Source organism: Rhinolophus hipposideros, assembly GCF_964194185.1.
Source record: "Rhinolophus hipposideros genome assembly, chromosome: 4".
Lineage (NCBI taxonomy): Eukaryota > Metazoa > Chordata > Mammalia > Chiroptera > Rhinolophidae > Rhinolophus > Rhinolophus hipposideros.
The window spans coordinates 10,022,765-10,311,122 of NC_138050.1; the positions used below are offsets into that span (position 1 = coordinate 10,022,765).

A 288,358-nucleotide genomic window follows, 5' to 3' on the forward strand; every position below is an offset into this window, starting at 1 on the left:
ATTTAAACATATTTATTTTTGTTACACTTTATTGTGCTTTTCCTTTAATTGATAACTCTTTCCTAAAACAAAATACATTGATTCCTTGTTATTGCAAACAATTATGAGGATTATAAGTAAGAAGGAGGAAAGGAGAAATTTTATTGAACAGGCAGAAAAAACTAACCTACAGGAGAATATAAAGAGAATTCTGAAGTTATCAATATGTCTTAATCAAGGTCTTTATAGAAGTTTTTCTGAAGACATAATTAAACATACAACAAATTGATGATAAAGGGGTTTTTTTGTGCAGAAAAATTATTTTTGGGAGTCTTAAATACTGTGTTTCTGTTCTTCCTCCGCTGCCTTTTCCTGTATAAGTCACAACCTCTCTGCCCCAGATTTGGCAATATGTAAAATAATTTTCCAAGGTGACTTTTTGAAATCTCTTAAAAATATAAGGACTCTTAAGTGTACTAAAATACATTTACTAATATTTATTTTATTTGCTTAGATTTAAAAAAAAAGGCATATTTTTTACTCCAAGAATTTTGCTGCATTTCCCAATATTTAGTGTTATTTTTTTTCAAAGTTTTGTTATTTACTGGAAATTAATATTTTGGAAGACAGTGAAAAAGATCAAAACAGTGCAAATTCATTTTTGAGGAAATTCTGTAGTTAATGTTGGAATGTAATGAAGGATTTGTCATATTTATACTCACACAACACAGTGTCTTTTCTTACCATTATTGCAATGATGTTTCTCTTTTTGTTGTTACTTGGTTGTTTATACCATGCAGTGATTTTACCCTTCATTTTATGCTACAGGAAGTACAAATAGTCAGATAAAACTTATGTTCAGTGATAGCTAAGGTGCCAGTTTTAAATTGTGTGGAGCAAGCCCTCTGAGCACAGAGGAGAACTTAGAACCCAAGGAGTACAAAATGTGAGAGCAAGTGAAAAATCACATACTTCTCATGTGCCTGAGAGAAATGAACTGTGAAGTATAGAGGTCATGATGCACAGTAACACTTTCCTCCAAAATGAAGATTTCTCTGGAAAACTAGAATGGAAAATGGATGTGTGTTCTAAAACAAGTGTTTACTTCATGAAAAAAAAAACATTGCTGAGAAAGAATGAAGCCAAAGAGCATCTGAAAAGCTATTTACATGTAATTAGTGCCACCTAAATAAGGGAAGCTCAATCTGTGACCCAGGCAAGAAGGGAAGCCCAGCGATGCCAATACCACCCCCGTCAACAGCATCTCAAAGAGAAAAGTCATTATCCACGGCATCTGAAATTCTCATTGCTCATCTTTATGTGTCTGGATTTAGAAGTTTATGCACAATTTCATCACCTTGGCTGCATTTATAATTGTATCTAACAGGGTCTGTAAATCACGAAGTTTCTAAAATACCTCATTTTAATCTTTTTTGTCATCAGTTCCCTCACACTCTCATTTCTAAACAATGTAATTATGCCTTTTGTAGTGAAAAGCAGCCTTATGAGCTCCCTGCAAATTGTTACAAAATTGAATATTGTCTTGCCCAAAAACTTCCTCCTGTGGTTTAAGTGGAAATGGTAATAAATCATATATAACTATACAAGTTGATAATGTGGTATTCAGCATGTGAAAAGAATACTACAAAATGTAATACAGTTCTATCTTCTTTCCTTAGTTAAAAAATATCAACATCGTGGTGAAGTGAGAAGACTCCTTTGTTTCTCCCCTTAAATTTACAACAAGTCAGACAACAAAGGATCCTCTGCTCAACACACAAACACACCTGACAGAGCCACTCATCAGAACCTCTGGAGGTGGGCATATTGAAACAAGGAGGGGAGGCTGGATGGGGGAAAGGACAGGGATGGTGGCTGCAGATACAGTTTGGTGCCCACTTTAGGTCCAGCCATCACAGTAGTGGTGGTGACGTTGGGCTGTAGCCCTCACATCATGGTCTGGAATGTAAGAAGGGCAACAGCAGTGTTCCCCTGGGAAAAGCCATCTCCCTTTACCTCTCCATTGCAGAAGACCCCAGTAGAGGTGGCTGGGAAGCTTTAAACAGCAGTGCCAACAGCATTGCTGGCAGGGGCGGGGGGGAGCCTCGAGATAATGAAGTTGACTCTCTTGCACCCTCTCCGCACCAGCAGAGCTTGGTAAAGAAAGCTGAGAACCCCAAACAGTACAGAGGTGCCGACAGCCACTGCTGGCAGGTGGACAAAGCTGTGAAATCATCATCTTGCCCCACTCTGCTTCACGTATCCCTACAGAGCCTGGGAGAGGCTGTGGAGATGCTTCCAAAGACACAGCAGGTCTAGTGACCATTAGTGAAAAGTACAGAGCACTGGAAACTCGCTAAACCAGTTCTCCACCACCTGCCACATTCCCCTACCACAGTGATGGTGCCCTGTAAGTGAGGCAAGCTAATCACTGAGCGGACACCCACCATCCCACGGGGCACATGGCATTTTCCTTCACCAAACTGACACTGCTTCGCTGTGTTCCCAGGAGCACAAATAGTGCAGGTAAGAGAAAACAAAAATTTGCACTCTAACACCATCTACTGGAAAACAAAAGAAAGTAATCTACCTAAAATCTAGTGGAATTATTGAGAGCACAACAGTATCTAAGCAAGAAAAGGGGTCACTACCTAAAAAATTCAGGCAGAGAAATAATTCATCAAATACCATGAATAGCTAAGGTAACATAGAAATACAGAAAGAAAATGAAAGGACGTGAAAAGTCAAATTCGAAGTCATGTAGAAATATGACTTAAATGACAGAGAAGTTAAGAATGCACTTATGAAGAAGCTCAATGTGATAAAAGAGACTGCAGAAAGGCAGTTCCATGAGTTCAGGCATAAAATTAGTAAACAAAAAGATTACCAAAGAGATTGAGACTATAAAAATGAACCAAACAGAAATTCTGGAGCTGAAGAACTCAATAAGTGAGATGAGGAATGCACTAGAGAGCACTGAAAACAGAGCAGACCAGATGGAAAAGAGAATTACCAAGCTCAAACATAGAAAGGTAAAAATGACCTAGGAGGAAGAAGAACTAAGAGTTAAAAAAAATAAAAGAACTCTATGAGAACTATCAGACTCTATCATAAAGATCAACATAAGGACAATGGGTATACCAGAAGGAAAAGGGAACCGAGAGCCTCCTCAAAATAGTAATAATAATAATAATAATAATAATAATAATAATAATAATAATAATAGAAGGGAACTTCCCAAACCTGTGGAAAAAAACTGGACTTTAGAATAGAGGAAGCTAACAGAACACATAATTTTATCAATGCAAGAAGGCCTTCTCCAAAAACTATTTTTTTGAAACTATGAACAATTAATGACACAAAAAAAATTCTCAAGTCAATCAGGGAATAAAGACTCTAACCTACAAAGAAAAATCCCATTAGATGATCATCAGATTTTTCAGTAGAAACATTACAAGTCAGGAGACAGTGGAAGGAAATATTCAAAACATTGAAAGAGGGAACCATCAACCAAGGATAATACATCCAGCAAAGTTATCCATTAGATGTGAAGGAGAAATAAAGGCTATCCCAGACAAAAGCTGAGGGACTTTACCACCATAAGACCTGCATTACAAGAAATGTTGAAAGGAGTTTTTCTGCCAGAAACAAAAAGACAAAAGTATACAAAACTTTGAGTAAGAAGACTAACAAACTGTTGAGCACTTAATTATAAAGGTTAAAGGGATGGCTCAGTTGGTTATTGTGCGAGCTCTGAACAACAGGGTTGCTGGTTCAATTCTCACATGACCCAGTGAGCTGCGTCCTCCACAACTAGATTGAAGACAGTGAGCTGTTGGAGGGGCAGCCAAATGGCTCAGCTGGTTAGAGTGTGAATTCTTAACAAGGTTGCCAGTTTAATTCCTGCATGGGATGGTGGGCTGTGCTCCCTGCAACTAAAGATTGAAAACGGCTACTGAACTTGGAACTGAGCTGCAACCTCCACAACTAGATTGAAGGACAATGACTTAGAGTTGATGGGTGCTGGAGAAACACACTGTTTCCCAATATTGCCCAATTAAAAAAAATGTTATAAAAAATTGAAGTTAAATGGATAAAGGGGCATTAAAAACAAGTATAACTACTACAATTTGCTAATGAATGCACAACATAAAAAGATAATTTGTGAAACAAAATCATAAAAGGGGAGCGGAAAAATATTGAATGTGTACAGCTTAATAAAGACAAGAGGCAATCAGAAAACAAACATGACTGTTGTATGTATGAGACATTTTACACAAACCTAACTGTAACCAAAAAACTAAAAACTAGAGCTGAGACACAAAACATAAAAAAGGAGGAAACAGAAAAAAAAGTTATAGAAAACCACCAAACTAAAATAGCAGACAGAATCATAAGGAAAAAGAGACAAAGTAACCAGAAAATAAAGGATAAAATGGCTGTACTCAGTCCTCATATATAAATAATCACCCTAAATGTAAATGGACTAAACTCACCAATTAACAGGTACAGAGTAGCAGGATGAATTTAAAAATAAGATTCAACTATTTTGTCTGCAGGAGACTCGTCTCAGCTTCAAAGACAAACATAGGCTCAAAGTGACTGGATGGAAGGTGATACTCCAAGCAAATGGCATCCCGAGGAAAGTGGGTGTGGCAGTATCTATATCAGACAAAGTAGATAAAGTAGATTTTAAGATAAAAAAAGTAACACGAGACAAAGATGGACAATTCATCAAGAAGACATAACACTTATCCATATATATGCACCCAACCTGAGAGCTCCAAAATACATGAAGCAATTACTAACAGACCCTAAGGCTGTAACTGACAAAAATACAAACAGAGTAGGGGGCCTGAATATCCCACTCACAGCAATGGATAGATCATCGGAACAGAAAGTCAGTAAGGAAACATTGACCTTAAATGATACATTAGAACAAATGGACATAATCAATATTTATAGAACTTTCCATCCCAAACAACAGAATACACATTCTTCTCAAGTGCACATGGAACATTCTCAAGGAACAAACCATATGTTGGGGCACAAAACTAGTTTCAATAAATTTAAGAAGACAAATCATACCAAGCATATTTTCTGACCACAATAATGTAAAATTGGAAATTAACTATAAGAATAAAGATGGAAAAAACACAAATATATGGAAATTAAACAACATGCTACTGAACAACTATTGGGTCAAAGAAGAAATAAGAGATTAAAAGAGACATAGCGACAAATGGAAATCAAAATATGACATTTCAAAATTTGGGGGATGCAGCAAACCTGGTACTAAGAGAAAAGTTTATAACCTTACATGCCTACTCAAAGAAACAAAAAAATCCCAGATAAACAATCTAACATTATAAGGACAACAGAAAAACAAATAATGAAGTAAAACCTGGTTCTTTGAAAAGGTTAACAAAACTGATAAAACTTTGGCTAGACTCTCTTAGGAGAAAAGAGAAAAGACTGAAATAAAGAAAATCAGAAATGAAAGAGAAGTTTAAATGGACAACACAGAAATACAAATGATTATACAAAAATACTATGAAAGCCTACATGTCACTGTGTTCAATAGCCTAAAAGAAATGGAAAATTCTTTCAAGTATCCAACCTTTCTAGACTGAATGATGAGTAACTGGGAAACCTAAATAGAATAATCACTAGTAAGGAAATTAAAACAGTAATCAAAAATCTCCCAAAAAACAAAAGTTCAGAATCAGATGGCTTCACTGATGAATTCTACCAAACATTTAAAGATTTAATACCAATCCTTCTCAACCTCTTCCAAAAAACTGAAGAAGAGGGAATGTATCCTAAATCATTTCATGAGGCCAACATTATACTGATACCAAAACTGGGCAAGAACAACACAAAAAATTAAAATTACAGGCCAATATCTCTGATAAACATAGATGCAAAAATAATAAGCAAAATACTAGTGAATCGAATACAACAAAACATGAAAAGGATCGTACCTCATGATTGAGCTGGGTTCATTCCAGAAATGCAAGGATGGTTCAGCATCTATAAAATTAATGTGATACACCAAATCAACAAAATAAAAGATAAAAATCATATGGTCATATCAATAGATGCAGAAAAAGCATTTGACAAGATACATTATCCATTTATGATAAAAGCAGATAGCAATCTTCAGAGTCACACGTCAATGCAAGTTTCTGATACGACTTTTCCAACAGTCCTTGTGATCAAGTCTTCTCTGCTTCCCAGTGTCTATATGCCTTATGCACTTAGACAAGACCTCTGTGCAGCGTACCAAAACTCTGCTATTTTGGTTTAAATTCACCAATCTGGCTTTAGCCCAGGAACCCCAAAGCACTACACCCATGGACCCTAAAGAAAGCATTTGCCCCAGGTTCATTTCTCCTCTCTCTCTCTCTCTCTCTCTCTCACCACCCCCCAGCCCCACTTTGCCTTGACCTCCTGTGTGGTCACCCAAGGAATGCTGTGTACATCCTCCAGGACTTGTGAGTAATAAACTTTTCTATTTCAGTCTGTCTTGTTGTTAAGCTGTGGTTCACCATCCAGCACCCTCTCCTCCACTTAATGAGTGTTATTTAACAAAGTCATAACGATATGGATGAACCATGAGGAGATTATGCTCATTAAAATAAGCCAGTCACAAAAGGACAAATACTGTATGAAGCCACTTGTATGAAGTATCAAAAGTAGTCAAAATTATAGAAACAGAAAGTAGAAAGGTGGTTGCCAAGGACTGGAGGATTAGTATTTGATGAGCACAGAGATTCAGTGTTGCAAGATGTGACATTTCTAAAGATCTTTTACACATACATAACTGCATACTTAGAATGCATACTTAGAATAGTTCAGAGGACAAACTTAATGTTGGTTTTTAACCACAATCTAAAAAATCCTCAAAAAAAAAGAAAAAATCAACACATCCGTTCATACACACACACACACACACACACACACACACACACACACACACACACACACACACCAGAATTGTTCTCCCTTTTGTGCTGTTAGCCTATTCTATCTCTTAATCTTCTCACTGTCCTGGAGATAAATTCCAAATGGTTTAGTTAAGCAGATAATGCCCAGGCTTCCACTCCTGACTTAGTCTCAAGACTTAGTCTCTGATTATTTTTGCTTACACACCACTTTCTCTATCTTACTCCTACCTCCTAGAAGAAATCAAAGTAAAAAGAGAATATGAGAAAAAGGTGATGCAGGTCCCAGTAGACAGGAAACGTTAAAACTGTGAAACAAAGAATAGAGACAAGTCCTGCAGGGAAGAATAAGAAATTCCTCTACCAGTTTTACTGGGGCACTTACTCTCAGAGGCAACCCATGTGCACCCACAGAGACTTTACCTGTGTCCAAGGACCTACGCCTCTCTTTGTTCTAGACACTTAAACGTTCATATGCCAAATCCTTTCCAAAAGCAAAAATGGTTTGGGTCAAGGTGATTAACCACTTTTTAAACTACCTGTTTCATAAATCAGTGTTTTCTTCTATTAGTTGAAATGAGATTACTTTTCTGTGATACATTTGGACTTGTGCAATGTTTAACATATCATGTCAGGAAAATTGCAGAAGGATAGAAAAACTGTGAAATGCTCTATAGAATGGTTGGTGTTTGAATAATTAGTCTTACGCTTACATTCCAACAAATATCTGCACTAGAGGTACTCAAATTTGACAGCTTGGTTTAATAAGATTTGGAGGACATCTGTATTAGAGATAAATGTAAGGAAAGGAATTTTCAAAAGAGACAAACTGGGCTTCCCAAGGGGTGGTAAGAGTAGAGAAAGAGGTGACAGAATTGCATAGCATAGTGTTAAGAGAGCATGGTTCTGTTCCTGCTGGTTGGGTCGTTTTACCTGTGAAGGACAGGGTGGCATTTATGGCTAAGAGAGCAATACCTGCTGGACCTACGGCCCCTACTGGAAGCATGCTCCTCCCCCCGCTCATCAACACTGGCTATTTATTTATTCAAGATTGGCTCTTGGCAGCAAAATAACGTGTGTGTGTGTGTGTGTGTGTGTGTGTGTGTGTGTTTCTCTAAATGACACTTCAATAAAAGGGTTGCAAATCAGAAGAGATCGCACAAGAGCTTCTTTTTCCAGAGGTTTTGCAGTAATAGGGTGGTGCTAATTAAGTTCTTTTCTGCTTCAGTAACTTCAGTGGCTCCTGGAACATTTTGTCATTACTGATTTTGCAGCGAGTAGTTACTGTCCTTGGCTTTCATTTCAGTTGTCTTACAGAATTGTCAGGAATGAGTAATGTTACCTTTGAACACAGATGGCAACCATATACATCTTTTCCCTTAAGAACTAAATCATAAGAAGCAATCCTCAACATCATGTTAGTTACATGCTACACGTTAGTTTAATGCTACTAAAAACTAGTTTAAAGACACAATCAATACAGATGTCTCTATCCGTACAGATAACACACGGAAAGTAACAAAGTTTGTCATGGTGTCTGGTTCTCTCACTGAATTACATAGCAAATGAGGCCACTGAGGCAGCTTCAATTTCGGTGAGAGCTGTTTACCTCGTATCTGTTGGACTGTCATAAACTGTTACAACTTGAGTCATCACATTCACTAATGTGTCCCATTAAATCATAAGGTTTTGGAGTTTGAGGGAATCTTAGTAACAATCTATTATTTTATAGATGAGAAAAGAAGGACAAGACAGTGAAAAGGCTTACCCATAATCATAGTGAGAGTGCCTCGGCTAGGGAATGGGGGGTGAAGTTGATGTAAGGATTGCCATTTGCTGAGACAGCTCATAGTTCATGTCCTAATCACTGCTTTTCTGATTGAATATGAATCATAGGTTATTGTTTAAGAAACTCAGAGATTCATGCAGACATATTTAAATCCATCTGCATGTTTCTGAGCTTTTCTTCCTCTTGTCACCCACCACAAACAGTATACATAGAAGTGAATTGAAATGGAGTGTAAGAAACATGGGATTATAGGTAATTCTAGAACACCATCTACCAGTAATTACAGGATTCATGGGTGGATTGTCCCACTTGATCTTTTTAATGTATTGTTGAATTTGTTTCCCCCTCCCCCCTTTTTTTTAAGGATTTTTACATCTGTGTTCAATGAGGATATTGGTCAGTAATGATCTTTTCTTGCAGGGTCCTTATTTGGCTTTGGTATCAGGGTCATGCTGGCCATGTAAAAGTTTGGGAACATTCTCTCCTCTTCAGTATTTTGGAAGAGTTTGTGAAAGATTGGTATTTACTCTTCTTGAAATGCTTGGTAGAATTCACCAGGAAGCCATCTGGTCCTGAACTTTTCTTTTTTAGGAGATACTTGATTTCTGATTAAATGTCCTTAAATGAACTTTTCTTTTTTAGGAGATACTTGATTTCTGATTAAATGTCCAACAGGGACCCTAAAAATTTTATGTTTTGATGTCATAATTTCAGTAATCAGTCCAGGTTTTCTGTGTCTTCATTATCCAGTCTCAGTAGGTTATATGTTTCTAGGAATTTATCCATTTCTTCTGGGTTGCCTGATTTATTGGTGTGTAATTGTTAACAGTAATCTTATAATCCTTTATATTTCAGTGATACCAATTGTAATGTCTCCTTTTTAAATTATAGTTTATTTGAGTTCTCTCTTTTTCTTGAAAAATCTAGTTAAAGTTTTGTCAATTTTATCTTTTAAAATACCAGCTCTTGGTTTCATTAATCTTTTTCTTAAGATTTTTTTATTGGGGAAGGGAAACAGGACTTTATCGGGGAGCAGTGTGTTCTTCCAGGACTTTTTTTTCCAAGTCAAGTTGTTGTCCTTTCAGTCTTAGTTGTGGAGGGCGCAGCTGAGCTCCAGGTACAGCTGCCGTTGCTAGTGGGAGGGGGTGCAGCTCACTATCCTTTGCAGGAGTCGAGGAATCGAACTGGCAACCTTGTGGTTGAGAGCCCTCTGGCCCATGTGGGAATTGGATCAGCAGCCTTCAGAGTTAGGAGCAAGGAGCTCCAACAACCTGAGCCACTGGGCCAGCCCCTCATTAATCTTTTATATTGTCTTTTTTAACCTCTATGTGGGGTCAGAGCCCCAGAGAGCAGTTTCCAGGCTCTCAGCCTCACGTGGGGAGGTGCTGGCTCAGGTAGTGAATGACCATCAACTGTGATTGGTAGGCCATCAGTTGGCTACTGATGCAACTGTGGGGCTACGTTGATTGGTTGGTTGGTTGGCAGGCAGGGAAGTGAATGGCGGACTGTGGATCGTGTGGCTACTACTGCGTGTGTCTCGCCAGGCCACCAGCGAGAATATAGTGGTATGCCTCCCCTATCTATGGCTCCGTGGGTGTTCCTTTTTGGCCTAGCCATATCCTGCGTTCTTATGTGGGGAGCGGGACCAGAGGCCCTGCAGGCCGCCTCGCGCGACATCTATTTCAGTTATTTCTGCTTTGATCTTTATTTTCTACCTTCTATTGACTCTGTACTTGTTCTTTTTCTTAGTCCATGTGGTGTAAAGTTAGGTTGTGTATTTGATATCATTCTTTTCTTAATGTAGATGTTTATTTGCTATAAACTTCCCTCTTTGAAGTGTTTTTGTTGTATCCCATAAGTTTTGGTATGTTGTGCTTAATTTTCAGATGTCTCAAGATATTTTTTTATCTCTCTTTTGATTTTTTCCTTTTTCCCTTTGGTTTTCAGGAGCATGTTATTTGCTCTCCATACATTTGTGAATTTTCTACTTTTCTCTTGTAATTGATTTATAGTTCTATGTCATTGTGGTCATAAAAGATGCTTGATGTGATTTCAATCCTCTTAAGTTTATTAAGACTAGTTTTATGGCCTAACATATGATCTATCCTGGGGAATGTTCCATGCGCTCTTGAGAATAATGTATATTCTGCTGTCATTGGACAGAAGGTTCTGTGCATATCTGTTAGGTACGTCTGGTCTAATACGTAGTTTAATTCCAAATTTTCTTACTGATTTTCTGTCTGAATGATTTATTCAATGCTGAAATTGGGGTATTGAACTCCTCTACTATTCTTGTATTGCTGTTTATTTCTTCTTTCAGATCTGTTAACATTTGCTTAGTACTAGATGCTCCTATGTTGGGTACATAAATATTTACTACTGTTATGTCCTCAGTGAATTTATTCTTTTATCATTATATAATAACCTTGTTACAGTCTTTAGCTTGAAGTCTGTTTTGTCTAAGTGTAGCTACCCCTGCTTTCTTTCCATTTTCCTTCATTTGGAATATAATTTTCTATCCCATCATTTTTTTTTTTTAAAACTAAAGTGAGTCTCTTGTAGGCAGCACATAGTTAGGTCTTATTTTTTATCCATTCATCCACTCTGTGTCTTTTGATTGAAGACTTTTAGTCTATTTACATTTAAAGTAAATTGATAGGTATGAATTTACCTTTGACATTTTGTTAACTGTTTTCTGGTGTTTTGTAATTCCTTTGTTCTTTTGTTCCTCTTTTGCTCTCTTCCTTTGTGATTTTATGATTTGGGGTAGTGGTAGGCTTTTTTTTTTCTTTTTCACTGTCTCTTTCGTTTTCTTTTGTGTGTATATGCTGTAGGTTTTTACTTTGTGGTTACCCAGTGGCTTATATGTCCCAAACAAGATAAACCCAAGAAGCAAACACCAAAACACATCATAATTAAAATACCAAAGGTTAAAGATGAAGAGAGAATCTTAAAAGCAGCAAGAGCAAAGCAGTTAGTTACTTACAACGGAGCCCACGTAAGACTGTCAGCTGTTTTCTCAACAAAAACCTTGTAGGTCAGAAGGAATTTGCAGGAAATATTCAAAGTGATGAAAAACAAGGACCTACCACCAAGATTACCATACCCAGCAAAGCTATCATTTAGACTCAAAGGACAGATAGAGAGCTTCCCAGACAAGAAAACAACTAAAGGAGTTCATTAATACCAAACCAAAATTACAAGGAATCTTAGAGGGACTTCTTTAAGATGGGAGGGGTGTTAAGAATGGGTTAAAGGGTTAGGGGGTGGGATTAAGAAGTACAAATTGGTTGTTACACAGTAGTCATGGGGATGTAGGGTATAGCAAAAGGAATGTAGTCAATAATATTGTAATAAGTATGTATGATGCCAGATAGTTAATAGATCTATCAGGGTGATAGGTGGGAATGGGGTTGGGGTCAGGGTGAAAAGGGGGATTGATTAAGAAATACAAATTGGTCATTACAAAATAGTCGTGGGGATGTAAAGTATAGGAAATATAATCAATAATATGGAAATAACTATGTAGTGTCAGGTGGGTACTAGTCAGGGGGATCACTTCCTAAATTATATAAATGTCTAACCACTATGTTGTACCCCTGAAATTAATATAAAATAATATTTATAGAATGTCAACTGTAATTGTAAAGGGGAGAAGATCAATAGTATCGTGACAGTGTGGTACAGTGTCAGATGGTTGCTGGCCTTATGGTGATCACTTCTTTAGCATAGAGAATAAAATTAATAATGTGGTAATAACTCTGTATAGTGCTAGGTGAGTACTGTTGAAAATCTATGATGTATACCTGAAACTAATATAATATAGTATATTAGCTGATAAAAAAAGTCTTTTAAAATCTTATATTTATAATAGTTTATTTTAAACTGATAACAAGTTACCTTTAAATACAAAACAGCTCTTTATTTTTACACTCCCCCAAATTTTATGTTTTTGATGTCATAATTTACATCTTTTTACATTGTGTACCCAGTAACAAATTATTGTAGCTATATTTATTTTTAAATAGCTTTGTCTTTTAACCTATATTGTAGAGTTGTAAGTGATTTACCCACCACCATTATAATATTAGAGTGTTCTGAATTTAACTACACATTTATCTTTACCAGTGAGGTTTATATTTTTATATTTTCATGTTACTAATTAGCAGATTTAGTTGTCTTTACCTGAATATCTTTTTTCTCTTGCTCTCCTTGTCTCATTTTTTTCCCCACTCTGGAGCCCATTTTCTGAAGCCAGGTTTACACCTGAGTAGGGACTATAATCTTCTCTCCTTTGTCCTAGAACAAGAAGGAATTTGGGGTAAATTTCCTGTGGTGACTTTTCCCAGGGACGTCCCTTCAGTTCACCTGGAGACCATGCTCCTGTAACAGAGCACTCACTTCTTAGTAATCGTAAACCTTCCTGAATTGCTCATAGCCACGTAGGGGTCGAGGTGGCCTTGCAAATTAGGTTGACCTAGATAGTGAATAATTAACTGGCCTGGATCCTGAGGTTTGTTTTTTCTTTTCTGAATGGTCAGTGGGACTTATCTCCTGCTCCTGTCTGTGCCTCTGATATTCAGTGTCACATCACAATGTCCAGAGTACGTGGCCTTCCACTTGTCATCTTTCTATAACCATGTCTACTACATTATACCATGCATCCTATTCCTGGCCATCCCATATACCAACATTCGGGGTCCTGTGGACCCGACAGGGACCCTAACACTCAACACACCTGTCTCACATGCACAGTTCCCAGGGGAGGCCTCCCTAGGCCCCCTTAGAGTGGTGTCCCTCCTGAGTAGGCCCCAGCATTTCTGTCCTTTTATCTGCCACCCCAGACCGTCCCTGCACGCACTTTGGAACTACCTATCATTACCGTAGGACTGCTCCTCCTGGCTATGCTTGTCCTTATCAGGACCGACATATTTCACACACACACACACACACACACACACACACACACACACACTGGAATATTACTCAGCCATAAAAAAGAAATCTTGCCACTTGCAACAACATGGATGATCCCAGAGGACACCCATTGTGTGTGTGTGTGTACATGCATATGTGTATGTGTATGTGCACATATGTGTATGTATGCATGTGTATGTATGTGTTTGGTGCAATAGCCTGAGAGAAAAGACAATAATACACTTCCATCTGAGTTAAATCATGCTATTGGTTTAGAGACTTGGGAGGCCTTGTTCTTGGGTTTCCTACTATAGTTTTCTTTATTTTTCTCTCACTTAGAAACCTAGTCTCTACAGAAGTCTGTGGTAAGCTCTTTGGAGATTGCACTCTGAGACAAAACAGAAATACTGCCCCCTCAAGCATTCAAAGGAATCAATGATCTTCACCAGTTCTAGACTACTACTCCTGGATGAACATGTGTAGTATCCATTTCGCTCTCTCTAGACGTAACACCGAGAGGGTTAAAGTGTTCTTTTTGTACATAGTTGTTTGAGAGGGTTTGGAACGTGCCTCAAGCCTCCAGTTGGGTAGTCATTCTGCTGAAAGTTCTTGTTCAGAAGGACCTTAGAACTTTGACTATTAAGAAATATATGCACACATGGGATAATAAGTGGCCATGAACATACTGAGACAGGTCTCTATGCACTGTTTCCCCCGCCCCTTGCTAACTCTGCCCCAGCCACACTGGTTTCCGACTTGTGATTCATGCTCCTCCTTCAAGGCAAATCCATTTGCTGCTCTCTCTGCATGTAATGATCCTTCCCCAGTAATAGAGATGGCCCATTACTTCTCCTCTTTTAGGTTTGCGTTGAAGTGTCCCATTGCAGTATTTGTCTTTTCTGTGTCTGACATATTTCACTTAGCACAATGTCCTCCAGGATCATCCATGTTGTTGCAAGTGGCAAGATTTCTTTTTAATGGCTGAGTAATATTCCATTGTGTGTGTGTATAATATACATATAATATATATTATATTACACATTCTCTTTATCCATCCATCCACTGATATATACTTAGATAGTTTCCATAACATGCCTATTGTCACTTATATGTAGAATCTGAAGGAAAAAAAGTTGAACTCAAGAAACAGAGCAGAATGGTGGTTGCCAGTTTGCTAGTGGCTAGAAGGGGTTGAAATGAGGAAAGGTTGATCAACGGGAACACATTTTCAGTTATAAAATGGATAAGTTCTGAGAACCTAATGTACAGTTAATATTGTATCGTATACTTGAAATTTGCTAAGAGAGTGGATCTTAAGTGTCTAGTATCTAGAATATTTCTATATCTAGAACGGGTAAACACTCAATTCATTTTGTTGAACAAATTAATTAAAATTAATTACATCCTGCTCCAGCATGCTCTGTTCCATTATTTTAAAATGCCCTTCTTAACTCTTTAGTTTTGCATTTTCTTAATATTTTTATGCTTTTTATTACTTTCTTATATTTTTAAACTTCAAATCATTTAGAATTAAATTTGAATATGATATGTAGTATGTAGTCAGCATTTTTCTCCAGATAGGCAGTCATTTCTGCCAGCATAATGAAATTTACATAATGTGTTTTTGTACACATATTTTTCTCATTTATTCTTTATGCTAAAACAGACCCTACAAATTTATTTTCTGACAATTTTGTATAGTCATCAGGTAGTCTGTTATTATATATTCATTGTTTTTTAAGTGAACAAAAAAGATACATGTTGCTTATTTCTAACACATTAATTAATGTTTTATTCGAGAGTACATACTAAAGTTAGACAGATTTGGGCCTAAAATTTGACTCTAACCCTCCCTACCTATGTGACCTCTACAGGTTACCTAGCCTCTCTTTACTCAGTATCTTCATTTGTAAAAAGTACAAAAATGTTTTAAATTTAATAACATTTGTTTCAAAAAGTTGCTGTGAGGTTTCAATGAGATAAGTACATAAAGCACTTAGCATTTATTTATCAGTTATAACATTATAATTATTGCAGTAGTAATCAAAATGGTATTTGACTTATTTAACAATATTAACTTAATTAAAATATTCCAGTGACTAAGCTGCTTGCTGCAGTTCCCACCATCATCAACAGGCAAATGACATGGTAAATTCTCAGCTGGATTTTTAGTCATCTGTGAAAGATCTGCAAGACAACAATCTGTGATACCAAATGTTGTTGTGGTTCTATAAAACAGGGTCTGGATTTTGACATGTCTTACTCAGTAGTCTGTGCTGCTGTTATTTTTATTACAATCTTAGAAAATGTACTACTTTATTGATATGTATATATGCATATACCAGACATCTTTTGGTCCATTTCGCTGAAATTCATTTTGTATGTTGGGGAGAGATTTGAACTTTGAATGTACACACACAGAGTGAAGTTTGATAAGATTTGACCATAAAAGATGAATTATTGATGAGGAGCTTACTCAACAAAAGCTACCAGTTTACACAGTCCCATGTTATAATAAATGTATTTTCTTTTATGTGTCGTTAGGTGATAGACAGACAGGCAGGCAGGCAGGCAGACAGACAGACAGACAGACAGATAGATAGATATGGACAATTTTGAGAACCTTTTAGTGATATTTTGAGACTATGAAACTCAAATAGTTTCTGAAAGAGTAGTATTTGTCATTTAACTTCCCCCTGCCATTTGTTTCCTAATATTTTATAGGTCCTATTATCCTTTTCATGAATTATACTTCACCAGTGTAGGATTTACTTTTTTTTTCTTGCCTTGTCAGATAGTTAGCATTATCTACAGAGAAAGCACTGGTTTGATTAGTCTTTAGCATGATTTTTTTCACTGGAAGCCAATGAACCTAAAAGTTTCTAGCAAGGTTTTAATTATTTTTTGTATTGTTTTGTTTTTCATCTTGTTTGTTTTATTTTGTTCTTGAAGATACTATAAAGATGATAATTCCTTACACCTTCATTATTTTAATTACTTTTTGGCTTCTTATCTCTTTCTGGAAATGAAAAGAACAGCATGTTATAAAAAAGCTTCTCCTAACCCAGCTTTTTGTATATAACCTTTAGATAATTAAAATTTTAAAGTCTTTTAGAGATGTAATTATATAAGAAGGTGTGATATATAAAAGATTTTTAAGCAAGTGAGACTCTGCTTTCTGATAATTTTTTTTTGGAAGTATTTCTTATTATTTAAGGTCATTGCAAAATTGGAACAAAACCTGTAATGACCCAATAAACTGCATACCCAGACTGCACCAATTTTGTCTTGCATTAAAGTTTTTTTCTACAACTATAGTTTATTGTAATGTCTATAATTTACACAGAGGCTCATATAAGAAGCAACCAAATGTAAAAAGGTCTACATTTGAAAATAAAACCTCTTCTAAGCTATTATAGGTAGTTGCTTAGAACCTCCAACAAAGACCCTTTAGGTAAAACAAATTCCTCTTAGAACCTGAATAACTGATATCCATTCAGCAAATAGGAATTGCATGTTTATTGTTTGTTAGACCCTGTTCTAGGCACCAGTTATGTGACACTGAATATTTCAGATGAAGTTCTTTTTCTCCAGGAGTTTTCATTCCTTTCGGTATGATTCCTTCTGGTAAAAAATGAGGACTACGTAATTAATCATGATTCTCTCTTTACTTTGGTTTCTATGGAGCTCAGATTTAAATTTGGGTGGAGTACCTCAATCTAAGAACCCTCCACAAAAATGTATAAATAGAAAGAAAGAAATTGTGTCTCTATATTTTTACTTTTTGACTATTTTTTCTTTTATTTGTGGGTGGGTGTTAGCCATGCTTTCCAGCTTTTTTGGTGAATAATCTTGAAGCCAAGTCAGTACTTGTCCAGTCAAAGCAGATTATGCTGAGATTTGACTCTAGTTATTGGAACAGAGTCAGATGGATAAAAACTTAAAGAAGACAATAATCATCTTACAAGGTCTTCACCTCAGGTGAAGATTTTACAGTTTCCAGCAAGAGTAGACAACTGTGCCTTGCCCAGAGAAGTTAATTACATGTAAAGCCTTCAAGTTTCTCAGGTTCATCCACTGTACATCCCCATTCCAGTGTTGAGGTACCAGTTTTTTGTGTGTTTTTTTGTCTGTTTCCTGATATTAGCAAAAGAAACTTGCCAGGGCTGTAATTAAGCCTTCTCTATAATCCTGCCATTCTCACAATTAGAGTATTGATACGGTTTTAAAGAAGATTTGGCCATCAACTGAGTAGAATGAGGGTCTTTCAAAAATTGTTTAAAGAACTTTTGACTTTCACACTGGTCTCTGGTTTGGTAGTAAGCTAACTTAAACATGCAATTTTCTTCATTAAATACATTGAGGTCACTTACAATGACCAACCCACTCTACATCTTTATAATTATTATATCTCACAAATGTTAGCCTCTCCCCTTCCACCTATAGACCATTCCAATTTTCCAGGGGGAAATCTTGGCCATTGTGATACTATAGCATGCCAGTAATTATTACTATTCTGCTCCCCTCTGGTTTATGTGGGATCCAAGGTAGAGGTGGTAACCAATGATAGGTTTACTATTAAGCCAGTTAGAACAATGGATGACAGGAGATTAAGCCCATTCAGAAACAGTACAAAATACTTTAGAATTAATCTACCTGAGAGAGAAGTGCTCGGATAGTTACATACCAATTTCCATATAAGGACATGGAAATCTAAAAGTAAAAGAATGGAAAGAGATAGACTACAAACTCTAGTAAAAAAATTCTAATGGCGATATACTAATAAAAGACAATGTAGACTTTAAGAAAAGAGCATTACTGATGATGAAGAGGAACATTTATAACAATTAAGGTAAAACATTATTAACATAGCTTCAATTATAGATTATAAAAAGGGGTTTCACTATAGATCCTGTTGACATCAAAATGGTAAGAGAATCTTAAGATAAAAAAATTGCCAGTAAAAATATAGGTGAAATGGACAAAATTTTTGAAAAACAAACAAACAAAACTTTATCATTACTAACATATGTAGTATAAATTTCTTTTAAGATAATCAAACCTATGATTTCAAAAACCTCCTGAAAAGGAAACTCCAGCCTTCAGCAATGAATTCATCCAGAAATATAAGGAAGTAATAACACCAAGCTGATACAAATTTTCACCGAAAATATAAAAAATACTTGGCAATTCATTTTATAAAAGCATAACCATGATATAAAAACCAAAGATATAAGAAAAAAACTTTACAACATATTTATGTTCATAGACGCCAACACCTTAAACAAAAGAGCCAAAAAAATTCATCTATGTTAAAAAGATTAATACATCAACACCACAATGATTTATATAGAGAATTTACAATTCTTTTCATATTTGAAGTCAACCAATGTAATTTAACACATGAAAAAATGGAGAATAAAATCATATCTTAATAAACGTAGAAAATTCAATATTCGTTTATGATTAAAAAGACTCTTAGCAAGCTGAGTAAAGGACATTTATTTAATATAAAAGTTTTCACTTAGAAATGTCAAAAAGTGAAATGATGAAAGCTTTCCCCTTGAGATCATGAATTATATTGACATACTTGCTATAACCACTTATGTTTAACATTATGTTGTATTAGTGTAACAAGGCAAGAAATGCATGTAAAAGATTAAAATCAGATTTCTAAATGGAATAGAAAGGAAGAAAACAAACTGCTGTTATTCGCAGACATGATTGGCTATATAGAGAATTCAAATCTAGAGAAGCTACCAAATAATAATTATATTTAGCAAGTTTTCCTGATAAAATAAAAAATCAGTTGTATTCTTATACATAAGCAAAAAATAGAAATCAAATTTACAAAAAAAACCATTAGACTTTAGAAAAACATTTATAATAGCAACAAAATATAAAATATTACAGAATGAATTTAACAAAGTTATGTAAGTAAGACTCTCCACCGAGAGCTATATAAATATCATTGAGAGAAATTAAGGAACCCAATAAATGGATATATATATATATATATATATATATATATATATATATATATGTACATATATATATACCGTATTTAGTAATTGGAAGACATTATTTTTGAGATGCAAAAGTTTCCCAATTATATAGATTCTTTGTAATTCAAATGGAAATCTCAGCAGGTTGTATGTGTATGTGTGTATGTGTGTGTGTGTGTGTGTGTGTGTGTGTGTGTGTGTGTTTAAACTGGTAAGCGATTTTAAAATTTAAATAGAAATGCAAAGTTCTAAAAACAGTGACGACAACCTTGGGAAAAAAAGTTGTGGGAATTACACTACCAGATATTAAAATTTATTATACAGCCACAAAGCTATGGTGATTAAGACATTGTAGTGTTGGGGTCAGGGTAGAAAAGATAAGAGTAATGGAGCAGAAAAGAATGTCCAAAAATAAATACAGACATATGAGGTGTGATCAAACAATGCTGTGAATGTTTAAATTTTAAAACTGTATTGCAATAAAAGATACATTATTGAGTAAAAACACATATGTGATGAGTATGTGATCAAAATGTCAATCAACAGTTCTTTTTTTAATTTGATGCAAATATTGTGTTCTTTGAATCAAATACATCAGTATATCTTCAGAGAGTTTGAATAGATGATGCAAAATATGTGATTTTTCTCACTGAGTGGGGTATATAAAAAGTTTTTTTAAAAATGCAGAGAGGAAGGAGAAAAGAGGACCCAGGAATACAGAATTAAATTGATTTGATATATAATTTGGTATTGTATTAAACACAGCACATAAAAACACACAACAAACACAAACACACATATACACTCAGAATACAGTAGGATTGATGAGCTTTGATCACATGGAAGAATTTTTTGCTTTTTACCCTACTTTTATATTTCTCATTGGGAAATCTCCAGCCCACAGATTTTATAAGCATATAAACTCATATCAGATTTTGCTTCCAAATAATTTTATAAAACTCTTATGAAAATATTTTAGTTGCAGAACATTTTTTTAAATTTTGGATTATGGATAATATTATACATATGTAGAATGACAGTAATACTCTAATTGAAAGCCTTCTGGTCTTAGGGAATATTTGTATGGTTTTTATAGATAAAATTGCACCTGAGCAAGCCAATACCTATAACTGGGTTAAATAAAGAAGTTCTTGCCAAGTTTAAAATGACAAGTCTTTTTATACATAATACAGTATATAGTATATTGTATGTCATAAATAATGTAATGCATACTATAGTAGCATAAATAAATATGAAAATATTAAACAAAAGATATTCACAAATAAAGGAATATAAGTGGATGATAAACATTAAAGAGTCAATCCCTTAATATTGAATAAAATGTCAAACAAATGTAATTTATCAAATTAGCTATTGCTGGTGAGGATTTGGTGAAATGTAGGCCCTTACATTATTTTTGTTAATAGACTTAAAAATGTTTAATTATTTGCTTCATTAATTTTAATTCCAGGAATCTAGTGTAAGAACTTAATCATAACTGTAGAGAAGTATTTATGCACAAAGCTAGAAATTAAAAATGAAAAAAATTAGGGGTTAGGTAATTACGTTTAGATTAATAAAATGGAAAATATTAGCAAGTAAATGTGATATTTTAGAAAGGTTTGTAAGAATATGATAAATTATTCATAAACTAAGCAAAAAGGAGGAAAACTAAGTCTTTTTAAGATGTATACCATATATATGGTCAGAGACAAAGAAAATACGGGGTCTGACAATTAAGCTTGTTAACTTGTTGCAGTGATGTGGCTAACTTTTTTTATATATATCAGAGGGATTATTCATTATGAATTTGTACCAACTGGACAAACAGTTAACCAAGCTTGCTATTTGGAAGTGCTGAAAAGGCTGTGTGAAAAAGTTAGATGACCTGAAATTTTCGCCAACAATTCACGGCTCTTGCATCATGACAATGCACCAGCTCACACAGCACTGTCTGTGAGGGAGTTTTTAGCCAGTAAACAAATAACTGTATTGGAACACCCTCCCTACTCACCTGGTCTGGCCCCCAGTGACTTCTTTCTTTACTCGAAGATAAAGAAAATATTGAAAGGAAGGCATTTTGATTACATTCAGGACATCAAGAGTAATACGACAACAGCTCTAATGGCCATTCCAGAAAACGAGTTCCAAAATTGCTTTGAAGGGGGGACTAGCACTGGCATTGGTTGATAACTTCCCAAGGGGAGTACTTCTAAGGTGACCACAGAGATATTCAGCAATGAGGTATGTAGCACTTTTTTTAGGATGAGTTTGCAAACTTAATTGTCCAACCTTGTATGTAAAAATAGCAGTGTTCACCTGATGGAATTATAAGTGAATAATTTTGTGCCACAATTCAATTCTGTATTTCCTAATTTTTTTTATAACAACTACATATTTTTTTTGTTTTCAAGAGCAAAATAAATGTAACTCAAAACCCCAAGTTTTAGTAGGAGATTTAACCACTGCATAGTTCTATTAGAATCCTCCTTTATCATGGGTCTGTTCGCCCAAGATGTCACATCAGTGGTCTGAACATGTGTCAATGAAAGGGAACAAGAGCACTTGAGTGGATGATCTTTCTGGAAAAAGGTGGCAGGAAAATGAAGCTGATTAATGTAGCACTCAGGGGGAAAGCTGAATGCGGGCTCTGTAGAGACCATCTGTGTTTCATCAGACTGGATTACAGCTGCTCCACTGCGCTTGTGTCAGTGAGAGGGGGACATCATTGCTGCATAGACAGATTTCCTACAATAAAAATGTTCCTGGCTGTCATTTGGAATGATCGAAGTCAGATTTTTTTCTTTCAACCAACTTTATCTGACATCTCAAAGAACAAAACAACAATGTATCAGGCACCACAACTGGGAAATAAAATTTGAGGTGATAAGTGTTCTTCATCTAGAGCTTAATTAAAACAAGAATTAAAGCACAGTTATATGAGACAAAAGTCAACAGAGTTTAGATTCATTCATTTCATGGATAATCATGACTTGTTAGCTTAGAACCTCATCAGATGTTTTTTAAAAAAGGTTAAAGAATTGGCACAAAGAGCTCTTTAAATACTTTATGCCACTTGCTTTAAATACTTTATGCCACTTTAGAATCCACATTATATATTCACTATCCAATTTTACTTAGACTATATCTGGGGGTATTTTTATATCGGTGGGTCATATTTCAAACTGCCTTGTTGATGGGCATGGTCATCTGAGTAAGGTATCAATTAGACTGGTGAAGGGCGGTAGTAAAATGAGATCAATGAAACCATAGATAGGAGAGTGGTTTCTTTCCTCTTGTGCTTTATTTGATTACATATCAGTGCTTTTACATAAAATAATGTTAGCCTGAAAGATTTTCTAAAGGAGTCCTATAAATGAGCCTCATATACTCATGAAAACATCTAAACCTTACAGTAATAGGGGAATTAATATCTCTCTGTCCTTGCATTCATATTTTCAGATTCTGGAATGCTCCTTGCCATCCCCAGTTACATTGGTTTTACTAATGTTTACTCGTGATTATCACTCTGATGACTGAGTGATTAGAAAGGGAAATACCCTCAGTGCTACTTCAGCGTATCACTCATCAAATCTCTGACTTGGCGTATCTCTCTCTCTCTCTCTCTCTCTCTCTCTCTCTCTCTCTCTCTCTCTCTCTCTGTCTCTCTGTCTGTGTGTGTGTGTGTGTGTGTGTGTGTGGTTTAGTTTTACAATCAATGAAATGAAACAGTTTAGATCAGAGGCCACTGAAATTATGTCAGGGAGTTCCAGACAATTAAATGAAAACTTCTGTGTTATTTATTATGCATAGGAAACAAAACAAAACATTAAAGACAAGGACCCCAAGGAGTTGTAATGGGTACATCACTAGACCGAGATGCAAGAAACCTGGATTCAAACGCTTTAATGCTGCTGAATGTCAGTGATTGTAGCAGGTCACATAAACTTTCTGAGGGGTGAAACTAGATATTCTCTGAGGTTCCTTCTAACTTTATTATTCTATACAAAAAAGGAAAATGAAAATAGGAAAGAAAAGAGAGAAAAAAAGGAAAGTGAGGAGAGGAGAGAAGAGAGGAAAATAAAAGAAGCTGGAAGAACTTCCCTGTAATAAATTAGACACTAATGATAGCAAGGAGTATGTCTAAGTACAGAAACGTCTCCATGAGAGTGATTACCTACAAAGATAGGCTATGTAAATTCTTCTGTTTTGCAGGGAGTCTGTGTCTTTGAAAAGATCATGCATCTTTATGATCAACTGCTATTGTTGCTTTCCTTTCCACTTTTGTTTAGACAGGGAAATGAGACACCTAACTGCAGAAAGCATTCAGGCGGAAAGTAATTACATGATCTTATCTAAATCTGACCATGCTTTTTATATGACTACCAGAAAATAGCTCCTGTATTTGGAGATAATTTTTCCTTACATATTTGTTCAAATGTTATTTAATACTTTGTCAGTTTTAAATACCAGAAGCAATGATATGAAAAATCTAACACACTTCCAGGAGAACAGTTTATAAAGACATTTGTAGATAGCCATTACTAGATTTATAGCTGGCTATCTATCATCCACATCACTGAACAGAATAATAGCAAACAACATAGTTGGGACAGAAAATAAAATTGACTAGACATCAACTATAAATTTAGAAATCATAAAAGAGAATGAGAGGAGCTAAATTACATTGAAAGAGAGTTATTCTGAAAATATTTAGGATGAAAACACATTAAAACAGGCAAATACACAAAATTCAAGTATATGTGCTTTACAACAAGCAGAAAACGTAATAGTACAGAATACATATAATAACAGTGATCAAGCAAATATTGACTTCTAGAAATCAGGAATGATAATATTAACAACAGCAAAATGAAGCCATGGAATCCAACATTTATCGGTAAAAGAGTCAATTTTAAAACACTTAAAGAAAAAATAATTTCCCAGATATATAATCTGTTCAGAAACATAAGAAATAAGAAGTTTTTCAGTCCCATTTAATGAAGTTACCTAACTAACATCAATGCCACATGAAAATAGGACAAAAATGCTGCTTACTGAAAAATATTCATGCATATTGTTACTTATAAATATAAATGTAGAAATTCAATAAACAATGAAAAAATAATTTGCAATAGCCAAAGGGTCTATTCTAAGAATGTGAAAATAAATGGATAGTGGAAAGAAGGAATTGAAGGTGAAACGAAGATGAAAACATAACAAAGAAGTTAAAAGAGGTAATGTTGGAAGTGAAATGTGAATAAAAAACAAGTGGAGTTACAGAAGAAATACCTAACAATGGGTATGTCGACACCAACCCTAGTTACATGTGTAAGGCCAGAGGAGCTTAATGAAGGAGAATTCGTCAACATAAATAAGGATAATGGGTGTGAAAAAAGGCATGAAGATGTCCCAAAGAAAGTGACACTGGCGAAATCAACAACAACAAAACAACAACAAAACCAACCTTGACGTTTAAGAACTCTCAGATATATTTCATGACATAAAAGTGCAGAGGACCAAAATCCAATCCAAAATTAGAAAGGAATATCACAATTACTCAAGGCATAGAGAAGATGAGCACTCCACAACATAAGGTACGTGATAAGGAGAACAAGGCAAGGACAAATTCAAAATCCACTTCACAAGTTTTTACATAGGAAGGACTACTTTAATTCTCAACATTTCTAATTTTAACATTAAAGTGTACTAAGTAATGATTTGCTATACATTTTTCCCCATTCTATTACTAATTTATATTAGTAACTGATAGTAAGAGATTTTTTTCAATACATAGACAAAATTTTTTTAAGTCATGGAACAATCATAATTTCCCCCACTGGTGGTTAAGATCAGTTTGCAGGGTTTCAGCAGGCATCATGAGGTTTACAGTCCTACAAAGTATGAACCGCCCGCATTTCACATCAATTGTCAAATAATAAATATGGTATCACCATCTAAATGGCTACTGAAGTCGTTAAATTAAACTTATCACACATTCTTAATAAATTATAGGAAAAATAGACCTAGAAGGTGCTTTATAATAAAGAATATCTCAATTTTAAACCTAATTTATAAAACACTAGACCACTATTTTAAAGTCAGGGATAACTATTATTTAACATGGACATAAATAAGGGGAAATGATTCTTTTTAAAGGTCATTGGAGGACTACCTAGAAAAAAAAACTATGAGAGTCAACTGAGAATCCATTAGAAAATCCATTAGAATCCATAGAAAACTTTACATTTTTTATCAATTTTTCATTAAATGCATAAAGACAATACTTTTTATATGTTAATAAAAATTAGGTAAAATCTATTGGAGTAAACTGTTATGCTTGCCATAGCAAAATTCCTAATCTAGGAATGTTTGTCTGGGGAATTATTGGCAACAAAGATGACAGATAAAAGACTCCATTTTTTAAATATAAAAATACAAATACTGCTATGATAAAGGACAAATTTTATTAACAAAAGATTTACCAAAGTGTGGACAAAATTGGCTAATAACCAATGGTTATTAATCTAATATTCATCTTATTAATTTTATTTTAATTTGGGCTTAAAGAGCAAATATTTTTTAAAATGATAATATTCTGCATTAGCAATGGTGATGTTAGATGAATTCTCAACCATACCACACTGAAGGAGGAATAAATCTCACTGTCTTTAGGAATGTACCCTGGGCTGTATGTAAATACCACTGAGACTCCCACAGTAATGGTGCTGGGTTATACGATATTGTAGAGAATTTACAGAAAGACTCATTAGGTTTACTGCAGATTTTAAAAATTATTTCAAGGGTCCAATGACCACACACTAATTTGGTAATTTACTGGAAGAACTTATATAACTCAACATAAATTATACTAATGGCTAAACCATATATCAACAAAGACTACAGTGTAGGAACAACAGGAAAGATATATCTTGGTTGTCAGAAGCCATGTATATATATATAAATGGAAGGTCATTGCTCTATGACTGCTTTGGCCCCCATTTCAAGTAACATAATTAAAAGACCTTGTGCCGTTAGGGTATGTGTTCTTTTGCAATTGACTTCTATCACTTCTAACAGGTTAGGTTTGTCTGACCCAATTTACTAGAGCATTATTGCCTTTCCAAACAGATTCCCATCCTTTCCCTTGCTCTTTGAAGAGAGTTTCTTTCAATTTGTCTATTTTAGCTAACAGATCTTTTTCTTTTGAATGTAATTTTACATTAAAAGCAAACTCGGCTTTTCTTAGTATAGCTAACATACATTTATTTTACAAAGAGCTCTTTCTTGTCTTGGTCAAGTTATTTAATCCACCACACATACTAACTGTCAGGGAACAATGAAGATACATATTTTATACCCCAAAATATTGTGCCCTCTATACTAAGTTCAAATGTGGGAGGCCCAAAATGGCGGCAGTATAGGAGGATGCTGAACTCACAGCCTCCCACAAGTGAAACTGAACATACTCATATATAGGTAACAACTACTGTTGTGAGACAACTGAGGGCTGAATGAACAGCTCCCAACAACAGGCAAGAGAAAGAGACGGAATAGAAAAGGCTAGAAAGACAAAGGAACCCTCCAGGCTGGGGGAACCCACGAGCACCTTCCACTTTTATAGGGTGGGCGGACAGAAGCTCTATTCGGGGGCTTTGGTTTCACTGCAGTATCTCCACAGCAGCAGTGAGTTCTCAGCTACGTTGCCTGGAGCCTTTTGCTTTCACGACACCCACCTGGCCTCCCTGCTGAGAGCTGAGAGCTGCTCCTGCCTGCAGGAAGTGCCAAGGCCGCTGGAGCTGGAAGTACCTGCTCAGGGCAACACCATACCCACCTGGCCTCCCTACCCAGAGCTTCTTGGGCCTAGCAAGCTAGTGCCTCAGGCTCTGAGAGTACCTGCTCAACTGATAGCAGCTTCCCCAAACGATCTGGCACATGGAGCCTACAAAGAGGCTGCTTCTATACAGGACTGCTTTCTGTACAACAAACCAGAGAGACTGTGTAGAGAAGACTGAAGAGCCATGGGAGCCCCCCGGGACTGTGGGAAGGCAGGAGTAGGAGGGCTGGTGAGCACCCCTGTTTACATGCCCCTGCACCTCCATAGGGTAGGCAGACCTCTATCCAGATGCTCTAGCCTACCTGCAAAGTGCTGCAGTGTATTCCCAGAGCCCATGTTGGCCCTGAATAAAGAGAGCACGCAGGACCTACAGGGCTGTACCACACACACCTGGCCTTCCCACCCAGAGCTGCTCTGGCTCAGTAGGCCAGTGCCCCAGACACGTTAGGCACCTGCTTAGCTTGTGGACTAAAAAGGGGTGCTGTAATAAATCATAAATTCCTAATGGGGCAGGTCATGGTGGGTAGTCACGCGCCCAGTGAAAGATGTTTAAGTGAAAGATGTTTAACTTCTCTAGTGAAAGATGTTTAAGCCAGCTCTGCCTGTCCATTGTTCTTGGCATCTAGGTTAACACACCTTTGAAAGGCCAGAAGTAATACTCCTCAAAGGCATGACCACCCTCAAGAGACCACATAGTCTTAACTAAGCTGTAATCCAATCCCCGTCTAGCTTCTCCCACCTTCATGTAATCTTTCTTACTTTTGCTCCTTAATTCCAAATGCATACAAGAAACTGCAAACTGCTGTTCTCTGGGCATTTGAGATCTTGTTCCCTGGCATACGTCATCAGTTTGGCTCAAATACTCTTACAGAAGTTCAGTATAGGTTTGGACATTTCTTAGGTTCATATTTACTTGGCATAGTAAGGCAAGACTCTGAAGAAACCACCCAGGACACCCTGCAGATGGACTTGGTGCTAGCAAGAGCCCCTTGTGTCCCACTGGCTCCCCACTTTGCATCACATGAACTTGGATGAGTCTCTCTCAGAATCCTAGGCATCCTTGCTTTAGATAGCAGGCCATGACTTTACTTGAGCTACTCTTAGAAAATCCTCGAGATGGATAAGGGTTGAGATAACCCAGGAAAGGGGGGAAAAATGGGATCCTGCTTTAATTTCGGCTTTGAATTGGATTGCTTCATGAGAGTATGAACAAAATTTTTGCTGGTTAAATGAGAAACTGAACTCTTTATCTCTGAAACAGAAAGGACACTTGCTTCCCCAAACTGAATATCCGATGGGGCAACAATCATTGTTGCACATCCCCAAATTAGGAGTGGTGGAGATGGGCCCCCTATGAGGAATCCAGTGCAGCAGCACAGCCAATCCTAAAGAAACCAACAGGAGCCCAGGGAGAAGCCCTGGAATGGGTTCATCATGAATGAAAGGGGCCGAGGCCTCAGAAAGTGTCACAGTCCTGACAGGATCTGGTAAGTTCTTCCTGGCCCTTGCTTAGATATTTTTAGGTGACTAAGAATCTTTGTGGGGTTGCCTGGGGAACAATTTTCTCTAGGACATAAAGCAGTACTATAGGGATATTCACAGCAGTTGGCTCGTCTGGAGAATGCACATAAAAGCTGGTTTTTCCTAGAAGTTTGTTCAGACTCTACAGATCTCGAAATTCCCATTAATACTAAGATGGTCAAGGGGAGGATCCTTTGATACTTCTAAATTAATTTTTGCACATATAATTAGAAAAAGCCAGATATAAAATTAGGCAGAATGGAAAACATGTTTAATTGGTCTCTTGAAGCTTGAAAAAGAGGATTTAGATAAATGGCTTGAACTTTGATGTCGTTTAGATGTTAGCCAAATTCTTTGAGGTATGCTTATTTTAAAAGGAGGAAGGTCATTTGGAACTTGACTTTTCAAGGACAGATATAAATTGTAAATGCCTCTGAAACAAAATTTGTATCCAACTGTTCCTTTATAAACCAGTGAGTTTTTCTCATGGCTAAAGGGTCTCTGTTTGTGTCTGTGTGAGTCTATATATGTATGTTATAAATGTGAGATAAATTTGTACCTCCAGATGGTATTATTAAAATTAATTTAAAGGCAAGAGCTTGTAAGGATTGGGTATCCCAAAATTCTCAGAAATATAAACTAACTCAAATATTTTTCAAGTTCACTTGACCTAACATTAATCCTTAGTAAATAAAAGCTAACTTAAGTTTGCTGGTTTAAGTAAAACAGACATGTATTTACTTTGCCTGGGTTTTATAAAAATTAGTCTTTGTTAATAGTTAACTTGACATCAGTGAAATATGTTTATAGAGGTTATAAAATGTCTTCATAAATTTACTACACTAAAGAATCCTAGTTGCTAACTTCTTAGTTTTCATTAGAATTGAGGTTTTAAGTTTTAAATTCTCAATATATGTAGAAATAACTTTGCACTATTCCAAAAGGACCCCTGGAACATCTCAAAGGATTGGTCCTTTATGCTAAATTGTATGGAGAACATTGTAAAATAAGTGATGAAAAACTTCTAGGGCATATTGTGTGGATAAACAATAGTTGTAAATTAAACAAATAGTCAGGACCACATAATCTTAAATAAACTGTAATCCAGTCTCTACTTTGCTTCCTCCCACCTTCTTGTAATCTTCCTTTCCTTTCCCTCCTTAATTCCAAATGTGTAAAAGAAACTGCAAACTATTATTTTCTGAGGCATTTGAGATCTTACTCCCCAGCATATGTCATCAGTTTGGCTTACATAAACTCTTACAAAAATTCTCTATAGGTTTGGACATTTCTTGCATCAACAAGCTCCTACCAGCCTTCAAAAACCATCCAGCTCACACCCTGCACAGAAGCTGCTTCTACATAAGGCCATTTTATTTCAAGACTAGGAGAGACAGCTATTTTTTGTCTAATTCAGATAAACAAATATAGAAAGTCAAACAGAAAGAAAAGACAAAAGAATTTCCTTCTTTCAAATGAAGGAAAAAGAAAAATGCCCGGGGGATGGTGGTGGGGTAGGGGAAGCCCTAAGGGAAAAAAAAAAAAAAGCAATTCGCCTGATAAAGAATTCAAAGAAATGCTCATCAGGATCCTCACCAAATTTGAGTGTGAACTAGAGGAACTTAGGGAGACTCCAACAAATTTTTATAAAGTAAAAGAAAGAACCAAGCAGGCCTGAAGAATACAATAACTGAATGAAAAATACAGAAGGAATCTACAGCAAATTAGCTGACACAGAAGAACGGATCAGTGACCCGAAAGACAGACTAGAGGAAATCAAGCAATCAGAACAGCAGACAGAAAAACACACACATTGTGATCAACAAATACGGTGAGTGATTAAATTTTAAAAATGTATTACAGTAAAAGACACATTGCCATTAATTCTCCTCAAAATTCTCCTCCTCTCTTCAAACACACTTATCCCACCATTCTTTCCACTTTCTGAAGCAGTTCTGAAAGTCCTCTTTTGTGAGTGTCTAGCTGTGTTGTCATGGCTGCCTCAATGTCCTGAATCATTTTGACTTTGGAGAAGAGCCAGAAGTTACACGGTGACAGATCCAGTAAATAAAGTGGATGAGGACACACTGTAATGTTTCTATTTGACAGAAATTGCCGTGTACCAGAAGTGATGTGTGACACAGAGCATTGTCATGATGGAGGATGATTTATGGCACACTTTAAAACACACCTTCTCTCAACCGTAGCTCACACTCAACTGACTGACTGCACCAAACAAGTTGAAACTTGTCACACACAGTTACTGAGGTTCGACACACTGCTTCCCATATTGAAGATCCCTGCCTTTCCGTTGGATGGCACTCGGCAGCAGCATTCACTGTATTTTGTGATCACAATGGACAGGCTCCATGTCACACATCAGTTCTGGTACAGCAATTTCTGTCAAATAAAAACATTACGGTGTGTCCTCATCCACCTTATTCACCAGATGTGGCACCGTGCGACTTCTGGCTCTTCCCCAAAGTCAAACTGACGTGAAAGGTAAATGTTTTGAATTGATTTAAGACATCAAGGCAGCCATGACAGCACAACTATAGAGTTGTGTATGAGTATGAAAGAGAACTTCCAGAGCTACTTCAGAAAGTGGCAAGAATAATGGGATAAGTGTGTTCAAAACTAGGGGGAGTATTTTGAAGGGGAGTATTTTTCTATGCAGGATGTAGGGTGCTTGTCAGCTTGCAGGGGGTTTGCTGTTACAATTGGCTTCTTCTGAGAACTGCTCTTTTCCTATCTATGATGGATGTAGGTTGCTTGTCAGCCTGCAAGTGCAGTGCTAGCTGGGGAATTCAGAGACAAGCGGTTAATTCTTAAGCTTATTCCTGATAACTCACAAGCTCATTCCTGTTAACTCTACCTGTTTCATCATTCCGGATACTAAATCCTATCAGATATATGATTTGCAAATAATTTCTCCCTTTCCCTAGGTTGTCTTTTCATTTTCTTGAAAATGTTCTTTTTTTTTTTTGTCTCTTTTTATTTTATTTTAATTTATTAGTTTCAGGTGTATAAGACAAGGTACTACTTAGACGTTCATCATTTATATCCCTCACACTGTGAACCCCCCTTCCCCCATCCACTATCCCTCCGACCTCACACCGAGCCATCACATTATATATATAAAATTATAGTTGGCATTCATTAATGTTTAGCTTCTGGTGTACAATGCCATGATCAGGCATCCACAGTATCCCTGAGGTGGTCTCCCAAATAGGACGCATGTCCATCGGATACCCAACAAAATCTTTACAACATTATTGAATACGTTCCCCAAATTAACTTTCAAAAAACCCTGAGGCCATCTTGTGGTTACCAGCTGCTTCCAAATCCCTTCACCTTTCCCCTTATTCCCCCCCCATCCCCCGCCCCTGCCTGTCTAACAACTCTCGGTTTTTTCTTTTTGTCCCCAAAACTGTTTCTGATTAGTTCATTCACATATTCTTTTCTTTAGATTCCGCATACAAGTGAGATCATATGGTACTTGTTAAAAATGTTCTTTGATGCTCAAAAGTTTTTAATGTTAATGAAATCTCATTTATCTATTTGAAAAATTTATCCCTATGTGTTTCTTCTAACAATGTTATTATTTTAGCTCTTATACTTATGGGACTCTTTTGATCCATTTTTAGTAAATTTTTATAAAGGGAGTTAGTAAGGGTTCTCTTCATTTTTTTGCATGTTTACATCCAGTTGTTCCAGCACCATTTGTTGAAGAAACCATTTTCTCCCAATGAATAACCATGGTATCTTTGTTGAAAATAAATTAGACATAAATATTTGGATTTATTTCTGGACACTTAATTCTATTTCATTGGTCTGTCTGTCCTTATGCCAGTACCAGACTGATTTGATTATTGTAGCTTTGTAATGCATTGTGAAATTGGGAAATCCTCCAACTTTGTTTTTCTTTTTCAATATTGTTTTGGTTAATTGGGGCCCCTTGCAATTCCATATGAATTGAAAGATCTGTTTTGATTTGGAAGATCTGTAAAAAAGTCCATTGGAATTTTGATAGGTATTGCATTGAATTTGTAGATTGCTTAGGGGAAGTACTGATCTCTTAACAATACTAAGTTTTTTAAATCCATGGACGTAGGATGTCTTTATATATATTTAGGTCTTCTTTAAATTTTTTTTTTAGCAATGTTTTATAGTTTTCAGTATACGAGCCTTTCACCTTCATTTTTTAAAAAATTTTTATTGGGGAATATTGGGGAACAGTGTGTTTCTCCAGGGCCCATGAGCTCCAAGTCATTGTCCTTCAATCTAGTTGTGGATGGTGCAACTCAGCTCCAAGTCCAATTGTCATTTTTAATCTTTTGTTGCAGGGGGCACAGTCCACCATCCCATACGGGAATTGAACTGGCAACCTTGTTGAGAGCTCATGCTCTAACTAAGTGAGCCATCCAGGTGCCCACCTTTCACCTTCTTGACTAAATTTATTCCTGGGTATTTTATTCTTTTTGATGCTACTGTAAATAAAATTGTTCTCTCAATCTCCTTTTCTGATTGTTCAGTGCTGGTGTATAGACACAACTGATTTTCCGATAGTGATCATGTATCCTATAACTTTGCTGAATGCATTCACTAAATCTAGTAGACATTTGTGGATACTGTAGAATGTTCTATAGATAGAATCATGTCATCTGCAAATAAAAATATTTTACTTCTTTTCTGACTTGGATGCCTTTACATTTTTTACTGTGTTTTATTTGTTTGTTTGTTTGTTTGTTTTTGTTTTTCCCTAATTACTCTCCAGGGAAATATTGAATAGCAATGGTAAAAAGTGGAAATCCTGTTCATGTTCCAGATATTAGAAGGAAAGCTAGCTTTCAGTGTTTTATCATTGAAGAAAGGGTTAGTTGTGGGTTTGCCATAAATGCTCTCTATCATGTTAAGGAAGTTCCCTTCTGGTCCTAGTTTGCTGAGTGTTTTTAGTCATTTCAAGATGTCATGTTTGGTCAAGTGCCTTTTCTGCATCAATTGAATCATCATGTGTTTTTTGTTCATTTTATTAATGTGACATAATACATTGATTGATTTTCTTACATTGAGTCATCCTTTCATGCCTGATGTAAATCCCACTTGGTATATGTGCAATCCTTTTGATAAGTTGCTGAATTCAGTTCACTTGTTTTCCTTTCAAGAGTTTGGCATCTACTTAATTTTGTTATTGTCATGAGTTATAATTTATGCATTGTGTGATCATTGATATAGACTTACAGTAATTGTTTTATATATTTGTGTTTTAAATTACATAGGAAACATCAATTATACTGACAAAAAGAAATAGCTTCAAATGAAATCACAGCCTCAGCCACCTCTTTCACCTCTTTGATTTCAGCTGAATGAGATCCTGAGCAGAGAATCCAGCGAACCAGTACTTAAACTGCTCAACCATGGAAAACGTAAGACAATTAATTTGTGTTTTATTAAGCTGTTAAGTGTGTGGTAATTTGTTACACAGCATTAGAAAACTAACACCCTGTTTGTGTCAAAATCCACTCTATCACGTTGAAAGAACAGGATAAAAACAGACATTTATTGCAACTAGAAAGACAGGAGGTGGCCCAGTTTCAGAAATTCAGGTACAAGATTGGAGGAAATCTGGTAATAAAGTTGACTCAAAACCGAACCAATAATTCTGGCTCTTTTTAAGTTAATTTTTATTATGTTTATTGGGGTGACATTGGTTAGTAAAATTATATAGGTGTCAAGTGTACAATTCTATAACACATCATCACATTTCTGTAATACATCATCTATACTGCATTGTGTGTTCACAGCCAAAGTCAGTTCCTCCATCACCATATATTTGATCCCCTTTTCCCTGTTCTACCAGCCACCTCCTGCCTTACCCTCTGGTAACCACTGAGCTGTTGTCTGTGTCTATGAATTTTTGTTTGTTTCTTTCTTTGTCTTGTTTCTTTGCTGCTTTCAGTTTTATATCCCACATATGAGTGAAGTTATGTAATTCTTGACTTTTTCTGTCTGACTTATTTCACTTAGCATGATAATCTCAAGATCCATTATATTGTCACAAATGTCAGTATTTTATCTTTTCTTACGGCCAAGTAATATTCCATTGTACATACCAGGTCTGACGATTAAGTTCGCGAACTCATTCTAGAAAAAGTGCTCCATACCTCATTGCTGAATATCACTACGGTCACCTTTGAAGTCCTCCCCTTGGGAAGCTATGCACTGATGCCAGCACCTAGTCCACCCTTCAAAGCAGGTTTGGAACTCTTTTTCTGGAACGGCCATCAAAGCTGTCATCGTATTAACCTTGATGTCCTGAATGTCATCAAAATGTCTTCCTTTCAATATTTCCTTTATCTTCGGATAAAGAAAGAAGTCCTTGGGGGCCAGATCAGGTGAGTAGGGAGGGCGTTCCAATACAGTTATTTGTTTACTGGCTAAAAACTCCCTCACAGACAGCGCCGTGTGAGCTGGTGCATGGTCCTGATGCAAGAGCCATGACTTGTGGGCGAAAATTTCAGGTCGTCTACCTTTTTCACACAGCCTTTTCAGCACTTCCAAACTGTAAACTTGGTTACCTGTTTGTCAAGTTGGTACAAATTCATAATGGATAATCCCTCTGATATATAAAAAAAAAAAAGGTTAGCAATATCGTTGTAACAAGGTCGCAAACCTAATTGTCAGTACTTGTCTGTAGACTTGCTGACAGAGAGGTGCCCCAGAAATTGCTAGCTCCATGTTAGAACTCATCGCGGTGCACTATGACTGTCTGTTTTCTGACTGGTGACCTGTTCACTCCCGAACTGCCTGTAGGGAACCACCATTGAACCACTGCCTGTGGTTTTACCCCAAGTGCCACAGCTAACAAGGTAATGCTGTTGCCGTAAGATACATCATGGGACATCCAGACTAAATTGACTATCTGGGAAAATCAGATGATGTGATTAGCATAATGAAAACACATTACAACACATAGCATCTTTTATACTTAAATACTTTCCCAGCATTCTCCAAACACCCTCAGATTAACAGGTTTTGGTATTGTGCTCATTTTCCAAATCAGGAAGGAAAAAGGCAAGGAAGCAAAGATAATGTCTAAGATTATACACTTAACAAATAAAAAGCTGGGGCTACATCTCAAGACTCCTGAACCCTAAGTCACTTCTAGAAAGTACACTTTCTGGAATGGTGGTGAGCATGACTGAGGATGTTGACTGACATCAAGTCCTCAGTGGTTCTGCCAGTCATTGCAGCCACTTTTCAGCTGCCTGATTTCTGCAGGGGTATCCTTGCTCATAAAACATATTTCCTTTGCATCTTCAGGATGTTATCCCTACTAGTTAACTTTACAGAAACAATAAGCTAGAACAGGATGTTCAAATAGATTTCCCCTAATAAAATATATCAGAATTCTCAATCTTCCTACAGTCGATTTTATATCACCTAAAATTTATTGACAGGAACATATGAAAAATGTGGCTAAAGCCAACTGGGGTCTCAGGTTTAGCCTGCAAGTTCTATCTCTGAGCAGTGAGTTATTGAGCTGCCACATCTGAGGGCCAATATATCTGTCCTGACTTCTGAGCAGGCTTCATTATAGAAAATGTGATTCAAAAAAAAAAAAAGAAAGAAAGAAAGAAAATGTGATTCCAAAGCTTTGTCCTTGAGTATGTCATGTGGAGAAATTATGTGGTATTCACCAAGGAAACAGCTACTTTTGATGCACTTAATGGAATCTAACCTGAAGTTTATTTCATAAAGTACATGCTCTTGTTGAGGAAGAAGTCCTGAGTTATGGTTCTATTACTACTCAGCTATAATATCCATAGAGGCACAAAGGTATGAAAACCAAAGTAAAAATCAGACCTATCTTTCTGTAGCTGCCTCTAAACACATTTCATATTAAGCATCTGGGATAGTCTGGAGATTTGTGGCCGGGAGAGATTGGACATAATATTCTGATGCTGAATCTCTATAGAAAAGGGAATTCTTACTCATACATGCTAATGTGTATAGCTGCCCATTAATAATCTGAGTTTACCCCAGTGATCATATATCAGACAAGATATATACCGATGTATATCTTATTTATATCTTATTATTTTATATAGACAGCATATATAATTGTTTTACATATGTATAATATCCTATTAATCTTATATGTGTGTGGTGTGTATTATAGACACACATACATACATACACACACATATATATGTATATAGAGATAGCACTCTATAATTAGTTTATGAATGAGTGGGCCTTAGGCTTCGTCTGGTTCAAGTCCCCCTTTAACAAACGGGGGAAATAATTATCTAAGTGAGTAAAAGGGGGAGCATGGTTAAAGCATTGGAACAGCTAGCATTTTTACTCAGTCAAGATAGTCTTAGATATTGCAGTGGAAATAGAATCGGCACTAATATCAGAGAAATATTAGGTCTTGAGACAATAGTTCTGTAATAGCTCCAGGACCAAGTTCCTCTTTGGTAAAATAAGAACAACAGTACGTTTCTCTGGAATGTTGTGACCACTAAAGGAAAATTTAATTTAAAAAGTAATATTTTCTGCTATGTAATTGATTCTAAGTAAGTGTTAGGGTTTTTATTAAGCCTTGTTGTTTTTTTTTTTCCACTGTGGTTTTATAACTGGCACATAGGGGTAAACAAGCCCCAAACGAAATTAAACATGACTAAGCAGCCAGGCGCTGTGCCAGAACAATCACAATAAACCATGACCTCTTCCATTATTTTATTTTTACTTAGTTCATAACATGATGAAAGAAGCAGAGACAAGAGTGAGGCTTTTGTGTTACTGAGAGGAAGAATTTGTAGCCTGATCAAACAGGACAATTTGAATCTTAACAGTAATGCAAATAAGGTAAGAAGTTCCTTGCTTGAAAATGTGCATTCACTGGAATCTTTCAATGATAACAATATGAATTCATGTCTGGATATTGCTAGAAACCATGCTTGGAAAGCAATGACTGTTATTTATAGCGGAAGGCTGCAGAATGGTGGGGGTTCCCTATGAAACACGACCAAGTCGAAGCGAAGAAAGTATTAGCCTATTTAGTAGCTACAGGACAATTAAAGTTATATGGTGCATGTGTGGACCTTTATAAAGTCCTTTAATTGTGTGTGCAGCATTGAGTTCATGCTCAAGTTCACACCAAAAGCTGTATTATAACGCATTGATGGGATAGCAGTTGTATAAACACTTGAGTATCTTACGAATCCCCATGTTGGTTCAATTCTGGCTGTACAGAGGATTAGCTTGTTTTAGAAAACATTAATTAAGTAGTTGTGTATTACAAGTACTTGAAATTGGTGTCAGAATCATTATTTGGATGCAGTTATCCTTGATAGCATCTATCAAAGTGGGATTTGGAAACTTTTTATAATTATTTTGTTAATTGCTATTACCTCCTTTATCGTATAAGATCAATGATGATAGCTGTCATTGCTACTAATTCATTTTCTTACAACCAGTACTTGACCATAAATAGAAGCTTAGTAAATATTGATTGAGAAAATGAATGAGTCTTCTTCAGAGTAGGATATATGTTTGATTTGTCTCTATAATCTCAGAGTGTCTGACTTAGTGCCTTCCATATTATTGATTGTCTCAGTCTCTGTAATCATCTTTCCTTATCGATCTATCTATCTACTTTTTTGATATGGTATTTGAATAACACCAACAGTCCATTTACCAATTTTCCTGGGCCTGCCCTGTATTACCCTATAGAGGTCGGATTCTCTACACATCAGATACTCAAAGAATAACCATAACTATTTTTATTTTTTTTAGAATTGGGGAATATTGGGGAACAGTGTGTTTTCCCAGGACCCATCAGCTCCAAGTCAAGTCATTGTTTTCAACCTAGTTGTGGAGGGTGCAGCTCACTGGCCCATGTCGGAATCGAACTGGGGACCTTGGTGTCATGAGCACTGAGCTCTAGCCACTGAGACAACCGGCCGCCCTAACCATAACTTATCTTGATCTGAGCCAACTAGCTTTCTTTTGGAGGCTGAAGCACTCACAAAAGCACTAAAGACAAGAAAAGTTCAAATGATGTTATTTGTCTTCTACTCAGACTGTAAGGGGTGTTAAATGCACTGATTTGGTTAGAAAATATTTTATAAGTGACTCATTCAGGCCCCAGAAATATGTAAACTGCATCACTGAACACATCAATAGCGTAACTGAGCATTATTTCTGAGACACTTTTTTTTTGCAGTCAGGTACCAGTGTTACTTTATAAAAGAGTCCTACATAAAGATAGATAAGGCGCCTCAAAAACTCAAGTACATTACAACTGCCTTTTAGACAGTAACAGGACTGAAAGGATGGGTATAATGTTAGAACTACTATATAAAAACCTCATGAAAAGATTAAGCTTCTCTATTGATAGGGTATTCTTCTGCTATGCACTGAATTGTGTCCCCCAGAATATGTTGAAACCCCCACGCCAGTGTGACTGGATTTGGAGATAGGGACCACAAGGAGGTAATTGAGGTGAAATGAAGTTGTGAGGATGGGATCCTTAGGTGATGGGACTGGTTGGTGCTCGTGTAAGAAGAGACCGAGAGAGCTCACACATTGTCCTCTCCACCCCTGGTGCTGCACAGAGAAGTCCTGTGAGCACACAGCCAAAGGCAGCTGTCTGCACCCCAAGGGCTGCGCTCTCACCAGACACCACCTGTTGGCACCTTGATCTTGAACTTCCAGCCCCCAGAACTGTGAGAAAACAAACTGTTATTCTTTCAGCTCCGCAGTCTATAGTGTTTGTTATGGCAGCCCAAGCGGACTAAGACATCTTCCACATAGCAAGGACAGAAAAAAGGAATTCATCCATTTTTTTCTCTCCCTCTTATCTATTTGATTAGAAATAATTGTCTAAATGTTATTTCCTGTCTCAAATTGAGTGTTCCATCCCACTGCCAGATCTTGATTTAGAATCTCTCACCCGGATTCTATTAATATTGACTATCTCCATGCCCACACTACCTTCTTGGCCTCCATTTATTCATTCTCTACATTATTATATCACCAGAGAGCTCTTTTTAGAGTACAATGTCAGCCACGTGGTTCTCATGCTTAATATCCATAAATAGATACCGTTTGACAGAAAAATTAAACCCCATTTCTCCATGTGGCATTAAGCCTGTCCTATATGAGTCCTAGTCTGTCACTAGATTCATCTGTTGCCAGGTTGCTGATGTCAGACTCAGTGTTTCAACCCCAACGAACTACTTATAGTTCCATAAACACATCTGTCTGTTTCAGAACTCTGTGGTGTTTATTATGCTGCTGGACTCCCATTTCCCCCTTACTTTCTTTTCCTCTTTGCCTTTCATGGAAAATATTTGTTTATCTCTAAAAATTCAGCTTCACTGTAATCTCCCTTATGAAACCTCCTTCCTTGACATTTCTATCCCTATATAGGTAAAATTGTCCATACCTTGTCTGTGTATGTCCTTCCACAACTGGAATATAACACAATCATGACACCTTTAATTCTCTATTCTGATGTTCTTAATTTTGAGAGAAATAGTCTAACATATATAACATATACTATAATATATTCTAATAGGGTGTTCTTATTCATTTATTTGTGGGATGCAATCAAAATTATTAATATGAGAAGGTTCTCATATTAACTTTTGTTTCCTCCTACAACACAAAAGGGAATTTTGAACGTGCCATACCAATTCTTCTCCTATTAGCTCCTAGAAATCCTAAGGCTAGAAGAACTAGATAGGTTACATAATAACATGCTGAGAGACAGTGGCTGGAGAGAGACAGATGAAAGATCATTCCCAAGCAGTAGGCTGGGGGCAGGGCTAATACATATTCTGTCATTTTATTTTTCTCTTGCTCTGCCATTTATTCTTAGTGTCTCCCATCAGCCAAAATCAACCCCAAACAAGAGATCCAGGGAGTCTTTGTGAGGCCATCCAAGAAGACAGCTTTTCAATGCCTAAAGCAGGAAAGAGCAGGGTTGAGAGTGGTTATAGTGTGGCAAACAAACATTCAGAACAGGAGAGCACCACTTAGAATTACTTTCTAGGAGTAGCCTATAGAAGCATGCTTCCGAGTCTCACTGAGCTCATTTGAGTCATGTTTCTTCCTAAATCGCAACAGCCAACCCCTGAGCCTGGGGTGGGATACATTTCCCTGGCAATGCATAGACTATATTGTGGAAAGGTTAATGCCTGAATAATAAATTAGGGTACCTATAGAAAGAGGAAAGGAAAGGATGCTGGACAGGAAAAAACACCAAGTGACCACCATAGAAGTCAATGCCTGAAAGTAAGTTATTTCGATGAATAGAAACACTGATTCTTAATCTGGGTTGCAATTACTAGATCACAATGCTATATAGGATTACAAAATTTAAAAGCATGTTCCTGAGGGAAGAAAAAAGAGCCAATGTTTATTTAATGTCGCCTATGTATCTTTAGTATTATGTGTATTACATGATTTAATATTCATACAAGCTAGAGAATTGATATAATTTATCCAAAGTCACTTAGCTGGTTAGTGGCAAATCTGGACTTCCATTTCACCGCTGTATTTTTTTAAATGTGAAATTTCCAAACTTTTAATTTCTCTGACTTTCTAGTTGAGAATTTCTTTAAAATCTTTAGGAATTCTTCTTTCTTTTAGGAAGGAGAACCTATAATTTATTGTGCAAAATTTCCAAATGTAAGTTCATTATGATTACACAAATGCAATAGAGATTTATTTGTAATTCAGCGTAACTTTCAGTAGTTATATAAATCCATTGTTATGTCTGCAACTCCACTAAAACATTTATTGGCAGTGTCAGAGTGATAATTATTTCATCATACTCTTGTTTATCGAGTTGCATTTCCCAACTGTGTGCTATAGAATGCTCTATTTTAATATGCTCAGAGGTGTGATTATATAGGTTTGAGAAATTATATTAAAAAGTTCTAGCAGGCCTATTTATTCCAGAATTTCTCAGAGTCCTTAAATAATAATGTTCATTGTGACTCTCTAGGAAGGAGATGCTGTGTTTCCCCGAAAATAAGACCTAGTTCGACCATCATCTCTAATGCATCTTTTGGATAAAAAATTAATATAAGACCCTGTTTTATATTATATAAAACCCAGTCTTATATTATTTTATATAAGACTTGGTATAATATAATATAATATAATATATTATATTATAATATAATACAAAACAATATAATATAATATAATACCGGGTCTTATATTAATTTTTGCTCCAAAAAATGTGTTAGAGCTGATGGTCCAGCTATGTCTTATTTTAGGGAAAACACGGTATGTTAGATAGGCTTTTCCTAACTTATTTGATCACAAAATTTTTTTGTATAGAAAGCTCACTCATATTTACCTAGAGTAGTGCTCTGAAGAACAGGTTGTGGGACAATAGTTTAAATGTATCAGGAGAAAACTGTCTTCCTTTTTCATTTAATCACCATCTGAATCCCATAAGGAAACAGAGGCTCATATACAGTATGTTAATAATATGTCCACCTTTTTAACCCAAATTAAAGCTTGATAAAGCATTAGTATCCCATGCAATTGAAAATCATAGACATATAATTTAGGGCTGTAATGATAGATGGCCTCTTCACTATTATATCATGTGCTCTTTTAAATTAAACCATTTGAAATTCTGTAATATAAAATACCTACATTTTCTTGTGCCACTTTACAATTCTGCTTCCCCCACCAAAATCAAAGACCAAATATAGAAAAATTTAAAATTTTTAAAGAAATCTCTATGAAAAAAATAGCTAATAGATTATTTGGATGATCTTTTCAGGGACTGCTTTAGACCAGGTGTAAATAAGGGATATTTTCAAAGCACTTTTACTTTGAGTCATAATTTTCAAAATTAGTAATGGATTATTTTGTATATCTTCAGGAATACCTCGTATTATATTCATCATATGAGGTTTTGTTTTTTGTTGTTGTTGTCGTTGTTGTTGTTTTTGGACATAACAAAACGTTATTGCAATGCCTCCGGAATAAGCTTGATAAGTACACTGTTAATAGCATTTTCAGCCAAACACGAGGTTTGACCATAAATACACAATATTCTGTAGTTGGTCACTTCAGAAAATGGAATACCAAGCATGTGATAAGCACCGGAATCATTGATTTAAGAATATTTCATCCCATTGTGAATATGCATGGCATGAAGAAACTATAGTTTTCATATTTATTTATAGTTTCTTCATATTTACTGAAACTATGGTCTCATAACTTTTTCCAAACATGGTTAGGGTACAAGTAAGATTATATTCCCTGTAATGATCAAATTAACCTACTTTAAACGCTCATGTTTAATATTGAAGGAATTAATTTTTCTCCAGGTTCTCTCTCCACCAGCAGAAGAGTCCAGCCCTAGCTATTGAAATTGGGACAGTCTGTTCATGGAGTCACCCTGTCCCCAGACCTACCCATCTTGGTTTTATGTTCTGACAGGAGCATCACATTACAGAAGTTCCCTGGACCCTAATTCTTAGAACTTTGTGATCAGTTCTTTTAGTTCTCACAAGCAGCTCTCGCCCAGGCATGGCTCACAATCAGAGTGGAGACTTGCTGATATTTGTGTGACCAACATGGCATCTTGCGATGTCCTGAAAGCCAGGCAGGTCCACGACAAAGGCAATTAAAATCATCTCCCAAGAGACCAAACTGCAATATTCCCAAAAGTTGGTTTCTGAACACAACCAAGAAAAAGGAAGTCCTTCTTTATGGGAACCCGACTACATACTTTTTTCTAAGAACATCGTCAGGATTATGGAATTATGCAGGATTTTGACAGAGTGCTTTAGCCAAATTTGACTCAGAGCAGACATTGTTCCTGATTGTATCACTAAAGCCATATTCTCTGGCTGGTACATTCTGAATACTCATATGTTGGCATGTCCTTAGAGCTAAAAGTGGCTTTAGATAGTATCTACTGAGTTTGTAGATGATGAAAAGAGAAGGTTAAGTATAAATACTTATTCAATGAAGGAATGTCATAATTCTAAAATGCTTTTCAAAGTTACATCAGCAATTCTCAAGATTCATAAATAGGTGAACCTGTAGTTTCATACTAACCAGACATAAAGATCATCAGCACAAATATTTCATGAGGATCAGGAACTAGATGGTATATGAACTTACTTAAGAGGGCAAACATAATTAACATTGAAAGAGACAAGTAAAACTCTTTTAAAACAATGTTATCACGATGTTTAAAAATATACTTTTAAAATGTTTTCATATCTCATTTTAAAAAACAAAATTGAAATGCCTTTATGTATTTTTAATAGCAAAGATCAAAACTACAGCAAAATAAATTTCCAAATTCAGCTTAAATTATGGTTGCTATTAGTTAACATCACCCCTAAAATTAGGGTTCAATGAAACAGGTATGTAGAAAGAATAAGAAAGACCCACAGTGCTCTCTAGTGGTAATATCCCTGTATCTGCTTGGGGGAAAAAAATCAGCTAACTTCCAGAAGTGAAACATGCAATAAATAATGATTTTTAAAAATTTCTATTCAATAATATTTGCATGTAATTAGGCTGTATTTTTGAGCATAAGTTTATTATTATAGTCCAGCATGCATGTATAAACTGAGAATGTATAGAAAATTCAGTTCTGTTTTGGGGCTAGAGCTGGAATTCTCCAGCTCTGGAATTCTAGAATTCTCTAGAATCTGTGTTCTTGTGCCCTTTGATGTGTGTGAATTTCGAAGGGTTAGGGTATCTGTGGGTAGAGGGCAAGGGAAAAGTAAACCCACTGGAAACTAAAATGAGGGAGTCGGGGCTGTGGCCATTCCTGAATTCAGGCACCATCCAGACGCTGGATGACATCTGTGTGGTTACTACCTAGGTGGGGACACATTTGTGAAGTGTCTGAGGAAATGGGACCAGATGATGGCAAGGCACACCCATCCCCATAGGACTGCTGCCCAACCATAAAATTCTAAGCTTATAAGAAAATTTCTCTTATAAAAAATAAATGAATTAATTAGTGCCCTACTTAGGAGGTGAGATACAAAAGATGAGAAGGCAGAGTGAAATATGGTGTCACACGTTGATGGGATGGGCCAAAATTCCCAGGGCAAATTCACCAAAATATGTGACAGACTGTGAGCTGGGTACCCAGGAGGCAGACAATAATCTCTAAAGTAAAGGAATTGAGGTGATGTAAGGAAATTTTTCTTAATCCCGTCAGATCCAAATTATCTATCTTATAACAAAACAATTTTTAAAAAATAACCTGGCTAACATTTTGTAATAATCTAACATTATTTTAATAATGTATAACCTATTTAATATTCAAACATTTTTGTAATAACCTCTATTATCTTAAACGGAAATCATAGATTCTATCATCTACCTACACTTATAACTGTAAAAATTCAGTATAATTGCACAACTGTATTCTAGAGTAGAAATAAAGTAAAGTAACTTGTTCTTTAAAAAAATGTATTGCAATATAGGTAGTCAGGTGACATAACAAATAGATCTATGAATGCAAGTCTAAGGTAGACTGATCCTACCTTATGATTATGTTATATCAGTATCTGAAATACCATGCTACTGTGATCAACTCTTGCTTAAGAGCTATAAAAAAAAAAGTGTACTTTTTCCTCAATTTGCTCAGTTATTAGATTTTTGGACAATTTAGTGTATCTTAACTGAAACCATGTAAAAATACTTTGTGTTTACATATAAAATGAACAAAGTGTCTAAATTCACATATATGTAAACAGATTTTTAGCTATAGGAATATATTTATTACCGGATTTTTGATATTTGTGTGGTACTTTGGACAATTATTCATTTTGTAATCCTGCCCATGTAATCATAATTCTAATTTCTTTAAAATATGTAAAAGGTTTAAGTTCCCAGAGATACCTGGATTGTATTACCAAAGCTTTACTGGCTTTTTATTTTGTAGACCAAACTGTCTGCTGATGTGAGGCTATCAAGTACAATTTTATTTTTCAAAAATTGAAAAGCTTAGACATGCAGGGAGCAAGAGAAAACTAATGTTCCTACCTCACCATGGCCCCTGCCTACTTCTTTGATTTTATCTTTTAGCACTTTCCTCTTGTCTTCTATACTCCAACCATATACCCTTTCCTTTAATTCTTTTTTTATTGAAGTATAATTCTCATACAATATTACATAAGTTTCAGGTATACAATGTAGCTATGTGACATTTGTATAAATTGTGAAATTGCCACCATGGTAAGTTACCATCTGTCACCACACAAAGTTAATACTCTATTATTGGCTGAATTCCCCATGCTGTATATTACATTCTCATGACTTATTTATTTTAAATCTGGGACTTTGTACATCTTGATCCCCTTGACCCATTTTGCCCTCCCCGAACCCCCTTCTGGCAATAACCAATATATTCATGTATCTATGAGTCTGGTTTTGTTTTGTTTGTTTTGGTTTGGTTTGGATTTTAGATTCCACATATAAGTGAAATGTGGTATTTGTCTTTCTCTGTCTGACTTATTTTATCATAATGCCCTCAAGGTCCATCCATGTTGTTGCAAATAGCAAGACTTCATTCTTTTTTATGTCTGAGTAGTATCCCATTGTATAGTACCCCATCTTCTTTATCCATTAATGGACCCTTAGGTTATCATAGTTTGGCTATTGTCAATAATGCTGCAATGAACATGGGGGTGCATATATCTTTGCATTATTGATATTTTTGGTTTTTTAGATATATATCCAGAAGTGAAATTGCTGGATCATATGGTAATTGTCTTTTTAACATTTTGAGTCACATCCATACTGTTGTCCATAGTGGCGGCACCGGTTTACATTCCCTCCAACAGGGCACAAGGGTTCCCTTTTCTCCACATTCTCACCAACACTTGTTATTTCCTGTCTTTTTGATGATAGTCATTCTAACAGGAATGAGGTGATATTTCATTGTTATTTTGATTTACATTTCCCTGATGACTCATGGTGTTGAGATCTTTTCATATACCTGTCTGCCATCTCTATGTCTTCTATGGAAAAATGTCTACTCAGATCCTCTGCCCATTTTTTAATCAAATGATTTGTTTTTTGGTTATTGTGTTGTATGAGGCCTTCATAAATTTTGGGTAGTAACCCCTTATCAGATGTATCATTGGTGAATATCTTCTCCCATTCAGTAGGTTGGCATACTTTTCTCAAGATTGCTTTGGCTATTTGGAGTTTTTTATGGTTCTATTTTAGGATTATTTGATCTAGTTCTGTGAAAAATGCCATTGGGATTTTGATAGAGAATGCATTGAAGCTGTAGATTGCTTTGGGTAGTATAGACATTTTAACAGTGTTAATTGTTCCAATCCATGAGCACTGAATATCTTTCCATTATTTACGTCTTCTTCAATTTCTTTCATTCACGTTTTATAGTTTTTAGTGTACAAGTCTTTCACCTCTTTGATTCAATTTATTCCTAGTTATTTTATTGTTTTGATGCAATTATAGGTGGTATTGTTTTCTTAATTTCTCTTTCTGATAGTTTGTTGTTAGTGTATAGAAATGCAACAGGTTTTTGTATATTAACTTTGTATTCTGTGACTTTACTGAATTTATTTACCAGTTCTAACAATTTTTTGGTGGATTCTTTAGGATTTTCAATACATAGTATCCCCTGCAAGGGAGCTTACATTTTGTAGGTGTTTGGTGGTTTCAACTCCACAGACATGAGTACGTGGGGTTTGGACCCACATCTTGAGCAGCAGAAGGTAATGGTAAACCACTGCTGTATTTTCTTAGTCTCTTTTTTCTTTTGTTTTACCTTGAAAACACTATGATGAGACGGTCCAAACTGAAACATGAGATAGTGCTGAAAAATCAGACTCCCAAATCAGAAAGCACTCACTCAAACTATTCCTGGGAAAGAGCAGAGAGCAAGTAGGAATGTCATTGTTACTAATAATGCAAGTAGACCAAAGCTGGAAGGACATCTAGTGGCTGATATGCACAAAAGCTAAAGGCAAATAGAATGCCGCACAGCACATACTAGCAGAACGTGGAGCATAAGAAGCATGAAGCAAGTTAACTGGAAATTGTAAAGCAAGAAACGGAATGACTAAACGTTGCAGTGCTTGGTGTTAGCAAACTAAAATGGATGGGGTGGGCCATCTCCAGTGTTCCATTCTGGAAACAACAAACTCAGAAGAAACAGAGTGGCTTTAATACTAAGGCAAAATGTAGCACAGGCACTTAAAAGCTACAACACTGGTATGACGGAATCACATCAATCAGTCTTCTAGGAAAACATAATTTATTAACATAATAAATCATAACATTGATTTTATTCACATAACCATCACTCTGGTCCATGCTCCAACTGAAAGGCTAAAGAAGATAAAATTGAAAGCTTTTATTCATGTATGCAAAAATAAATTGACCTCACACGAAAACAAGACATGCTGATAATTACAGGTGACAAGGAAAATCAAAGTAGGAAGTAAAGTATAATCATAAGTAAATGTCTTTGGAAAATTTGAACTAGGGGTCAGAAATGAAGCAGGAGATCAGCTCACGGATTTGTGCCACGCTGACAAGTTGTCCGTTGCAACACATGCTTCAGACAACAGAAAAGATGGCTGTATGAGCACATGGACATCATTAGCTGGCCAACATAGACATCAAATCATCAAACATCATAATAAAGCTAAATAAGCATACTAAAAGGATTATAGTGCCAACATATATAATGTAAATAACATTCCTGATGGATTTCAAGTTCCTGTAAAAAAAAGATTTGCATTGTTGAACTTAATTGACTGAGAACCAGAGCTGTGGACTTAAACTACAAATATCATTAGGAAAGAATGTGAAAAGACAATGCCAGAAGTAAAAAGGAAAGATAAATTGAAATAGATGACAGAAGAAACACTAAAAATTATTAGAGACAGGCAAGAGGCAAATGTTTAAAAGTTAAAAGTGACAAAGACAAGAATTAGCATCCTGAATGCAGTTTTTCAATGACTATCATGTAGAGATAAAGAAAACTATCACAATGGTCAATGTATGGAGACAGATAGAAAAGATCAACCAAAAAAGGAAAAGCAAGAGCTCTCTACCAGAAGATTCAAAAAATAAAAGAGAAATTCAAATCTAAACTAGAAATGCTGAACATCCAACAAGGAAATACATTATCTGACCAGGAGAAAATAAAGGGAAGGTGGATACAATATACTAAAAATCTATACAGAAGAGATAAAAGGACAGCAAATACCTTTGAAGAAGTTTCCTAAGGAAGAACATGTGTTTCTAGAAAATTTTAGAAAGTTAAGTGAAAGCTTCCCTGAAAGTATTGGGAAGAAGTAAATCACCAGAGGTAGATGGGATACCTATAGAATTATTTCAAGCCACAGAGACTGAATCTGTCAGAATTCTAACAAAAATATATCAACAACTATGGAAAAAAAATATGACCTATGAACTGGGAAGGTTCAACATACATTCCAATCTTTAAGAAAGGAAATGCCAAGAATTGCAGTAGTTACAGGACTCGCCATTGTTCTCATTTCCCACGCAAATATTGATGCTGAAGGTGATATAACAAAGGTTTCTACCTTATATGGAGCAAGAAATGCCAGCTGTTCAAGCTGGATTCAGAACAGGGGGAGACACTCGAGATCTAATTGTGAACATTCATTCAATACTATAGGGCTCCAAAGAATTTCAGAAGGAAGTTAGTCTATGTTTTGTAGATTGCAGTAAAGGCATTTACTACATGGATCATGAAAAGCTATGGGTTGCTATGAAAAATAAATGGGCGTGCTTCAGCACTTGATTGTCCTGATGCATATAACCTGTATTGTGGACAGGCAATGTGGGGACAGAGCCCCAGAGAGCAGTTTCCAGGCTCTCGGCCTCACGTGGAAAGGTGCTGGCTCGGGTAGTAGATGGCCGTCAGCTGTGGCTGTTTGGCCGTCAGCTGCAACCCTTGAGCCATCATTGGCCACTGATAGAATTGCCGCACCTACATTGAGGAGTCGAGGAGAATCGGTCAGTTGGCAGAAAAGCAGACAGCAGGTCACACGTCGTGTGAATCCAGTCTCCAGTGAGACTGTAGTGGTGTGACTCCCCTATCTACGGCTCCGTGGGTGTTCTTTTTTGGCCTAGACACATCCTGCGTTCTTATGTGGGGAGCGGGAGCTGAGACCCACAGGCCGCCCTGCATGACAGGCAACCACTATAAGAACAGACTATGGGGAGACAGAATGATTTCTTAAAAGCATGGGTGTCAGAAAAGAGTATAAGTTATGTCCTTATTTGTTTAATCTGTATGTAGAATTAATCTGTATGAAAAACTGGACTAGATTCAGAAGAAGGAGCAGTGAAAAATGGTGGAAAATATCAGTAACTTAAGATATGCAGACACCATCTTGCTGGCAGAAGATAGCAATTAATTGAAATTACTTCTGATGAAAGTGAAAGAAGAAAATACCAAAGCAGAACTACATTTAAACATAAAGAAGATAAAAATCATGGCTAAAGAAGAAATATGCAACTTTAATATACGTAGACAACAAAGACATTGAAATTGTTAAAGATTTTGCTAACTTTGGTTTAGTCATCAATTCAAATGGAGACTCTAGCCAAGAAATCAAGAGAAGGCTGAGACTTGGAAGGGCAGACATGGAAGAATTAGGAAAAATAATCCGGAGCAAAGATGTATCATTAGAGATCCAAGGCTAAGATCACACTTTGTATTCCTAATTGCTATGTATGGATGTGAAAGTTAAATAGTGAAGAAATCTGATAGGAAGAAAATTGTTTTATTTGAAATATGTTGTTGGAGGAGAGCTGTGGGGATACCCTGGACTACCAGAAAGACAAACAAGTGGATCTTAGAGAAAATTAAGCCTGAAATATCACTGGCAGCAAAAATGACAAAACTGAAGCTGTCCTATTTTGAGTACATCAAGAGAAAGCAGGGTTCTTTGGATAAGACAATAATTCTAGGAAAAATAGAAGGCCCCAGGGAAAAAGGAAGACCATATGTGAGGTGGATTGACTCCATAAAAGAAGCCATTGACAAAAATCTACAGGAGCTGAGCAGGGCTGGTGAAAACAGGACATTGTAGACATCACTGATTCATAGGATAGCCCGGAATTGGAGCTGACTCAACAGCATGTAACACACACATATATAGTATTATGTCATCTGCATATAGTGTGACAGTTTTACTTCTTCCTTTCCAATTTGGATGCCTTTTATTTCTTTTTCTTGCCCAATTTCTCTGGCTAGGACTTCTAGTCCTATGTCGAATAAAAGTGAGAAGAGGGGCATCCTTGTCTTGCTCTTGATCTTAGAGAAAGAGATTTCCGCTTTTCACCATTGAGTATGATGTTAGTTGTGGGTTTGGCATATATGGCTTTTATTATGTTTAGGTACATTTCCTCTATACCCATTTTGTTGAGAGTTTTTAACACAAATGGATGTTGAATTTTGTCAAATGCTTTTTCTATTGAACTTATCATATGATTTTTATCTTTCATTTTGCTATCGTGAAGTATTACATTGATTCATTTGTGCATGTTGAACCAACCTTGCATCACTGGACTAAATCCCACTTGACCATGGTGCAGGATCCTTTTAATGTATTGCTGAGTTTGGTTTGATAATACTTTGTTGAGCATTTTTGCTTTTATGTTCATCAGGAACATTAGTCTAATTTTGTGTGGTGTGTCCTTGCTTGATTTTGGTATCCGATTAATATTAACCCTGTAAAATGATTGGAAGCATTCATTCCTTCCTCTTTAATTTTTTGGAAGTATTTGAGAAGGATAAGTATTAAATCTTTGAATGTTTGGTAGAATTCACCAGTGAAGCCATCTAGACTTCTGTTTGTTGGGAGATTTTTGATTACCAACTCAATCTCATTACTGGTAATTCGTCTATTCAGATTTTCTATTTCTTCACGATTCAGTTTAGAAAATTGTATATTTCAAGGAGTTTATTAATTTCTTCTAGGTTGTCTAATTTGTTGGTGTATAATTGTTTATAGCAGTCTCTTATGATCCTTTGTATTTCTGTGGTATCAGTTGCACCTTCTCTTTTTTTCATTTCTGATTTTATTTGAGCATTCTCTTTTTTTTTATTGTGAGTCTAGGTAAAGGTTTGTTAATTTTGTCTTTTTACAGTACCAGATCTTAGTTTAATTGATCCTTTCTACTGTCTTTTTTAGTCTCTATTTAACTTATTTCTGCTCTTATCTTCATTACTTCCTTCATTCTAATAACTTTGGGTTTTGTTCTTCTTTTGTTAGTTCCTTTAGGTGTAACGTTTATTTGAGTTTTTCTTGTTTCTTTTTTATACATATTTATTTATTTATTATCATTGATATCCCTCACACAGTGATAACCCCCCTCCCTACTACCCCTCTGACAACACATACAACCATTACATTTCCACTGTCTATATTCCTAATGCTGTACTCCACTTCTTATAACTATATGAGTTTTTCTTGTTTCTTGAAGTGGGCTTGTATTGCTGTGAACTTCTCTCTTAGAATTGTTTTTGCTGTGTCCCATAGATTTTGGTATCTTATGTTTCTGTTTTCATTTGTCTCCAGGTATTTTTTTCCCTTTGATTTCTTTCATGATCTAGTGGTTGTTTAGCAGCATGTTGTTTCATCTCCACATATTTGTGAACTTTCCAGTTTTCTTCTTGTAATTGATTTTTAGTTTCATATCATTGTGGTCAGAAAAGATTCTTTATATGATTTCAATCTTCTTAAATTTATTGCAACTTGTTTTGTTGTCTAACATATGATCTATTCTGAATGTTCCATATGCATTTTAGAAAAATAGGTCTTCTGTTGCTTCTGGGTGGAATGTTCTGTATAGATCTGTTATGTAATGTTCTGTATATATCTGTTATGTCGATCTTTTCTAATGTGTCATTTAAGGCCAATGTTTCCTTTTAGATTTTTCTGACTCTATTATCTACCCATTGATTTAAGGGTGTGTTAAAGTCCCTTACTGTTATTGTATTGCTGTCAATTTCTCCCTGTAGGTCAGCTAATATTTGCTTTATATATTTTGGTACTCCTATCTTGGGTGCATATATATTTATGTTATATCTTCTTGCTGGATCGACCCCTCTATCATTAAGTAATGTCCTTCTTTGTCATTTATTACAGTCTTTGTTTTAAAGTCTATTTGTCTGATATGAGTATAGCTACACAAGCTTTTTTCCCTTTCATTTCAATTAGCATGAAGTATCATATTCCATCCTTTTACTTCCAGTCTGTGTGTGTCCTTACTTCTGAAGTTAGTCTTTTGTGGGCAGGATATAGTTGAGTCTTCTCTTTTTAATCCATTCAGCCACTCTATGTTTTTTAATTGAAGGATTTAGTCCATTTAGAGTTGAGGTTAGGACTAAGGTAAGAGTTATTGTTGCTGTCCATTGACTGATGAACTAAATTCAGAGCCAGCTTCATGGACATGTGTCATAGTACATTTGGGCTCATAACAAATTACCATAGGTTTGATCATTTAAGCAACACACACATTTATTTTTCACAGCTCCAGAGGCTGGGAAGTCCAAGATCAAGACACTGACAAATCAAGTGTCTGGTGAGAGCCTGCTTCCTGGTTTGCAGACCACTGTCATCTTATAGCATCTTCACATGGAAGAGAGAAATCATCTCTCGTGTTCCTTTTTGTAAGGGCACTAATCTCGTTCATGAGGGCTGTACCCTTATGACCTAATTACCTCCCCCAAAGGCCCTACCTCCTAATATTATCACATTGGAGTTTAGGATTTCAACATATGAATTCTGGGGCAGGGGAGCAAAAACATTCAGTCCATAACAGTGTACTGATGCAGTTGCCCAGGGTCCATAATCAGAATGGTACCCAGCATGAGGTTAAATGCTCTGTGATTTTTGTCTTGAAATGCTTAATAATTTGTGTTTGGTAAGTTCAATGGGATATGGAGCATGCTCCAGATGCTTGGAGCATCCTGCTAGCTTCCCACCTCTGTAAGATGGCTTTTGGCTGCTTGCTTCCCTCCCAGAGTTCTTCTACCCCTGTTGCCACCTATAGCCTCTTCCCAATGACCCCTGCTATTATCCACCTGGGGTGTAATCAGGTCACATTGAAGGGGGAAGGTTCACATTCCACTGATGCCCTCTGTAGAGTGGCCCTGGGAATAAGAGGATGGGCCTGGGCATACCTCCTTTATCATCTCTGAGTGAAGTTCAGTGATAGCTGTTCGCATTCTGGGCTAGCAGCACCAGAGCACGTTTGGAAGACAAGTAAGTCAGGGTGAGCCTCTTGCCCACCCCTGATCCAGGTACTGAGTGTGAACCAGCTTAGAGACTAGAATCCTTTGAAAGTCATCTGTACAGTGTGGGATGGGGCAATACACCCTTGTGAAGGGGACATTAGCTTCTTTTTTTTTTTTTTTTTTTTTTTTTTTTTTTTTTTTCCGGTTTTCCCAAGGAGTTTATTTGGGCAACCCAGGGAACAGGGAGGCCCTGAATCTAAAAGAAGGTGTTGGGCCTCTTGGTGGTGAAGCGTGGCTTGTGCTGGCGACGGAGGACCCGGTGGGGCAGCGGGAACTTGATCTTGGAGTCATGGAACTGCTTTACCGCCGGCCGGCGGCACTTGCTGGCCGCAATCTCTTCTACCTTCATAATCTGGATGGAGTGGGCACGGGCTCGATGCCGGGCCCCCATGTCTCGGTAGCACTGGGTGACGGCACCAGCGGTGGTCAGGTCCCGGTACTCCCGATACATGTTGTGGGTACCACTGCGGGAGTCGTAGCGCAGCCAGATGCCAAAGTTCTTCACCCGCAGGGGCGATTTCTCGAACACCTGCCCACAGTAGACAATTTCTCCTGAAGACTTCTTCATCTTCTTCAGCTGAGACACAAAGTACCAGAAGCGAGACTTGGCAACAACATGGTTAGGTGCGAAGATGCGCATTCGGTAGAGGGGCGGAGCGTGGCACTTGGGGGTGGGCAGGCAGCGCCCCACCACCTTGTATTCTCGCAGCGTGCCGGAGGCCTTCATAGCGTTCCCTCCGCTCTCGCCACCACCCACAAAAGGAGCTTCTTTGACCCCTAGCTGGGGTACAGAGTTTCCTTCCTAGGCTGGGAGAAGAAGGAAATCAGCATGCATACACACACACATCAAGTCAAAAAGCAGTGGACCTGGCACCTGTGAGAGTCTATACTTGCCCCGTAAGTATCCTTGTATCCAAGGGAGCATGGCATTAATTAGCAAATACAAACTACTAAGACAGGAAATAAGGTATTTAAGGTATAAGACTTTATACCTTAAATGGCACTGTTTTGTTGTGTTCTGAATAAGGACCCTCAATTTTCACTTTGCATTGGGACCTGAAAATTGTGTAGCCAGTCCTGACCAAATTCCAAACACAAATTCCAAAGAACCAAATTAGAGCCCGACCTTCCAGATTCTTTTCGCTCCTTCCACATCACCAAATATACAATATATTCATCAGTATTCATTTTCAGTCTCTGATGAAATTGTTGCCTCCTCATCAAGACCTTTGTGACCTTCCTATTCATAGTATGTTTCCCTCTTGTTTTCCATTAGCATGTCCTTTAATGTTCTCTTTGTACAAATTACAATGTGCAATTATTTATTTGTTTACTTATTCATCATCTGTCTCCCGTCACCCCAATTGAATGTAGTCCCCCTGAGGAAAATAGCTGGTGTGTTCACTTCTGCATCCCCCACTGGAACATTTCCTGGCAAATAATAGGAGCTCAATAAATAATTGTTGAATGAATGAAAAAATGGGACATTGTTTCATCATTTACCAAGGAAGTTGATAGGAAAAGGAGAAAAGAATTTGGGGAGTCTCTAGAAAAATCTCAACTCTTGGCCAGGTGATCGAGAGGTTGATAGAAGTTAGCACTGGCTTATGTGAAATGATGAGGCAAATCAGCAAACATTTGTAAAAGGCCTGCGCTGTTCACATCACGAGGTTATGTGATCTTTTACACTGAGGTCTTACACTATAGCAGGAAGAAGGAAACTTAACATAAAATAGAAAATAAAAATGCAATGTAGTGGAGCAAGATTTTTAAAGTAATGAAAAAAGGTTAATTTAGAATGTCATACCTCGTAAAACTGTAATTCAAAAACAAAGGTAAAAATGAAGACTTTTTCAGATATAGAAATGCTGAACAAATTTATCACCAGCAGACTCACACTATAAGAAACGTTAAAGGAAGTCCTTTAAGCAAAAGAAAATTGATACCAAATAGAAATCTTGATCTACACAAAAAATGTGGGGTACTAGAAATGCTGATGATGTGGGTAATATAAAAGACGTTTGTTTTATTTAAATCTCTTTAAAAGACAACTGACTGAGTAAAACTAATGACATTGTATCCTGGGCTTTAGAACTTATGTGGAAATAAAATGTGTAACAAATATCACACTTTTAAATAATTCAGTGGGAAAAAAAGAAATCAGAAAGGAAATTAGAAAATATTTTGAACGAACTACAAATGAAATTGCAACCTATTAAAATTTGGGGGCTGCACCTAGCATAGTAGTTAGAAGGAAATTTATAGCATTAATATGTAAACTATAAAAGAAAAAAGTCTCAAATCAATATACCTCAAGAAACTAGAAAAAAGGAGAATAAATAAAACTCAAAGGGACTTCCACTTTCTGGTTCCACATATAAGGGGCTTGGAAGTTGCCACTCCTCTCTAACAACAAGTAAAAAGCTGAACAGACTGAAAAATCAACAACTCTTCTTGGACGCATAAGAGGGGACAGAACACAGGGCAAATTGCTGCCTCCTTAAGATCAAAGAAACAGACAGGTGAATATATATATATATATATATATATATATATATATATACATATACATATATATATATGTGTATATATATATATATATATATATATACACATATATGTATATATGTGGCCAAAACATGTATACGTATTTTAAGAAAGGAAAAAAACTGTATTAAAATTGTAATACTCAATACATACCAATGACAAAGGATGAATACAAGTCATGTGTATATATTTTTTTGGCACCCCGTGTGTGTGTGTGTGTGAGTGTGTGTGTGTGTGTGTGTGTGTATTCACATACTTTGGTTCAGGCAGGTTTTTTAATTTCAACATCAAAAGAATGATCCATAGAGAAAATAATTAATAACTGGACTTCATTGAAATTAAGAACTTATGTTCTTTGAAAGGCACTATTAACAGAACAAAAAGACAAGTCATATACTGGCATAAAATATTTGTAAATTACATATTTGGTAAAGGATGTGTATCCAGAATATATAAAGAACTCTCTAAACTCAATAATAGGAAAACTGAATTTTTAAAAATGGGCAAAAATTTTGGATAGATACTTCACCAAAGAAGATATATGGATGGCAAATAAGCACATGACAAGCTACTCAACATCATTAGTCACGAGAAAAGTCAAAAATAAGTCACAATATATAGTACTGCACATCTATTAAATCTAAAATTTAAAAGACTGACCACAACAAGTCTTGGCAAGGAAGTGTAGCCACTGGAATTTTCATACATTGCTGATGTATGTAAAATGATACAACCATTTGGAAAATAATTTGGTAATTTCTTAAAAAGTTAAATATCATTATTCAACCATAAGAAAAGATGAAATACTGCTATTTGCAACAACATGGATAGATCTTGAGATTATCATGCTAAGCGAAATAAGTCAGACAGAAAAAGTCATGAACCATATGATTTCACTGATATGTGTGATATAAAGCTTAAAGCAATGAATAAAAAATAAAAACAAGCAACCAAACACTCATAGACACAAACAACATTTTAGTGGTTACCAGAAGGCAAGGGGAAAGGGGAAGATAGAAGAGGGTAAAGGGGGTCAAATATATGGTGATGGAATAATTGGCTTAGGGTGATGAGCACACAAAGTATAGATAATGTAATATAGAGTTGTACATTTGGAACCTGTATAATTTTGTTAAATTTAATAATGAAAAAGTTAAATTTCCACCACCATATGATCCAATAATTCCACTTTCAGGTATTTTCCCAGGAGAAATGAAAACATATCCAAACAAATAATTTGTACACAAATGAAAAAATATGTATAACAATTTTATCTGTAATATCCCAAAATTGGAAACAAGCAAAATATCCATCAGCAAATCAATAGTTAAGTAAATTGGTATGTCCATACAATGGCAGACTATTTAGCTATAAAAAGGACTATTGATACGTACAAAATATGGATGAGCCTCAAAATAATATTGCTGAGTGAAAGAAGCCAGACCAGAAAAAGAGTACATATAGTATGATTCCATTCATCTAAAATCCTAGGAAATGTGAGCTAGTATGTAGTGACAAACAGCAAATTAATAATTGCCTAGGGATAAAGTAAGCAGTAAATGGGTTGGGAAATGGAGGGTAGGAGGTAGGGACTGAAAAAAGCACAAAGCACTTTGGGGGTAATGGATATGGTCTTTATCTTGATTGTGTTGTTGTTTTCACAGACAAGTATGTATGTGAAAACATCCAGATGGTATACTTAAATATGTGCAGTTTTATTGTTGATGGTTTTATTAACTCTATATTTAGTCAATCTTATGAGCTTTATATCTTCCAAAAATTCCTCAAAGTGTCTGGTCTATTTGTGGCATCCTTCTGGCTTCTATTCTAAACTAGAAGCTAGAGTCTGGTTTTTACGTTCAAGTAAGCCATAGAAATTCCAACACAAGATTCTCCTCCAGAAACGAAATTCTTCACCCAGTAAATTTAAACACATCCATGGAAGACGAAAAGTTAGACACCCATTTATAAATATAGGCCTGCACATAATTCAAAACTTAAAAATAAAAAACACTGGGTTCTCAGCACTCCCTCCTAGCCAAGGCTGGTCTGCTCTGGTGCTACTCCAGCATTCCGTGTTTATCTTTCTTCCCTGTTTCCTCTGGGAAGTGTGTCCACGCTGCCTCAGCTTCCCCGTAAGGATGGGGCTGCTGCTGCTGCGCCTGCTCATTCTAGGGTTCTTGCACTGCTTTATGTTCTTGTAACGTTCTAATGCCATGTCCATCGTCTTTCTCTGAACAAGCATTCTTCTTTCTGCATGGGACTACAGGGAAGTGATAACGATCTGAGTCACCATCATAGGCCTTAGAACTGAAGACAAGGGGGTTTGTGCTTGCCGTTCTCATTGAGATAGTCTCTCCTATACTAACAGGTGTTTTCAGTTTCAGTAACCTCGCCTTGTTACCGGTCGGTTTTGATTCCCTCCGCTTGGTAGGTCTCTAACGCTTAAGGAGATAAAAGATGCAGTGATCCACATGCAACTTACAAGAACACTTTCTGAAGTTCTCCATGATGACATGGGGAGTACAGCTCAAACGGCATTCAAGTGGGGTGCTGACACATCCAGTCTGATGGTCTCTTGAGTATCTCCATCCACCGCTGTATAACTCTCATTTTGTCTATTTCTGAGACTGTAGTGGGTGGTGGACTGAAAGATGGAACATCTCAAACATAACAACAGCAGCACGGGTCTGTGTAGATAAGTGAGGAGACCGGTGAATAATGCAATGCATCCCAGGTAAAATTGACACAAGTAGGGTAGCGTGGAAGGGGGGATTACTTTGTATTTTAGATATGCTTCGTTTGAGGGAGTGAATTTTATATACCAGGAGATTCCTAGCAGGCAGTGGGAACATGAGACTTGAATTCAAGAAAGAAAATAGAGCAGGAGATAGATTTATTTTACAAATCATTCTTTAATGAAAGAAATCATATGATAGTTTAAAATCTTTACTTTATAACACTGTACCGAGCAAACACTCACACTAATTAGTATATAAATTAAAATACTCATTAACTCTAATTTTGTTTCTATAAACAAAGATGTCATTAACTCTAATTTTGTTTCTATAAAACTGCATTAATATCGGTATATGTGGGTGTTGATTTACATTGCTGGTAAAGTAAAAAATGGAACAGTTTTTCTGGGGAGCAGTTTGGCAATATGTACCAAAACTTTAAAATTGGTACATCTAAAAAAACTTATTATTCTAGAATATTTCAAATATATACAAAAGTGGACAGAAGAGTATAATGAACCACCATCTGTTCAAAACCCAACCTCAACAATTATCAACTTGGGGTCCCTCTGTTTCATATATACTCCATCCATTTTGTCCCCCATCTGTATTATGTTGAAGCAAATTCTAATTATCATATCAATCATAGGGTAACATATGTTTTTATGGATGTTTTCAGATTTTTGGGGTAGATATCCAGAAGACCAATTGCTGGGTCATATGGTAATTCTATTCTTAATTTTTTGAGAAACTGCCATACTGTTTTCCATAGTGGCTGCACCAATTTACATCCCCACCAGCAGTGTATGAGGGTTCCTTTTTCTCCACAAGTCTCTCCAACACTTGTTATTTACTGTCTTTTTGATAATATTCTATCAAATGCAAAGTGCAAAGTGGTATCTTACTGTGGTTTTAATTTGCATTTCTCCGATGACTAGTGATGTTGAACATCTTATCATGTACCTGTTGACCATCTGTATGTCTTCTTTGGAAAAATGTCTATTCAGATCCTCTGCCCATTTTTTAATCAATTTTTTTTTTTTTGCTATTGAGTTGTATGAGTTCTTTATATATTTTGGATATTAACTACTTACTACATATATGATGTACAAATATTTTCTCCCATTCAGTAGGTTGACTTTTTATTTGTTGATGGTTTTCTTTGCTGTGAAGAAGCTTTTACGTTTGATGTAGTCCCACTTATTTATTTTTGCTTTGTTTCCTTTGTTTTTAGTGTCAACCCTTGCAATTTACTTAAGAAAGTAGGACATGTTTCTTTATATATCTTGTAAATTGGTACTTCCATCTGGAAGCTTGAACAGATTCAGGTTAGATTTTTATGGCAATAATACTGCATGTGCTGCTATGGTCTTCCATCAGGGAGCGGCTAATGTTTAATTGGTCCTCTGTGATGCTAATGGTTATTTATGTTCAACGTCTGGATCCACTATTTTCATTAGGGTTTAAAACACCATGACATTCTATTAGGTTGGTGCAAAAGTAATTGCGGTTTTTGCAATTGTTTTTAACCTTTTAAACCGCAATTACTTTTGCACCAACCTAATAATTCTATCATTCCTTCATTTATTAGTTCTGTTCACAGAAAGCTATTTGATTATGCACTGGCACAGTTTATGTAGAACAAGCAGGATACATGATGGGTTCTTTCCCTTTATTTGCCAGATTTCAAAACAGTGAGTTGGTTCATTAGCAACCTCCAACAGTGACTAAGTGTTTTTATTTTTAAAATATATTATGAATTTGTGGATCTAAGCATATTGTAGGTTACAGTTCATTGCTGAACTGTTCCACAATAGGAGTTTGTTAAATAAATGATGGCATAACTACACAATGGAATAGTAATAGATAGCCACTGAATATAATGATATAAGAGTGTATTTATTCACCTGCAAGTTACTCATGATATTTTCTTTAAAAATCATTTTAACATTAAATACATAATCATTGTACCAAACAGAGCATACTGAAAAATATCTCTTCTACCATTGTTCCTAAGCGACCCCTATTTCCTCGTGAGAGTCCACTAAGTTTGAGTATTCTTGTATATTCTTCCAGATGTTTTAGAGCTGATCTTTCAGCTGTGCATTGGTGTGGCTGTACCAGTTGTTAAAATAATGAAATGTTTTTGTAAATTTGTTACATAGCTGTTTCCCTTACCCCTCGAGAACTCTCCTTCCTCATTGTGCACTCTAGTCCCTCCCCTGTCACCCTCCAGAGGTTGTCTACCATCCATCAACTAACGGGTACATGCCTGGCACGGAAGGGAGCATACAACATCCTGCTCAAGCTACAACCAGTATCCATTCTAATTGCTCCTTGCCTGTCTTGTACAGTTGCAAATATTTCAAATATTATCCCTGGAGATTTCCATACCATCAACTACATGTTAAATTTTTAAGGAGAGAGTCAGATTAAAAAACATTATAAATATATGTTTAAAAGATATTAAACATAAATCATATGTTAAACACATGCATGTATTATAAAACATATAAACACTACTTTTAAAAAATGTAAATGTAAACATTTAAATAGAATATATTCTGGACTGTTATGTAAGAAAGCATTAAAAGTAGTTTTTCTCTGGTGGCATGATTATGATTGATTTTTTCCTTTTCAATCTTAACTGCATTTCTAGATTTATCTACAATAAGCACATTATTTATACATTAAAAAAATAAAGTATATACCTAAACGGATTTTACTTCAGCAAATTAAAAAATTAATAATAATATTTTTTAAAGTAATGTCAACATTTTTCAACAGCTCCATCTGCTGGCTGCTGAAAAAAGTTTATTTTCTAATATTACTGTGTTTGTTTTTACTATAGCCAGGAGAAGAAATTGAATTATGTATTAAAACAAAAGACGTTTCCTACATATGTATGAATGGTAAGTATCAGGAGTCAAGTTAATTTACCTGGAATGAAAAGTGATGCAAACTTGATTGGATATAGAATGGGCTATGACCCCATACACAAAAATAAGCTGTTTGCCTAGAACAGAAGTATAACATTGAAAATTGGTTTGGTGTTTTTAGTTATCTTACACTGGAAATTATGCAGAATGAAAACATTGATTTGTGATTGAATATGGATATATGTGAAATATATTGTAGGAATTCATATGCCTTTTGCACAAATATTCAGAGCTACAGCCTATACTCTCCTATGTCATTTTCATTATTTTCAAGTGAAATTGCTCTTGGTCTCATAACTCTTTATTATTTCCTGAAGTTGAATACATGATAAATGCTTTGTAAACACAAATCTCTCCTTAGGTGGTAGTGAGAGATATGATATTTTATATAAAAATCTCTGTCATTTAATTTTGTAACTCTTAAAAAGATCTATCATTATGCTAAGTGAAATAAGCCAGTCATGAAAAGGCAAACACTGTAGCATTCCACTTATCTGGGGTATCTAAAGTAGTCAAATTCATAGAAACAGAAAATAGAATGGTAGTTGCCAGAGGCTGGAGAAAGGGGAAAAGAGGAGTTGTTGTTTAATGGATACAGAGTTTTAATTTTGAAAGATGAAAAAGTTCTGGAGATTTGTTTCACAACAATGTAAATATACTTAACATTACTGAATTGTGCACTTAAAAATGGTAAAGATAGTAAATTTTATGATGTATTTTTACCACAATAAAAAGTAAGACCTATAAAAAACAAACAAACAACAAAAAAAATGCCATATATACACGGAACAAATTTGAGAGAACATATTGAAGCAACCATGCATTACACTTAAGGTTTCAATTTTTGTTATCTTCCCACAGTCAATCAGTATTTCCATGGACTCATGGTATTTGTTTGTGATTTATATGGGATTTAATTTAAAAAGAGATTCAAACATAAAAAGATTTGTTTATGAGATGGAATGGGATTTTAAAATTACTTTCTAAATTAACTGGAGGATGATGAGATTCACTGAAAAATGCCCCCATTTATGTATCCCTGGATAAATCACTTAGCTATTTCCATCTCAGTTTCTCTATGTAAAATGAATTGAAAGAGGCAGTCATTTCTATGCTCTACAAACCCTAAAATTCTCAGTCTTTTCATGGCATCTTTCTGACACCCTTTCCAAACCAGCTCTAAGGCAATACTGTATGTAAGCAAACTGATAACAAGTTTTTAGAAGCCACCATCAAATAATAAAAGACTAGTAGGTGCATTTTATATAAGAAATTACAACTAGTTTAATCATATAAAAAGGAAGTCTCCCCTAGAAGTGACATGAACCTATAAAGAACAGACTTGTGCAATATACATACACATATAATTAATATGGCATTCACACCCTATTTGGGGAGGCAATTAAGAACCTAAGAAAGAATAGACAATGGTTCCTTTTTTGCCTTTTATAAAATAGTGATGCAAAAAAATTCTACAATTGCAAATAGCATGGACAGTAAGACTATGGAGAGCAAAAGAAAATTAAGATGAAGGGTAATCTTAGAGGAAAGAAAGTCAGGGGCCAAAGTAGTATGATTGTGGGAACTGGGAAAGAGATGAAGAGTAATGAGAAGTAAAACAGTGACTAAGTAAAGCAGTCTCGTTGAATAAGTAGAGGCAGCCCCCCACATAGCCTCAGAATAGTCAACAGTAGCGGTAGCTGTCCTGAATGCCAAACAATTCATTAATATCAAAATACAAAGAAGAGGTGTGGAAGAGAGTCCTGATTTTTTATTTCATTCAGTCATCTGCAAGATTGTCCTATTACTCATTATTTCTAACAACATGTAAAAAAAAATATTCTAAACAAAAATGTATTTAAAAGAGCTCCTGTGTTACTATAAGCATGCTTCTGGTGTGAAGTTTATCTGCTTGATGAGAATTGTGGCTGGTTCTCGTGACTAATAATATTCCATAAATTAATTCTCATTTGCTTTCTTACATATCTGAACCAATTATATACTTGATATAAATATGAAATTTAAAGTAAGTCATTGTTCTATATCAAAATAAAAATATGAATGTAAAATAACCATGTACATATAGTGTCAAAAAATGTATACACAATTTTAAGAAAGGAAAAAACTGTATTAAAATTGTAATAATATATACTGATAACAAAAGGTGAATATAAGTCATGCGTATACATTTTTTCGCCCCCCACATATGTATGTACTACGTATGTGTAATTCTCTATAAATATATATGTATGTGCTATATAAATGTGTATATTTTATACATGTTTAGATACACGCACTTCAACTGGTATTAGCATAATTCTTAACAAACTTTAACTGTTGCAAAGAATATGTGATGAAATAATGTTAGCTATTTAAGTTGTTTAAAAATAGCATTTTGACTGCAGGGTCTACTGGCTGTGATCTTCATGATAGGAAGCCACTGACCACATGGCTCATTGAGCTCTTGAAATATGGCTAGTGTGAATTCAGATGTGCTTTAAGTATAAAATACACAACATAAACAAAAGTGTAAAATATCTCACTAATACATTTTTACATTAATTCCATTTGGAAATTACATAAAATATTATTAAAATTAATGTCACTGGGTCCTTTTTACTTTTTAAAATTGGGAACTTTTAAATAGCATACATGGTTCACATCGTATTTCTGTTGGACAGTGGATTTACAGTGTAAAGAGATGCAATTTTCTCCCATTAAGGACCCTGGATTGCACACATGGCTGAGTGCTGACGGTGGAGAAGAGTGAACTGTCTTTACTTTTGCTGTTCTGCTTGGTGCGTTCAGGAACTCTCAGCCAGCAGCTCAGAATCACAGTCACAACTGTGGCCTATGTGATTTCACTCCAAGGGAACCAGGAAGACTCTAGCAAGTCTGTATGTTTACCCCAATGATCTTTGATAACACACACACAGATCCCAGAGAGTTCTTCTGAAAAAAAAAAAAAAAGAAAGTTAAGAATTCACATGAGAGATCAGGAGTACTGTTGGTTATTAGATAGATAAGATGATGGTCCAGAACTCTTTAAGAAGCTAAATGTTCTTAACAAGAAGAGACCTCTAGGATAATGCTTAAAAAGAAAGAAACTCAAAAGGAAATTGCCTTGGCTTAGGTTTGCTAGCACTGGCATGAAGCTGCATTATGAATTAGGCCAAGGTACTCTCCGAACCCCTCCCCCTAATTTTCCTTTGTAGCTCCCTTTCCCCTTCTGGCTCTTCTCCGTGGCTGGATGTCCCAGTGCCTTTCTCAGCCCTGTCTCTCTTTCTCTCTCCACAGACAGGAAAAAAATCTTGTGCTGATGTAAAGCCAGTAGCAGTGTGGGCTGACAGGCACATGTGGTTTTCAGGAATTTCCCAGGTGACTGGGGAATTCCTCCACTCCACTCTACAATCATTGTCCCAGACAGCAGGTGAATATGGCATTCTTCCAGGAATATCTGCATTTTAAAGAGAGTCACAGGATGGGCATAGTGCTTAATACAGGTGATTGATCATGGAAGTAGGGATTCTAGGCCCTAGGAGATGAGTTTGGGATGAGGGAGGAGGAAAGCCCCTGTGCTATCCTTTCGTGATGGCAGCGTCATGAATAGGGGTCTGACTTCAGGCTTTTGGAGAAGACTGTTCTAATCTTGCACCTGATGCCCGAACGCCTGAAGTATCACAGTTAATTTCTACTCAGCTTAGTCTCTGATAATAAATACTAATGGGCTAGTTGTTTATCTTTTTCAAGTAACACATCCACATTTCAACATATTTTCTGTAGATCCAAGACTAACCCAAAGAATTAGTCTAGTAGCATTCTCAGCACTGTTGCAGGCAAGCAGGGGTTGTATATTCAGCTTGACTGGCCTTTGGAACCTCAAATTACATCGAATAAGTAACAGCCTATATCTAGGTGGGGTTCAGTCTCCTCATTTACTAACTCCCCAGCATGCTTTATGTGTGATAATTGTTTTACTGCTTTTTGGAGTGAAATGATAATGTGCAAGTAAAATAATATATTTGTTCTGATCAGACATGGACTTTCAGAAATTCCGTCTTTTCTAGTTTTGTTTTCTTTGCATACATCAATACAGTTTCTTATAGCGTAGCTTACTTCCATTTTGAAACTGATTGACTTACATTATTTTTGCTATTCATATATTTCAATAAATACAATTGCAAACACTAAGTGCTATATTTCTAAAGGAGCACATTCATATAGAATTCTGCTTTCTTTTCAACCCGGAAATTATTTTCTTTCAAATGGTATCAATTCAAAAAGGCAGGAGAATGGATTTTCCTTCAGGCCCTCCAGAAAGGAATGCAGGAGGTACCAACATTTTGATTTTAGCCCAGGGAACCCTGTGCCAATCCTCTGCACTACAGAATTGTGAGGCAGTCCATTTGTGTTTTAAGCTACTAATTTTGTGATTGTTATAGCAGCACTAGAAAACTAGTACAGGTGGTGACTGGATGTGTGGTTCTTTACAACCAGAGATAATTCTCCTAACCATGTCTGTATAAAAATCAGCATATTTTAAAAACATCATTCCCATATAATTTCTCTTTGTCAGGGTAGACAGCATTCACAACTGATTTTTAAATGGTTATGTTTTTAACTATCTCGAATTATGCCATGTCCAATTATATTGCTCTTGATGAATATCAACTTGGTTATTTTTTGACTTTATTTTTATTCGATCACTTGTAAGTTCACAACAAAACTGAGAGCAAGATACAGAGATTGCCCATGTGCACCCTGCCCCCATACTTCGTTATTTTTTAAAGCCCTAAACATAGTTTATTTTTGTTTTGATACCAATTTCAGATTCTAGTTTTCATAAACAGTGTTGCTTTAAATGAAGGTTTATAGTACCAATTTCTGTGACTCCATCTGCTATTGTATAACACAAACAAAAGTTTCTTTTATTAGGAACTACGCTTCATGGAGGGCTCAGAGTTTTTCCTGGCTGTCCGGATCAACTCTTCAGTATCCTCGCCCACAGCTGCTGGAGGGAGGAACCGCACCTCCTGGAGGTGAGGGGGTTTAGCAACCCACCTCCTGGAAGGTGTCCTTGTGATCTTCAGGTTGTTTCTCCCTCCAGTAAGGACAACTGTGATAACAAAATCAATAGAATGTTTTGTTACAGCTGGAATTGTTGTGTCCGCCGCCCCCCACCCCGCACCCACCGCCCAGATAACTCTGCAAAACGGGAACGCTGCCCATGGGGTTAAGTAAAGGCATAACGCACGGTGTAGGAAAAACGATTTGATGGCATTTTGGAGGTGACTAGGTCAGAATCACCAAGTGAGGAGCGAAGTAGCTAATACCCATTCCATGCGCACAGGACCACATCCGTACTCCACTTCAGTGGTTTTTAAAATGCCCAACTTTTACCCAGGATGTTGGAGGTCTTTAACAACGTACGCGGTTTTCGGCAAAAGTCAGGGAAGCCTCGGAGGCAGAGAAAGCACTGACAGCCGCGGGGCTCCCGCGCCCCGGGCCACAGTGGCGGCGCGCGCGTGGCTGCGTGCGCGCGCGGCGGGGCGGGGCGGGGCGGGGCCGTGCGCGCGCGCGCGCGCCCGGGCGAGGCCGAGAGGAGCGCGGCGGGTCGGCGGGCGCGAGTGCGGGGCGGTGTGGTCGGCAGGGGGCGCTGCGCACCCGTGCCGCGCTCTGCCGGCCCCCGGTGCTGGCCGCGGCGGTTCGATTGGAGCAGCCGCCGAAGAGCGCTTGGCGCCATTTTGAAGCGGAGAGGCGGAGGAACGGCCGGGCTGGCTGCGGAAGGGGAGGGGGGGGAGGAGGCGATTGGATGCGGCGGCGGCGGCGGCGGCGGATCCCGGAGAGCAGCGGAGTGAGAGGAGTAGCGCGTCGGGCCCCCGGAGGTAGGAAACAATTCAGTTAACGGAAAGGAAACGTCTCTCCACTCGGGTCGCCGTGCTCCATTTTTCAGCGCCCGCCACCGCGGCTGTGTCTGGCGGGGCTCCGCGCCGCCCGCCTGCCAGCCGGGACTCCCTCCCGGCGCCGGGGGCTGCAGCTGCCGGCTGCCTGGCGGCGGCCGGGGCCGAGGGTGGCGGGGCGCGGGCCGGGGGCGTGGGCCGGGCGGCGCGGTGGGGGTGGGGAGGCCCCGGCCGGCGCGCTGCCTCCGCGCCGCGGGCTCCGCCGCAGCCTCGGGAAATCAAACTTGCCGCCCTGGCCCCGGCCGGGCGCCCGCGGCGTGGGGCGGCGGGCCGCGGGCGGTGACCTTGCGCGCGGGCGGGGGTCCGCGCCCGGCGCCCCTCCCCCCGCGCCCGGCCGAGCGGCGGCGGCGGCCGTTTCCCGGGCGGCGGGCGGGCGGCGTGGTGCTCCTGGTGGATCCTCCCGCTGGCGGGTTTTCCCCCTTCCGGGCGAGGGGCGGGGAGCGCGGGGCCGGCTGAGCCCCGGCGGCTGCGGGCCGGGGCCGCCTCGCGCTCTCCTGCGGGTCCCCGCGGGCCCCGCCTCCGCTCCGGGCGCCGACCACGGGCTGCTCCGGTGACATTTTTACGCGGCTCCTCGCCGGCCGGCCGGGAGAAAGCGCGCGTTAACCGCGCCTCTGGGGGCGGATGCTCGGGGAGCCCGAGGACCGAGGGCAGCGGGAGCCCCGCGCTGCTCCAGTGGCCCAGGCGACCGCTGGGCTCCAGCCGACCCTCCGGGAAGCCTGGGAGTTGGAGCGAGGGACGTGGGGCGCCGCTGGAAACCGTCAGCGCGTGTGCACTCTTGGAGCTCAGTGACACTTCCGAAGTTTTGGGTCGGGAGCAAAACCCGGTTTGTGGCCGCGGCGGCTGCTGTGGTCCGCGGTGTAAACCTGGGGGCTGCGCTCGGCCGCGGGACACTTGTTTGAGGGGGCGCGTCTGACCCCTGAGACGTCGCAGCCCGCTGCGAGCCTCCGCGCGCCCCGCGTGCACCCGGGGACGCCTCTGCGGGACGAGTTTCCGACTCGCACCCGCCGAACACCACGAAGGGAGCCCTGTATTTGACTGTAAGGAACGTGCTGCGAACGCCCATCGCAGGCTCTCAGCATGAAACGAGAGGTGGGCAGTGCCGTCCTTGACGACCCTACCCTGGGTGTTACAGAGTTTCGGAAACCTGGATACAGCCCTTAATTTCAAGGGTTGATCTGCGGTCTTGAGTGAGATGGGAGTCTTCTACTATCTAATAACCTTTAAAAACTCAAGTGTGTTTATATATAGGAGACGAGCTGTAAGTAAACCGTAACTGTTTAGAACTGGAAGGGCAGTGTAATCATTGTTCTCAGTTATCACATGTAGATGAAGTTCCAAGATAGAACATTTTCTGGACCAACTCGTGTAGTAGTCAAAATAGTTAAAAAAAAAAACACAACAAAAACAAAACAGAAGTGTGGTATTGAGCAAAATAAGGGCTAGAAAGGACACTTCTTATCGATGCAGGACTTATGTCAGGGATGTTAGCATTTTTCCAGACAATAAAATGATCGTTCTTAGGATGTATGCAGGTCAGTTTCTGGAACGGTTAATCTTACATCACCTGGTGATAGCAGAAGACCTAATTAAAATTTATAGTGGTGCATATGTAGGTGAAAGTTTCAACATGGGACTTAGAATAAGGTAAATTTATTCTCAAAAACTGTAAAAACACCTTAAGTCAGAACATTATTCCTCCAAAATAAATTTACAAATATGCACTGTATATAAAAAAAGGTGCCCTCAGATGTTCTTTGAATTACTGAAGTAGTAATTTTTTTTTTTAACCTTTTTTGATGGTTTGAAAAAATCATACTTGGCTGGGTTTTACTTGATGGTGTACTTTAAATGACAAGGTAGTGTTTGTATTGACCTTTTTTTTTTTTTTAACAGCACTTTTGTGCCCCCTTTTTAATTTTCTCCCTTATTGTTGACATTGGTTCTCCTGGTATTAACTTTGTTTTTACAGCAGCTTTTGTTCTTTTCCTGTTGCTTTTATTCCTGTCTGGTTATGTCTTTCGTTTTCCTTCACTTTCCCCAAGAATTAGAGGTGATAATGGGGTGATGATGATAGTGATTCTTGTTGTCATGAGACGTTTTGTGCTAATCTCGTTTGATATGTAGTTCTACTGAGTTGGCTGTTGGATAAAGTTGTTTTAATGTTTAAATTTTATTTAAAATTGCTCTGCAGCTTTAACAGTCACAAAGAATAACATTTTGAGGTCTAGGTTTATCAATAATTTAAGCCAAAAATAAAGCGATATCCTGTATTTGACAGGGCTTGCCCTGCTGAAGAGTGAAATGGTAGAATATACCCAAAACTTTGTGAGGAGGGGAATATTTGGGGAGCTGTGTTCTTTCTGCTTCTCCTCTTCGGAGAGTTAGGCTTGTCCTTTTGGCTTCCTCAGTGCTACTCTTTTTGATTATGTGTGCCTGGAACTAACAGGAGAGCTCACTGTGCCTTGGCTTGGATGACGAGGACTGTATCTAACTTATTTTAGAAGAGAATAAATTTGTGTGGCCTTTGTTAGTGTTAGATAGCAACAAGAAAAATGAAAGATCTCCAACTCACTTATCATATACATGAGAAATTAGGTTCCGATTGTTGATTTAATTGTTTTATCCAAAGTCACAGTCATATTCATGTGGTGGACTTGGGGCAAGTCCTTTGGGCAAGATCTAACTTCCTTAGATCTCCTGGAAGCTTAGAAGCTTCCCCATGGTCTGCAGTGTTTTATGTAGGACTTAAGCAATGTTTAAAATTGTTGCCAGGTAGCGTATTCTTCCTCCCCTTCCCACCTTATCAAAGTTTCAGAGTTAACCATCTGTTTTATAGTCTGTTTTTAATAAATTCTGCTCAGGATTCAGTCCACTTACGTTATCTCGGAAGATAACCTCTTTTCTTGCCTGTCTCCTGGAGCTGCATGGTCTTTCATCGTATAAGATTCTTTGACATTTATTTATTCGTGAAACTTATAAGCCAGAGTGGTTTGGAAAAGTTAGTATTGAACTTATTTTATAAAATACATGTGTGTGTGCATGTATACTCATATTTTTTTACTTTTAAGCACAATTTGTACACAAGTCATTTGTCACTTCCAATTACAATAGGTATTTGGAGAAAATTGTATTTGGTTTAAGTATTCCTGTTTGGGAATATTAAAAATTCTAAAAATATTTAGTTGAAAAATAAACCCAGAAATTTCTGTGCAAACGTATTTACTTTTTAAGCCTATTTAACATGTTGCCAGTGGTTTGCAATTCTGACTCCTTGGGGCACAGAGGACATCTCTTTCTTCACTACTGTTAGGAGCCACCTGACTATAATCATTTCCCCCCATACTTGAAAAAGGTTTTATAACCCTTTCTTACTAATTAGTTTAAAATTAAGGATGTATTTGCTGCTTTGAGACTAATTGTTTTAGTTGGCAGGGGTGATCATGCACGGTGAGACAATCACGAAGATTAATCTCAGATGAGTAAACTTTAGTTGTTTAAAGTAAACCTTAAAGTCCTTAATCTGAGATATTTATAAATATACATCATAGTTATTGTGTTCTAATGACTAGACATTACTAGTACGCAGTAATTAGAAATACTTGGTTTAGCTGTGTCAAACTTGTCAGTCAGCCAAGGGGAATGGAGGAAAGACTGAAGCAGGACGATATTTTGAGGCATCTTTAAAGGCCCATGACCTAGAAGTACTCCAGTAACCTGCCTCTCCCTTTGACAGAGTGCTCTGACCTGATTCAGTTACAGGGAACAAATGCTAAGCTTGGGTGTAGGTGCTCCTGCAGTCCCCGCGACCTGCAGTACGCAGGACTGAGACCCTGCCTATGGGTGCGGGAGTAGTGGCTGGCCACCTGTACGAAGGGGATGAGAGCTGAGAAAAATCAGAGTAGGGCCCTGCTGTTAAGTGATTCTGCAAGGGTTCTTCTTCTTGTGGGAGAGTCAAATTGGCCAAGACTAGGTATAAAACTGATAGGAGGAGAGGGTGTTATAACCAGAGGGGACGTTTGTGCCTCTAGGAGAGAAGGGTTAGTGCCTGAAAGGAAATGAGTGTTTGTGGTTCCCTGGCAGTGGAGGGATTCTTTTTCTCCTCTTTCATCCCAGAGGAGGTTTTAGAGAAGTAAGTGGGAGAGATTTTTTTTAAAGAGCCCCAGATATATATCCAAAATATATCTCTTGCTAGCAGAAATTCCATCAAGCAGTTTTAGTTAGCCTTCAGCTATTGGGTAGGGGTGGGGAGAGGAGAGTTGGTGGTGAGAGTAGTGGTTAAGGTTTGGGGGAATAGAGTACATTAAAGATTTGTATATCTTTAAAGTTATACATGTATATGATAAACTTTCTAATGATACAGAAAAGTAAAAGTAAAAGCTACTTTTCTTTTTCCCTCTAAAGGTAACCCACTATTAACAATTTCCGGAAAGTTTACCTTACAAAAAAAGTATATGAATTGTATTATATTGTACTGCTGTTTACTTTTTATAAACTTCAGTTTACTGTTTTTCCCTAGTTAATGTTACAGACCTCTTTTCGTATTGGCACATATAGAGCAACGGTAATTTAAAAAATGATTACAGTATTATATGGATGTATCGTAATTTGTTCTGACTTCTTTTGAGTGCTATTTAGGTTGTAACAGTTTACATTAAGCAGCAGTATATGAGTGTGCCTGTTACATGCTCACCAGCGTTAAACTTTACTAAACTTTATACCTTTATACCAGTTTGATATGTGACATTTGTATCCTGTTTTGGATTTGCATTTCTTTGATTATGAGGGAGGGTAAACATTTTTTTTAATGTACTTGTTGGGCAGAGGATACTTGCAGCACATACTTTACATCGAGTAGCTTAATTAACTTGTGAACCCCCACCCACCCTCCCATCCCCCTTATCTAAAATGGTCTGAGGGAGGTGGCATTTTCAGAGAGGAGTAAGACGTTGGAGCCCATGGCACCTGGAGGGGGAGCAGTGCTCTGAATGGAAGGTGCAGTGCTAGGCTTTGAACAACCCAGGGTCAGCATGAGGTTATTGAAAGCCTTTAATTTACCTTGGTGTTCACAGAAGACATGTAAAGGCAGAAGGGAGATTGGAGAGTCAGGGCAAATCAGTTTTATATTGTCTGCTCTGTCCCCTACAGTCTACTTGTCCAGTCTCATCACTCCCCCCTCCCACCCCCAACTGTCATTTTGTTTTTATCTATACTGTCATTTGCTTGGCTCCTCTTCGCTGCCAAGGTGGCAGCCTTGACCTTGGTATTTCAGTTCCTCCAGAGATGAGGGCTACTTAGTCTTATCAGGGAAACTGGAATTTCTTCAAACTAGTCAAAGGGAGCAGTTCTCGTTTCTAGCATGAAATATAGAAAATATAGATCTATCTTCTGATTATCAGTTACCCCTCTTTATGTTGATATTCTGCTAGAGTGTCCGAGTCCTTACATGCTGAACTGCATAGAAATCTGGGGATGTCGGCATGACAGCATGGGCTTGGTTCCCATTTAATCCCTACGTACTGCCCCTACCCCAGCTGCACATGTTCTTATGGAATGAGCTTTTCCTCAGTAGGTTTGGGAGGTGATTGGTTTAAAAGGCTCTTTTCTTGTCACCATCCCCCCCCCCCAAAATTAGAGATAACTATTAGAGCTAACTATTAGAGATAATGTTAATTAGCTTGATTGTGATATGTATCAAAATAACAAGTTGTATGCTTTAAACGTACACAATTTTTGTATTTCAAAGATATCTCAATAAAGTATTTGAAAAAAAAGGTTCTTGTCTGTCTGCAGTTATTATGCTAGTTAACATCAAATACCGGGTTTCCCCGAAAATAAGACCTAGCTGGACAATCAGCTCTAATGCATCTTTTGGAGCAAAAATTAACATAAGTAGTAAAATAAGACCGGGTCTTATATAATGTAACATAATGTAATATGTTACATATTACATTATATAATAATGTAATATAATACCGGGTCTTATATTAATTTTTGTTCCAAAAGACGCATTAGAGCTGATTGTCCAGCTAGGTCTTATTTTTGGGGAAACACGGTAGCTGGCCCTTTCTCATCATTATTCCTCGTCTAGACCAATGGTTCTCAAAATGTCTGGAGTCATTCTGGTTGTCAGAACTGCGGGGGTGGGAGTAGTGCCCCTGGCATCTAGTGGGTAGAGGCCAGGGATATTGCTAAACATCCTATAATGTGTAGGGAAGCCCTCCATAACAAAAAATTATGTGGCCCAAAATGTCAGTAGTGCAAAGGTCAGGAAACCCTGGTGTAGGCAGAGCTAGTGCCGGAAGCCTGCAGTTAAGCCCCGTGCAGCTTCATTAGGCCTGCCCAACTTTGATGATGGCAATCAAGCAGCAGTGATCTTCAGTGTAATCTTATGCTCAAAATGGCAAGCTGAAATACAGCTCTGGAGTTTTTTTGTTTTTACTCTTCTGTCTCTTTGGTACCTTCCTTTTCAGCTTTTGTCTTTCCTTCTGTCTTAACCTTTATGGTGTAATATAATTAGGTAGTCCTAGTTGGAGTTCAGATCACTAGTGTTTAAGACTTGAACAGCTTTGGAAACACATTAGGTATTTCTTAAGATGCTTGATGAGTGAGGTCTCTTTCTAAGGAAGGCTTAAGAACATGGCGGTGAGTCAAGACTGGGTTTTTGTCCTGTCTCCTTCAAGAGCTAGCTGGCGATGTTTTTAATCTGTTGTGAACTTGGGAAATTATCTAAATGTGTTAAATAAGTGAGCTTTTAGTGAGAGCCTGATGCTGGTGAGAAGAGGATATGAACATGTGATCTTATGCGGTCACTTTGAGTTAGTTGCCTTTTTAGTTTATTCACTGGGTTAATTGGGTGTATAGCGTCATCCCTAGGTAAATTATGCTCATATAAATGTTTTCACTACCAACAACTATATCCTCTATTTCTCTCCTAAACTTCCTATCTTTTTTTCCCTAGTGTACTGTTGGACACAACATCTTAAGTACAACATGTCGAAAACTGAGCTGCCTTTCTCTATCCTTTAACATCCTGCCCTGGTTAATTAAAGAGACTTTTTTTTTTTCTTTTTTTTTTTTTTTTAAATCGTAAGGAATGGCTCGATGTGTTACCAAGTCAGAAACCTGGGAGTCATCTTGACCCCTTCATCTCTTTTACTTCTGACATCATATGCGTTACAAATCCTGTTGAATATGAAACAGTATTTCCAATTTTTACAGTATATACACATTAATATTTCAAAAGTAAAAAAGCAAAAAGAGGAAAAAAAAGATTTATGATAAAAAGTCTCCCATCCTTGTCCTTCCCCATCGGCCTAGTTCCCAGACTCCTGCAATAGTTTACCAATGTTATTGATTTCTTATATACTCTGCCGGGAATTTAAAAAATACAACCGTATACAAATATATTTATTGCACTTCACTTCTGCCACCTGTCACATGTTTTACACTAATGTTGGAAACTTGAACTGTTTGCCTTTTAGTTTTTTCACTTTACAATATATTTGAGATGTTTCCCTATTAAAGTGCTAGTGTGGCAAGCTGTCTGAACAGCTGCAGGGTTCTTATTTGTTTATGTACCACAATTTAACTGGCCCATTGATGGACAGTTAGATTGTTTCTAGTTTTTTGTTTTATAAAAATGCTACATTGAGCAACCTTGTACATAATGTGGTTTTGTGCATATGCAGGTGTGTCTGTAGGATAAATTCCTAGAAGTGGAATTGCTAGGCCAAAGAATGTAGCAGATACAATTTTGATAGATATTGTTAAATTGCCCTTCATAGAGGTTGTAACAGTAACGTGGATATGACAATACTTGTTTTCCCCCACAGCCGTGCCAGTGCGGTGTGTAATCATACTCTGGATTTTGGCCAATGTGATAGGTAAAAAATGGTATTGCAGTGTCGTTTTAATTTGCATTTCTCTTTTGAGTGAAGCTGAGCATCTCTTAATATGTTTGAACCATATTTATTTTTTCTGTGAACTGTCTGATCTTAATCTTTACCCATTTTCCTGGTCATTCTGGGGAGTCTTAAGTTCCTCTTCAGTCTACGTGCCATTGGTTGGTTTGCTAAAAGTAAACACGATGTGCTTGTTCGGCAGCTGCCTTCTGACAGGTCTGCTTCCACTTGCACCCCCTTCAGTCTCTCTCTCCTACTGTCAATGGGGTGACAGTTCTCATTGCAGATTTGAATGTGTCACGTCCCTGCCTCTGTAATGCCCATACCTTGGCATTCGCATGGTACCTACCTTGCCAGCATTTCCTTTTACTTCCCCAGAGGTTCTCTAAACTCCAAGAATACTGAACTGCTCCTAGCTCCCTGTTGTGTTAGACTGTCTCCGTGTCTCTGCATGTGTTTTTCTCTGCTTATCATGGCCCATTCCTGCCTGTCCACAGACTCAGCTTCTCATCCTTCACCTAATGGAAATGCTTTCTGAAAGCTAACTCTGTCAGGCAATGAATGTGTGGTGCTCTTTTTCCTCACAGCACCCTGTGGACACCTCTATAATGGAGACGCTCACTGTGTGTTGTATTTAAGTGTGTTTTCTTCTTCTAGATTCTTAGCTTCTTGAGGGCATGGACTTTTAGTTATTTTGAAACTCCAGCATAGTGTTTGGCAATACCGTGTTTCCCCGAAAATACGACCTACCGTGAAAATAAGCCCTGGGCCACACTTAAGATGGTCAGCCAGAGGGGACGCATTTAGTACGTTATGATAACGTTCCAGAAGATGACATGACTGTTTGAATAAATGTAGATGTTGTGCATGAAAAAATAAGACACCCCCTGTAAATAAGCCCTGATAGAGCAAAAATCAGTATAAGACCCGATCTTATTTTCGGGGAAACATGGTAGTAGATATTTATTGAAATACACGTAAGTGTATGTATATATACACTAAATATACACGGGGGCAACCCAAGACCAAAGGAAAAAGGAAAATGACTACAATGAGCTTACAAATTAATTTTTAAATTTTATTTTCATTTTATTTATATTGAGATGTAAATTAAATATGAAATATACAGTCCTTAGGTGTTCAATTTGATGAGGTGTGACTATTACTCAGGTTACCATCACCCAAAAGGTGATATAGAGCATTTCATCACCCCCAAAGTTCCCTGCCATCTTCCCCGTAGATTTTTTTTCTGTCTTCATACAGCACGTGCTTGTTTGCATCTTACTTTTGCTTAACTAACTTACACATTTCCAGATTCTTCCATGAGGTTGGATGTATCAGTTTTTGTTTTTTGTAATTGCTGAGTAGTATTTCATTGGATGAATATATCAGAGATTGTCTTTTCTTCTGTTGATGTATGTTTGAGTTGTTTCCAGTTTTTGTACTGTTAAGAATTAAGGCCTATATGGGTCTTTTTGCGAACACGTTTTCATTTATCTTGAGTAAATACCTAGCAATGGAATTGTTGGTTCACAGGCAGAGGTGTGTTTAACTATATGTGAAACTGCCACGTAGTTTTCAAAGTGATTTTCCATTTTATACTCCTACTATGAGTTTATGAGAGCTCTACATCCATTTGGATAATCAGTCATTTTAATTTTAGCCATTTAGTGGGTGCGAAATGGTACTGCATTGTGGGGTTTTTTGTCTTGTTTTTAATTTCCTTGGTGGCTAATGATGTTGAGCCCCTTTTCATACGGGTTTTTCACACTTAGTGTATTTTCTTTTGTGGAATGCCTCTTCAAGTTTTCTGCAAATTCAAAAAATTGATAAAAGAGGTTATCTTTTTATTACTGATATGTAAGAATTCTTAATATACAGTTGTCTTCGGTATCTCTGGGAGTTGGTTCCAGGACCGCTGTGGACACCGACATCTGCGGGTGCTCAAGTCTCTTACATGAAATGGCACAGCATTTGCATATAAACTACTCACATCTTCCGGAGTATTTTAAATCACCTCTAATTACTTATAACTACTTACAATGTAAATGCTATTAAATAGATGTTATACTGCATTTTTTAGGGAACAATACAAGAAAAAAAGTATATATGTGTAGTACAGCTGCAATAACCATCATAGGCCTAACTATATAGTACATGTCAGCAACAATGTAGAATTAAAAAAAAAATATTTTCAACCCATGATTGGTTGAATCTAGGAATGTGGAACCTGTGGGTACAGAGGGCTGACTGTAGTCTGAATACAGTTCTTTGTCAGATTAATGAATTGAGAGTATTTTCTCCCAATTTGTAGTGTGTTTTTTCCTTACTGTGTTTTGATCAGCTGAAGTTTTTATTTTGATGAAGTCCAATTAATCAATTTTTTCTTTAATAGGTTATGCTCTTTGAGTTCTGAGAATCCTTTGCCTACCCAAAAATCATCAAAATAATTTCCTGTGCTTTCTTTTAGAAGTTTCAGTCTTAATTTTTACCTATAGTGCTATATGACCCATCTTGAATTAAGTATTATGCATGGTATGAAGTAGGTTTTGTGGTTCATTTTTAAAAATACATTTATCTAATTCTGACATTGTTGAAAAAAAATTTTTCTTTCCTGTTCTAGTTATCTTTGTCTTTGTCCAGAATTGTTGGAACTTACATGTATGGATTTGTTTCTGGACTCATTCTGTTTCATTGATCTATTTGTTTCTCTTATGCCAGTATCATACTGTCTCTGTTAACATAAATCTTGGAATCAAATAGTGTGAGTCCTCTAACATTGTTTGGCCAGTCTAGTCCATTTGTGTTTCCATATAAATTTTAAATTCATTTTGTCAATTTCTATTTTAAAAAGAGCCTTTTAGGATTTTGATTGGGATTGTATATTTCTATAGATACGTTTAGGAAGAAGTAACCTCTGTCAGTATTCGGTAGTCAGCCTCTAACATGGTTCCCATTGATTCCTGCCTCCTGGCATTTGCACCCTTTTACAGCTTTCAGTTAACTGCAGACCCCACTACAGTTTGACTGCAACCTCATGAGAGACCTTTGAGCCAGACCCACCAGCTAACCTGCTCCTGGATTCCTGACCCTTAGAAACTATGAGACAGATAATATGCTGTTTTCAGCTGCTAAATTTTGGGGTCATTTATTACACAGCAGTACATTATTAATGCAGTTGTGCACCCTTCCTTTTAATTAGGTCATCTTTTTTTTCACGTGTACTATAAACATAGTATATATGTGTGTGTATATGAACTGGGGGTGCCAAAAGTGTATACAAGTGGACACTTTGGTCAGCGTTGCTCAAGCAGTCGTTCGCTGTAATCAGAAGTGTCTGGACGCTGATGGGAACCACTTTGAGCACCTCTAGTCATTGCAGAAGTCAAACGTGACTTGTATTCATCTTGTGTTATCAGTATATATTGAGTACTACAATTTCAATAGTTTTTTCATTTCTTAAATTGTGTATACATTTTTTTGGCACTGTGTGCACGCACACACACACAGACATACATGCAAGGTTTCTACATCAACTTAAAAGAGGCTTTTACATATTGATACTTAGTTATGTTAATGTATCAATTATACAATACGATAACATTAGTGTTAACTGTATATACATGTAAAGTAACATTTTAATGTTCTCAGTAGAGATCTTGCATATTAAGTTTACTCCTAAAGAGTTTTCTTCTTGATGCTATTAGAAATTGAATTTTCTAAATTTTATTTTTCAGTTTTTTCCTGATAGCATATAGAAATACAATAGTTGTTTTAACAATTATTGTTCTTGTACTTTGACCTTACTGAAATTCACTTAGTTCCATTAATCTTTTTGTAGATTCTTCAGAATTTTCTTTACAAAAACATCATCTGTGAATGAGACAGTTTTATTTCTTTTTCATTTTACAAGCTTGTTATTTCTTTGTCTTACCTTATTGCATTGTCTAGCATCTTCAATTTAATGAAGAGAAATGGTGAGAATGGACATCTTGTCTTGTTACTACTGGTCCTAAGGGGGAAGCAGTGTGTTCTTTATAGATTAAAAGACGAGAAATCAGATCAAGAATGTTCCTTTCTATTCACAGTGTACTGAGATTTTTATTTTTAAATAATGAGTAGGTGTTAAATTTTTTCAAAAGTCCCCATTTTTTATATTTATTAAGATGATTGTATGGTTTTTACCCTTTATCCTATTACTATAGTGAATTATATTTATTGATTTTTTTGAAAGTTGAATCAGTCTTGCATTCCTGGGATAACTACATGGTCATGATGTATTGTCCTTTTATCTGTTTCAGTGTTTGGTCTGCTAACATTTAAGAACTTTAGTGTATGTTAAAGAGGAATATTGGTCTGTAACTCATTTCTTTTAATGCCTTTTGGTTGCATGGTTATGCTAACCATTTAAAAGTATTTAGGAAGTGTTTCCTCTTCTATTTTCAGAAATAGTTTGTATAAGATTGGTATTATTTCTGTAAAGTTTGATAAACAGGCATGGAGGGTGTGTGTGTGTGTGTGTGTGTGTGTGTGTAGGTTTTTGGTAACATTTTTGTTTCTTTACTAAATATATGGTTACACAGATTTTCTATTTTTGTCTTGTGTTTTTCCATAAGTTTGTCTATTTCATTTAAATTACCAAATTTCTTGGCTTACAGCTTGGAACATTATTTTGTGATCCTTTTTAAGTATATATGAGGTATAGTGATTCCTCTTTTATTCCTGTTGTTGGTCGTCTATTTTACTGTCTTCTTGGTCGTTTTTGTTAGATGTTTAACAATTTTATTTCTTTCCACAGCTTTTGGTTTTAATGATTTCTTTTAATTGATTTATCTGCATAATTTTCTTCACTGTATTTTGTTGGTTTGATTTTTTTTCCCCTCACTTTTTAAGGTGGAGTTTAGATATTTAAATTTAAGACTTTCTTTTTAAAATGTAAGCTGTTAAAGCTGTAATTGCTCCTCTAAGCATTGCTTAACTGCACCTCACAAATTTTTATATATATCCTATTTTCATTATCAACCAGTTCAAAGTACTTTTAATTTCTCTTGTGATTTCTTCTTTGAATCAGAGATTATTTAGAAGTGTGTTGCTTAATTTCCAAATGTTTTGGGTTTTTCTAGATAGGGTATTATAATTGATTTCTAGTATAATTCTGTTGTGATCAGAGAATGTATACATTGTAACATTTTTGTCTTTTGAAATTTAAGACTTATGGTTGTATGGTTTATTATATAGTTAAGTCAAGTTGGTTAATAGTGTGCAAATCATCTAGGAGGTCAGAAAATTGTTTTGGTATAAGGCTATTTAGAAAATACTTTTGGTTTTGTGGATTATACAGTCTGTTGCAACACTCTGTCCTTGTGGTGCAAAAGCAACCATGGCAATATGTAAATGACTAGTCATATTCTAATAAAACTTTATTTACAAAGATGGGCAGAGGGCCACGGATCTGCCCTGATCTGCCCTGGTCAGCAACCCCAGTTTGCTGACCCCTGATCTATATGGCTACTGATTGTTTGGTACCCATTTTAGTTGCTGACACAGGGGGTATTGTAATTTTCAACAATAACTGGATTTGTTCATTCCTTGTCATCTTTTTCTTCATGTATTTCTTTAATGCAGTTTTTGCCCTAAGCCCTGTATTACTGTGTTTCTTTGAAAATAAGACCTAGGTGGACAATCAGCTGTAATGCGTCTTTTGGAGCAAAAATTAATATAAGACCCAGTCTTATTTTACTAACAGTCTTATAGTAAAATAAGACCGGATCTTATAATATTATAATGTAATGTAATATAACATAATGTAACAAATATAATGTAATGTAATATAACATATAATAAATACTGGGTCTTATATTAATTTTTGCTCCAAAAGACCCATTAGAGCTGATGGTCCGGCTAGATCTTATTTTCGGGGAAACAGGGTAGGTACATTCTCAGTTAGTATTGTTATGCCTTCTGGATGAATTTACCTTTTTTACCTTTGATAATTCTTGTTTATTGAAGTTTTTATTTTTTTTCTGATGTTAATGTAACCATACCAGTTCTCTTATGCTTACTATTTACATCATGGTGTGTTCTTTTTCATCATTATACTTTTAACCTGTTTGTTTTTGAAGTGTTATTGCCTATAGATGGCACATACTTAATAGGTTTATTTTCTTTGTGTCTCTCCTTCCCTCTCCTCCCATCATCCCCCTTTTCCTTTCCTTTCCTTTCCTTTTAACAATCTCTGCCTGTAGAGTGGAGGATTTGATAACTTTACATTTAATGTTGATATGGTTGAGTTTGTCTACCATTTTGCTATTTGTTTCATCTATATTTCTTTTCTCTTTTCTCTATGGCCTTTTTTTATGTTAGTCAATTTTTTTTTTTAATATTCCATTTTAAATTCCTCGTTGGCTTTTTAAACTATACTGCTTTGTATTTTTTAGTGGTTGCTCAGGGATTGCAGTATTTATGATTAACTTTTACTGTTTATTTAGCATTAATATGCCACTTCATGTAAAATGAAAGAGATTTACAAAGCATAATTATATTTAACCTTTATGCTATTGATGCATAATCTTTAGCTTCAACAATGCTGTTTTTGCTTTAAAGTGTTACTTTTTAAAGAATTTAAGAAGAATAAGACAGTCTTTTGTATATACCTATGTATTTATTATTTTCAGGGTTATCTTATTTCTTTGTGTAGATCTCAGTTGTACCCGATATCATTTACTTTCAGCTTGAAGAATTTCCTTTAATATTGCATAGTGTACAGGTTTACTGATAAAGTAATCTTTCATTTAGTTGAATGTGTATATGTTTGACTCTTATTTTTCAAGAATATTTTTGCGGGATATAGATATTGGGTTGATAGTCTTTTTCTGTAAATAATTTAGAAGATACACAGTTGACTCTTGAACAATGAGTATTTGAACTGCACAGATTCTAAGACAATATTTTCAATTTGTGGTTGGGAATCTGATTGTGAGGTGGTTCGACTTAAGTTACATGTGGATTTTTTGACTGGGAGGGGTTGGTTCCCCTAACTTTTGCATTGTTCAAGGGTTAAATGTATTTTTATTGCCTTCTGGTCTCCAGTGTGTCTTTAATTTTCAACAATTTTATGTGTATTTTTCTTTAATTCCCTTCCTTTCCTTCTTTCCTTTTTTGGTATTCTGCTGAGCTTATTTGGTTTCTAAGTTGATATTTTCTACAAAGTTTGGGACTTTTTTTTTTGTTTGGCATATTTTAACTAGTATTTAAAATTACTCTTCCTGCCCCATTCTCTCTTATGAGATCCTTGTTATTCTGCTTAAAATTGTACTGTAGGTCTGTGAATCTCTGTTAATTTTTTTCAATCTTTTTACCTCAGTTCTTTGGATTGAATAATTTCTACTGATCTGTCTTTAAGGTCACTGACCCTTGCTTATGTTGTTTCTAATATATTCTTAAGCCCATTTTCTCCTCTTCGTTGATGTATTTATTCGTCAGCTTCATTGCAATATAATTGACACGTAACATTATTCAAGTTTAAGGTATACAATGTGATGATTTGCTATATGTATATACAGAGGGTGCCAAAAAAGTGTATATACATTTTAAGAAAGTAAAAAAAAAGAAAAAAAAAACTATTAAAATTGTAATACAATGAATGACGCTAACATTCATTGGATTAACGCCATCTTTTGAGCAAATGTCATACTACACATTGCTACCGTAATTCCATTCAACTTGAAAAAGTAATATATAGATAACATCTCTTAAAATGTGTATTTTTTTGGCACTCTCGGTATTGTGAAACGATTACCACAGGAAGGTAGTTAACATATCCATCACAAAATTAACATTATTTATTGTTTCTATATGGTGGAACGTTCAAGGCCTACTCTCTCAGCAACTTTCAAATATACAATACAATTTTGTTAACTGCAGTCACCATGCTGTGCGTTAGACCCCCAGAAGTTATTCATCTTATAACTGAAAGTTTGCACTCTGACAAAATCTCCCCGTTTCTCCCACACACACCTGCAGCCCCTGGCAACCACCAGTTTACTCTCTGTTTATGTGAGTTGGACTTTTTTAGATTTCACATATAAGTGAGATCATACAGTGTTTATCTTTCTCTGTCTAGTTTTATTTCACTTCGTAAAAGCTGTCAAAGTTCATCCATGTTATCGCAAATGTTAAGATTTCCTTCTTTCTCATGGCTGAATGATGGTTCATTGTATGCATATAGTACGTCTTTATTCGTTTCTCTATTAATGGACATTTTGGTTGTTTCCATGTCTTGGCTGCTGTGACTAATGCTGCAGTGAACATGGAGCTGCAGACATTTCTAAGCTCATTTTCAAATAATGTGCCCTTCTTTTCTAATGCTTTGTTTGGTTATTTTTTTAAAACTATTTTCATTTACTGTTGAGATTCCCCATTGTGACCATGTTTCCATTAAGTCTTTGAACAAATTTATAGTTGCTGCTTTGAAGTCCTTGTTTGTTAATTCCTTCATCTGAATTATTTCATTGTCTTTTCTGTTGACTGCTTTTTTCGACCCTTGACAATTAGGTCATGTTTGCCCGCATCTTTTTGTGTCTGAAGAGTTCCAATTGTAGAGTGGACATGTGGGTGATACGTCTTTATGTTCTCTTTATTTTCCTCTTGTGAGTGTAGTTAAATTGCTGCTTGATCATCTTGAACTTGTGAAGGCTTGGTCTTACACGGTAGGATGGGTCTGTAGAAAGCCCAGGGGTTTCCTAAGTTCTGGGTCAGAGTCCAGGCTCATGTCTCCGTTGCAGTGGACAGCAGCTGAAATTGCGGCTGAGTTCTTTCAACTTTCCAGTTGTTTTCCTCTGGGATACTTGGAATGTTCCTGAGCATGTGCATCTGGGGGCCAGTGGAGAACTGGGAGGAGTTTACATTAGTTTTTGAGTGTTCCCCTGCTGTGGCTCACTCCTTACCAGAATTTTCTCTAAGAATTTCCAGCCACTCCATGGCCATGAACTTCAGTAAAACTGCAGCTTTCTTCTTGAGTGTTACTGGCCCCGTGTGGTTGCAGACTTCTGGTCGGAGTGTCTTCAGGGGAAAAGCTGTATAAATTTGAATCTCCTTCAGTGTACTTTGCTTCTTTCAGGGGCCCTATCTCTATTTTCTACCTGCTCTTGGTTGCTTTCTTCTGCCTTCAAATCATTCTTAGAAGTGTTTTTCCCAGAGTTTATAACTGTTATCTGTGAAAGGTTAGTTTAACGAGTTGACAAAAGCTACTCCACTATTAGAGAACTCTTTGCACTCATTTTCATTCGTTTAAAACCAGGCCATTGAGTACAGTGGCTGACCTAACACACACCTTGTTTTAGAGTTACACGTTTTTACAGTAAGATAGAAATGACTATTGCTTCAATCACGTACATTGGTTTAGATAGGTTATTATTTAGTGAACAGGCATAGGCAAAGGATGTTTACAAAGACTCGTGAAAGCGTCAGCCAGTTTTCTACTGCTGTTTCTTTTCCTCATTATTAGCAGCAGCCCTCTAGAAGCAGCAGTGGGACACATGGTTCCAGATAATATTGGAAGAAAAATGTCGTTTTCAACTGTCTTTGACTTTATTTCTCTTGGTATTTCTACTCTGTGGAAAAAGTACTAAAATGTAAATGTCTCAACTGCTTATGTCTCAAAGTTCTTGTTCACGATAGGGCTGCCGGAGATGGATTTAACTCTCCGTGGTTAGCGAGGACCAGCTCAGGTCCAGAGGACCCTCTAGGATCATTCTACAAAAACCTGAGGTAATGAGTCTGACTTTAGGTAAACGGATTTGTTTTTTTAAAGTTATGTCCAAGAGGGAGCTCGGTGAGGTGGTTGTAGACATGCCACATCTCCTAATTTATTGTGTGTGCTGCTAGCACAAGTCTAAGGTTAACATGAAGGTAGTCTCAACACATTCATTAAGGTGTGTTGACTTTTATTGTTCCCTTGAATTTGGATAGTGCCTGTTTTGCTGTTGTAATGTAAATATAACTTTGTAAAAAGGTAGATTTTAAAATTTGAACTTGCTCCTTTAGAAAGTAATTGGATTCAAAACTTAATGTTCTTCAGGTAAATCCTGAAGTATTTTGCTGATGAAAGTAAGGTACATAACACAAATTATGACATTTGACTTGTTCCCTTTAGTTAAGACGATGTAGACACATTCAGCCCTTTCTCCTGTAGTCTAACCCTAAGTAACATTTGCATCTCTATCAATTAGGGCCTGAAGAGAAGTAAAATTATTGTAGTGATTGATTTTCGCCAAGTAGGGACCTGTTACTCCTGAGTCAGACTCTCAACCTGAAGTCAGCAGGGCTGGCAGGCCGTTGGGAAGGGAAGATGAACTTGAGGTGGGGAGAGTAAGGGTGAGCTGGTACCTGCAAAGATTGGAAGGTAAGGAAATGAGGTGCAGCCCAGGAGCCCAGACTTGAGCCTTGATTGCTTTCACTGCTCCCAAACCTGCAGCTTGGATGTAGGTAGCTTGCAGTAGGTGTCACACCTCACCGCGAGCTGCGCAGACACCTGCCCTGTTGTTACTGGGAAAGAAGGATGGAGGTCTGACAGGAGTGGATGAACTGCGGGCCCCTTGAGCCCCAAACCAACGAAGGTGCGCCCAGAGGTCCGTGACAGCGGGGCAGGACTGACTGCCCCCTTCTGTCCTCTAAATCTCATGGGAGTTTCTTTTTAGGCCAGCCCTAACCCACAACCATGCCGGCGTGGGATTTGGAGAAATGTACTTTCAGCCTCGCCAAGATGACAATAAAAAGCCATCCCAGCTCATTCCTTGTCACTGTGACACCTATAGACACTTCTTCGAATCATATTTAATGACAACTGTGAAAGTATTCTTTTGCTGAATGTAATGCAATTATCCTTTGTTCAGACATACAGATCCCTTCCTTAAGAGAGGATACAAAAAACTTTTTTTCATGTTTGAGTTCATTTTTCTTCTACCTAAGTCTCATTTTGTACTTGATATTTTATAACTTAAATACTGAGATATGATATGAGATTAGCTCCTATTAGATTTGTAGAAAAGGAGAAATATTGGTTAATATACATACACATTTTTTATATCAAAAGAAGGAAGACGTAGTTAGAATTTTCATGTCTGTAGCTAGTCACGTGCTTGTTGTTCTCCCTAATTGCCTTCTGCTGTCATTCCACATTCCAGCTCTGCTCTTGGCAAGTGCCTCCGCTGGTTGTGGTTTCTTGCCTGGTGGGGTGACACACACCTTTATTCCTTAGGGCTCTGGACCATTTAATTAGCAGTCCTGTCTGTGTTGTTTCCACTGACTAATCACACGGAAACACTAGTATTGTCTCAGGCACTCCTGCATTACATGCTTTCTCTTAGCCCCTCTGGTGTAGTAGCAACCTGACTTCCCCTTGAGAGTAAGATCCGTCACTCTAGCCAGCCCCTGTAACCTCCTTGTCATGCCGGTGTCATGCGGGGTCCCTGGTCCCGCTCCCCACATAAGAACGTAGGACATGGCTAGGCCAAAAAGGCACACCCACGGAGCCATAGGCAGGGGAGTCATACCACTATACTCCCACTGGCGGCTGGGTTAGAGACACGGGAAGCAGGAGCCACACTATCTGCAACCTGCCGTCCACTTCTCTCTGCCAACCAACCTCACTTGCTAGCTGCACTCTGCACTTGCTGGCTCAGCCACCATCTTCTTGCTAGCCCCCATTTCTCCTACTAGCGTAGCCACAGCAGTTACATTAGTGGCCAATGGTTCACTGGTTACAGCTGACGGCCACAGCTGATGGCCATCCAGTCACAGTTGATGGCCATTTACTACCTGAGCCAGCACCTTTCCATGTGAGGCCGAGAGCCTGGAAACTGCACTCCTGGCTCTGTCCCCACACTCCTTTGTCGCTTCATTGGCAGGAAAAATCCAAAGTGGCTGGGTGGCAGTCTCACCTTCCAGTTTAATGGAATATTGTTGCGTCCCTGGGTGGAAACTAAGACTCACAAGGGAACTACCGTGTTTCCCCGAAAATGAGACCTAACCAGAAAATGTGCCATAGCATGATTTTTCAGGATGCCTGTAATATAAGATAAGCCCTAATGTGTCTTTTGGAGCAAAAATTAATATAAGATCCGGTCTTATTTTCGGGGAAATGTGGTAGGGCTTATATTACGAGCATCTTGAAAAATCATGCTAGGGCTTATTTTCCGGTTAGGTCTTATTTTCAGGGAAACACGGTATATGGGCATAGATGCTTAAAGGGGGGTAGATGATATGACATTTCAGTGGATTGGAGAGTAAAGTAAATCAGTTAAAAGTGAGAATGAGTTTGTACAAGTAATAAAGATACATTTTGTAACAATTGGGGAGTTAATCAGGATACCCTATACACAGGCATTTATTTACATTGAAAGAATTAATAAATATGTACAGCAGAGTGTATGTACTTTTTCTTTGTTACCTATACAATAAATTAATGGACAGGTGGTTGTTCACAATTGAATTATAATTCTAGGTCTGATGTGCTTTTTGGATTTTTTTTGTTTACCTGGAGGAAACGAGAATTATATTTACTATTTTGAATTTTTATGCACTGATTTTAAGTAATATAAAATACTGAGCATAAATGACTTTTTTTTTTCATAAAGGAAAATACTATAGTAACACTGTATGTCAGGTCTACTCTGAAGCCGGAAGTTAGTAATGTAGTGATTGTCGGGGTGAGCTTGGGGACAGACTGCCTGGCTTTAAATCCCAGCTTCTGTTTACCATGAATTTCAATTAGCTGTTGCTCTGTACCCCTGCCCCCAAATCAGTGGCTTAAAACAAGTGTGTATAATTATTACTCATGGAGCTATGGAGCACATGAACGTTTCTGATCATCTGGGTTACACTAGGCTCATTTCAGCTGAGCTGACTTCGTTTGGATCACTCACATCTGTGGTCACTTGGCGGCTTGGCTGGGGGCTGGCTGGTGTAGGGTGGCTTCGCACATTGCTGGCGGTAGGCTGGCTCTCTGCCAGATCATGGAGGGTGGCTGAGGCCCATGTCTCATCGTTCATTAGGTAAGTCTGGGCTTGTTCACGTGGTGACAGGATTCTAAGAGGTAGTGGAAATATGCAAGGTCTCTTGAGGTCTACACTTGGAACTGGCACAAAGTCACTTTTGTTATATTCTATTGGCCAAGACAAGTCACGAGGCCAGGCCAGATTCAAGATGTGGGAAAATGAACTCTGCCTCTTGATGGGAGGATCTGCAGTGTCCCATTGCAGCGAGTATGAATGCAAGGGGGGCAGAGAATTGGAGCCACTTTATAGAATCATTCTACCATGTACCCTGATCCTGCACAAGTCTCCTCATCGCTCTGAATCTTGCCTAACCTATAAAAATGGGAAGGAGAGTAATGGTAACTTTTAGAGATGATTTTAAGGATTAAATAAGATAACCCACGTGAAGGGTTTATGGTATTGTCTTGACATATGCCAGCATGTGTTCGGTAAATGTTAACTTACTGTTTATAAGAATTACTCAGGTGGTGTGGGGACAAAGCCCCAAAAAGCAGTTTCCAGGCTCTCGGCCTCACATAGAAAGGTGCTGGCTCGGGTAGTAAATGGCCATCAACTGTGATCAGATGGCCAGCAGCTGTGGCTAGTTGGCCGTCAGCTGTAACCCGTAAGCCACTGGCCACTAATATAACGGCTGTGGCTATGCTAGCAGAAAAAATGGGGGCTAGCAAGAAGCTGGTGGCTGAGCTAGCAAGAGCGGATTGCAGAGAGGCGGATGCCGCTGGTGAGAAGAATATAGTGATGTGATTCCCCTCCTTATGGCTCCGTGGGTGTTCCTTTTTGGCCTCACCATATTCTGCGTTCTTATGTGGGGAGCGGGAGCTGAGACCCCGCAGGCCTCCCTGCACGACAGGTGTTTTAGAGTCATGACTAAATACTGATAATAATCCTGTGACACTGGCAGTATTTCCTTTTTAGAGCTGAGGAGACAGACTTTAGTTGCTTACGTTACCAGTATGCCAAGGTGCCAAGGTTGGTGTTATACCCAACATTTGAACCAAGGTTTTTTGTTTTTTTTTACTTTGAAAATCAAATACTTACTCTTGAGAGCCAATACAGTGGTTACAAAATGTGGGTCTGGAACTGACTGACTTTGTTGGAGTCCTTGCCCCACCCTCACTAGCTACAGCCTCGGGCAGGTTGCCTCACCTCTTTCTGCCTCACTCTCTAGGAAAAGAGATTGCGTTCCTGACAGCCTTGTTGGTGAGGATTCAGTGAATGAACACACACCTTAAGTGCTCACAGCTTTGAGCACTGATCTCAGCGGGGCCTGAGTCTCACACGCGGGGCTTTGTTTCCTTAAGTGTTTGGTAATCCTTGAGTAGGACTCATATTATAATACTAAATAGGTGGAAAATCTGGGAGCCTAAATTGAAAAGTTTTTTTTTTTTTTTTAACCCCACAAGGAATTTGCTTTTGCATCCACTAAGAATTAGGATTTGTTACATAGTAGGAACTTGCTAGGATCCTTGCTTAAATACTGACTCCCAGGTTCAGCTTTCCTCCTGGTAGCTGGCTCCGTGACATTTGCCCTCTTGCATCTCCATGTCCGCACTGCTTACTGCTCAGTTTTCAGTTCATCCTACCTTTGTGGGGCTGGGGAGCTGGGGTGTGCGGAAGTGAAGGTGCAGCATGGACATGCCCTGGGAGGATTCCATTACTTTGTGACCTCAGCACTATGGTAACAGTTTTCTACTGGATCTCGCGGGCCCTTCATAATATGGCGTCTCTGTGTTACCGGATATGGGTGGTCAAGTTTTTCAGCTGTGTTTGTTGGACTTTCAGCTCCTTTGGTTGATGCTTAGTTACTTACATCGTCTCTCACCCCTCCCAGTTTGGACTATCATGCTTTCAAGTGTTCAGAATCGTGCCTCACTCTTGCTACTTTTCATAGTAGTTTTAGTTATTTTGTGTACAGATCTCTCCACATTTCACTGAGAATACTAATTAAAATTTTAAAAATTATTTTGTCTTTTCATATTAACATTTTATTTGGCCTATTTGCTGTAACTGCACACCTCTTTTGGACTCTTGAGTCGCTTGATGTGCTCGTTCATTTATCCTTATATGGTTATGTTTATAAGTGGAATTTTAAATTAGTCTTTTTGGTAGCGAGTGTGGGTTTTCTTAGCAGTTTGTACCAGTTAGGATTATTTTCTTTAGATAGGTCCTTCTAAGGGAGTGGGAGCTCTAGTCGTTTCTCTGTGGGGGTTATCCCTGGTATGGTAACTGAACTGAGAGAGGCTTTAAAAGTAGGCATATTTTTAGGGTGTGTGGGCTTGGCTGGGAGCGTCCTGGCAGGGCTCCTGTCTCCCACAAACAAGACAGATGGCTGAGAGAGCATTTGGGTCACAAAGTCCCAACTTGATATATTTTGCAATCTGTGCCAAGTCAAGAAAGCTCAGGTGCAAAACCCTTTGCCCACCTTAATTCTGTTTTGGTTTCTGGTGGACTTTCAAAATCCTATCTGCTTTGTTCTCTTAGCTGAGATTATTAACAGGAATTATGAAAGGAGTTGTTGGGATAAGAGTATGTTATTGGAACTTCTGTGTGTTTGCTAAGTGTGGTGGCCAAAGGAAGGGAAGTTTCATCCTTTTGTCTTCATTCCAGCCCTGCTCTCCTCCCAGTGAATCTTCTGACTCCTGTCCTGAGTCCTGGTGTTGCTTGTGGAGCAGCATTGTCACGGATGCTCTGATTTCTAGCACGGCTGTCAGTTTTTCCTTAGTATTTTGTATTTCTTTGGCGCTTTAATGGACTTGGGGAAGAGGAGAGATAAATGTTACAATGCAGTTGCTCACTGTAAATCCAGAAGCTCTATTGAAAAAGATGTAAAGATTTATCTCTTATTTTCAGGTTGAGAAGTTTTTTTCTTTACTAGAGATAAAATTTTGATGATTTTATTTTTTTATCTTTGCCTCTAATTCATTCACGCACACTCCTTTTTCCCCACCCCTTTTTTGTTGTTTTTGTTTGGTTTTGGGCATGCACGATGAGATGGAAATCTTAAGTGTTTTTGTTTGTATTTGTTCTCTCCTTTTTTCTCTCCCCACTCACTTTAATTTTTTTCCTAGGTTGAGACATCACTGAGGTAATTATTTAGGCCAGAATTTTGTAAACGGAGTTCCAATTAGAATAGAAAATCTCAGAAATAATACACAAAAGAATATTTAATGAGGGGTTTCTTCTTTCAGCGTATTTATGTACTGAGTTGTATTGCAATTAAAGTTTGAAAGTCTTTGTCCTAGCTTTAGGCTGTGCTTCCCCAAAGAAACCATTCAAACGAGATGGCTCTAAACTGAGCTGCACTCATTGAAGGTCGGCCGCCCTCCCTGCTGCCACCTGAAGTTGTTGGTTAAAGCTCTGCAGTTCAGTGAATACTGTTACAGGTGGGGGAGGAAGGCCAGGCTGGGGTGCTAGGCGCCTCCTCTGCTACAAGCCGAGACCTCTGCTTTTTAAGTATTTTGTAACTTAGAATTTGGTGGGAGATTTTGTTGGAAAGTAGGGCTGGGCTGCTAGAGTGTGTTTGAAAACCATGGTTAGATAACCAAAGCTTTGAGACTGACTCAGCCCTCGTCTTTAAATAAACCCACATAATATTAATACAGGCAACATTTGGGTATTCTTTTATTTTTTAATTTTTGCATTCAACCCTTAGTTTTATCTGCTGCTTTTCTAGAATGAAATGTGATGGTGAGCAGCCTGTCATCATCCTACTCATTTTTGATAGGTTTTCCAGCTTTGCAGTGTTTCATTTTCTTTGCCCTGTCACCAGTGCAGGTAGGGTAGAGAGGTACGTGCAACTTACAGATGTCTGTGAGAACCCCTTGTAAACATACAGTGAGAGGGTCCCAAAGTTTGTGGTTCACAGTGCCTGTAGTGTTTCATCATTTTTTTTCTTTTTCTTAATAGAGCCAAAATATTAACACTAATAGTTCTCTCTTAGTTAGGTACAAATACCTTAATAAGTATTATGGCGTAAGAATGACACACATACATTGAAAGAAAAAATACTTCCTTTTATTCTTAAATAACGACAGTTACTTACTGATGGGATGGGCTGTGTGTGCCTGTTGGGCTTGTACAAGACCTCAGATTGGACTCTTCTATACTCATTTCTTATTTCACATCAATTTTCATGGAGTACTTTTTATCACATCAACTCCTCTTTTATTCCTGTGAGATAGAGTTGGAAGAGACAGATTTCTGGGTTGAAGGGAATGTGTCATTAACATTTAATAGATGTTAAATACATTTGTTTTCGGAAAGGCTGTAATTCACACTTCTGACAGTATCTGACATATCAGTGGTTTTTAAAATTGTTCCCTGGGGACTTTCTGGACAAGAGGAGTTGCGGGCATTGGGGTGACCCCATCACCCAATTCGGCCAGAGCAGCTCTCTTTTAATCTGTTCAATATATTGGATATTGTTACAAGATCTTGTTTAGAAGAATGAGTTTCAATGATTAAAATGAATTTTAAGAATCATTACTCTGTGTAGATTTATCTTCTAGATCAAACCAGACGTTGAGATCACTGACTTTTTAAAAAAGTCTTGTGTTGGCTTCCCATTCCTGTAGAATTGTTATTACTGAATCACACTTGACGTACTTTGAATTATACTTTAGTTTTCACTGAAGGATAAAAAGAAGTACCTAAACCTCATTTCTGTGCTTATTCTAGGTATGTTGCAGGGTTATTCTTTATATCACTAACTGACCTAGTGAGGATTCAGTGAGGACTTAGAAAAAGCTTCTCTTCTCCTGAGCAACTCTTTCATTTTAATTCTTGGACAATGTTAATCTTATAGTTGCTATTTCTGTTTGCTTTATTCATCTTATGCTCTTTGAAGCTGGTTTGTTAGTGATTTATTGGTTGTGTACCATAATTATAATTGAAATAAATAAAATCGAGAAGTTAAGTGTGCTCCTGTGGCTGTTTCTACTCATATAACCATGGAAGCCGCTGTGGTGTAGCTCTGTGTCATTCAGGAGCTTTCTGATCCTGGGCAAATCAACCAGCTTTTCTTGACCTTGGTTTCCTTCATTTGTTAACTAGGGGCAGTAATAAAATGGGAGTTGATGACTTCCTCAAAACATCTTTCAGTAAATCCAGTGACTGGTTTTATAGGCTGTTAATGGGTTTCTTGATGAAGACAAAACAAAAACAGAAGAAACCAAAGTGCAACCCATTGAAAGTGAATATGTGGGGGCTAAGACAAGTGTGGCTCGCATTTGGAGTTTCAGATGTTGTTTAACCCCCTTAAAATATTAATGAAGTTCTCCTTAACTGTCTGTCTTGAGTCATGAGCCTTGTAGATAATACATTGTAAGCTCTGAATCTTCTCCCCAGAAAAATGCATATTTTTACATATATGCCAACTTTGTATACAGTCTTTCAGACGACTAGACTCATAGGCCTCTTGAAGCCCATTTCTGAGTTTCTTACATGGAATTTCAGTTTAAGAACTGATCTGGAGTAGTGGTTGTCAAGCTGAGGTGACTTTGCCTTGCAGGGATATTTGGCAACGTGGAGACGTTATTGGTCGTCACACTAGGGGAGTGGTGGTGTGTGCTTGAGCCGACTGCTGGCATCTAGTGGGCAGAGGCCAGGGACATTGCCACACATCTTAGAATGCACAGGGACACTTCTGTTCCTAGTTACGGCAAAGAATTCTGAGCAGAAACGTTCCTAGTGCTGAGATGGAGAAGCCCTGATCTAGAGGAAGAGATGAATTGGGTATCATTCACAAATCCTTTCCGTAGTAGGTAGTTCAAGGATGTAATCTCTGGGCCTTACTCTTTCTTGAATATTCTCCTTCAAGTGTTATCATAGTTTATTCTCTTATTCTTTTTCAGGTTTCAGTTCAGATGTCACTTTATCAAAGAATCCTTTTCTGTCTTTGCAATCTGAAACCGCTCCCTCCCCCACTACCCTCTACCTTTAATATAAGTTCTTTGAGATCAAGAATCTTTGCCTTTATTGTTGTATCCCCTAGTGGCTAGAACAGTGCTGGGGTACAATAGATGCTCAAATATTTGTTTTTGAAAGAATTAATGGCATGAATCTGTATTGTGGCAAGTTTGTATTTACTTTGGCGAAGCCCTGTATTTTAGAGATCAAATGCACAGATGGTAAGGTTGACAACCTTTTGTGGAAATTAAGGGCTCTTACCTAAAATCCTCACCTGGATGTAGTATAAGCTAAGAGTAAATCTGTAAGCTAAGCCAGGATTTTTTAAAAAAATGTGTTCCTGGCTGCTGTAGAATATGAATCAAGTACCTGGAGGTGTATTTTGTACTGTTTTCTAAAACCTGTTTGACCGTGGGAATTACCTGTGAGACATTCCTTTGAAGAGCAGAACCTGAAGTCCCTCTCTAAACCTACGTATTCAAAATTTCTAAAGGAGAGAGCAGGACACCTTTATTAAAAACAAACAGAAAAAGGATAGTCTTCAACAGGTGATACTGGAACAACTGGATTTCCACATGTAAAAGAATAAAGTTGGACCTCTATCTCAAGCAATATGCAAAAATCAGCTCACAGTGGATCAATGATCTAAAGAGCCAAAACCATAAACTTAGAAGAAAACACAAGGGTAACATTTCATAACTTTGGATATGATACCAGCAGCGTGAACAATAAAAGAAAGAAAATGGATAAATTTGGCTCAATAAAAATTAAAAACTTATGCATCAAAGGACATTATCAAGAAAGTGAAAAGATAGCCTACAGAATGGCAGAAAATATTTGCAAATCATGTATCTGATAAGGATTTAATATCCAAAATATATAAAGAACTACTGCAACTCAACAACAAAAGGACAACTTAAAAGAAACTCATAGACACAGACAACAGCTCAGTGGTTACCAGAGGTTAAGGGGGGAGGAGGGTCGTAGAAGAGGTAGTCAAATACATGGTGATGGAAGGAAAACTGACTCGGTGGTGAACACACAATGCAATATATAGATGATTATTATAGAATGTACACTTGAAACCTATATAAATTTACTAATCAGCGTTACCCCAATACAGTTAATAAAAATTAAAAGAAAAGAAATGGAAAAAATGGGCAAAGGACTTGACATGTATCCAAAGAATCCATAAAACTGAATATATATGGAAAATAATCGAAAGCAGGGTCTCGAAGAGAGATTTGCACACACCCCTATTCATAGCAGTTTTATTCACAGTAGCTGTAAATGGAAACAACCCGAGTGTCCATCAACAGATGAATGAATAAACAAAATATGGTATATGCACACAATGGACTATTATTCAGCCATTAAAAAAAGAATAAAGTTCTAAACAAAACAGAACCAGACTCACAGATACCGAGAACAAACTGATGGTTGCCAAATGGGAGGATGGTTGAGGGGCTAAGGGGAAAAGGTTGAGAAGTATAAATTGGCAGTTACAAAATAGTCGCAGTGATGCGATAGGATCCCTGGGGAGATAAGGGACCATACCTGCCATGGTCTGAGAAAGGCTGAGGATACTCTGTTCATGGGGAAGCTTGCTTACCGCTCTTAACCTCTTTCTCCCACTAAATCATACTTCTTTCTTGTTTCCAAATCATACTTCTCTCTTGTTTCCTATTACATCCTCCCTTTATGTTATGTTCTCTAACAGTTGTTCAGAGCTTCCTGTTACTGCTTCCGTGAGCCCCTTCAGTTTCTTAGATGTCCCTGGAGTCTTCTTATGTTCCAGTCAGTATGTTTTAAGTCTTTGGAAATTCTAAAATATAAATCTGATTGCTCTATATGTTCTGTAGAGAACAAATTAAAACAGATGACAGCTGCCCTACTATGGGCAAGACCAAACTCCTTATTGGGGGTATAGAACCTTAGATTAACTGGTCTCAGTTTCTTTTATAATCATTTTCACAGATATGTACACGTGTGTACACACACATGCACATTCTAGTTAAATCACTCTGTTAACAACATTCTGCTACAGTACGCGTATCTGTAACATAAATTAGCTCTTGTGATTTGTTAAGTAGAGAAATTAACATAATGCAGAAGTACCATTGGTTATAAACGTCTTTTTTTCCAGCACGTTAATGTTTTGAAGCATTTGAGGGTAATCTTTTTTCCAAACATAACATTTTAACAGTGTCAGAGGATATTTATAAAAGAGCTGAAAATCCTAAATGCAAGTCAAAACCACAGTGAGCCATCAGCTCACACCTGTTAGAATGGCTGTTATCAAAAAGATAAGCACTAACAAGTGTTGGTGAGGATGTGGAGAAAAGGGAACCCTTCTTCACTTTGTGGGATTGCAAACTGGTGCGATTGCAAACTGGTGCAGCCACAATGGAGAACAGTATGGCATCGATTCCTTAAAAAAATTAAAATTAAAACTACCACGGGATCTTAACAATTCCACAGCTGGGTATTTATCTAAAGGAAATGAAAACACTAATCAGAAGAGATGTCAGCACTCCCATGTTCACTGCAGCATTATTTACAGTAGTCAAGATGTGGGAACAACGTAAATGTGCACTGGTGGGTGATTAAAGATAACGTGGTGTGTGGTTTTCAGTCATAAAAAGGAAGGAAATCTTGCCATTTGTGACAACATGGATGAACCTTGAGGGCATTATGCTAAGGGAAATAACTCAGAGAAAGTCAAATACTGTATGATCTCACTTATATGTGGAATCTAAAAAAAAAAACCCCAAACCCTGAACTCATAGGTACAGGAACAGATTAGTGGTTGCTGCATTCGAGGGGAGGGTGTGGGCGAGATAGGTCGAAGAGGTCAAAAGGTACAAACTTCCAGTTACAGAATAAGTCATAGGGATGTAGTGTGTCGCATGGTGACAATAGTTAATAATACTGTATTATATATTTGAAAGTTGCTACGAGAGTAGATCTTAAAAGTTGTCTTCACAAAAAAAATTGTAACTATAAATGGTGATGGTTGTTAACTGGACTTATTGTGATCATTTCACAATATATGCATACATCGAATCATTATACACCTAATGTTATATGTCAGTTATACCTCACATTAACAAAGGAAATCTTAGATTATGGGATCGTACATTATGTTTGAAGTTCTATTGCATCTAGATGTGTGACAAAAAGATTGTTTGGGTTTATTGTGCAATTTAAAAAAAACTGCAAATCCTGATGCAGACTTGCCTTTTTTACAGTAGAAGATTATAATAGCTTCAAGAATCCCTAATCTTTCTATGTGAAGCTGTCTGGTACAACTACAAGTGCATGTGAAATACATATGAGGCTGTTTTCCCCTCGTGTATAAGAAAAATTTGAAGGGTGTCACTGGATTAAATTTTAAGTTTTGTCAAAATTTTGCGTACTAGAAGTACTTGTAAGGACCTACATCTTGAAGAAGGGGGAAATTTTAGCTCCAAGATTTAGGGCTGAAAAATTTGATAATGCTGCTGGGAGCAAATGCCCATGAGTCTGACTGTGCTGGTATTTTATTAGGGTTGTTTGTGAATGTAATCTGTCCATGGCTTTGAAAGTGTGATTTTTCAGAACGTGGGGTTTTTCTAGAAACGTGCATTTGTTGTAACGTACCTGTACTTGTTTCTGTCTAAAGATCTGTCACGTCTTTGTGCCTTTGCTCATCACTCAGGGCTTCCTCTGCCCCAAATCCTCACCAAGCCTTCCTGTCATGTCACACAGCTTACATTCAGTTCCAGCCCTGTGATGTGCAGCTGGACAACTCTCTTCCGTCTTTCACAAAATGAACTGTTCTCTTTTTTGTGTTTCCTTCAAAACACTCATTTTGTGTGTACAAGTGTGTACAAGTCAGTGATTTTTAGCAAATTTAGTGTGCAGCCATTTTCCTCCAAACATCACTCGTGTCCGTTTTTTGTCACTCTTTTCTAACCCCCAGCCCCAGACGATGAATCTATTTTCTGTTTCTGTAGATTTGCCTTTCACATGTTTCATGTGAATGTGATCACACCATATGTAGTCTTTTGTGTTTGGTTTCTTTTACTTGGATAATGTTTTTTGAGGTTCATCATATTGTATCATGCATTGGTACTTTTTTTTATTTCTGATTAGTATTCCATTGTATGGATATAACAAATTTTGTGTATCCACCAGTTAATAGACATTTGGATTGTTTACACTTTTTGGCTAATATGAATTACAATCTTGGGGGCTATTAGGATGCATTGTTAAACTTTGCATATAAAAATCCCCATGGAAGTTTTTGCAAGTGCAAGTGTTTGGTCCTGAGTATTAGGGGATTCAAGTGTGCTCCAAAGACTGGGAACCTTTAGGTGAAGGGTATAGGCCTTGAGAATCAGATATGGATTAGTTCCAGTTAATTGTTGGATAGCTTCAACATAGTTAATCTCTCCAATACTCAGCCTCCTCATTTACAAAATGGGCATAATTATGATTCATCTCATTATTAAAAACATTTGTTGACCTCTTGCTTTTTGCCCTTCATTGTATTATGCATTAAGTATACAGCAGTGAACAAAATAGCATTCTTGTTTTTATGCAGTTTGAACTTGAGAAGAAACGTATTAGAAGATAAATATTTATAATTATGATAAGTTCTTGGAAGGAAAACTCCAGGGGTGGTGTGGGAGCATGTAGTAGTGTTTAATTTAGCTTGAGAAATTGACATGGTAGGAGAATGGAAAAGGCAGTGTTAAGCGGGCATGCAGAAAAGAGAGTGCCAGGGAAATGTTTTTGAAGCAGAAAGAATAGCACACTGAGACAGGAGGATCTTGGTTTGGTGCTTTTAAGAGGTGACTGGAATGTAGTGAGAAAGTGGTCAGATTAGTATTGTGTATTTAGAATGTATTCTAAGGGCAGTGGAAATCTATTTTAAGAATTTTAAGTAAGACTTGAAGAGATTAGCTTATTAAGATTATTCAGGCTCTTATATGAAGAATGAATTGGAGGGCGGCTTAGATTAGGTTGTGGGGAAGTCATGGCCAAGTGAGGGTGGATTTCATTTAAGTTTTGCAGGTAACATTTACAGGACTCAGTGGTTGCTTTAAAGTGTTGAAAGAGAATTGTCAACGGTCACTCCCAGTTTTCGGGAGGAATAAGTGGGGTACACTAAGGCACCATATATAGAGAGAAGAATGAAGGAGGAGGATGTGTGTGTGGGGGGGTATGGGGGTTGGGGAATTTGGGAGAAAGTATGTTGTTTAGTTTTGGGTATTTTACATTCAAGACGCCTTTGAGACTACCCACGTGGGAATGTTAAGTGGACGGTTGTATTAGGTTGGTGCAAAAGTAATTGCTGTTTTGCAAGTATTTTTAACCTTTTAAATTGCAATTACTTTTATAAGGATTGCACCAACCTAATATATAAGGATTGGAGTTCAAAAAAGCACTCTCAGTGGTGTATGAATTCATTATTTTAAAGTCTTTGGAGTAGCTTTAGGAAAGCTTACGACAAAAGCCTTTGAAGAAAAAACAAGTTAAAAAGCGAATGAAGTGGCCAGAATTGAACTCTGATAAATTACTAATATTTAGAGGCTGAGTGCATTTGAAGGAAACAGAGGAGACAGGAGTGACCAGTAGGGAAGGAGAACAATGAGGAAAAGGTAACGAGGAGGGAAAAGAGTGTTTCACGGAGGAGGCTGCTGTCAGCTGTGTGTCACTACTGAGATCAATAAAATAAGGATTAGAAAAGTGTTTATTTGATTTGGCAACATGGAAATTAATGACTTTCAGTTAGCTTTTACGGCATAACAAATTACCCCAAAAGTTAATGGCTTAAAACAGCCACTATTTATTTAGCTCCCAACTCTGCAGGTTGGCAGTTTGGGTTTGGCTTAGCCGGGCAGTTCTACTGATACAGGTCACCCTTAGCCAGTCTCCCTCCTGCATCCCTGGTCACCTAGGGGTTTGTCTGGGGCTGGCTTGTTCCTGATTATGGCTGGGATAACTAACTGGGCCTCATTCCACATTCTCTCATTTTCCAGTGGAATAACGTCTGTCTGGGTTTGTGCACGTTACAAGCAGAGTTTCAAGAGCAGCAAGTCAGTCAACCTAACGACAAGCACTTACTAACCTTTCCAGGGTTCCATTGGCCAAAGCAAGTCATAAGATCATGTCATATTGAAGGGCTGGAAAGACACTCTTCTCCATGGGAGGAGCAATGGTCACATTACGAGGGTGTAGATACAGGGAGGGGAAATCTGATGCAGTTTTTGAAGTTGGCCACAATGATTACGGCAAAAGCATTATTGTTGGAAACAAGATTAGTTTAGTATGAAAAGTGAATGAGAACTGAAGATGTTGCGGTAGAAAGTATAGGTTACATTTGGAGAAGCTTGGCTGTGAAGGTAATTTGAGAGAAGACAGTAGCTGGAGGGGTATTTGTAGTCTAAGTAGGTAGGTTGGGTTTTCTTTCCTCTGCCTGGATGCGAATGCCTTTCCTCCACTCAAGAACAAAGTAGTATTGAATCCTGAGAGAGAGGGTCTAGTAGACACAGAGGCAAGAGGTGTTAACTAAGGAAGTGAAAGTCTCCGAGAAACCTGAAGGGTGGGGTTTTGTGCACCCGTGTGAAGGAGGTAGGTTTTCATTTGGGGGGGGCGGGCTCCATGCCTTCTGGTATCAGGAAGGAGGGAGGGAGTGGGTATAAGCACAGCAGGTAGGCAAGTAGGTTTGATGATGGGACACAGAAAGTTCCTGTTTGATGGAGCTTCCGCTTTCTCAGTGAAGAAGAGGCAGTCTGCTGAGAGTGGGAGGTTGTGCAGGAATGTTCTTGACACAATGCAATATATAGGTGATGTGTTACAGAAATGTATACTTGGCACCTATATAACTTTACTAACCAGTGTCCCCCCAATACATTTAATAAAGATTGAGAAAAGAATGTGTGCTTGAGGTTTGATCTGAATAGCAAAGTACATAATTTTATCCTCCCACCCAATGGAACATTGAGCTGACTACTTACTAGAGAAATACCTACCACTCATTCAATAAAGGAGAGATACTATCGTTATTAATATAAAAAGTATTACTTTAAAGGGACTCAACATTTTCTGTGCCATTAATTAGAAACTGGAGTTAGTTGACATGTTCCACGGTCTGGAGATATTTTTTCTGTTTGAATCAGTTTCACTCTGCTCCCTTCTAGAACATTGATTGTCCTTAAAAAGGATGTAGGCATGAGAGTAATAACCATATGTTTAACCTTTTGTAAAGAAACATTAGCAAAAATATGAACAGAACGGGTCTGCTTTTTAAAAGAACTTCCTTAAGTATTTAAAATTACTTTGTTTTATCAGAACACATAAGAATAACAAGAATAATTTAAATACACTTCATTTGAATTAATAAAGATTAATTCAAGCTGAATGGTGGGTTGGTTAGTGGTAACATTGTAGAAAAAAGCAGCTTTTTGTTTTCAATAGTTGGAAAAAATGTAAGTATGGGCTTACGGTTATATCCTTAGGGGGGGAGAGGAACGTAATTTATTGTGTGTATTATTCTCTTAGAAAACAGTCCCTGAAGCGTTTTGGTCACCCCTGGCCGAGAGTACCCGCACTTACTCTGTAACGACTGGGGGGTGTTGTCTTTAATGGGGGGCGCCATCTGCTGGTTGGACGCGGTACCGCTTGTGAGAAGACTGCCTTTTGCAGTTAGACTCTTCACAAAATCTTGTTTTCCTTTTAATTCCACCTCAAACCTGGAGTAAAGTCCCAGGAGGGAAAGCAGCTTTCAATAAACTTGGCTAAGTTGGGGTTCTAGTAAATGATCTGATTTGATTTGTGTGACTGAACTTGTTGTCTCATACTGGATTTTTAAAGAAAAATTGTCATGAAAATGGCAGATCCCTCTTTATTTCTTCCCAGATCAATTAGAAAATACGATTATTGTTACTGCTTTTGTCCTTACTCTTTAATTCAGTCAATGCTTTGTTCTTGTTTTTTGTTCATGGAAAGGATTGTAAATATTCTTACTACTGTCTCTTACTTTCATCTTATTTGTTTACATCTGATAATATCAGAATAAAAAATGATTCCACTGTTTTTTTTCTTCTGTTAGTATGATTTTAAAAAACATTGGTATGTTTCCTTTAATTAATAACCATTTTATTTGAACGTATTCAATGAGTGTATAAACTCTTTAGTATGAAAATATTTTCTTGTGTTTTAATTAGTGTTCACATGGACATAAAAATGTAAATATAACAATATAGATGCAATAATTTTTTTAATTAACTGCTTTCTGAAAGTATGTTTTAAATTACCTTTTAAAAGCAGGGAAATTCTAGAGTATCATAGTTTTACTATAAATTGATGGTAAGTTAAAAACTTACATTTTTAAAACAGAAAAATTGGCGCACTTCCATAGTATATAAGATGGAATCTTACACAGGTCAGTTTTATATAGATTATTTTTTAAGTACAGTTATTTTCTCATTTTCAGTGTATTTGCCCTACCTTAAATGTGAATAATTGAAATTCCACAAAAATGAAAGGAATTATGTCAAACAATTTCTTGGACACACTGTTTAACCGCAGAGAAGCAGCTATATATATCATTATCTTTTTTACATTGATTGCCAATAACAATTGAAGATTCTTGTTTCTTGTACCCTTCCTTTCTTCTGCATTGCTCCCTTCCTTCTCCCTCTTTGTCCTTCCCCCTTTGGGTTTTCTCTTACCTTGTAATATGGTGTTCATTCCTGTTATTTTCCAGAAACTTCTTTCTGAAAGATCACCTTACCAAGTCTGAGGGAGTATTTGCTGAGGTCATTTTGTATGTGTCAGTGACACGTATTTCTGAAATAATCTGCACTATCTGCCATCCTTGTATTTTCAAACATTTTTTTAAATACTTTATTCTTAATTTTTCTATTTTTCTTGACTCTCTTTGGTTTTCCTTTCTGCCCCCACCCTCACCCCGTATCAGTGTAGGTATTTCCTCAAGGTTCAGTCTTGGTATCTCAGCTCATTCTACACATTTTCTGTTTTGATTTTGTAAACCTACAAAGCATAAGCTGCACATGGTCCTAAAATATATTCTTGACTTTTCTCTAGAACTTCAGAGCTGCATCTCCAGTTGCCTTGTAGGCCAAACTTAATTTTTCCCAAGAATTGATCTCTTTCTGATTTTTCTGTATCTCTATTACAGTGAGGGCAGAGATTTTATATATTTCGCTTATTAATTACATTTTTAATGCCTAATGCTCAATAGTATATTGCACTAAATAAATTCTCAGTAAATATTTAAATAATTGACTTTACAGGAACAAAGTTTTTGAATCTTGTAATCATAAGCCTTGTTTTCTAGTCGTTGCCTTCAGTCAGCTTCTCATCACTCTTACCTGGAATTTTGTAGCAGTTTTCTAACTGGTTTTACCGTATTTGATTTCTCCTCTAGTCTGCACTGCCTGTTGTACCCACCGTTTCGTAGTATAGTGAAGGTTATTCCTTCAGCAAGTATTTCCTGAGCACCTGCTTTGTGCTAGGCTCTGATAAATGCTACATAAAATGCTTATGCTGTCACTGTCGTAAGGAGGTAACAGTCTAGTAGGAGAAACAGACATAGAAATAAAAAGTTTATTAAATATGATGTGGTGAAGGCTAATTATGGCATGTTCAAAGTTTGCCTAGCTGAAGGGGGGAGCCTAGCTCTACCTGGAGACATCAGGGAAAGTTTAAACATAGACTTGAGACTTTAAGATACATAGAGATTACTTAGGGGATGAGGGCCAGTAAGTATGCCTTCCTCTGAGGAAACAGCCAGTGTGTATTCACAGAGGTATTTCAAATCTCTGCTTGTGGTATCGTTGCTTATAAAACTGAAGTGCAAACTGAGTAAACTGATCCTTTTTTGGCTCTTATCTTTCATTCTTAGCTCCTTTTACTTCCTTCCACCTTTTTCTTCAGTCGTACTTCTAGACCAGTAACATTCTGAACTTTCTTCTCAGAGATTTATTCAGATGTTTCTTTTGTCCTTTTGCCATGTATGTTCTTACCACTTCATCCCCATCCACTTACAGAAGTGGGCTCTTTTTCATTGTTATTTTTTTCCAAGCTTGTTGGTTGTTATTTTGGTGGATAACTTTAGAATTTATGTGTGGTTTAATTATTTGAGAAGTCTGTTTCCTTTGGTAGACGGAGACCCGTCTTCCTCATTTTGCCCTAAAGTCACTGCTAAAGAGTTCTGCAAGTATAGACACGTGGTGAATTTGGACTTGCTCAGTACAGTGGTACCTCGGTTTTCAAGCATGATCCGTTCCGGAAGACTGTTCGAGTTCTGAAACGTTCGAAAACCAAGACACGGTTTCCCCATAGAAAGTAATGCAAAATGGATTAATCCATTCCAGACCTTTAAAAATCAACCCCTAAAACTGCAAATTTAGCATGAATTTTACTATCTAATGATACCATAGATCCATAAAATGTATGGCGTTCGTAAACCAAAATATTCGTCAACGGAGCCATTCAAAAACCGAGGTACCACTGTATTTTCTTTTTTGATTGAAGGAACACAGCAATGAGGTTCGTTCTGTTCTTGCTTTTCCTAGCTTGAAGTCATGAAGTTGTTTTCCTATATCATATTCTAAAATCTTTTACAGCTTCTATATTTAGGTCATTAATCTATCTGTAATTTTCATTTTGTGTATGATGTGAGGTATGCGTACAGTGTCATTTTTTTCCATATAATATGGAAAGTGTCTCAGAACTTTGCAAGGACTTTTTAAAATTAAAGAAATTTAAGCAACTTTATTGAGGTATAATTTACATACCATAAAGCTAATAAAACGCACCCATTTCAAGTGTACGCTTCAGTGTTTTTTAGTAAATTTACTGAAACGTGCAACCACCACCATAATCCAGTTCAAGAACACGTCCATTGACCTTCGTGCCAATTATGGCTAATCCCTCAGTGGAATCTTTAGTTTTTCATCTTGAGATCTCTGCAGCATCCAGGACTGTTGGCCACTCCCTGTCTTGAAACTTGGTGTACCTTACCTTGTGACACAGCTTCTTCCAGGGTCCTCTCCCTACCTCTTCAGTTATTCTCAGATTCCTTTCTAGGCTGTTTTTCATCTGCCCATTTCTTAAAGATGGGTCTTCTGTCATCTCTTCCTTGGCTTGCCTCTACCCTTCTCACTTTACAAGTCTTCCTGACTACTCTTATCTGTGCCGCTTGTTTTATTAATATCTATCACTGAGTATCCCAGTCTCTCTCTAGCTCAGATAGTTTTCTGCAGATCTAACTGCCCACGGGCCTTTTCTTTTCTTTTTTCTCCTTCCTTTTTATTCAGCGCAGGAGGGAAAGCATTTATTTCCCAAAGGGTGCCTGAAGATCTCTTATTTTTTTACAGCTTTATTGAAGTATAATTGATAACAAGGAACCTGCACACATTTAATGTATATATTTTGATGAGTTTGGATATGTGCACATACATATGATGACATTACTGTAGCCAAGGCAATAAACACAGCCATCACTTCCAAAAATTTCCTGTGTCTTCCCCCCCTTTTTTTATAAGAACATGTAACATGAGATCTAGCCTCTTAACAAGTTTTTAAGTACACAACAATATTGTTATCTGTAGGCGCTATGTTGTACAGCAGATCTCTGTAGCTTAATCGTCTTGTATAACTGTAATTTTGTACCCGTTAAATAACAACTTCCAAGTTTTTCCTCCTCTCATCCCATTGCAACCTGTATTCTGTTTTTTGTTTCTATGAGTTTGACTAGTTTAGACACTCATATAAATGCAATCATGCAGTGTTTGTTCTTCTATGGCAGATTTCACTCAGCATCATGTCTTCCAGATCCATCCATGTCATTGCAAATGGTAGAATTTCTTTTTTTAAGGCTAAATAATACTCCATGGTAATTATATGCCATTTTTTCTTCATTCATCTGTTGTTGTTTGGGTTGTTTTCATGTCTTAGCTATTGTGAATAATGTTGCAATGAACATGAGTGTGCAGCTATCTCTTCAGATCCTGATTTCCATTCTTTTGGATAAAATAGCCAAGATTGGGATTGCTGTATTATATGATAGTTCTGTTTTTAAAATTTTTTTAGGAACCTCCATACTGTTTTTCCTAGTGGCTGCATCACTTTACATTCCCACCAACAGTGAACAATGGTAGCAATTTCTCCACATCTTTGCCAGTACTTGTTATCTTTCGGATTTTTTGTCGTTGTTTTGTTTTTTTTGGTAATGGCCATCCTGACAGGTGTGAAGTGATACCTCATTGTGCTTTTTATTTGCATTTCTCAGTGGTGAAAAATGGAAAGCTTTTCGTCTAAGGTCAGGTACAAGACAAGAATTCCCACTCTTGGAAGTTGTAGACAGAGCAGTTAGACAAGAAAAAAGATATAAAAGACATTCAAATCAGAAAGGAAGAAGTAAAATTACCTGTTCACAGATGACATGATGTTATATGTAGAAACGCTAAAGACCCTACCAAAAAATTCTTAGCATTAATAAGTTTAGTAAAGTTGCAGGATATAAAATCGACATGTAAATATCAGTTATGTTTCTATACTGACAATAAATTATCTGAAAAGGAAATTAAGAAAACAATCCCTTCATAATAGCATCAAAAAGAAAAAAATAACTTAGGAATGAACTTGACCAAGGAGGTGAAAGACTTGTGTATTAAAAACTAAATATGTTGATGAAAGAAATAAAAGAATACACAAATGGGAAATTACATCTAGTGTTCAGTGGGTTGGAAGACTTAATAGTGTTAAAACATTAAGTGATATTCAGAATTTGTTATTTTGTTCTCTCTGTCCCTTCCTGACTGATGTGCCCCACCACATCATAGATTGTTTCATGTTGTGGATCTAAGACGCCTGATATTTCCCATTGATTTGTCTTTTTCTGCACCAATGCACACCATCTGAATTACTTTACCGTTATAATGGGTTTTAATAATCTGATAGAACAAGTTCAGTCACTGTGATTTTCTGCAGTATCTTGCTGTTCTCGGTCTTTTCATTTACATACAGTTTTTTAAGAATTTAGTATGTTTCTTTAAAAATCAAAACTTGGGCTTAAGATTAAGATCAGTTGGGAAGATTTGGTGTATTTATAGTATTTGAGACTTCTAAATATCCATGAACATGGTATTTCTTCATTTGTTTCAGTTTTCTTTCTTATTTCTGTCAGTAAAACTTTATGGTTTTCTCTGTAAAAGTGCATCATTTTCTAGGATGTTTTTACTTTTAAATGTAAATTGTATTTTTAAACTTTTTGGTTGCTGGTCATAGGAATGTAATTGTTTTGCTTTGTAAAACCTTTTTTTATTTTGAAAGAACAATGGACATGAAGTTGCAAAATAGTACATAGAGTCCTGTGAGCCCTTCACCTCTTCTACTGATGGTGACATCTAACGGTAGTATGATATCAAATGAGGAAATTGACATTGGTATGACATTGTTAATTAGATTACAGACCTAACTCAGTTTTCTCATTTTTGCATGACATTTTGTTTTGCACGTGTGTCTGAAGTTCTGTGTACTTTGATCCTGTGTATAGATTCATGTCACCACTACCATACCCTCATGCTACTCTTCATTCTCATCTGTGCCCCTGGTAACCACTAATCTCTTCTTCACATCTGTTCTTTTGTCATTTTGAGAATGTTAAATGAATGGAACTGTATGATACCGTGTTTCCCCGAAAATAAGACCTAGCCGGACCATCAGCACTAATACATCTTTTGGAGCAAAAATTAATGTAAGATCTGGTCTTATGTGAGACCTGGTATTATATTAGAGCTGGTGTTATGTTGTGTTATGTTATACGTTATGTTATGTTGTGTTGTGTTATGTTATGTTATGCTATGTTATGTTATGTTGTGTTATGTTGTTATGTGGTGTTATGTTATATGTTATGTTATGTTATGCGTTATGTTATGCGTTATGTCATACCCAGTCTTATATAAGACTATATAAGACCTGGTCTTATGTAAGACCGGGTATTACTTTATACCCGGTCTTAATACCCGGTCTTATAGTGATATAAGACCGTGTCTGACTGGGTCTTATATTAATTTTTGCTCCAAAAGACACATTAGAGCTGATTGTCCGGCTAGGTCTTATTTGCGGGGAAACACGGTATGTAACCTCTGACATTGTCTCTTTCAGTAAGCATAATGACCATAAGTTGCTTATGTCAGTAAATCAGTTCTTTTTATTGCTGAGTAGTATTTCATCGTATGGATCTATCAGAGTGTGTTTAACCATTCACCTCTTGAAGGGCGTTTGGATTTCTTCCAATTTGGGGGTATATGAATAAAGCTGCTGTAAACATTCTTGTGCATATTTATATGAACACAAGCTCTCATTTCTCTGGGATAAATGCCCAAGAGTACATTTTCTGGTTTGTATGATAAACGCATGTTTAGTTTTATGAGAAACCGCAAGACCATGTTCAGCTCTGGCTGTATGTGCTAGTTTACATTTCTCCCAGCAGTGTGTGATGGACCCAGTTTCTTTGCGACTTTATCTACATTTGATGTTAGCACTTTAATTTTAGCCATCTTAATAGTGTATAGTGGTATCTCATTGTGGTTTTAACTTAAATTTTCCTAATTATTGATGAGGTTGAACATCTTTTCTTGTGCTTATCTGCCATCTGTATGTCCTCTTCTAATATCTCTTCATGTTTTTTGCCCATTTTGTAATTGGATTGTTTTCATAGTCACCTTTTGAATTCTTTATATATTCTACATACAAGTCCTTTGTCCTATATGTATTTTCAGATATTTCCTCTAAATCTGTAATTTAGCTTTTGATTCTCTTAATGGGAATTTTTCACAGAGCAAGTTCTTAATTTTTGAAGTTCAGTTTATCAGTTTTTCCTTTTATGAATCTTGCTTTTAGTATCATTTGTAAAAACTCTTCACACAGCCCCAGTAGTGAAGATTTTCTTTCATGTTTTCTTCTAAAAGTTTTTTTTACATTTTATATTTAAATACATGATCTATTTTTAATTTTTGTGTAGAATATGAGGTGTTAGGTCATTTTTTTTTTTCATTTGTCTATATCCAGCTGCTCCAGCAGCACTAGTGGAAAAAACTGTTAATTGCTCCATTGATTTGCTTTTGTACCTTTGTAAAAATCAATGGGGCATACTTGTGTGGATCGCTTTCTGGGTTGCCTGTTCTGTTCCATTGATCTACATGTCTGTCTCTCTGCCAATATTACATTGTCTTGTTTATTGTAGCTATAGGGAATTTTAAATTTGTGTAGAATGATTTCCTTCCTCCCACTTCATTCTTTTCAAATATTATCTCATCTATTTTAGTTTCTTCACCTTTCTGTGTAAATATTAGAATAAGCTTGTCTGTATCAATGAAAAGTCTTGCTGGGATGTTGTTAGAATCTCTTAACCTATAGATCAATTTGCGGGAAAATTGACATCTTTACTGTGGTCAGCCTTCCAATCCATGGACATGGTATATGACTCCATTTAGATCTTCTTGGTTTCCTTTATCGTTATTTTATAATTTTTAGCATACCAATCCTATATATGTTTTGTTAGTTTTATACTGAAGTGTTTAATTAATGGGGGAATGACTGAAAATAGTGCTGTCCTTTTAACTTAGGTTTCCACCTGTTCCTTGCTAGTATAGAGAAGAAATATAATTGATTTTTGTGTGTTCCTTATAACCTGCAACCTTAATGAACTAGGTTCTTAATGAACTAGGTTGTTGTTTTTTTCTTTTTGTAGATTCCCTTGGTAACTTCTATAAAGGCAATTATGTCATCTGGAAGTAGGAACAGTTTTAATTCTTTCTTTCCAATTTGTATGCCTTTATTTCCTTTTTCTTGCCTTGTTGTGCTGGCGAGGGTCTCCGGTATTATGTTGAATAAGAGTTGTGAGAGCAAACATCCTTCTTGTTTCTGATCTTGAGAGGAATTAGTCTTTCACCATTAATTAAGTATTGTGTTAGCTGTAGGTAATATTTTATATTGATTTTTCTACTTTATAAGGTTTTTCTACTCTATAAGGTTGCTAATAAACTCAGTCTTATTAATTCTGTTGTTTGATCTGTAAATCCTTTTGGAGTTTCTATATACATAATCACATAATCTACAAATAATGACTGTTTTGTTCCTTTTTATCTTTATACTCTCTTTTCCTTGTTGACTCGCATCTCTATTACAGCGTTAAATAGAAATAACGTTAGCAGGTGTGCTTGTGTAGGTCCTGATCACAAGGAAGAAGCTTCCAGTGAATCATTAATAAGTATGTTATATTGTGAGGTGTTTGTAGTGCCTGACCTTTCTCAGGTAAAGGAAATTTCACCTAATTCTAAGTTTGTTAAGCTTGGTTTTCTTGTTGTTGTTCGTTTGTTTTAGTCATGAATTGATGTTGAATTCCATCAAACTTTTTTTCTTCGTTTACTGAGATTATCACATGATTTTTATTTTTTAATGTTAATGTGTTGAATTCAACCTTGCATTTTTTTGGGATACACCCAGTTTATATGTTGCTATATTTGGTTTTCTAATACTTTGTTTAGGAATTTTGAATCTATGTTTATGAGCAAGATTGGTTTGTGATTTTTCCCTTTCTCTTATTTTTCTCATTGGGATTTCATATCATGATTATGCTAGTTAGTTGCATAAAATTAGTTGGAAAGGATTCCCTTGTTTTCTAGTCTTTGGAGCTGTTCACGTGACAAATTACAGTTGGGCCCCATTATCCTCAGGTAATACACTGTGAGATCCCCAGTGGCTGGCTGAAACCACGGATACCTTGTTTCCCGAAAATAAGACCTAGCTGGACCATAAGCTTTAATGCGTCTTTTGGAGCAAAAATTAATTTTTACTCCAAAAGACACATTAGAGCTGATTGCCCGGCCAGGTCTTATTTTCGGGGAAACACGGTACTACCAATCCCTTTATTTACTATATTGTTTCCTATGTACACATACCTTTTCATTGAAAGGAAGCACTTTTTGGCTTTTCTTTGGCATATCCAAATTGCCAGCGCCACTATTCTTGCACTTCGGGGCCCTTATTAAGTAAAATAAGGGTGACTAGAACACAAGCACTGAGGTACCGTGCCAGTCCTCTGACCACCGACATGGTCAGATGGTCAGACCGAGATGACTACTAGGTGACTATCAGTGGGGAGGTAGCATGTGCAGCGTGGCTTTGCTGGACAAGGATGATTCACAACCTGGGCAGGCCGGAGTGGGACGGTGCCAGGTTCCTCATGCTACTCAGAATGGCATGCACTTTAAAACTTATGAATTGTTTGTTTATGCAATTTTCCGTTTCATATTTTTGGACCGTGGTTGACCACAGTTAATAGAAACTGCAGAAAGCAAAACTATGGATAACGGGGGACTAATATATTTCTGCCTCAATTATTTGGTAGAACTCACTGGTACAGTCTTCTAGACTTGGATGTTTTATTTTGTGGATTTGTTGATGACTTAGTTTCTTTTTTTTTAAATTTATTTTTTATTTTATTTATTTTATTATTTTAGTTTTTTTTTTTTTAGTTTCTTAATTGTATCTTTTTCTTGATCATTTTTGGTAAGGTGTAGATTTTCTCCATTTTATCTAAATTTTCAAGTGTTGGTATGTCAAAAATTTGTACAACTGGCCTGTGATTTTTGCCTGTGTTGATCCTTGCTTGTTTTCTTTTGATTCATTCATTATTAGGAAGTACTTTCAAATTTTTAAATGTTTGGAGATTTTCTTTTTTTTTATTAGTTTCAGGTGCAAAAGACAAGGTAATACTTAGATGTTCATCATTTATATCCCTCACACTGTGGACCCTCCTCCCCCATTCCCCCATCCGCTATCCCTCCGATATCGCACCGAGCCATCACATTACATATATAAAATTATAGTTGGCATTCATTATTGTTTAGCTTCAGGTGTACAGTGCCGTGATCAGGCATCTACAGCATCCCTGAGGTGGTCTCCCAAATGGGACACGTGTCCATCGGATACCCTACAAAATCTTTACAACATTATTGATTATGTTCCCCAAATTAATTTTCAAAAACCCTGAGGCCATTTTGTGGTTACCGACTGTTTTCTAATCCCCTCACCTTCCCCCTTATCCCCACCCCCCCACCCATCTAACAACCCTCAGTTTTTCCTCTTTGTCCCCAAAACTGTTTCTGATTAGTTCATTCACTTATTCTTTTCTTTAGATTCCCCATATAAGTGAGATCATATGGTACTTGTCTTTCTCTTTCTGACTTATTTCACTTAACATAATGTTCTCTAGATCCATCCATGTTGTTGCAAATGGTAAGATTTCTTTTTTCTTTATGGCTACGTAATACTCCATTGTATAAATGTACCACAGTTTCTTAATCCAGTTATCTACCGATGGGCATTTCAGTTGTTTCCATATCTTGGCTATTGTGTAGTGCTGCAATAAACATAGGAGTGCATAAAGATTTTTGAATTGGAGTTTTGGGTTTCTCCGGATAGACACCTAGGAGTGGAATTGCTGGATCATAGGGTAGTTCCATTTTCAGATTCCTGAGATACCTCCGTACTGTTTTCCATAGTGGCTGCACCAATCTGCAATCCCACCAACAGTGCACAAGCGTTCCCTTTTCTCCACATCCGCGTCAGCACTTGTTGTTTGTTGATTTATTGATGATAGCCATTTTGACTGGGGTGAGGTGGTATCTCATTGTGGTTTTTATTTGCATTTCTCTGATGGTTAGTGAGGTTGAGCATTTCTTCATATGTCTGTTTGCCATCTGTATGTCCTTTTTAGAAAAATGTCTCTTCATGTTCTCTGCCCATTTTTTAATTGTGGAGATTTTCTTTTTGTTGTTGAAGTACGATGCAATTCAGAAAAGTGTAAAAATTATAAGTGTCTAGCTCTGTGACTTTAAACAAAGTGAAAACAGTAGTGTTAGCAGCATCCAGAAAATGAAGTAGAACATTATCTATACCTAAGAAATCCCATTATCCCCCTTTTCAGTTATATTTCGTACCAAAGATTTTCACAATCCTCACTTTTAACATCAGAGATTAGGTTTCCTTGTTTTTGAACTTCTGTAGAAATGTATATACTGTGTTCTGTTTGATGTCTAGCTTCTTTCACATGACTTTTTGTAATGTTAATGTTGTGTGAAGCAATAGTTCATTCTTTCTATAATTGTATTGTATTCCGTTGTAACGAATATGCTACAAACACAAGGCACTTGTGTTTTCTGTTTTGACAACTATGAATGGTATTGCTATGAACATTTTTATACATATTTTGTGGTGGACATGTGTATGTGTTTCTGTTGAATAAGTACAAAGGAGTGCGTCCTGGGGACTGCTCTTTTATTTTTATTTTTAAATTTCTATTTAGCCTAAGTGTTCTTTTTTGTTTAGTGATTGCATAGTACATTGTTTCATCCTTTTACTTCCAGCATGTTATACCTATATTTTTAAATGTTTTTTGTAAGCTCTATATTGAAATTTTAAAATCTTCACCTTTTAACCTGATCATTTATATCAGACTGTGCTAAGCAATATATAATACATTATTTTAGCTTTCAACTTTTGTTTCGCTGATTTGTCTTTATTTTACCATATTCTTGAAACTTACATTCCTTGAATGTAAACTTGAGCTTTGCAATTATATTCTTTTCCCACAGTGAGGATGACATTTTGCTGTGTTAATATTGTCGATTTGAGAAGTCACCTATTAGTTCAAATACTGTCCCTGGTGAGGTAATATTTCTGCTTTAAGGTGTTTGTTCTCTGGAATTATTATTATTTTGAATTATTTCTGTTTGGCTTCTTGAATTTCTGGATTGGTATTTTATGATATTCACCTCAGACAGCAGCCTCTGCCTCATTTCTTTACTTCTAGTGATCCCATGAATCATTAAAGTTAAACCTATCCTTTTTCTGTACCTTGTGTTTTTGTGTTTCTCTGTTCTCTATTTTTGGACAATTTCTTCTGACCACTCTTCCAGTTCGCTAATTTTAATAGCTTTTTAAATACGCTAATAATAAATTAATTTTTTAAGTTTTATATTTTAGTTTGTCCATTTTCAGAAGTTTTACTTTTTGTTCAAATCTCTTAGTTTACTCTTTTTATTCCTTGTAGATAATTTAGACTTGTGTTTTATTTCTTTAAAATTATAAATATAGTATTTTTGTAATCTGTTTGATAATTATAGCATCTGAAGTCTTTGTGGGTCTGTTTTTAGGGTCTGGTTCTGGTGGTTTTTGCTCATAGTAACTTGTTCCCTTAGGCACTTGGTAATTTTTGACTTGATAATGCTCATTGTCCTAGAACCATCATAGTGGGGATTCTTTGAGGCATGCAGTGACGGTCCCCTCCTGTAGGCAGGGCTTGAAATTATTGGTATTAGGTGGTTGGGGATACTACCAGTCGGCGGTTACTGAGTTCATGTGTTGAGATTCTCTGGACTACTTGGGTAACGTGGACTGCAGTAAATGTGCTGGCCCATGGCCAAAGCTAACTATGTATTAGGTTGGTGCAAAAGTAATTGCGGCTTTAAGTTTGTTTATTCCTGTAGCGTAAAAATCCATGCTTCGGGATTCAGCGAACTCTTGGAAAACATTTTCTGCATTGTGCTGGTTGTGGAAGCGTTTTTCCCTACAAAAAGTTGTCAAGATGCTTGAAGTGGTATCGGTTGGAGAGACGTAAGGTGAATGTGGCAGATGAGGCAAAACTCCGTAGCCCAATTCTTTCAACGTTTGAAGCGTTGGTTGTGCGACGTGCGGTAGTGTTGTCATGGAGAAGAACTGGGCCCTTTCTGTTGACCAAAGCCGGCTGCAGGCATTGCAGTTTGCGTGCCTCTCATCAATGTGCTGATCATACCTCTCAGATGCAGTGGTTTTGCCAGGATTCAGAAAGCTGTAGTGGATCAGACTGGCAGCAGACACCAAAGTGACCTTAACCTCTTTTTGGTGCAAGTTTGGCTTTGGGAAGTGCTTTGCAGCATCTTCCTGGTCCAACCACTGAGCTGGTCGTCACTGGTTGTCCTATAAAATCCACTTTTCATCATCGCACGTCACAGTCCAATTGCGAAATGGTTCGTTGTGTAGAATAAGAGAAGACAACACTTCAAAATGATGATATTTTTGATTTTTGAGCTCATGAAGCACCTACTTACCGAGGTTTTTCACTTTTCCAATTTGCTTCAAATGCTAAGTGACTGTAGTAGAATGGTCGACATTGAGTTCTTCGGCAACTTCTCGCGTAGTTGTAAGAGGATCAGCTTCGATGGTTGCTCTCAGTTGGTTGTTGTCAACTTGTGATGGTCGGCCACTGCGCTCCTCGTCTTCAAGGCTCTCGTTTCCTTCACAAAACTTCTTGAACCACCACTGCACTATACGTTCGTTAGCAGTTCCTGGGCCAAATGCGTTGATGTTGCAACCTGCCTCCATTGCTTTATGACCCATTTTGAACACGAATAAGAGAATTGCTCGAATTTGCTTTCTGTCTGACATCATTTCCATAGTCTAAACAGCAAGTAATGAGTCATTAGCAAAAAACATAAAGCGAGAAATGTGCATTAAAATGATGTATCACATAACCACATTTATTTAAGAATGTATTCCAATATCAAATGGCAAATTTCAACATTGCAAAAACCACAAGTACTTTTGCACCAACCTGATAGCTGTTTCTCCCTTGTATCGATTATTATTTTGCTCTGCTGTCCCCTGTGGGTGGTGATGGGGGCATTGGGTACATTTTGATTGCTGGTTTACTCCCTTGCAGGTGTTATCTTTTTGGTGGTAGTATAGTGTTCCACATTAATCTCAGGAAGGTCTGTTATTGACATTCCACCTTGACAGGTTCAAATTTAGCTTTGTTCCGTTTGTCCCATAAGGCCACCAAAACCAAACTCTAGGTTTGTCAGGGTTGGCAAGTGCCCTCAGGGCATAAATGGATGTAATGCTCCAGTGCTCCATTTACTTCTCTGGGTTCCTGCCTTCTCTTTTGTACTGCTTTAAAAATACGCTTTTTGGGCCGGCCCGGTGGCTCAGGTGGTTGGAGTGCCGTGCTCCTAACGCCAAGGTTGTCGGTTTGATTCCCACATGGGCCAGTGAGCTGCGCCCTCTACATCTAAGATTGTGGACAACGGCTCTCCCTGGAGCTGGGCTGTTGTGAGCTGCCATGGGCTGCTGTGTGCTGCGAGGAGCGGCTGGTGGCCAGCGTGAGTGGCCAGCAGCCATCATGAGCTGCTGTGAGCAGCCAACCGACAACCGGTGACCCGACTGCCTCAGGGTGGGGGGGGCACGGGGGGGGGTGAGCTCAAGGCTCTTAATACCAGCATGGGCCAGGGAGCTGTGTCCTACACAACTAGACTGAGAAACAACAGCTTGAACCGGAGCGGAGGGTGGGGGAGGCAGAAGAAGGGGGGAAAAGTGCTTTTTTTGGATATTTTTTTCTATCATTAATGTTTTTGTAGTTGGAAGGAGATTAGTGCAAATAAATTACTTTGCTACTAATGGAAATGAAAATAAAAATTTTAAATTTGGGGAATGTTCAGTAAAGTGATTTTCATTCATTAGATAAGTGAATTACTATAAATTAGGAGGTAGTTATAAACTATTGGGGGGTGCAGGTTATTTTTCATGTTTATTATGAATGTTGTTTATACCTATTTTTTTGGTTTGCGTCTAATAGTTTTCTCGTTTTAGGGGTAAAAATATTTCCATCATGGCTCATTCAAAGACAAGGACCAATGATGGAAAAATTACTTATCCTCCTGGTGTCAAGGAAATCTCAGATAAAATATCTAAAGAGGAGATGGTGAGACGGTTAAAGGTGAGTTATGTTAATATTTTGGGGCATCTGTTTGTGGTTGGGGGGGGTCACCTGTGGAAATCACATAGGGTTATATCTTGTGTAGTTTGAAAAAGCAAGTCAAAGCAGAGAACGGCAGGGAAATGTTCTCTGAGAGTGGAGTTGATAATGACTTGTAGAGTTGCCTTAGCTACTGTTAATGGGAGATATATTGGAAAGGTGAAGCTTAGGTTTCCTAGAGCCTCCTATACTTAGGTACAAAGAACAAATCCATAATACTCTTATATTCGTTTCTGTCTGTAGAAAGTTGTCTCCTTTCTCTTGTATCTCATTTATTTCATAAAACAACTATTTTTATTTGAGAAAGGCAGTTTTAAGTTTTTGTACTGAGTACTCAGGCTGTATTTTACTTTCTCTTAAGTTATTTTGAGGGTGGGTTAAAAAGCTTTACTTTTAGCTTCTCTTCTGACATGCAACAGTGAAGATTGAATGTGAACTTCCATAGATGAGGCAGTCACTCTATGGCTAGAGTCTCTTTATTCCGGGGGAACCAAAAAATGTTTACAAGTGGACACTTTGGTCAGTGTTGCTCAAGCAGTCGTTGACCGTAATCAGAAGTGTCTGGACGCTGATGGTAACTACTCTGACCACCTCTTGTAATTGCAGAAGTCAAACGTGACTTGTATTCATCTCTGTTATCGGTATATATTAAGTATTACAGTTTTAATACAGTTTTCCTTTCTTAAAATGTGTATACATTTTTTTGGCACCCTGTGTATGTGTTTGAATAATATTTCACTTTTCCTTCAGAGCAGTGATGGTCTCTGTGATTGTTAAGATGGTCAAAGGAAAAAAGTGGCCTAAGTGAATGTTAAACTAATTTATCAATTAGTTCAGATGTTCTTATTTATATTTTTTTCCCCTTCTAGGTTGTATCTACCTAGTCACTTTTTTTTGTTTGATATATTATTATTTACTAGTATTTCAAGACTGGAAAACTGGCCTTCATTAATCATTGAAGGCCCAGGAAATTTTAAAGCAAAGTACTTACTTTATAGCTATTGCTGCATGGTTTATTTTTATTAGAAGAAAAGGACCCTGATACTACTATAAATTTCATGTAGTGTTAGTATTATACTTTTATGCATAAAGTATTAAGATGCCAAATGTCAGATGTTTATTATTCAAAGGAAAATATCTTTGAGTACATTAAATTTACCAATATGTAGATATTTTATCTAGTGGGAACTTGTATTTTATTCCTTTCTGTATATGACATTTTTTATTTTCCGTGTATCTGCGTTTTCTTGACTGTCTGAATTTTTAGAGAAATGAATACATTTATTTCCTCTGATTTGTTTATATTTCAGCAATGATAGGTAAACAAACATCTTTATTGTTTGCTAAAAAACTAATGTTAGCACAGAGACTACACTTATGAGCTGATTAGCATTTAAGTATCTTTTAGAGATGTTATTTTCTCAGACATCTTTTGTTAGTTTAGAGAACTCATATGAGTTACTAATGAGATCTATAGCACCATTTAAGTTGTAGGTGGTGGTGAGGAATGCCTCTTTTCTAGACTTTGGGTGAACTTTGTTGTTTGTTAGTCTTGGGATGATTTTCACACTGCTCGCATTCAGTGTTTGTAGTATGCGTTTGTTATTTTGTAGATTTTCCTAATTTACACTTCCCACTATTTTAGCAACCTTCTTAGATAAAATATCAAAAGGACATAGTGTGGGGTGATAGTAATTTTTTACATGTACAACTACAGATGTAAGTTATATAAATTTGTTATTATGTCAGGTATCTTTGTTTATATAATTTCTAGAGTTTCCTATAACATTTTATTCAAAGAAACAGTTCTCTGCATATAGGTCTTTTACTTTCTTCATCTCTTGTCATAATACAATAGGCCATCAATGCATATATCTTAAAAGTAGTACAATTTAAAATTTAGGAGCATAGTCCTGGATATTAAGTAAGTGTAGTGCTAGCCTGGAAGGATTCGTTTACTCTTGGTTCTGGCATCCGACATTACAGAATGAGGGTCTGCTCCATGAGGAACATTGTTTCCTACGGCTTCTCTGAGAGTCCGGTAAGACACGGGACAGTTTATCACTCTTCAGCAGAGTGGAAATCCTTGCAGTATGTCTCCAGGACCGAGGCCTGGACCCGGGAACTGCCTGGCCCGCTGTTGTCATTGATTAGTATTTGCAGCACCGCCTAGTGGAGGCCAGACGGTCACCTTTCCATTAGAGCTGGGTTTCAGTGTCTGTTCCTGTCAGTCAAGTTCCGCAGTTTCAAGTGTCATTTCAAGTGGGAGTAGTATAGACTGACTGCTAATACTGAAATTAGAGAAAGCCCCTCACAGAATTCAAACTGTATTGTTCCTTACCGTTTGTGTTTTCATCCCACTTCTTTTATGTTAATGTTTTTGAAAAAGGGACCATTTGCTGTAGTTTCCTTCTGCTCGTTCTGTACATGCCATTGAGGCTTACTAAGGAACTGTGTACATCACATTCTCTCTTCCTGTGGCACAAGAAAGGTCTTGTTGGATGCTATGGGAGTTTTTTCATGATAGCTTTTTAACGTTTAGGGACGCATCCTCGTCATCCTTTCTTGAATCTGTTTATATTTTCTTTTTTAGCTTAATAGTCCATGTATTGGGAGTGATTTATGGCTCAGATGGAAAAATAAATTGTCATCCTAGGTTTTTCTTTAGGGGTATACTTTTTCTCAAAATAAAAAGATTAACTGTATAATTTTTTTAAAGGATGCTATTTTTAAGAAGGACATACTCCTTTAGTCCAGTTGTAACAGTGAGAACAGAAGCACTATGAAGTCTAGGTTTAAACTTTTAAAATCTGGTTAGCAGGTATGATGAGGGTATGGAAAGTATTTTACTTAGTCATTGAAAGAAAAGTTATTTACCCTAAAGTTTAGAAGGATCTTTTTCTCAGACACTTTCAGGGGGAAAATGAAAGTATATTTATTGGAAGCTAACCATTGCAATTAATATGGCTTTTATTTCAAACGACTGTTTCTACATGGGGGATTTGATTACTTGATAAATGTTTTGTTTTTGTATAGATGGTTGTGAAAACTTTTATGGATATGGACCAGGACTCTGAAGAAGAAAAGGAGCTTTATTTAAACCTAGCTTTACATCTTGCTTCAGATTTTTTCCTCAAGCATCCCGATAAAGATGTTCGCTTACTGGTAGCCTGCTGCCTTGCTGATATTTTCAGGATTTATGCTCCTGAAGCTCCTTACACATCCCCTGATAAACTAAAGGCAAGTACTGATTTAAAGAACTGCCAAGATTAACTGATACTTTATTTTTCTAGCTAAAGTGGGAGTTAAAGTATTTAGATAATTTCTTTGGATTCTTTGTTAAACCTCTGTTTTCTTTAGAACTTACTTCCTCCCCACAGCCCTATCCCCAGTTTAGTACTTACTTTTATAAAACATTTTCTGATCTTCAGGATAAGAAGTAGATAAATACAGTATGTTCTCTACTTTTTATGTCGTCAGCTCTATTTCAGTGTCACTTGGGGTACTCTTCCTTTTCCTTACTTGGGGTACGCTTCCTTTTCTACACGAAATTTTGTCATATTTAAGACCATGTTCATTATTTAAAAGACAGTATTTAGTGTAGACCTGAATTTATATGAATCTTAATTCATTTAATGGGAGGTATCATGTGGATTGTTTTGAAGAAAATAAAATGAACAAAATTTTAATGAGAAGGTGGAAAAGACACCTTGGTTACAGTAGTTGTAAGTAAAGCCATATGAATGGAAAAATCTTTAAAAGATGAGAAAAGAAGTGGAATTGCATGATTAAACTAGCTGGTAGAAAGCACAAAATAATTAGAGCTGTGCAAAAGTATATGGAATAAGGCAGAGTAAGAAGAAAATTAGAAAAACCAACAACAGTAAAAGATAATTGTGGAAACTGTGGGTTAGAGAATGAGTCCATAGGAAGATTATTAATACTCAGTGTGAAAAATTGGAAGACAATTTAGGTTTATTTTATTTAACAAATATTGATGTTAATTATGTACCAGGAACTGGGTATACAGTGGTGAAAAACAGCCCAGATTTGGTTCTTGAGCTCATGGAGTTGCTCCTTGATAATTGGAGTGAGAAACCTGCTCATTTGATCAAATCTGCCAAAATTTCAGTATGGAATGCCCAAACCGGTTTGGGCCTGCTTGTTTCATGTTTTGATTGGTAAAAGAATCTCATGGGAGCGATAGGGGGCAATATTTGTCATCTAAAAATGTAACTGAATGGTAAGAGTTGAGAATGGTTAGAGACTGAAAGTAGATAACCTGTGAGACTTGAAGTAAGATACACACCTGTGGAGGTGTGTATTCCCAGGTGTATGTATCTGATTTCTAACTGTGACCCTCTAATTTGGAGGCACTTCATTGGTTTAAGGAGTGGTTGTATTTGGTTGACTGGGAGCTGTAGCTCTTCCTCAGTGGTCTTGTTGGCTTCTCCTGAAGAGGCAAGTCTAACTTAAGAGGGCTGCTACACGACTTTTTCTACTTGTGAATTTCTCAGTTTGCATAATCAGTGACCTGTCTCAAGGCTTTGGGGGTAATTAAAGGTCCTCCGGAAAAGCAACTACAGATCTGTTCTGTTTGTAACAGGAAGGCAATATTTATGAGAGGAATATTGCAGAGCTGAGATTAAACTGGAATCTTTTTTTGAATTATTTCACAGCTGAAAAATTCAAAATGTCTTTCTGGTCAATTTTTTTGGTCCTTAATTTTAAATGTCCTTTTTATTTTATTGGGGTAGTATTTTATTGGGGTGTTTTCTAAATATTTATGGAATAGTTTTCACTCTTTTGATTAGCATCAAGGTCATATTTTTCTTTGTCTACAATAGTAATAAAAGAAAATTGTGACACTTTAATTCACCTTTCCATTGTCAGCTTCCTGTTGTCCTCAGAAAACCCTTTTCATACACCTGACTTCAGGTTTAGGTCCGTTATTGTTGGAGAGATTATAAATGAGTGATTGTTGTCTTTCCATCTCCAGGTAGAATCAACATGGCCCTTAGTTCTCTCAGTCAAACCAGAAGGGTTCATTCATGCAGGACATACTTTTTAAAGTATTACTATCAAAGTAACTGTTTTTGAAGGATGTACTTTTGATAGTATTTTTCTTGAAAACCTGCTTAGTCATCTGCATATTACATTTCTTCCCTTTTAAAAATATGCTTGTTGATCATTTTTCTGATAAGGGAAACATTTTTTTCTCCTTGTATTAGCATGTGTCCTTTGCAGAATTAGCTTTCATAATTTTAACCTTTTCCAGACTTTTCCAAAACATCATCTCCAGAAAAGTTTGACTCAGTGACATTAACTCTATCTCTATCCAGGTACAAACGGGTTGGGGATAGATTGAGAAACGGTGGGGAAAAAGAAGTTTAATGAGTAGATAAGTAGACTGACAAGTTCACTTCTAAGGGTCTTGTTTAAATTTCTAAGCTTCTGCACTTTATTCTTTTCACTTGGTGATTTTGTTTTGGAATTTTAGGTTTCCTAAACTGTTCTTGCTATATAATTATCATGTATAGTGCTGTTTCAGCAAACTCTATCAACTTGCAGTCATTGCTACCTTTTTTATTCTGATAATAGCATAAATTTTACTTTACTCAGTGCTTAGGTTTATTTTCTTAACTTGCTGTAAGGTAAAATTTTTCTTTCTGTACTTTAAGATCATGGTAAATGATTTACTGTTTTCCTATAAAGGGTAATAAGATAATTGGTGTTTTCATATGATCATGTACTTTTTTTTATTAGTTTCAGGTGTACAAGACAAAGTAATACTTAGACGTTTATCATTTATATCCCTCACACTGTGTGAACCCCTCTCCCCCATCCACTATCCCTCTGACATCGCACAGAGCCATTACATTTCCACTGTCTCTATTCCTAATGCTGTACTCCGCTTCTTGTAAGTATATACATACATATATATATGTATATATACATACGTAAATATAAAATTATAGTTGGCATTCATTATTGTTCAGCTTCAGCTTCAGGTGTACAGTGCAGTGATCAGGCATCTACATCATCCCTGAGGGATCATGTACTTTTTAAAAATTTCAGCCTAGTTTTTTCCTCTGTTTTTTTTTTTTTTTTCTTTTTTTACATTTATCATGATAGATGCACAAGAGTGCTGAATCAGCTTTAGGAGTTTAGTGGATATTTTTATTTCCTATTCTTAATCTAAATAATATTATCTTTTTTTTTTAAAGGATATATTTATGTTTATAACAAGGCAGTTGAAAGGGCTAGAGGATACAAAGAGCCCACAATTCAATAGGTATTTTTATTTACTTGAGGTAAGCAGTGTATTATATCCTCAGATAACATTTTAAACTTTTCTGTTCTTGTATATTTTTACTAATTAAAGTGTTTACCTTTCACCTTTTTACCTCTTATTTTTAGAACATTGCTTGGGTCAAGTCATATAACATATGCTTTGAGTTGGAAGATAGCAATGAAATTTTTACACAACTATACAGAACGTTATTTTCAGTTATAAAGTAAGTTTATTTTTCTAGGAATGTAACTTTTTAAATATAAAAGATTTTTAACTTACAGATGACTTTTCATAAGCTGTTGTGATGAATATTAGAAGGTTAGGTTGAAATTTAAAAACTCATTAATATTTTTATAGATTTTTAAAAATGAATAGAACTTAGTTTTGTAATGTAAGGAATACACGTGAGTGGCATTAAGAATCTATAACCAATGTAAAACTATTTTGGGGGTTATATTATTTTTGTCTTCTATTTAAATTATATATTGCTGACTCCTTAATTCGTGTGAATAATTGTGTATTCTTTAAAATTATCTACTAGAGTTAACTTCAGCAAAGCAATTTGACTTTCTGAATTTAAAATAAAATTAAAGTTGCATTCGAGTTAATTTTGATTGTGAGACTGTTTAAAATTGGGGAAAAGTAATGAAGGAAATGTAAGATTTTGGATACTACTGTAAGATTTGAAAGAGAGGGAAGCTTTAAATGAACACACAGAATTTGATTTAATTAATATTTTAGTATCATTTTTTACAAAGTGTAATTTTTGTCAGTACCATGTTATGATTAAATCCTGTACATTTTTCAGTTACACTTTAAATAAAATAATTCATTTTGAATTTCAGCAATGGCCACAATCAGAAAGTTCATATGCACATGGTAGACCTCATGAGTTCTATTATTTGTGAAGGTGATACAGTATCTCAGGAGCTTTTGGATACAGTTTTGGTAAATCTGGTACCTGCCCATAAAGTAAGTAGCAGTATATACTGAAATATGTCTAAATCCTGTTAATGTTAAGGTCCAGAATTTGTGCTTCTGTTGTAAATACAACTTACTTTGCTTTAACCTTAGTTTTGGAGAATTTGTTTTATTGATTAATATTAATAAATATGAATTGTGTTTAGTTTAATAAACACAATACACTTATTTGTCATCACTAATTAAATGAAAAGAATAGATTTAGTTCATGTGAAAATATCTGTGATAACTGAATGTTGTATAAGACAAGTTTCAAGGAGTGAGTTACTAGTTACTTAGATGCTATTATATAACTTCATATGTTGGGAATTGCTGCATCCAATTGCCGCCTTAAGTAAAAGACAATGATAGTGCAGACAGAGAAGAGGGGTGAAATTAAAAGGGAACTCTCTACTAATTTGGAGACAGGATACGTTGCTGACCATGTTTCTTGCCTGGGTGATGTTAAGAGGGATAAGTGTGTGTTTGTGTTTGTTTTATTCTTTGAAAATGACTAACTTTCGAGTAAGCAGATGGAAATACGGTTTTGTGATTCATAAGGGGTCAAGGTTAAAGAGAGGGGCACAGAAATCACAAGTATAAAGATCTGTGCAAACTTAAGACCTTTCTGGCAAGATATAATCTAAGTTGACAGCTACACAGAATTCACATAATGCTTCTGTGAAAATAACCTCATAATTCAAAATTTCCAAACTCTGATTAATGGTGCATCAGTGCTGAAACTCGGACACTACAAATAGCAAGATTAGACCTAAAAATTCAGGTAATATATTTATTAGATAAAAATAATAAAATAAGTATCCTTAAAAGGATTAAAAAAATATATGCTTAAAAGGATTAAAGATAAAAATAAGAGTTAAAAACATGATGGCTAGATATATGAAAAGAGAAGAAGGTTAGAAGAAATGAATAGTGGTCATTGATACTAAAATCTTTATTGGATTATAAAAGATATTTAGAGAACTGGGAGATAGATCTGAGGAAATTATACAGACACAGTGAGATAAAGAAAACATAAAAGATACTAAGACATGAAGGATAGATTGAAAAGATCCAATATATTTAGTAGTAATTTTAGAACACCAAGTAGAGAGTGGAGAAGAGATGTTCAAATAGAAATTTGTTTAATATGTTCCAGAATTGGTGAAAGGCTTGAATTTACGGGTTAGATAGCAAAAGTGTCGTAAGCAAGATAAATAAAAATAAATCCCAGTCCAGGCACCTCCTGGAGAAATTGTAAAATGCCAAAACAAATAATCTATAAAGCACCCAGAGGGAAAAGGCATAGCCCTTAACCAGGGAATAAAGGTTAAACTGATTTCTGACTCCTCAGTCGCAAGGATAGACACCAGAAGATAATGGAACTGTATTTCCACAATGCTAAGATAAAATAAACGTGTGTGTGTGTGTGCACGCGCGCACACAGCCAATTTCAGTGAAATTAAGACATTAAATATTTATTTGTCAATAGATCCTTCCTGAAAGAACTGTGTGAGTACTTGAAAATGATGGAAGTTGAATTTGAAAGAAGTGAGATAACAGAAATAGTGGAACAAAGAAATGTTCTCAATAAGAAGATTATATAAAACAAAAACAGTAGCAATAACGATTAATTAAAGGAGTATTAAAGTGGTCTTAAACCACTGGATACAAATAACATATAAGGTTGAATGGAGTTAATGAGTGTTATGATCCTGGTGGTGATCAAGAGTTTAGAGCTATTGATTAACTTTGAACTTTACATGAAGTATTCATATTAAAAATTTAAGGATTACAATAAATGGAAGAATTATAATAAATGTAAATGGCTCAAATTTACTATGGGTGGCAGATTATCTCATGTGAAGCATAAATTGAAAGAATTTTAAGGCAAAATAAACAAATGCGCAATTTGGTGGATGATTTTAACATGTTTCCCAGTGATTATAAATCAAGCAGACCAACAGTTTATAAGAATATTGAGGATGTGAAATATAAGACTAACAAGTTTGTAGCAATCATAATCTGTCAAAAGTATAAATCATAATGGCAATTAAAATGGTGCATATTAAAACTTGTGGGATGCAACTTAAAATGTTCTTTTATTTAATCTAACTTTATAGTTTAGTGTCCAATTCAAGAAGTTATGAGTATCATCAGAATGTACAAAGTATACAAGGAAGAAAATAACACAAATCAATGAAATAGAAAACACATTTCTCGAAAACCCAGTGTTGATAATTTGAAAAGTGTATTAAATAGGCACATCCTTGGCAAATTGAATCAGAAAAAGGGAGGTGCTATCAATATACAGTTTTAAAATGAAATGGAGAGCAAGAAACACTAAAATTTTCAAAAGACAGTTCTATGAACAATATTCTATGCTAACATTTGTAATTAGACCTAGCAAATTTCTAGAAAGTATAACTTGCAAATTTGTTTCAAGAGAAAATCTTAACCTTTGGCCAATAAAAGGAATTTAATTGGTTTTAAAAACTATGCTATAAGAAATACTTCTTTTCAAACAAGAATAGTAATAATAATAACAGCAACAGCAGCAAAACTCAAACCAACCACAAACTAACTTAAACTCATCACCAGGAGATTGCTATTAATCATGTAAGTGGCATATCATTCTAATATACAGGAAAATTTTCCAGATTATAGAAAAAGAAGGAACGTTCCACAGTTCACTTTAGGAGTTTATGACCTTCCTAGGGAAACTAGATAGTCAAACAAGAAAGGAGAATCACAGGCTAGTGTAATTTAAAATGTAGTAACAGAAATCCAATATAAAATAATAGTAGACAGTATCCAGAGTGATATAAAATAATGAGTTGATAATGAGTAAAATTGGTTTTATTTGAGGAATGTAAGGATGGATTAACATTAGAAAATGTTAGCGATAGATATTTCTGTAAATTAACAGATGAAAGAGAAAAAAGTTTATAGATGTAGGAAAGGACCATTTGATAAAATTCAATATAGTTTATGATATTTTAAAACTCTTAGCAGATTTGAAGTACAAAGGAACTTCTTTAAACTGATAGGCTATGTGAGATACCATACTTAATGGTGAAATGCTGAAGCATTCTCTTTGAAGTTAGGAACATTGTAAAGATGTCACTTCTCGGGGAAAAAAGAATGCTGTTTCTAATCACCATTAACTAGAGGTCTTAAGGTAGTCAACAAAAACAAAACAAACAAATAAAAGATAAAAGGACTAGAAAGATGCAACAAAACTGAAATTATTTGCCGATGCCTTTGCAGAAAACAAAACAATATACAGATAAGTTTCTAGAATAAGAAAATTCTGCAAGGTTGCTAGATATAAGATCAATATATAAAAATCTGTTAGTATAATTTCAAAATTTTTTCATTTGTAGCTTTAACAAAGATTTGGACTACTTAGAAATTTAACGTAAAGTTTATGCACATTTTTGTTAAATTTCTAAGTAGTCCAAATCTTTGTTAGTTGACTGAAAAGTATAAAAGAAGACTTAAATGTGTTGCACAATTTGTTACTGTGTATGGGATGGGACACTCAGCATCATACTGATGTCAACTCCTTGCATGTGAATAGATAATCCAAAATAGAAACTGGAAGTGTTTGTATATACACATGTGTCTGTAGTTTGAAAAACTGATTGTAAAATTCACATTGAAGAGCAAGTGGCCAATAACAGCCAAACAATTTTGAAGATGAATAAGTAAGTGAGGACTTACCCTACTTGGTGTTAAGACATTGTTTCCATATGTTACTTTGACTATAATCAGGCAGTGATAGACAAAGGGACATGTGGAAGTAATAGAGAATTTACAAATGGATGCGTGGTTATATAGAAACTTGAGAGGGCCGCTATTACAGGTCAGTGGAGGGAATAATGGATTATTTAAGAAATGATTTTAGGACAATTGAATATCTATATGGAAAATAATATTAGATTCTTATTTCACACCATACGTGAAAATAAATTACTGGTAAAAAAATCTCAGTCTGAAAAGCAAGTCTTTAAAATTTTATTTGAAAAATATAAAACAGCCTAACCACAATGTGGAAGGTAATTTAAGAAAGATGTAAAGCACATGCCAAATAGGCAAAAATTGATACTTATGATTACATTAAAATAAAAAACTTAAGTATTCTCTGGCGCACCTTAAACATTGTGAAAAGACAATTATAGACTAAAGTATGTTGTGCATGTAATTGACAAAGGTTTAGTGTGTAGAATTTTAGAGATGGAAAAACTCTACAAATAAATAAGAACAAGACAAAAAATAGCCCATTTGAAAAGTGGCAAAGATAGAATTTACAGAAAATTATCTCTTATATGTACAAGGCATGTATAAGACATGTAATTTAATGCCTGTGAACTAAGAATAAGTAAGCTATAGCATATTATATAGTAAAATACTAGTCATTAGAAATGATTAAAATAATACAATACAAACATCAATATTATTCTAAAAACATGCTGAATGTGAGTTTCAAGATATATATAGTATTCCTGTTCTCTGTAATATGTATAAACTAGAATATTGATTCCATTTTAGATCTTTGGTCTTGATTCCTTCTGTCATCATCAAGATCTATGTAGAAACACATTTTCTTAAGATATTTTTCTTGCACCTTTTTTCTTGGCATACTTTACTGTTTGTTATGTTTCTTGTATCCTTGGACTTACCTGTTCTCTGCAATGTGCTTGAATAAACATGCTTTCCTGTAGCTGCCCCAAACTCTTGTCTTCCCCCACTTGTGACCCCTTCACCCCAATTCGTGCCCACACTAGAACCCAGTTCATCCCCTTAGGATGCTTTGATTCTTCTGGACCTGGAGTGAAATAGCCTGTATTTGTACTCGGTTAAGCTGATTTGACTTTGGGACTAGATTTGGAATGACTGAGTATCTCCTCTTGAATCTAACAAACATTTATTGACCTTTTCTATGTGGTTTACCTTGTTATCAACAAGGTAAAAAGAGAATGTAATTGCCCTTGCTTGGAAAAGATCTTATGATCTAGTAGACCAGTTAGTCATAAGAAAAGTGGCTTTGCCTTCTCTCTTATTCTAATTGAGTTTTAGATTTCTCATTCATTTACTTGAGTGGTTTTTTGAATACAGGTAATATTTTGTCATAGAGATGTATAATATAGATATTGGTTATGTTTTTCAGAACTTAAACAAGCAAGCATACGATTTGGCAAAGGCTTTACTGAAGAGGACAGCTCAAGCTATTGAACCATATATTACCAATGTAAGTCTCACTTGTAATTAGTTGTCCAGTGGGTTAGCGAAACTTTTAAAGACTGCTAGAAACAAAATTTCGGCAAATAGTACAACTTTTCAATTTTGTGTTGTTTAAATCATTAATGTGTTTTCTTTCTCCTTCTTAAAATTATTCTTTTTTTTCTATTTTTTAAAATTTATTTATCGGGGTGACATTTGTTAGTAAAATTACAGATTTCAGGTGTACGATTCTGTATTACATCATCTATAAATCCCATTGTGTGTTCACCACTCAGTCAGTTCTCTTTCCATCACCATATATTTGCTTAAAATTATTCTTGGTTAATGTTTTCTAGAAGGTTAACACTCATCTTCTTTGTTTATTCATTTACTTCTTTCAAATTCCTGGGAACTAAAACAGCTTTTATTTTGGTTAGCAAGATACACAGTTTTCTAATGTTAAGAATAGAGTTAAATGTAATTAGATAAAACTTACAAAACTTTTCGTTATTCAGAGAAGTTGCTCATAGCTTTTTGGAGATTAAACTGATTTGAATAACAGGAAGATAGGAACTACTATCAAGACCTAAAAATTGAAAACAAGTATGAATGGCAGTGATTTGGTGAAAGGTGCCTGTCATGATTTCCCTGGGGTAGATTCCATGTAAATCTACCTTTTTGAGAAAGGGGAAGAATTGCAAGGAAATGAGCCCTTTCACTATCATCCCAAATCTACTTATTTACCATCCTGTATTGACCATCTTGATTGACCATCTTGTATTTATTTTCAGAAGAAATGTGTTTTAGCTTGATAGATTCACTGATAGAACTGATTGTAAGTTTTTTCTCTCCACGGTTCTGTTGAGTTGTACAACTCGAGATGGCACCGTTTGCATTGTCTTCCTTCTGGAACAAATCTAGAACGTAATGTTAATGTTGGCCCTTGGAATTGTGTAGCAGTTTTGTCTCTCCACCTACTTTTCACTTTCACCTTCCTCGGAACATGTAAAGGATATAAATCTGTCTTGAAAAAAGTCAGAAAGAAAGCTTTTTATAATTTCTCACATATTTAATTTTCCTGAAGATTACTGAATGAGAATTTTTCTTGTAGTATACAAAAATTAATTCAGTATATAAAGTACATCATATACTTTGAAAAGTAACATACCTTATAAAACGGTACCTTGGTAGATTCCAGTTTCTGTTTCTGGCTTATGGCCTTAAATAATTCTAAGCACGTGATGATTTGCAAAAATGTATTTGATTTATGAAGAAATTGGGAGGATGAACTTTCAAAAGCTGGAGTTAAGATAGCTTGTATAATCTGTCTTAATAACTCCAAGATTGTCAGGTAATTCTAAATATTGATTTCTATAAGTTTTGTGAGTCTTGGGTATTGACTGGAATAAATTGGTGGGATTGAGTGGATTGAGTTTTTTTCATTATTGCCTTAATGGCACTTGAAGTGTGTAGACCAGATTTAAGCATTCTATCTCAATGGCCCATTTGATACACTGGGTGAGCTCCTCCTGGTGGTTATTTAAATTGATACTGCTCAGCCAGATGTTTTTTAGGGGAACACTTAACTTTCTTTGATGCCTTTTTCTGGCATAAAAATAAGGAAAATAACATTATAACATGATAGCTTTGCTAGGATTGGGGAAATAAGTATTTGATTAGGTAATAAAAAGGGTTCAAGATAGAATGGTGGTATTAGTTGCAGCTGGGTGATTACGTTTATTATACTGTTCTCAACATTTATGTTTGAAAATATTTATAGTGAAAGTTAAAAGAAAGATAAAAGGATCAAGGAAGGACTTTTAGTAATCCCAGAAAAATCAAGGTTAAAACATTTTCCTATCACATGTTTTGTTAATTTCCTGCTCTTAGTTCTTACCTAGAGACATAGAAGCCCCCCCACCACCACCACCACTTATCAGAAAGCTTTGGGACAAGAGGCACAGGATTCGTACAGTGGTCTGAGCATACTTTCAGTTACATATTTATTTCCACTACTTTGTCCATTATTTTCTTCTTTCTCCTTTTTTTCTTATCATTTACCTTATTTAAGGGTTAGCTAAGAAGTTATTAATAATTGCTGTGTTTTTTTCTCCTTTATTCCCTTATAAGTCTTCTTATTTTTCTGCCTCAAACTTAATCCATGTAAGATTACTTTCTAGTAAACTTAATTGTCTTATAGTAGGATAAAATGACTACAATGTTAAAAATCATTCTCAGCCCTTTGGACTTGTACATGTAATAGTCATTATTCATTTACCTTCCTAGTAAAGAATTAGCAAAAATAGAGGTAGGATACTGAGGTAATAATAACCCCACTTCTGTTCCTTCTTTACTTGTGTCTTTTTCACTCTTATGTACAGACACACTCAAGTCTGTTCTTTATAGATAGTAATTTTTACATATATAGGATTTAAGAAATCACTGTGGTGTTCTAGATTACAACACCAAAAACTAAACAGTATCTGTATTTTTGAAAAGTTTATTGTGTATCAAGAACAAAAATTGTGTATTGACAATTCAAAAAACGTCCTGCATGGATCACTTGGCAGTGTTACTATTTTTGACCAGATAATTTTAATCACGTGTTTTAAGAGGCAGCACAAAATTATTTTGTAATGAAAAAAATTTTATCAAGTCCATCTTGATATAGGTAAAATTTGGTTCAATTGCTTAATCTCATGTATTCTCGCTTTTTGTGTCTGTAAATTGGCGTTGATGATAGAGAATGTTATTTAATGTGAAAACTCTTTTGTAATTAAAATTGATTGCTTAAATCTAAGGTAGAATTTATTACCCACCTATAGCTTACTCATACTCCTTTCATTAGGAGGCATTTGTTACAAAATAATTTGTAGTGTGAATATTAGTTACCCATTTATAAATGAAAGATTAATCTTTGTTGGAAGGAAGTACTTTAATCAAATCTATATCCATCTCTACTAAATTGTAAGCCCTCATGTAGGGTATCGATTGTTTATATCTGTGTCATAGTACGTGTTCCATATTATTCATTTACTAAATATGTATCTGTTACCTACTCTGTGTCAGGCACTGTGCTAGGTTCTTATTATACAGTTGAAAAGCCTGACGTGGTCCTTTATGGAGATTATAATTTTTAAATGAATGTTTTTGATGGAGTTTTTAAGAAGTTAATCCAGAGAGGGTTTTTTTTTTTTCTCACTTTCAAATGAGTTTTCCCCAGACTGATAGAGTAAGAGGGCAGTTTAATCACCAAGATGGTCAGCCACATTGGAAGCGATTATTAGTTTTTTGTTAAGGAAAGGTAGATTTACTGTTTTTAAACAGGAGAAAATTTGTGAATGGAAACAACAAAACCACTTTATTTTCAACCTAAATGAGAATTGAACATTTGATGTCATGATTCTTTTCCCACAGAATTGATAAACACGGAGGACAAACAAGTTATTTTTAAAACCAGTAAAGAAAGAATAGTAAAATAGAATTTGTTTTTCTCTCTTGCATGGCTAGGGGAGACCTAAGAAACCGTTTAAGAACAACCTAAGTATTCAAAGTAAGCAGAAGAGACACAGAAATGTGAAGTCATTGGCTTTATACTTAACATATAGAAAACCTAAGTAAACCAAGTTGTGTGTTACTGTCAAAGAGGAGATCAGGGCAGCTTAAGGGGTGTAAAGAATCTAACTCCTTCTTCAAGGTGACAGAAGATACTGTTGAGAATATGTGGTGTATGATCTGGGTTAATTTTCATTTATTTGGAAAGGAACTTGACTATTATGTCATTCATCTTTACCAGTTTCAGGAGTATTGTGATCTGAATGTGGAAACTAGTTAGAGCTGGATGCTTAAAGGAAAAAAAAAGCTGTTCAATTTGGATTTTTCTTGTGTTTGAGTGTGCTTTTAATTGGATTTTAATTAGTGCTGTAAATCTTGTATGTTGTTCATTACACGTTGATAAAATAAAAGATTAGCAAGAGGTTGATTTACATTATAAATATAAAATTACATATTTTAAAAATGGAATTGGCTCCTGTTGTGAAGGTATATGGCTTTATCTTTCATGCTGTTGTCTCCTATACATGGTATAGTGAACGAGATGTGATCCTTTGCCCTTAAGAAATTTATTTCGTAGAGAAATTAAGACATGTACACTAGTAACTAATGTAGGATAAACTAGAGTCAGTATTGTAAAGGGGGAATGAAGTGTGATTGGTAGTTGGGTGTTTACTGATACAGTAATTGGTGAGTTAATACAAAGTACCTATTTTTTATTGTGTACAAGGTGAGGTCTGTATTTTTTTCTTTTTATGTACCCGTGTAGTGAATTTTCCACCTACTGTTAGAAAATGTTTTGATATGCCTAGTTAGAATTTGTATAAAATAATAATGAATTAATAATAATTAAGATTTGAGAAAACTGATTTTATCTATGGTGTTTCTGTTAATGATAAATTTTCTTTCTCACAAGTTTTTTAATCAGGTTTTGATGCTTGGGAAAACATCTATCAGCGATTTGTCAGAGCATGTCTTTGACTTAATTTTGGAACTCTATAATATTGATAGTCATTTGCTGCTCTCAGTTTTACCCCAGCTTGAATTTAAATTAAAGGTAACTATTCTAAAAATAATATGCTTCTGTCAACTAAATTAGCAAAGAGCATTATTTATGGCTTTTAATTCTTAGTGGTTTTATCTGCATATTACAGATGGGACGGTATATTACTGTTACTTATTTACACATTTGTGACTTGCCTATTTGTGTATCTCAATGCCTACCATGGTTCCTAGCAGATAGTAGCTGCTTAATTAACGATTAACAGGGTGGTATTTTCCTCATAATATTTTCCAGATAAATTCTAGGTTGTGACTTAACTTTTGAAGTCATAGCTGTACATCTAAACTTATGTTTTCAAGGCACATTTTATAGTAGTTCCCAAGACCCTTTGATTGGGCCGTAAAAATAGTTTAGGGTCTATTATCCACATAAGATGAAATATTTTCCCTTTGTGCATGTTATTTTATACTTGCCTATGTTGAAAGTTCCTTTGCTTTTCACATAATTCTCTGGAATCTTGTAGGCATGTTCCCATTGCCTTGGCATTAAATTATGCCATAAAATTGAGTTTCACGTGTAAATTTGGGGGATATTCCTTTCTCTTTCAAATTATTACAGGAAGGTGAAACAAAGCTGGTTGTAATTAATAGCCTTTGATGAATCCCAGTGTACCACCCAGAAAAGTTCTTAAATTATTTCTGTGTTGTATTTCTTGTTTCTAAAAATTTTGATTTGTCTTTTTTCAAAATAACAAACAGTACATGTTTGTACTGTAGTGTAATAATTCTTGTTTTATTTGGGGGTATATTTTTATTGTATTTCTCAAGTAGGCTATTTGATTCACCTGCCTTTCTGCCCCCACCCCCCCCTTTTGTTCTTAGTGATTTTGATGAGGCAGGCATACCTTTAATTATTTGTTGGTCTGATTTTCTCTAATAAAAACATTGAATACTATAAGAAATTTTGTATAAAATAAGGAATTATCGACCCTGCTTTCAGCAAATTTAACATCTAGTTAAATTCCATGGGAGGAAAAGTTAAAAATAATCCCGACTAATAATGGGCCAGATATCGTTAAGTGTCATAAAAGATACAAAAAGCATACAATTGAAGCAAAGGAAACATCATTCAGAAACATAGGTCGGAAAGTGCTGGGTGAATTGGTGCTACACAAAAAATGACAGTCGGATGGGAGCATAAAGGAAATTTAAATCATCCCTGACTGCACATTAGAATTTTCACTTGTGGAGCCTTAGTAAACAAGTACATGTCCAGGCATTAAACCAGACTGGTTGATGGGAATTTCTGGCATAGAGTCCAGACATCAGTTGTTTTTTGTTTGTTTGTTTTGTGTGTGTCTCTTATTTTTTTAAAGCTTTAGAGGTCATTCTAATGTGCAGCCAGGATTGAAAAGTACTTATTAAGAGGAATAATGAGAGAGATAATAGAGATGAGTTAGTTAGGTCAGATTATGGGGGCTCTTAATATTAGGATGAGGCATTGGTTTAAAAAAAAATTTGCCCAATACTGTCCATAGCACCTTGAATATTACTGCTGTTTGCTATTCCATTTGTCACATTTTATGTTGAGCTCTAGTATAGTGGCTGGCTCATATATTTAGCATTATGTCATCTGTGGGAGGTACCGAAATCAATAGTAAAATTGAGTTCTGGTCCCCAGGGTACTCACAATGTAGTATAGGAAGCAGAAATTATAGGTTTTGCATGTGCAAGGCTTCATCATAATATTGAACTCCGTTATGAATCTGGTATATGTACATGATCTGACTCTCCTGTTGGGAAACTTGAGCACGTGCTTATTTCCACCAAGAGCTTAACCAGGACAGTCATGCGAAATTCTGTTTACTGTAGGCCTGACCTCTATCAGTGTCTGTTCTTAAAAACCACAGACAGTTTTTCAAGGGTCCGAAGTACGCTTGATTTGAGTTAGTTTTTGAATTTGACTCTGAATGCAAGTAAGTGTCATTTAGTGGAGGGAACTTCTAACATTTAATTAAACTTTGAGATGTATTTTGAAGCAGGGAGTACTGCTTTAATGTAATTTGCGATGGTTAGAGCATTTAAGATAATATTTAATTTTGTGAAAAGTATATTGAGCATTTTTATGTCTAATATTTCATCTGGAGTTTATGGAAAGTGCTCTGTGGAATTGGAGGATAAGGGAGATCATGGGAAAAATTATTCTGAAGATATCTGTGTCATGATTTTTAATCTGTGGTTGTGTTTTGTTTTAGAGCAATGATAATGAGGAACGCCTGCAAGTTGTTAAACTACTGGCAAAAATGTTTGGGGCGAAGGATTCAGAATTGGCTTCTCAAAACAAACCACTTTGGCAGTGTTACTTGGGCAGGTATATGATTTTTGGTGTCCTGTATAAAAGTCATGTATGTGTGTATCTACTTACATTATTTTAAAACACGACTGTTCCTGAAATCATAAAAATGAAGTTTTATGGTTTGGAAGTTTGAGTGAAAGTAGTGTTGGCCATATTTACAATTTCTCTTTTTCTTTTCGTCTTATTTTGTCCTCAGTAATTTTTAAAAGATGATACATTTAAAAAGCTATCTCACAAAGTATTCTGATAATGAAATTAAAATGTATTGTTACATAACAGTGATTAATTACAACAGAAAATACATCACTGTGAGAGAAAAACCCCTTCCCACCCAGACACAAAATATTTAATTATATTATTTGGAGATATGTATTCTAAGGGCATCCACAGAATGAATAAATAAATGATTATGTATGTTCCTCCACCTAGCCTTCTTTCTCCATTTCTCATTTAAAGAAATGATAACTTGTACGCTTTTAATGTTCCACAAATCTCATAAAACTGGTTGCAAAATTTGAAGTGTGTTTATATTTATTTTTATGTTTCTAAAGGTATCCTGACTTTGAATATATTAAAACCCCTTCAGGTGCCCTGACCAAAACCTACTTTGACCCTAAAGATAAAGGGGGATTTTTTTCCTTTCAAATTATCCTCATAAAAATAATGCAATTAAATAATTATAAATAAATAGTATTTAAAGATTTACTCTGTTTTCTTTGTATTGAAATAATTATGTCATCACTTCTCTTCCATCTTAATACCAGAACTGCCAACGAATTATGATAAATTTAATCTCTTTTTAATAGGGATACAAGCCTTTATAAGTGCTTGTTAAGTGCTAAATTTTTAATCTGATTTATCTCTTCGAAACTCAATAATAATATTTAACAAGTTGTGATAAACTAATACGTATTAGCTCTTGTCATTTTGAGTTTTGTTTCTTAACTTTTTTCTCTTCAATTCAATGCGAAGTTCTTGGGTAGTAATGCAGAGTATTTTATAAGTGTAATTAAATCATGCAATTCAATTTAAAATCCATTTTATTGACTGTGTTAAACAAAAATACAATTTTACATATAGGCATTCAGTATATCTTTAAATCAGGATTTAGATTTCTCAGACTTTATTTTATAGGTTTTGGGGGGAAAATCCTAAATTTTATGTCACCTTTTTATTACTTTGTAATATTTCCTTTTTAGAATTGTTTTTTTAGTATACTTCATAGAACAAATTTTTTTCTAGTAATAAGCTTTCATGAGTAATTTGATGCTTATTTTGAAGACTTCTTTTTTTCTTTAATAATGTTAAATTTGTTTATTATGAAATGGGCAACACAAGATTTGGAAACCTTTGATCTTATAGAATTAAGACATCTGAAAATATTGAGTGGAAAACTCACTTCGCTTTAATGTTCTTATTACTTAAAAAGTTTTTTTATGTGTTTTTTAAAAAATCACTATTTTATAGTCCATAATGAACTAATGTATCTGGGTTTTGAGAATCAGTGGTTTAGACAACTAGACCTATCAGTGCCTCCTGATAGAGGAGTGCAGTGCCTTCTAACATAGTCAGGTCTCTGGATCGGACTACCAATTTACAGGATTGAGGAGAGAGGGGAGCCTGTTAATTGACATCGACATCAGAATGATACAATTAGCAAAATCTTAACTGTGGGAAGACACTACATACACAAACACCAAACAGTTGCTTCACCAAATTATAAGGGGAAAAAAAGAGATGGGAGGGAAAATATAAAATTAAAAGATACTTAAAGGACATATCAACCAGAGTTTTCATTTTTTTAGAGATACGTACTAAGATCCTTACCTTTCCATGTAAAAATTGGCTTTGATAATAGTGGACACGTAATAATTGTGATAGTTAGCTGGATAGGACTAATTTGGGCACAATTTTAGAGACATGTAAAATAACACGGAATTTAGTGCAAGACCAACCACACATTTGTGAATGCTCTATATTTAAGAAAGAATTCTTTGAGGGAAACCTTTCTTTTCAAACACAGTATGGGATTTATATACTGTATCTATGAACTGTGTATATACTTGCATAAACAAACACATTTGAAAGTATAATATTTATAGGAACAATTTTGTCATTTTAATTCTTGTACTTAAGCCAAATGTGTATTGTTTAAACATGCTCCTTAAAAGTACATAGTTCTCACAGGAGATTGTCCTAGTTTAAATACAGAGGGTCTAAAATATTTATACATATAATAGTATCTCAAAAATTTTGTTAAAATAGCCTGGTTTCACTTTGAATTATCCTTTTAATTAGGGAAATAAACATAAATTGAGTGCAGATTAAGCACTTATCTCTTTCTCTGATATTAAATATCACTGCCTTTATATTTTATCAGGTTCAATGACATCCATGTACCAATACGTCTGGAATGTGTGAAATTTGCTAGCCACTGTCTCATGAACCATCCAGATTTAGCAAAGGACTTAACAGGTACTCTTATACCCACAACAGCAGCAAATATTCTAGATGGTGGGGAAAAAATGGTTTTATATATAGGACAATAAACAAAAAAACGACACCTTTTTTTGCTATTGTGATAGGCAAAGTCTTGTTTCAGTTCATCAATCATGGAAGTTACTCTCTGCTAGGAGGTAGAATTTTTACCTCCTAGTGTGTCCTTACTCTGGAAGCACCTGTAAAATGTTGGTGTTATCAGAGATAACATTAGTTTCTTAGTTAAGAACAATTCTAAAAATATTTCAGGCATTTGGATTTGAACACGTCTTGACTTTCAGTAGATTATAAGACTTGAATGTTTTTCAGTATTTTGAGAACTTAGGTGAGAGTCATTAAATTGTAGACTAACCTGCTAAAATGGAGGTAAGTTTTCTGAATAATTATAACGTGGTTCAGAACTTTGTATTTTTGTAGTAAAGAGAATATCACATATTAAACTATTGCTGTTCTGTTAATTTTTCAAAAATTATAAAATAGTTCAGAAAATACATGTGAACGTAATAGCTACTCTGTCTTCCTCAGAAATGTTAGCAATTTGCTGTATTTGCTTAAGAGATTTTTAAAAAGAAAGAAATTGTAGAGATTGTTGAAATGCCCCTCACAAACTATTCTCTTTCCCATTTCTGTAGAGGGTAACCATGCTATTAAATTTGTTATGCATCTTGTTCGTGGTTTTCTGTCAATGCTACATGTGTATCAGTCCATAAATTAGATACAGTATTGTCACGTGTTTTAAAATTTTTATTGAGATGATACTGTTATTTGATGTAGTTGAATATATTTGTACTTCTTATTTTGTGTTTTCGGTTTTCCATGCTTTTTCTTTGCTGCTTTTTTTTCTGCTTTTTTTCTGTTCAATTGATTTATTTTCTTTGTTCTCATTTTTCCATATTTTTCTCTATGGGCTTGGAGGTTAACATTCCCTTTGGTGTTTTCACTGCATAATTGATTAATGAAGTCTAAAGTTAATCAGAACTCTCCAGCTTCTTTTTGAGCAGTCAGGGACCCTTGAAACCTTGCACTCTGAACATTCTTCTCATCTTTCACATTATTGTTATTACTTGATTACTTTTTTGAAACGTTATACCAACTTGTACTACATTTTTAACTGCTCATTTTATAGTGTTTGCTCACTGTTGCGTCTTACTACTTCCGAGTTTCTTCTCGTAAAGAAAATTATAAAGTATAGCCTTTTGTAACATTTTTAACAACCGTTTGTCATAATAATGTTTTCAGGTTTTGTTGATTTCCTATCAGTCAGATTTAAACAGTAGGTATTCATCAGTTTCATCCTATTTGGGGGGAAGATATCCTGCTTGGAACACTATCTGCCTACTCACATCTGAATGTGGACTGCTTGCCCTGGAGCTTCTGCTTTACAGCATTGACCATGAGACAGTCCATTCTTCCTCTTACCTCCTCTCCCCTGCCTCCTGTCCTGGTGCACGCCTGCATCTGCGTGTCTGGCTCCCTTTTCTCTTTCTCCTTCTCTTTTCCCCTGGGTATTCCTTTTACTGTAGCACCCTGGTGTTACTGACGCAATATTCTCTGAAAACATTAATGGTAGTGTTTTGGAGAACTTTTTCCTACAAAATGTCTTCCCCACTTTTCATTTGCTTTCTTTGTATTTTCCACGTTAGAGATGTTCCTTAAGCGCTTGACAATCCTCAGCTATTTGCCCATAATGAAGAGTGGGGACTAAATAAAAAGGTCTTCAAGAAGCCCTGAGTGTCTGGGTGGGATTGTTGAGTCTGACCTTCGCTTAGAGTCATTGGGGTGGGTTATTCCTTGGAAAACCTTTCGCTTAGATACTTCCTCTTCAACTACTTAGATTCTCCAGAGAGAAGCCTATCAGGAGTTGAAAAGTTTAGTTGCTCTAGTGTCTTTGAGACTCGTGTATTTTTACTTTGTTCTTCTTTCTTACTGAGTCATATTCCATTGTTATAAATACCCTTTTTGTTGTTGTTGTTGATGGATAACTGAGTTGTTTTCAGTTTGGGGCTATTATGACTAAGATTACTGTGAATATTCTTGTACAAGTGTTTCTGTGAATTTATGTTTTTATGCCTTTTTGGAACTACTTAGGAGTGAAATTGCTCGTCATAGGGTTAATACATGTTTAACTTTATAAGAAATGACTAGTAAGTGCTCCATAGTAGTTGTACTGTTTTCCACTTGCACAAAAATGTTTGAAGTCCAGTTGTTCAGCGTCCTTGTCAACATTTTGTGTTGTCAATCTTTTTGATTTTAGCCATTTTCGTGGGTCTTGCTGTTCTGTTGTGGTTTTAATTTGCATTTTCCTGATGACTAATGAGATGGAACATCATTTTAATGTGCATATTGGTACGTTTTTTTCTTTTATGAAGTATCTGTTTAAATTTTAAGCCCATCCGTTTTTTTAAATTGATTTGTTCTTTATTTTTCTTGTTTTTCTTTGTAATAATTCTCTTATCTATTCAGGATCTTTTTAAAAGTATAAAAAACTTAAACATATTTTTACAGTCAGAATTTTAAAGCAAAGTTTATTATTGGCTAAATAATAGATTTTTTGATTTTTTTAATAGCTATTTAAAATATACTTCAGATGTGAATTATTTCACCAGTCTTTTCAGTCCTAATGATGATTTGGAAAGTTTTGGTTTACCAAAAGACAGTACAGTGGTCCCCCGGTATCTGCAGCGGATTGGTCCCGTCCCTGCCCTATGGATACCAAACTCTGAGCCTGCTTAAGTCAAGTCCCTTGTACAAAGTGGTATAGTATTTACATGTACGTATGTACGCAAGTATGTCCTACGCAACCCCGCCTTACACATTCAAGTCATCTCAAGATCACAGCCCCTAATATAATGTGAGTTTTGTGCAAGTGGTTGTTAAACTGTGTTGTTTAGAGAATAATGACATGAAAACCTGTGCATGTTCAGTACAGAAGCAACCATCATAGGCCTGACTAAGCAGTACACGCCAGAAACAACGTAACGTTTTTTTCTTTTTCAAATATTTTCACTTGGTGTTTACTTGAATCCATAGATGTGGAACCAGTGTATATGGAGGGCTGGCTATATATAGTTTCATTTTTTATGAAACATATGTTTCATGATTTTCTAGTCTTCATCCTCTCTTTGGGCACATTTTAATTTTTGTAATTGGCTAAAAGTTCTGAAAAATCTAGGGGTCTAACTTCTCTTTATGCAAATCTTCCACCACTCCTCAGGTTTTCAGCTGCAGTCTTTATCTCTCTGCCTTTCTTAAAGCTTCGTGTCTTGAATTTCCAACCAGTTTCAAGGTTCTTCCACCATGGAATTGAGCTCATTTATTTTCTTCCCCTTTTGGATTTCATCCTTTTCCTTTATCCTCTGGTGTTTACCCGTCATCCATCTGCCAAAATTTTGTTGAAAATCTCTTTGCTGTGGTCTCGTTACTTGTCCCATTTAAAAAACATTTTCTTAGGGTTTCAGGAGTGAGCTGAGATAAATGTGTGTGATACACACACATTTATCTTATTTGTTTTCTCTGCAGTGTGTTTGAGTTTCATCCTTGTGGTTTCAGCCAAGTTTGAGGGACAGCCATATTGTGAAGAGTATTATTAGGTACTTTCTCATGCTAAGTAACTGTTGAGAATTTCTTTCTTCTCTTTTTTTGACTGCACACTAAATATTTATAAGTTAATAGTTCTTGGTGTATACCTGTTTAATATGAATGATTTGTTTTAGGCAAATTGGGATGCATCTTAAAATTTGGTGTGTCATTGCTTTTTTTCTTTTTAGTGACACCTAAAATAATATATATTACATTCAAAACAGGTACAGTGAAAGGTAAAACTCCTATATTTATCTTGGTGGGGAAATAAACTTGAGATATATTTAACATACTCCATTTGAAGTCACTACTAAAAATTACTTTCTTTACTGAGTTAGGTAAAATAACCTTTCTATTCAGAAGCTTTTTAGCAACCATATGGTCTTTTTCATTTTTTAGAATAGTTTCTATTAGTAGAGAATGCTCAAGGTGGAAAGTCATAAGACCTGAGTAGGGGTTTTATGAGTCTTTACATTATAATTATTTGTGAAATTGTTTTAGAGAGAAGTAAATTCATTCACCATCATAAGCACAGTTTGTTTTGTATAGGCTTGGCTATATTTATTACTCCAAATCCAAACAATGAAATTGTGTCTTACTGGTCTTATTATAAAAAGCTGAATATTTTATTTTTTTAATTTATATTCAGTTGTGGGGCCTCTTCCATAAGGTTAATGTCTTATTACTGAAGATGGTTAAGTTTTCTTTCAGCGTTCTCCATGCTAGATGGAGAATGTTTTTGACTTTAAGATACTCCTGCAGGCACTCATAATTGTTAAATGTTTCATTTCTTCTGCATTCCCTTTGGACTTTCTTCGTTCAGTTAAATGCAATGGCCTGTGGTCTTTCCTGTAATCCTGTTTCTTGGTGACAAGCATCTCACTGTTTTTGTCTCAACAACCTCACTCAACGTTTCCCCAGTTAATTAAGGAATAGAAACTGGAATACTCTAGCCTTTCCCAGTAAACCACTTGAATATTTTAAACATTTAAACAAAAATAGACGTGAAATATTTAATGTTGATATACTTCTTGGTTCATTTATATGGTGTGTTTAACTAATGAGGTTAGGAGCTCCTTAACTACCCGGCACCCCAAAGGGGGTGTTTTACTGCTCAGTGGCATGTAAACTTCTGTTTTCGCTGAAGGACAGACCATTTTCCTCCATCCTCTGCTCCTAATTTTCTTGAATCATTGAACCTTCTACTTAGGTTTTGTTTTTGTTATGGTTTACTTTCAAAGGTCTTATGCAAGTTTTTAAAATATTTTAATTGTTAAAGTTCCATTTTAATGAAATAAAATTTTATCTTTCAGAGTATCTTAAAGTGAGGTCACATGACCCTGAGGAAGCTATTAGACATGATGTTATTGTGTCTATAGTTACAGCTGCTAAAAAGGATATTCTTTTGGTGAACGATCACTTGCTTAATTTTGTGAGAGAGAGAACATTAGATAAACGGGTAAGTAGGAGTAAAAATGATTAATAAGTTTTCGTTTTGAATACTTGAAGTTTAATAGTGTTTCATTTGAAAATATTGGGATTTAAATGTAATTAGCCCTTTTGGGAAGGCATTTAGTGTTTAAAATAATGTTTATGAAAAGGTATTACTTTTTGTAACATTATATGTTATTAGTTTTTATTAACATTATTTGTTCTCACCCTAGAAACGAGATGGCTTTCAGTGGTAGAGTAGTCAGCTGTTCAGCTTTACACTGGTTTTAATAAGTGACTTTTGTAAAGGACCTCTGACACAGCTGCTCTCATATTGTTGGCTCTCTCTTCTTTTTCTTTGGGTATCAGTTGTTAGTGCACTAGCTGGTTATATTATAATTTCCATGGAATAGAAAAAGAAAAGATGTCTTCACCTTGGCAGAGCTAAACCCAGCATGCTTCTGGCCCACGTTCTGTGTCCCCAACCTTCCCTCTTGCGTGAGCATGCACTAGCTCCACTCATTACCTAGTGGCTTCTGAAGAGAGGACCTGCCGCGTTACGTTTGTATTCCTCATCGCCTGGGATGCAGTAGGACTCAGTCAGGCTTGCAGTGGGAGTGCATTCTCCTCCACCCCTTGCCTCCTTGCCTTCGTGGTGGGTGTATAGACTTACACTTAAGAGTCATTTTGGTGAAGGATTAGCAAAGAAAGTGGGAGGCCTATTGGTAGCTGTGAATTACGTTGACTAGATAAATACAGCATTTTAATACATTGTTGCTTATAAGGTTGATTATGCTATCACCATCATTTTGATTCTCTGATAATGAGGTTGTGCGTGCAGAATAGATGGGCAGGAATTGCATGGTTTTCCCTCGAAACCTGTGGGCATTCAAAGCCACTTATTTTAGCTGATGAATTTAATCTTGTTTTTATTGAGTATTTCATTGGAGTGTTAAACAATGAAAAGGCAAAAAGGCATAACAAAGGAAAAGGAGAATTGAGTACCAAAAAATAATTGAATATATTTATGGTTTTGATACTATTAGAATATACTCTATCTTCAAATTCTCCTCAGAGCAGTAGTTTGCGGAATTAGAGATAAAATAGGGAATTAGAGATGAAGTTTTATGAGTAAGGCTTCTGAAGTCTTTTATTTCAGTATGTATGTGATGAATGGATAAGGGGTATGCTTAACTTACTGTAATTCATTAAAAGAAAAACCAACGGGAGAATATTGCTATGACTGACAGACTGCATCGGAAGAAGGAATAAAGAAAAAGAAATAATCTGCAGATTCATGAAATTCTAGACATGACTCACATCCTACTGAATGTAGTGTTGTGTTTATGTAACACTGAAGGATAAACGCATTCCAAAATAATTAAGCAGTGTTAGATACACTAAGTATTTATACTTACTATAAGTATGTATTTATTGTTAAAAATAGTTGAATACATTCCTCTTATACTTGAACTGATTCCCACATATAAAAAATGAAGCACTGATGTGACTTTACATTCAGCATTTGTTTGATAAAGCCAATATCATACATGCCTTTAATATAAATATGCTTAATATACACCATAGTTTGGAAAAAAAATTGTAAGGGATAAATCACAGTTTATACAATTAGTTCTGTCTTTGCTTTTTAAAATTTTGTAACATGCTTTCCCTTACCAGTTCAAATGACTTTATGTAGCTTGTGATTGACTTTTGTTTTTAGGGGTAGGTGATGTTTCAGGATATTGAAAGCATTAAAATTCTTTATATGTGTTGAAGTATCTGTATTTTACATAGTAGATATATTAAAATGATAGTTGTGTTTTTTCATCTAGTCCTTATAAATTGATATCCAGTAACTTAGTTTTTATGAAAATATATTGTATAAAGTAAATTAAAAACTAGAAAAGTAGACTTTCCTGAGTTAATATAATGGAAGCATTTTTGAATCATAAAAAATCATTTTTTGGTTTTATTTTAAGTGGAGAGTGCGCAAAGAAGCCATGATGGGACTTGCCCAAATTTATAAGAAATATGCTTTACAATCAGCAGCTGGAAAAGACGCTGCAAAACAGATTTCATGGATCAAAGACAAATTGCTACATATATATTATCAAAATAGTATTGATGATCGGTAAGTTAAGGGCACTGTACATAAAATATTTGGTGTTTTGGTGTTATATAACTGTTGTTGATCTGTTGTTTTAGGCAAACTATTTATAACTTTAAACTCCTTCCTTAGTTTTAACTGCAAGTTAAAGGTAGGTAGTGACTAATTTTCTTCCCACCAAAGCCATAAATGAAGCAGTAATGTACATACAACTTTAGGGATGGCTACAGCTTTTATGTTCATTTTCATGTATTATTTTAGAACAGAATAATATTGAAAAGTAGGAATGTGTGTTACTATAATTTAAATTTTGCTTCATAGGTAATTGTGTTATAAGGATCACAGCTATTTCTTTTCAAATACAATTTTTTCAAATAATATTCAAATAAACCCTTTAGATTATAGACATTGAAAATAAAAACAATTCCTACTCAGAGCTAAAAACAGTTTATAAGGCTGTATAAAAACACAACTGAATATAATCTTTGTATTTTTTTATTCCAGTGTAAAATTAGAGCTTTGTATGTATCCTAACCACTGAATAGTTAATAGACCTGTAAATCCTGCTTGTAGTCTGAATTGGTTTGACAGATTGTTAGTGGGATCCAAGTGATCTTGCCTATAACAGGTCAGAATGAGAAAATTAAGAACCAGTAGGCCATCTTACAATTTTAAGAGGTAAGAAAACAGTATCTTAGGTTAACATTATCTAAGACAATAATAGTTATCATTTTTATAAAACTGAAATTTTTTAAGACTTTTTGAGTCTGCAGCATCAATTCAGGGATATTTGCATTATGATTTGATAGCACTTTTTTATACTTTTAACCCGGACTTTTTTCATCACGATCACTACAAAAACTCAAAGAAACTTAAACATTTCTGCATAATTTTAAATTGTGAGTATACATATTTAGAATTTGTCACTTCAAAGGACCTGGTGTAGTTTTTATTATAACCCTTTATTATTCAGATAAGGAGATTGACTCCTTACTAACTTGCCCAAGGTCACACAGAAGTAGTTATCTTAGCTGGATATAGGGGCTATTTCCAGTACATCCAGCTAAAGTCTTTTTTGTCCCTGTTCTTATGAAAACAAATCTTTGATTGAAATTCACATCTCTACTCAGAAAGCAGAAATTTCTTTTATATGTGTTCTTTATTTGTTTTGGAATTTTATATACAAATTGAATACATACGTTTAAAGCATTACTACAGTCCCTTCTCTGTGTTCTTTTGTAGATTGCTTGTTGAGAGGATCTTTGCTCAGTACATGGTTCCCCATAATTTGGAAACTACGGAACGGATGAAGTGCTTGTATTACTTGTATGCCACACTGGATTTAAATGCTGTGAAGTATGTTTCAAATGTCAAACTATTCTTTCCATCTTTTGTAGTATACTGGATTTTATGGGGGGGAAAATAACCATTTTTAAGTGTTAACAATTTATGTAATGTGAACATTGGTTAAATAGTCAGACACAATAAAATACAGGGGCTGTTTTTTTCAGAAAGTACTGCTGTCAACATGAGTTTAACAAGGATTTTTAACAAGCAATTAAAAACAAGCAATTGTTTTAACAAGCAATTAAGAAAAATAGAGATAATTGGCATGGAACCTTCCAGGATTTTATTTTTCTCTAGATTTTCATATTGTTGTTTTAAGAAATATGGATGTACTTTTTTTTTTTGCGGGGGGAGGTGTCTTTTGTTTGTGTTTTCCTTAACATATTGTGAAAATACTACCATTTTATTTCCACCTGATACTGATCTATTTGCGTTATGGTATAGGGCCGTAGAGTACATATTTTTGTGCTTCCTAACCTCAACCTAATGTTTGGTATGAGGTTAAGCACAGATATATTTTTATGATCATGTTTGTTCAAAAAATACTTTTGGGTTCTTTTGTGGGGGTTTGGCACTTTGGACGTAGAAGAGACACTGCTAGTTGGATCATACTGAAGGTTAGGAAGTCGAGGCCTAGAGATTGATTTGCTCTAGGTTTTAGAAAATGTAGATCCTTAGTAGTTCAGCGAATGCAGTTACAACTGTTGGGGACTAAATGTTCAAAAATTGGAAGTTTGAGGAGCTCTGTATAATTTTCATTCCTACTGCTGCTTATGGGACTTGGCTTCACTTCCCCATGGAAATTATTGTATGTGTTATTTATATCTTTCTTAGAAATGTTGAGGAAAAGGTTGTAGAAGGGAGAAACGTACATTTTTTGACACCTGCTGTATTTCAGGCACAGGAATATGTATGATCTATGGCTTTTCTGGGGCTACAACGGCAGAGCTGAGTAGTGATTGTATAGCCCACAAAGCTTAAAATATTTACTGTCTGACCTTTTATAGGAAAAGCTGCCAACCCCGAATATAGTGCTGTTTTTCTTGTTTTACATCTCATGAACTGAAACCCACAGAAGTCTGTTGGCACGCACAGTCACAAAGTAGTAAGACGTAAAGCCAGGATTTGAAGTCAGCTCTGCCTGCTTCCAAAGCGCATTCTTTTTACACTGCATATATAGTAAAATATATTACTACTATATTTAATTGATTTTAAAACATAAAATTTTCATATGCTAACATCTCTGGTATTGGAATGCATTCTTTTCTTTGTGATACAATTGATATGGCCTCTTAGAATGGATTATATATGATATATATCCAATTTAAAATCACAGTCAATATAGACTTCTTGATTCAGTTTAACTGTCATTTAAGACTGAAAAAGAAAGACACTTTCATGCAAAAAACGAGAGTTCACCACTCAGATCCTACTTGAAAAAATTACTGAAGAATAATAATTTCTTCTGGTGAAAAAGGAAATTAAATTCAGAAGGAGGGAACAGAATGTAAGAAGCAACAAAATTTTCAAACATTTTTGCAGATCTAAATAATCAATGCCTATAAAAGCAATCCTACCAATAAAGTTTTCTTTACAAAGGGTGAGGGTGTGGATTAAAAAGTAGGTTAGCATCTAGGCTGATATTTAGCCAGCACACAGCAGTGCAACAGTCTGGGAGCTCTCTTAAGAGTCTCTGGGATCACCACCCTCCTCTCCCCCTTTCCTGGGCAGAGCAGGAGGGCCTCCAGGATCTTGTTCTACTGACAGGTGTTCTGATTGACGGGTACCGTACCTTTGTGGAAAAACAGTCAAATACTGGGTGGACCCTGTCAGATAAGAACCTGTAAGTTGGCAGGTAAAGTGTTCCTCAGGTTCTTTTATCATGTAAGGACAGACATGTTGATTAATTAGACCATTTAAATAGTGTGGGCATTAAAAATTGAGTCCCCTGAAAAAATAGAATTGGAATATAGAGTTTCCCAATCCACAAGAACAAAAAAGAATTCATTTTAACTAGTATTGAATCATGTCAAAATGCCACAATTTTATTTTGTTATCTTGACATTGGGAATTTGAGTCAATTGAAAGAGTTTGCGTTTTTTGTTTTTTGGTTTTTTTTACTAATACAAATAATGCTGCTATGAACTGTTTTTAATACACACATGCAAGGGTTTCTTTTAAGTTATGGTTATGAATAGTTCTCAAACTTGGCTACTTGAATATCAGAATCACTTGAAGAGGTTTACACTCTGAATCTCTGAATCTCACCTTCAGAGATCCTCATTTAATTTGTCTAGAGTATAGTCTGGGCATTGGCATTTTCAGGAAAACATTTGTGGAGATTTTAATAGGCAACCAAGGTTTAAATTCAAGGTTTGGAATCACTGATACATAGCTAGGAGTGGAATTACTGAGCACGTACATTTTTGGCATTATAAACTAGTATCAAAGTATAAACTGGTGTCCCCTATGATTATACTAATTTATACTTCAGCCAGGGTTTGTAAGTTTCTACATCCTCCTGTACATTATCAGACACCTTATTTTTGGAGAAATTTTTAGGTATCAAATTTTATGTCATCTCTTTTCATTTTCCTCAATACTAATAATACTGATATTTTCATTAACATTTCCAGTTTCCCCAACAGTCCTCACCACTCTGTATTGGAGCACCTGTCCTACTTCATTTACATTACCATTCTAGCCCAGAAGTCATTTGAATTTGTGACCTCTGATTAGTTTGGGGCTTAAAAATAACTGTTTGGCAGGCAAGTGCCGGGTGGGAACTTATTTGAGAAGGATTCTTATTTGCTGAAAGAGGCATGTATTTTATTCTATAACTATGTTCTTTTGGGAAAGACAAAATACTTCATGTATTTTAGACTTGATGTATACCAGCTTTTGAGTAAACCCCTAAGTTAACTAAAAATCTTGATTATTGAAAAAGAGAATAGAGGCAGGCTTGCGTACTCTCTGTTCATGATGTGTATTTCCACCTCCCCCAAGTTCCCAAAACAACTACTGTATTAGGGACAAGAGTAAGTAGTAGTATCAGATATCCTGGTTGTAATCTTCGTTGGGCAGGCTCTCACCTAGACAGTTTTGTGCTGCTGAATCTGATGGATAATTTGCCAGCTGGGAGCAGAAGGTTGGAGAAGAGGGTTCTCTTCGACATTTGGACAAGTTTCTGACTGCAGCCCAATGGTATCTGTCCTTTGCAGCCCTGCGCAAACTTGTGGTGTGTTACTGCAAACACAGAGAAGCCCTAATGAGGGAACTAGTTGTCTACTTAAAAGTCAGATAGCATGTATGAGACTCCAGGCTCTAATCAGATTTTAACATTTATTTAATGACAGAACTGGAATTCAAGTTAATATTAAATAAATGGATATTTATCTATTGTAGTAATAATGCTTCTGCCGATATAACTTTTTTTTCTTTTTAAGTGCTATTTAGAAAGGCAAAGACAGAAGAATAAATTGTCTTTGCTGTTTAATATAATTTTATTAAAATTGTTGAGAATACCACCCCCCTCAGCCTGTTAGAATACAAATTCTTAGTCAGTGATGATCACTTTTTTATTTAAACTATAGCAATAATAGTTTATAAATGAGCTTTAGAATTGTGTGAGATTTCATCTTTAAATTAATAAATAACTAAAATAGGTAAAATAATTTCTGCTTTTTTTTAAGTGAAGGCAAGCTTCAGAATTTTGACCTTTCAGAGGTTGTAAGTAATGATAAGGAAGAGAGAGAGAATTCACTAACTTTGGAGCTCAAGACACTTGTTTCTTCTAAAATTAATATTTTAATTACATAACTCTTACTTAGCTGTTAAGTTTTTACAGTCCTCTGGGTACAGTCATTTTTCTTTTTAAAGTTTACATTCCTAAAGTATGCCAATTTAACTTTGTATGGGATTTTAGTAACTTGGAAACAATAAAGTATCGCTTTTTTTAAATTGAACTTCTAAGATGAAAAATGCTCGAATACTGTTGCTTTACCAGTACCATTTCAAGTACTATAAAGGACTTTATCCAAATTCAAATTGTCTTCCAAAAATTCAGAGGTATTTTTAAAACATACTGTTGAGGAGGAAAAAAATAGCAATTTATAATTGTCTTATCTATCAAAAGAAAAAGTGGTTGTATATGCTTCTGTATTACTGTTTTATGGCAGTGCTTTATGTGTGTGATAATGGAGGTTAATAGAAGAGTAGATAATTGAAAACAAAATAATGAAAAATATTACTTGGCTTTGGAAAATTTTCTTTCTAAAATTTAAAACATGTTCTGATCCTCTATAACTTAATATTTCATTAGCATTAACCACTTTTTATGATTTTCATATATTTCCTCAAATACCTGTATAAGTTCTTTTAGATTTAAATTTCTGCCTGAGAACAAAACTATTAAGAGGACATCAAAAATTTTCCCATATAAAAAGAATCTTCACTTACATATATTATATAAATAGTATATATACTGTATAAGTATGTAACATAATATGTACTGTATGAAATGTTATTTACTTATATATAATATGGTAAATATATATATAAAATTATACATATACTATTTCTCTTTTAGGAAGAAGTACCCCCATTCTCTCAGGGCTAACTCTTCCTTTTGTGTCTTTGATTCCTATTCATTCTGCCTAATACAAAACCTTCATCAAATATTCCTGTATTTCCCAAGTTTATAATTTCTGCAGTTAATTTATATGCCCTAACCTACAAACATGTTTTAGTTAATCAGAGGAAACTACCACCACTAATCCCTTTCTTTTGGTACAGTTATGTCCTCAAATGTTATCATCGGTTACATTTCACTCTGCTCTCTTTCCCTCCGTACATCATCAGTTGCTTAGTCCCGTGAATTTTACCTCATCTGTGGCATCTTCTTTTGTAATTTGAACATTTTTAAAGTAATCTACTTAGAATATTCTGGAAGAATTTGTATTCTTTGTTATTTAAATTTATGTTTTGTGTTATTCAGAGCATTGAATGAAATGTGGAAATGTCAAAATCTGCTCCGACACCAAGTAAAGGATTTGCTTGACTTAATTAAGCAACCCAAAGTAAGTTAAATGTAATGAAGTTTTCCTTTGATGTTAAGTTTTGTAAGACATTTATTTAGGTTGCTCTTTACCATTGCTGTTGTCTGTTAAAACACTTTTTGTGTGGAGAACAGTTCTAACTCTAGAACCTCTGATCTCTAACTTAGCACACTGAAGTTTTTTAAAAGAAACATATTGCATGGGAAAATTGAAATTTGCTGTATCTGCAAAAGGTGATACCCAACAGAAAAGAGAATGTGCTTCTGTGACTCAAAATTAAGGATTTTTTTTTTGTAGCTTAAAAAAAAGAAAACCAAAACAGTAACTCAGCATCATTGAAAGCATAGACCGTAGAGTAAAATTATACTTTTATCTTGCTGGACTGAAATGCTCCCATCATCTTTGAATAGCTTTGTGATTTTGGAAAATTTTAATATCATGTGTTAGAGTTAAGTATCTTGATAATTTTTACTTACAGTTAATGTTAGGGTTATTTTATTGTCATACTTGGTCTTCATAATTATAATTTAAGGTTGGTATTCATCTAGTTCATGTATTATATTTTAGTTTTTTGGAAATTTGTAATGATTCTAGGTTTTTTTGCCCCTAGAATGTTCTTTGAAAATGGTATATGTAAGCCTATAAAAAGTATAATTGATCTAAAAAGCAATGTGTTTGGTCATTTTAGATTGCATCTAGGGAACACAATATAGTGTTACTTTTCCTTTCTTTTTCAGTCCATAGTAGAAACTGCGCCTTGTCTCTTTCTTCCTGCCCCCTGTACACCTCATATTCATAGGACAGGTCAATAGAGTAGAGTTGTTTCATCTGAGGGAAGAAAATTTCCAGTTTTTCTAGGTGTAAATTGGGCCATTTGCCCTAAAAAGTCAGTGAGCTTACACTGGTTGTTTTGAGTGGTTTATAGTGACCCTCTTACTATAAATGCAGGAATTACTTAATATTCATTTTATACCAAGAATCACAGTAGACATTACAGAGTTAAAATTAGAAAAAATACAAAACTGAGTTTAGCTTGTGGGTGTTCATATTTCCTCCCATTTTACCAGGAAGACTCTTAGATACTTAGCAGTATGTTAGTTTCCTTTTTTTCTTTGCCTTCTTTTTTCAGTCCGATTAAGATAGTTTTTATTCTTACTTAGCTCAGCAATGTAGTCCTTCTGCTTTATTAATAACTAAATTGATTTGCTGAGTGTCAAAGTGACTTTGTAATTTCCAGTATTGTACTTCTGTTGATGCCGTTTCTTTTCCATGTGGACTGACTTTTTGAAAGCCCAGCACTACCTCTCTTCTCCCAAATTGAACAATAGAAGTCTTAGGTTTCTAGCCAAGGCTAGTCAAACACTTTAAATTCCAAATATTTGGGAGTTGACCCTTATGCTCTATTATGTTTTGTCTCTCGCTTCCTCTTAGCAACCTCCCCTTAATAGGGATGGCATGTTTGTTGATTTGTACATTTATTTGTTTTCTTCACCTTAATGTATTTCTGGCTCTGTATTTTACAGAGTTGCTCAATAACATCTTTTTTTTTTTTAAATAACACTAACTTGATGGAACATATAACTAGCACTCTTAGAAACGTCTTTTATACACATGACTTTACCGTGTGTTACAAGTACAGTGCGATGAACACTTTCATTCACTGAAATACTACTACCGTGATGGAGCAAATGACTAGCACTCCTGAAAAAAATTGTAACGTCAGTGGCATCTTTTTAAATGGTCTTTATCCAAAGTCTTCCCCATAATCTTCATGACTATGCCTTATAATCCTCAGGCTTACAAATTTTAGGAATACCTTAATTCAGTAAGAACTATTCACTTACTGTCACCCTTTTGTGTGTTTTTTTGAGATAAGCCTATAAACTTGACAAACATTTCCATGTTATTTTGTTCCTATTGTAAACTTAGTTGCTCTGTTTAATAAAAATAAAATATCTTTCTAATCCAAAGGTGGTGCAGCATTCTGGGTTTTTTTTGGAGGCTAATATAACAGGGTGAGGGAAGAGGTGACCACAGTGGAGTTATGGGTTCACTCCCACCTTTCATTGAGTTCGTCTGGAGCTTAAACATAGCTAAAGAAGGCATACAGGAGTGGCAAGGGCATGGGCCTGGAGCATTTCTAAGTTAGGCTTTCCCAATTTTCTGAAGAGTATAATGAAGATTATTGTGAGGACATTTTAACGTTCCATTTTTTTTGTGTGACTTACAGACAGATGCCAGTGTCAAGGCCATATTTTCAAAAGTGATGGTTATTACAAGTAAGTGATTTCAAATATTATATGTAAAATGTAAGGTTTAGTTGAAATATTTCTATCTGGTAATCTAAAATTTTTCATGGAGTTTCGTTATAGGCTTTGATAATATAGGAAAAGATTAAAATGTGTTCTGATTGACTTTTTTAACAGACAGCCTTAACTTTCCTTTTTTTCTGAGTTTCATTTACTTTGCACACTACACTGAATTTTTCTTTTTTCTTTTGTGTATTGATATGAGCAAGAGCTGGATAAAGGATTTAGATAAATTTATTTTTGAGAATTAATTCAATTCATTACATAAGCTTACGTTAAAACTGAATCTGTGCTCTGGTATGGCTTGCTCTGATGTGAATCTATCTGAAGCTGCTTTCATTTTGAGCCAAAATTTAGAGTGAAGCATATACCTAATAATTACAAAACAGCTCCTTTGAAAAAATATTAATTTTTTTATTTGCTTTCAGTGATTTCAGATACCGTGTTACTTAATAATTACATTTAACAGTAAATACAAAGGAATTGTGTGGTACACTTCCTTTGTTCAGATAGAGCAGCTGTTTTTTGCTGGGGGTTTGCTTTTTCTCCCAGCTCAGAGATCGCTGGATGGCAAGGGGACAGAGGGAAATGAGGGACACCTGGACAGATGCGCCCACGGAGCCTCCCCGGGTAGTAATGAAGGGAGCTCAGGTGGATTCTGAGATAACAGATCCCAGCATGTGTATGGAAGTAATGCTGAGACACTGAAGAGAAGAACAGCAACCTGATTCACTGGGTTTGGGACTAAGTGATAGGATTTTTAGCGTGAATAGGGCTGTAAGACCAAAATGTGTTTTAGTTGTGGGCAGTTAAATATAAATTCGTTTTCAGTCCCTTTGGATACCTTAATGCAAGTGATACTGTGCTATTTATTGCTTTTTTATAACTATCTCCTCAGTAGTTTGGGGGGGACACTGAAAAAAGGAGATCATCTCCTATAGTCTAGCTCCCCACACCCCCCATCCATTTTCTTCCAACAATTTCAGTATTACCCATTCTGTTCTGAGGAATGCTAGTGTCCTGGAGATGTTGATAGTATTACTGTGTTTTCCCGAAAACAAGCCCGAGCCGGACGATCAGCGCTAAAGCGTCTTCTGGAGCAAAAAATAATGTAAGACCCTGTATAATATAGTATAGTATAGTAATGTAATGTAATATAATACAGGGTCTTATATTACTTTTTGTTGCAAAAGACGCATTAGAGCTGATCGTCCGGCTCAGTCCAATTTTCAGGGAAACGTGGTATTAGAGAACAGGTGTCCATGGTCAAGTACTTATATTTGTGGAATGCTGATTTAAGGGTTTTTGTTGCTGTTGTTCCCTCCCCTTCCCTGTCTCTTTCCTCCTCTGTCTCTCTCCTCCATTCCTCTTCCTCCCCCTCTCCCCACCCCGATCTCTTCAATGATAGTCCTTATTATAGCCTTTACTATAATACGTATCCATTTTAGAAGAGCTGTAAAGTGATGTTTTCCAAATTTATCTGAAAACAATGCAGTAGATATTTTTGTAGAATAGAAACATGAAAAGGTTGTACAGTCAAGTATTTAGGGAGAAAATTTGTTATTACTACGTTTAGTGATCTAGCCAATTCTTAAGATGGAAATTCAGAGTTGTATATGAACTTTAAGACTGCATTTACTGTGTTTATATTTAAAGATTCAGTTGGATTTCTACTTTTATTACAGTCCATAGTTCTGTAGCATAATTTCTGTTAGAAGTATCCTATGGTATCCCTGGTTCTCTATAACAATTGTGAGTTGCCAGAATAAAAGATAACTAGGATCAGCATTTTATTAACTATCATAAGTGTTTTCATCCATGGATGTATTAGGAGACTACTATGAAAATCATCTTTGATTCTCCAAGGACTCATCCTTTCTCACGCAGTGTGGCATATCCAGTGGTAACACCTTGTACCTGTAGCTCAGCCTGTGACACTGCCAGGTAGCATTCACGTGTATGCAAGTTATTTCTGGGTGGTTTAACAATAAACCACACAGTCCCCCTAGCAGTTTTGAGGATGGCGACGCTGGACGCTTTCCTGTGGCATTCTTGGCGTCGGGACTGCCCTCCTTTGCAGCCCTGTTCCCCAAGTTCTGTTAAACTTCTGTAAACTTTCCATGGCATGTCGCTGCTGTGTAAGACTGTATTTGGATGCCAATCCACAGGCCTGATGAAATCGCTTGTTGTGTATCAATAATCATTAATGGCAATGATGACATTCTGAAAAGCTGCAATACTTATACAATAAATTTCACAATTCTTCAGGGGGAAAAATAGACATAGTTTCTTAAAGGTAAAACTTACTGGTTGACCTCTTGCCGTGAATTGTAAGAGAACAATGTACAATTGTAAGAGAATTGTAAGAGAACAATTGTAAGAGAACAAGTGCAAGGGGATAATAAAATTAGTATTATTCAGGTTGACATTTAATGCCCTTAGATATTACAAGGGGTTATTTAGAAATAGCCAGTTTAGTCTTTCCCTGCATAGATGTAAGTTAGGATTATTAATCAGAGTAATGAAAGTGAAAAATGTTGATCTTTTACTATTTTGAGAAATTTCTAAAATTGTATTTTAATTGACTATTAATTGAATTTAAGGAAATTTGCCAGATCCTGGTAAGGCTCAGGATTTCATGAAGAAATTCACACAGGTGCTAGAAGACGATGAGAAAATAAGAAAACAGTTAGAAGTACTCGTTAGTCCAACGTGCTCCTGCAAGCAGGCTGAAGCTTGTGTGGTAAGGAGAGAACTGAAAAGATGTTTGAAGAAACCCTGCAAATCTTTTCTGGTTTCCTTTTATAATGTAATTTATATCCATCATGTAAAATTTAGAAAGTATCACAAAAATAACAATACAGATAAACTATGATTCCTCTATAGAGACAATTTCTGGTAATATTATGGTGTATAACCTTCCAAAATAAGTGTACACGTATGTTTGTATATAGCTTTGTACATTTTACTTATCAATTAGTCTTTTAGAGTATGTGTTTAATAGCAACATAGGATACCATTGAATATTTGTACCATAATTTTTTGAATAATCCACTGGTGTTACACATTTAGATTTTTTTCCCCAGTTTTTGGTTAAAGAACATGTTAATATCTTTATAGATAAGTAATATTACACAGTCTTAATTATTTCTTTGGTTAAACTCAATATTGGCCAGTTTCATTGTTAGAAACAAGCAAAACTCAAACCAAATATAATTATTTTGATAGGATTTGTATTTCTTCTTGCTAGTCATCTGGCCATTTTTTTCCCTTGGGAGTATTAGCCGTTCATATTTCCTTTGTACATTGTGTGTTTTTAATCTTCGCCTACTTATCTGGAATGATCTGGAATGATCAGTCTCTGTCTTACTGATTTGTTAGTTTGTCATGGCAGTGTATGTTAATTAAGCCACAAATAACTTTGTTAGTTGCAGTTTGCCCTTTCATTTTGTTTATGATGTCCTTTACATGCAGTAGATTTAATTTCATTTAGACTGAGTCTATCAGAAGTCTCCTAAGGTTTTTGCCTTTGGTGTCCTCCTTATGAAATCCCATTCTATTACAAGTCAATGAAAACACTTAATAATGTCAGTGTTTTCAGTCTGTTGCCCGTGTATCTTCTAAGATATTTTTTAAAAAGATGATTCTTGGCTCCATCTCCGATAGATGACATGGAAATCTTCACAGAGAGATTCACAAGCCTACAAGCTCCCCTGGTAGTTGTGTTCACTAAAGTTTGTGTGTCCACAGACCCTTGGTTTGATTCATTAGTATTTGTTTTTATCCTTTTAGAATATATTTGGTGTAAGGTATGAGATAATGATCTAAGTCTGTTTTTATTCTAAATGTCCAGTTGTTTTAATACAATATACAGTAATCTTTTTACTACATTTGAAATGTTACCTTTCTCATATGCTGAATTCTTAATCTAGTCTGTTTTCTGGACTTGTTCAATTCCTATTGATTTGTTTATCCTGGCACCAATACTGCATAGGTTTAATTATTGTAGTTTCTTAACATTTTAGTGTAATTATCTAATCATACTTTTATAATATTTTTTTAAAAATCTACATTACAGCGTGAAATAACTAAGAAGTTGGGCAACCCCAAACAGCCTACAAATCCTTTCCTGGAAATGATCAAGTTTCTCTTGGAGAGGATAGCACCTGTGCACATAGATACTGAATCTATCAGGTATTTGTATATAAAAATACTAAATTTTCATATCTGTACGTTCATTTGTGCTTCAGTCAATCACTACTGAGTACGTGCTATACACAAGGCACTCATCTGTATAGGTGTAGGTATATACATAATGGCTGTCTACTCATCTGTATATGTCTGTGTGTGTATATATCTATTCGTGTATGTGTGTGTGTACACACCTGTGTATATTTAGTTTTTTAGTTTTTCTTTTTATAATTTTAAATATTGCCTTAATTTGGGTGAGAAATTATTAATCCAAGCCTAGTTTTTGTCTGTTACCAGTATACCAGGAATTTCTGTTTTTGGTTAGCTTGCATATGTTACGTAATACAAACAAATTGTAGTTATGCCATCAGGAAAGGAGAACTAGGTATGTTACAAAGAAACGCATGATGCATTTGCACAAATATTTGAGAACAGAAGATGTTATTTTTAAAACAAACCTTATTTAAAGTTTCAACTTTTATATCATTGACCTGTGACATCTTGGAAATACTTTATTTTTATGTCTGTATTCCCTTTTGTAAAATATGAGAAGAGCTTTGTTTTTTTAAACTTTTTTTTCCTAAAATGTTTCAACTGCGTGAAAAAATACTTACAAAATGTATATAGTATACTGAGTTATTAGTCATGAGTAATGTCTTTCATAGGTATACTAGAATCTAAAATAAATAATACTAATGGGAATTTTGGGGGGATTTTTTGTTGGGAATTGGGGGCATAATGTGTAGCTTTTGGCCTATGACCCTCTCCCCTCCACAGAGTAGGGAGACCCTGCTTTTGATACCCATTAGTCAGTCTGGACTCCTCTTGCATCAGTTTTTATTTGAAAAGAAGGGGGTTTATGGTTTGAAAAACAAAAGACCAACAAACTAGAACTCTGCGTTAGTGCGAGAAACAATCTGAATCAGACTGAAATTCATTAATTAAATAATGAATACCGTGCCTTCTTTATTGAAGGCAATGCTAGTTAGGTATTAGCAAAGCTTATTTTCTCCTTTTCATCAGCCTTCTGTCTAGTAATGGAATACATTTAATCAGGAGATTATATTATAGTTCCATAAATTAGTGCAAATAGCATTCAGATGACTGAAAAGAGGATTTTCTCTAAGGGGGTAGTATTTGACTAAAGGGGAAGAATGGGTAAGATTTTGTTTCTACAGAGATGGGAGAAGTAGTATTCTAGGCAATGAGATTAATATAAGCCAAGCTAACTGGATAGGAAAGAGCAAGGCTATTTAGGAAATGATTGCCATCTAAACAGCAGTATGGAGAGGTATAAAAGTGTTATGATAGGATCCTAAAATACTGGGATCAAGTTGTGGAGAGCCTTTAAGATCTAATTTTAGAGCTTTATTTTATTCTTTGGTCTGTTGAGAACAATGGATTGATATTAGATAGGAGGTGGGTGGTAGAGAGACAGAGTGTTAAGGTGTAGTTATACTTGTCTGTGGATGGTGGTCGTGGTATGGGAAGGAAAGAATGTGATAAAGATTTTAAAAATGAGTCCCCTTACTGGTAATGGGAAATGAAGGTGAAGGGAGTCAGACGTATGAGTTCAGGTCCAAACGATAAAGAGAAGAGTAATAACTTGAAAAGAATGAAGGGAGCTGGTTTTGCAGGCGGTGAGAAAGAGTGTGCTTTTTATTTGGACATGATAAACAATTTTTAAAAAATCAAGGCAAATTGTTTATAATGTAAATAGGGTTTATTTCTCTGAGCAGGAGATTGTGTAGAAAAAGTAAAAAGCTCATGGACTGAACCTTGTTTTTTAACAGCAGAAAAATTATAGAAATTTAAGAAAAGCAGGTTGTTAACAGTGTTTTGAAAGTTGAGATAGAGAAAATTTTCAGAAATAATGCATACTTTGAGCAGTGAAAGAGACTGAAGACTAAAATAGGTCTTTGGCTTTAGCAGTCAGTAGGTCATAGTGATAAAGAAGGTATGTTAAAACAAATAATAGCAGGTAGCATCAGTAAGTATCTGCAATGATTCTGAATGTTTTATGTGTTTTACCTCATTTATGTCTTAACTTTATAAGACAAGAAATATTACTCCCATTTTACAGATAAGGAACAGTGAGTTACACAGATGTTGAGTAACTTTCCCATTGCTGAGTAGTGGTTTGAATGGCATGTAAACCCAGGTTAACCAAGAGAGCCCTCCCTCTTGGTTAACCCCCACTATCCACAGGAGTCCAGAGACATTCCACTCTGCATCCTCACCAGGACTCAGCAAGTGTCCAGTTCACCTAACTCTTCTCAGTAGTGCCTAGTAGCCTTTTCAGTCTTTACCATTTTGTAGGTAAATAGGTACTCTTTAAAACAACAAAAAAGTATTACTAATAAAGTCTGTCAATTGTGGGGTTTTTTTATTTCTTCTGCTTTTGATATCATATTAGGTGGTTATGTTTTTCACATTTAGATCTTTAATTGGTCTGGAATTCATGGTAGTGTAGGGTGGAGGCAGAGATCTATTCTAAGCATATAATAGCTAGTTGTATCATTTCCATTTATTGACAAATTGGATTCCTTCCCATTTATTTGATTTAAAATGTTCCCTTATTGTAGCATTCTTACGTGATTTGGACCCTTATGGCATTTTCACTTTGGTTCCTTTGTGTTTTGAAGTTTTTATGATATATTTTTATCTTCACTGAAAAAGTTCTCTTATCCCTCTGCCCCTGAATTGTATTGGCTGTTCCCAAACATTAATTAATTTTTCCAAATAAGCCATAGAATGAGTCCGTTGAATCTTATCCCATACCAAGTGTGTTCCCCGAGATATTTATAGATTTAGTGAACAATGCCATTTGTATACTTATGTTTCCATCTTAAGAAAATACGTGTCTTGATTTATTTGGGCTGTATGCTCCTTTCATATAATTTTAGAATTTCCGAATTTAGATTCTGTGCATTTAAAACTTTTTTATTCCTATTGATTTTATATATTTGATTTGTCATTTGTGAATAGATTTTTTCATCCCTTTTTTAAAGATGATTTTGGCTGATAGAGCAAAGCACTGTTGTTTTTTGTAGTATTTTGTTTGTGTCACCTCACTGAGCTCTTAGTAAGTTTTTCAGTTGATTCGCTTTGGTTTTCTTGGTTGACGCTTTTTCTCACAGATTTTTTTATATGTCTAATTCTTGTTCTTAGGTTATTAACTTAGTTGTACCTCTACAGAAATGCCTTTACTGACTACTCTGGCTAAAGAACTTATTGTCTTGGCCTCCTTTCTAGTCCGTATTGTTCTCTGATTATCTTTTTTTGATGTATTTGTTTATTTTTGTTTTTCCCTCACTAGACTGAGAGTTTCGTGCTCTTAGTCATGGAAGAAAATGAGTTTAATTGTGGATATGTGGTGTTTTTCATTCCTGTAGCACCTCTATGTAAAAAGTCTTGGGGTTGCGGAAAATATGGGAAGAGGATTCAAGCTGAAGTTTTTTATTTGGCATAGTTGGAGCTATGAAATTGATTAATCAGGGAAAATCGGCAGAAAAGGAGAGAAAACACCCTCAAAAATATCGACTCTAATGGGGGTGATAAATTTAAGAGGATCCTACAAATACATTTGATGCCTAGCTTGACCTTAAAATTTGAGTACATAATATTTTTGTAGAAAAATAGATCTAAACGTTTTAAGGAAATTGAATTTTCTTGTATTTTGGTGCATACATATGTCTCTAACTTGGTAGTTATTTGTTTTCATGTATAAAGAACAAATACCTGTCAGTGTGAATGATTATTTTTGATAATTGATGGTGTGTTTACAAATGTTTATTTTAAAATATATAAGCTTGTTTTTGGAAGAAAATTTTAAAACATTGTGTTTCCTTTTTGATCCAATATTCTAGTGAAGTTTTATTGTATGTCTGATACCTAGATATTTTTACACCTTTCAGGAGCATGCCTGTGTATGTCTGGCTCTTAACAGTGCCTACAAACAATAATTTGGTAAATAGTTTGAAAGTGCTTAATGGTGCCACTTATCCTTTATTTCAGTTGGTCTATTTACTGGAGCAATAATGAATTTTAGATAATTAGAAAACATCTATCATTCATGTGTTTGGGTATAAGCCTTCTGTGGGAAATACAAGAATAAAAATAGAACATTAACAAACAGCCAATCAAATAATAGTTTGACCTCATTTGAATGTACAAAAGAAAGTACTGTTTTTAAAAAGAAACATCTTCAAAATACAGTTTTGATTTTGTTTTGCAGTAATATTTGGGAAACAGCTGTATCAAATTTGTATACGCTTTGGATGTGGAAAATATTCAGAGGCTAAGGATTTGAAATGAATCTTGACGTGTATTTACTTTTGAAATGTCCCAAAAGAGAATAAATGTTGTTTTGCAAACGAATTCATTGATGCAGCGGATAAAAAGAAAATATTCAGGATTATTTTCTTAGACATTGCTCATGAAGAGTTAAAATTACCTTTTTTTGTCATAATTTAGTGCCCTTATTAAGCAAGTGAACAAATCAATCGATGGAACAGCAGATGATGAAGATGAGGGTGTCCCAACTGATCAAGCCATCAGGGCAGGCCTTGAACTGCTTAAGGTGAGTGCTGAGGGGGAGAAAGGACCTCATTGGGGAACTGCTGAACACACCTAGTTTATGTTTTTTATTCTTGAGATTTGCTTCAGTTTGTAGAACCTATGGTAAAATTTTCTCATTTTAGGTAATTTAGAAATTTCATATGCTAACATGTAAGCCAATTATTTTCAGTTTTAAATTGTATATCGTAGCTTAGTATTTATTAAAATAGTGGATTATAATTTGAAGGTTTCATCAGTGAGCAAAGAAGGCGCTTAGCCCTACCACAGAAGGACCCAAATTCTTCCTAAATCATTTTATCTTATATTTTGTTAGCTAAAATATACTACTTCCTTATACTGATTATAAAAACAGTTAATTGTTGACAACTTAGAAAATCTAAAATTTTAAAGAAGAAAATATTCATAAGCCTATCATTCATAAACGTTAGTTTCCCTTGTTTCCTTTTAATTTTTAAAAAATGCACATTTTTATAGAGTTGAGATCAGATTGAATATACAATTTTGTATCTTGACTATTTTCCCTCATTAAATTATAAGCATTTTTCTGAGTGTTTTTAAGACAGATATGATTTTTGGCTGTCATTTAGTAGATGTGTGCTTTTGAGCAAGTTAATTTGCCCCTATTTACTCAACTGTAATGGATGGAGACAATAATAGCACTTAACACACAGAAGACTAAATTAAATCATGTATGTGATTTTTCAGTACAGAGTGTGACTCAGTAAAAATAATAATAAACATTGTGTTTTTGAAATATTTGGCAACTGTTGGTCCACTTTTGGGGTGTCGTAGTGTTTCTAAATAATATTTTCCTGTTGCTGGATTATTCATGTTTTTAATTTCAGTCTTATAATCACTACTAAGATAAATATAACTAAGATATCTTGCTAATGTCTTTTTATTTTAATACTAGAAGGACATGATTAGGTCAAAGATAACCTTTTTTAAATTCCTAGATAAATAGATAGGTAGATAGACAGTCAGACAAATTTCTTTACAGAGAAATTATACCCGTAAATAACTCAAACTCCATCAACAGTGTATAAAGGTACCTATCTCCTTTCTTCACAAACATGGAATATTGTAAAATTTTAAGAGATTTGTTAATCTGATAAGCAAAACCAATCTTTTAATTTGCCTGATTATTACCAGTGAGATACACTTTCCATGTACTAATATTAGTGTTTTCTCTGTGGTGAATTCATTATTTTTATCCTGTTTCCTCCTGACATCTCAGTCTTTTGTTTTTATAACTGATTTAAGTGAGCTTTCTTATTTCCTTTGTTGTTTTATAAGACACATTTGATATATATAAAAATGTATTGTTTAAGTACAAAGTTATAAGTATAGTAACAAAATGAATAACCAGTAAAAAGTACACAGAATGCTAACAATACTGGAGAAGTTCCCTGAGTGTTTCTTGCCCCCTCAACATTCCCCACATGTACTTATCCTGAATTCTGGGTTTCAAAGGTAATAATTCTCTTAACTTTTCTTTATAGTTTTACTATCCGTGTCTATGTATATATCTATATCTCTTAAGTAATTGCTTATTTTTCTTGTTTCTTAATCTTATAAATATGGCATTGTACATAATGTATTTTTCTACTGCTTTCTTGTTTTTACATTCTACATTCGATTCCAGTTGTTTATTTTGAGCTTTAAAAGTCCTATGATGTTCAGAGAGGTATTTGCTTTTGTTTTTAAAATCTAAAACATAACCCATCTGAAATATATTTTGAAAGTGTGTGTTTTGGGGGAGGGTCTAATATAATTTTCTCCAAATAATTATCCAGTTTTACCAGGACTATTTATTAAAAATCATATTCATTCTCATTTGTTTTCTGTTGCCTTCTCTATAATCTATTATATTCTGTGTAATCCAAATTCTTATATGTAGGTGTACTATGGCCTATTTATTATTTTTTCTGTTTTCTCTTTCTGTAATGTACTTAGTACCAGGTCAATTTGATTACTGTAACCTTATAATATCTTTTACTATCTGGCGTTTTACCCCTAAATTGCTTTTTTTCCCCATAATGTTACTAGAATAGAGATATTTTGTTAAATTCTCTTTCTTCGTTCCCTTTTGTACTTTCATTCCTCTCAAAAAAACTTAACTGAAATCTAGGTTATTTTGAGTAGAATTATATTAACATATAATTTAATTTTGAAAGAAATGAGTTCTTTAGGTCATATAGTTCAAACATAAGAACATTTCTGTTACATATTTGAGTAAGTTTTTATTTATAGTACTCTCATTTACTTGTTAGTGTAATTATTTTTGTGTTTGATTTGTAATGTTTCTAATGTGATATTTTATATTATATTGTAGTGATGAACAGGATTGACACATCATTTTCATGACTCGTTTTTTAGGTACTCTCATTTACACATCCCATCTCATTTCATTCTGCTGAGACATTTGAATCTCTCCTGGCTTGTCTGAAAATGGATGATGAAAAAGTAGCAGAGGCTGCACTCCAAATTTTCAAAAACACAGGAAGTAAAATTGAAGAGGATTTCCCACACATCAGATCGTGAGTTGAGTTTATTCTGATAAATATTCTGGAAAATAGAAAAATAATTTGCTGCTTCTTGAATTATGTAATAACTGGAATCTTTTAAGCTTTGAGGAGATATGTCTAGGTTTTTCTTAAGTCTGTACTATTCGCTTTAGGTTGTCATTTTCTCGAAGAAAGCATTGATTGGTATTTTAGAAGATAAATGAAAATGTGGGGTGAACAGGTCATTTCTTTCTGAAGCATTAATTTTGCTTAAAGATTTAAATGAAAACAATTTTATAGTCAGACAGTCCTTTGTTCTATTGTGGCATAGAGTAAACAGCTCACATGGATTTAAGATCCACTGGGAAATCCTAAAGGAATTTCAGCGGGACCTTCCATTGCACTCTCCATTTTCCTCTGTGATGAAGAGTACTGGATCGAAAGTTTTCAGACAGAGTGCTTTCTTTGACACGGAAGTGGGGAAGCGTGAATAATCATCTTAACAGCAGTGTGTTTTTATTGTGTGTTCCAGTATTTCTAAGAATTGCAAATTGTGCTGTTACCCGAGTGATCTCTAATAGTAGTTGATTATTTGTCAAGATTCTGTAATAGCTCGAAAGAAGAAGGCTTCATTCTTTATGAGTCCCTCTTACTTTTTATGCATCTCCTCCCTGTTCCTGGAGAACTATCTGGTAGTCCTCATATTGCTATAGTCATTAATGGGCGATTTTACCTGAGCCTCGTTACTTCTGGTTTAGTTACTGTCCAGTGAGTTGTGGTTGGGGTCGCCTGCTTCTTCCTGCTAAAAAATTGCCTGTGGCCCTTTTCCTCAGAAACGGACTGTGGACAGTTGCTTAGAGTCTGGGGTGCACATTTTGTTACTTCTTTCTGTTTGTGTGAACTTAATTCTAGAAACTATTGATAAATAAGACAAAGGCGTTGTTTAAGTGATAATTGAAACATACCAGGATTTTATAACCGTATTCTCTCAGGAAAGAGTAAGAAACTTTATTGTTTACAAACAACTTCTTAATTTTTAAGGGAGCCCAGAAAATGAATTTCCATTTGGAATGGCGCCATTACTCTTCTGTCCAGATTAGAGATCAGAGTTTGTAGAGAGGCAGACAAACATATACACTATATATAAACTATATATAACTCTATACTATTTACTAAATGCCCACCTATTGTATTATCTCATTTAAACTCAGTAACAGTTCATTAAAAGTGTATGAATTAGCTTTCTAATCTTTCAGGTGAGGAATCTTAAGGTTCAACTGCAGTAAATGGTTCTAGGTGAGATAGATAGCAAGTAGGGTGAAGATTTGAATTTAAGCCTGTGGTATCATATCTATTACAGCACATTTCCTTTCTTAATTAGAACTTTGACCAAAGTTTAGTTTGATTTATTCACTGTGGTTTTTTTAAATTTTCATTCTAGTCTGTCTTTCCTAGTACCTTTTATATTATAAAAATATTAATATATTTGTAGGAGAACTACAAGAGCAAGGTTGAAAGGTAGACATTTTAGAACATGCAAGGGCATTTTAAAACATGCTGTTATAATATGAAACTGAAGTGCTTAAAATTGTTTGACTTTCATGCCAGGTATATTTCAGGTGTCTCGTGAGAAAAATTAACTCGACTGATACTCAACATCTGCTGTGTGCACACTGTTCTCAGTGAAGTAATTCACACTATATGTCTTCCAGGAGATAAAATATGTATGCAGGTTTTTTTTAATTATTAAATTTGGTGAGCTGCTTTTGAGGAAAAATTGTAGAGTTAAGTGAATGTTTATTAAATTATTTTCCCTTGAATTTGCCAAAATAATTTATGAGAACCAACAGAAAAATGTATCTAAGTGGAAGCTACCACAGACTAGACAGATTGTTGCTAGGTAAACCATTTAGACTGAATTGAATGTGAGAACATTGACAGTTGATACACAGGTCTCTGAATCGGGTGTATAAAGGAATGCATGGTAAGTGTTCTGTCATTTGCTTAAATTTAGAGGGAGGAGATTGAGGCATGGGCAGGCTTTGAAAGAAACCAGGAGAGCCTAGCTGCAGCTGTACTACATATAAAGGAAAGGCTTTGTGGTCATCCTATTTTTCTTGGGGCTGACCTATTTTTCTTAACAGGAGGAGCAAAGCTTAGAGTAGAATCATGAAGCAAATTTATTACCAACTTTGCAGGATCAGAAATAATTATGTGCTGACCCACTAAACAAAACTGATGGTGAGTTATGGGTTTCATTCTGACTCAGCCTGTCTCTTAGGAGTCATACTCAGCCCAAAGTAGGCAGTTGGGCCAAATCTGAGAGTCCCCTTATAACATAGGATATAGCTATTGTCCAAGTGGAGCTGGTTCTCATCACTGGAAGAGTTTCAGCAGGCTTGGAGAGAAATTACACAGATATGCTTGGAGAGAGAGATTTAGTCCCACTCCCTCTGCTGTGCTGCTTAGCCAGCTGATTAAGCAAGTATTGTCTGACTTGGGGACTTAATTTTTTAAGAGAAATGTCCAGTCGTCACTATCTGTATTTTTGTTTAAAGCCAGAGAGAATTTATCTTATTTGAAGATTAATTAACAATACAAATAAATTAACAAACATGAAACTTATGGAAATATTTTAGCATTCAAACATAGCTGATAAACACTATTTGGAAGAATTTAATATTCTAGGGAAAAAGAAAATTTTCGAACAGTTGTTCTAAACTGCCAGGAAAGTTAAACAGCAAATGACATTTGGGGGAAAAAGAGAACAAAAGTAAGATAACATATAAAAAGGGAGGTGGCAGTGCTAAGGATAAAGAAGAGCAGAAACCTTTGCTTTACAGAATATAATGGATTACAAGAAGCAATGAGGAGAGTAAACAGTACTGAAAATGTACTCAATGAGCTAGAGATTGAGCTTGAGAAAATTGCGTAGAATGTGAAGATAGTGGGCAGAGAAATAAAAGCAGCTAAAGAGAGTGAATAGCAGATAGTGAAAGCTATAATTGGTTTCTGTGGAAAAGACAACAGAATAATGGAAAGTGCAAAATATTCAAAAAACAACAACAGTAAACTTGTTTAGTATGAATGAATCTGGAGATCAAGAAGGGCTCATGTTTTAGGAAAATGTCCTGATGGAATTTACTGAATTTTCAGAGATTACAGAAGTGATTTCACAAACATCAAGGGGAAAAAAGAAGTAGGTCATGTACAGTGGAAAAGTAATGAAGCTGACATATTTCTTTTCAGCTACATAAGATTTCTGAAGTTAATGATTCAACAGCTAGGGAGTTTTGATGGACAAAAAGATTGTTAACTAAAGAATAACAAACTAGCCAAGGAAATGAAGGATATTCTTTAGAACACCAGGACACAGAAAATGTATTACCCCTTTTCTTATTGTGAAGTCATTCTATTTACCAAGTTGTATGGTTTTTTTCCTTTTGCATTTAGTGTGGCTTATGCCCCTAAATCCAACTTTTGTTTTCTTCTTGTTCTCATATCTCATGTATGTTTTTTCTCATTGTTTTACTCTCAGTATTTAAGTTTTAGATGTGGCTGTGTCTATGTTTTAGATATTTGTAAACATGGATTTTTTTTTAAAGGATGATGTAAATAAATAAAATTGGCTCAAGAAAAGGGAAGAAAAATGTAATCGGCTATAATTATAAAAAAGAAATTAGGAAAGTTAACGTCTAATAAAAGTGCCAGTAAAATTCCTTGCGTGTAAAAGAAGGTATTTAAAATCTACAAGAAACCAAAAATTCTAGTTATTTTAATTGTTCAGAGCATAGGAAAAAAAACAAACCAAAAAACATTCATATTACTTCTTACAAAGCCAAGATAACTAGCAGGAATGCCAAAACCTGATAAAAGATATCCCCCTAAAAGAAAACTAAAACAGATCTTACTAATATTGATGCAAAAATTGTAAGTAAAATATTAGGGAAGAGAGAGTTTACTATGGTACAACAAGAATATATGATGGCCAAAAGTGGTTAATCCCAGGACTATGGGAGGGAAGTTATTAGTAACCCTAATATCATGTTACAATTCATTGTATAAGTGAGTAAAAGGGAAAGGGCCACATAATCATTTTGATAGATGCTGAAAGGGCTCTGATTTAAAAAAAAAAAAAATCAGTCTATTTATAATTAAACCTAATAAAATAGGATTAAATGCCTTCATAACATAATAAACATCTCGCAAAGCAGTAGGCACCATTTTATAGTAAAACACTAGAAGCATTCCAGGTAAAGTGAGGAAAATATACTATTGTTGCCATGATTTAACATTGGTTTGGAAGCATTAGCCAATATAATTACATAAGAAAATTTAGAAAGAGGTTCAAGTGTTAGAAAGGAGAAAACAAAGTTATGTTTCTTGGAAAATCTAAAAGAATCAACTGAAAACCTATTAAAAATATGATAAACAAAATCCAAAGCTTTATTGACATACCACTAACAACTACAGAAAATACTATAGGAGTGAAAATCAGAAGACCTAGAAGTAAGGTATACGAGACATTTGCAACCTTATAATAGTGGGTGAAGGAAAGTAATATTTAACAAAAAAATTTGTCAGGAAATGTTAGATTACCCAGTAAATAACTGGCAAGCAGTTTTGAAAAGAAAAATTAATGTAGACTACTTGTCTTGATTTTACATATATTCCATGTAAGTCAAAGTTTTTTATCTGAGATTTTAGATATATAAAATGAATTAATAAAAGTAGTAGCCATACATTTCTGTGACTAATTTTTTTGTATGGGGGAAGGGACACTAATGCTAAGTCATAAAGGAAATATTGATGGATTGGATTTTCAAAAATCCATTTGTTGAAAAAATATTTGTAGAACCTTCACTGTATGATGTAAGGTACTGAGAATGTTGAAATCGACAGGACAGGTTAAGTGTCTGCTCTTATAGTTTAGTGAGGGAGAATACTGTTTAGACAAAAGCAAAATCTTGAAATAAGTTGGAAACAAATCATATACTGAGAAACAACTGTATTTTGCCGTGTATAATGCACTCCCATGTATAATGCACACCCACTCTTTTGGCCCAAACTTTCAGGGGGAAAAATCTTTCGTTTTAATTTTTTAATTCAAATTTTTGTTTACATTTAGGTACTTGTTTTTTGTATTATAAAGGAATTTTAGCATTTTTTAAACATATTATGGTACAAGAAATTTTATGTAACAGATAATTACAAAACAGAAGAAAACAGGTACAAGGTACAAGAAATTTTATGTACCAGTAACAAATTTACGGTATTTACACATCATAGAAAGCCAAGAACTCTTCGTGGTTGCAAGTTCATTGTAAGTTCAACAAAATCGGTGATCGTATATTCCAGGGTATTATTTTGCATATGGATATCGTTATTGATTACTAGAGTTACAGTTTTAACTCATAAGCATAAATAAAAGAATTAAAAGCATTTATGTAGATATCGAATTAGTGCTACCCATGTATAATGCACATCCTTATTTTTCCCTTACAAATTTGGGCAAAAAAGTGTGCATTATACACAGCTAAATGCAGTATTTTCAATATATGTGACTTAGTAAAGGTTAACGTCTGTACTATATCAAGACTCTTAAAGGAATAACAAACAAGTGTCACAATAGAATACTACCAAAGGGAAGGAACAGGAAATTCAGAAACAGGAAATCTTTCCAGTCCCCCAAATCAAGAAAAGACATTTATGCCTACTAATAGTAATAGAGGAAAATACAAATAATACTCGTGCTATAACCAGTGCTAGCTAGCATTCCAGTGGTGCTCTCTTGGTTGGAGTATCAATTGATGCAGCTTTTCTGGGAAGGTAATATATACCGGCTTAACATATATGTAGTCTTCAACACTGCAATTTCATTTTAGGAACTTATCTCAGAGATAATTAGAAAAGATGTCTATGATGATTATATGATTCAGGAACCAGTCAGAGAAACAGAAACCATAGTAGGTATTTTCAACATAATTAATTACTACAGATATTTGAAGGCGGTTGGGAAGAAGTAGTGTTAAGGACGGGCCTGTGGAGGAAACCTGTCAGCATCACCCCGCTGTCAGTAGGGGCGGCCTGGCTGTTGCCTGGGGGTGCAGTGAAGCTGCTTCGCAGAATGCAAAACGATGCTCTAGTGTCTTCTTTTGGAAGAAACTAACAGGAAGCTGGCTAGCTCTTGAGGGAGTCTGGGAAATGTAATTTTCAGGTTTACAGCTGGCTCCAGGATCTTACAGCAGATTATAGGATAGGCTTCAAGTTCAGATAGAGTGAGTGAGTAACTAGCACGGATGGTCGTGGTTTTATTGTGAAAGTTTAAATAAAAAGACCATGTAAATGCTCATCAGTGGGAGATTAGTTAGATCAGCCGTGGTATAGCCGTCCACTAAAGAGCTATGTGACCATTGAAAAGAATAGTGGTTAGCAATTCTTGACATAGGCGTTCTCTACAACATTGTTGGGTGAAAAAATATTTCCAAATAGTATGTTTGTCCTCATGTCTTTAATATATGTGTGTATGCATAGAGAAGTTTAGAAGTATGTTCACCAAAATGTTAAAAGTAATTATTTCAGGGTAGTAGAATTTTGAGGTTTTCTTTACTGTTTTTAATGTATTTTTTAGTTTTGTTTGCATTTTCTGCATGTGTATGATAATCACAAGGGAGGTAAAACTTGAATCTGAGAGAATAAATTTAATGAGGGAATAAAGGATTCCTCTTCATAGAAGCTTATTAATAGAAAAGTAGTCAGAAGGTAGTTGCTTCATTTACATTTCACTAACGTCTAAGACTGCCTAGTACTTCTGAATTCTTGAAATTGTTTCTTTATTCTTCTTTGTTTATTATTTTGGTTTATTCTGTTTAACTGAGAAAAGAAAACATTGGATGAGCTTGGAATTTCTCATACTATCATATTTTTTGAAGTATATTGGTATACAGTATGATACTAGTTTCAAGAGTACACTGTAGTGATTCGACATTTATGTGCCCTATTACGAGCTCTCCACACTGAGTCCAGTAACCATCTGTCTCTGTGCAAAGTGATCACACGATTATTGACTATATTCCCTTCACATTTTTCACCCATCCCTCCACTCCCTCTCCCCTCTGTCAACCATCAGTTTGTTCTTTGTTTCTATGAGTCTGGTTTTGTTTGGTTTAGTTTGATTGTTTTTAAATCCCACATATAAGTGAAATCATTTGTTAGATATCTGTCTTTCTCTCTCTGATATCTGACTTACTTCACTTAGCATAATACCCTCTAGGTCCATCCATGTTGTCACAAATATCAGGATTTTTTTTTATTGCTGGGTAATATTCCATTTGTGTGTGTGTGTGTGTGTGTGTGTGTGTCATTATTCATTTATTTATCAATAGACATCTAGGTTGCTTCCATATCTTGGCATTGTAAATAATGCTGCATTGAACATAGGGGTGCATAGATCTACTCGAAATTGTCTGTTTTCTACGGATACTCAGGATGGAATTGCTGGGTCATATGGTAGATCTAATTTTAGTTTTTTGAGAAATGTCCATACTGTTTTCCATGGTTGCTGCACCAATTTGCAGTCTCACAACAGTGCACATAGGTTCCCTTTTCTCCACATCTTCGCCGGTACTTGTTTGTTGATTTGTTGATGATAACCATTTTGACTGGGGTGAGGTGGTATCTCAGTGTGGTTTTTATTTGCATTTCTCTGATGATTAGTGATGTTGAGCATTTTTTCCTATGTCTATTTGCCATTTGTATGTCCTCTTTGGAGAAATGTCTCTTCATGTCCTTTGTGCATTTTTTGATCGGGTTGTTTATTTTTTGTTAACGAGTTGTGAGTTCCTTATCTCATACTATCTTAAAAATTCCCAACCAGAGTTGCTTCTTACTTGTGTGTGACCTGTAATTTTTCTCTTTGATTACTAAGTAAAGAGATTATGGATGTTTGTATTGCACAATCTGATATACGAGAAAATAGGTCTTATCTGGGGAGTTTAGTTACTGCAGTAACTAGAAAATAATTTTTCGTTTCACAAAGTGGCTGCAAACCATAGACTAACAGGATAGCATTTTGGTGAGACTCTTTTAATTGTTTTCACACATTTTATTATTGAGATTTTCAAGTAGATGGAATATTATGGTGTATTCCCATGTATCCACCAACCAGCTTACATATAAACAACTTATAGTTACTTTTGTTTACTTTATAGTTCTACACATTTTCCCTGTTCCCCTTGTATTTGAAAGCCAATCCCAGACATAGTATATCATTTCATGTGTATGTCTAAGTATTGCTAAAAAATAAGAACTCTTAAAAAATAATCACAGTACCTTTATCACAAACACAGTTAACAGTAGTTGCTTAATGGTATAAGGTTGGTGCAAAAGTAATTGCGGTTTTTAACCTTTTAATCTGCAGTTACTTTTGCATCAACATAATAACACTGAATTAATTTTCTCAAAAATGTAGTAATTTTAACACTTTGTTTTTTTTGAATCAGGATCCAAGTAAGGTTTTCACATTGTGACTGGTTATTATGTCTCCTAAGTGCCTTGTCTCTTTTAGTCTCCCCCTCCAGTTCTCTTTCTCTTTTTGTGTTTGATAAAGAAGCCAGGTTGTTTCACTTGTAATTTCACAAAGACTCATTTTTGCTAATTGTATGACTTTGACATACTTTACCTGTTCTTCGTATTTTCTGTAATCGGATAGTTGAATCCAGAGGCCTGATGGGATTCTGGTCCAACTTTTTTGTTACAGGACCACTTTATAGATGGTAGTAAGCTCTTCTATCAGAAGGCCCATGATATCTGGTTATTTCTCTGTTGATGTTAGCAGCTGATAATACTTAGTAATCAGTGGTGATACTCTATTCTGTCATTCCTTCATCATTTGTTAGCCGAATACTTCTATAAAGAGGAATTTCTCATCTCTTCTTTGGTTTTCCAGTGTTACATTTATTTAGGAAAGGCAGGATAATGCTTGGTTCTTTCGTGTTATTGAACAGTGTTCAAAATAAAGAGTGACTTAACTAGCATTCTCCAAAATATGACCAATTAGCATTGTCTTTTAAAAATATCATTATAAACTCATGGATTTACATGTATCTGTTTCAGTCAGTTGCAGTGATCACTTTCATTGATGCTCAAGTCAGATGGTCCCATCTGCTCAGGAGCCTACTCAGATTGACCCCGGAGTCCTTTTGAACAAACTCTGCTAATCTTTGTAATTTCTTTGCAGTCTGATATGACAAGATGTTCCAGGCCCATCTTGTGCACATCGTGCCCCAAACCTGAAATTAGACATTTCTCTAAGGCACCTCAGTTCCTTTTAATGGGAATGTTATACAGAAATACGTGAGAGTCCTGTGGAGCACTAATTGCTAATGTGTGTGTCATTTTTCTAGGCAGGTGCAGTGGACACAGCTGAGGAAAGTGTTTTGGAATATAAAATGCATTGAGTGTTTATATTGATTATTCCAGTTCAAATTCAGGACTACAGAGTTTTTATTGAACGTTGTCAGTTTTACGTTTGTGTCTTTTTACCCCGTGCTGAGTGAGATCACAGGATGATAAAACTATGATACTACATAATAAGTCAATTTGAATTATTCCGTAATAAATATATAGCAGTCTCAGAATAGCAGTAGCGCCACCAATGTTATTTCAAAAAACAGTTGTTTATTTGTGTAGGTAGTTCTTATTTGTATTTAGGGTATATATATATATATATATATATATCACATTAAGGATTTACAGTCAAATTCCTGTGTTTTAAAGTTACTTGAAATGATTCTTCTTTGTGTAGTAGAATAAAAATACACACTTTTGTTTGTTTACTTTTTAAGAGGTTACTCTTAAAATTTTATTTTATTTCTTATATGAAATATCCACTGGTTTTAAAGACAAGTCTAAAAGCAAGATAATATTGTCAAAAACTTGGCGATTTTGCAACTCTCTACCCTATTCTTTCTCACCTATAGATAAACTTTTTAAAAAGTTCTTCTACATGTCTGTCTGGAAGTGTTCAAAGTGTGTATATATTTATGTAAATGTATGTGTTCATATACCCCTTTTGATAGATAAATGATGAAGTATAATAGACACACTCTCCTTCACTTTGCCTTTTTCTCTTTACATGTACTGGCAGTGATACCATATTTAAATGTTTACTGTGGATTTATCATAGAGGAAATGCATGTATAATTTTGCTAGATGTCCCTACATTCCCCGCCATACCATTTTGGCGGGGAATGTAGGGACATCTACAAGTGGCTATACCATTTTGCACTCCCACTGGCAGTATATGAACGCACCTGATTGCCCATAGCCTTGTTGACAGACTGTGTTGTTACAAAACATGTCTCTTTGTCCCTGGTCATTTTCCTTGTTCTGTAGTCTTTGTCTCAGAGTAGTATAACCGCTTACTATTAGTGTTTATGAGTCATGTTCTTTTTATTTTTTAGCATTGAATCTTCCTGGAACTTAATATTTGAAATGAATTTCTTGTAAATATCCTGTTGTTTGGTCTTTGTTTTGTTTTTGTTGATTTGTTGTTGTTTTAATCCAATTTGAGAAACTGTCAATTGGAATAGACCATTTACATTTAATGTAATTATTGATTATAGTTGGTTTTAAAGTTACCATCTTGATATTTGTTTTCATTGCATCTTTTCTGTGTTCCCCTTTTCTTCTATTTCTGCTCACTTTGGGATCAATTGAGTATTTTTAATGATTTTGTTTTAGTATCTCCACGATTGGCTTATCTACATTCATAATAAAATTATACTGCTTACTGTATATTGTAAAAATCTTGTAACAGTGTATTTCCATGCCTTCCCCGTCCAGGCTTTTGTGCTCTTGTTGTCATATATTTTGTTTCTGTATGTTATAAACAGTACAATATGTTGTTAATATTTTTGTTCTAAATAGTTTGCTATATCTCAGATTAACACTGACAGATTTGTTATATTTGTACATGTGTATTTACCATTTCTGTAACTTCATTTTTTGGATATCTAGGCATATTTTCATCTGGTATCATTTTTATTTTTGAACTTTAGTATTTCTTATAGTTCTGCTTATAATTATTTCAGCTTTTCTTTGTCCGAAAAAATCTGTATTTTGCCTTAATTCTTGAGAAGTATTTTTGCTTGGAATAGAATTTTAGGTTGAGAAATCTGTTTATGTTAGTACCTGAAATATATCATTCCATACTATAAAATATTCCATTATTTTCTGGGTTGCATAGTTTCTGATGAAAAGTGTTCATTTTTTGTTTCTGTGTATGTTGTTATGTGTCTTCATTTCTGACTGTTGCGAAGATTTTTTTTTTTTATCGTTGTTTTTACCAAATTAATGATACTTATGCCTTGTCCTGGTTTGCTTTCTGTTTCTTCTGCTTGAGATTTATAGAGATTCTTGGGACTGTGGCTTTATTGCCCTCAGATTTAGAAAAATTTTGGCTATTATTTCTTCAAATACTATTTTCTGTTCTTCTCTCTCCGCCTCCCTGTTTTCTGGGACTCCAATTACATATATCTTTGACTACTCAATGTTGTCTTACAGGTCACTGGTGCTCTGTTGTCTTTTATTTTCTGTCCTTTTTCTGTTGTTTTTATTTTACATAGTTCCTATTGTTATGTTACCAAGTTCGCTGATCTTTTCTCTTGTACTATATAATCTGCTTTTACTCTGATCAGTATATTGTTCATTTGAGGTGTCGTATTTTTTAAAGGTAGTAGTTCCAGTTGGGTCTTTTTTTATATCCCTTTTGGGGTCTCCGGAATGCCAGCTCTCTTTTTCTCTGTAGCTCCCTCCTCTGTGGTACTCTGCCCTAGAAATGATAGCTACCTTGGTCTCCTTGAACTCCCATCTTGGTCTCAACTCCATGCGCCCACTGGGCTCTCTTTGGGTTAGTACTTTTTGTACTGTAATCTGGAAACTACCTCCATGCAGTAAGTGGGGGAAGATAGGGGCTTCTCCTAGTTTGTTTCCCATCTTTTAGGGATTATAGTTCTGTGCTGCCTGTTGTCCAGTGTCTGAAACCTTGAACATATTTATCTTGTTTTCTGCTTGTTTAAGGTGGGAGAGTAAATCCGGTCTCAGATATACTGTCCTCATCTGAAGCGGAAGTCCTTTCATTGTAGTTTAATTTGTATTTGTTTAAATAAGTGAAAGTAAACATCTTTTCACACATCACAGAGTAATTTGTGTATTTTCTTTTGAAGTGCTTTCTACTCTGTTATGTCCAATCCATTTTTCTTTTTATTCTCTATCTGTAGATGGTCTTCACATGTTAGGGATATTAACCCTTTTCCCCTGATAATGAAATGCACAATTTCCTCAATTTGTCATGTGTCTTTTTAATATATTTTGCTGTTAATATCTTTTGTGAGACTATTATTGTGAATCATTACTGTATCTAAATTCTTAGTACTGGGGCACTGGGTTGTTATTAGGCTTATTGAGAGGAGGATTTAGAAATTTCTTTCACTGTGGTATTTGAATAATATTTGAGCTAAGAGGTTCTGTTTTATTCAGTATTCATGTTAAATTTTTGTGTAGTATAATGATTTGACTCATGAATGTTCTTCCAGATAGCTACATGACTCCCTAACTCCCTCAGAACTCGGCACAAGTGTTAGTTTATCAGAGGTCTTCTATAAACCACCCTACGTTATTTAAATTTGTACACTTTCACACACCCCTTCCCACTCCTTATCCCTGTCCTTTATTTTACTCTACAGCAGTTACAACAATTTGACATAACTCATATCTTGCTAATTTATGTATTATCATTTGTCCCTAATATGCTAGTAGCATGAAGGCAAGGATTTGGGCCTTTTAATAGTGCCTGGCACATAGTAAGCACTCAGTTTGTATTGTTAAATAATCAGGTTTCCCTTCATGTAAGTTGTTCTGAAACAAAGTAAAAGAGGAATCGGAGAGGAAGAGAAACTTCAGAAAGAAGGAACAATTAGTACTCTTTAGAGTGGTCTTATTTGTAAGGTGGCAGAAGATTAGCTGGGGCGATAGTAGTGAGAATAAAAAAAAAAGGCTAATGGGAATAACATTAAAAAGAAGAAATGGGTCATCATTCTTGTTTGTATTCATAGTTGTTAAGTAAAATGGAGGAAAAAGATACTTGTATTTGGATTATATTTTTAATATAGATATTTATAAAACAAAATTATAGACAATTGAAAATGAGTGAGTAGACGTGACTTCTTTTGTTCTTAGAAAACATTACTTTAAAAATGCAAACATTAAAGTATCTAGTGGAAGTTATGTTGATTTCTCTGATTTATTTCTTTTCTATTTTTTAGAGCTTTGCTTCCTGTTTTACATCACAAATCTAAGAAAGGACCCCCTCGTCAAGCCAAATATGCTATTCATTGTATCCATGCAATATTTTCCAGTAAAGAGACCCAGTTTGCACAGATATTTGAGGTAAAGAGAAAAAGATTTTTTGTTTCATGTTATAGTTAAAAAACGTAACGATTTTGCAGAATGTTCACATTTGGAGATGCATTATTTTTTAGTATATAGTAAGTCCTCACCTAACTTCGTCAATAGGGTCTGAGTGTCAGTGAAATGATATGTCTCAAAAACAGTTTTATCATAGGCTGATACATATAAACAGGATTTGGGTTTCTATGGCGTCTCAACAAAATGACATTCAAGAACTGGCTGTGTTTTCAGAATTTGAATCAGTATAATTAATATTGATGAATGATTAAAATATGAAAATACCTGATTATTTAGATGTTTATGCTAACTCACACTTAGACTCAATTACATAATATTTGTGACACTTATATTTATATATTATATTTATACCTTATACATTGCATTTGTATCTATACATTTAGTATTACGAAACTTGTTAATTAGTAATTACATATAAAATACATATTGATAGTAGGTAATAATGATTATTCTGTCAGGTTACAGGTTTCAAAATTAGATTTCTCTTTATGAGATACTACTGATTTGTAATTGGTTATAAAAAGTAAACAAGTTGATATTTTAATGACTGACCTAATTCTGTCAGATTAAAGTGTATCTTTTTGATACATATTTTATGTTATTTTTCTACACTTTAAATTACTATTACCCTCTAAGCATTGCAATTTTATTAGTCTATTATAATCAGCCGTCCTCTTTAGTAGTCTTATTGCAAATAGAAGTTAAGCAGAAAAATCTATAAATTCTGACTTATCATTTTAGTTTATGAGCCTTGAATGAAGTCAAAACAATTTGGATATTATGCTGAAACCACCTTCCATAAATACTGTGATCTTTGTCTTAGAAACATTTACTCTTATTTTGTCATTTTTATGTATTATGTTAAACCCCTAAAGGAGGAAGAAAAGTTGTCTTATTTATCAAATAGAGTCTTTGCTGTAAATAGCAAATAATTTATTTTAAATTGTATGTATTTTGGGTGAAGGTGTTATCTGCAGCATGCTTGTCTATATGAGAATGATTTCAATGAATGCATGTTGATTTATAGGAAGCTTTTGTTTTTCATAATCACCTTATTTTTAATGATGAGAACAGTGCTAACTTGAATTTGTAGTGTACTTTTGTTTTCATTTGATACTATTCTATTATTTTTTTCATTTTTACAAGAACCTAACCTGTAATCCTCCTATAACATACAAGGTTGGCTGGCTCTCTGAGAAAGGGTTTCATAAAGATAGTTGTCCTTTATGCCGTTACCATTAATCCAGGTTCTGGCCATTAATTTTGCTTTTTTAGAAACTATTTTATTGTGGAAAATTGTCACATTCATAATAAACTAATTAAAATAAACTACACTGTCATATTTTTGTTTATACTATAAATAATAAGCTGGCACTTAAGTGTGCAATGGAAATACTGAGGAAAGTCATCAAGCATAGCAAGAAGTAAACTCATTTAAATACACTTTTGATTAAATGAAGCCTCCTAGAGCCCTGATATGTTGGGAAAGAACAGTTTTGTGTTGTTTTTTCAAGGCTAGATTTCTTGGTGTTCAGTATGGTGTTCATCAGTTCTTCATTAAAAAGTGTCATTAGACGTTCTAATAGCTAACATATTCACTGGCTTCAAAATCAAAAGATACAAAACAAGTATCTAAATAGTAAAATAGTAAAAACTTTTCCCCTCCATCCCACTCCTATCCCTAGCCACCCAGTTCCCTTTCCCAGAGGAAACCAATGTCATCAGTTTCTAAGGTACTTTTCTGGAGAGACTTTATTCACATATAAATAATATAAATACACACACACGCTTTGTCCTCCTCCCCTGATGCCAGTGATAGCATATTATAGTCACTCTTCTGATTTTCTTATTTAAATGTAACAATCCATTTTCGATACCATTGTATGTATATTGAGTATATGAGGAGCCTCATTCTCTTCTCTTGGCAAAATGCATGTTAATGGTTGGGTTTCCTATCCGAATAGTAAAATACTTTTATTAGTTATGGTATTTTATATTTGATGCTATAAAAATCCACAAAAATGCATATAATAATAAAGTCCAGTAGGGTGTTTGGATTTCATTCATTTCAGGGGCTTAGGCACACACACTCTTAAGGACCAGTGGCTTCTCTGTAAGTAAGTTCCACTGGATCCTTGGTATTAAGCCAGCCAGTGAGTAACACAGTGTGAAGAAGGCACACAAGTCATACCTGTCTCAGGGCGGGCGTGGCATACCTCACTCTCACTCCATTCTGCTAAGCAGAAACTACTCAGGTATCCTCACCTAACTGTAGAGGAAGCTGCTCATGTAGTCATCCTGTGCCCAGAAAGCAGAGCAGAAGTGAGTATCGGGGAGCCCTAGCTGTCTAACATCCTCGTGTGGGCTCAGACAGCATAGTTCTCCATGCTGAAGGGGTTCTTCACCTCCCTCTAAAGTATGACTTGGGCAAAACTGAAAGTATCTAAACATGATGCCTTCTAGACATAAATAACCTGTGGAAGTTTAAATGTCAGCTTGGGCTACTACTTGTATCATGTGTATATATTACAACTTTTGTAATTTTTTTAATTTGAAGGTGAAATGTGTGAACAGTTTATTTGCGTGTTATAGAGTTGGACACATTCTCCTTTCCTCGTTTGCAGCCTCTGCATAAGAGCCTAGATCCGAGCAACCTGGAGCATCTCATAACCCCGCTGGTCACCATTGGTCACATTGCCCTCCTTGCTCCTGATCAGTTTGCTGCTCCTTTGAAGTCTTTGGTAGCTACTTTCATTGTGAAAGACCTTCTAATGAATGATCGGGTAATTGGTGTTTTTCAGACTTGTGTTCTTTAAAATGTTATCTTCTAAAATTTTATACAGCAAAGAGAGAAGTGAAATGACATAAATAACACTTCCATTTGGCTTCCTTATTTTAGGATTTCCTATCTTTTAAACATGTTGTCTCTTCTGTATAGTTGAGCCAAGGCGTGTGACCTGAAATACATTCCTTGATAAATACAAAATGTCATCTGATTCTGTCAATTTCAACTTTACATGGGTTTAATTTTTGTAATGACCTCTATTTTTTAAAATGTGAAGTCTGACAAACTTGTTCTAGGTACGGTTGTCATGACAGTAGTCGTTCCTTTCCCTACATACAATAGAGAATTGAAAGGGCCCCGTGAGAAACAGAAGTAATGATTTTGTCTGTCTCCACTTTGTGAGTACGGTCATCCCCCCTCGTCCACACTTTTGCTTTCTGCCGTTTCAGTTACCCGCTATATCAGTTACCTGTGGTCAGCCCCGGTCTGAAAATATTAAATGGAAAATCTAGAAGTAAACAATTCATAAGTTTTAAATCGTTCACCATTCTGAGTAGCATGTCCTGCTCCGTCCTCCCTGGGATGTGAACCATCCCTTTGTGCAGCATCTCCATGCTGTACGTACAGCACAATAAGATACTTTGAGAGACGGAGCCACCACATTCACTCTTTTGTAATAACTTTTATTATAGTATATTGTTTTCATTGTTTTTGAGTTATTAATCTTACTCTGCCTAATACATAAATTAAACTTTATCATTGGTATGTATGTGTAGGAAAAAACAGTATATATGAGTTTTCGTATTATCTGTGGTGGTTTCAGGCATTCACTGTGGTCTTGAAACTTATACTCCATGATGGATAAAAGGGGGGATACTGTATTTGGGGCAAAACATGTTTGAATCTGGGAGAATTGACCCCTTATGTTCTCGTGGAGTTTTATGTACGTGTGTATATTTTTATATATACACAACTGCAGACACATGTAACCATCAGTTTTATGTCCACTATATGCTTAGCACTGTACTAGGTTCTTTGGAGAATTAAAAGAAATATGAGGTAAAGTTTCTCTTAAAATGTAGTTATAATTCTTGAAATGTGTAGCTGAATTACCACGTTTCATATCCATCTTTATTTTTGTATTAACATATTTAAATACTGTTAACACTTAATTGGTTATGGAAAAATAATTTGTGGGGATAATAGTCAAGATATTGTATGTATTAGATCTCTAATGGTTTCCGGCTGTTTAACTTCAGTTGACTGGACCCTTTACTACCACTGTTTACTAGTTCCCCTGGCTGTGATCTTCATCTGTGTCTCTCACTGTTTCTTCCCTCCAGTACCGTATTTCATGTATATTCTTTAGGTCGTGTTTGCTAATCATGTGTTTCAAGTTTTCTACATCCTTACTTTTTTTTAATTTTGAAAAATCAGAAAAGAACAAGCAAACATAATGAAATTTAAAATTACTTGCATTTCCATATAGAGACAACAATCATTGATATTTCTGTCTACATTTAAAATGTATGTTCAGTACTTCACAACATTAGATTATAGACTCACACAAACATACGTGCGTGAATGTTGGTTTGGAATCCATATAGCTAAAAGACCTCTAATAATACTAAGGAATTGCATGAATAAAGTATGGTATATCCATAAGAATCTGTTAGTATGACTACTGGTTGCTTTTGTTTTCTTTAACAAAAAAATTTTACTAAGAGGTAAAACATACCAGAAAAGAACCCACTTTACAAAGGTATGGTTCATTAAGTTATCACAAAGTTAGCATTTTTGACTAACCAACTATGCAGGTAAAGAAATAGGATGTTACCAGCAGCACCTCAGAAACTCCGTGTCGCTCCTCTTTTTACCCCCTCCCGACCCCTGAAGGTAACCATTGTTCTGACTTCCAACCCCATAGATTGGTTTTACGTGTGTTTGAACTTGTGTGAATGGAATCATGCAGCGTAAATCCTTTGTGTCTAGTTTTCTTCACTCAATAGTATATTTGTGAGATTAATCCATCTAGTCACACATAGCAGTGGATCATTCATTTTTCTTGCTGTGTAGTATGCCACTTGCATATACCACAATATATCTGTTCTGTTGCTAGACATTTAGGTTATTTCCAGTGTTAAATAAATAACTGCTGTTATGAATATTTTTTTACATGTCATTTTGGGCACTATGTATACATTTATGTTGTAGTGTAATTGGTGTATCTTAGGGTATGTATAAATTCAGTTTCAGGGGGGTGAGGGGTGGGAGATGAGGGTAAGGGGGATCAAATACATGGTGATGGAAGGAGAACTGACTCTGGGTGGTGAACACACAGTGGGATTTATAGATGATGTAATACAGAATTGTACACCTGAAATCTATGTAATTTTACTAACAATTGTCACCCCAATACATTTTTTAAAAAATTGTTAGAGAAAAAAAAAATCAGTTTCAGTGGATTTTGCCAAATTGTTTTTTGAAGTGATTATACCAGTTAACATTTCTATTTGTGCTGAATGAGAGTTCTAGTTATACCATTATTTGTCTGTAATAGATATGCCAGTCTTTAACATTTTAGTCACTGTGCAAATGTGTAACGAATAATAGGGTCTTGGATACCTTTTCATACATATATTGACATTTTGGCTTTCCTCTTTTGTGAAGCACCTGCTCAAGCCTCTTCTACCTTTTTCTATTAAATTGTCAGTCCCTCTCTTACTTCTAAGATTTCTTCATATATTCCATTGACAGTGTATTTTGCAGTTTTTTCTTCCTGCTTTGTAAATTGCCCTTTCACTCTCTTAATGCTGTTTTTTGATGAACAGGAATTCTTATTTTTAATAAACCCATTTTATCAATTCTTTTCTTTTTGATTAACACTTATCTGGTTTAAGTCTTTTTTGCCTTATCCAAGGTTTGAATGTATTCCCTATATTAGTTTTTAGAACGGTGCTAATATTCTAGTCACTAGCCTCATATAGCTATTTAAATTTCAAGTTTAATCTAAATATAATTATAAATTATTTACACATTTCAAGGGCTCAGTAGCTGCATATGACTAGTATTGGATAGCACAGAACATTTCACCATCTCAGAGAGTTCTCTTGTTTCTCTAGGAGCTTTTTTGTTTTAATTTTCACATTTAGTTCTATAATCTACTTGGAATTGATTTTTGTATGCGGTATGAGGTAGATGTCAAGATTCATTTTTATTTCCATCTGACTCAGCACCATTTATTTAAAAGACTGTCTTCCCTGCTGCTTTTAAAAAAAAACTGACTTGAAATTCACATAACATGAAATTCATAAAATTATTTAAAGTATGCAATTCAAATAATATTTAGTACATTCACAATGTTGTGCAACCACCACCTCTATCTAGTTCCAGATCATTTTCATTAAACAATCATTCCCCAAATGTTTCCCCAGCCCCTGGCAAAAACCAGTCTTTCTGTCTCAGAGAATTTACCTATTCTGAATATTTCCTATTAATGAAATGATACCATATGTGTCCTTTTGATCCACTTCCTTTTAGTTAGCATAATGTTTTGGAGGTTCATCCTCATTGTGTCATGTTTCAGTACTTCATTCCATTTTATGGCTGAATTATATTCTATTATATGTATTTCTCACAATTTCTTGATCCATTCTTTCATTGTTGAACATTTGGGTTGTTTCCACCTTTTGGATATTGTGAATAGTGCTGCCATGAATTTTGTGTCTTGAGTATTTGAGTATCTACTTTTAGTTCTTTGGGGTATACAAGGTCTGACAGTTAAGTTTGCGAACTTGTTGCAACTCTCTTTCTAACCTTTTTTGATATCAGAGGGATTATTCATTATGAATTTGTACCAACTGGACAAATAGTTAACCACGTTTACTATTTGGAAGTGCTGAAAAGGCTGCATGAAAAAGTTAGACGACCTGAACTTTTCTCCAATAATTCATGGCTCTTGCATCACGACAATGTACCAGCTCACAGGGCACTGTCTGTGAGGGAGTTTTTAGCCAGTAAACAAATAACTGTATTAGAACTCCCTTCCTATTCACCTGGTCTGGTTCCCAATGACTTCTTTCTTTACCGAAAGATAAAGGAAATACTACTGAAAGGAAGACATATTGATGACATTCAGTACATCAGGGGTAATATGACAACAGCTCTGATGGCCATTCCAGAAAAAGAGTTCCAACATTGCTTTGAAGGGTGGACTAGGCACTGGCATCCGTGCATAGCTTCCAAGGGGAGGACTTCGAAGGTGATATTTGTGATATCACCTTTGTACTTCAAAGGTGACCATAGTGGTATTCAGCAATGAGGTAAATGAGGTATATAGCGCTTTTTCTAGGATGAGTTCATGAATTTGTCAGATCTCATATACATAGGAGTAGATTTGCTGGGTTATATGGTTAATTCTGTGTTTAACTTTTTGAAGAACTTCCAAACTGTTTTTCACATTGGGTGTACTATTTTACCTTCTCACCAGCAGTGCATAAAATTTCCAATTTCTTTATGTCCTTGCCAACTTATTTTCTGTTAATTTGATTATAGCCATCTTAGTGAATATGAAGTGGTATCTCATTGTGGTTTTGATTTGCATTTCTCTAATGACTAATGAAGTTGATCATCTAATGTACTTATTAGCTATTTTATATATATTTTTGTTGTTGTTTTTGAGTAATGACTATTCAGGTCCTTTGTTCATTTTTTAAATTGTGGTGTTTGTCTTTTTGTTGAGTTGTAATAGTTCTTTATATGTTCTAGGTATGAGACCCTTATCAGATATCTGCAGATATTTTCTTTCACTCTGTAGGTTTTTTCCCTTTTTTAAAAGTTCTTTTTTTAAATTGAGATAAAATTAACATATAACTTTATTTCAGTTTCAGGTATCCAACACAATGATTCAGTATTTGTATAAGGTGTAATAAAAAAGTACGGTGAGTGTTTAAATTTTTAAAAATTATTACAGTAAAAGACACATTGCCATTAATCCCCCTCAAAAAACTCCCCCTCGCTTCACACTTATCCCATTGTTCTTGCTGCCTTCTGAAGCAGTTCTGGAAGTCCTCTTTTGTGAGTGTCTTTAATTGCGCTGTCGTGGCTGCCTCGATGTCCTGAATCATTTTGACTTTGGGGAAAGGCCAGAAGTTGGACGTTGCCAGATCCGGTGAATAAGGTGGATGAGGACACATCCTAATGTTTTTATTTGACAAATTCCCGTTCCAGAAACGGTGTGTGACAATGGAGCATTGTTATGATGGAGGAAGAAGTAAAGACAGTCACGAAAGAGGACTTCCAGAACTGCTTCAGAAAATGACAAGAATGATGGGATAAGTGTGTTGAAAAAGAGGACGAGTATTTGAGGGGGATTAATGGCAATGTGTCTTTTACTGTAATACATTTTTTTAGACAGTCACAGTATTTTTTTTATCACACCTCGTATATGTTGTGAAATGATCACAATAAGTCTAGTTAATATTCATTGTTATAATATTTATAATATTCATAGTTATAAATTTATTTTCCTGTGATGTGAACTTACAAGATCTGCTCTATTAGCAACTTTCAAATGTACAATACATTATTACTAACTATAGTCACCAAGCTGCACATTACATTCCATGACTTACTTATTTTATAACTAGAAGTTTGTACCTTTTGACCCCCTTCACTCATTCTCCACTCCTGCTCTGGCAGCTACCAGTCTGTTCTCTGTGTCTGTGAGTTTTGGTTTGTTGTATTTATTTTGGGTTTTGTTTTTTGTTTTTTAGATTACACATGTAAAAAGGATCATATGGTATTTGCCCTTCTCTGTCTGATTTCATTTAGCTTAATACCTTCTATGTCCATCCATGTTGTAGCAAATGGTAAGATTTCCTTTTTATGGCTGAGTCCATTGTGTATATGTACCGCTTCTTTCTTATACAGTCATCCACCGAAGGACACCTAGGTTATTTCCGGGTCTTGGCTATTGTAAATGATGCTGCAGTGAATACGCGGGTACAGATAACTTTTCAACTTAGTGTTTGTGTTTCCTTCAGATAAATACCCAGAAGTGGAACTGCTGTATCATATGGTAGTTCTATTTTTAATCTTTTGAGGAACCTCCACATATTTTCCATAATGGTTTTACCAATTTACATTCCCACCAACAATGTACAAGAGTTCCTTTTCTCTACATTCTCACCAACACATATTTCTTGTCTTTTTGAAAACAGTCATTAACAGGTGTGAGGTGATACCTCATTGTAGTTTTGATTTGCATTTTCATGATCATTAGTGATATTGTGTACCTTTTCGTGTAGGTATTGGCCATGTGTTTGTCTTTGAACAAATGTCTTTTGAGATCCTTACCCATTTTTTAATTTTGAGATTAAGATCCTTACCCTTATAATTTTGAGATCCTTACCCTTACCCACTCTTTTGCCGTCGAGCTAGCTATATGTGTTCTTTATGTATTTTGGGTATTAATCTTCTGTGAGATACATTATTTGCAGGTATTTTCTCTCATTTGGTGGGTTGCCTTTTCATTTTGTTGATGGTTTCACTTTCTTGATAATCTTTTCATGCGCAAAAGTTTCATATTTTTGAAGTCTAATTTATTTTTTCTTTTGTTGCTTGTGCTTTTCATTCCACATCTAAGGATACATTGCCAAATTCAAGGTTGTGAAGATTCCCTACTTCTTTTTACTATTACTTTTGTTTTAAATCATATGTATATATTCTACTTTATTAGCCTGTTTTCCCGAAAATAAGACTTAGCCTGACAATCAGCTCTAATGTGTCTTTTGGAGCAAAATTTAATATAAGACCTGGTATTATGTTATGTTATATTACGTTATATTATATTAATTATATTATACCAGGTCTTATAGTAAAATAACATCAGGTCTTATATTAATTGTTGCTCCAAAAGACTCATTAGAGCTGACCGTCCAGCTAGGTCTTATTTTCGGGGAAACATGGTGTGTTTCAGATTGCCTTAATTATTGCAACAGGTTTTGATAACTGGTAGCTTAAGTCTTCCAAATGCCCTTACTGCTGCTGCTGCTACTGCTAGTACTTCATCATCATCATCATCTTCAGTATTGTTTTGGCTTTTCTTAGCTTTTTACATTTCTGTCTAAATTTTACAATCAGTGTCTCTATCCCAACATATACACACACCTAGCTGTAACTTTGATAGGGATTGTGTTGAATTATAAATTTGGAGATAATATTCATCATTTTAATACTACCTTCCATTCCATGAACATGGTATTATAATCCTGAGCTTTCCATTTCATGGAGATGGTATATGTCTTAGATAGTATTTAATTTCTCTGGGTAATGTTTCTTAAATTTTTGTGTAGAGGTCTAGCTTATCTTATGTTCCTAGGCATTTTATGGTTTTTGATGCTATTGTAATACTATAATTTTTATTTATTTCCTAATTGCTTATTGTTGACATATAAAGTTATTTCTTTTTTATATTGACTTTGTACTCCAGAATCTCTTTAATAGAATTTTTCATATCTGTTAATTTTTGTATTCTTTTGGGTTTTCTCCTTTTAACAACCATATCATTTGTTATAATGATAGCTTTGGTTTTTCTTTTCCATTCTTAATGCTTTTTATTTGTTCCTCATTCCTTGGCCTTGACCTTCAAAACGAAGTGGTGATAGCAAACATTTTTATCTCATTCCCTATCTCAGGAGAAAGATGAACTAATAGTAACTAATAGAGGACTTGAAAATGTCGTTTAAATGGCATATATAGAACAATACAGTGAAACCATTTCTGGTATACATTGTGTCAACTTCGTCTTTTAATTAGAATAGTCTGTTTACATGTAATGTAAATAGTGATTTAGGTTAATTTGCCATCTGATTTTTATTTTCAGTTTGTTTCATTAGTTACATGTTCGTTTTCCTCTTCTTTCTTGCCTTATTCCCTCTCTCCCCCCTTTTCTGGCTTGTTTTATGGCTTCCTATTATTTTAGTAGTTGCCCTGGAGATTACAACACGCTCCATTGACTTGTTGAAGGCCGGTATCAATATGTCTGTTTTAAACTTTCAGGACAGCAGCTACAGTATTCTTAGCTGTATTCTTAGCAGTATTCTTAGAATACATTAATTCCCTTTATTCCTCGATGCCTTCTGTTCTTGTTCAAACAGGACCATTACCATTGTTATTTTATACAGTTAATACTTATTTACATTTACCAACATATTTTCCCCTTTCTCTTGTTTTTTCTTTTAGTCTGTGGATGAGTTTCTTTTTACCCAAAGAATTAAAGTAGTATTTCTTTTAGTGTGGTTTATTGCCAATGACGTCTTTATTTTTGTCTGAAAATGCCTTTATTTTGCCTTCATTATTCAAAGGATATTTTTTCTCCAGGTTTAGAATTCTAGACTGGTACATTTCCTCCCCTCAATAATTTGTGTATATTATTCCATTATCTTCCATTCTTTTTATATTTTCTCTTGAAGTCAGCTGACAATCCTGTTCCTTCAAAGATTTTCTTTTTGCTGTGAATAATTTTAATCTTTTCCATTATTCATTGGTTTCCAGTTTTACTATATAATGTGTGTAGATGTGCTTTTCTTTATGTTTATCCTAACTTGGGGCTGATAGCTCTTCTCAAATGTGTAGCTTTTTGTCTTAAATAAATTTTGAATAACTTTCAGGCATTTCTTCAAATACTGTTTATTTCATATTCTCTTCTATCTTACTGCAATTCTGATTACACACTATAAACATACAATTCTTTTTTCTGTGTCCCAGCTGCCTGACATACTTTTCTGTACTTTTCTGCCTGCTCTTACTTCAGTTTTTGTTGTCTTCTGACCTGTCTTTGAGTTCACTAATTGTCTTCAGATTTGTCTTACCTTTTGTTAAGCCCATACATTGAATTCTTAATTGAACTTCTGTATTTCAATTCTATAATTTCCTTATAGTTTTTACTATAGCTTGTAGTTTGCTGACAGAATTTTTTATATTGTCATTTAATTCTTGAACATCTTTAATTATGTTACAGTTTATGTCTGTTAGCCTCGGTATCTGGATTTCCTCTGGCTTTTTTTATCTTGATATTTAGTCATTTTGTCTTGCACACATGTTATTTTTGATTGAATGGTAGACTTTGTTTACAAAAACTGTAGAGATAATTTGAAGCTCTGGATGGTTTTATAATTCCAGAGAGGATTTATTTTTACCTCTGACAGGCAGTTGAGCTATTTTCAGATCACCTTTATCCAATCAAGAATATTGCCACTGGGATACGGATACAAAAGACAGTTTGGGGAATATAATCAATAATGTTTTGTAGGCTGTCAGTTGGGCACTTGTCTTATTAGGGAGACCACTTTATGGACGGGGTAGATGCCTGATCACTGCAGTGTACACCTGAAGCTGAAGCTGAATAATACTGAATGTCAACTTAATTTTATATATACATATATATATATATATATATATATATATATATATATATATATAGTCACAGTATGTGGAGTACAGCATAGGGAATAGAGTGGAATTGTGACAGCTATATATGATGTCAGAGGGGTAGTAGATTGAGGGAGGAGGGTTATCACTGTGAGGGGCGTAAATGTCTAACTAGTACATTGTTTTGTACACCTGAAACTAATAATTAAAAAAAGAACGCAATGTTTAGAAGCTGGGCTTCAGTTTTTGACAGGCTCATTCTTTTTCTGGTCACCTTTATATTTAGCGTGTATTTAGTTACATCTATCCAGAAGTTTGGGGTGTTTAACAGGGACTCTATTCTTTATTGTTCCCAGAATCCGTTTCTTTTTCTCTCCCAGCTCTGTGACAGTGATGAATGCATCGCCCAACCTCTCAGCCTCTTTCACTTTCAGAATCAGCTGTCTATCTATCATGTGTATGAGAAAAACAGTCCTAGCACCAAACTCAAATCTCTCAATTTCTTGCCTCTTTTGAAACTTTGCCCTGCGAATTCTCACTGCTTTGGTAGGTCTGTTGCCTTCAAATTGAATTTTAAAACTTACCTTGTCCAACTCTCCCGTTTGCTCCAGTGGGAAGATAGGTCTGAGACAACCTATTCAGATCTCGTCAGAAACAGATCTCCCTTTCACCTCTTTTAACCCATTAGTTTGTCCTATTTTATGTAATATTTGATATGTACAAAGGAATATATGTATGTAACGTTTGTATAACTTGTTTTACAATAATACCATGAACACTCATGACCTGTTAGCTCCTGGTTTTATTACTCACCAAACGGTTCTTTCTTTTTCTTTCCTAGGTTTATTATTCCCTAACTAAAACAAAATACCCTTTACCACATATATCTCTCTAAACAGGGTACTGGTTTAGTTTTGCTTGTTCTTGAGGTTTATGAGAGTTTATACCATATGTATTCTTGGATGACTTGCTTTTGTTATAACACATTTGTTTCTTAGACTAATCTTTGTTATTAACTCCAACTAGTTCATTCATTCATTACTCTGTTATATGATAGTGCAAAATAACTCATAATTTATCCTCTTAATGGACCTTTAAAATATTTCCATTTCTTTCCTCTGTTGAAGGTCCTCCCTCCTATTTTTATAGAAGCCTCCTGATACATATTAGCAAGAATTTCTCTAGGTTGTATTCATACAAGTGAAATTGATGAATCACAGGTATACGAGGTGCCAAAAAATTGTGTACAAGTGGACACTTTGGTTAGCGTTGCTCAAGCAGTAGTTCACCATAATCAGAAGTGTCTGGACGCTGATGGGAACGACTTTGAGCACTTCACTTGTCATTGCAGAAGTTAAACGTGACTTCTGTTCATCTTTTGTTATCGGTATATATTGAGTATTACAATTTTAATAGTTTTCTTTTCTTAAAATGTGTATACTTTTTTTGGCACCTTCTGTATTTAACTTTTAATTTTATTGTCGAGTTATTTTTCAAAATGGTTCTTAAAATTTATTTTCCTATCAGCCATGTATAACACCAGTTATTGTCAGATTTCTTAAATTTTTTCCCATCTAATTGATGTAAAATAACATCTCATTATAGTTATAATTTGCATTTCCCTGGTTACTAATTGTTTATATGTCTAGTTGCCATTCATGTTGCCTCTTTAATGAAATTCCTTTTGATGTCTTTTGCCCTTTTTTTCCTGGATTGTGTTTTTTTCAGAGGTAATCTTTACACACAATACTTTTTCAAGTACAGATTGCAATATCTTCATAAAAATCTCATTGTGTGGCTTTTTACTCCCTTTATGGTGTGCTTTGAACAAAACTTAGTTTTTTTTTCCAGTTACAGTTGATGTTCGACATTATTTTATGTTAGTTTCAGGTAAAAGTTATTAATGTGGTTAAATTTATCATTCTTTTGTAGTTAATACTTTATAAATCTTGTTTGAGAAGTCCTTTTCTACTCCAGTGCCATAAAATTAGTCTCCCATATGTTCTAAACGTTTTTAAGGTTTTTTTCACACACACAAAAATTTAATCTGCTTGGAATTAGTTTGTATCGTGTGACTTAAGGACTCCTTTTTTTTTTTTTACTCCCCATTAGGATAGCACAATTTACTGAACAATCTCTCCTTCCAGTCACCTGCAGTGCTGCCATTCATAACACATACCACCTCTATTCTTTTCTATTACTTTATCTACAAGATGTTTTTCATTAAAGTTACATAATTTTATCTGTAAAGAAAATATAAAATTTTCTCTTGTATAATTTTGTTCAGTACTTTGGTTGTTAAAATTAAGTTTTCTGTTTGTGGTTGATTTGGGGAATTATTTTGATGTTGTATTTCTTTCTTGCTAAACTTTTATTTTTAATCTTAATTATATTTATGAAGAATGTCAGCTTTGATTATTTTTAATCCTTGAATATTTTATTTCTACGTATTCCTTATATTTCTGCATGTGTTTCCTATACCTTTTTTCATTTCAACTTCTATCAGATTTTGAAAGAGGTATTTTCAAGTCTTCGTGATGGTGAACCTTTTGAATATTTTTCAAAAATAATTTTTGTTTTGGTTTAGTTTGATATTCTGCTAGTTGTGTAAAATGTTCATGAATTTGATATCGTGGTGTAAGATTTTTTATTAAATACATCAATATCTTATTTACATCAGTATCCCATAGAAATCCATATCCCATTTAATGCTTTTCCATCCTATTATTTTTAGATTTTTCTGTCATTGGTTTTGTTCACATCTGTTGTGGCTTTATTTTATTATTTTTGAACTCGCCTGACAGTCTGTTAGTCTTATTTAGGATAACTTCTTTCATTTGTTTTTTTTTTTACTATTTGTAATAATTTATGCAGATTGAATTCTTTTGTGAATTAAATAATTTCGAGGAGTATATCTTTGAGTAGTTCTTTCAAAATGGCTTAGAATTTGGAAACTTTCTCTGTCTTTGATTTCTGAAAATATTTTCCCCCTTATTCTTAAATACTAGAATTCTATGTCTCAAATCACTTCACTGCAGAAATTTCACAGCATTGTTTTTTGGAATCTAGGCTTGCAGCTGAGAAATCTGAAGTTGATCTGATTCTTGCTTTTTTTTTTTTTTGGATAGGTTGTCTCATGGAAGCTTTTCTTTTTGACATTCTTAGTTCAGAAATTTCATCAGAATGTTTCTCTTGTGATTCCTTTTTCATTATTTCCCCTTTATACTTTGAAGGTACTTCTCAACTAAAGAATTGCTCTCAAGCAGTATGTAAATCTTTCAACTCTTTGTATTTAGGGAGTTTGCCTTCCAGATGTTGGAGGTAACTATCCTAATGCCAGGGGGTTCCCTGAGGTGTTATTTGATTTCTATTTCCTAGGCTGCCTCTGGAAATCACACGTATCAGCTTGGGGTACAAATGGCATCTCCAGTCTTCCAAACTGGGTTCATCCGTTTTGTCACCTTACTTTAATTTCCTGGCTGCCACTGTAAAACCGTATTTCTCAGTACCTGCAGCTTATCATTTCAGGATTATACATACTGTGATAAGCCCTCTAGCTGTCTGAATTTTTTACTGTGTATTTTGTGTTTTTCAAAATTTTCTTATGATTCTGGCCTTTTGGGCCCCTTTTTTCCAGCCCTGGGTGTGTGGGGTGTGTGAGTGTTGCCATTTTGGTGGGATTTAGGTAGGAAGATACCAATTAATGCATGTTATCTGTTACTTATCTTTAATTGCAGACCTTTCTAATTTTTCTTTCCCTGTTCAAGATTTTATATATATATATCTTTTTCCTTATTTAAGAACTACACTTTTTGGCTCCCTTGTTTTGTTTTGTTTTTTTTGGTTTTCTTTTTGGTTTTTTCAATCCTAGACCTTGCCAGCTGCCTTAAATAAATGGACTGTTAGTCTCAACAGGGGCTATTTATAGGAGTGTGTGAAAGAGGTTAAAGTCAGCCCGACCTCACACCTAGAAAGAACCAACTGGTGAGGACATACAGTGCTCTGTGCGTGCTAGTGAAGACAGGCCTTTCAGTCTTTCTGAGTAATAGGGTTAGATACAGTATTTTAGTCATATATAATAACTGGCACTACAAAAGATAAAGATTTCATTCATTCACTAAAAATTAAACATAAGCATGCACATTCACATTTTAAAGTCCTTAATTTTTTTTTAGCTTCCAGGAAAAAAGACAACTAAGCTTTGGGTTCCAGATGAAGAAGTTTCTCCCGAGACAATGGTCAAAGTGAGTAATATTCATAAATTTGTTTATTTTAATATATTTAATGTATTCTTATAGGTGTTAAAATTTCTATTCCTTATTATAGAGATATATGGCTATTAAAATTAGTGAGGTTTTTAATATGACATTCACCCATGTGTTGTGAGAGAATAGGGCAATAATGAGAAACCAAAGGCCTTGGGGTGGCTGCACATAATCCAATCAGTGAAGAAAAAGTTTGAAGGCAGATTCCAAGTTGCTGCTTCTTGATCTGAACCTTTTAATGGCAAAAGACAGTGCTGGGTTTCTTATATGCATTCTCCTATCAGTAAAGATGGTTATCCAGGTTTTAAGACTATCTTTTGTATGGGTTTTGATAAAAAAATTTTAATTCTTATTTTAAATTCAACCTATAGTTCCTTGAATGAGAAGTTACACATAAAAGAATGTCCATCACTAGTGTACAGAGTATAGATTTACTAAAACCATCAATAATCTATAATTGTAGACCTGACCTCAGTCTACTGATTGCTATTTTTCTAGTTGTCATTTTTTATAAATGCTTTCAGGGTGTGTGTGTGTGTGTGTGTGTGTGTGTGTGTTTATATTTCATATATTAATTATCACATTCCAGCTTCAGATTCTATTTCTGTAGACCTGTAGAGTAGCCCTTCCTTTAGCATTGAATGATGCTTGATACTTGTAAGTTCCAGTATAAACCTGTTCTCTCAGCATTGGTCTCAAGCAGCAGTTCTGTATAGCTGAGCAGTACTAGACCGCACGGCAGGCCACGTGCATTAGACTTCATGCTCACCATATGGCCCAGGAAAGGGATCATAAGAGTATCTGCCACATGCCACTGTTCAAGATCCACTTAGCCTCAGAGACTTGAAGCTGTAAAAAGCTAAGGTAGTATGTGAAAAGGAGATAAAATGCACCCCTTCAAAAAGGGTTGTTGGCAAACATTAAAGGTTTTAAAGTACTTAGGTACCTCGTAATTATAAAATACAGTACAAATATGAGGAGGTATAGTCAATCAGACAAAAAAGATTGAATACAGTTGCAGTTGGGAACTTAACTTTTCTGTTAGCATGAGTTTACTGTGGATTCTAAAGGGTAGAGTGTATGTTGGGGAAACTTTAAAAAAAACACAAAAAAAATAGTTCTTAGTTAAATCATTCGTTTGTCAATTGCCTGGGGGGGGTGAAGCGTTTTTAAAATATTCAAACTTATCTTCATATATGCGGAAAGAAATAATTCTCTTCCTTTTTTTCCTTACGCATCAATTAAAAACATTTTTTCATTTTTTTAAGGTTGATACAGAATTTCTTTAAAACGCAGGAATGATTTATTTGTCGATTTGTCTTTTATGTAGATTCAGGCTATTAAAATGATGGTGCGATGGCTACTTGGAATGAAGAATAATCACAGTAAATCCGGAACTTCTACCTTAAGATTACTAACAACAATATTGCATAGTGACGGAGACTTGACAGAACAGGGGAAAATTAGGTATGTAGCTCTTCTTTCAGAGTCCTTTGGGTAGCACAGAAGATCGGCCTCTGCTGTAATTACTGAATGGGTCGGTTTCTTTTCAAAACATAATATTGCTTTGTAGGTATCCATATATTTTATTATAATATACTTTTGTACAGTGCTTATTTCAGAATGTCAGTCACATGTCTGGTGCAGGTACTGCTATACATCGTAATTATTTTTAAAATTATTAACTTATTTGAGTATCTAATGTGAAGATGTTAGTGTACCAATAATTAACTGGTGTTTTGTATTCTTGTTAATGTTTCAAAGAAAAAGAACAGATTAGGTAGAAGGCAACTTATTGAATCTGTTTCCAGAAGTATAAATATATTAAATAAATAAAATATTTAAATAAAATATTTAAAATATTTAAATAAATAAAATATATTAAATAAATAAAAAGATTTTTCTCAACACATTTTTTGTTTTTGTTTTGTTTGAAAGACGTAGTGTAGTATAGTGTTTGGAAACATATAGACACTGGAGCCCAGAATCATATCCTGACACCACCACTTACTAGCAAGGTGACCTTTAGCAAGTTACTGTAACGTTTCTGTGCCTCAGTTTCCTCGTAGAGAATGATTATAACCTATCAATCTAGCTCTTATGACAATTGAATAAGTTAGTATATTTAAGGTATTTAAAACACTGCCTAGCACATAGTAATTAGAAGTATTGATGGTGGTAGTGCTTATTATGTCAGGGCTAGCTAAAATTTAGAAATTGGGTGTCTGTGGAAACACAAGTGCCATTTATTGCTCTAATTGGTAATAAAAAAAAAGAGGATAACTCTTCCCCGCTTAATATTGCTAGCTTAAAGACTATTGAGAGAGTATAAAAAAACATGACTGCCAGCTGCTTTCTCCCTTTCCATCTTCATTTTTATTCTTCTTGTATGTTTTGCTCCTGGTGTACTTTTTGCATAAAACTTTGTGTACCATTCCACACGTACAACTCATCTATCTACTTTCTTTTAGTCTCATGAATTATCTTCACCTCTCTACTTTTACAGTTTGTATATGCCAGTGTTCAGGATTTACGTAATAATGGAGGAAAAAAAAATTCCCTAGTATGAATACATTTTTGCCTCTTAAATTTATTAATTACATTATCTATGTACATATTTAGATCTCATCTCATCTGTTTTTATTCATGGTATTCCTTAACAAAATTAAATGTGTGCTTGAATTCTGCAAGTGGATGTGAATTACATTGGTTCTGCAGGTTTAAACAAGGCTTTATATAGAAACCTGGTCTTCAGAAACTTAGTTGTAAAGTATTTAATTATAACTATTTCTTTTTATACTAAATAAACTGCAACAAGAAAGCAGTGGTGGAGTGACTTACCTCAGAACAGCTCTTAGGATGTTACTATAGATGAAATGAAAACCAGCTCTGGGACCTGTAACTTGAGAACACATTAGTGGTGTCAGGCATTCAGTCAGTGTTTTTACATAATCCTCAGAGAGATTAAAGAAGGGGCTTAAACCAACTAGATATTAGATCTTGGAAGACTAAGTTACAACTTTTCCCTCCTTCCTCCAAGATCCTGTAAATCATCTAATATGGAAGGGTTGTTCAGATATAGTTACTAGTCAAGAAGTTGCTAATCTGTAAAGTGTGTCCCATTTAGCAGAAGTTTTCTTTCCTTAAACTTAAAGGAGCCTCTTGGTAATATTGGAAAAGTTGAATTCCAGATGAAAACGGTAATGTTTTATCCACTTAACGTGCTTTCATTCTGCTTCTTTTGTACTTAGCACAGTAGTTTCAGTTGACTGATTAGCAAGTTAGGACATTTTTATGCCTAATCTGTAAGCAAACGCATAACAACTAAACAAACAAATTTTTTTCCAGGCTTGGGTGAAAGCTATTTTTGTAGTATGAGAGAATTAAATGACTTTAGCACACACTTACATTCTGGAGAAGAACTCTGTAGTATTAGACACTACCTTCCAAAGCCAGATCAACACAATATGGTGTTCATTTTGTATCCCTAACTTGTTTTCTGCCCTTTTCTTGGCCAGAAGAATTGTTACAAAATTAGCTATAGAAAGCAGGAATGTTTGTGTGCGGACATTTGGAAATGTAATTTACACTCGCTTTTGCTTCTTTTCCAGTAAACCAGACATGTCACGCCTGCGGCTCGCTGCTGGGAGCGCTATTGTGAAGCTGGCGCAGGAACCCTGCTACCATGAAATCATCACGTTGGAACAGTACCAGCTGTGCGCGTTAGCAATCAATGTAAGGAGGGCTGCACGGAGCAGGAGTCTGCGGGGTCCTGACTGTAGAAGAAAAACGTCCTCCGTGACATAGAGATACACATCTTAAATGTGTATATCTTGTTTTGAAAATGTTATGGAGGAGAAACATTTCCAAGTTCTAAAACTGGCGTTTGAGTTTTGGGTTGCTAACATGGTACAGTTGATTCTCATTACTTGTAGTACTTCTGTGCCACAGTCATTCCAAGCACTGAATTAGCAAATACCGAACCATTGCTCACAGGGGACACATGGGTGGTTCCTGCAGGTGTCTAGTCACAACCTTTTTATCCATCGGTCAGTACATGACCTTGTTTGACGTGCGCTTCTGTTTAGAGGCACCTTATTTAATGTATAGGTATTTCCTTAACATTGAACTCACAGCCGACAGCACTGCACCTCATGCCTGAGGAAAGTTTATCTCACACACGGATTTTCTCCAGAAGGCACATCCCAGCCTTCTTGTCCTTAGAAACACTGAACAGCACTTCAACACTCTGCTTGGAAGCTATTTTAAACAACAAAGTCAGCAACAAAAAGTACAAAAATGTGGAAAATGTGGCACTACATAGACCACCAAAAGGACACTCATTTATAGCGAGCGCTGAAACCAGACGGCAGACATGGCCTCGTTGAGCCTCCACGGGACACATCACGGCAGCCCACATTTTGGCTGCTCAGTGCATTCACTGGGGAATGACTGTGAAAACGTCACAAGTGGTGATTTTGGGGGTTACAAATATTAGTGAGTGGGTAAACTCACAAATACAGAATGTGCACATAATGAGGTTGAATATAATTTTTCAAAGGAAGAAAAAATATAGAAGTTTATAGTTTTATAATAATGATGTTAATTTTGGGTAAGAAGCATTCTTTATTACTCAGTGAGTTAAAATTTCAAATTATTAACGGGTGTTAATGGATTCATATTCCAGTCTTATGGGTTTCATATTAGAGAAACATAATATTTGAACTATATCACTTTATAAGTTATTGGCATCGTTGAGAAAACTAAAGAAAAAGGGCTTCCATGGTAGTAAATAAGATGTTCCAGTATGAGTGTTTCATTCATACTTTGGTTATTTTACACTTAGTTTTTCTGTTCTTTTCCAGTCTATGTGTAAGAATTTGGCATTTACTTCAGGGATTGTTGTAAGTTTTCTTTCTATCCCACTTCCATCTGCTTATTTAAAAATTGCAGCTTACGTGTAACCCTACATATAAACTATTACCTATTTTTTAATTGTAATCGTTTTGTCAATTTCTGGTTAATTGCAGTCTTTAAAAGTTATTCCAAATCCTGTTGATAATTTGTTTTAGTTTCAGTGTTGTTATTCAGATATTAGACTAAACCATTTGAAAAACGAAATTTTTGAGGAGCCCAGGGTTTTCTGGTTTAGTTTTCCCCCTTAATTTTGGAGATAATCTTATTTTGCAAGAAGGTGAAAATTTTTAAAGTATGTGTTAAATTTCGTAGAAGAAAACATCCAATGTGATTATTTTTTTAAATTGGTAATACTTGCATTCTGTTGATTTATCAGATTCTTAGTCAGATATTTCATAGGGTATTGGTGCTATTAGTATTGAAGTAGAATGTTTTTTAAAAACCAAGAAAATACTGACATATGTAAAAAGAGAGGCTTTGTTTGAAACTTTGTGTAATGGTATGTGCAAACATATGTTAAACTTCCACCATGTGTGAAAATCATTTGCACTTACTAAATTTCCAGAGACTTTCTTTTCTAGCATAGTATTTGTTACTACTATCTCAGTCACCAGATTCCTAAGGCGGAAGTTCAGATTGCCTAAGTTACATGATTGCTTTGGAAGTCTGTTGACTGTGGAGCATGAATTAATGGTTAGAAGTTAATTATCAGCATATTCTCACAAGTTACAAACATATGAGGTTACCTTATTTTATTCTAAACCAAACGTTTGTTTCCCTAATCCTTTAAACCACATGCCTGTCTCTTTAAACCTCCAAACCTCAAGCAAGTAATCTGTATCTTTGTCTCTCCCCCTCTTATCTCTCACACACTACTCGTTTGCCTGCACTGTTTTCCAGAGATGCTCTATTAAAGTCCCTAAATCCAATGACATTGGTCTGCATTGGCCATGTCCTTCCTGCATCATTTGACACAGCTAATGAGCTGTGCAACTTTATTCTTGAAACTCTGTTTGGTTTCTGTCCCCTGATTTTTGTTGTACTTCTCTGACTACATTTTCTGACTCTTCTCTTTTCCTTGTGATGCATGTGTTCTATGAAGATCTTTCCATGGCTAACTTTTCCCCTTATACATTCTTCTTTGGGTCATCTAATTTTTTATGTAGGTGATTCCTGTACTAGCAACATTAACTTTTTTTTAAGCCTTCAGTCCCACTTTTGATGCTAAACAGAATTTTCAAATTTTAATTTTCAATGACTATAAGACTGAATTCATAATAGTTCCCAGATCTACTCTTTTATGACTGTAGAGCCTCAATAGCATTAAGTAAATATGACTGGCATTTCTTACACCTACAAGAAGGTTTATATTTGACTATTTGCTTGCCCTTGCACCTTATTGCAAAAGTGTCATGTGGATTATTGTGAGACTTTCTCTATTGTTGATTGAATTTGCATCTCATGGTTCTGATCATGTTATTCCCCTAGTCAAACATATATAGCGGCTTATACTCAGAAAAAGTTACATATTTTACAACTTGCTGTTCAAGCCCTTGTAATATTTGGACTCAAACATACATGTAAAATTCTTCTTTAGTACACTACCCTTTACCTACTCTCAGTTCAGTGAAACTGAACCTTTTTTTTCTTTTTTTTTTCATTTATGTGCCTGTAGTTTGCTGCCTCTAATTTTTTTTTCACCCTCCCATTTCTACACATCCAAATCCAACCCTTTCGGTAAATCAAGGATCAGACACAATCTTCTGCACAAAACTTGCTCTGATTCTTACAGCTGCTCTCCGTTTGATTTCCTGCGGGTATTATCTGCAGTCCTCTAATATATACATGCCTTGTGCGGTAGTTATTTATGTGCCTGTGGTTTCTCTGGCCTTGGGTTCTTTAAAAGCAGTATTGTATCTCAGAGACCTTTGTCATGTATTTGAGTAGAAAATAAATCTGGTGGAAATTCAATAATATGAGTCTTAACATTATTTTATAAATTAACAAGGTATTTTAGAATTTGCAATTCAAATTTACTGTGTACAACTATGTAAATACAAAGATGAGTAAGTCATGGCTTCAGCTCCCCAAGAAGGTAACCTGAGAAAACAAAATACAAATACATATTGATAATAAATGCAGTATACAAAGTAATTGAATTGTTTACAAGATTCTAAAATTAGTCCTAAGGATAATTTGTACCAAAAAAAGGCCACTAAATGTAAATTTACTTAAGATGCAGACTACTCAAAATTCAGACTTTATTCATAGTGAGTAGTGAATAAAAGCTTTGATTGGAACTTTATTTTGGGGAAAAATATTTTGTAGGATAAGACACCATCTCCTTTTTTAAAAAATACTAAGCCAATTATTGGTATAACCGTAACCATGAAAGTATCAAATGTTTGCTTTTTTGAGAGTGTTTTTTCCTGATAAAAATTGTATTATTCTGTCCTTTACACTTAACTTTTATAGCAGTCAAAAGGATAATCATCTTTGTATAAAAATAAGTATTTGAAGACTTCCTCCGTTCCCAGGAGCACAACTTTTAATTTTAAGTCTTTGTTCAGCTGATTCTCTTTTGATGTATCTTTTGCGTCATCATCATCAAATTTCTCATATTCTGTTGTTAACTGTCAGTTGTCTCGCATATGATTTGACATTCTTCTCTCACATCATTTTAATGACTTTTTGGAATCCTACTTTTGCCATGATTCACAATTGACATAATTAATTTGCATTGTGTTACTGGATCCTGAATGACTGGTGAGAGTGACCAAAACATGGTCTTGGTTGGGAATGCATCTAAGTATGGCAGGGATGTTTGAGTGGAGATTAACTTTTTTACGAGTGGTCTGTTCATATGTGAATATACTTGTGTTATGTTCACTTAATACAGTTTGTAATTCGATATTTTTATAATACATAATTGATTATGAAGATTCTTCTTCCCCATGGGAGTGATACTGAGGAAGGAGTGAGTTAACTTGAACCTTGTTTCATTGAATGTGAGGGTGGATAATAGACAGTATTTCTGCGAAAGCTAGACTACTTTTTACAAAGGTTTTTGGTATTATAAGAAACAAGTTTAAATTAAATGAAAAAAGATAACATAAAATAAGGATTTAAAGATAAGGAGGGCAAGATGTTATGACCTAGGTTTTGAAGAAAAACAAAATGAACATTCTAAGAAGAAATAATGTACATAAAATTGCAAAAATATGAACTACTCCACACCTTGTTATAATTGGTGGAGGGTAAGGTATAATTTTAAAGGTCTTTGTGTGTCACGTGGAAGGTCTATGCATGTCTCATGTGATTAAAAGGTCATACCGCGCTTTTCCCAATAGTTTAGAATAAATTCTGATAATCTGTCAGGTACTGTGCTTGGCTTAGAGGCACAAAGCTGAGGAAAGGCATAGTTCTTACCTTGAAGGGACGAGCGACAGACATGTAAACTGGTCGATTTAATACTGTGTACTAAATGCAATGCTGGAGACACACAAAAGGCCAGGAGAGCACAGGGGGATGTGGGGTGGAGATTGCAGCTTTCTGGAGGATACAGGAGCTGTTGTGACCATGAGGAGTTGTTAACTAAGAGAGTGCCCGTGGGTGGTTTAGGAGAAGGGTGGATGAGGAAAGCAGAGGCAGCAATAATGAGCAGATTGGTGGGACAAAAAGTAATTTTGTTTCTCAAATTAATTAACACTTGCCTCAAAGTTGTGCGTTTTAATTCGAATAGTTTTTTTAAAAAAACAATAGAACTGAAATATATAAATATATAAATATTGCTCGGTAAATGAAAAAGCTAACTATGAGATTGTTGAAACTGTTTTTTTCATTATTTAAGTTAGGGTGGATTTATATTTACGAGTTTTATCTGTTTTAGAAGCACCATCATTATTTTCTGACACGTGTAACTGGTAGTAACGAGGGTCCAGGTAAATACTCCAGCGTAGAAATTAACTTGTCACAATATCTCAGTCTTGTTAGCTGAAGCAATGGTCATGGATAAACCTGCTGCGTTTACCCCTTTGGTTACTGATATAGCAGATTTTGTGTCTGAAGTTATTACTCTTTGCTGCCAGGTGGATAACATGTGGGATGGAATAATTGTGTCTTCACAGGATGAGTGCTACCAAGTAAGACAAGTATTTGCTCAGAAACTTCACAAAGGCCTTTCCCGATTGCGGCTTCCCCTCGAGTACATGGCAATCTGTGCACTCTGTGCCAAAGACCCCGTGAAAGAGAGAAGAGCTCACGCCAGGCAGTGTCTGGTAAAAAACATAAACGTGCGACGCGAGTATCTGAAGCAGCACGCAGCTGTTAGTGGTGAGCATACATGAGAAGGAGAAGTCTACTTTCCTGCCTGTCACTTTTATGGAACACAAAATGATGTTACTGTTATTTATTATATTCTAATCAACACTCATTGAATAAGAAGTTGTTACTATTTTTCAATAATAGCTTGTCCTTTAAAAAGTTCATGTTTAAAATACAAATGTGTGGGTATTTAAATATCAACCCATTATCTCTGTGTAACTGATGAAATGGCCAAGGGAAACAAGCAGTGACACTGGATGGAGGTACTTTTTATAGAACAGTGAAATGTGTACATTTGTATACATAGTCTGTCAGGGGTGTCCAAACTTTTTTCAACGGTTTTCACCAAAGGCCATATGCGGTAAAATACACAAACAGCCGGGCCACTCACTCGAGGTGAAGTACGTGTTGCCTCACCTGGTTTATTTAAGTAAACTAAATATATTTTTGGAATTTGCTTTGGGCCAATTAACAATGGATTGCGGGCCGCGGTTGGTCCGCGGGCCGCAGTTTGGACACCCCTGGTCTAAGTATTGTCTTTCAGTTTTTTAAAAAATACAGGTCTTTGATCTTTGCTGGTTGGTCTCACTTGTAGCTGACATTAATATCAGATGTTTCTGTGCCTATTTTTAATCTGCTCACTTCACCCTATCCACGTTATTAGTTTTTGTGCCTCTCTGACCTCTGCAACGTATTTAACAGCATTAAAATCATCCGATTTTCCAAGTCACATGAAATACGTTATCCCCCTTCTCGTTGGTCACCAAATCCTTCATTCTTCCTCTGGCTATTTGGAACATTTCTCCTCAGCTCTCCCACCCTGCTGTATTTCTCTTGGATGGGTGTATATCCCTGTTGTGTTTCCCTGCCCCTGGCCCACCTCCAGCTGTGCCACACAGCTATCAGGATTACCTTTCTAAAGCAGACTGGAGCGTATCACTGACTGCGTGAAATCTGTGCTGGTTCTTCATGGCTCATAGGATCCAGTAGAATCTCCTAACATAGCCCTTTATAGTTCACACTCAGCCTGAGTTTCAAGCTTTCTCTCTAGCACTCCCTCCTATAAATTTCATGCTCGTTGTACTCGGGATTATTTGAAATGTGTTCAGCCATCTATTTTCCCTGTTGTCAACTCTGTCTGGAAATTGCCTCCCCCTTCCAGACAAACAGACAAATAAAACCAACAAGTGTGGTTTGCACCTTTTAAATCCTTTAAAATACATAGTTTTTGGTGTTACCACATCACTGGGACCCCTTTTCTTTCTCTTCCTTCCTCATCTTGTTAAAAACGAGTGCTCTGCAGTCAAATCCCACCTCTGCCATTTACCAGTTGTGTTTGGGCATATTATTTTAGCAGTCTGAGCCTTAGTTTCCTTATTTATAGAATTGGTATAATTGTACTCATTTCTTAGAGTTGTTATGAGGATTAAACAGTTATGTACATAAAGCACCTGCATGGTCCAAAGAAGTACTCAGTAGCTGTTAGCTGTTCCTAAGTTAGGGCCCCTTCCACACTGAGGTGTAGCTTCTGTCCCCGTTCATTCTTCAGGCCTCTATCTAGTCTTACTCATCTTTATAGTTAAAATAGTAAGCCTGAAAAATTGTAAGCACTCAATAAATATTTGGTAGAGTTTAATTTGAGTTTCACTGAATTTTGAACCTTGGTACTTTTTTCTTCCATACCTGCCTTGAAATGAATATTACACACAGACTATTCTCTTTGAGTTCAGCAATAGAAATAGAACTTGGTACCTCATTGACACATACATTATTGTATTCCAGGTTGAACATCTAATTTAAAATTTTATTTTGAAGCTAGGAAATGTAATAGGTATGTTCAGAATATGCAGCCTGGTCTTTGTAGATAACCTTTATTAAAGTTAGTGTTACAATTCTAACCTGTAATGGAATATGCTGATCTCAGTCAAAATACAAAAATCTTTTAAACTATAAAAATGTTCCTTTTTTACTTAAAATGTCCTAGAAACTCTTAAGTTTGTTCTTTTATATCTATTCTTCTGTTACAGATAGTATCAAATACTTTTTACTTTGATACTACAAATAGTATCAAAAATCTTTACTCTCTACTGTTGTGCCTAACTCTAACACTAACTCTGAAAAATTTACTAGTTTTTCATTTTGCTCAGCAGCTTACAAGGGAATGTTGAACATAGGGCTATTTATAATAAGAAAAATCGATCATATCTTTCTTGGTCTTAGATATAGTTTGTTTGGGTCACTTTTTTCCCATATGCATTTGAAAACTGAAAGAATTGTCCTGTGACTTCAGCACATGGTGCATTTAATAGGCATTTCAGTATTGGACATGATGGATGGATGGATGGATGAATAAACTGTTTAATTTATGGTGTACCTCAACTGGGTACTTCAATATATTTTTCTTCTAGCCATATTGTGGTACTATTGGGATGCAGGAAATAATAGTATCAGAGAGAGAGAAAGAGAGCGAGTCAGTAAGATTTGATTTTCTAACCTGGATGTTTTTGTTTTGTTTTTGTTTTATTTCTCTCTCTTTTTTTTTTCTTTTTCAGAAAAACTATTGTCTCTTCTACCAGAGTATGTTGTTCCATATACAATTCACCTTTTGGCACATGACCCAGATTATGTCAAAGTACAGGATATTGAACAACTTAAAGATGTTAAAGAGTAAGACTTGTTCCATCCCATTTTCCTGTTTTCTGCAAGTTTTTTTCCCTTTTCCTGCTGATAATGGAATCTCAATTGTAATTAGTTTGTTAGATTTCTTTCATTTCTTAGGAATTTAAGGTCCTTTCCCTTATTTGTTCTCTTATTTTTCTTTTTTTATACCACCTCTTCATATTTCATTTCTTACGTAATTTCCCAAAACTTAGTTTAGTATAATTACTGTATACTGTTCTATTTCTCTACCAGTCTGGCATTTCTTTTCTATTGAAGCAATCCATTAAAAGTTTCCATTCCAGTTCTTTTCCTACCGTCTTCTAAAACTCTGTATTGATTTTCATGTGGAGTGAAGTAATACTCTCCTGTATTCACACAATAAACACACTTTCTATGTAGTAACTTATCTTCCTCCATAAGAACTAAAAAATGGTTTAATTTAATAATAGGCCAAGTCGATAACAAGGGACCGCTCTCACTTACTATTTCATTGATTTTCTAAATAAAGTTCATTACAGTTGTAATTTTTTCAGAGATTATTATTGAGAGGCCAGAAAAGCATATGTGTCTGGGTGTGGAATAGAGGATTATAATGATATTTAGAGAAATTTTTATAAGAAAAGTATAGTTCTTTAAATAAGTTTGAGACCCTGGTCCTTTTTCTGTTACAATAAAGGATGACCTTGTGATTTTAAATAAATTAATTTATTATGCCTTTAGCTTCCTAGTAAAGTAAAATAACTCTTGCTTTCTTAATTCATAGAAATATTTTAAAGTTAAATATTTGAGATGCTTCAAGAAAATAAAATCAAATTACTGATAACTTGGCACAGTTTCTGTTTTTTAAAAATAAGCAATTAGGTCTCCCAAAATGAATTCTATGTTAGAGTAATTATAACTAATGAAAACTTCTAACAACCCCTTTTCCAGAGACAGTTGAAATTTGGAACAGATAAAATACTCTTTAGAATTTACTCAGCATTTTTGGTTGTATCTCTAAATTGCCCCTGTACAGACATCAGTAGCTCCAGTCTATGAGACAGCCACTCCAGAAGGATTTATTCTATACCTGAGACCCTGAAGGTTATTTTTTTCCTTTCTAGAAGGATACCTTGCTTAGAATTTCTCTCTTCTTCTGCCATTGCTTTTTTTTTCTCTGTGCTATAACTCTGTCCCATTTGGTCTGTATTCTACAGAGACAAAGCACTTTTGTTTTTTTTCTTAAATACTAGAATTTTTTTTTTGTAATTAACTTTAAAATGGAGCTAACTTTAGAACTAAAACTTTCTTTTAAGTTTTCCCTCTTTAAGCAAAGACAGTGTGTGTAGTTGTCAGTCATGACTTTTTCCTCTCTAATTTACTGATGAAGATTCTTAACTATTAAGTAAGGTAGTTATGTTTTCTTGAAGACTTCCAATTGGGACTATAGTCAGTCTTGAGTATTTGAGGCTTCACTTTATTCATGGCCCAGTTTATTCCTTTAAACAGTCTTCCCTTTCTGTCACAGGCAGAAGTTAAGATTCATACTTTCCATCATTTATTTCTTTTTAACCTTCCTCCCTGGGAAAATTAGTGAGACTTTGAGAAGGGTTCTCATGAACTCAAACAGACATTGCTGATGTGTTGTGATATGTATGTGTAACATATCTTTTTTTTTCTCTGTTGACTTATAGCTGTTTTCTTTTTAATTTTTTCTGCTTCCGGAGTTCATTATATTTATATTTAGAATTACTGTATCTGTACTTAACAACGAATTTTTCTTTCTGTTTTTCTTTTTTGTTTTTTTTTTCTTAGATGTCTGTGGTTCGTTTTAGAAATATTAATGGCTAAAAATGAAAATAACAGCCATGCATTTATCAGAAAGATGGTAGAAAATATTAAACAAACAAAAGATGCCCAAGGACCAGATGACACAAAAATGAATGAAGTATGTAATTCTTTATAAATAGTTATGATTCCATGTCGATTTAAGCATTTGAATGTAGCGGATGGAACGTCTGTAGTATTTGTAGATAATGTCAAATATTATCTTTTCTATTAGTAAATAATAGTATTTCTATTAGTCGTAATTAGACTTACTAATATAGAATTGGTAGTATAGAATTAATAGTAATACTGTTGCTAGTAAACTAACGAAACCAGTGGTGTGAGCATTTTCACTTAGCACTATTGTACTGGGAAGTGCATGCTGAACGCATGTTCTCGAGCTGCTCCTAGCGCAGAGACTAGGGAGCCAAGTTACGCAGCTCGTGTTCGTCCTGCCGTTGCAGAAACTGTACACCGTGTGTGATGTTGCCATGAATATCATCATGTCCAAGAGCACCACGTACAGTCTGGAATCGCCTAAAGACCCAGTCCTGCCAGCTCGTTTCTTCACCCAGCCTGACAAGGTAGCTATTTGAGAATTTTTCGTGTAAGTTGAACTAAAACGTCTAAGCACTAGATTGAGGGAAGGTCATGAAGAATCAGCATCAAGAGCCAGCCTACTACTAATGTGATGGGCAGAGCTCCTCAAGGCCAGAATACAGGCCAGCCTGGAGAGAACGAGCAAGGTCGAGGTTAGTTAGCAGGACCTAGAGTTGTGCTCGGTGTTCTGCTGGTCGAAGGGCACAGGCAGAAAGGTGGGCAAAGCGCATGGATCTGGGTTCGTGGCCGTTGACCCAAAATGGGGAGGGCAGGGGAGTGCTGACAGCAGTTACCAGGCCTTCACTGAGACTTACAACTGGTGTGAGGAGACGAGCAGAGAACTGACGCAGGCCCAAGACCCTGGTAAGGCGACAGGAATGTTCCCACTGTCGTAAAACTCAAGTATTGTAGGAGATGTCAAAGGTTTTCCAGAATCTCCCTTAGAGTATCATAAAATACCTAGGCCTATTGAGTAACTGCGAGTACAGAAACCGCCACTACCTTCTTTTTTTCTTTTTTTAGCAAAATACCAGTTAAGATCTTACTAGTGTATAGAAATTTGGAGCAGCCTTGTAGATTTGCCCAGTAACTGAAAACAGCTGTCTGCTTGTAAGCATTCGCCTGCTGTGTTTCAGATGGCAGGAGTGTATGTGGTCTCTTCTGTGGAGTTATTACAGAAGCATGTGCTTTCGGACGCACTCTTAGACTCTAGCATGTTAGAATTTGAATATGTTCCGTTAATATTGGAGTTGGTACACGGTTAGTTTAAGCTTATAGTATTTGAAATCAGTGACTGGGAATTTGTGTTTCAACTGATTATTTGGTTTAAATAAATGTGTATTTTGCTATGTACTTTAAAACAAAAGCTGCACTATGCTTTGTTGGCTTTTGAACCTCCTCGCAGATAGTGTTTCAGTATTCACCGACTACATCTTTTTCCCTTGCTTGTAGAACTTCAGTAACACCAAAAATTACCTGCCTCCAGAAATGAAATCATTCTTCACTCCTGGGAAAGTATGTTTTGAGAATCGTTTTAATTCTTATGCAGTAGTTAATTTTAGTGTGATTATTGGCATAATTATGTTATTTTGTATTTCTTTAAGAATTGGTATATCTAAAGTTATAGAATATTATTATTATCTTCCATTTACTAGTAAGAAACAGTTATATTTACTATGTAGATGTAAGCTAAAATACATGGACTTATTTTTTTAGCTTATTATAAAGCTCTAGGGACTTTGATCCTTAATTATCTTATTCTGTAATAATCAAGATATAAATCTTAAAAGGCATTTGCTGATGTCCTTCCATAGCAAGAGTCTAATTGTCTATTTTAATTGTTGATTATACGTTTCATTTATTTTCTCACTTTCTCCGTAAGCCTTTTCGTCCATATAACTAAGAAACTTGACTCTTAGGCTATCTGTACAGTTTTTAATTCATTCAACTGATACTTAATTTATCATTCTATTTTGCTTAAGGATAGGCACATTTTCTTGATTTGTATTATAAATACTTTGCTAGAAACGTTATTAATAGTTCTTTACATGTAAATGTTTTTGGGCTTTAATCAAATAGAAAGAGACATGCGTTTTTCCTTTCAGCCTAAAACAACCAATGTTCTGGGAGCTGTTAATAAGCCGCTCTCGTCAGCAGGCAAACAGTCCCAGACAAAGTCATCCAGGATGGAAACGGTCAGCAATGCCAGCAGCAGCTCAAACCCAAGCTCTCCGGGAAGAATAAAGGGGAGGTACGTACATAAGAAATATCAGCATTTTATAAATGTAAGGATTATATTTACGGATCCCAACAAGGCTATGAGAACTAAAATAACTCAAAATATCTAACCTCAGTGAGTGGAAATCAGTGCATACCATTTAATATTAGTGGCCACTTACAAGTTCATATGAATTTGCTTGCTCAGGTAGGTAGTCCATCTAGCCTTCCATATTCTAGCTTGTGGGGGTAATCTAATTTCCATTGTCTATCAATTGTAACACTTAAATGATGGTACATCTATACAGTGGAATACACAGTCATTAAAAATGATGAGGTAGGAGCTAATATGAAGAATTTCTACAATACATTGTTGAATGAAAAGGCAAATAGAACAGTATTACAGTGTTTGGGTTTTTAAAAAGGATCTGTATTCCCATTTGCTGTATGTGCATAAAGTTTCAGTAAGAATACACCACATCTTACTGGTGACCCAGTGCAGGATGGAGATCATTTTATACTCTTTGGTATGGTTTAAGTTTCTTTTTACCATGTACATTTATAAACTTTTTTGGTTGTTTAAAAATAGTTTTTAAAATGTACTTTTAAGTCATGCTTTCTAGGAGATATTTTTCTTTTTAAGAAAGAAGAAAAGGAAACACATTTCACTGTCTCATTTTAGCATAGTGCTTAGTACGTCATTGGTTAGCAACACAGCCTTGTACAGGCTAACCTGCCACTGTTTATTGGTTTTGTTAAGCTACTATGAAAGACTGTTGATTTTTGCATTGTTCATAACAAATTAGTAGAGAAGGGAAGAGACATTCTAAAATAGCTTATTAATTTCCTTGTAATGAATAAATTGTTGAATGGTACATAATACAATGGAAATAGAGCAAAAATTATGTCTATAGCTCTTGTTTACTCGAGATTCCTATATTAATGTGTGTTAACAGCTAATACCTAAGTGACCCTTCAGCCATATCATGTAGACATTTTCTAGTGGACATTCTCATACCAGAACATGACCAGAATATTTCCTAAATTACTGGTTTTTCTCCTTGAATTCCTGGTTAGAATCAAAGATGATCTAATTCACCCAAGTCATCTAAGCTAAGAGCTTCAAAATTGTCTTTGACTCTCCCCATGCTAGGTTCTGCCAGTTATTTTTCTCTACAATGTTTTATACTTCTCTTTTTTACTATCATTTCAGTCATTCCCTTTCTTTAGTTATTGTAGTATTTGGTTGTTTGCTGTCCTTATTCTTCTGGCTATGTAGATCATATCACTGCTGGAGAAGTTCTTTAAATGTTTCTGGTTTCAGGTTACTCCTTGCTCAGAAATCTTAATTGGCTCCCCTATTTGCTTTCAAGACAATTGTTTTACCCTGTCCTCATCTCCCATTGTTATTCAAAACAAATGACACCTACTTTCCCTACTGTACTTTTTCATCATATTTGGTTAAACTTTCTTTCAGACTTTGACTAGACTATTTTGTCACTTTTTTCTCCATATTCCCTCTGTTCGCTAGGACTTTCTAAGAGAATGAGCCAGATTGGTTGGAGAGATCAGCTTGGTTGGAGAGTAGGAATGAGGGAGGTAATGGCAAGAGGTGAAGTTGAGAGGTAGCCAGATGATGTTTGGACTTGTGAGTAATGTAAGGAATTTGGATTTAATTTTTAAGTACAACTGGAAGGTATTGTTGTGGAATCTAGTGATCTAATTTGTGCTTTTAAAAGATTGCCCTGATTACTTGTGGAGAATAGAGGAGCTAGAATTGAGTTAGAGAACCTGAGTAGGAGTCAGCTAATAGTAATATAGGAAAGGGATGAAGAGGGAGGAAGATGGTAGGTACATAAATTTGGGATTTATTTTCTCACCAGATCCAAATGGTCTTGTTAATGGATTAGATGTGAACAGTTAATCCAAAGGAGGGTGTAAGGATGTGTCCTGGGTTTTTTGCCTGATTTCCACTATAGATGGTCATGCCATTTACTGAGATGTAGGATCCTTGAGGGGGTGTGTGTGTGTGTGTGTGTGTGTGTGTTGGGAAGGTGGGGAAAAGAAGAATATGCAACTGTTCTGGCTGTTAACGTTTAGATGCCTATTGGAAATTCAAGTGAGTGGGCAACTGGATATGTGAGTATCTAGAGTTCAAGGCAGCTTCTGAGTCAGAGATTGAAATTCAGGATTCAGTGATGTTTATATGGTTTTTAAAACCAAATAAGGCTGAGATCACCGATGACAGAAGACTGAGCCTTTATACCAGTGCATGAGAGCAAGAGCTTGTTGGGTGCCTAGTCCATGCCAGGCACTGACCCAAGTGCTTTCGTGTATATTGGTAAGGAAAACTGACAGAGGATACATGCTTACTTTCTAGCAGGGGAAGGTAGTCAGCAGGTGGTAAACATCATAACTTTAGTGTATTAGAGGGTGTTAAGTGTGAGAAGAAAAAATGGAATGGGGATAAGGGAGAGGCAGGGGACAGGGCAAACTAATGTAAACCAATCCAACTTCCCAGCAAGAAAAGGTTTAGTTTGCTTTATGTTCCCACTCAAAGATAGGATTAGGTTTTAGAAAGTTTGAAAAAGAAAACTAAATTTGTGATTTTCGATTTTCCTGTTTTGTTAAATGTATTTCATTGCTTGTTGATTTGGTGCTAAATAATGATCATATAAAATCAATACTTTTTTGACTAGAATGAACCTTTTTTTTCATAAAGCTATAAAGCAACACTAGAGAACATGAGAAGCTTTTAAGGTTATTTGATTATAATAACAATTGCAAATGTTTATATTAAAAGGCTTGATAGTTCTGAAATGGATCACAGTGAAAATGAAGATTACACAATGTCTTCACCTTTGCCGGGGAAAAAAAGTGACAAGAGAGACGACTCTGACCTTGTAAGGGTGAGCTATTTGGTTTGCTTTTATCATTATAATAATAATGATTACTATTATTTCACTGTGTAAGTAATTTTTACACTGAAACCAGTTGATATTACTCTCATATTTGACATGATTTTCTTTGAATGGTTTTAATCACAAATTTGAGTCTATAATTATCATTGACCATGTAATTTAAGTATATTGAATTTCTTGTATTTATTTGTCATTCTAATAAGTAATTTTGATTCTTTAGGACTTCGGAATCAAACATACCAATTCCATACTCAGAACTGCTTGTTTTTTGTTTTGTTTTTTTAAACATAATAAGCTTAGACTTAGCCTTAGAGAAAGGGAATAGAATGAGGGTCCTGAAAGGCTTCTCCATTTTAATTGATTTCTTGAGCCTTTAATTACTTTAAATAAGCTTCTAGTAAAGGTGGGAAATACTACAGTCCTCATAAAGTCCTTTTTTAGTTTTTAAATTTTAATAGCAGTGATAGCTTGTATGGTAGACACAATTTGTAAATGTCACTTGAAGACAAATTTGGTAGTTTTGGTGCAGCTACAGAATACAGTTATGTATTCCAGCAAAACCTGATGGCCTTAATAACTGGGCACATTTTGACTTTCTAGATTAGCTGTAACACTTCTTGAGTAACTAATTAAGTTTTCTGAATCAGTATCTTTATCTGTAAAATGTAGTTGCTTCCCTGGTAAGATTTATCAGAATAAATGAATTAGCCCAAATGAATTATTGTTGCTGCTGTTGTATTGTCATAAAGATTAATATGTTTGATTAATGATTACCATAATAATAAAGTTAATGTGTTTGATTTTACTCAGTTAATAGAGGTGGAAGGTTATTAATAAAATAATTACTTTTGCTTTCTCTAAACTATCACTGCCCTTTCTGTCTTCCACTGGCCCAACATTGTATAGCCCAAGAAGTTTATTTTCAGTTGTTTTCAGGTTTCTCTGATAATTTATTTTGCCAGATAGTTTCTTTCCACTTAAGGAAAATTATTAAAATTCTTACTAAATCCTTACTATCTGTGCTGTAAATTCTGATTTTTATTGGCTGTTTAAAAATTTTCACCCAAGCAGAATTAAAAATTGATCACTTAGCCAAAAAGGAATGCTGTTATCTGGATTTGTAGAAGAGAATCCTTGAATTGGAAAAAGTTTATGTCTTCTAATCCTACTTCTCACTTAGTACAAAAAACTTCATTATCATTTATGAGAGTTGGGTACCACATGCTTGAAAATGCTTTACGTGGGAGCTTATAGTTTCTCCCGTTTGTTAGAAACATCAGCTAGGCCACCCACACCCGCATGCTGGCACTTCCCCCCCACCCCCAATTTGGGAAACATTGTTTTGATTCTTAATATCCTATAAATTCCATATCTGCTTTTACCTTACGGAACAGTGCAGAACAGTCTCTGGAACAGTTTTGAATTTCTGAGCCTTTGAGGTTTATTTATGATATAAAGAAGGCCTTTCATTTTCAGAAGTACTAGAAGAGCCTTATTAATATAGTTTCAACTGAAATATCCTCAAAGAGGTGAGCATTATGAGACAGAAGTTTAATTTAAAGACAAATAAACTATAGTGAAAGAGCACTCCTGTTACAATGAAAGGGGACTGTCTTCTTTGCCTACTACCAGCTTCACATTCACATTTCACTGCAAAGGAATTATTGTCTATATACGTTTATGTTCAAATTTTAGTTTTACAAGAAACATATTTTTCACATTTCCTGTTCCTAACATCAGTTTTATACTCCCTCTGTTCTTAAGACAATGCAGTGAAAAATGAAAAAGAAATTAGAGACCGTAATTTAGGAAACTAAATTACTTTATGGTATTTTCAAGAAAGCAGCATCGGTTTCCTGTTTACCAGCAACCTTTTCCAAAGCTTCAAGGAATGCAACCACCCCTTCAGATCTTTGAACATCAAAATGAATTATAGCATTTAAAATTAGAGGTGGCACTTTAAATTTAGTTCTAATTTAATATTTCTTTTATCTTCCTACCGTGTTTCCCTGAAAATAAGACCTAGCCAGGCAATCAGCTCTGATGCGTCTTTTGGAACAAAAATTAATATAAGACCCGGTCTTATTTTACTATAAGACCGAGTGTAATACAATATAATAATATGATATGATATAATATAATATTATGTGTAATATAATATAGTAATACAATGTAATATAATAATATAATATGAAATATGCCAGGTCTTATATTAATTTTTGCTCTAAAAGACGCATTAGAGCTGATTGTCTGGCTAGGTTTTATTTTCAGGGAAACACGGTATCTCTGAGTAATGACAGTTAATGTTTATGTACAAAAACTAAATAAATACTAACAAATCAAAACCAGTCATTTATAGATTTTTTTTTTAATTTTTTTATGGAATGTAAGGATAATTTAATGCTAAAAAAATCTTTTAATATATTGTAGCATATCAATATACCAAAGAGGAAAAATATTAACAAGATAACCATGCCAAAGAAGACACAGATATTCAAATATGTACTCTTAATAAATTACTATCTAAAGAATACATCCTTAACATGCTAAAAGTTTTGTCTGTTAAATTGGTAGTGAATGATTTAATCAAAGTTATTTTTAAAGTCAAAATACTTGGAGCATTCTTTTAAAAATCAGGAACAAAACAAGCAAACAGCTGTCACTATTTTTTAAAATTGTTCTAGAATGTTTGACCATTTCAGGAAGACATGAAGTAGGAGTCAAAGGTATGACAATGACAAAGAAGAGACAAATTCATTTCTATTTTTGCTTTCTTGGAAAAATAAGAGAAGCAATAAAAAAACTAGGAATTTAGCATGGTAGCCATATATCTGTATATATGTATGTATGTAACTAACTTTGCTGATTTTACTTTATATCAGGTATGCATTTGGAAGGGGGATTAACTTCATAATAACTACTGCAACAAGAAAATTAGATAGATTAGGGTGGGTGGATGGATGGATGGATGGATATAAACATAACCTTCAAATGAAGTAGTGGGAACCTATGTGGATAAAATAGCATAAGTGAGAAACATGGAGGACTTGAAGAGAGAGAAAGGACATGCCATGTTCCTTCATGGGAAAAATGAATTAAAAAGATGGTAGTTTTTTCTAAATGACTATACAATTGTAAAATTCCAGTGTGATTTTAAGTCCATGTGGCAGAATAAACGGATTTAAAAAAGAGGCATAATAAGGATAAGTTCAGCCCAACAAGACACAAACATACTTAGTTATAATTAGTAAACTATTGTGCTGCTGTTACAATAGCCCATAAACATTATTTTTTAAAACATAATATAGAATAAGGGAAGCATTACAAAATCAGTGATTTTGAAATAATTGAATGTCTCTTTGGGGTTGGGAATAGAGAAACACAGTTTAGAACCTCATCTCACATCCTATTCTAAAACAAGATAAAATAATATCTTAGTTTGCTCAGGCTGCCATAACAAAATACCATAGACTGGGTAGCTTAAACAACAGAAATTAATTTTCTCACATTTCTGGAGGTTGGAAAATTCAAGATCAAAGTGCTGACTGATTCTGTTCCTGGTAAGCACTCTCTTGGTTAGCAGATAGCCACCTTCTTGCCATGTCCTCACATGGCGGAGAGAGAGAGCTCTCTCTGGTGTCTCTTCCAAGGGCACTAATCCCATCACAAGGGCCCCACCCTCATGACCTCTCTTAACTCAAGTACCTGGTAAAAGCCCCCTCTCCCGATACCATCACATTAGGGATCCTGACTTTAACCTATGGATTTTGTGGACAGACAATTCAGTCCATAACAAATGGAAAATAAAATTTTAAAATATACAAAAATGTAGAAGAATATACAATAAAGTACTTAAGACTCCAGTAAACAAATGGATAAGGGGCATAATACCAGTGACATAGTTAGGTATTTCACAGACCTGAAATACAAGGGGCTAATTAAACATATTTAAAAAATTATAGGTAATCAGATAATTCTTTTTCACTGAGTTTTAAGAATGTAAATTGGTACAAACTTTTTAGAAGTTAACTTATTTCAAACTTAGGTATTTCTGTGTTGTATGTACGTGTGTGTATGAAGAGCATTATACATCTTCATACATACTATTCTTGGCTTCTTGGGAGAATTTCCTTAGTATCTGTTGGTAAATCATAAATTCTCTGAATGTAGACTAGGATTTTATTTTAAATTTGAAAGTCACTGATTTTTAAATTATTTTTGTTAACTAGTTGTACTTGGGAAGAAGCAGGATCTTTGATTCAGAAATGTGTTCAGTATTTTTAATAAATGATAAATACATTTGACTTTTTGCAACTTTTATTTACAAAGTAAAAAGTTCTTTTATGATAATGTAAAACATATTAACAGTTGATATTTTATGTCTTACTATTTTATTTAAGACATTTACTATGTCTTACTATTTTATGTCATACTTACTGTATGGTAAAATTAGAATGAGTTAAATTTAGCATTAAAGCATATTCATTATACTTTAGTATAGTTCTCCATTATTCAAGCATTGAGTTAAAATGTTCTTTTTATCTCTTCACTAAAATTTATAATTTAATAAAACACTGATTTTTGAGAGGTTTCCATTTGCGGCTCTCTAGCTTAAGGAAGAATAAAGAATTACCCTCTTACCCCAGAGAATTTTTTTAAATTAAAAAACTATTAATAAAAGCAAGTAAGTAGTTATGGTTCTGATGTATTTAATAACTATACTTTAAGTACATTTTTATGACAGAAGTGGATAACAGATTTTTTTTGTTTGATTCTTCAAAATATGTATACTGACAATTTTATATTTAAAATTGTGATTTTTATCCCTAGTCTGAATTGGAGAAACCTAGAAGCCGGAAAAAGACACCTGCTCCAGATTCGGAAGAGAAATTAGGTATGGATGACCTGACTAAGTTGGTCCAGGAACAGAAACCTAAAGGCAGTCAACGTGGACGGAAGAGAGGCCATACAGCTTCCGAGTCAGAGGAACAGCAGTGGCCTGAGGAAAAGAGGCTCAAAGAAGATGTGTTAGAAAATGAGGATGAACAGAATAGTCCACCAAAAAAAGGTAAAAGAGGCCGACCACCGAAACCTCTTGGTGGTGGGGGTGCACCAAAAGAAGAGCCACCAATGAAACCTTCTAAAAAAGGAAGCAAAAAAAAATCTGGACCTTCAGTAGCTGAAGAAGAGGAAGAAGAAGAGAGACAAAGTGGAAACACAGAGCAGAAGTCCAAAAGTAAACAGCACCGACCATCACGGAGGGCGCAGCAGAGGTGAGAGTGTGTAACTGGAAAGTGCATGTGTTTGTTCCTCTCGTATAAGTCAGAATTTGACACTGTCCACATTTGGGTCTTCCCCAAAGCAGAGCAGAATCTCCTGAAACTAGTGCAGTTGAGCCCACACAGTCCATCCCACAGAAAGGACGAGGAAGACCATCAAAAACGCCATCACCATCACAACCAAAAAAAAATGTGTAAGTTGTAAATAATATTAAATTTTAAACCAATTTCAAATTATTTTGCAAAAGTTTATAAATTTTAAAATATACATAGAGCTGCATTTAAACCCCATCTATTTAGCCCCATCACACTAGGTAAGATAAAATTTTCATAAACTTACCTAGGTGATTGGTATTCCAGTTAACCCTCTGGTAATAATTTGTACAGGTTTTAGGCAAATCTTTCATGAATACCAAGTAGTTGATTATTTCCAGGACAGATTTTATGGTGCCGAAAGAAATGAATTTTAAATCACAGCATATTGCTAGGATGCCTTGGCATTCATTTCACACTATAGTTTTTCTTCATGGCTCTTCTCAGCAACTTTTTAAATAATAGCTTTTACACTTTTGTTTTCATTCTTTGAACTGTGTAGGGAAGTAATCGTTTTTCTTAAATCACATCCAAAGAAATTATCACATGCTGATCTCCAGTTTTTGATGTCTTGATTTTGTTGGTTTTCTAATCAAATTAACACATCTTTGTCCACATACAAATAGTTTTGGATGGTCACATAATCACATGTTCATGCAACAGTTACAATAATAAATCTGTAACAGACGTTATTAAAGTGACAGGAACATCAATGCTGTTAATTTGTAACTTTGGCACTTTTTTCTTCTCAGCTGTTTAAGTGGGAATATAATGACACGTCTTCTATAAATCAGTTCTTCCGAGAGTAATCCCATTATGTAATTATATCGGTGGCTTGAGTTTTTAGAGTTGCCAACACTTAGTTATCTTAGAAATTTGTCCTCTTCCTGTGTGTTCCACAGAAAGAGGAAATGGTGCCTGAATATCTAGCCCATACTTCATTCCTTCTCCCATTTAATTTTTCCCTTGGGTAAAAAGTAAAGGTAAGTACATTTTTGCGACAGCTTCATAAATGTGTTTGAATTCAGTCATGGAAAATCACTGGTTTTAAAAAAGAAATCTTAAGGAATGTTAAATTCCCATGATTGATTTTTATAACAAGGAAATAACGGTAAATAATCTTTCAGGCTCATAATTTTAATTTGTTTATAGTTGGGCATCATAAAATTAATGGCTTAAATTACTATGTTATGTCCTAAAATCACACAAGTCCTCACATGAATGTTCTAACCCAAACAAGTATTTCTTTTAAAAAATCAATACAGAAAGAGATGCTATATTCTATCTCAACAGCCTGTCACCCCTTCACTGGGAAGCTCTTTTAAAGCTAGTATAATAACACATGTTGTATTTGCTTGTTTTTTGTGTTCTGACCTCAGTGAAATTGAGAACCACTGTATTATTTTTCTATGTAATTCTTGTATTTTCTTTGTTAATTCTGAAAAACTAAATCAAGCGAAAAAATTGCTTGGTCTGAGCATGAATTAAACAGTACATATTTTGGATTGCTTATAGAAGTGATAACTATTCTTATTTAAAAAATATCAACAGGGATACATTTGATTAAATACTGGTGTCTATTACATATTTTTTATTGTTTCCTATGTTTTAGAGAGTACAAGGTGCTAGGAAATAACAGTGGCACAAAACATAACGTGATTCTTGTCCTTAAGGAACTCCCATCTAAATGGGCATTAGAAAAGAATCACACATAAATATGGAATCCTAACTTGTGATATGTGCCCTGAAGGAAAAATTTGGGCTGCTATGAGTGTAATGGGAGGGCTGGGGAACCAGATTCCTTGAGAACAATAGGAGTTAGTCTGATAGTAGGGAGAGAACATTTCAGATCGAAGGAATGCTGTGGTTGAAAGTTCTGAAGTGGGAAACATCTTGGCAGATTCCGAGAGCTTAAGGGAAGGCAAGGTTTGCTGGGTTGTAGTTGGGGGGAGTTGGGGAGTGGAAAGAGGTGTGAACAGACAGGTCGGCAAGGGCCTTAGGTACTGTGTTAAAAGGTGTACAAAACTGCTTTCAGGACAGTAGGAGCTATCCACGAGGAGTGGCATCAGCTGGTTTTACCTTTTTAAAAGAGTACTTTGTAAAGAGAAGAAGCAAGAGATGAGAATGGTTTGGAAATAATGTAGCCACAATGGAGGTGGAGCGAAGTGAATGGATTTGAGATTTCTTTATAAATAGAATCTACAGGGCCAGATAAAGAGTGGTACAGTATTAAGGTAGACTCCAGATTTTCTGCTTTGGGCAGCTCAGTCAAGATGCCTTTCACTAGCTGGCAAAGATAAAAGAGCAGAGTTTGGGTTATGTTTTTAAATCCTTTATGGTGTTACTCTCAGTCACACTTGTGTTTGTGACTTGGCAGATCTTTGTAAGTAAGATTCTAGGATTAAGCACTGGTTTAGGGTTCAGAATATAAGAAAAATATTTCTTGTCTTATGAAGTAATTGAGGATTAAAATGATAATAAATGAGAATTCATAAAACATCTGAAGGCATTTCCTCTAATGAGGTGTAATCTGCTACTTAAAAGATCAGAATGTTCATTTCATTTTCTTGTGTTTTACTCCAGCCGTGTAGGACGCTCCAAACAAGCAGCCACTAAGGAAAATGATTCAAGTGAAGAAGTAGATGTGTTTCAGGGTAGCTCCCCTGTCAATGATGATATTCCACAGGAAGAAACAGAAGAGGAAGAAGTTTCTACAGTAAATGTATGTGTTCATTAAAATGCCATGAGTGATGGTATGGAATATAGAAATAGAGTTGGTAAATATTTGGTGACAGCCATTTAGCATTTGCTGTTATAATTCCAAGTATTTATATATTTTTGTTCATTAGTTTGAAACATTGTTTCATCTACTAGCTTGGATAATGGAGATAACATCTTTTAGGGAAACCTGAAATGAACTGAGAATAACAGATGTAGCCTAGTGAAAAAGTGTAAATGTCAAGTTTAAAACTAAATGTAGAAGAACAAGTAGCAGTATGACACTGACACTTTGGGCAGTTCTGTACCTGGATTTTAGAACACTGGTATCTCTTAAATGTACTGTTATGTTTTATTACTTCTTGTTTGATTTTCACTGTAGTTAGTCAATCATGTATAGTCAATCATGTAAAATAAAATCATATCTTTAACTAAAATCAGGCTTTGGAATTCATAAAGTTGGTAATAGACACTTTTTTAAAAAAGTAGGAATGTGGTGCTTTCTGAGACACTATTTTTTTTAAAGTAATGAATGGCTTTCCCAGTGAACACATCTCAGACATTTCTCTTTGGAAGAAATATAATTAAACATTTAAGGAAGAGGTTTTCTCTTAATGATACTCATGGTGAATCTTTGCGTCCCCTCAGCCAGCCATCATATTTGAGAAACCTGTGTTCTGTGATCAAGTCCTTTGTCCAATTTAATATAGTCAGCACGTCTATCTGTGAGCGGGTTAAGGCCACACAAAAAATAGGCTGCATTGTGGTCTCAGACCAGCTGGGCTTGTTTGGGGTCTTCTTGGGAAGTAAAAATAAGGCTGAGGAGTCCACAGTTGATTGATGTCTTCATCAAAGAAAAACTGTTCCATAAATTAATTAAATTAAAATTCTGTTGTTATAGTCCTCTTGTTAATAGTGACCTCTTTTGAAAGTTTTATGCTTGCATTAGTGCTTGCCAGCAAATGGTAATATGTCTGAATTTCAGCCTATTTATATGTATTTGATACCGTTGTTTCCCCAAAAATAAGACCTAGCCGGGCCATCAGGTCTAATGCATCTTTTGGAGCAAAAATTAATATAACACCTGGTATGATATTATATTATGTTAGATAGGACCGCGTCTTATATAAATTTTTGCTCCAAAAGACGCATTAGAGCTGATGGTCCGGCCAGGTCTTATATTCGGGGAAACAGGATAGTTGTCAGGATCCAAATTCATTATTTCCCCAGAAAGAAACCTGTTCACAGTATCAAATGTTTTGTTTTACTACAGAAACATAAGTAAAAAGGTGATATTTGTAGTTGTTTTTCTTGCTATCAACCTGGACTTCTGTCCATTTCTTTTTAAAATTATTAAATAGAAAAGTAAAATCGTTTTATCTTGCTATTTGGGGAAAGGCTGTTTATGAACATGCAAATATTAATATAAGTCTAAAAAAATGAGACCAAGGCAGCAAGTTAAATAGAAAGGTTGCAAGGAAAGAAAAGCAGAGAAAATCAAGAACAGTGATAATGATTGGTAAAATAATAATAATAATTACTGCTATGTCTAATAAATGTGTACCCGTTTTAATTTAGCATCTGGTGGCTTTTCTTTTAAGGTACGGCGGCGAAGTTCTAAAAGAGAGAGGCGATGAATGCATGTAATTAATAACTTTATATGTGAACACTTTGAAAATCATTTTTGTCAAGCTTGAGGATGGGGAAAGCCTTTGAGGCACAAAATGGGACTGCTGAAGAGAGGACATTGGACCTTCCTTTGATGACCTCGTGTATTTGTGGTCACACGCTTAGCCATACGCATGGTGACCTTGACTATGGAGTCTTGTGACAGTGTGACGTGCGATGGCTGTGTGGATAGAAACTAAAGAGGAAACTTGTAAATATATTTTTTCTTTTTTTTGATGTTTCTGACTTCTAAAGTGCTTGTATAGCTTTTATCTGTGGCTTTAAACTGACAGTACCCAACTGTTTATTGGATCTATTGGTTTGAAAAGAATTTGTTAGGATAGATCTTAAGCAGTCATCTGTCAGTGTTTGTATTTGTATACTCTGCAATTTTACTGTGAAAATTTTTTTTTCAACAAATAATGTCATTTTCTTGATGTCACTATTTGTTGGAGAGTTAAATGGTCTCTTTCCCTTGTGTATCTTACCTAGTGTTTACTCCTGGGCACCCTTAATCTTCAGAGGTGCTAAATTGTCTGCCATTACAGCTGAATGATGGCCTCTGATGGGAGGACACCATGCAAATTGTGAAATAGTCCTGAAGTTGTTTGATTATGTTACACCTCAGTATTGGTCCCAGAATTTTCTGGCCTTTCATGGCAATGAAAATTTTAAGAGAGAGATTTAAAATATTTTAATTTTAAAGAATGTGTTATAAAATAATGTACTGAATTCTTTATCCATTTTATCATCCCTTTTCAGTTATTATTAATCTACTGTATCAATAAAATTCTGTAATTTGAATTAGTTTTTAATAGTCTAGAATGTTATTGTGTATAGATATTTCCTCTTGAACATTATGTTCAGAAAATGCAAATTGTTACACTATAATATAAAATCTGATATATACACATTAGAAAAGTTCTAGTTCTTCATTACAATGTAAAGGTAATCAGAAAAAAACAATTTTATTGATGCAGTGTGTCTTTATAAAGCTGTTCTTGAAAGCAAGTGTTTTGTATTTTATAGTGAGTTGCATGTTTATGAAAAAAAAAGTGCTGAAAATGGGATGTGCTCTTTTCTGTAAATTCATATTTAGTCATAGTATATGATAGACTGCCCCATAACATAGTTTTTCATCAAGAGTTTATTATTGTACTTTATTTTGGAGCCAAAAAAAATTGTTTTGGGGGGGAGGGACAGGGTGGGAGTGATATATACAACTATATGAGCTACTGTAGGTATCACAGTCTTACAAACTTTAAATGAAATTCCACTTTGTCCTGATTGGGAGAAGTGGAAATTTATTTGGATTTAGAGCAGATCTTTGTTCATTTCTTTGTGTAATCTGCAAAATTATAGAAGTAAATTTCTTAAGGCGGTATACTTTTACAGTTTTATAAACTGTATTTTGAACCAAAACATGTAGGTTACTGCTTAATCCTTAGCTAAATTCATTTTAGTATTTCAGGTGCTGTTCTTTTCTTTTTTCATGGTTAACATCAGAAAAGAAAATCATATTCTAACTTATTAAATTTATCACATTGAATAATGGAGCATTTTCATATACTACACCATTATGTTAAGGTATATTTCCAAGATTGGTTATAATAGATGGGGGATATAATAAAGAAACTACTATTTTGGAAAATGACATTTTACTATTTTCCAATGTATATCACAATTGATGTGATTATTTTTCTTTTAGAGATTTCTTCATGTTTATGAAACTGCCTTTTATTTTTAAAAAAAGGTTTTGAATTGTGTTACTCTTTCAATAATTAACTATTCTTCATTGGCAACAGTACTGACACCAGTGATTATGGTAGGCTGCTATATAGCAAGGCAGCTAATGTCGGACCAAGATGTATTGGTTTTTAAATGTCTCATTAGCTCAGTTCTCCCACACTATTTCTATTTCAGCAGTACAAAGGCATGTTTTAAACCTATAAAATAAAGAATAAGGGATAGCTTTGTATTTTTGTCGTTCACTAAATTGCACCAGAAATGTTTATGGAAGTATATCTTTGAGACCATTTTATAAAACATAATGAAAAAATGATTGTGGAGGATTTTTATTTGCATGATCATAGTTCAGCGAATTTCATTGCATATTCTGTACATCAATTCACAAAAAATGTTCATTGTAGATTTTGTTCAATGCCAATGAGTCTGTAATTTTCTAACGTGTCTGTTCACTTTTTGGAAGGATTATGATATAAATTACCCATTTTTCTGTAGAAAAATAGGTGCAATAATGATCAAAGTTTTGATGTCCTGAGTCTTCATCTTAGAGGATTATCTTATTATTATGTTTAAACATGTACTAACAACATTTGGAGAGCCACATACTATAACTAAATTAAAATTAAGTGTGTATAAAACATTAATTGCTAACAATGGTTAGCAAACTCTTCAGTGGTGGTGTTCATTTTGAAAATATGTACTGTATAAAATTAAGAAAATATTTAACTCACTGTAACAAGTTCCATTATGAAAACCTTATGATTCTTCAGTGAGGTTATCTTGCTGCACTCTGTAGCAAATTCATTTACTCGATGTTACAATAAAATTTCTTGCTGCAGTGCAACAGGAAGCTTTTTCAGTGATCTCCACTGTATATGTAAATTACAAATGTGGCGGTAAAACTCGTTCCAGGTATTAAAGGTTAAATTACTTTCTGTATCTTCTTAACAGCTTGTAAGTTTGATTTTTTTAAGATTTCCTTTTTGCCCTCTTCCAGAATGTCAGGAATTTCAGAATTTGTGTTACTTAGGCATATCTCCCCTACCATATAGTATTATGTCACCATGATGAACAATTGGTATTTAGATAAATAACCAACTTTCAGACACATTTTTGGATTTTCTGTGAAGTTGAATAAACATGAAAGCTAATGTATAATTGTATTATTTTATTTATGTGAATCAGTATGTATATTTAAATATGTTTGCTAAATGGAGAAAGGCACATTTTGATGATTTTAAATTTGGGAGCTTTTGTTTCATAAAGAAAACATATATTTCCAAGTAACATTTTCCCAACTTTTTGTTTAAACTTCTCATGCAAAATCGTGGCTGACAGAGATTTACTAAGTACTGTTTAAAGGATTGCATAACTGAAAAAAATAAAAGTATAATATAAACTTTAAAAGTAAACACTAAGAAAATAAATTGCTAGTGGCAGTTTTATTAATTTATTCAACAAATACTTATTGAGTGCCTACTATGTGCTAGGCTAGTTATGGAGGATAAGAATAGATCAGGATAGAGTAAGTTCCTGCCCTTGGGGAGCTTACATTCCCACAGGGGGGTGTAAGAATAAAGAGACAGTAATTAAACATATAATGTCACGTTGTGAAAAGTGAGGGAATAGAAATGATTGGAAGAGATGCTATTTTATATACTTTGAAGATAGGTTATTCAGTACATACAATTTAAGATTGCAGTGTCTTTAACGTGAAGTGACACTTTTTATAATTATAAAATGTCTCTTGGTATCTGTATGAATATTTCATGCCAACTTTGGTAATAACAGTCATACCAATTTTGTTTTAGCTGCTGTTTGCATGACAAATCTTTTTCTGTCCTTTTATTTTCAGTAAATGGGATTCTTATGTTTAAAGTATACGGGGTCTGACAATTAAGTTGGTGACCTTATTGCAACAATGTTGCAAACCTTTTTTGATATTAGAGAGATTATTCATTAAGAATTTGTGCCAACTGGACAGTTAACCAGGTTTACTATTTGGAAGTGCTGAAAAGGCTGCATGAAACAGACGACCTGAACTTTTTGCCAACAATCCATGGCTCTTGCATCACGACAGTGCACCAGCTCACACGGCACTGTCTCTGACGGAGTAGCCAGTAAACAAATAACTGTATTGGAACCTCCTCCCTACTCACCTGATCTGGCCCCCAATGACTTCTTTCTTTACCCAAAGAAAATGGAAATACTGAAAGGAAGACATTTTGATGACATTCAGGACATCAAAGGTGACATAGCGACAGCTCTGATGGCCATTCCAGAAAAAGGGTTCCAAAATTGCTTTGAAAGGTGGACTAGGCACTGGCGTCAGTGCATAGCTTCCCAAGGGGAGTACTTCGAAGGTGACCGTAGTGATATTCAGCAATGAGGTATGTAGCTCTTTTTCTAGGATGAATTCGTGAAGTTAATTGTCAGACCTCGTATGTTGTGTAAACATTTTATACTTTGGTCTTGTTCTTTTATTGCATCTTAGAATCTTTGTTCTTTAATTAGAGTGTTTTAGACTATTTACTATGTTTCCCCGAAAATAAGACCTAGCCAATCAGCTCTAATGCGTCTTTGGAGCAAAAATTAATATAAGACCCGGTCTTACTTTACTACAATATAAGACTGGGTCTAATATGATATGATATGATATATAAATAATATACATAATATAATAATATTACATCATTGTATAATATCAGGTCTTATATTAATTTTTGCTCCAAAAGACGCATTAGAGCTGATTGTCCAGCTAGGTCTTATTTTCAGGGAAATGGGTACTTTTGGTATAATTACTGATATAGTAGGTTTTGTTGTTTTTTTTTAATTTATGTCTGCTCCTATTAGACGTTTTTCTTTTTTTTTTTTTCTTTTTGATTGGGGAAGGGGAACAGGACTTTATTGGGGAACAGTGTGTACTTCCAGGACTTTCTTCCAAGTCAAGTTGTTGTCATTTCAGTCTTAGTTGTGGAGGGCGCAGCTCAGCTCCAGGTCCAGTTGCTGTTTCTATTTGCAGGGGGCGCAACCCACCATCCCTTGCTGGAGTCAAACTGGCAACCTTGTGGTTGAGAGAACGTGCTCCAACCAACTGAGCCATGCGGGAGCTCAGCGGCAGCTCAGCTAAAGGTGCCGTGTTCAATCTTAGTTGCAGGAGGCGCTGCCCACCATCCCTTGCGGGACTCAAGGAATCGAACTGGCAACCTTGTGGTTGAGAGCCCACTCTCCAACCTCCTGAGCCACCAGGCCACCCCTGATATAGTTGGTTTTAAGTTTACCTTGCTATTTATTTTCTTTTCTGCCAGTCTTTTCTTATATTTCTCTTTCTCATACTTTCTTTTAGCTCAATAAAATGGTTCTTAACTATTCTATTTTCTCTTCTATTGGCTTTTTAGTTATGCCTAATTGCATTTTTTTAGTGGTTATTCTCTGTTTGGCTTATTATAGCCTGTGTTACATTAATGCTTTTACCACGTCATGAACATGCAGGAATTTTAAAACAGTCCAATTTTATTTACTGCCTCTCTACTCTTTGTGCTATAGTATATATTTTGTGATTATATATGCCACAGTATTATTGCTTTAAATAGTGAATGTTCTTGTTTACCCGTATAGTTTCTCTGTTCTTTGCTCTTTTTCTTTTTGATAGTTTCATGCTTCCGTCTTAATTTATTTTCCTTCAGCGTGAAGAACTTTTAGTATTACTTATAGTGCAGGCCTGGTGGCAGTTAACTCAGTTTTTGTTTGTTTGAAAGATCTTTATCACACCTTCATTTTTGAAGGGTATTTTCATTGGCTATGAAATTCTAGGTTGGCAATTTTATTTGGCAACTTAAAAGTTGGCATTCCATTATCTTCTGGTTTCCATATTTTCTGTTGTGAAGTCAACTGAAAACCTTTTTGCTGTTTGTAAATAATGTGTCTTCCAGTGCTTTTAAGATTTTCTGTTTATCTTCGTTTTTAGCAGTTATGAATCTATTTATGATGAACCTATTTATGATTCATTTCATTTCATTTATCTTGCTTGGAGTTTACTGAGCTCTTGAATGTGTGGGTTGATGTATTCCAACAGGTTTGAAAAATTCTTGGCGTTACCTTTTCACATATTCTACTCTATTGCTTCTGACGCTTCATTTATAAATAGACTGTTTGTGTCCCATGTCCTTTTTATTTTTTTCCACATTCTGACTAACTCCAACATCTGAATCATCTGTGGATTTGATTCTGTTACCTAATTCTTTTATTTCTTGATTATCACATTTTTTCTTTACCAATCATATTTCTTCCTCTCTGTAGGGTCTGTAACTTTTTTACGCAGGACTGTGTATAAAAGGAATGAAGGATTGAAGTTGGTGTGATTTTCTTCCCAAGAGAACATTTGCCTTATTTTCTGTTAAGCATTATAGGGATTGATCACCTCAGTCCATGGAGTTGGACTTGGGTTGCAGCCTTAATTAGACTTAGTCCACACATTTCAAAAATCTTTGGGGTAAGACATGGATTATGTGACAGACGTACTTTTAGCACAGCAAGATGACAAGAGATTTCATTCAGTCTTTCTAGCCCAGCCTCTTAGCAGGCAGGCTATTTTATGTAGGACAGCTAAAGAAGGTTCTTTAAGAAGATAATATCTGAGTATGGACTTCCCATGAAGTGAGGGATCGAGCCATGTGAATACCTGGGGAAAATGTATTAGGTTGGTGCAAAACCTAATTTGGACCGTGAATTTTAATCATTATAACTAGGCACAAACACATCTTTATTAATCAAAATAAGAACCATTACAATCAACACATTTTTGCCAACAAGAAACAAGTTTGTTTGTTCCTGTAGCATAAAAATCCATGCTTTGGGATTTGATGAACTCTTGGAAAGCATTCTCTGCATCCTGCTGGTTATAGAAGTGTTTTCCCTGCAAAAAGTTGTCAAGGTGCTTGAAGAAGTGGTAGTCTGCGAGAGGTCAGGTGAATATGGTGGATAAGGCAAAACTTCGTAGCCCAATTCATTCAACGTTTGAAGTGTTGGTTGTGTGATGTGCAGTAGTGTGTTGTGGAGAAGAATTGGGCCCTTTCTGTTGACCAAAGCCGGCTGCAGGCGTTGCAGTTTTCGGAGCATCTCATTGATTTGCTGAGCATACCTCTCAGATGTAATGGTTTCGCCAGGATTCAGAAAGCTGTAGTGGATCAGACTGGCAGCAGACCATGAAACAGTGACAATAACTTCTTTTTGGTGCAAGTTTGGCTTTGGGAAGTGCTTTGGAGCTTCTTCTCAAACCAACCATTGAGCTGGTCGTCGCTGATTGTCATATAAAATCCACTTTTCATCACACATCACAATCCGATCAAGAAATGGTTCGTTGTTGTTGTGTAGGATAAGAAATAACATTTCAAAATGATATTTTTGATATGTAGTGAGCCCATGAGGCACCCACTTAACTGAGCTCTTTCCCCTTTCCAATTTGCTTCAAATGCTGAATGACTTTAAAATGGTCGACATTGAGTTCTTCGGCAACTTCTCGTGTAGTAGTAAGAGGATCAGCTTCGATGATTGCTCTCAGTTGGTCGTTGTCAACTTCCGATGGCCGGCCACTGCGCTCCTCATTTTCAAGGCTCTCGTTTCCTTCACAAAACTTCTTGAACCACCGCTGCACTGTACATTCGTTAGCAGTTCCTGGGCCAAATGCGTTGTTGATGTTGCAAGTTGTCTCCGCTGCTTTACGACCCATTTTGAACTTGAATACGAGAATCACTCGAATTTGCTTTTTGTCTAACATTTCCATAGTCTAAAATGTAAAATAAACAGCAAGTAACAAGTCATTAGCAAAAAAAAAAAAAAACAAAGTGAGAAATGCGCATTAAAATGATATATAACATAACCACATTTAAGAATGTATTCCAATATCAAACGGCAAATTTCAACAATGAAAAACTGCAGTTACTTTTGCACCAATCTAATGTTACAGACAGAGGGAAGAGCAAGTACAAAAGTCCTTAGGGAAGAACAAACTTGGAGTACATCAGGGATTTCAAGAGGGGGAATTTCTGGAGTGAAAGTGACCAAGAGATAAAGGGGTAGGAAAAAAGTCAGAAGATAGCAAGGAGCCAGAATATACCCATATGCCACTTGGGAGTTTTTTTCAGAGTTTGATGGGAATCTGTTGTAGGACTTTGGGTAGAAGAGTAGCAAAATCTGACTTTTAATTTTAAAAAATACTTTATAGACTCAACAGGTCCAAAACTGAATATATAAATCTTGTCATCTTCATATATCTGAAAATAGAACTAGTAATACAAATCAGAAATCTAGAAATTGCCCCAACTCCTCCTCTCACCCCCATATCCAGTCTATCACCAAATCCTGTTGAATTTACCTCTTTATTATCCCTGGACGTTTTCTACTTTTTTTCACCAATATAATCTACTTTAGTTCTTGTCACATTTTCGCCTCCAAACTGGCCTCACGTTCACGTTCATAGTGTAGCTAGACTTGTGAAATACAGTGATCCCATCTACCTCCAGCAGCAGCAGCGACATCAAACAGTATGAACCCTACAACCCTACAACAGTTTACCATTGCTTCTGGGATGAGGTGCTGTGCAAAGCCCTGCATCTTTGGTCACTTGTGTCTAGCCTATCTTTTCTTCCTAGTCTGTGCCAGCTACACTATTCTTTTAGTCCCTTGTACCTAGTTGCCAGAGGTGTAAGCTATTGGTGCATACTACAAAGGTCTATAGACCTTCAAAAGATAACACCTTCCATGATCCATGCCTGGAGCACTCTGCCTTCTGCTATATCTAGTTGTTTCCTACTCGCACTACAAGAGAGAATTTTTCCTAAGGAAGCCTTTCTTGCTTTTCTGTGGCCAGGACAAACCCCACTGCTCTGTGCTCTTCTAGCTTTCCTCTCCATAGCACTTAGCCCGGTCCCACTGCGTGGAACATGGTAAACTACACGAAGGCAGAGATGGTACTTGTTTTTGTTTACTAGTTTAGCACTCACCATGCTGCCTACTGCACACAGTAGTACTCATAAACAGTTGTTGAATAAATCCCAATTAACGATACTGTATTAAAACGTAGATAAATAACAGACCTGGAGAAGTGTTGGATTTAAGAGGAGGGAGCATGATTTACTGTGCCAGATGCCTTCTTCAAAGCTTTCCATTATCATCTCATGCTGGCCTCACTGTAGCTAAGTGATGGCGTGCCCTGTGACAGGTGAGGGAACCAAGGGCAGACATTCTGCTTTACTCAAGGTTCCTCATCTCTAAAGTGGCTGAAGGTTTGGTCAAATCTCTTTTACTCCAAAGCCATACTCTTTCTGAACTCACCTCAAATATTAATCATTAAATCAACATTGATTGAATAAATAATACATTTTAAAGAATAAGTGATAACAATCCTCAAATTGTGTTGGGATCTCCTAGTCAAGAGGATGAACATGGTATCGGTTACATTTTGTTGGATGCTCTTGCCTCTTTTCCCTCCATTGTCTCCCATTGTGAGAAACGTGTATTATCAACATTTTACAAATAAAGAAATCTAGACTTGCCCAAAGGTCCCACAGTAGAATCATTCAGAGTCGACGGCCTTAAATAATACACCGTTGCGAAGGACTAGAATTCAAATCACTCAAAACGGCTTGCTATTTATTGAAAGAATATAAAATGCTTCAGACTGAGATCTTAGAAAGTGATGGATAAAAATGTAAATATCTATTTTATGTAATTTAAATTCTTGCACAAATGAGTTGCACTGGGTTCACTGTAGTCTTCTGCATTAAGCCCCTTGGGTGCCTATACTTACCACGTATAAAAGTCCGGGGAGGTGGAAATGCCGTATCACCTTTCAGATGGTACGTGTTTGGGGGTTGGGTGCATACCAGATAAGTCCAGTTGGGAACTGAGGAGACCGGTTTGGCTAAAATGAACTTTCTGAGTTGTGGTTGGGTAGTGGGGAGATTTCTTTCTTTCAGAAGTAATTCAGGAGAACATTAGGTAGGGCTTTGAACTCCAAAGCGAGCTAAGGGTGTTACGGCTTTTTAGAGCAGAAGAATGCAAATAGGAAACTACTAACTTTTAACATGATGACTTTAGAAGTGTGTGTAATGCAGTTAAAAGGACTGTAAACAGGGAGTCTTACTGTTAACTCTTAAGATTAACTTAGTAGTTTGCTCTGAAGAAACAATCGCCTTGTCTTCAAGCCTCAAACTGTTCATAACAGAAATTATTAGCAATGAGTTGTATCATTCCATTTAGATAAACAGGCAATGTTCACATTAATGGTTAAATTTCCTTTTAATTTAAAAATTGACACAGGTACTTCCTGAATTTCTCTAGAAAGGAGGTAGATACATACAACAGAAAGGTGGTTACCAGAGGGGAAGTGGGGTGAGAGGGGGAAACGGGTACAGGGGTCAAGTATATGGTAACAGACGGTCACTAGGTAACTAGACTTCCAGTGGTGAGCACACAGTATACAGATGTTGAATTACAATGTATACCTGATAGTTATAGAATGTTATTAACCAATGTTACCCCAATAAATTTAATTAAACTTAAAAAGGAGGTAGAAACAACACAGACATTCAGAGCAAAACATGAAAATCACCCTTCAGTTCACTGATCAGGACTTCAGCCCGTCACTCCCTCATTCACACATACCTATGTGTTGTTTTCATATAAATAGGATCATGCATACCTTTCTATACCTTTGTCCTCTGCTTAATGTCCCTGTGCAGCTCTCAGCACATGCGGGTTGGTCTCGCCCTTGTAACCACTGCGTAGCAGCCGTTGTGCAGGGGTACCATGCCTATGTCACTGCTCTGTGCTGGGCATTGGGGTTACTTACACTTAAACGTGCAGTAAAGGATCATCCCTGCATGTGTCCTCGTGCAGAGGAGCCAGATTTCCTGTAAGAAGTAGACTCCTATACAGAGAATGTAGAGTTCCTTTAAATTACAAATTCTGCCAAATTGCTTCCCAAAAAGTCCACCAACTAAAACTTTAATCTTGTCAATCCAGTGGTTACAAAATTACTTTGTTTTCATTTGCATTTCTCCAGTTATAAACAAAACAGCACTGTTGCATATGTTTTCATTTTGATTGGCTATTTCTAGTCAATGAATTATTCATATTCTTTGGCTATTTTTCTCATTTGTATTTTTATCATTGTGTTTATCTCTGGGTAAGAAGTGGTGGGTTGTGGACTTCAGCCACACTGTGCTAAAGGTACTGCAGTTTGGGCTAGCATATATGCTAAAAGTGGGTTTGCCATCTTTCTACCAGCGCTTTTCATATTCTGGCATTATTCTCTTGCTTGTGAAATACGTGGAAGATATCTTCTAGTGATTTTTTTTTTATACAGAAGTTTTTCCCCTTTGTGAGTTCAAATTTGTCTGTATTTTTCATGATGGCTTCTGGATTTTGTGTTTACTACAAGATTTTGAAAATATTGTCCTGTTTTCTTCTAATACTCTGCTTTTATTTTTTACATTCAATCATTTAATCCATCTGGGGACAATTTTTATATTTTGAGTGTGATTGTGATCTAACTTAATTTTCTCCCAAGTGTAGAGTTACTTTTCTTAGCAGTTTATTGTATAGTTTATCTCCACTGGTTTGCAGTGCCCCAGGTTCATGAACTAAATGTGTTGATCTACCTGGATCTGTTTTTGGACTCATATTTCATTGGTCTCTGTCTGTGCCTGTACCACCATCTAATGTAATTACTCTCTGCCTGCGTTTTTACATTTCGTCTGAAATTTTTCCCTAAGTTTTAATTCTACTATCTTGTTATTGGCTGTTCTTGTTATTTACTCTTACTCAAAATATCAACATCTTTACAATATTGGGTCTGCCCGCTGAGATAGATTATTTTTGAAAGGCCTTCCTTTCAATATAGTTTTATTACTTGCTTCATAAGAATAGGCTTTGCATCTTTTAAAAAAACATTTTATGGATTTTAGTATTGCTCATATTGGTGTTATTCCATTATTGTCTAATTGGTTATACCTGCTATGGTGTGTTTTTAGCCACTTTACTGAATGTTTATTAGTTGTAATCGTTTTTCAGTTAATTATCTTGGGTTTATTAGAGAATACTCTCTGCAAAGAGTTTTGCCAGTGTTATTTCTAATTGTTCTGATATTTAGTAACATATTTTTCTGCTCTGATTGTGTTGGTTGGCACCACCAGAGCACAGTAAATAGAAAGCATCCTGTCTTTTATCCAGTTTAAGACAGTTTCTATTTCTGTCTAATCAAGGTTATTTAAAAATAAAATCTGGAACGTGTGTTGAGTTCCATGTTTATGTGGCAGTTTCTTTTTTTTAAATCTGTTAATGTAATGAACTAATAGATTTCATATGTGGTCCTCTTTGCGTTGGTAGGATTCATCCAGCGAGCTAACACTTTCAAGTATTTCTATTCATGGTGAGTGGTGAGATTGGCTTATAATGTTTGTTGTATTATCCTTATTCCAGTATTGGTATAGATAGTTTTGCTGGCCTTCTAGAATGAATTGGAAAGCTGTTTGTATTTTTCTATGAAACAGTGTATATAATGCAGGAGATACTTCCTGAAATCTTGATAGAGCTCACATTTGAAATTGTACGTGGTACCTTTTAAGTTTCAATTTTTAAAATGTTCGAGTAAAAAATATTTCAGACATCCTGGAAATAATATAGTAGAGCATCATGATCTCATTCTCCAGTGAAAAAAAAATGTTAACACTTCACCATGTTTGTTTCAGTTCTCACTAACTCACCCCCCACACACACATTCTCTCTCCTCTCCCTGAGAGTGAGCAGAAAATCTCTCAGGAATGTTTAGCAATGTTTCTTTATTGTGTTTTACGAATAAACATTCCATAATTGTGACACAGATGCTGTGGAGTGATTGAATCTGCATCTGTCCCTTCATGGGGAGGATAAGCTCACTTTTAGTATATATGTGCTATGTAAAAGCTGCATCCATTTTTTGTTTTTAGTAAGAAATAAAATGTTAAGAGGTGTGGCTGAAGCTTACATCCTCTTTCCCGTTCCTCCCACCCTTTTTAGTAAGAACTATCCTGATACTATGTGTATCATTCCCATGCATGTTTTCAACCTCATTTTACATATGTATTTAAAAAAAACACATAAGACTATTTTGTGTTTCTAAATTTTATGAACAAAAAATCCATTATATCTATAATTTTAAAACCTACTGTTTTCACCCAGTACTATCTCTGAGAAATAGTCCTGTTGATACGTGTTCGTGTCTCCATTTTTTCACAATATTACATCTCTGAAATTGGGATGCTTCTTAAATCGATGATGTCTTAAAATTGGTAGCATTTTCTTTACTAATGACAAAATAATGGTGTACCTTATAATTGATGTCATCTTAGGTTTGACTAAACCTTGTAGTTAATTCCTCTAATTGCTTTTGTAAAGCATTCTATTGTTTGAATATGCCACAGTTAATCCATTTTTATAACATACTTAGTCATTTTTCTTATTGATAGATAATCACTCTTTGCACTTTAACTGTGACAAACCAGTGCCAAAGAATACGTCCTTCCTGTCTCATAAGCAGTGTATCCTGAATGGAAATGTCAAATAGAATGAATATGGGTATTTTACTTTCTAGGTATTGCCAAATTGCATTCTGAAGTAATTGTATTTTTAATACCAGCAATGTATAAGAGCTTTTCTTTGCTTCTCATTTTTAGATTTGTATCCATTTAAAATTAACTTTGTGTATGCTGTGGGGGAGGGGTCGTATTTATCTTCTTCATATACATAACCATTCATGTCAGCACTATTACTAAATAGTTTATTCTTTCTATTTTGATTTCAGTGCCATGTCTGTCATATACCGAGTGCCTTTATATATTGAGGACATATTAAGAATACTATATTTTTATATACATTTTATAATATTTGTAACGTTTCTAAACTCTCTTTTCTGTTGCATTAGTTATGACGTACTCCTGCAACCAGTATATTTTCATTACTGTAGTTTTATTCATCTTCAAAATTGTGTCAGCTATTCTTGTCATTCACACCTCCACATGAATTTTAAAATCAGGTGGCCAGATTCTGAGAAAAGTCCTTAGGCTTTTTATTGGAATTGCAGTGAACTAAAGGTTTTTGTTTGGATAAAATGATCATCTTTATGATACTGAATCTTTTCATCATTGAATATGATGGGTCAGTTGGTGTCTGTCTATTATATCCACCAGTAAAGTTTTTACAGTTTCCTTCATAACAGTCTTGCAAATTGCATCTTTCTTTATAATTTTCTAATTGTTCGTTGCTGATGGATACTGGAGAACTCACTCAGTCTACTCTTATTCCTTTACTCTTAGTCCTTTGATGTCTAAAAGCTTTTTTAAGGAGCTGAAGCTTTTATTATCTTTTTAGCTTTTCTTGTGGTTAGTTGATCCAAGCTTTTCACTCCTTGTGCAATTTTGGTAACTCATCTTTTCCTTGGATATCATGCATGTCCAGATTTTAAAATTCGTTAGTAAAAGTTTTACATAGGCTATTTTATAAATCTCTGCAGCATCTCTATATAATTATTTTTTTCTTGATTCATAAAATTTCTGTTACCTCTTTTTCTAAGAGGTAATATTCTGTGAAATAAAATTTTAAGAAATATTCTAAGGACCAGCTTTTGGTTCAAGCATTTTTTATTGTTGCCTGTTATTTCTGTAATTCTGCAGTGATCTTCCCTCCTTCTTTCAACTTTATTTGAATTCATTAGTTCTATTGTCTCAGGTTGTATGCTTAGTTCATTTACCTTTAGTCTTTCTTGGTTTCTAATACATGCATTTTAAGTACTGCTTGATTACATTCCAAAGGTTTTGTTTTATAGTGTTCCCCCTTAGTCATTTCTAAATAGCTTATGAACTTGTAATTTTATTTTGATTCGTAAGTTTACTTGATTTTTTTTCTCCCAGATGACTTTTAAAAATTCTTAATAGAAAGTTTGCAGTGGAGAGTGTTTTTATTCTGTTATCTTTTTGTGATTCATTTCTAATTTAACTAAATATAGGTCAAGAATGGGAGTTGTGTAATTTTGCTTCTTGGTCTGTACTGAGACTTTTTTTTTGTACATGTTTTCATATGTGTCTGAAAAGAAAGTTTATTCATAGTATTTTGGGTACCAAATGGTGCGTATGTGTGTGTGTTTTCTTTCTGTTGGGGGATGAAAGTTTCCTACTCTTACACTTAATCTTTGAGCCTTCCTGAGTTGCTTAAAAACAACACAGACCTAATTCTCTTTCTCGTGCCTAATTGTGCTACTGCCGCTTCCCCTGTAAGTTGGACTCACTTCAGGTCCTCAGAGCTTCTGCTGTCCAGCCCAGTTCAGAGCAACTCATTTTACAGAATTGTTATGGGAGATTACCAGTGATGAAATACAGTCCTTTCTTTTCAATCCTTTCTCCAGGACTTGTCCGTCACTTGCTTTGTGACTGGCCCTTGGGACCGTTAGAATAGGACTTTCTTCCTACCTTTCTGAATGTCTGTTCTTTTCTTCCTTCCCCAACTCCTTAATTGGCTGTAACTTAATGTCAGTTACCAACTTTTTGTCATCTCTCTAAGGGAAAGAAACAATTTTACTGACTTCTGCACAGTAGAAATTGTATTCTTAGTATCTGCTGAGAAAATGTGTGTCTGTACATATACATATAGCCATATACATATACATATAGCCATAAACTTAAGTAAAGCCACATCATAAATACGTTTAACTTATAACTGAGTAGATACACCTCGTATTCACCTTCGCTGGTTTCTCAAGTCCCTGACTTATGCCCGTTGCCCAAATTAGTTCATTTTGCCCACTGATTCTATTGGGGTTCCCCCCCCTTTTTTTATTGTGGTACAATACACATAACAAAATTTACCATTTTAACCATTTTTAAGTGTATAGTTCAGAGGTATTAAATGCATTCATAATGTGCAACCATCACCACCATCCATCTCTAGAACTCTTTCTTCTTAGAAAAATGAAACTCAGTACCCATTAAACAATAAATCCCCATTCCCCTCTCCCCAGCCCCTGGCAACCACCATTCTACTTTGTCTCTTTGATTTGACTACTCTGAGGACTTCATATAAGTGGAATCATACAGTATGTATCGTTTTGTGACTGGCTTGTTTTACCTAGCATAATGTCCTCAATATTCATCTATGTTATAGCATGTGACAGAATTTTCTTCTTCAAAACTGAATTATATTCTATTGTATGTATACACCGCATTTTGCTTATCCATTCATCTGTCAATGGATATGTGGATTGCTTCCACATTTTAGCTGTTGTAAATAATGCTGCCATGAACATGGATTTTGCAAATATATCTTCAAGATCTTGGTTTCAGTTCTTTTGGGTAAATATCCAGAAGTGGAATTGCTGGATCATGTGGTAGTTCTATTTTAAAGTTTTTGAGTAACCTCCATACTGTTTTCCACAGTGGTTAGGCCATTTTACCTTCCCCCCAACTGTTCACAAGCGTTCCAGTTTCTCCGCACCACTGATCCAGTTTTGATTCTTTTTACTACGAGGTTGAACAATGAAGTTCGTGAACTCATCCTGGAAAAAGTGCTACATGCCCCATTGCTGAATATCACTGTGTGTCTTCACCTTAGAGAGGTGACAAAAAGTTGGTAACTCGAAGGACTCCCCTTGGGAAGCTATGCACCGATCCTACCACCTAACCCACCCTTCAAAGCCATTTTGGAACTCTTTCTGGAATGGCCATGAAAGCTGTCGTATTACCCTTGATGTCCTGAATGTCATCCAAATGTCTTCCTTTTAATATTTCCTTTATCTTCGGGTAAAGAAAGAAGTCTTTGGGGTCAGGTCAGGTGAGTAGGGAGGGTGTCCCAATGCAGTTATTTGTTTACTGGCTAAAACCTCCCTTACAGACGGTGCCCTGTGAACTGGTGCATTGTCGTGATGCAAGAGCCATGAATTATTGGAGAAAAGTTCAAGTTGTCTACCTTTTTCATGCAGCCTTTCCAGCACTTCCAAATAGTAAACTTGATTAACTGTTTGTCCAGGTGGTACAAATTCATAATGAATAATTCCTCTGGTATTAAAAAAAGGTTAGCAATATCATGCATTGCAACGAGTTCGTGAACTTAATTGTCAGACTGCATATGTCTTAGTCTTTAATCCTAACCAAACCTGAGACTAAACCCTGTGCTTTCTTGCCTTACCTTCTGTTTAAGACCTGTTAAACTTTAGCTTATCTTTTTAAATGGCCCGATTGGATTACACTATAGAAATAGCAGTTTATCTAAATACCTAGAATATAGACCTTCATGGAGTCTTTTTTTATCCCACTTTTAAACAGAAGACTTTTTTTGTTCCATACCACTGCAACCATTGAAAACAAAGGATTGAAATAAGTAGAAAGCTTCATGTTAAGCAAAGAAACAACCATTAAGTCTGTACCACAAATAATGAAGAATATCTACCAAATGTTTTTGGACTAAACGTGAATTCCAAGGGCATCATGAAAGAAAGCCTCGAGAAAGAATTCCCTAAAAGAAATTGTCACCACCCTGAAAAGTACACTTAAAGATCTTCTGGTAGGAGTGGCCAGATGATCCAGGGGCTTGGCTGGGCCCATGGCAAATGTTGGCCTCCCAGCAGGGCCTCAGTTCACATGACAAGGGACATGGAAATATTGAGACATTTCATGGAATGGCTGTATTTTCTGCATGAAGCCTCCAGATGGAGAGGGAATGAATCAGAAAGTGAGACATGGCCAGGGGGAAACAGCCACACAACGCACTTGCAGTTGGTGCCTAGATTCAGCCGAGAGAGAGAGAGAGAGAGGGAGGGAGGGAGGGAGGGAGGGAGGGAGGGAGGGAGGGAGGGAGGGAGGGAGGGAGGGAGGGAGGGAGGGAGGGAGGGAGGGAGGGAGGGAGGGAGGGAGGGAGGGAGGGAGGGAGGGAGGGAGGGAGGGAGGGAGGGAGGGAGGGAGGGAGGGAGGGAGGGAGGGAGGGAGGGAGGGAGGGAGGGAGGGAGGGAGGGAGGGAGGGAGGGAGGAGATAAACCAGCAGAGATGGACAAGCTTTGCTGTGAGCCGTGCTGCCCACGTGGTCTGCAGGAGGCGATGTAAAATCTGAGTGTGGATGTGCTCCCTGCTCCCTCCTCCCCACCCTTTGGTGAGAGTGTATTCGGAAACCCATATTAAAGACGCCAGCTGTTGCAGATAGCCCATTTCCTTCACAGGGCCCAGGATATTGTGAATAGAGGCCCTGGAAGGAATCGCCACCATCAGAAGATGAGTGATGGGCAGAAAGGAACCAGCAGGGGAGCTGAATAGTCACCACATCCCATCTGTAACCTTTCTGCCTCCATATTCCCTTTTCCCCCAAAAGGAACAGAATAAGCAAAAGGTGACAAAGAATATATATCAAAAGAATATCCCAGGAAAGAAGATATCAGACATTCTCCACACTCATAGAGAAAATGAGAGAGAACTTGAACTCAGAAAAAGAGCTTCAAGAAGTGATGAGATTGAGGAGATGGAAACTAGCCTGCAAATAGTTATAGATCAAAATATAGGAGAGATCAAAATAAGGTAGACATAATAGATATGTGTTAACTCCTGTGTCCTTGAAATAGAATATGTATATGTTTTCAAGAAACCCCAGATCATTTTAAAGAAATTGGCTATCATGCCAGCCAGACTCTCAAATTCCAAAATTAAAAATGAAAACCAAAGAAAATTTTAATTATATATATATATATATATATATATATATATATATATATATTTATATGTAATATATAACATATTTTATATATATACATATACACTCTCAGGTCAAAGGAAAAAAAGTAGATGAATATCTAGAAAAGTAACCATAATGAAAATACTATGTATCAAAAGCAATATATCTATACTGTATGGTTGGGAGTAACTCTACAGCCAGTCCCTGACTGAGTTTAGTTCCCAGTTTTGCTGCTTATAAGATGTATAACCTTGAGCAAATTTATAACCTCTCAAGGTCTCCATTTCAATGGATTAAATGAATGTAAAGAGAAGTACCTGACACACATTAAGTGCTCAAAAAATGTTAGCTATTCCTATTTTCTAAGCTGGCCAGGGTGGCTAGAATGGAGTAAAGAAGGGCGAGCTGTGTACTAAGTGAAGAGAGAAACGTGGGGAGCACAGAGGTAGGCCCTTGGAGGCGATTGAAAGGACTGCGTCTTTTACTCTCGAAGGCCACGGGAAGCCTTTTGAGGTTTCGAACAGAGTCCAACACCCTGACTTTGATTTTAAAAGGATCCCCTGCTAACATGATGAGGACAGATTGAGGCAGGAGAGTTGAGGCAGGAAGGCTAAATAAGGAGGTTTGCGTTAGTCTAGTGCTACATGACTGGAGTGGGCATTTAGACTGGAAAGGAGTCATGGATGAAGTGAAAAGTGGTGTCTAGATACACATGAAGGTAGAGCCACCAGATTCTGCTGATACATTGGAAACAAACCTGGTCCAAACACTGGAGAGATGGAGCTGCCTTTCACGGGGGGATGGCGCGTATTACTAACAAACAAAGCTGAAGGAGAACAAGAGAATAAATACCCTTTGTAAATGTGGGATTGGGCTCTCAATTCTCCCAGGAGTTTTGCTGTGCTGAACTCATAGCTGACCTTTATGGGGAGAGCCTGCTCCCAGATCCCAGTGTGGGGAGCCTGAGCTGACACCTGGGGACCTACATTCACCTTGTTCATGGAACCAGCACCTCTCTCCCCCAGGAGCTTGCAATGATTGGGCAGAACACAGTGACAAACACCTGGTGGAAGGTGCTAGAAGAAACCAAAACGTGACATTTTCTCCAGTGGTAAGGATGTGGGATGCGAAATGCCTCGTGTGAGATAGCCACTCAAGTTTGGAGAACACTAGACTCGGGGAGTCAGCTGGCCCCAAGCTTTACAAGAGGGGCCAGGAGCCCTTTCTGATGAGAGGGGAGAACAAATTGAGAAAAGGGGGAAGTGGGAGGGGGAAATGGATCCAATGCAATTGCGTTCACTGTGTCATGTCACGTTATTATTGCCGCATTAAAAGTTACAGTTGCTTGGTGAGAGTGGGTTTGTTTGGGCACACTGGTGAAGTAACCGAGTTCCCTGTATTAACTGACACATGGCAGAGTCAGCCACAGAGAACTGGGGTCGCTGTTTTGCGATCTGGTAACTTGGGAAGTCCCAGTGCCTTTTCGCAGAGCCATGTTGGGGTGGGGGAAGGGAGGCGGATACGAGACTGGGTTGAGCAGATGGCAAGTCCGGAAATGGTGACAGTGGAGAGTGATTTGGAGGTTCAGATGAGAAAGAAAGGAGAGGGCCCTTTTTTAAAGAATAGACTAAACTTGAACTTTGTTTTTCTCCATTAGACTGTGGGGACAGAGCCCCAGAGAGCAGTTTCCAGGCTCTCGGCCTCGTGTGGAAAGGTGCTGGCTCGGGTAGTAGATGGCCGTCAGCTGTGGCTAGTTGGCCGTCAGCTGTAACCCGTAAGTCATTGGCCACTAATATAACTGCCGTGGCTACGCTAGCAGGAAAGTGGGGGCTAGCAAGAAGATGGTGGCTGAGCTGGCAAGCGCGGATTGCAGTTAGGATGGCGGGTTGCGGACAGTGTGGATCCAGCCTCCAGTGAAGACCATAGTGGTCTGACTCCCCTACCTATGGCTCCGTGGGTGTTCCTTTTTGGCTTCACCATGTCCTGCGTTCTTGTGTGGGGAGCGGGAGCTGAGAGCCCGCAGGCCGCCCCACGACAAGACATATACATCTTTTGGGGTACCTGCCCACAGCCTTTTTCAGGACTGCCCAGGCCCACAGTCCCTGAGTCACATGAGCTTGCCCTCCCGGTGACTCGACCTGACTGGGGAGGGGCAGCCTATTCACCAGTGACCTGTCTCAGAAGGAGACAAACCCATTTGAATGATCCTCTAGGAATTTGAATTAGAAGACAACGACAGTTTCCAGTCTGGAGTGGATGAAGACAAAATCCATGTGCCACTTGGTGGCCATGTGCGGGAGGAAGTGAAGCCCTTCCAGTGAGACGCCGGTGGGAGAGGCTGGTCACAGGAAGTGCACTGTTTGAGCTCCATGGACTTACAATAAGCCCCTCTCCACGTCCTGTGACTCACGCTAAGGACTGCAGGTTTAAAGGACTGCAGTTTCTCCCAGCTGGAAGGACCTGACTGGAGCAGTGAGGCTCCTCCGCCTCGTCCCCTCCCTGCTCTGATGGGCTGTGCAGATGTTACCGCGAAAATGACGTTAGCCTCGGCTCTCCGGCTTCTTGAAGGAATGAATTCAATCAAGACAGACATTTGTGCAGCATAAACAGCAATAGTTTGTTAATAAAAGCAAGTACACTCTGAGACCTGGAGCCGGCTGACCCAAGAGAGGGAAGCAGCCCCACCTCACACTGTGTGAGGCTTTTATTTCTACGGGTAGAATTGCCTCCCCCTCTCCCTTCTCTTATCTCTCTCCTCCTGAGGTGCCTGGTCCTCTGGCATGTAGCGATGCATTTCTTTGATTTAGGGGCATGGGTAAACACATCCCCTTGATTTAGGGGCATAGGTAAACAAATCCACTTGGTTTGGGGGATGAGTAAACACATCCTTTGGGGGTGTGTGAAAACCTGGAATCCTGTTAGGCTCCTGAGGTACTGGTGGCAAACAGGATGTGTCTCCCCTTCTCTGACTTTCAACAACATGTCTCTCTGATTTCGACGTCTGTGTAAGCTCGGAGGCCTGCTGGGCAGCTGCCGGGGGTCTTGACCCAAGTGGGAGCTGCAGCAAGTGGCTTTCTAATGGGGCTAAAGTTCTCCCGCTCATTTCTTCCCCCTCCCCCCCCCCCCCGCCGCTCATTTCTATATACCTACCTACCCTATCACAGGTAAACGGCAGAGAGAGCATCTGAAGTGCCCTCTTCACCACGTTACTGATCGTGCTGACACACTCAAGCACCAAATCAGTGAGCCCTTCGCAGCCAGAACATGGCCTCTCCGAGCTTTCCAAACGTTTCGCCACTATTTTCTTTTTCTTTTTTATTATATTAGTTTCAGTTGTTTAAAACAACATAATGACTAGACATTTACACCCCTGACAAAGTGATAATCCCACCAAGCTTACTACCCCTCTGACACCGTACATAGCTATTATAATAGCATTGACTATATTCCCTATGCTGTACTTTACATCCTGTGAACACACACACACACACACACACACACACACACACACACACACACACACGATCTGGCAATTAAGTTCACGAACTTCTTGCAACGATGTTGCTAAGCTTTTTTTATATCACAGGGATTATTCATTATGAATCTGTACCACTGGACAAACAGTTAACCAAGTTTACTATTTGGAAGTGCTGAAAAGGCTGCATGATAAAGTTAGATGACCTGAACTTTTCGCCAACAATTCATGGCTCTTGCATCACGACAATGCACCAGCTCACACAGCTCTGTCTGTGAGGGAGTTTTTAGCCAGTAAACAAATAACTGTATTGGCACACCCTCTCTACTCACCTGGTCTGGCCCCCAATGATTTCTTTCTTTACCAGAAGACAAAGGAAATATTGAAAGGATTTTTATATTTATATTTTGACGACGTTCAAGACATCAAGGGTAATACAATGACAGCTCGGATGGCCATTTTAGAAAAAGAGTTCCAGAATTGCTTTGAAGGGTGGACTAGGCGCTGGCGTTGGTGCATAGCTTCCCAAGGGGAGTACTTCAAAGGTGACCATAGTGATATTCAGCAATGAAGTATGGGGCACTTTTTCTAGGATGAATTCGCGAACTTAATTGTCCGACTTTGTGTGTGTGTGTATAAAATATATATACTTTTTAAATTATATTTGACATTCAATATTATTCTACATCAGCTTCAGACATACAGTGCAGTGGTCAGGCATCTACACAATCTATGAAGTGATCCCCTAGTAATATTTTTACTGATATATCCTTTTTTGCAAGGCAAGCAAAAGGAAAAATAAACATGGGACTACATCAAACTACAAAGATTTTTCACGGCAAAGGAAACCATCAACAAAACAAAGACATCCTACTGAATGGAAGAAGATATTTGTCAATGATACTTCTGATCAGGGGTTAATATCCAACATTTATAGAAAACGCATACAACTCAATATCAAAAAAAAAACCACAACCCAATTATAAAATGGACAGAGGACATAAAGAGACATTTCCCCACTATTTTCTAATGTTGACTTTACTCCAGCCAAACTGATTCAGACCTTGTTGGCCAACACTCTCACCCCTAGGTCACACCATTCTACTGGCCGCTGACTGGTGCCCTGTCTATTCAAGGTACGGCCTCGCTACAGCATGGCCACCTGACTCAGTCTGCGTTTAATAAGATCCCTGGGCGACTGGAATCCACAGTAACGTGAGAAGCACTGGTCTAGCTGTCTGTGTAAATCTCCCTCCTACTCTTAAGTTCCAGCCTAGGAGCTACATGTCCCAATGGATCTTTCCTCACCCTGTAGTGATATCTCCCCTCAACCTGAATTCCTGCATCATTCTCAGAAGCCATTCCTAGCTTTATTGAGTACCTGAGGAAGCTGATCACTAGAGTGAGCACACTACGTGTCACCTAAGTTATTCCTCACAATACTTGGACTCATTATCCCCCAATATAAGGTCTCATTACCCCTCTTTTACAGATAAAGGAACCAGCGCTCAGAGTAACTCCCCATGTTCAAACAGCTAGTGTCAGAGCTAGAATTTGAATTTAGGTCTTTCTGACTCAAGCCCACGAAACATCAGATATTTTTATAGCAGTAAGACCGACTAAAACCAGACACACCAGAGCACATGAATCCAAACGAATCCTTCAGAGTATTAACTGCAATGACTTGTCATCAAGCTACAACTATGAAATTATCTAGACAGGAAATCAGCAACCAGTACAGAAACTGATTCATTAGAAGACAAATGGTGCATAGCCAGTGCCACTTCTGTGATACTTGATGTTTTCAACATTTTAAGATGAACATCTTGTCCATGTAATTTGTAGTGTAAGTTTCTATAAAACAGAGACTTTTTAAATGTTAAAATACTACTTAAAAATGCCTCAGTGTTTTGCACACCGTATAATAAACATGTACTGAACTCCTTTGATTCTCACAATAATTGTGTCGCAGCCATCCCTAATTGGATATCTAATAGTGTGTCCAAAATGGAATTCCTGGCCTTTCCACCTCTTAACCTGTGACAGCCTCAGCGTTTCCTCATCTTAGTCTGTGGCAATTTCGTCCTTTTAGTTTACTCAGGCCTAAACCTAAAGTCAACTTTGACTCTTTCTTTTCACACCCCTTCTAATCTGTCAGGAAATCCTGTTGACCTAAGTCCAAAATCGAACCACTTCCACTCCTACTTCTGTGGTCCAGCTCACTAGTGTACCTTACCTGGTGTATTAGTTTCCTAGGACTGCTGTGCCACAAACTCGGGGGCTTAAACAACAGAAATGTATGGTTGCCCAGTTCTGGAGGCTGGAGGTCCCAGGTGTGGGCAGGGTTGGTCCCTTCTGAGGGCTGTGCTGTGAGGGAGAATCTGCTCCAGGCCTCTCTCCTTAGCTTGTAGATGCTGTCTTCTACCTGTGTCTCTTCACATCATCCTCCCTCCATTCTCTGACCAAATTTCCCCTTTTTATTAAAACACCAGTGAAATTGCATTGGGGCCCACCTTAGTGACTTCACCTTAACTTAAATGACCACTGTAAAGACCCTATCTCAAAACAAAGTCACATGCTGAGGTACTGGGCCTTAGGAATTCAACAAATGTATTGGGAGTGGGGGGGACACAATTCAACTCATAACACCTGGATTGCTGCAGAAGCGCCTCGCCTGATCTCTGTACTTCTCTTGTCCCCTAAAGCTCATTCTCCACACAGCAGCCAGTTATCTACTTTAAGTGGAAGTGAGATCATATCTGCTGCTTTAAATTCCCCAGTGATTCATCGCTGGAGTGAAAGCCAACGCTCTTACAATGGCTTGTGTACCCGGCCCTGGGATCTGGCTCCCACTGCCTCTCTGACTTCTCTCCCTCATTCTCCCACATTCTGCTTCAGCCCCCAGGGCTTCGTTGCTTGCCAGCAAGATTCCATCCCATGGTGTTAATACACAGTGTTACCTCTGCCTGGAATGTTCTTCTCCCAGACGTTGGCATGTCCTGTCCTCATCTCCTTCAAGTCTGGTCAAATGTTTTTGACTCAATGAGGCCTTCCCTGACTTCCTTACATACAATTGTATCCCCCAAACCCAGCACTCATTATTGCTGTTTTATGCTTTATTTTTCTCTATACCACTCATCACCTTCTGGATGTAATACACTCTTATATTTTCTGTCATATTTTGTTTGTCCTCCTCCATCAGAATGTGGCTCAGTGAGGTTTGGTCTCTGTTGCACCCCCAAGCTCTAGAACAGTGTCTGCTAGCAGGTAGTCAATACATATGTCTCATATGAATAAAAGGATTCTCTTTTTATAAAGGTTGAAACTAAAGAACAGAGAAGTTATGCATGTTTCAAGGTTACAGTGAGTCCATAGAGCTTGGGTTAGAACGCAGGAGACCTCCTGGTTGAAAGCTCTTCGTACCATAACCAGGCCATAAATATTTCCTTTGTTATGTTTCTTTCTTTGTCAATATATATGCTACTTAAAGCTTAAAATACAGATTTAATTTTTATTTTAAAGCCTATCTTCTGCTTGGTCAAGTTATTTCTGTCTTAATAGCCAATTTAGATTATTGCATTGTCAGTCTAATGAAATTTAATCCTATCCTACGTAGCATGCACCCCAGACACAAACTCTTTCTCATTTGACTCAGTGGCTGCTTCTGGGTCATTAATAATAATGGTAAATAATTAATAATAAGAATACCAATATTTTACTATATTAAGATAATTTTTCATTTTTATAAAGTAATACATACACATGGTTGAAAAAAATCAAATATTATGGGAAAGGCCTGCAATAAAATGTCCCCAACTCTCAGAATATGTCTCGAATCCTCCCCCACCCCTGTACTTTCCCCGACACTCTCTCGTGGCACTTTCTGTCTTCCCATGTAGGTCCCCTTCTGTGCCTCTCCTTCTCTTGGGTAGAATCTATTTCTTAGATCTCATGTCTTCTCTTAGATTATTTTCTTACTTTGCTGGAACTCATCTTTAAGTAAATTCTTTACAAAAGGGGTATGGGAAGTAAACTGTGAGTGCTTAAGTGTCTGAATATATATTTATTCTGCATTCACACTCGCTTGTCTGTTGGCCGGAACACAGACCCCACCTCTCGATGGAGAAGGGTCTATGAGAGTGTAAGATAAGCATGGGGGGGAAAGGGGTGTACATCGGTGTGGCCATCGGGGAAGCTTCCGTCTGTCACCGTGAGTGACTTGGCAACAGGAAAACTGGCCTCTCAATTTCTCCGTCCTCCTCCTGTGCGCGGCCCCTGGTCCCTGACTCCGCTTTTCCCCTGAGCTCCTCTGGAAAGATTGACTTTCTGACCCCTGACTTTTGGCTCCTACCCCATGCCAGTGTCCACTTTCTTCCCCGGCTTTCTTTTTTGCATTTTGCTGCTATACTGGGTTCACTGCACGTGTCATTGACACTTTGATTAATATGTCTGCAGATTTTAGGCAGAAGAAAGAGTGCTTGCAATTACAGTAATCTAATCCAAAGAACAAGTACAACAGAAGTAATTAACCCCTGTTTGACTGTTGAGTTTTCTGTCCTCCTTTCCCCTTTTGCAGGCTACACGGTTTCCTGCTGCAACAAACCTAAAGCTAGAGCATTTAAATGCAGAGAGCAACTAATGTAAAAGAAAACGGTTTGCATTTGCATTTGCATTTATTTTCTTGGCAGAAGGATTATTTCAAGTCTGCGGCTTCCTTGGTGGACTCAGGTGTTTAGAAATCAGTGAGTGGCAGAGCTGTTGGGAGCTCAAGGTTGTGGAGCCACAAGGAATAGAGGACAAAAGACCGCTCCAATATAGTGTTACCGGTAACTGAAAAGTGGGGATTGAGAATTGGTTAGAAATTATTTAAGGCAAGATATAAAATAGCTGAATATGTGGAGAGGGAGAGAGGATTTCTTGGGGGAAAAGGCTGTTCTGGGAGGCCTCTACCCCCACCACACAAGTAGTAAGGGACTTGCTGGGTGCCGGCCTGGGCTAGAGAGCTGAAGAGGCCCCAGGCTGCCCAGGGACGCGCACCGGGCAGTGCCTGGGAAGTGATATTCTCCCCCCAGCTGGACTGGTTGGGCCACAGCACAGAATCCTGACCACCAGATGTGGAACCTGGGTAAGAGAAAGGCTTAGGGTCATTTGGAAGCGATCTTGTCCAAGAAAGTGGCCTGCCACGGTAAGGATTGCTCAGCAGTGAGATTGTGGGGTATTGCAGGAGCTGAGGTTGAAGAGGGACGTCTGGATGGAGAGGTACCCTGAAGAAGGGAAGGAAAGAATCTGTTAGAATATCTGCCAAGCCCGAAAAGATTGCATGCCACCATGTCACAGGGAAGAGCTTTCTGTCGGGGATGTCTCCGCTCCTTACCCTGTCCTCCAGGATTCACCATGGAGCCATCAGAAACAGAGGTCAACAGGTAATGGGGGCATCGGGCAGGTGAGAAAAAAGGGAGCACGTCACCTCCCCAAACAGGCTTCTCATCTGTGATCGCCTTAGCTTGGTGGGAGAGAGGAGAGGGATGGGAGGTGACTGAAGTGTTAGTTAATGTATTGGACCAAGCACTCCAAGTTTGAATCTGAGATGTATGAAATGAGTAACATAGGGTTTGTCTATTCAACAGTATTCACAAAGGACAGGCGCTTCCCTAATTTTCATCCAGAGGCAAGGACTGTACTCTCCTCATAGTATAAGTTATAAGGTAGAGTGAGAGACAAAACAATATAATAATAATAATAATAATAATAATTTGAGGTCGTTCACTGATGCCGGATCAATGTACTGCTAATAGGTGCTTTGGGAAGATTATTTTCCCCATTGACTGGCAGAGGGGAGTCACGGCAGTGGCCCACTGCTCCGCCCCCCAGGAGCACACTCGGAATGGCCGGGGTGTGGGGGACTCCGCTGTATATTCTGCCAGAGGGCCTTAAACACAATTCCAGGACAGGTAGGAGAGATGTATTTCACAGCCTATTAACCTTGGAAGGGCCACACAGAAAATGACAAAGCTGGATCTAAATTTAGGTCTGGCTGGCTTCGTAATCTGACCCATCTCTGCTTCTACAGATACACATATTGTGTGTGCATATAGTGCATATGCATGGAATTAAGATGAAGAGGAAATTAAGCAGAATCTTAATGGTGGTTAATTCTGGATGGTACTTTTATTGATGGGTTTTAGTTTACTAAGCAGAAAGGAAGCAACAAGTTTCTTTAAATGATAAAATTGATACATGACAGGGTCTATGGAAAATGGTGAAAGCAAGGGTCAAGGTAATGGGATTATCTGACTTGGAAGGTCACGTTAGTTTCTCTTCAGACAGTGTTATGCAGAATGGGCTATGGACCTGATGATGTCCAGATCAATTTCTATGTTACTTTAACGTCATTTGACATATAAGACCATAACGAATGTCTTCAGTTAGAGAAGGAAAAGAACAATATGTGTTGTTTTCTTTTAAAAACAAAATCAAAGCTAACATTTTTGTTATTGGTTTAAACATTTTAAAAAGCCCATTTTTTCCCCTAATATCAGAATGAAACCCATGCCTTAAACAATACTGTGTCCTGGATAGGTTGAAAATTAAAGGGTGGAAAAATATAACTGGCAAGTTATAACAAAATGGAAACTGTGAGTGGTACCATGAGTCCCCGAAAAAAATAAAACCTAGCTGGACCATCAGCTCTTTTGCGTCTTTTAGAGCAAAATTAATATAAGACCCAGTATTGTATTGTATTGTATTGTATTGTATTGTATTGTATTGTATTGTATTGTATTGTATTGTATTACATTATACCCTGTCTTATATTAAAATAAGACCAGGTCTTATGTTAATTTTTGCTCCAAAAAATGCATTAGAGCTGATGATCCGGCTAGATCTTATTTCCCGGGAAACATGGTATATGAAGAATAGGTACTTTAAGACAAAAAGCGTCATCACCACATAATAATAAAAGGTTCATTTTACTGGGAGTATATAATAATGTAATTATTCTAAATTTGTGCACTAGTAAGATAGACTCAAATTATATGAACATAAAAGAGTCTAAGGGACAAATCTGTTATCATAATGGGTGAATTCATTCTCTCAATTATTAAGTTACAAACAAAAAATTAGTAATGATACAGACTACTTGAACAAAACATTAACGTGATGGGCAACAAACTTAGATAAAACACATTTTTTCAAACACATATGTGTCCTTTACAAAAATTGCCCATGTATTAGCCCTATGGATAATTCTCAACAAATTTCAAATAACTGATATTATGTAGATCACATTTTGTTTTCTGGCCATGATACCATAAGATAATTTAAAAATATTCAAACATCTAATGATCGAGAGAATATATCATGAAGGAAATTTTAAAATACTGGTATTGAACCATAGTAATGATACATATTAACAGTTATGGGATGAAGCAAAAGTGGTACTTGAAGAGAGATTTGTGTCATTAAATCCTGATATCAAAAGAAAAATGAGTCTGAAAATTAATAAGCCAAGCACCTAACTTAAGATATTAGGAAACAAAAATAGTGCTGGCAGAATTGGAAAGCCACATGCAAAAGAATGAAACTGGACTGTTATCTGTCACCATGTACCAAAATTAATTCAAAATGGATCAAAGACTTAGCATAAGACCTGAAACAATAAATTGCATGGAAGAAAACATAGGTACTAAACTTATGGACTGTGGGTTCAAACAGCATTTCATGAATTTGACTCCAAAGGCAAGGGAAGTAAAAGCTGAAATAATGAATGGGACTATATCAAATTTAAAAGCTTCTGCACAGCAAAAGAAACCATCGACAAAATAAAGAGGCAACCGACTGAATGGGAGAAGAGTTTTTGCAAACAGTGCCTCCGATAAGGGGCTAATTTCCAAAATATACAAGGAACTCATGAAACTCAAGAACAGAAAAACAAGAAACCCAACTGAAAAATGGGCAGAGGACCTGAAGAGACATTTCTCCAAAGAGGACATACAAATGGCAAATAGACATATGAAAAAATGCTCAACATCACTAATCATCAGAGAAATGCAAATAAAAACCACAATGAGATATCACCTCACCCCAGTTAGAATGGCTATCATCAACAAGACAAATAGCAACAAGTGTTGGAGTGGCTGTGGAGAAAAAGGAACCCTCATACACTGTTGGTGGGAATGCAGACTGGTACAGCCATTACGGAAGGCAGTGTGGAGGTTCCCCAAAAAATTACGAATAGAATTACCATATGACCCAGCAATCCCTCTCCTGGGTATCTACCCAAAAAGTCTGAAAACATTTATACGTAAAGACACGTGTGCTCCAATGTTCATTGCAGCTTTATTTACAGTGGCCAAGACATGGAAACAACCAAAATGTCCTTTGATAGATGAATGGATAAAAAAGTTGTGGTATATATATACACAATGGAATACTATTCGGCGGTAAGAAAAGATGAAATAGGACTATTTGTGACAACATGGATGGATCTTGATATTATAATGCTAAGCGAAATAAGTCAGATAGAAAAAGCAGAGAACCGTATAATTTCACTGATATGTGGAATATAAACCAAAAACAACAAAAGAACAAAACAAACAAATGAGAAACAAAACCTCATAGACACAGAAAATAATTTAGTGGTTACCAGAGGGTAAGGGGGTAGGGGGGTTTAGATGAGGGTAAAGGGGGATCAAATATATGGTGATGGGAGGAGAACTGACTCTGGGTGGTAAACACATAATGTGATTTATAGATGATGTAATACAGAATTGTACACCTGAAATCTATGTAACTTTACTAACAATTGTCACCCCAATAAACTTTAATTAAAAAAAAGGAAACAAAAATAAATTCTTTAAAATGTAGAACAGAAGAGGAAAGAGCGGAAATCAAAGAAATAGAAAACAAAGACTCAGTAGACAGACTTAATAAAGCCAACAATTGATTCTTTAAAAAGAATCTATTAGTTTTATTAGACATATCTATGGAGAGAAGGATCAAGAAAAAATGCAGAGAAAGCACAAATAAGCTTAAGAATGAAAAGGGGACCTAAGTGTAGATACAGAAAACATTACAAAGATAATAAGAATATTATAAATAACTTTATGCCAATTAATTTGAAAATCTAGCTAAAATTGACAAATTTCTAAAAAGGAAACTTATCAAAACTGAGGGAAGAAGAAAGTAAAACTTGAATCAGTAAAGCTATTCCTAAAAAATAAAAAAATAAAAAACTGGATACGAATTATTTTGTATTTTAGGAGATTATAGAGAGTAGAAAAAGAATGTTCCTTAAATGATGACATAAACTGTGACGCCGCTACAAGTTGAATATCAAAATAAGACAAAACAGTATGGAAAACTTTCCAGGCCAATGACATTCATGAACAGAGATTTTTAAAAAAATTTCCAAACGAATATTAACTAGATGAATGTAGCTGTTTATTTAATAAAAAAAGAAAAAGAAAAAAGCTAATGAATTTTTAAAATTGGGTTTATCCGGGATGCAAGTCAGATGAATGTTACCACTTTAACACATTAAAAGAATGAAACCACAGGATCCTCTCAATAGATGCAGAAAAGGTATTCGGTAAAAGTAACCAACCACCCATTCTAAATAAAAACTCTCGGTGAAATAGAAATAGACGAGAACTGTCTTACTCTGATAAAGACTACCAGTAGCAAATTTGATTTTCCAGAGGGAATTGTTAGAAGCATAACCTTTAAAATTAAGAATAATACAAGCATGGTTATTATTACAGCTGTATTTGATGCTGTTTTGGAGGTCCAAGCTAGTGAAGTAAGATAATAAAATGAAAGTAAAAGTATAAGATTGGACATAGAAGGCACAAAACATTATTATTTATATGTAGATGATATGATTCTTTACATAGAAAACATGTTTCTATTCTACCTCTTGAGTGGTTTCATCATGGGCATTTCATTTATGATGAGGCTGTGTGACACATTCCATATATTCTTGTTTAGGCATTAAGTGCATTAAAATAAGATGTGGAGGAGAAACATGACAAATGCTTGTCCTAACTCAGGTGTGTTTGTGTGTATCTGGTGGTTGCGTAGGGGCGAAGAAAGAGCCCCCCAGCACCAGAAGGACTTGGTTTCCAGAAGGAAAGAGGCATTCTGAATGCTGAATAGGGTTGCATTTTCTCTCACTAGATTGGCTCTTGGCCCAAGCATGTGAGCTAAAGAGAGAGAGGCCTGAAAGTAAACAGCAACAGCTCTGTTTCCCCAAGCTCTAGAAGTCACTGAGAAAAAAGCTGCCCTGATGGGAAACACCTCTATGTGATTGTGGCCTGCAAAGGGAAGGGAGCCGTTTCCACTTCTCTGTAAAGCTCTGAGTGTCCCATGAGGGCTCCAAGGAGGAGGTGATGGCAGACGGGAGGGCACAGGTCCTGGGGAAGGCCCTCGTGCTTCTTCCACGCGGCAGCATCCCTGAGACCCTTTAGCTGCCGGAACAACTTGCTGGGTGGAGGCTCGGTGCCCGGGGGGACACGGCTGTGACTAGACCTGTGTGTCCACAAGAGACGCTTGGAAACGCCTTGCGATGCTTAGTGACAATTATTCCTCTGACCTCAGCTGTATCCACAGCCCAGGTGATAGTTCTATTTAGGAGAATGGGATTTACAAAACGCTAAATTTTTGTTCATTGGAACATAGATAGTATCGGGGGTAGTCATATCTCTCTGTCTCTCTGTGCTTGGTTCTCTCTCTGTCTCTGCCTCCCTCCCTTCCCATCTCCCTCCATCCTTCTAAAGAATTTTGCAGGCCTCTGGGCACAGACCCCTAGTTGATACTATTTGCTCTTATAAGGGTTCCTAAATATTTTTCCAGAAATAAAGGGTAAAGTTTCCCAGGAAAAGTGCTAGCACACATGGCCTTGGTTTCAACGTGACTTGTCCCCCTGGCTCTCTTTCCCTTGGTCTGACTGAGCATGACGCACATCTGTGGGTGTACGCTCTGCTGTGCTGCTTTTGTTTCCAGAGCTGGGGTGTGAATACCACTACGTTAGTGTTATAATTTTGCCCTTTCTCTGGCATTGTGCTTCTTAACTCAAAATGTTCTAAACAAATCTCTTAAGAATCTTAACATAATTATCAATGTTTTATGTGTAAATGCCAAGGTTGACAAACAGCTCTGAAAAATTTAATTAAAACCTGAGTCTGCTTTTTGGGAAATTGAGAAGCGGCATTTTATTTGCTCCAAAATACATGTGCACGTAAACAGAATATAATTTGATGCTGGAACCCAAGAGAGATTAAGCACATATTAATTGATTCTTATGGCAAGAGCTTAAGTGTATCATTCCATGCAAATTGCGGCGATCTGATCTAATTTGGCAATGCAAATCTTTGATAGCTAATAGTTGTCAAGCCCTAATAGTTGTCACGTATGTCAAGCAATAGTCTAAATATGAAGGTTTAAAAACATTTCTTAGAGATTGTTGCAATTGAGTTGTCCTATAACGTAAGGATTCTACTGTCTGCACCAGGTAGCATAGCTTTTCAGTAATTTTTCTTAGATCAACTTGAAATGAGATTGCCAGATCAATATATTGAAACAGTGAAATGGCAGTCTTGTCGTTCAAACAATTATAGCTGGGTGTATAAAACTTACATTTTGCAAGGTCAGGCTTTTACCATTTGGAAGTCTGTAGATATCCTTAGATTTTAGCAGACAACAATAGCTTCATTAATTACATGAGCTCTGTTAGACTACTTATCAGAATATGAGTAGGTTTGCGTCAACATTTTAGAAACATTGATTGTTGTGAAATCTCCATCGCTCTAGAGAATTAATGCTCTGATCATACCTAGTGCATCTGTGGTCGGAACAGCTCTGATGTTAATAAGAATAATTGCTGTGAATATTTCTAGTATTGAAACCTTTTGAACTTTCTAAAATCTGTTTTGAAGACCTTGGAATTATGAGAAGATAGCAAAGAGAATACCCATTTCATTATAGTGATCTCTTTTGTTAGGTTAGCAACTCTGTGGTTGTCAGGCTTTTTATTCTTTGCTCCACCGCTGAACCAAAGCCAACAAACAAGAAGAATCTGGAAACCAAGTCAGTTCCCAGTGGGCTCGAGGGAGAGTTGTTAGCATCTTAGAATATAAAATGCAAAATAATATTGACAAGGTGAGTTGTTGGCAGGATAAGTAACATTATGCTTATTGGGAACAAGAGTGCAATATTTTGGGTGAGTGAAGTGATCTTGCTGGCTTGAGATCCTGAAAAAGTCACGAGACCTTTTGGAGCCTTAGTTTCCTTATGTGTGAAACGGGTGGTTAGACGGACAATCTGGAATGCATCTTCCCAGTAGGAAACTATTTCTCTGAAACAAATATGAGAAAGGATTCATTATATACAAATACAGAATTGCTAAGGCTCCTGATGGTACATGAAATGACCACGTCGTATACAACGAGACCTTTGGCGTGTTGAGACAGAAGCCCTGGCCCAGGGGCAGTGCAGGTGACACCACTCTGTCCGTCTGCCTCTCACTACTCTTCCACTCATTGGATGAAAACCGCTATGTGTGGACACCTCTAAACGCTGCGAGCACCTCTAGGATCTCATTCCTGCCATGGGGCACCCAACGCGCAGTCATGAGGAGGACAGATGTTTTTATACTGCGTGGGACCCTCAGGCTTTGCACGTGACCATGCTGTGGTGGCTCACAGACATGCGGTTTCATGTCACTGGTGACCTTGGCACAGGTTCAAGCACTACATGTTTCTGAAGATGCTTGTCTGTGTCACGACTTTCCTCATCAGAAGTTTTCCTCTATCCATAACCCTTGGGATCATTTGCTAGTTCCCCTCACCTCTGTGCTGTTCCTTGGGGATGTTGGGGTCTTTTCTGTCTGGATCCAGGGACTGCCTTCTGGCCCGCACTATTTTAATGCCCTATGTGTGCCTTGCAACACTCTCTTCTGTTTATGTCCATATCTTCTATTGTAAAATCTCCAAGAGCAAGTATTATGTCCAGGACACTTGACATTGTTGGTATTGTTTACCAGGTTTGATTACTCTGAGCTCCAGCATCTTGATGGTAATAGGAGAGTTAATTGGCATCTTTGATAATCAGTCTGGCTTTGGGCAGCAAGGAAAAGAAAATCCCTGGTTTAATTGACTTAAACAAAAAAGAAAATGTATCACTTATAGCAAGAAGCCTGGATCAAGAACCCAAGTGAGGGTCAAGTAAGGACCCGGGTTCATACTGCTGAGTATCCTGGCTTGTTCTCATGGTTGCAGAATGGCTGCCACAGTTCCAGTCATCACATCTAGCTGTGATAATAGCAGCAGAAAAAGGGGGATTTTCTGTGTGTCTCTTTTTGTTAGCAAAGACATCTTTTCCATACTGCCTGTTCGCACTACCTGTCAGATTTTTGCAAGTGTATTGTTGTCCAGAATGCCTTCATCAATTACGTGGAAAGAGGAATAAAACTATCATGATTTTTATTTAATTGATATCTTGTTTTATTTGACCAATTTATTTATATAGGCATTACAAGAAGTGTTAAATAATACATAATACCTTCTTTTTGTATGTAACAGAGCTGGAACCAGATGATATTAAAGCTTTAGAATTCACTTCTGTCTGGAAGATTTGTAAAACTTACTTTTATGAGTGAGAGGATTTTTTACCATTGTTATTAGTATGATTTTCTCTAAGATTCCCATATTTAATATTCCTGTCCTGCCAGGAAATGCAATTCTTTACTATCTATGAAATTTGAATTCACAAGTCATAGAGTAGACAGTTTTCCTAGGAAGACTTTACAGATGTCATTCTCACATGTAAAATGTAGTCTTTGTTCCTTAATAGAGGGTTTATCGCATCTAATTAAATGCAATTTTTGGCATAGGCACTATTCAATTATATTCTGGTAAGAAAAGGAGATGGCCATAGGCTGTAATTCTCTCCAGAGAGGGACAAACTATATCAATTTGTTTGGTTAAAAATTTTTTTTTAATTATAAAATAAAAAATTTGGTCACAAAAATTAAGGAACTTAGTAAAGGTACTTTCCATATTATTTAATCTGTATTATCATTGTTTTGTAGACAGAGCCAATCAATATATATCACTATAATCTAAAAATTTATTTTAAAATAGTTTTGATGATGTATTAGCTTATAATTTATATCTTATGGGACAAGATCACTCATGGGAGTTCTTATTTTCTTTTGAGCTTTGAAAGTTAATTTGGAACAAAACACCATGTGAAGAGTGCTTCATTCCACTGTACGAGTAGGTATAACCCTACAGGTGAGAGATGGATTAAATTAAACATTTTTTTCTAACGTAGATTTAAATAAAATATTAATCATAATGAAATCAGTACTCACAAACCTTAAGAACACAGATCCATGAGTGAGAAATAGACAATTCAACAATAATACTCGGAGAATTCAATATTCTACTTTCAATAAAGAATAGAACAATTGGCAGAAGATAATGAGGAAACAGGGTATTTGAACAACGCTATAAACCAACAAAATGCAACAGACATCTATACAACATTCTACCCCAAAACAGAATACAGTGCAGGTAAAAGACCACCTAGATAGGCGATGTATTAGGCCATAAAATAAGCCTCAATATAGTGATAAAGTTTGAAATGATTAAAGTATGTTCTGCAACCACAATGGGAAAAAATCAGAAATCAGTAATAAAGGGGAATTTTGGAAATTCAACAAAGTGTTCAAAAAAATTAAGTAAGACACTCCGAATAACCAATGGGTCAAAGAGGAAATCACAAGGAAAACAGAAAATGTTTTAACGTGAATGAGAAAGGAAACATTATACTGAAATTTACAGGATGCAGTTAAAACATTGGTTAAAGGGAAATTTATAGCTGTAAGCAATTATATTAAAAAAAGAAGAAAGATTTCAAATCTTTCCACTTTAAGAAACTGAAAAAGAGACAGAAAAAAACAATCTCAAAGAAAGCAGAAGGAAGGAACTAATAAAGATTACAGTGGTGATGAATGAAACAGAGATTATAACAACAGAGAAAATCAACAAAACCAGAAATTGGTTCTTACAAAACGTAAGCAAAACTATAATAACTTTAGCTAGACTTACAAGTAAAAAAGAGATATGATTCAAATTTCTAAAATCAAGATATGAGTGAGCGTTGATAACACCTTTACCCTTACAAAAAAACAGTGAAAGGATTAATGGGGGATACTATGAACAACTGTATGCCAACAAATTAGATAACTTAGATGAAATGGACAAATTCTGTGGACACAAATTTTTGAAGCTGACTCAGAAGAAAAACAGAAAATCTGATAAGACTTATGACAAGTAAAGGGATTGGATGAATTTAAAAAATTGAATTAAAAAAGGATGGATTTAAAAACTGTCCACAAAGAAAACACAGGCCAAGATGGTCTCACTGGTGGATTCTACCAAACATTTTAAGAATTAATATCAATGTCTAACTATTACATTGTTTTGTACACCTGAAACTAATAAAAAAATTTTAAAAAAGAACACAGATCCATCCATTTTCTTTATAACTCACCGTTTAATTATTGAAAATACTGAATGTATTCAATTTATTTACTAGATAAAAGTAAAAGTTCTTTGCACTGTGTGCATGTGTGTGTGTGTACGTGTGCATGTATGTGTGTGTGTGCGTGTGCGTGTGTGTGGTGCCTTTAGTATCCAGAGACAGCATTTTCTGCTACTATTCTCGATTTTCTTTTATACTTCTAGATACATCCCCAGCAGGATCTTAATGTTGTTAAATTAGCTTATAAAGGCTAGAGGGAGAACACGGCCTCCTAAACAGCACATTATAATGCCCCTCTGAGAAAAGAATTACAGAAAAAGTTGGACCTAATTGTAAAAACATTAAACTTACAAAAGCATGAAATTGCATCTTAGGGTGTACATGAATTAATGTCTTCTTTGTATGGTGGTTTTTTCATATATATCACTCAGGCTCAACCACACACAGTTATGCTTTTGCACCACTGAGGACTGCATTGCAAAGCTGTATCATCTGCTGCAAAAAAGAAAAGGAAAGGAAAGGAAAGAAGAAAAGATAGGAAAGAAAAGGGAAGGGAAGGAAAGGGAAGAGAAAGGAAGGGAAGGGAAGGGAAAGGAAGGAAAGGGAAGGGAAGGGAAGGGAAGGGAAGGGAAGGAAAAGGAAGGAAAGGAAAGGAGAAAAGAAAAAAGAAAAGAAAACAGAGAAGGGGAAGGGAAGGGGAGGGGAGGGAGGACTACCCCAAACCATTTGGGCTGGTGCAGGAGAAAAGGATGCTTTGAAGATTGCCTGTCTTCTGGATATCTACTCCTGAGCTGGGGCCCCATGGGGGCTCAGCAATTTCTGCAGACTGATGACCCCGGTGGGTCTGTGGGGCTGTCCTGTGTTGGTCTCCAGGTCCTGTGGGAACCAACATTCTTACATCCACAGGATCAGGGCCAGACCACGTGGCCCAACATCACACTGACAACCAGTCGCTGCCACTTAAACCCAACTGCCATGTCAACTTGTTTGCAAAGGACTATCCAGTACTGGAAAGGCCAAGCACCATGGTTCTGTGGGCGGAGGAAGCAAACCATCTCTGAACTCACCAGAAAGCACCTCTAAGACCTGTGGACGGCTCAGCATGTTGCCTTGATGATGTGGAAAAGCAGAGGGAAAAATAACCAGCTCCTATGTACGTAGCACTGTTTTTATTCTTTTGGTTTAAATAAGACTAATGTATTTTTTGGCCCATCGTTTGAAAATGGCCCTCTCTAGAAAACGGTTCTCTAGCGTATGTTTAAATGGAGGGTAACATGTATACTTTAGGATGACCGGGAAAGAGCTCCACCTTCCAGCGCAGGTAGAAAGGCTCTGGGATCAGAAAGAGCAGCGCTCTCATCTCAGCTTTGTGGTCCTGAGCAAGTTCCAGTTAATCTTCGTTTTTCATGGTAGTTGTGGTCTGTTAGGTTGGTGCAAAAGTCATTGCAGTTTTTGCGATTATTTTTAACCTTTTAAACCACAATGCCTTTTACACCAACCTACTATAAAGTTGCTGAGAACCCCGACTTAGGTAACTAACGTTGAAACATTGAACCATTGCTCCAAGAGGAAATGAACACAGGGAAGGTTCCTGCAAGCCTCAATCACAGCGTTTTCATCAGCTCATCAATACACAACCTTGTTTGATGTGTGTTTCTGCTTAAAGACACCTTGTTTAATATATGTTGTTGATTCACATCGAACTTACAGCCAAGAGACTCTAATTTATACCTTCTGAACAAAGCTTATCTAACACACACGTTTTTGCTGTAAAGCACATTCCAGCCCTTTTGCCCTTAGGAACACTAGACAGCACTGCATGTGGGGGCCATTTTAAATGGTGAAATCACTAACGAAAAGCACAAAAGTACTTAAACATGGCACTAAATAGACCATGAAAGAGACACTTTACATTCTGAGCACTGAAACAAGAGGGCAAAACATTGGCTTTTTGACCTCAGCTGCAATGTATCAAGTGACACAAAGTTTTCGCTGCCCTGCACATGTCCACAAATGACCGCACAAGTGCTGCAAGATTTGATTTGGGGAACAGATAAATGTCAGCGAGTAGGTGAAGCCCTAAATACGGAAACCATCAAAAATGAGGATGGATTGTACTTAACCTGCGTGCACTTCAGTCTTCTCATCTATGAATTAGAAATTTTACAGGTGATTCCTGAAGGTTGCTGGGGAGATGAGAGGAAGAGGTTTTCATAGCATGTGGCACTGATGAGGAACTGACTGATTTCTCCTTTTGTCTCTTTCCCTATGTTCTCTCCAGCCTTGTTTTAGGACCATCCTGCTGCCACCTGCCTGTGTCCTTCCCACCGGCTGTCGTACCTGCATCCTGCTAATTCACATCCATCTTTTCTTTTGAGACGGGTAAGACTCAACTTTGCCAAGGTTTCCAAATAAGCTTGCTCTCACAGTTGGTGCCACCTCAGTTTAGGTGGTAGCTCTTCGTTTGAATCTGGTTTTAGAACTTGTCTCCTTGAGCTTTGTAAACTTCTGTCTTTCCGATTCCTCACAGCATAGACCCCACTCTATGATTCATGCTTGAATAAATGAATAAATTCATGGAAGAAAGAAGTGCCCAAACCTACCAACCTGCTTCTCCACTTGAATGTCATGCTCCTGACCTCTCTGTGGTCAAAAGGTCCTCATGACAGCCTTCAGGTACTTGATTGGCAGCTGTGTAGTATGATTGAGGGACATATATTGCAGCTCTTCAGCGAGCCAACTTGTCAGAGTCGACGTGTGGCTCCACAGGGAAACAAACGCAAGGAGGATGGAGGCAGCCACACGGGTTATTCAACACTGCCATTCCTCTCACCCCCAACAAGTGCATGATTGAAGGTATTTTGGATTGAATCTTACAAATATCCTACACTCTGACCCAGTTCTCCTGCTGGGAGAGAATTTCCTTTCTCGCTATTTCATGGACCTGTGTAGATAGATCTTGACTGACATGAAACTAGTAGTCTTTGGTAGCTTTCTGACCACCATACCTGGAATCAGCTTCTTCCTTAAGAAGCCCTGGCATCTTTTAGAGAGAATGGGTCATTTTAGGACCACATTCAGGATGGCCATTTTGTTTCTTGTGCCTTTAAGTTAACAGGGCTAAAGAATAAAAGAGGAATATATATATTTAACATATGTATTTATATAAATATGTATTTAATATATGTATATATATTAAAATACCTCATGTCATGTTGATAATGCCAATTAAAATATGAGACTATAAAGCTTTTATTCAACCTATTCTCTATTATGTCATGATCCTCTTTCTTCTATACCAAGAATGTTGGTCTCAAGGATACTAGGATTGACAGAATTAGAATAAACCATAATCACTTATTTTTTAAATTCAATAATCACATACCACAGACCCAGAATAAAAATGATATAAAATCAATCTAACCACTAAAAACAAAACAAATAAAATTTGCGAATACTCCCTCTGTTCTTCCCCATTAAAAAAACAGTTATACTAACTCTGTATTATCAGAGCATATAACCACTACATACTATATAGACTCTTTTTTAAAGAAATTATTTTTATTTATTTCATTTAATTGAGGTCTAATTAACATATAACATTATATTAATTTCAGGTGTATAGCGTGACGATTCTGTTTATATCCATTATGACATGATCACCACAGTAAGTCTAGTTAACCTCCATCACCTTACATGGTTACAAAAAAATTCTTTTCTTGTGATGAGAAATTTTAATATCTACTCTCTCAGCAACTTTCAAATATGCAACACAGTATTATTAATTGTAGTCACCATGCTGTACCTTATGTGCCCTATTCTCTCTGAACCCTCATTTAGTCTTAGTTCTACAGGTTACTATGCAATTATTTCTCACCCTCCACCGTATGTCCCTCCAGTCATTTTGGTTCTCTGAAGCTCGTCCTTTAGCAGATTTCTCAGGAAGGGCTCCTGGAAACAACATTCCTTGAGTTCTTGCATATTGATAACAGTGTCTGGATATAAAACCAATGACTTACACTTTCTTTAAGAATCCCAAATATGTTACTCTATTTTCTTTTGGCATAAATGTTCTTTTTTTAGAAGTTTGATGATAATCTAACTTTCTTTCTTTATGAGTTAGGCGTTCTTTTTTTCTAGGTGCCCAAACAACCCTCCTTTCCTTTCTCTCTGTCTCTGTCATTCTTTCTTTCTTTCCCTCCAGTAATTTTACTAGAATATCTCTTGGTCATTCTGGGTTGATATTCTCAGGGACAAAATGTGCTCTTTCAATATGTAGTTTCAACTCTTTTTCTACTTTAGGAAATTTTTCCTGAATTATAGTTTTTAGTATTCATTCTGTTCTCTTGCTTTGAATTTTCTTTTTCAGGGACTCATATTATCTGCAGTTTTAATCTTAAATATTTACTTTCTTTCAAATCCCTTTTTTCTTTTTCTTCATTTCCTTTTTATTTTTTATTTTTTCAATTTTCCTCTCTTTATCTTTTATGTCTCTTACGGCAATATTTCTTATGTTATTTATTCTTGTGTTTTTTTCTTAGTTTAGTCTTTAATTCCACAATGATTTTTAAACTGATTCTTTCTTGAGTTCTGCTACCTCATTTCTGAATTTTTCTAATTCTGATTTATGTTCTCTCATGTCATATACTTTTCTTACTGTCTTCTATCAGTTTGAAATAGTTAGTTTTGACCTACTTTGTGGGCAAATCTTTCTACTGTACTTTAATCGTCTGCAGGCATATTATTCAGTTCCTTATTCTCTTTTTTTTCTTATGATAAATTTGTATAGTATTTGATCTGGAAACTTTTCTGTTGTCAGCCTTTATGGGAACTTAATTTTCCTGAAATCTTACAATGAGATGTAGTTTAAGAAAGTTTTTCTAACTCAGAGTTCCCACGTCTGTCATTTTAATGTAGTTTTTAAAATTTTGGTGATTTGCTTTCTGAAATTTCCTGGATTTGTTTCCTCCCCATTTTGACCTGGACCCTTTCTTTCAAAGTACAAAATGATTCATGAATTTGTATATCATTTTTGCACAGGGGCCATGCTAATCTCTGTATTGTTTCAATTTTAGTTTATGTGCTGCCAAAGCAAGCACAACCAAAGCCTTTTAACAGGTTTCAGCACTCTAACAATAAATTCTTCCCATAGAAATTAGTTTAAAAATGGAAATTTGATTATGTCACCCCACACCCATTCTGATTCCTCAGTGGTTTCCCACTACACTTGGGATAAAATCCAAAATCCTTGCCATGGCCGAAAGGCTCTGTACAACAGGGCCGTTGCCTAATTCTCGGATCTCATTTTGTACCTCTCTTTCCTGGCCCCTTACTCTGGTCAGACTTCTCTCTGTTTTCAGAACAACAAGATTTATTCCGCCTCAAAGCCTTTGCATGTGCCTTTCCCTTTCTTTGGCACTCTATTCCCCCGAGCTTCAGCTCTCCATATGACTGGCTGTTTCTCATTCTTCAAGTATCAGCTCAAATGCAACCTTTTGGGAGGTGATTTTGGTTTTTTTTTTTAATGTTCTTAAATATTTTTATTTAAGAATATACCTGACATACAACATTATATCAGTTTTGTGTGTACAGCATAGTTGTTCAACATTTACGTACCTAAAGAAGTGATCACCATGATAAGTCCAACAACCGCCTGACACAGTACCATGCTATCACTATATTATTGATTATATTCTCTATGCTGTACATTACATCCCCTTGACTTATTTGTCTTATACCTGGAAATTTGGACCTCTTATTCCCCTTCACCTTTTCCCCCTCCTTTTTAATTTTTCAGTTACAGTTAACATTCAATATAATTTTATATTAATTTCAGGCGTTCAGCATAGTGATCAGACATTTGTGTAATTTAAAAAGTGATACTCCTAACTAGTCTATTACTTACCTGGCACTATACATAGTAATTAGCATATTATTAACTATATTCTCTATTCTTTACATCCCCATGACTGTTTTGTAACTACCAATTTGTGCTTCTTAATCCCATCACTTTTTTACCCTGCTCCCCAACTCCCCTTCCATCTATCACCTCGATAAATCTAGTACGCATCTGACACCATACATAGTTATTACAATAGTATTGACTATATTCCTTGTGCTATACCCTCCATCCTCATGACTACTGTGTAGCAACCAATCTGTACTTCTTAATCCCTTTGCCTTTCTTCACCCATCCCCTCAATGCCCCGTCCCCACCCCCCCCACGGCAGCCATCAAAATGTTCTCTGTATCTATGAGTCTGTTTTGTTTGCTTATTTATTTTGTTTTTAGATTCCACATATAAGTGAAATCATATCGCATCTGTCTTTCTCTGTCTGACTTACTCCACTCAGCACAATACCCTCCAGGTGCGTCCATACCCCTGCAGATGGTGAGAACCCATTCCCTTCTGTGGCTGAGTAATACTCCATTGTATCTATCTACTACTTCCCCTTCATCCATTCTTACATCCAGGGACACCCAGGCTACCTCCACATCTTGACCATTGTAAATAATACTACAATGAACATATGGCTGCACACGTATCCTTGAAGTAATGTTTTGGGTTTCTTCAGATAAATACCGGGAAGTGGGATTACTGGGCCCATTCTTATAGCCTTTGTTTTAAAGTCTAGTTTGTCTGGTATAAGGATTGCTACCTGAGCTTTTTTTTTTTCCATTTGCATTTTCGTAAAATAACATTTTCCATCCCTTTACTTTCATTCTATGTGTGTCTTTCAATCTGAAGTGATTCTCTTGTAGGCAGCACATGTAAGTTTTGTTTCCTTATTTTTTCAGCCACCATATGTTTTTGTTTGGAGCATTTAATCCATTTACATTGAAAGTCATTATTGATAGGTATGTTGGGTGGGGCAGGGTCCCAGTGAATCAGCAGAGTGGAACAGCAGCGCTTACCAGGCCAATCAGATTCAGATTTGGCCCGTGGTGGGGGCGGGCTCAACACAGGAAAGATGGCGCCTGCCTGCCGGCTGCATAGGAGGACCTCACACAAGGAAAATGCTCACTGTCCTCCAGTCCTTTCCCCAAAGCCACACACCTCAGTCTGTCCCACCCCATATGTCTCAGAAGCCTCCTGAATCACTGTCCCTCCGCTGGAGCCCAAGGTGAGTGCCTGAGAGCGCGTGAGTCTGTGCGCCAGTCGTTTAAGAGGATGCCTGAGTTTCCTGCAGCCTTCTGTCCCACCTGGATGGCTGGAATCCCCACTGTTTTTCACAGCCAGATGTTGTGGGAGCTCCTCTTCCTGGCACCAGTGTCCCTCACTTCTCTAGGGGAAGCTCTGCAGCCGAGATATCCCTCCTGATTCTAAACCACCACAGGGAGGTTTGGGGCCTGTTCTGCATCTCTGCCCCTCCTACCATTTGTAATGTGGCTTCTTTATATTTTGAGTCATAGGACTTCTGTTTGGCTAGATTTCAGATGGTTCTCTAGGTGGATTGTACTATAATTTAGTTGTAATTTTAATGTGTTCACAGAAGGACATAGGCACAGTGTTTATCTACTCTGCCATGTTGGATCTCTTGTCCGTGTGGTATTGTGGAACCCTCTAAAGTGAGCCTTCAAAGTATGGCTTGCTTGTATTTCCTACGGGCTGCTTTATTTCTGCACTTCAGACTTTCTCTTTAAATAGCTGAAATATTGTCTAAACTGGATCCTAGGAGAAAAATGCCATGAAGCTGTCAACTTCATTCTTCACCCATTCATCCTTTCATAGGGGCTCCTGCTGTTTTCTCTGTGGGTCCTCATGGAGATGGGTGCAGGCCACTAAGAACCTGAGGGTGAGACTCCCCGGGGCTTCTGAGAGTGTTCTGTACAGAAATAGGCCATCCCCTCTTGTTCGTAAGTGGCAGGCTTCCTGCCTTTCCCCCTTGACCACTAGACAGGGACACATGGTATTTATAGCGTTTTCTGAGTGCCAGCTGCTGCCCTGGATGGAAAGGGCGTTGGGCAGTCAGCTCTGCCTGTCCCTGCCCAGATCACTGTCTCTCCCTCGTCTCACTTGTCCCTGTCCCTCAGCTTCTCCATCCCTGGACGCAGACACTTGGACTTCTGCCATACCTGTCAGATTGGCCAGGGCACAAGGCATTGATATTTTCACTTGATAGAAGTCTGCTCTGGGAGATCACCTCACTGAAATCCTTACCCCATTGATTGTTAAAATTTCTCTCACTTCAGACAAACCTCAAAGGTGCTGCATTCCACACTTTCGGAGTTAATCCTAACTCTTCCTCCTCTTTTCCTTCTTTTTACATCACAAAATGCCCACGGGAATTATGCTACTAATATCCATTACCACATCTTGAAGCAGTTCACATACCTGTTTAGAAAACAGTGACAATTTATTTATTTTACTTATAATGTCTCAATACTAAATTTTGGGCTCAAACAGATGCTATCTCATGCTAATCTCTGGTGTTTGTCCTAGAGGTAGAAAAATATGAGCAATATAGGAAACGTATGGGGGGAGACTTTAAATTTAGAAAATTCTATCCATGAACATAGTTCCCCCTCTTCCAAATGGAGCAGAGGACTTCTGTGTGTTGTTGGGATGAGGCAGGATTTTAAGGAGGGAGTAGACAGGGGGAAGGTATAACATGCCTTGAGCACCTGCTATGGATCAATGCTGGGGGGTTTATGTTAAATGTAGGTGTCCTTCAGGTGGGCCCAGAGAGTTAAAAAGTGATCAGTGGCTTCCCAGGAAGCTCCATGACAGCATTTTTACCCTGGAGAAAAACTGTAAAGAAGTTGGGAAGGATGATAATAGCGAACCCTTCCAATAATGTCTACACTACATCCAGCACTCTTTTTTAAAACCACTTTATTGAGATGTCATTGACATACAACAACCTGTACATGATTAATGTATACACTTGATGAGTTTGGAGATTATACACCCATGAAACTGTCACTATACCCAATGCCATAAATAGATCCATCACCTCCAAAAGTTTCCTCCTGCTCTATCTATCTATCTATCTATCTATCTATCTATCTATCTATCTGTCATCTATCTGTCATCTATTTATCATCTATCTGTTTATTCCAGCACTTTTTTAAAAGTGCTTTTCATATATTAACTTATGGAATTCTTACAACCTCCTTATGACATAGGTGTACTGCTGTTATCTCCATTTTACAGATGGGAAAAGTGAGGCACAGATAAGTAGTTGAAGTTAGTAGACGTGGGATTTGCAGAGTCTGTTCTTTTAACTGTGGCTGTGCATGATCTGCCTGAGAATCTGCAAGGTAGCACTTCCCTATTCCCTCCAACGGTTGCCTCGCCAAGTCACGCGCGCGTGTGTGTATGTACGTGTGCCTGTGCACCCAGAGGTCAGTGCTAAGCTCCAGCGGTGCTGAGACCTTTTGCTCATTACTGTGTTCTCAGCACGAAAGGTTTGTTGACTCAATAAAGAAATAAACTGAGATATTTCTAAGCAAAGGGCTCATGTAGCTCCTTTGTTAGTAGTGATTTTGTGGCCTTCATTATGATCCAATTTTCTTTTTTCATTTGGGTGAAAAATGATTCTGGCATTTAAACAGCATGACTTCATTATTGATTTTAAAATCTGCTCCCACTGTCAAATTCCCCTTTTTGTATTTTGTGACTCCCGTTGTATTTAGAAACATCTGTCCTTGTAGTCTTTTTCTCCTTCCTTTTGAATCTATAATGCATTTTAACAAAGAGTATTGCAGTATGCAAAATAGTTGTATTTTTATTTTAGTTTATCTCCTTTCCTCCATAATAGAGGTTAAGAATATGCCCTTTTGATAACAAAGAACTTTCTTACTATCTTTTCGATTGACTGAGTAGGCAAAGAAAACACCATAATTGTGTGAAATGGTCTGATTTAGAAACCAATTATAAAGAACATAATTATCTACTAGTAAAATATGCATGTAAGTCCTTAGTTTGCTGCATCTAATGTCACTTTAGACAAATGTATAGCCAGCAGTAACAGCAGTAAAGCAAATTGAAGAAATCTCATGACAGCCAACATCTCAGAATCAAAAATAATATCTATTTTTCTCCAGCAAAAGTCTCACCATCTCACTGTGTGTGTGTGTGTGTGTGTGTGTATGTGTGTGTGTCTGTTGGAGTGACAGTGGTGACTCATAAAGGATGTTTTCTGATCTGAAATTAAGGTTTACATTCCTCTTTCTGTTACTGATGATTATGAAAAATTCAATCTATAGGTGTCTCTAGAACTCTGAGGCTCTTTTACATCATAAGCATGCAAAAGGACAAAAAGCCACCTTGATTCCCTCAGGAAACACATCATTCAAAAACATCCTATTGCCCAGCTCCATGTACACAAGCTGTGCACAGTGGAAGGGAGGTAAACACATTGCTCTTTCGCTCGGTGTATCAGGAGGGCCAGGGCTGGGAGAAGACAGTCTGTAATTCTTCTGAGCTTCCCTCCCCTCCCTTCTCTGCAGGGGTGTTGTGAGAAGGTTGCTGCAGTTGAGGCAGGGAGGAGGAGAGAGGGCCAAGCTGCACAGCCCACACTAGGCAGCAGGGATATTCTGCTCTGGCTTTAAATGCCCATGGACAGGATGCTGGAATCTGAGGGCACTGGAGGAGCACGTGGCCCCCTCACTCACACCTATCATATCAGCACAAATTCTTCTTATCCTAAGTTATGTGATCCTACGTGCTTCCTTCTCCCCACCGTACTGCTCCAATCTCTTCACTTACTGTATTCTATCAGTTCTAAGAAGTGTGTTTGGGGGGATGCACTTCAGCATCTTTGAAATCAGGATGAAGCTCGCAGTCAATGGTTTGTCATAGTTTCATTGGTGGCATGGGGACATAAAGTATTGGTGTGCTTTACAATCTATGACATCTTAGCTTCCATGACACATCATCAGTCATAGCGAGTCTGTGGCTTTCCAAACTCTCTCCCTTTTCAGCCTTGTCATCTGCCATTGAGTCACAACCAAGCCTGTCGTGAAGGACCTGCTGTGAAAGGTTTGTGGCTTCGAAACACATGCTACACTTGCTTGCCAGGCCATTTCTGCTTCTGGTTGTCCTCTGCCTGTGATACTCGCCCCATCTGTCTGTGGGGATCTGCCCCATTCCTCAGGGTCCAGATCAAGAAACTAGGCCCACCCGGAGTCCTCCCTGATGGCCCATTCAGAAATCGTCTCTGCCTTCCCTAATATCTGTATAGAGACACGTCCCTCCTTCCTTGTGGCACCTGGAACTCTTTGAAATACGGAAAAACAAATTATTTTTTCTTATTAAATTATTTTTTCTTGGTATTTGTAAGCAAAGATACATTTAACTCCTCAAGCATTTGCTTTTTTCATGGGCAATTTGTAAGGAGTCTTTGGCAAAACTTTGCTAATTCAGAGACAATATCTGCTGTCAATATTATGTGAAATCTTTCTATTTAAAGATCAACTGGAGAATATGAAAATGTGAGTAATTAAGAATACGCTAAATGTTTTATTATTTATTCTAAAAATTCTATATATGTTTTTCAAATTAAAAATAATTCAAGGAAAGTAGAAAATAGGAATGTTTAAAAATTTTGTCCTTCTGAACAGTCATTCCCCCTCCCTCACTTTAAACCTTTTACTTTTAGGATTGATGGGGAGAAAGTAAGGTAACCAATGAGCCCAAATTATGGGGGGTTGTCTTAAATGCCTGGGTGCAAATATGGATTTATCTCTACTTATCTATGAGGAACTTTTTCAGAAAGTTCTGAAATGAAGAAGGGGGGTAGAATTTTTGCTGTCACAGCTCGCAGAGGAGAGGACCTGGACTCCAGGGTTTCGTCAAGTGGGAAGAATTAATCCGTTGTATAAATGTACCACCTCTTCTTTATCCTCTCATCTATTGATGGGCACTTGTGTTGCTTCCATATCTTGGCTATCGTATATAACACTGCAGTGAACATAGGGGTGCATAGATCTTTTGGAATTAGAGTTTTGGATTTCTTTAGATAAGTACCCAGGAGTGCAATTATTGGGTCACATGACAAGGCTCAACACAGGAAAGATGGCACCTGCCTGCTGGCTCTGTGGGAGGAGGACTCAACACAGGCACTGTGACGGCTCTCCCTCCAGCGCTCTCCCTGAAACCACACAACTCAGTTTCTCCCGGTGTATCTCTGGCACCTCCCCAGCTGCCTGTCCCTTTGCTGGAGCCTGGGTTGAGTGTTTGGGAGCGAGTCCGTGTGCGGGCCCCTTAAGAGGAATGCCTGGGTTTCCAGCAGCCTTCCTGTCTCACCGGGATGAATGGAATCCCTGCTGATTTTCACAGCCAGATGTGGTGGGGGTTCCTCTTCCTGGCACTAGTGCTCTGGGCTGGGGAGCCCAGTGTAGAACTGAGACGTCTCTATCCTCAGGGGGTCCTCTGTTGCTGAGCTATCCCTCTCCCTTCTCAACCAGCACACGTGAGTGTGGGGCCATCCCTTTTCATGTCTCCAAATGGCTTCTTCTTTATAGCCTTAGTTGTAGGACTTCTGTTCAGCGAGTCTTCAGATGGTTCTCCAGGTTGCTTGTTCTATAATTTAGCTGTAATTTCGATGTGGACATGGGAAGAGGCAAGCACAGCATTAACCTACACTGCCATCCTGACCAGAACTCGCAGTATGTTCTCTTTTATGTCTGGTCTCGTTTGTCATTATTCTCACAAGATTCTTCTGTGTTGTGTATTATAATTGTTTGTTCAGTATTGTTGCTTGATAATTTTCCATTGTATGAACTTCCACAATTTATTTATCCACTTGGGTTGTTTCCAGCATTTGTCTGTTACAAATGTAGCTGCTATGAGCATGTGTATATGTGTCTTTCGGTATATACATGTGTGTTTCTTTTGGGTATAAACCTAGGGATGGAACTGCTAGCTCCTGGCATTTATATATGTTCAATTTCAGTAAATATTGTCAGTTTTTCAAAGTGTGTGTATCATGTTTCATTCCCACCACCATTTTATGAGAGTTCCAGTTGCTTCATATTCTTGCCAGCACTTGGAATAATTTGCCTTTTTTATTTAGTCATTCTGATATGAATGTAGTGATATGCCATTGTAATTTTAATTTTCAATTCCCTAATAACTCATGAAGTTAAGCACCTTTCATATCTTTCATATGTTTATGTGTCATTAGGATATCTTCTTTTGTGAGGTACTGGTTTAAATCTTTTGCTAATTTTTTTCTGTTAATTGACTTTTTTTTTAAAGTATGAATTCTTTTATATTCTAGACATAACTCTTGATTAGATATTGCAAACATTATCTCTCACTTTGTGGTTTGCTTTTTCATCCTCTTAATGGTGTCTTTTGGGGGGGAAAAGTTCTGAATTTTAATGTAGTTTTTATTTTTAGTGCTTTTTGTGTTCTGTTAAAGAAATCTTTTCCTCTTCAAAACTAATGAAAATATTCCTTTGTGTTTTTGTTTTGAAACTTTATTATTTTCTCTTTCATATTTAGGTTTACAGTCCATCTGGACTTTATTTCCTTGTATCGTGTGAGGTAGAGATCAAGCTTTCATTTTCAATATAATGATAGCCATTTGACCCAGCACCATTTATCGGAAAGATCATTCTTCACTAGGTTTAATTTTAAGTGCAATGAGAAGCAGTTTGAGCCTGTCCAACAAGGGAGTAGCACGAGCAGATCTATGTTTTGAGAGGATCACTCTGGCTGTGCTGTGAAGAGTAGATGGTGGAAAGCAGGAGGGAAAGCAGGGAGCCCAGTCAGAAGGCTGTGGTAATAGGCCAGATGAAAGATGATGGGTGCTTGGATTAGCAGTGAAGATGAAGCGATATATTTTGAAGCTCTTGCTTTACAGGGCCAGCTCATGAATTGGGTACAGAGTGTGACTAAAGACAGAAGTCAAATGTGACTCCAAAGTTTTTGGCCTGAGCAATTAAGCAAATGGTAGAGAACCACTGGAGAGTATCTGGGCTCTTCAACAGCCATGAAAATAATTCTTGCTGTCAGATCTATATTAAAATTTGATCCACAGTTTTGTTTGTAAGTGTGTGGAGGAAAATATAGGTTGATTTATTGAACACTAATTCGAGCTCTTTTCTCCCTTGTCTTTCTTCTACTGAAGCTGCAAAATAAAAATACTTGAGTTCCCAGCCTGCCTTGAAGCTAACAATGGCCACATAACAAAGTTCTTGTCAACAGGCCCAGGCAGAGGTCTACTCATGCCCAGAGGAGGGCCTGGCACATGGTAGGTGCTATATTTGTTCAGTGAAAGAATGAAAAATATGATTGATGTGATTAAAGATATAAAAGGTGGAGGAGATGTTTTTGGAATAAGATCAAGGAAAAAGAAAAAGGAAAGTGACTGAGACCATAGAGCGAGCCGTTGGCTTTGGCAAAATAGAAAGGCAATTTTTCTCTGAGACCATGTTATCAAATATGATAAATGATCACTAAGTCCAATGAACTTCTTTTCTTCTTCACTTAATTTCTGGTGCATAATGTTGTTGATTGCCCTCGCTTTGAATTTTCCCCTTTTATCCTCTCTTCTAGTTCTCTTATTTCTCTGGCCACTCTTTTGTTTTAAAAATATGTTTATTGAGATATAATTCACATGCCATACAAGCCACCTATTTAAAGTGTCTTAATTCAATGGTTTTTAGTATATTCACAGATATGTGCAACCTTTACTTAAAAAAAAAAATCATGTACCTTTTAGCTATCATCCTCCTACCTCCACTCACCAGTCCTAAGCAACCATTAATTAAATGGTTTTATTCTTCCTTTCTAAGCTGGAGCCTCTTATTTCTCATTCTTGCCTAATTCTTGCCTGGCTGGCATCCCCCATACAGTGTTGAATAGAAATGGTGAGAAACAAAAATGAATATTTTTATCTTGTTTTTGATCTTAGATGGAAATCATTCAGTCTTTCATCATTAAGTATGATGTTTGTTGTGGGTGTTTTATGTTTTGTTTTTGTTTCTGTTTTTTGATGCTCCTTGTCACATTGAGGAAGTTCCCTTCTAATCCTAATTTGTTGAGTATTTTTATCATGAAACCATGTTGGATTTCATCAAATGCTATTACTGCATTGATTGAGATCTTCATATAACTTTTTTTCTACTAATATGATCTATTACATTAATTGATTTTTAGGTATTCAATTGTCATTCCTGGGACAAATCTCACTTAGTTAATGGTGTATAACTCAATTTATATATTGCTGGATTTTGTTTGCTAGTATTTTGTTGAGGATTTTTGTGTCCATAGTCATAAGAAATATTGTTCTATAGTTTTCTTTTGATATCTTTAGTTTTGTTATCAGGCCAGCAGTGGCTACATGTGTAAGTTGGGAAGTATTCTCTCTTTCTCTCTTTTAGAAGAGTTGTAAAGAATCAGTATTCATTCTTCTTTAAATGTTTTTTTTTTTCAATTCTTTTTTTCATTGGGGAAGGGGAACAGGACTTTATTGGGGAACAGTGTGTACTTCCAGGACTTTTTTCCAAGTCAAGTTGTTGTCCTTTCAATCTGAGTTGTGCAGGGTGCCGTTCAGCTTCAAGTTGTTGTCCTTTCAGTCTTAGTTGTGGAGGGCACAGCTCAGGTCTGTTAGGACGCACTCCAACCAACTGAGCTATCGGGGACCTCAGCGGCAGCTCAGCTCAAGGTGCCATGTTCAATCTTAGTTGCAGGGGGCGGAGCCCACCATCCCTTGTGGGACTTGAGGAGTTGAACTGGCAACCTTGTGGTTGAGAGCCCACTGGCCCATGTGGGAATCGAACCCGCAGCCTTCGGAGTTAGGAGCATGGAGCTCTAACCGCCTGAGCCACTGGGCTGGGCCAGGCCCTCTTTTAATGTTTGGTAGAATAAAGTGGTGATGCCTGGTAGGCCTATTGTGGGTAGTTTATTTATTACTAATTCAATCTCTTCACTTGTCGTATGAGGTCTATTCAGATTTTTTAAATTTCTTTTTGAGTCAGTTTTAGTAGTTTGTATCTTTCTAGGATTTTGTCCATTTCATGTAAGTTATCTTATTTTTTGACCTATAGTTGTGAGTAGTGTTCTTTTAAAATCCTTTATATTTCTGTAAGGTTGTAGTAATATTTCCTCTTTCATTTCTGATTCTATTAATTTTTTCTTAGTCAATCTGCCTAAAAAATTGTCACTTTTGTTGATCTTTCCAAAGAATGAGGCTTTCTTTGATTTCAATGATTTTGTTTATTATTTTTCTGTCCTCTAGTTCATTAATTTCTGCTCTGATATTTATTATTTCCTTCCCTTTGCTTGCTTTTGGTTTATTTTGGTCATTTTTCTAGTGTTTTCTTTTCTTTTTTTTTTTTAATTTATTGGGGTGACAATTATTAGTGAAATCTAGTGTTTTAAAATGGATGTTTAGGTTACAGATTTGAGATTATTCTTTTTTCTTAATATAGGCATTTACAGCTATAAATTTCCCTCTAACCAAAACTGCAGTTTTGGTAAGTTTTCTCTTTATTTTTATTTATTTCAAAGTATTTTCTGGGCATCCAGATGGCTCAGTTGATTAAAGCGTGAGCTCTGAACAACAGGGTTGCAGGTTCGATTCCCACATGGGCCAGTGAGCTGCTCCCTCCACAACTAGATTGAAGGACAACGACTTGGAGCTGACAGATGCTAGAGAAACAAGGTATTTCCCAATTTAAAAAAAATAATAATTTGAGAAAAAATTTTTTTCTGACTTATCTTTTGAATTCTTCTTTGACCCATTGCTTATTTAGGATATGTTATGTCATTTCCACATATTTGCGGAATCCTAATTTTTTTTCTGTTATTAATTTTTAATTTCATTTCATCATGGTTAAAGAACATATTTATTTTCTTTTAAATTTATTGAGTTTTTTTTTTTATGGCCTAGCATACGGTCTATATTGGAGAATGTTCCATGTGCTGTTGAGAAGAATATATATTCTGTTATTGTAAAGAGTTGGTTTATAGCAATCATTTCTTTTTTCATATTTTCTGCCTTATTGCTCTGGTTTTGAAAGTGAGTGTTGAAGTTTCCAACTATTATGTTGAATTGTCTATTTCTCCCTTCATTTCTGTCAGTTTTGTCTCATGTATTTTAGTGCTCTGTTATTAGGTACACATATGTTTATAATTGTCATATCTACTTGATGGCTTAATGATAATCTAACATTATTAACTATCCCTCTATCTCTAGTAACATTTTTTGTTTTAAAGTCTGTTTTGTCTGATATTAGTACAGTTAACTTACCTTTCTGGTACTGGCTGTTTGCATGACATATCTTTTTTCCATATTTTTATATGCAATCTATTTTTTTTAAAAACTAAAGCATGTCTCTAGTAGGTAACATAAATTTTTTTTATCCAATCTGACGATCTCTGACTTTTCATTTTATTGTTTAATCCTTTCACATTTCATACTATTATTGATATAGTTGGATTTACATCTGCTAATTTACTTTTAGTTTTTTATGTGTCTCATGTCTTTTTTATTTTTCTATTCCTCCTTTACTGCTGTTTTTTTTGCATTACATATTTTCTAATGAGGTGTTTAAGTTTCTTTAATGACTTTCACAATTAAAATAAATTTTTAGTGGCTTCTCTAAGTCTTACCATGTCCATCTTAATTTATTAGAATTAGCTTTATACTAGCTTAATTCCAGTGATTTATAGAAACATTATTCCGGTATAGCTTTATTTTCCCCTTTTTTTTGGTGGTATCATTGTTACACATATTACCTTGATTAATGTTACAAACTCAACACTACATTGCTATTATTACTTTAACATCTGCAGTCGTTCTCTTAGCCCAATACAGGTTTGCCTCTGTCACACTCTCTATGTTACTTTATACAACTGCTTTTAAAATTAGTTAAAAGAAGAAAGGAGAAAAATGCATTTAGGCTATCTTTTATAATTGCATCATTTCTTTCACTGTTGCTCTTTGTTTTTTGTGGATTCGAATTCCTTTCAGGGGTCACCTTAATCTCTTAACTCTTTTTCAGTGTCTTTCTTGTACTGGTTTATTCTCCTCTGCTAACCTAGAGTTCGTGTTCTTTGGTATTCACTCTTAGGTTTTCTCTACTACCCTTAAGCAAAATCTTGCTTTCCCGTGGCTTCAGTTTTCGCAGAGTTGACAAGGACCAAATGTGGGTGTTAACCTGCAGCACCAACTTCTCTTCTGACTCCTGTCTCCATTGACTCACTATACATCTTCTGCTACATGTCCCTCTCCACAGGACACACAAAACACAAATGTCAAACTAAATTCATTACCTTTCCGAATGTTTCATTTCTCTGAATGATGTCCTCCATTCACCCTTTTGCCCAGACTGTATATCTACGCTCATTTGTTGTTTCTCTTCCTTGGCTTCCCCCATAGCTAGTCACCACTGTGTCTTCTGCCACCTCTCTCTTCTTCCAAAATTTCTATCTTTTTTTATAACCTGTAATTTCTCATTAATCATTATGTTTTCCAACTTTATTGAGATATAATTGACATATAGCACTGTGTAATTTTACGGTGTACAACGCGACGATTTGATATACCTAGGTATTGTAAAATGATTATCACAATAATATTAGGTAACACTTCCATCACTTCACATGGTTACCTTTTTCTTTTTTGTGTGTGACAAAAACATTTACAATCTACTTTCTTAGCAACTTTCAATTATGCAATACAGTATTATTAACTATAAGCACCATGCTGTATAGTATTAGATCCTCAGAACTGATTCATCTCATAACTGAAAGCTTGTACCCTTTGACCAACATTTCCCCATTTCCTCCTCCCTCCCCAGCCTCTGGCAATCACTAATCTACTCTGTTTCTGTGAGTTCCACTTTTTAAAATTCCACATATAAGTGAGAAAATACAGTATTTGTCTTTCTCTGTCTGACTTATTTCCCTTAGCATAATGCCCTCGAGGGCCATCCATGCTGTCACAAGTGGAGGATTTTCTTCTGTTTTGTGGCTAATATTCCGTTGTATTGATACCACATTTTCTTTACCCGTTCATCCACATATAGACAGTTTGTTCCCATGTTTTGACTGTTATGAATAATAGTGCAATGACAAGGTATCTCCTTGAGATGGTGACTTCATTTCCTTTGGATATATACCCCAAAGTGGGATTGCTGGATCATATGGTAGTTCTATTTTTAATTTTTTAAGGAAACTTCATATTTTTTTTCATAGTGGTTACATCAATTTACATTTCTATTAACATTGTACAAGGGTTCCATTTTTTCTGAAGTCTCATCAATACTTATTATCTCTTGTCTTTTTGATAATAGCTAGTCTAACAGGTGGGACGTTTCATTTGCATTCCCCTGATAATTAATGATACTGAGCACCTTTCATTTACCTGCTGGCCATCTGTATCACTTCTTTGGAAAAAATATCTACTCAGGTCCTTTTCCCATTTTTAAATTGGATTATTTGTTTTTGTTTGTTTGTTTGTTTGTTTTTTGCTATTGAGTTACATGAGTTCCTTATATACTTTGGATATTCACCCCTTATCAGTTATGTGGTTTGTAAATATTTTCTCCCATTCTGTAGGTTGCCTTTTCATTTTTTGATTGTTTCTTTTGCTGTGCAGAACAGTTCATTTTAAAATACCCACCTTTCCATCCTGATTTTCTCCCCTCGTTTTTTAATAGACCTTTATGTAATATTTTTAATACAGCGGTGCTCCACTGGGGACATTTGGCAATGTCTGGAGACTTGGGTTGTCACAAATGGGGAGGGGAGAGGGAAAGAGCTACTGGGGCCTACTGGGTAGAAGCCCGGGATGCTGTTGAACGCCCTGTAATGTGTGGAACCGCCCCTACCTACTGCAACAGTATCCAGACCCGGATGTCAATACTGCCAAGACTGAGAAGCCCCATTTTAACACAAAAAGGGACAAATGCAGGTTTTGTAGCATCTAAAGCTAATACAATTTGGGAGGCCCACTTAAAAAAATAAAATAAAATTACAAATAAAAAGTTAGTTAGGAATGCATATATTTACCTAGCATAAGAAATGAAATCACAACAAATTGTTGGAATTTAGAGATTCAGGTCTCTTTCTCAGAGATATTTTTAGGCACATGTTCAAAAATGCTTCCTGATTCCCCCGCCCTACCTAGACCATCCCAGGAATTCTGAGGCTTGTCCAAGTAAGAAGCCCCAATGCTTAAACATCATTAGCTTCATGATCAATCTGTCTCTGACTATCTCACTTATCATATTTGCATTGTAGTTGTCCAGCAGCAGGAAGGGAAAGATGAATAGCCGAATTCAATTTCCTTCTTCTTTCTAGAGAGTGTATGTGTGCATGTGTGTGTATGAGCTTGTTTTAGTGTGTATGCATGTGTGCATGTGAGTATGTGTGAGTGGATTATGTGTGTGTGAGAGTGTACGTATGTGTGTGCACATGTGTGAGTGAATGTATAAGTATGGGTGAATGTGTGTATGTAAGAGTGTGTGTGAGTGTGCAGGCATATGTGTCGTGAGTCAATGTGGATAAGATAAATCTCTACCGCATCCTTCTGCTTAGAGAAGCAATTAGGGGAAGAGAGCTGCTTGAGAATTAGGTCTTGTTGAAAGACAATAATTTGTGCTGTTCAAACCTGGAGTCCTCTGCTGGCTGGCTCTTGGTTAGCAGTCAACTGCACGAGCTTTCAGATTTATGAGGGAAGATCTGGGGAGAAACACAGGCAGGGAAGGACCCATCATGCTGAAGTGGGAGAGAATCACGTGTTTCTGCCAGAGACAGAGGGGAAACAAGGCAGAGGCACTCTGGGGAGTGACCCAGGCAGGGTGGTGTCCGAGTGGGGCACAGGATACAGTTGAGGGCAGCTCATAAAGGAGATAGGACTGGGGAAGCGATGGGACAGAATTCAGCAGGTGCTGAGACGTAGAGCCGAAGATGAGTAGTAGGCAAATCAAAAGTTGAAGAGAAGGGGACAAGCTGGGGAAAGCCATTTTTGTTTCACTATTAAAAATTAAATGTGACTCTGTGGGGACAGAGTCCCAGAGACTCTCGGCCTCATGTGGAAAGGTGTTGGCTTGGGTAGTAGATGGCCATCACCTGTTACCGGTTAGCCATTAGCCACTGATAGGACTGCCATGGCTACGTTGGTTGGTTGGTTGGCAGAAAAGCGGACGGCAGGTTGCGCATCGTGTGGCTCCTACTTCCTGTGTCTCCAACCCAGCCGCCAGCGAGACTATAGTGGTATGACTCCCCTACCTATGGCTTCATTGTTCCTTTTGGCCTCACCATGTCCTGTGTTCTTGTGTGGGGAGCAGGAGCTGAGTCTCCACATGAGACTCCCAATACTGATGATGTCATAGACACCAGGCACTCTGGCCTTCTTCCTGTTTCCCTCCCCATGTGGCATGTGAGCTCCTTGACTCATGTGAGATGTGGACACCCCACTCAATATAGGGCTTGGATGTTGAATTAATCAATGAGAGAGGTGAATAAGGATGGGAGAGAATGAGAGAGATTGAAGGGACTGAAAGTACTAGAGCAGGCCAAACAGATTTCAGTGATCAAGGAGGGGAATTCAATAAGAAACCAACAAGATGGGCTTCAGCTGGACTCGTATTTTTCAGCAACCATGGTTCCCTGAGAGGAGAGGTGGGGTCTTAGGTGGGAGGTGCCCCAAGAGGGAGCATTGCAGGTCCCAGGAGCGGGCCTGGGCTGTGGCTGTGATACAGACCAGGGGCCTATCCTTTGGCTGGGCACTGTGTTGCCAGGTGCTTTTTGTAAAAGGCCGCCACTGATCATTTACCTTATTATAAGAAGTGTTGCTTGAGTGACTTTGCTGTGTTTGGATAACAGTAAGCAAAGCAATGATTTATGGGCAACTATTACAAGCAGCCGTAACTCCCAACCCGGGGCTGGCAAGATAATATTGCTCTATTCTCTGGGATAGGCCCTCTTCAAAGTTTATTACCTTTCTTGTGGCTGTTGAATGAAGCTACGTTTACTTAAGCCAAATGTGCTTATCTGAGCTGTCTTCCTTTTAGGAAAAGAAAAAAAAAGATATGGTGACATAAATCCGCTCAGCACTGTGGGGATTTCACTGATGGGGCCCCGTGGATTATGCCCTGGGGAGTGGGGTGGGAAAATTGGGGGAAAAGTGAAAGCAAAGAGTCACATTGGTACAGCACAAGCCCTGGAGTGTGTGAGAGTGTACATGTGTGTGTGTATGTGTGAACATGTCTATAAATGTGGGTGAATGAGTGTGTGTGAGTGTGCAGGCATATGTGGATGCTGATTTGTCTCACATGCAGTTCCAGTGTGACCCAGCCTGAGACCCATCTGGTCTACATTTGCGTATTTGTTTAGCAAAGGGAAATGTCCCCAGCCTAGCAGCCTTCACTAGCTGTGTGCCTGGAAGACCCGCAATAACAGAGCCAACCTGGCAGGCAGGAAACAGGGCTCTAACAATAGGCTTTTTTGTTTTTTTAAAAGGGTATTTAAATGGCTAATGTTCCACTTGAAGAAATGAGCCGCATTTTTAGGACTTTATCTGTTTGGTCCCTCCTGTTTCCTCAGCGTCACAGAGCCCGCATCAGTAAACTCCGCTTCGATGCATTTGGTTGGTTCCAGTGTGTCTGGACTGTGTTTCCCTGAAAATAAGACCGGGTCTTATATGAATTTTTGCTCCAAAAGACCCATTAGGGCTTATGTTCAGGGGATGTCGTCCTGAAAAATCATGTGAAATCTTATTTTCCGGTTAGGTCTTATTTTCGAGGAAACACAGCAGAAGCAGTGCTGCCGTGAGCAGGGTGCCTGCAAGCAGTGTGTGGTCTCATCGTGTCCTTGGGATAAATTCTTACGAAAGAAATGACTGGTTTAGGGCAGTGCTTCTTGAGGCTCATAGGAATCGCGTGGAGGGTCTTGTTAAAAGGCGGCATCTGATTCTACTGATCTTGGGGGTGGGCGTGCTGAGAGAGCATTTTTAATAAGCTTTGGGTCCCGCTGATGTCACTGGTCCAAGGACCACACTTTGAGATTTGGGGCCCGAGATAGCCGATGGGCAGCGCCAGCCAGAGCAGCAGCTCACCGCTGAGAGGCAGGTGTGAGAGCCCGGGCCCCTGGGTGTTAGGAGAGGAGAGACAGCTGACCCTGGTCTCCAGAGTGAGTCAGTCCTCAGACTGCTCCGCGTGTATTCCTGCTTCCCCCTCAGGAAATGTCAGAAAGGACCGAGAAAACTCAGTGGTGATTTTTGTGATCTGTTTGGAGTCAGGGAAGTACACTGGGAGCCAGATGAATTATCCATGAGCCGAGAGATGGGGTGCTGGCAGCTTGCCGATTCTTATCAGCATCCCTCCACTCCACACACAGGAGCAGGCCATTCGAGTGGGCAACTCAGAGGACAGTCACCCTCAGTCACAACTGTCATTGCTCCATCCTCATTGGGGCTGACAGCAAACTGCTCCCTCCCTCCTGCCTCAGGTGTGGTCGTGGGGTCTCCCTCCCGCCTCCCTATGGGGTTTTGAGGGGTGTTTGCCTCAACTCAGCCCTGGGTCAGCAAGAACCTTTTTCTCAGGAGAAATGTGACCCTTGATGCCTATTTTCCTTTTGTCCAGATTGACTTCTTATGTTTAGTTCTAGGAACTGTCCTTTTCACAGCAACATGTGGGGGCGGGGGGCCGGGGTGCAGCCAGAGAAAGAGCAGGTGGATAGTATGCTCCCCCAAGAACTTCCATGTCAGGAGATTTACAAATGGAGTCTGAGCTGGGCTTGTGATGGGGTTGACCTCCAGCGGTAGTTTGAAAAAGCTGCTAAGGTTTTATCTGGTCTTATTAATGGTTTCATTTGGAGAGATTTGCCCCTGAGGTGATTTTGTGAAATGCAATCTAAACACCAAATAAAGAAATGACTCACCAGAAACATCGCTTAGTTTGCTAGGGGAGAGAAGTCGTTCTTTCTGTGAAGATCTTTGTCTGCTAAGAACGAAAGGACTTGAAAATACTAAAAGCTTATTTCACATACTGCAGTTATTCTCAGGCGGGTCCTGTGTTTCTGCTAGTACTTCGACCACATGAGAGGAAATTTTGTCTTTGGCAGGCAGTTCCAGAGAACTGACCAGTGCTGGTCACCATCTGGGCCCCACAGGTATGCAAGGAAGGTCTAGAAAAGGTGGGCTCTACTTTCACTCAGCGGCATAACCCAGCTAGGGAGACAAACCAGAAGCACGCAAAATCAATGTCTTGGCACCCCAGCCCTAAAGGTGCACATTAGCAAGAGGAAACAAATACAGCCTAGCCTGATACATCCAGAAGTCTAATTGTCCCAGGGGAAGCAGCACCCATCTATGCAATTCCCTGACTCTCGTCTCTTGTGTGTACCACTCTCATGCCACTATTGCTTTTCATCTTGAAAAAAGTGAGTTATGAATTTGTCTTAACTTCCTAACTTGTAAGCTTCTTGGAGATTCTGTTAGCTCTTGCTCGATTTGGTAGCTTTTGCACATAATAGACTCTGATTATTTAGGAGCGAATGACTTGAGGAGGATCAGATAGAGCCAAATCAATCTAAGAGGACTTCTCATAAGAGATGACTTTCCTCCTAGTTTTTGAAGAAAGTGATGATCTGGTATTTGGTGGCATTATCATTTTGATTTTCCTTTTTTCCTTGATTTCTCCATTTTCTAGGTTTCTCTACTTCCCTGTTCTCATTTCTAAATATGCATGCATATATATATATATATATATATATATATATATATATATGTATATACACACATATATATCTCCAAAAAATGTATACACATTTTAAGAAAGGAAAACTGTATTAAAATTGTAATATTCAATATATACCGATAACAAAAGATGAATTTGTTTGACTTCAGTAATTACAAGAGGTGCTCAAAGTGGTTACCATCAGCGTCCAGACACTTCTGATTATGACGAGCTACTGCTTGAGCATAGATAACATCTCCTAAAATGTG

The 288,358-nt window shown here is 36.3% G+C and overlaps 2 protein-coding genes across 7 annotated transcripts; one reads left to right on the plus strand and one right to left on the minus strand.

Annotated features, from left to right (window-relative positions):
• Positions 1-54,474: 54,474 nt before the first annotated feature.
• On the minus strand, positions 54,475-55,091 carry LOC308496700 (large ribosomal subunit protein eL20). Its single transcript, XM_081046292.1, has one exon. It carries the CDS (start codon positions 55,059-55,061, stop codon positions 54,531-54,533), a length of 531 nt encoding a protein of 176 aa, XP_080902418.1. The 5' UTR covers positions 55,062-55,091; the 3' UTR covers positions 54,475-54,530.
• A 13,058-nt stretch (positions 55,092-68,149) lies between these two features.
• On the plus strand, positions 68,150-229,096 carry PDS5B (PDS5 cohesin associated factor B). 6 transcript variants are annotated; one of them, XM_081046583.1, is made up of 35 exons: positions 68,150-68,443; positions 118,095-118,221; positions 121,297-121,500; positions 124,488-124,574; positions 124,681-124,778; positions 125,401-125,527; positions 130,689-130,769; positions 135,210-135,350; positions 137,551-137,666; positions 140,032-140,126; positions 145,043-145,188; positions 147,143-147,294; positions 148,513-148,626; positions 153,614-153,695; positions 155,905-155,953; positions 158,587-158,726; positions 160,062-160,177; positions 164,651-164,756; positions 167,135-167,295; positions 180,588-180,711; positions 183,375-183,533; positions 197,143-197,211; positions 198,563-198,699; positions 200,844-200,967; positions 206,277-206,481; positions 209,025-209,139; positions 210,928-211,060; positions 211,404-211,523; positions 212,491-212,553; positions 213,144-213,289; positions 216,059-216,164; positions 221,007-221,449; positions 221,539-221,649; positions 224,132-224,270; positions 225,868-228,834. In XM_081046583.1, the coding sequence occupies exons 2-35, from the start codon at positions 118,114-118,116 to the stop codon at positions 225,901-225,903; spliced, it is 4,353 nt and encodes a 1,450-aa protein (XP_080902709.1). In that variant the 5' UTR covers positions 68,150-68,443; positions 118,095-118,113; the 3' UTR covers positions 225,904-228,834. The 6 variants fall into 6 exon arrangements, with proteins under 6 accessions (XP_080902709.1, XP_080902710.1, XP_080902711.1 ...); XM_081046584.1 differs by having other exon boundaries at positions 221,542-221,649; XM_081046585.1 differs by having other exon boundaries at positions 216,059-216,158.
• Positions 229,097-288,358: the final 59,262 nt, after the last annotated feature.

What these genes read in the sequence shown, in the direction of transcription:
- PDS5B (XM_081046583.1), top strand. Translation starts at nt 118,114, where the DNA reads ATGGCTCATTCAAAGACAAGGACCAATGATGGAAAAATTACTTATCCT. An exon ending in ACCTTCTAATGAATGATCGG is followed by an intron (nt 183,534 to 197,142) that starts GTAATTGGTGTT and finishes ATTTTTTTTTAG; the next exon opens with CTTCCAGGAAAAAAGACAAC. An exon ending in TCACGGAGGGCGCAGCAGAG is followed by an intron (nt 221,450 to 221,538) that starts GTGAGAGTGTGT and finishes TCTTCCCCAAAG; the next exon opens with CAGAGCAGAATCTCCTGAAA.
- LOC308496700 (XM_081046292.1), bottom strand. Translation starts at nt 55,061, where the DNA reads ATGAAGGCCTCCGGCACGCTGCGAGAATACAAGGTGGTGGGGCGCTGC.